The 241,987-nt window shown below is 54.3% G+C and overlaps 14 protein-coding genes and 1 non-coding gene across 16 annotated transcripts; 9 read left to right on the top strand and 6 right to left on the bottom strand.

Annotated features, from left to right (window-relative positions):
- Positions 1-27,973: 27,973 nt before the first annotated feature.
- Positions 27,974-30,545, top strand: prr35 (proline rich 35). Its single transcript, XM_028814598.2, is given in 3 exon segments — positions 27,974-29,262; positions 29,744-30,404; positions 30,406-30,545. Coding segments are annotated over 3 exon segments (2,046 nt in total). The 5' UTR covers positions 27,974-28,003; the 3' UTR covers positions 30,532-30,545.
- A 5,916-nt stretch (positions 30,546-36,461) lies between these two features.
- Positions 36,462-38,523, top strand: LOC114661388 (tripartite motif-containing protein 3-like). Its single transcript, XM_051934032.1, has 2 exons — positions 36,462-36,783; positions 37,427-38,523. Exon 2 carries the CDS (start codon positions 37,438-37,440, stop codon positions 38,500-38,502), a length of 1,065 nt encoding a protein of 354 aa, XP_051789992.1. The 5' UTR covers positions 36,462-36,783; positions 37,427-37,437; the 3' UTR covers positions 38,503-38,523.
- On the bottom strand, positions 38,182-187,552 carry mrps34 (mitochondrial ribosomal protein S34). Of its 2 annotated transcripts, XM_051934033.1 has the most exons (5): positions 187,383-187,552; positions 185,474-185,804; positions 185,014-185,056; positions 183,075-183,389; positions 38,182-38,193 (listed from the first exon to the last, which is right to left on the bottom strand). In XM_051934033.1, the coding sequence occupies exons 2-4, from the start codon at positions 185,789-185,791 to the stop codon at positions 183,106-183,108; spliced, it is 645 nt and encodes a 214-aa protein (XP_051789993.1). In that variant the 5' UTR covers positions 185,792-185,804; positions 187,383-187,552; the 3' UTR covers positions 38,182-38,193; positions 183,075-183,105. The 2 variants fall into 2 exon arrangements, with proteins under 2 accessions (XP_051789993.1, XP_028669784.1); XM_028813951.2 differs by lacking the exon at positions 38,182-38,193 and having other exon boundaries at positions 183,015-183,389.
- metrn (meteorin, glial cell differentiation regulator) lies at positions 51,208-57,283 on the top strand. Its single transcript, XM_028813968.2, has 4 exons — positions 51,208-51,454; positions 53,605-54,044; positions 55,259-55,318; positions 55,883-57,283. Exons 1-4 carry the CDS (start codon positions 51,354-51,356, stop codon positions 56,194-56,196), a joined length of 915 nt encoding a protein of 304 aa, XP_028669801.1. The 5' UTR covers positions 51,208-51,353; the 3' UTR covers positions 56,197-57,283.
- On the top strand, positions 68,862-73,832 carry antkmt (adenine nucleotide translocase lysine methyltransferase). Its single transcript, XM_028813965.2, has 6 exons — positions 68,862-68,970; positions 70,449-70,616; positions 71,264-71,368; positions 72,211-72,351; positions 72,601-72,651; positions 73,427-73,832. Exons 2-6 carry the CDS (start codon positions 70,455-70,457, stop codon positions 73,613-73,615), a joined length of 648 nt encoding a protein of 215 aa, XP_028669798.1. The 5' UTR covers positions 68,862-68,970; positions 70,449-70,454; the 3' UTR covers positions 73,616-73,832.
- Positions 74,407-81,203, bottom strand: ccdc78 (coiled-coil domain containing 78). Its single transcript, XM_051934031.1, has 15 exons — positions 80,920-81,203; positions 80,515-80,646; positions 80,151-80,237; positions 79,891-80,070; positions 79,092-79,265; positions 78,828-78,878; positions 78,288-78,376; positions 77,863-77,941; positions 77,574-77,699; positions 77,282-77,496; positions 77,034-77,199; positions 76,650-76,693; positions 76,159-76,243; positions 75,550-75,650; positions 74,407-74,813 (listed from the first exon to the last, which is right to left on the bottom strand). The coding sequence occupies exons 1-15, from the start codon at positions 80,989-80,991 to the stop codon at positions 74,687-74,689; spliced, it is 1,728 nt and encodes a 575-aa protein (XP_051789991.1). The 5' UTR covers positions 80,992-81,203; the 3' UTR covers positions 74,407-74,686.
- trnai-aau (transfer RNA isoleucine (anticodon AAU)) lies at positions 87,850-87,923 on the bottom strand. The gene has a single exon. It is a non-coding gene; the product is annotated as a tRNA-Ile (tRNA).
- Positions 92,247-126,789, top strand: xpo6 (exportin 6). Its single transcript, XM_028813954.2, has 24 exons — positions 92,247-92,712; positions 102,700-102,790; positions 103,149-103,261; positions 105,833-106,030; positions 106,645-106,804; positions 107,260-107,337; positions 107,457-107,934; positions 109,576-109,702; positions 111,091-111,200; positions 113,027-113,135; positions 114,066-114,158; positions 114,269-114,338; positions 115,270-115,429; positions 115,944-116,036; positions 116,257-116,401; positions 119,858-120,004; positions 121,207-121,396; positions 122,717-122,872; positions 123,079-123,193; positions 123,377-123,548; positions 123,642-123,803; positions 125,867-125,965; positions 126,054-126,284; positions 126,684-126,789. Exons 1-24 carry the CDS (start codon positions 92,710-92,712, stop codon positions 126,783-126,785), a joined length of 3,402 nt encoding a protein of 1,133 aa, XP_028669787.1. The 5' UTR covers positions 92,247-92,709; the 3' UTR covers positions 126,786-126,789.
- On the top strand, positions 129,070-134,454 carry nme4 (NME/NM23 nucleoside diphosphate kinase 4). The gene is made up of 5 exons (XM_028813962.2): positions 129,070-129,340; positions 132,217-132,347; positions 132,706-132,807; positions 132,947-133,059; positions 133,173-134,454. Exons 1-5 carry the CDS (start codon positions 129,166-129,168, stop codon positions 133,291-133,293), a joined length of 642 nt encoding a protein of 213 aa, XP_028669795.1. The 5' UTR covers positions 129,070-129,165; the 3' UTR covers positions 133,294-134,454.
- decr2 (2,4-dienoyl CoA reductase 2, peroxisomal) lies at positions 136,462-143,816 on the top strand. Its single transcript, XM_051934034.1, is given in 11 exon segments — positions 136,462-136,702; positions 138,086-138,188; positions 138,714-138,784; positions 140,093-140,129; positions 140,980-141,134; positions 141,218-141,353; positions 142,015-142,109; positions 142,965-143,002; positions 143,004-143,070; positions 143,155-143,255; positions 143,258-143,816. Coding segments are annotated over 11 exon segments (1,089 nt in total). The 5' UTR covers positions 136,462-136,578; the 3' UTR covers positions 143,420-143,816.
- rab11fip3 (RAB11 family interacting protein 3 (class II)) lies at positions 149,643-169,847 on the top strand. Its single transcript, XM_051934030.1, has 16 exons — positions 149,643-151,244; positions 151,296-151,409; positions 154,806-154,899; positions 155,274-155,368; positions 156,231-156,403; positions 157,631-157,828; positions 161,423-161,557; positions 162,405-162,440; positions 162,965-163,058; positions 163,157-163,260; positions 164,757-164,897; positions 166,523-166,604; positions 166,828-166,965; positions 167,630-167,785; positions 167,865-168,005; positions 168,653-169,847. The coding sequence occupies exons 1-16, from the start codon at positions 150,357-150,359 to the stop codon at positions 168,764-168,766; spliced, it is 2,703 nt and encodes a 900-aa protein (XP_051789990.1). The 5' UTR covers positions 149,643-150,356; the 3' UTR covers positions 168,767-169,847.
- On the bottom strand, positions 170,597-174,657 carry gpr139 (G protein-coupled receptor 139). The gene is made up of 2 exons (XM_028813953.2): positions 174,315-174,657; positions 170,597-171,621 (listed from the first exon to the last, which is right to left on the bottom strand). Exons 1-2 carry the CDS (start codon positions 174,430-174,432, stop codon positions 170,681-170,683), a joined length of 1,059 nt encoding a protein of 352 aa, XP_028669786.1. The 5' UTR covers positions 174,433-174,657; the 3' UTR covers positions 170,597-170,680.
- A 4,157-nt stretch (positions 187,553-191,709) lies between the features above and the next one.
- On the bottom strand, positions 191,710-207,397 carry spsb3a (splA/ryanodine receptor domain and SOCS box containing 3a). Its single transcript, XM_028813947.2, has 7 exons — positions 207,145-207,397; positions 205,915-206,059; positions 203,314-203,491; positions 201,764-201,951; positions 200,076-200,178; positions 195,119-195,244; positions 191,710-192,664 (listed from the first exon to the last, which is right to left on the bottom strand). Exons 2-7 carry the CDS (start codon positions 206,038-206,040, stop codon positions 192,288-192,290), a joined length of 1,098 nt encoding a protein of 365 aa, XP_028669780.1. The 5' UTR covers positions 206,041-206,059; positions 207,145-207,397; the 3' UTR covers positions 191,710-192,287.
- Positions 207,398-207,547: 150 nt separating this feature from the next.
- Positions 207,548-227,299, top strand: nubp2 (nucleotide binding protein 2 (MinD homolog, E. coli)). Its single transcript, XM_028813950.2, has 7 exons — positions 207,548-207,661; positions 210,013-210,131; positions 217,221-217,419; positions 223,977-224,131; positions 225,021-225,131; positions 226,704-226,773; positions 227,084-227,299. The coding sequence occupies exons 1-7, from the start codon at positions 207,646-207,648 to the stop codon at positions 227,215-227,217; spliced, it is 804 nt and encodes a 267-aa protein (XP_028669783.1). The 5' UTR covers positions 207,548-207,645; the 3' UTR covers positions 227,218-227,299.
- Positions 227,300-227,620: 321 nt separating this feature from the next.
- Positions 227,621-234,887, bottom strand: LOC114660933 (V-type proton ATPase 16 kDa proteolipid subunit c). Its single transcript, XM_028813952.2, has 3 exons — positions 234,613-234,887; positions 230,081-230,264; positions 227,621-228,539 (listed from the first exon to the last, which is right to left on the bottom strand). Exons 1-3 carry the CDS (start codon positions 234,689-234,691, stop codon positions 228,335-228,337), a joined length of 468 nt encoding a protein of 155 aa, XP_028669785.1. The 5' UTR covers positions 234,692-234,887; the 3' UTR covers positions 227,621-228,334.
- Between the last annotated feature and the right edge of the window lie 7,100 nt (positions 234,888-241,987).

Raw genomic sequence — 241,987 nt, 5'->3', positions numbered from 1 at the left:
GCAGGCGATCCTGTGCTAAAAGCCACCGTGTGGCGAGCGGCACCAAAGTGTGCCCGACCTCCTGCCTCCCTCCATGCCAAGTGGTGCCTGTGCCCATGTGAGTGCTGCTGGTTTACCTTAAGGACGGGCATGGACACAAGGCGGGCACCTTGTGCCTGTGAACGCCAGTGGCTGAGGACTGTGGGCCATTGAATCATTTGTGGGGTCAGGTGGCAGTGTGGTGGGGTGACCCTTACTCGCGGGGTGGGGGTCTAGACAGAATGTCCTTGGGGGGGCCATGAAAGGCGCTTTATAAAGGCACTGGAAAGCTTCAGAGGTGACAAGGCGCTATATAAATGAAATGTATTATTATTATAGAGCCAATAGATTAGAAGATGGCACTGGGGTCCTGGCAGATGAGTGACACACATCATGCCCCGTGTCCCCCTCCGTGCTGCCTACTGTATCGTGTTAGATGTGTGTCCTCTGTGTGTCAAATGACACGACACCTCGCTTCACGTCACTTGGTGGAGAATGTGAGCTGGTGACCTGGAAAGGTGTGACAGTGTGACCGCAGCCCCTGGAGAACATCATATAAAAGCACAAACATCTGAGCACAGGGAAATGCCAGAGGTGAGTGGCACAGATGCCACGTGTGCTCAGATGCTGGAGGGTGACACCTCGGGGACTCTGCTGACCCTGAAGTGGGACCCCAGTGCTCGCTGGCCAGTCTGTGGAGGTCGCACCAATTTCCCTGAACAGTGCCATTGTGCCCGCCTGAGCAGGCGCCAGACCACGTGCCCGTTGCCTGCCCGCCGTCCTGATTCGCTGTGACGCTAATGCGGGCCGCTGGTGAATTTTTCACGCGCCCCAGAGGGCAGACGCAGCATATTGTCTCATTTAGGCTGTAAATGTTGGCCTTTTTGCACCGTCCCGCTCTCTCATCTATTAGCATGATGCCCCCGGGCAGACCAAAGGCCCCATGGGTGCTGTGGGGGGGGGCACTGGGTACTTTGTGCAACACAACATGTAACCCACCCTGGAGCTGAGTGCTCAGACTGTTGGCTGGGCAAGGCTGCGTTTATGAAAGAGGAGAGGGCTGAGGCTGGCATCAGGGTGGTAAGACGCCCGCCAGTAGGAGCTTGGCAGGTGCATGTCTGTATGGCATTTCAGGGCTTGGAGAAAGAAGAATGCAACACTGGGCACTCTGGGATGGGCACTGGCAATGCCAAAGGACCCACTAAAGGAGAAGAGGCAGCAGAGAGCTCCCCCTGTGGGCCAGACAACATGGCATAGAGGCACCCCTGGTGCCCGCATCTACAATCACCTCCGGAATGCTGTGCGGACTCGGCAATGTCACACACATAAGGACAGGCGTGGCGAGAGTGACCAGCTGAGTGCGTGTCAGTGGACTGGAGTGACAGCCAGTGGAGCCAATGAGGTGGCCGGAGTCAGGTGGACAGCTCCCTTGGTGAGATAACGGGAGCAGCGCCATCATTGTGCCCACCTGATCACTCAAAAAGGAGGCCTCTGATGAAAATAAACCAACAACAGCCATGATGGACAGGATGGCATCAATCTGGGCAGGACCACAGGCGTGTGTGTGTGTAGAAACGAGGCCGGGGGCACATAGAGTCTTGTACCTGCACATATACGTAGAACCAGGCACACCCGGGGCAGTGCCATCTCATGTAGCATATTTGGTGTACTTTGAAGCACACAGTGTGCTGTATACGTGCCAGCCTGCCAGTCACACACACATAGGGGTCAGTGTCACCCCAATTGATGCACAATCTCATCCACACCATAGGGGCACCTTCAGAAGACTTCAGCAGACATGGAGGTGACCTACCAGCCCACATACACCAGAGGTGCCAGGCACATGCGCACACACAGGTCTAGAGAAGTGCCGGCCTGCCACACACACACAGTACTGAGCCAGTTAAATGACCCCCCTTGCCCGCCTGTCTGCCCGCGTGGCAGGGACTAGCCTAAAAGATTGAAAGCAATTAAAACTATCATCTGCAGTGGCTCGGGGCAGGCCCAGGGCTCCGAGGGGGAAGCTGCCACAACACATCAAGCTCTGCGCTCGAGCGGCTGGCAGCAACAGGACGGCGCCACTTCAGCCGGGCAGCTCCGTTTAACGGCGGGCTCTCCGGATCGATACAGCGAGCGGGGCGCCGGGCACGGGGGATGGCCAGGCTGTGCCAAGAGGAAACGAGGTGCAGTGCACAAGGCCGCCTGCAGAGGGGTGGCCCACCTGCGCCCGCTCGACTGTAAGGTGGGGCTGCGTGGATTGGCTCCCCCCACCGGGCGCTCCCGACACAGATGTCTCCTGGCACGCTGGCACGGCTGACCGCAGGAGGGAGGCAGGGCTGCCCGAGCAGCTTGTTGTGGCGGTCCGTTCGCCTACCGCGCTCCCTGTCAGCCTCGCTTAGCGTCCACATTAGCGGGCTGCCCTCCGCGCCTCGTGTCACTCGTTAATTTGACAAACTCCTGACAGGCCAATAGCAGAAGACTAATAGGCGAGGGAGACCACCAGCAAGGCACCAGCTCTGCAGACCCCACAGTGCCAAATTTAATAAGGGTATCCATCCTGCGAGGGCGGGGGCAGAAGTGTCAGCTGACTCCGATGGCGAGGCCTCGCCAGCGAGTCCATGTCGGCCTACTGCGGGCGCTCCGAGGGTGACGATGGCGCCAAGACTGGCATTAAAGTGGCACGCATGTACGACATTTCGGCACTTGGTATTTTAACGCCAGTCCACTTCACAGGACAGCACCACCGTGGGAGTGGGCACAGTGCCAGCTCATGTGCCGTTCCTTTAAGGAAATGCGAGACGTCATGTGATTATCTGTAGTGCCACTCACAGTGGGCACCACCCAGATCCACAACGGCAGCGTGATTTCTGTACGATGGCGGTCCTGCTGATTATTAACGTCCCCTAATGAGCACTAACAGCCTTTTTGTCCCGTCCATTACCAGGCTGTCACATCCATTTGCAGACCGTGAGTCACCGGCGTGATGCGAATGACAGAAGTTAAACTGCGCTGCCGCCGTGTCAGGGGTCGCCTCGGCACTCTCCCCAGGGGGCGGCCCGCTCGGGAACAGGGCGGGCTTGGCACTCGCCTGACTGAGCGCCTGGCGGACTTTCTCAGATTTCGACAGCCGAGCTGGTCGTTGCCCCGAGCGCCAAGGAACTGTCGCCTCTCATTAGCGTCCGCGGGAGGCACATCTTCGCTCCTTGATTAGAGAGCCTCGCAGCCCCCCGGAGCTGCTTTTAAAGATCAGTGATTTGGTCAATTGGCCTGGCAGAAGCAATCGGACGGCGGGTCATTGATGAGTCGATGGCATGTCTCGCCAGCAGCCTGCCCCGGGAATGCCACGTCGAGAGGCCATAGCTGGCGTTCGTGTGACGGAGAATAAAGTGGCGGGCACACAGAGCCGAAGACGAGTGAAGGCACCATATGAAATCTCTGCCATCGGTTTGCCCCTTCTTACTAAACCGACAAAGTGCCCTTTCACAGCAAAGAAACCTGATGCCACACAATCCCTGTGCCCTGTGAGGCACCAACTCTTCAAATTAGCATAAATGCATATTCAGGTATTTAAATCGACCTCAGACTTGCACCCCCTGGTGGCCAGGCAGGGATACCCGCTTCAAATGAAGCCTCTCGACTCTCTGGCCCCCTCATGCCCCACCACTTTTCCACATCACATCTGTGTGCCCGGTGCCCTCTTCCAGCCGCTGCACTGCCTCCTGCTTGTCAGAATAGCAGCGAGTGTGGGCCCGGGTGTCAAAGGCATGAGGCTGGCGGGGTTGGACGAGCTGGCGTGCCAACCTAGCGGAGATGGCACCACACGTGTTTTATGTTTCAGTTTGCTCCAGTTTTTCTGATGTGGCGGGCACAGACTGACCTTTTAAAAGGAAGCTTTTATAACGACGGCTTTTAAGAGGAGGACCGGAGCTTTTAAGGCTGCCATGAAACTTTGATGAGCAAACGAGATGAAGGAAGAACCTTCTGGAAATCAACGGAGCCAAAAGAAAGCAAGAAATGCAAGTGAAGAAGTGAACTCTTCTTATGCCAGAGGGTGCCCGCTATATTCCCAGAGAATCTTGTGGAAAATTTCAGCAGAAAAGTTGAGTGGACTCTGCAGTGAGGCGGGCTGGAGGGTCAATACTGGCAAACTACAGCTGATAGCGGGTAGGTGCCCGCCATGCCAGCCTCACTGGTCCCTGATGAAGTCAGGCTTGACATGCAGGTGCCCAGGTGCCACCTCCTGAATTGAATGGCCTTGGCTTGCACTGCCTTTATTTACCCCCTTCTTGAGGCTAATAGTCGGTGGTGCCCTCTGGTGGTCTGTGCCACATACTTCTTGACTTTTTAATGGCAAGGACTTGGCCCAAAGGCTCACAGGGTCATCTGAACGGTGGCACGTGGACCACCAAAACCTTGCAATCCCCCCCGTTGGCTCTTGGTCACTGCACAAGCTTCTCCGAGACTGATGTCCCTTCGCTACACACCTTCTGCTTTAGTCACCCGGTGGACCTGCGGTGGTCCGAGAGGCGGGGGGGTCACTGCAGGACATTTGTGCTTCTCAAGCAGACTAACAGTTAAGTGACCCCCGCAATGCCCAGGTCAGAGCTGGGACAGTAGAGCTGTGCGCCCCTGGTGGTCCACCTCACAGGGTCCACGGGCAGCTCATGAAGTGTGAGCCCTCCTGGACCCTCTGCTCGTCCCAGTAAGCCCCCACTGCCTTCTGCTTGGTGGTCTTAGGCTTTAACCCTTTCATGGCTGCGTCTTGTAATTCTCTATAGCACCTTTCATCTTGAAGACCACCCCCAGGCTCCGCTCCTTATCCACTAGGGGGTCTCCTCAGAAGTGCAGCCACCTCACAGATTCCGTCATTGACAGTGGGAGGTCTGTGTCCTTTGGGGTTTAATCGGACCCCCGTGCCCCACCCAGGGCTGGTGCCTGCCTTGTGCCAGTTTGAAATCGCCCACCATGAAGCAAATTTCACTGTTCAGCCTAATTTTGGGACCACAAGTCATCTGCTGCTGCAGTTCACCCAACGGCCAGAAGGGGGCAACTCAGGGGGCACAAGCCCACAATTCAGAGTCTTGGTGGAGGAGGACCCAAGGAGCAGCCAGAGGACACGGCAGGCCATCACGGTCACCACCTAGCTTAGCGCTCACACCCCGAGGTGGCCGGACACTGGAGCCGGAGGATGGCACTGCCCGCTTTGGGGTCGACTTCTCAAGTCTGTCGCTCAAGTGCAGAGCGAAGCTCGACGTGGAAATCCGAGGGAAAAGGCGAATGCGGGCACAGCGGAGTTTCTGTCGACGAGCTCAGCTGTGAGAACATATGGCAGACTGAAAGCTGAACTTGTATTTGCAGGGCCCGCGGTCAGGCTGTCTCCCCCGATTCGTGCCGCTTCGGTGCCCACCATCTCTCTGTGACGGAACGAGACTCGCCGAGCGAGCGGTCAGGCTTGAGAGAGCGGCAATGGAGCGATGGTCCCGCAAGTCGCCCGTCTGGGGTCCACGTCCAATGAGGGCAGCAGGTGCCAAAGCCAGGTCACTTGTGGGGGCGGTGGGGGGGGGGGGGCTGCTGTTGTGGTCCCCCAGTGGTGGCACGTCTGTCACTTCACCTCGATGGCCAACATACACACAGAGGTGTGTGACACTTTCCAAAGTGAAGGGGCTCAGCCTGTGTGATCTTGTCATGAAGCCAGAGGGCGTGAGTGTGGCATTACCCCCCGTTTCGTTGTGACCCCTGTTTTATTTTCAATGCCATGGTGCTCCTCAGGTGTGAACGTGCGCAGGGCCAAGCAAAGCCATACAGATGCCATCTTTGAGCTCCGCTCATCTGGCTGCACTGGCACCTCCCGCCTCTAGGTCGTCCCTGCCTGGTGATGACAACTGGCACAGTTTTAGAGGAGAAGGCTGAGAAATCAGGCACATGTTTGGAGGTGGGCAAGCTATAAGGCCAGAGGATGGCACAGCGCCCAATGACCGAGGCCATTACTGCACCAGACATCACTTGATGATCTCCCATCATCTGAGACCCCAGGCACATCATTGGGGGGGGGGGGGGGGAGTGGTGCTGCCCACTGAGCTCACTGCACACCTCTCTGGGTGAACGACAAGGCTGAGGACGTGGACATGACGTTAAGGTGACAGGAAGTGCCACAGAGGATCTTCACCCAGGACCCCCAGACCACCTGGGCTGGAATGCCCATCACGTGGTGAACACCCAGCTTTTCTCCTTCGGGCTGTTAAAACGGATAACGAAGGCCTGGCAAAGGTGCCAGCTTCATCCGGTTTGATCTCCTCAGCTTCGTCCAAGTATGCCAGGTAGGAATTCAGGGGTCTCCATCCTGACTTTAGATGGCAGCTGAATGTTTGCCCACTCCAAGGATGGACTGCTGTCCTAACCCTGGAGGTCATTGGCACCACTGGACCCTAACGCACGTCACAGACTACGGGGGGCTTGGATGGCCAGTGGAGAACAGAAGGGGAATCCAAAAATCCAAAGTCCGAGCGCTCAGCCGACTCCGAGTCTTAGCGTTTGATGGCAAAAAGCAAACACGGCGCCAGCCTTTGGCATTAGGGATGTGCTTAGCCGTGATGTCATCATCAGACTCCTCCCAGAACCACGCCCCCTAGCAACAAACCCTCCCATCTCGACCACAAGATGCTCATGGAAATGAAAAGAAACCTCCAGCTTTGAAATACGGTGGGCTTCTTCTCCACAGCCTGGACCCTCGGTCCAGGTCACGACCCCAGAGGACACACCCTCAACAACACAACCAAAATGGTGACACAGAGAGTGGGCTGCTGAAAGGCCGATTGGCCACACGATGACCAGGCTGTGGTGTGGTGGGGTAAGACGGTGGGACCACCCAGGTCAAAGCACGAGCTGTCTTGAGGCCTGGACTGAACTGGCATCGCCGCTGCCCACTCTTCTCTGAAATCTCACACAAGTGACTGGCACACTTGCCCGCTTCCCATCACCTCATCTCTGTGTCTGTGCTGCTGCCGCCCAGAAGTCCGAGGAGCTCCTGGCACAAAACAGCTGTGGCTCAAATGCCAGGAAGTGCTGCCCAGTCCATCCTGGAGCCATTGCTGCTGTGGGGCATCTGAGCGGGGACCCTGTGAGGTCTCAGGAATAACGGACAGAGCGCCAACGGAGACCAGATGGCATGAAGTGCAGTGGACCACCACGCCCAAAACCTGCAGCAGCAAAGGGCGTCACTCTGATGTCCTTTACTCCTTTTAGGGGGGCTGCAGAGGGTGCCTTTAAGGGGGAGGCAAATCAAACGTCTTCTTCTCCTCCCTGGCAGACCAGGAGGGCACAGTACCTGAGCAGGCTTTGGACGAGCCTGTGCCCTCCTCCTCTGTGCCCACCTCCTCTCCATTCTGAAGGCGAGGTGGTTTCTCTGAGTTACCTTATGGGTCTGAGCTGAGGAGAGGAGAGGCCTGGAGAGGTCAGGGGGTCTCCTAATGGGGGACATGGAGTTGGCACCACAGGGCATTCGCAGCGTATATGCGGGTATGCCTCTTCCTATGAGATGCACCACGGGCACCATCTGGGCTTGCAGGGCCAGCGTTGTGCTGTCATGGTTGGTCAGGTGGGCTCTAAGAGATCCAGCCAGTCTTTGGCTTGCACAGGTCCACATTTACCTTGGCACGCTTTGGGACACCCCTTGGTTTTATCTGGATGTCACCAACATGTCCCACCTGTCCCAGCCAGGCCTGCCTCCTGAAGTCTGCCAGAGTCGCCATCTGCGGACCCGCTCCCTCCGTTCATTACGGGGTCCCAGAGGAGGTAAAAGACGGCCCTCATGATGGCCATACTGAGTGCAGGCCACGTCAGGGCTGAGAAGTGCCAAATGTGTGGCCTGGCACCGGTGGAGATGCCTCTGAGGCTCCACATGCCAGTCTTCTCTCTGACATTGGCACGCATGCAGCGGGTGGCACTCACCTTCTTTTGGGAAAGGCGTGGTCTCAGCCAGCTGGACATTCAGTCAGTCAAGTAGTAAAAAGTGGCGTCTTGAACCCGAGTTTGAAATGCCTCATTACACTGAACAGCACCACATACCAGCCTCAGTATGCCACCGGGTGTGCCCATCTTGTATGTATGCTGGCCAAAAGACCCCACGCTGACTGGTGCTGCCTCAGTCCCCTTCATGACCTTGGCCAAGAGATGTGCCACTTCTCTGCCCTGTGAATTGGGAGAACAGGCCCCTTGTGGGTGGCACATGGCCCACCTCATGCCTGACAATGCCAGGGTGAGCTCAACATGGACAGAGATTTATGTGACAACAAAAGTGAAAGCTGACAGACGTGGCGTTAAGCGAATGAGCGGGCACACGAAGCAGAGAGCACCCGGACAGCCGGAGGAGAGGCGCTATATAGCAGACGTGCCCCCCCCTTGTGCCCCGAGGCGCTCCAAACAAACTCCTGGCTTCTCAAAAACAAACACAGCTTGAGCCCCCGCCGCGGCGTCGGCGAGCGTTTGTCGTGTTTGGAACGTTTCCACCGCTCATCCATCATTTGTGTTTACACCTGAAGCGGACCCCCGAGTGCTTTCTCCTTACCTGTGAATGTCGCTTGTCGATCCGAGCCTTCTGCCTGCCGCAGCGCCGGACTCCCAGCACACCTCAGGACTCTCGCTGTGGCACTGAAAGTCGAGGGGCCTTCGGAGTGGTGTCAAGGGGTCCTGCAGCCCCTCGTTAGACTCCTCACATTGTCACTCACATCACGTGACAGTCCCCAAAGAGACAAAACATGGCAGGGTTTCTGATGTCCCTGGTAAGTCGTTCACTTTCAACCAATCGGCTTTAAACTCGGCCTCTGACATCATAAACCAGGAAGTGCGTGGACCCTTCTACAAAATCCTTCAAAAAGTAAACCTCCCGGTAAAACTCCTAAGGAGACTCATCAACTAATGAGAAATCATCGGCCTCCCCACATGGTGTCTGAGGGTGGGGCTCAGCGGCACCCCCTGGTGGTCACAATGAGCAAATGTGCAGATGCCTGCTAGAAATCCTGCCGACTCCACCGATTGTGACCACAAGGGGGCCCCACACCTGGGACACATTGGCACCCAACACAATCCTCAGATCAAATCAAACGTTTTATTTGAAACACAAACACCAGCCAAAGACTAGCAAACAGACCCCCCCCGACTCGGAGTCCACAATGCGAGACAGGGGGACACACAGGAAACCAGGGAGGTTCTCCCCCAATGGCACCTTCTAATGGAACCCAGGGACCTCGACAGGGATGCAGTTCCCATGTGCCCCCGTGTGAGTGTCCAAACTGGGATGCCACAGGAAGACCGCTGCCACCTGGCATATGGGGGACCGGCTTCCACTGGTCCATGTGGTCCTCCCATCCAGGAGTGAAATGATCCAACATCCCAGTCCTTCCTCTTGTCCACTTACACTCTTCATCAATGAACTGGACAGGGGGCTCCCTAGTTGTCTGGGTGTGCGAAATCCCCAGTGGTCCCGTGGTGTTTAAGGACCACCGTTCATTCCGGGCACATCCCGTGTCCCATGCAGGACCCCCAGCCAGGCGTTTCTAACCGAGACGTGAAGCCCAAGCAGCCTGCTGAGTTTTCCTCTTTGTGTCCACATGTAGAAAATCGAGCCCTGGGGGTCCGAGGGTCTGCAGGAAGCGGCAGCGATAAAAAGGTGTGCTGGAATTTATTTGTATTTAGAGAATGCAGATAAAGAGCAGAGGAAGCCAAGATAATGCCAGGGACTGGCGCAGCTCTAAAGTGCTTTCTCATCACGGCGCTCCAGGAGATAAGAGCCATTTGACGCAAACGTGCCGCTTGGGTCTCAATCAAGTCACATTGGACCCTGGGGCCTCTACTGGGGGGGGGGGTCACGGACTGACCACCATATGCAAGACCCGGGCATCGCTGGTATACGAGAGCCACCCTCACACCTTTAATAAGAGCCGTGCCCAGTGCCAGGTGTGCCACCGCACACTAGGTGGGCCCTGTTTGACGTAACGGGTCAGCCGTGTCTTCCTGGGCAGGCGTGGAGGGACACAAACATCAAAGCCGCCAGTGAATGTGTGGCATCTTCGAAGGACACTGTGGGCCAAGTGATGCCAATGGCCTGAGGGAAGAGGAGCTATGAGGGTGCAATGCCACCTGCGAGATGCACCGGGAGGTGACGGTCCCATTTCACCCACGAGTCCCTGGCCTGCCGCTCCACCTACGCGTATTTTACCTGCATGGCTGTTGTCCTCGTCAACAAAACACAAAACAACAGGCAGCCTGGCACACGGGCTCCTTCAGAGCAGAGCATGGCAGACGAAGCTCCACAGCGCCCAGTCAGACGACAGCTTTGTTATAAGGGGACTATTGAAATAATGAGTGGTGATCGTATTCCATGAGCGACACCTTCACCAGGTGGCAGTGCCAGCCACCAACCTGGAGGGCTGAAGATGGCAGTCAAGGGAACACCACCGAGAGACTTTGAGCAGGTTGGCTTCCTGAAAGCTGTGAGCTGATGGAGATCTCGTAACGCTTTCTCCAGTTGGGACCACACCTGGGCATTTGTCCGTGAGCTGGTACATCTGACTGTTCCACCACCATCACTGGCATGACAGCATCCATCCCATTTCGAACCTGCTAATCAAGTGCAGGGCCACGGGGCCTAGGGGTGGGCTCTCCTGATAGCAGTGGGCATGAGACAGATACAAACCCCGGACCGCATGCCAGCCCACTAGAGGGTTGGTGTGGAGCTGCCAGTCAGACTAACATCCATATCTTTAGAATGCAGGAGTAAACCTTACGTGACTGAGGGAGAAGCTGACAGAGACACGGGGAGAATGGGCAGTGCCCAGGCCAGCATCTGAACCCAGGACTCAGAAAATGCCAAGGTAGCAGCACTAAGCACTACACCACATGACAGCCTCCTTCAGAACAAACTTAGAAACACGAAAAGGCCGTGAGGAGGAGGAGGAGGAGGATGAAGAGGAGGAGGAGGCCAGCCAAGAGCAGCGCAGCTCACTGGTGCTCTCCTTCCATGTGATGCCAGCAGATGAGGGCAAATAAAGACATCAGAGGGGGCACCAGAGGCCCACAGGAAGGTGTGGATCCAGGGGGGCAGCGCTGAAGATGGGGGCAGAGAAAGAAATTGAAACGGAGGGTTGAAGAGGCGCCCACCTGCTTTGCTGTCTTGGTGGTACATTTCCCCTCGGCCCACCACAAAGCTAATTTGATTTATTATTTTAGAAATTGCCTTTGGTTCAAACAGAGCTCCAGCAGAGTGCCCAGGGGTGGGTGGGCATGCTGCCCTCTGCTGGTCACCAGGTGCATTCAAATCAGTTCAGTTTATTCCGAGCCAAAAATGCAGTTTGGGGTGACTGGCCATTCCAAACTGGCAGCCGTGCAAGTGTGTGTGGGTAGGCCCAGTGGGATGCCAAGCTACCTTAAACTGGGTTAGGTGGGTGTGAGAATGTTACATGAAACGTGATGGGATTCATTCTAACAGGTGGCGCACCCCAAGCATCAGCACTGCTGTCGAGGGTCCTAATGCCAAGCCCACTGCTGTCTGACATTGCCAAGAGATTCGCAGTTTTGCCACAGTAAGGAACGCACCACTCAGAGAGAACTTATCTTGTTTTCCTCACCCGTCACTCGTGGCATACACCACGGGCTTCTCTTTGTCACATGTCATCGAGAGTGGCGGTCGGTGATTGTGAGTTTTAATTATTTACGTCTGTTTGAAATGATGAACTGTTTCAAGTGTTTGTGGGTGGAGCCCCCCAGGAGGCGGAGTCACTCTGACATCACTGCTGATGGCTCCTCCCACCTCCTTTTTCTGGAGGCCCAAGGTGGAAACCCAGGCAGATGGATGGCTTTGGTGTTTTTGTGAAGTTGTTCTTCTTCTTCTTCTTGTTGGTTTTATTTTTGTTCTTATTTTACTGCTGACTGGGTTGCCCTTGGCATCTGAGCGCTGGGTCTCCGCTGCGTCGGCTCTTTACTTTTTAGGCTCTTTTGAGTATTTTGCTCTGTTTTTCCCAGGGGTTTGCGGTTATCCCCTCCCCTTGTAGGGTCTTTTTGGGATATTTCTGTATATTGTGGGCTAAGCTGGAGTGAGTGGGCCTGACCTGGACTGGCGAGTCTACGGACTAACTTGTCTTTATGGGTCTTCTTGGTGGCCTCAGCCCCCTTCTGCCATGGCTGTAACTCCTTCTCACAACAGGGGGGGGTTAGTACTGAACAGCAGTACACAAATCCTCACCTCAGCCATGGATTGAGCCTTTGGGTTGGGGCCCCGCCTCTCCCCCTCATCCATTGACCAAGAGTCCTGCCTTCAATTCAAAAGCTTCATCCACTGCCTCATTTTAAAAAGAACACAGAAACCTCTAGGGGGCTCATGGCCCTCAATCAAAGCTGCTGTCCTGCCAGTCACGTCTGATGCCAGTGGCACCACCTTGGCTAAGCACCCATTGCCAAGGACAGGAGGCAGACCAGCAGGCGGGCGACAAACTGAAAAGGTCAAAGTTCAGTGCTAAACCGAACTGGAAGCCAGTGTAGGGACACAAGACCACCACGCCACACACTGCAGCAGTGAGGATGGACCTGAGCTATGTGTCCCAAGTTAGAGTCACCAGTTTGTGTCATCTGCTCACGTTTGGGGTCAGCAGGAAAACCAGCCCCCTGGGGTGACTCTGTAAAGCCCACTCACTGCCATCTGGGTGGCACGACTGAATAATCCACTTGGCGTGGACCCTTTCTGGTGAAGTGAGTGGTCTTCTTTGCTTGCCAGTCACAGTATGTGAGTGTGTGAAGCCAACCACAGGCGGACCACCCAGCCTACGTGGCACGGCCCCAAGCCCTTAGTGTTACTAGTTACCTTTTACTGACAGCTTGGGGGGGCTCATCGGCTGGACTGCGGACCACTGTGCCCCCCACATCACCCGGGCCTTTTAAAGAGCACAGCGCCCCCTTCTGGTCCTTTACTCACATATCAGAAACAACCTCACGGCTGAGCAAGTGTCGCCCTCAGAGGTGCCAGCTGGTGCACAGGCAGAGAGTGAGGTCACCGTGGTGGTCTCCACTCGCCACCCCTGCTCAGACTGCGGCTCACAGAGAGCAAGTTCTCTTCCAGGCATCACAGCAGGGGGTCACTTCATCGCTCTAACAAAATGGCTTTTGTCACCCAGGTGTCAGAACTGATGAGCCTGCCAATTATTGTGATCTGCTGAAGACAGGACAGCGAGAGAAGGAGGCTGAAGCCACTCGCACACCGCAGGGGAAACGCTCAGGGCTGCTGCCAGCGCACACTCACTCGCACACTCGCTGTCTCAACACGAGGGTCTGCAGTCAGGGGGTCAGCCTGAGCGCTGCCACCCAGGACAAACGGGAGGCCCAGGTGACATTGGACAACACGGGGGCTCTGTCTGCCCATAAAGACACGGTCACCGTCACTCGTTGGGGACAGACGCACGACATGCAACGACACACATAGCATATACAGTGGCACATGGTAGATCAGCAGTGAAGGTGCCACCTAATAGACTCGTAGGGACCCCCAGTCCAGGACGTTCGGTGGTCCAGGTGAGGGGTGCCCCTCCTCGTGGTGCTCCCGTGATCTCTCAGGCATCTGTCTCCTTGGCGCTGCTGTCACACGGAGTGCAGATGGTTCGCCCCCACAGAGTGCTCTGTCACTCTTGATTTGCGCCACTCGGCCTGACAGCCCGCCTGATCCTCTTTGAAAGGCCATCTCTCATGCCACATGGCCCCTGACATTTCCAGAAGAGCCCTGCAGACACCTTGCAGTGGACTGGAGGGAAGAAATGAAGAAGCTCAATTGCACCGATGAGGAGACGTCTGCATGCCAGTGGTGGACTGAGGGGGCTAACGTGGCTGCCGCCATCACTTCTCATCCCGTCAGTAATCAATCCACTTCCTCGTCACAGTCTGGGAAGTCGGCCGCAGTTGGTCTTCTGTTACGGTGGCTGATGGCACCACACCAACATCTGGGTCTTCATGGTGGAGCAGTTACCCTGTGATCTGTGATCTGTGAGCGATGCCACTAGGGGGCGAGACACCTCGGGGCACACTTGGCGGCTGCTCTGCCCCAACCCTCCTCCTCCTCTCATGACCCTTCAGTCTTGACGAAGACCCAGAAGAGAGCAGGTGGTGGCGGCGGGCAGGGCAGGACAGGGCCTGGCACAGGAGTCATGGGCAGGGCACTCAGACTCCGTCCCCAGAGGGCCACCGCAGCTGCAGTGTCATCGTCATGAAGAGGCAGGTGTGGCCGTGCCCTTTAACTCCGATGGCCTCACTCGGTGGTCCAATTCTCTTTTTCGTCAGCCAGCAGAGATTTGTCTCGGTTTCTCAGTCCTTCAAATCTAAAGATGCCCAAACGATGCCAACCCAGAGTTGCTGGTTAGCTGCGGACGGACTTTGCATCTTGCTGGGTAAGGAAAAAAAAGGGATGAAGATGGTGCTGAAGTGAAGGTGAAGAAGGCTGAGGAAGTCCCAGACAATGACCCTTGAATTTGAGACCTCCGCCCCAGTGCCGGACCACTCACAACTCAGGCATCTCTTCTTAAACCCCTCTTCTTCTGTGCCAGTCTCTCCACGATGTGGCACCTATGGTGAGTCGATTACAAAGCTCCTCAATCAGCACTGAAGACACAGGGACACGACAGGGTACTGAAGCCACGGCACTGTGAGGTGCCACCTGAGTGGGTATCTCCTTGCTGCTCTCTAAGTCCATCATGTTGGCACAGCTGCTCTTCTTTGAAATTCACCCAAGCAGATGTCACAAAATGAGGACCCCGAGTCACAGACGTCATCACCGGAGGAAATGGCAATGCATGTCAGGGTCGAGCACTACACAGAATCCCCCATTGGGTCATATAGCGCCCTGACTAACTATACAGCACACTTGAGGGGTCTCACGTGCAGCTTTGGTGGGTCAGGCGGACCTCAGACTTGCGAGGTTTAAAGCTCCTCGTCCACATGGAGCTTCGTTTGTTCTTCTTGTGGTTTTGCACCCACCGGACCCTCACCGCCTTCCCCCAGTGTTCCCCCAGTTCACGCCCGGAGACGAGTGTTCTGAACACCATCTTGTCACCCTGACGTCTATCATTTATATTCATTTTCCAGGGCCCTGGGCTGTTGTGCCATCGGCAGGTTGGCGATGTTTTTTTTTTTGTTTCTTTCTCCCCCCAAACTCTGCACAGCTGGGACAATCAGCCCGGTGCCCTGACAGATGTTGGCAGGCTGAGAAATCTGAAGACAAATAGGCAGCCAGGATTCTGCAGAGAAACTTCCCAACGTCAAGTCACGCTGATGGATCTTAAGAGTTTCGCTCGTATTGTGAAGAAGACCACCCGCCCCCAAATCCTACCCCCCCCCCCCCCCCGTGATGGCTCGGGTGTCCTCCTTCGTCCATTTGAACTTACGGTTCACAGACGCCGCCCAGACGTCAGATGGTGCAGCGGGTCTGGTAGCATCTTCATGGCCGTGGCAAGCACGAGTCCTCAGAACTCCCCTCGGCCCCCAATCCCCGAGGGTCTTCACTCAGACCGGGGACTCGTCTGAGACCCCGAGGTGAGACGAATCGTGTGCAAGTAGACGGGAAACGCAAGGGTGTCCCGTGAACAGACTGGCAGACGCCAAGCGAGGCCTCATCTATCACAAGGCGCGTGGCTTACGGCAGTCGATAAAACACTTTGAACACGTAGCCATCAGCCAGCATTTTAAAAATTCAATACCATCAATTCATGAACTGGCACACCGAGAGAATCCTAATACCAAGGGTGACGCTCTCTGCGGTTAGCGGATCGGCGGGTATAATGGCTGTGACAAGTGAGGGGCTTCAGACTCAGGGCTAGTGGGCGAATGAGAAGACTCAGATGTCTGGACTCTGAAGGACTGGGCGGCGGGCAGGGCAGGGCCTGGCACAGGAGTCATGGGCAGGGCACTCAGACTCCGTCCCTAGAGGGCCACCGCCGCTGCAGTGTCATCGTCATGAAGAGGCAGGTGTGGCCGTGCCCTTTAACTCCGATGCGCTCACCTCGGTGGTCTAATTGCGCTGATTTTCTTTTTCGTCAGCCAGCAGAGATTTGTCTCGGTTTCTAAGTCCTTCATATCAAAAGATGCCCAAACGATGCCAACCCAGGTTTGCTGGTTAGCTGCAGACGGGCTTTGTATCTTGCTGGGTAAGGAAAAAAAAGTGATGAAGATGGTGCTGAAGTGAAGGTGAAGAAGGCCGAGGCCATCCCAGGCACTGACCCTTGAATTTGAGACCTCCGCCCCAGTGCCGGACCACTCACAACTCAGGCATCTCTTCTTAATCACCTCTTCTTCTGTGCCAGTCTCTCCGGCGGTGTGGCACACATGGCCTCCTATGTGAAGATCATTGATTGAATCAATTAAAAAGCTCAATCAGCACTGAAGACACAGTGACGAAGTGCCACCTGAGCGACCTATCAGCACATTGGTTGTCTCATGCCAGGCAATGCCCCTCCACTCTCAGACTTGTGAACGGTGATGGAGATGCGCTGAGGTGGCGATCAGTTTCCTTGTTGCTGTTTCCACAAATGCAACTTACGATTTTCCTTTGGGCTCACTTGGTGTCGCTGGTGATGCCCGGCGCTTCTCTGAGGTGAGCTATTTCAGGAGTTGGCCTGAGCTTAGATGTCTGCCGGTGACAGAAGCTGGTGACACTCGTCTAAGCCACTCGTTTGTCACGTTTCCAAACCACAGAGCCACCACGTGATGATGAAGGTCACTCTGCATTTGAAATGCTGGACACTCCAGACAAAGCCAAAAAGGAACTGTGTGGCACACATGGCCCAGAGCTAAAGGTGCAAAATGAACGTAGCACACAGAAAAGGGGCAGGTGGTCACGAGGAGCCAGACGTCCAGTGAGCCCACTGCTGCACCAATGAGTGACCAGATGAAGAGCAAACACAAGCTGGGGGGCACCAAGGGGGCACACTGAACTGGAAAGAGAAGTGAAGCCGAGACCGGGGGGCCTGTGCACGGCCAGAGGGGCAGCGCGTCGGTCATCCAGAAAGGCGCCTGAAGCCACAGCCTGCTAAACATCAAGGGGGGCACTTAAAGGTACAAAGTTCAACCCACACACGTGACCGCCACGTCAGAGAGAGCACCACGGCCCATCGTCATGCCCACTTACACTGCGCCGGGTATACGTGATCAATGTGAAGTGGGCACACTGGTGGAGGTCGGCTTCTGACCGGAAATGAAGGTCAAGTGTGGCTGGACCACCATCTGTGGGTGGCTTATCTCCATCTTGAAATGTGACACCGTGAGCACAGAGATGTGAATTTGGTGGACACCTTCATCCAAAGTAACTTACAGTAGTTTGGGGAGACAGAGGGAGACCCTTCAAGATGAAGACCACTTAAAGAACCAACTGGCTGAAGTCCATTGGGGTCTACAAAGAACTGTGGCCTTCCTCTATCTGATCTCCGTCCACACACGGCGCACACGTGTTGAGTCCACATCAGAGTGCAGCGCCCACGGGTGCCACTGGCTGACCGCCATTCATACTTTACAGGCACTCCTTCCATCCACGTTTCACTATTGGGACTCACGGCCACAGACTCCATTCCTGAAATCCCAGAGGCTTCAATGCTCCGTAGTCAGTAGAGGGAGGACACGCCATTTTAAAGAGGAGAGGCTGGGCACATCCACTAATGCCATGCGCTGCCAGCCGCACCCACTTCACGACAAACACCTCAAGACATAAACTTGGGAGTGACGGACACATTCCAGGTGCTCAGTTTGACTGTTGTGTGTGTGTGTGTGCTGTAGGTCCATGCCAAAGAGAACCTGACGAAGTCTGCCAGCCTGCCCACCAAAGCACCAGACACTCAGTGACGTCACCTAAGCGCACTTCACTTCACTTCACAGGACGCTGGCTCCATTCTCAGTTTAGAACCAGGACTGTTTGTCTGAGGGCCCCTAAAAGAGCTGAGTACAAGTTGGGGAGACCTGAAGGCGTCTGCATTACTGGGGTCCCCTGCCATCTCTGGTCACCACAAAGTGCCAACTGACCCACTTGACAACAAGAATGTCAAGAATATTTGGCCCAAGGTGACCATTCGTGTATCCATTAGTCACCCACAGTGATGGTCAAGGCAGAGTGGGTACAACGAAATTACAAGTGGCTTCAACTGGGGGTCCGGCCTCAACAGCAGCAAACAAAAGCCAAGAGCAGCCAATCCAAACACGTTGTGTGGGAGTGTCCTCTTACAGCAGGGCGGAGCATTTGAACTGGACACACTCCCCATTGCGTCATCCCCTGGTCAGTTCTGACCAGTCACCGCTCTGGTTGCCATGGCGCCTTATGTGATGTCAGCACTCTACAATACAACACAATACCATTGATATTTGTAAAGCCCTAAATCACACAAGGGGGGCCGCGGTGGGCCTTAACAGGCCCTGCCTCTCGACAGACCCCCAGCCTTGACTCTCTAAGAAGACATGAAAAAACTCCCAAAAAAATGGAAGAAACCTCCGGAAAGGCAATTCACAGAGAGACCCCTTTACAGGTAGGGTGGGCATGCAGTGGGTCACTAGAACACAATAGACAGAGCAGAAGTCCTCCTCAATACAATAGAAATATGACGAGTAAAGAGCAGAACTCAACAGGAGACGATATCCCATAATAGGACTGGGATTTGGTCAGAGTCCTGGAGACCTCGGCCATCAAGCTGCCTCCCCCTGTTGGCCAATCCACAGCTGAGTCAGCCAATCCGGTGACAGGACCCCTCGACCTGACGATTCCTGCGTTCCTCCATCAGAGGTGACTTTACCTTAGGCAGGCAGGTGGGCAGTGGCACCAAGTGGCACATTTGAGTACCAAGAAGAGAATCAGAACAGGTGAGGGTGAGTGACACATTAGAAGTGTCATGTGACTTCTGTTGTAGTGCCAATGACAGTCTGCACAGTTGATCAGCAGCTCTAGTCAGGGTGTGCTAAGCTGAAGTGGTGAGGATTTGAGAGCTGAGACCAAAGGGGCATCTCTTAGAGTGGCAGGCAGACCACTGCACAGTTTAGGGGGGTCCTGGAACTAAAAGCTCCGACCTCCTGCTGTTATTTTATTAATTCTTGGCATCACAAGCAGAGCGCCATCTTGAGATCTGAATGTGCGCTCAGGTTTGTAAGTCATGATAAGTTCAGAGCCCCGCTATTTAAGGCTTTATGTGTCAAGAGGAGGATTTAGAAATCTGCCCTAAACTTACCCGGGCACCATTGTGAGGAGGACAGGACTGGAGTGATGTGTTCGTATTTTCTAGTTCTTGTAATAATTCTTGCAGATTAACTGGAGGCTGAATAAAGAACAGTGACAAGAGGATCAGCAGTGGGCTTATCTGAGATCTCGGGGTCACTCGGAGTGCGTTTTCAAATACGGGTGACCCCCCCAGAGCACTGCACTATAGCCAACAAGGCCAGAGGGCGTCCAGTGAGTAAGCAGGACCTCCAGTTCCACAGCTCGAGCTCTTCGCCGTTGTCGGCTTAACGATATTTCAGCACCACACGTGCAGGTGGGCCGTCCAGAGCACAGGACACTTGGACTTTGTGTCACGCGAGGTACGCCAGCTTATCCTTGGATGCCTTGGGATTGTTTGTTGTTGTCCAGTTTGTTTTCGCTCCAAAGCCGATTCTGTCAGGAATTGTCGTATCCATCACTGCAAACACGTGAGACGAGTGGCAGGTCAGCATGAAGTTCCCTTTAACAGATGTGCATGCCAAGCTGACATCTGGCATATGGGCACCGCTGTTCACTGCGCAGAGACTGGCACGACCCCCTTGAAGCCCAGTGCTCTCACTTCATTTCAATTTAATTTATTCACAAATCGAGCACAGCGGATCCAAAACCCAAAGATGCCATGCAGTCAAATTGTGATGATGATGATGATGATGATGATGATGTCATATCACTGCCAGTCTCTCTGAAATAATGGAGCTTCTTAGTGTCCCTTCTCTATGCAGTAACACCTTTGTCATCAGGGTCCTCACGGCCACCCAGCAGCCCCCATGGTCCATAAGCATGTGTGCCATAGTGATGCCACATCCACGCCAGGGTCGACTGCTTTAGGGGCTGTCAGAGTTCCCACTTGTCACGTCTCACTCTTCTACTTCTGTGTGGTCACACAAGTGTCCCATGAAATGCCACACTGCTGCTCCATGTCCACATTTTAGACGTACAGCACCGTAGTGAGAATTACGTGGCACCGCGTCTACGGTTTGAGCACACTGATGCCGCTTCTGGCTGACCACAGGTTTTATTTACAAGCTCGGCATTACATCACAACTCGCAGGACCACCGTAGGTTTGTCTTCTCCAAACTGTTTGACTTGGGGTGCCCACTTTGCACTTTTAGAGCACCGCCCCATATAAAGCCCACCCAGTCCTTATTTGATGCTATTCACTGCGTTTATAAAACCGAAGTCATACGAGAAGGAGACCTTCATCGTCATTTTCTTGTCTGTACCACCAGCAGCTAAACAAACACAAAGCCCCCCTTTGGTAATCCAGGAAAAGACACAAATAAGAAACAAACCTCCAGTGGTCTCCAGCTAATCCCAAAGCTGAATCCATCGTGCGTAGCCACAGTCCCCCGCCATGCACATCAGGGACAGCAAGGGGACGGACCACCCAGTGCTGGGGTCTTTGCTTGCCTCTGAGTGCAGGTGTTTAAGATCTCAACGCCTCTGCCCCCTAGTGGCCTGTACAGCACAGTCCCACCCTGGCGCTGTGTGACCCTGATCAGGTCACGTGATGTCGCGTTTGGGTGCTGGTGAAAGGCGTCAGCTACCTGAGAGGGGTCTTGGGCCACAAGAGTTACATATTTGTGTGTGAATATTTTAATGAAGAATCTCCAGAATGTATTGTTGGGACAGATGCGACATTCACTGAACCCCTGGCGTTGTCAACGTGTGACAAATGAATAAATATCCATCGAAGCAGCGGCCACCAAAGTCGAGAAATCGACATTATGGCGGCGATATGAAATGACCTGCGCCACACAAGTGACACTCCTCGAATCCCAGTATACTAAAGATGGCACTGAAGGGGGCTGCCCACTCGGATTTTCGACTATGAATTTCCCGTGGAGGTGTGACACACTGCAGGACGGTGCCATCAGCCCACAGAAGAAGACTCAAGGCTAGCCCCCTAAAGACTACCTGGTCCTTGGAGGTACGTAGGCGTCCTAAACTCAATGGTGAACGGCGCCACATATAGTCGACTGGCACAGGTACTATAGGGCACGCCTGGCGCAGTAGCAGACCGACCGACTGGCACCTCCCTGCCTGTCGCTTTGCTCCTGCTGCCTCGTTGCTCTCCCTTTAATGCAGAGAGCGCGCGCGCGCCATCCGGAGAGGTTGGACGGGGGAGCCGGCAGTGGCGCAGATGCCCCTGGGCATGGCTCCCAGACAATATATACCTCGCACCCAGCAGAGAGGCTCTCAGTGACGGCGGGGCACGGACTGGGCGGGCAGAGAGAGGAGCGCGACGTGCAGGTACCTTGGCATCGACTCGCGGACACTCGGCGCCTGTGAGTTGATTTCTTCATATTCTTTTACTCGAAGTGCGAAATGGGAGGGCGATCGTGTTGGGGTCGGATTTCCTTTAATTTGGCTTTTTGAAATTAATAATTAATCAGACACCTGCCCCAAACAATCCAGGAAATAATTCGCGAATTGGGGAGTTGATGATAAGAAGACCTCTGAGTCGTGTCCGTCAGGCAGCGGTTGGCAGGACCGTCCTGTGCCCGACTTCTTCTTCGGTTACTTTATTGTTCTTTTTCGTGATAACAGATAACGGTCGCTGTCCCGCCGTCGCCTGGCCGGTGTTTGTCTTTGTTTCGTTTGTTTAGTGGGAACTGCAGTTTGTTCGTTAAACGCGAATGAATTACATTGTGCACATTTCTGAACACCGTGCGGAGTTTGGGTTTATTTGATTATTAGTTCGCTTTTCGTTTTCTTTGTAATTTCTTCTTTCTTGTTAAAACTGTAAGCATGTTCTATCTTTAAATTCAGCCCCCCCCCCGTGATTTGTACGGCACACCTTCTCCAGTTCAAAACTCTAAAAGCGGACGAGCACACGAGTGCCATCCCGCACACATTCACGCGGACCCCGTCTCTCCGCTCCGGCCGAAGGTCACCCCGTTCCTGTCCGACACCCGGACACGCTTCCCCTGCTCTCAGTTCTTCGTGCCGTCTACCGTTTACTAATCGTAACGGACGCTGTAAAACACGCGTGTTTGGCTCTCTTTGAACGCAGTCGCGTATCGTTCGGGACCAAAGCCACCGAGGACATGGCGGGACACATCTGGCGTAAGTGACGCCTGTCCTCGCAAAGACGAGTATGGGGACGCGCCGTTTGTGTATCTGGGCACAGCGTAGCGTTTCAACTTTTTGACTTCTTCTTTCTCAGGGTCTCGAATTTCGCCCACCGGGAGACCACAAGCTAATTCAACGGAAAGTGACCGCGCACTCCCTCCGCTTCTTGAGCAACTTCTTAACGTCGATCACGCCTGATCAATCGGTGCCTTTCACAATAAATAAAACCTTTTTTCTCAAAGAAAATATTTCCACAGTCAAACCTCATGTGATTCGGTCCTTCGATGTTTACATCAATGTCACGTTCAATTAGACGATCAGACATCGGTTACAATCGACTTTCATGGCTTTGAATTGCATTAGAACCAGAAAACCGCGAACGAGAACTAAAATGTCGTCTGCGCCGCCGCGGTGTCACCTGCTGAAGGCTCCTCGTTTGGCTCATTTTCGGTTAAATTCCTCGGTTTGGAGTCACCGGTCAAATGTTTGTCTCCTGATATACAAACCGGCCGTCTTACTAAGAATTGCAGGAGTTAAGTTCTGTATTACAGTTAGACGTTTGCTTCGTTACGCGTATCGCTCATATTTGAAATTGTTTTAAGCAAATGAGTAGCAAATTTAAAAAACACTGAAAAGATTGGAAAGACAGATTCATATTGCACGACACGTGCGACAAATGACCTTTGTAGTTTATTTCATTTTAAGTACCCTTGATTGTGACTTTCTCACAGCCAGGTAGTCCTAACATGGACGGAGTGTCTGTGGTGGTCCTCATCAGAACTTGACATTTCTGCTGTCCTCACCTAACACGCTCACCGAAAACGGACTCTGCTCGTTTGGGGGGTCCGTCACTAACACGTAGCGCGCGTTTGGCTGCCCTTTGAACCCCGAGCCGGCGATCTGATAATTCGCATTCTTGGAGCTGTGCGCCTGCTTAGCCCACCCGAGCACCCCGCGTCAGCCCCGAAGTGGACCACCGCCGAGTTCAAGCCCTGGACCGCCTGTCGTCGTCAAGCCGTCGGCTGTCTCGCGGTTCGGCAGAAGAAGCGCAGCGATGGTCACGGGGGTCTCGCCAAAGTGCAACGGCCGGTGGGCTGCCAGACCTGTTAGGACTCCCCTTTCTCTTTGCTCGACTCGCATTCTTAACGCGTTGTTCTGCATTCGTTTATTCGGAGGCTCCGTGTATTCTGTGCGGTTATCACCTTACGGCTTTCTTTTCTTTTCTTTTCATTTCTTTTCTTTTCTTTTCCTTGCTTTACTTTAACTTTCTTTTCTTTTCTTTATTTTTATACAGCACACAAGTGAGCGTTTCGCTATCGTCGATGCCATTTTTGAAAAACGCGTTTGAACGATCAGGTGAGCGCAGTGAGTCTCGTCCTGGACACACCGACTTCATTCAGAAGCCCACCGTTTGTCTTTTTTTCTACTCCCCCCCCCCCCCCTCATTCTCTAATCTCTTAATTTCCCCGCACGTTTATCAAACACCTGAATGTTCTCGAATCTTTGCAGGATTCTGTTTTCTTGTTTTATTTTAATTCACTTTTTAGTTAGGATTTAGCACTCGGTCATCTCGTTTCTTCTGAGCCTGCGGCGTTTTTGACAATGCCTTTATCATTATATTTATACAGTATATATCTATATATGAAATGTTCGGGTCAATAAATAAATACAATCCAGATTGTACTAAAGACTGGTACACCGACAATATACTCAGGGCGCGGTGTGTGCCCGTTTGTCGCTTGTGCTCTCCTCCCGACTTCTCTTCGTCAATTCGGAATAAAGAAACACAAACACAGCCAGTCCTGCAGGTCCAGTCCACACCGCTCATTTCAGACGGAGGGTCCCGACATTTTATTTGCGTGTCCGCGATGTCAACGCCAAAGTGTGAAATGAAGAGCGCGCTGCACACCAGCGGCTTGTGACACACACAGTGAGGGTGTAAGAAGGACGTTCGTTCATTTGGGGGAAAGCCAAGCGCTCGTGTAAAGGGCCGGTGACCCCTCGAGAGACCCCTCGTGTGTCTGGACTATAAGGCGCATCCTCCATCACATCCAAAGAGCCGTGGCGTCCGCGTGCGGGGCTGTAAACGCGGGTGGCCGCCACTCTCTGGACCCTCATCAGCCCGCCGTCGCTTCTCTAGAGAAACCCTCGGGCGACAGGCGGTTTGTGGCCCACCCGTCAGTCCTCTTCAGAAGTCACATGTGGGCGTAGCGCTGCGGCCCCGAGCTTCTCCTGCTGTGTCTCCACAACTCCCCGCGCGCGCCTTTTAAACGATCGATTAAACTTTATTGACACTCCGATATGAGCCGCCGCTCAGCACCTTTGCGGTCAGCTGACTTTTTACTGCCTTTGCCTGAAGTGACACCTCAAAGCCCCGTCCTGATCCAGGGGGTCAGACCCCACAGCGCCGTTTATTTTTGTGTTGGGACTTTATCTGTCCCTCCTTAGAGAAGCCCACCTTAGCATTTTTATCTGAAGCCGTTTCTCTTCCTTATGTGAAGAATCTCAGAACTTACGATCAGCATTATGAGAGAGAATTTCAGACCCCGTAAAGAGAAGCAGCGGCCATGCCTGCGACGTCCAGGCTAGTTATTGAAAACCAGTCCCAGACAAACCACAGCCACTTCACTTCACTTCACAGCGACTCACACACCAGTTGTTTTTAATGACAGAAACTAACCAAACGTGTCGCCTCTTCGGCCTTAACTCTATCAGATGGAAATGACAGAAATTCGTCCTCTTACCGTCACAGCGGACCGACATGGAGGTGGCCGTCCCGGTTCAGTTTCACAGTCTTCGTCTTCCCAGCCTGCTTGATGTTCGCGTCATTTCAGCGGCTGGCACCGTCAGTAAGGTCCGCTCGTCGTCTTTGCTCCACAACACTTGGGACTCCGACAAACAAACAAACAAACAAACAAACAAACATCACGTCGAACCGAACAAATCCAAGCAGATCGCGCGGGACTGAGAATGGCGGCCTCGGCTACGCGCGCACTCGCCGTCAGCCAATCAGCGGCTGTGAAATCCCCGCGCGATTCGCCGTCTTCCGGGCTGCCGGGTGATGGGCGTTTCCGTTTGATTTCCGTTACTCCCTGAAGTTTAGCGACTGCTAAAATAAAGTGCACATAATGGAGGGGGAGGGGGTTCTGACGGTTGGACACTGAGAGATAAAAGTCGGACAAAGACCAAGGACAACAGAACGGACCTCCGTGTTGAGGTTTAAACGTTAAAGGAACACACAAAGAAGACGTCTGACGAGCTGACGAGGCTTGTGGTGTTCTCGGCTGCGGGGACTTTTTGGGGGCTTTGGCCTTTCTTTGATTTTGTCGCCCCTGTGATCAGTAGGGTGTGCCACTCGTACCCCTGCCCACTGACACAGGCCACCACTGCGAGCAGAGCAGGTGAGTCAAGCGACGGCGGGCTAGAAGGGTCTCCCACGGCTCCTCCTTATTGTTTTTCCCAGCTGTGGTGTTGATTTGACCTTCGGCTCAGAGCTCGAGATGGCATGGTGGCACAGAGGTTAGTCTCCCAGCTTTTAAACACTTCTCGTTCGGTCCGGGTGCAGTTTGCCCCCCCCCCCCCCCCCCCCCCGTCCTTGTCACTTTTCCTGCCACATCTCAAACTCTTGCACCCCCTTTAACTGACCGCTGTGAGTTGGCCTCTTTGGGTGGGTATCTGTGTGGGTGGTGATGCGCTATAATGGGTACGGTGGGTTCCTGCCTGATCCTGAATGTGTTGGATGGGCAGCACTGCGGCGCCTGGCAGGGTGTGAGTTTCAGGAAGCCGAGCAGTGGTGCCTGAAGCTGCCCAGGAAGGCAACAGGACTGATTGGAGGGGCATCAGCACGGCACCCTTGGGGACCAATTAAACCTGCGGTATAATGTGTGTCCCCACGATGACATTCTGCTTTGCCTTGTGCCACCACAGCCGGGTGGGAGGGAGGACTTTCTCCTCCTTTGCTGGTGCTGCCTGCTGTGACTGGCACTCGCAATGCCAGGTGAATGTGAGCAGATGCCCATTTGTTTCAGGTGTCCAGTTTGTCCCGTCCCCTCAATCCCACCGCTTCCTTGAAGTCCAGGCAGTTTGTCCTGAGTGGGACACAAGTGAGCTGACCGGCATTTAGGCTTTTCTTATAGCGCCTTTCATCAGGGGGTCTGCTCAGCACACAGCGGAAGACAAAGAACAAGCTGAGCCCCTCCATCCATGTCTGCCCCCTCAAGCAGGGCTCTCCCCCCAGAGTGGGACCATTCAGTCACTCACACCAGCACCCTCATCACAGGGGGCACCCAAAGTCACACAAGTGACAGCAGCTAAGCACAAGTTCCGAATGTTTATCACAAACTGAAGCCCCCCTTTAGTCTCCAGGGAATAACACAGAAACGCTAGAAGGTGGCGTAACCCAGTGGTGGGGCGCCAGAGCCTATCCTGGCAGAAAGGACGCCACGGTGCCCTCACTCTGAGACCCCTGCACTGGCTGCCGCACGTTTAGTCACTTAACCCTCACGTCTTTAGGAGGTGCGAGGAAGACCCCCAGAAGTGCCAAGACTGAGAAAGGCATGGCATGGGATAGGAATGCACTGTGCCAGCATGCCATGCTATTTTAGAATAATGGAAGGAGTAGCTGTGGTGGCCTTCTGCCCAATGCCCAGCAGCTTGTGACCCTCCTCCTAACGCCTTACTAGTCTGCTGGGTGGCATCATCCTGGGTCTTGGGCACATTTCCTGTACTCCCACCTTTCCCAGAAGCCTCATCTGCTTTCTTTTGAGGCCTTCCCGTGTCGGGGGTCTCGGCTTTTGGCACAGCTACGGTTCACAGTCAGGACTTGAAGCACGTGGGCGAGGTGACATCCAAGAACACTAAAGTGCGAGGGTGGGCTTGTTGTAAAGTTGTCCTGACTTTTGGATGGCATGAGTTCATAATGAGGAAGAAGAAGAAGAAGAAGAAGACGTGAAGCCTAAGGCTAGATATGTCAAGCTGGCAGTGTGGTAGTCCTCGGGCCTCGTCAGAAGAGCGTTGGATCTGAGGTGGCATTCGGCCTTGTAGTGACGGGACCCCGAGCCTGGCCGTCTGCCTCGTGCTTCACGTTCACGGCACTCAGGACGAGGGTCTCCACAGAGCGGAGCGCCTGGTAAGCAGCCCTGTTGCTTGTTTCTTGCCTGACCCAGATTGCACGGCCCTGGCACTAATGACGCCTCCTGGACTCCATGCCAGCCTCTCATTAATTGCAGTTTCCCCATCGCCCCTTCCCCCCCCACCCCGCCAGGGGCCCAAACACAGGTGTAGACTCCCAAGGTCCACTCGCCTGCTCCTTGCCCGGCTCGACCCCTGCGAGCGTCTGGTACGGCACTGGAACTAATTAGTTGTGGCAGGTAGAGGGAGAACAGATCAGCCAAGTAGGCCTCGAGCGACGTTAGTGGCAAATCTAACCAAGCAAACACACAGAGGGAGAGTACGGCACGCTGGCGCTCAGCCCCCACCGCACTGCCAGCCTCTGGTCAGGGCCGCTGAGTGGGCACTGCCTTCGAGAGACCCCCGCCCTAACCGAAGCCTTTCTGCTTCCTCCACAGTGCGCCGCTGACCCCAGAAAGATGCCAGTCGCCTAGCAGGGCCCAAGTGCCGAAGGATGCCAGTCGCCTAGCAGCGCCCAAGTGCCGATGTCAGCAGCGCCAGACATGTCCAAAGAGGCAAGCGCTGCGTTCAAGCACAAGGAGCGCAAGCCCAAGAAGCCCCACTACATCCCGCGGCCATGGGGCAAACCCTACAACTACAAGTGCTTCCAGTGCCCCTTCACCTGCATGGAGAAGTCCCACCTGTACAACCACATGAAGTACAGCCTGTGCAAGAACTCGCTGTCCCTCCTCATCGAGTCCGACTGGCCCTACAAGAAGGGCAACCTCCTGGCCCTCCAGTCGGGGTCCCGGCTGCCAACTGAGGCAGACCACGTGGCCAGGAACGAGGAGCCCAAAGCGAGCGCAGAGGTCGAGCGGGACACGCGCGAAAACGAGGTGACCAAAGGAGAAGAACCCCAGGGCGAACGTCAGGGGGCACCTCAGAGCGGCCAGAAGGCCACCGAGCTGGTCATCGCCGATGTCTACTCGCTCGAGGACCCCGTCCTCAGCGCCAGGGCCGTGGAGGCCAAGCTGCGGCACTACAAGCTGCCCCAAAGCTGCGTCAACGGCCCCAGCGTGCTGTCCGAGCAGTGGCGCCTCATCGCCACCGGGCAGAGGAAAGGCAACCCGGAGCCCGCCCTGGACGCAGTCTCCATGCCCTGCTACCCGCCGCCCCCGGCTTACACGGACTGCCAAGACCCCCCGGGGCTGAACGTGTCGGTGCTGGGTGTCAGTTACCCCCTGAGCCCCGGTTTGTTCTCCTACGTCAACCCGCCGGTGACGAGCGCCCAGCTGCCTTTCCTGGCTTCGGCGGCTCAGCTCCTCCATCCCAGCGCGGGCACCATTCAGCACACCGACCGCGCCGTCCTGCCGCCCCACTTTTACTACCCTCTGCTGTGCGAACACGCGCTCTCCTCAATCCAAGAGCCTGGCAAGGAGTCCAAAGGGGCTCAGCCCCTCCAGGCCACTCTGGAGCCAAAAATCAGCCTATGGAAAGTCCCGGCTCTCAAGGCCAGCCCCCCTGTGCCAGCGGTGCCCCCTGCTGCGTGGCCCAGTCGCCAGCAGCTCCCGGCCGCCTTGGAGAGCAGCTATAAAGCAGCAGCCGCCGACGAGAAGCATCCAAGTGCCAGCAAGGAGGACAGAGCGGTCAGCTGGAGCCACCAAGCCGTGACGGCCACCGTCGATCTGGGAAGCAAGAGGACGGCCACACCTGCTGACCACCTGACGGCGCCTCCCGAGAAGAAACCTGCCCAGAGGAGTGCCAGCCTGAGCGCAGCCTCAGAGAAGCCGCCGCTCCACAGCAGGTACAGTAAATATTATGGGTGACCTCTGACCCAGGAAGTGACCCCAGACAGCTCCTCTGGGTTTATGCCAGCTGGAGATGGTGATTGGGGGGGGGGGGGGGTTGGGGGGGTGACATCTAGCAAGGTGCTGCATCCTTAGGTGGCCAGTGAGTTTTTGGGACTTTTCCCGCCTCACCACGGGGGCACTGAGCCCCCCACCGGGCAGCATTGAGCAGGCCCTCACTTAGGGGGTCTCTCCTTGAAGCTCCCCGAACTTTACCTTAGCAACTGGACAACACTGGGTCAGTAGTGGGCCTCTGTCTGAGGGGCTTATGGGGTCCTCTCGTCTGCCCCTGCCAGTCAGCCTGAAGTTGAGACCCCTCGCCAGCTCCAGAGTTTTACATTTTTAGGAGGGGGGGGCGTAAGTCACCTGGCCGGGTTAGGCCGCCTCGGCCCCTCCGTTCTGTAATGATGAGGTGTCTTTGTTTTTCTTTTTGATCAGCAGCTTCCGGCCCCCCATCCACCAATTAAAGTCCTCTGAGGATGGCCCACCGGGCTTGTGGAGACACCCCTTGGAGGTCTATGAGAAGATGACTGCCCCCTCAGCCCCTGAATCAGCTCAGCGCCCAGGTCAAGATGGGGCGGCGGGCGACTCTAGGGTCCTCTTGGGAGATCTCTCCAGGGCCCTGCAGGAATATCGGGAGGCAGACAAGAAGATCGCCAGCCTGGTTTTGGACGACATCCCCGGGCAGCGCTACCTGAGGGCACACCTGTGCAAGATCCGCAGCGAGCTGTCGCACATCCACCAGGCGCTGGACGAGACGGCAAAGCAGCACGAGGGGCCATTGGACCTCTCCGTTAAGAGACGGGCAGAGAAAGGCGCCAAACAGCAGGGCGCCAAGCAGCAGAGCGCAGCACGTGACGAAGATGAGGAGGCCGAAGTCGACGAGGAGCACGAAGACACAGGAGACGCCTTCGAGCAGTTTGTGGCTGGCATACGACCCGCGGATCGCCCGGGTGTGCCACGTGCCACCCTAGGAGCCCTGGTCAAGACGGAAGTGGTGTCTCCTGGCAGCCTAGGAGTGCGGCCCCCCCCTGGTGAGGCCCCCGTGTGGCCCAGTCGGACGACTAAATGCGAGGCGGACTCCAGCGTGCTGCTCTGCCCCCGATGGCCGCTCCTCCTCCTCCTCCTCCGTGGTGTTCGCTGATTTCAGCGGCCTCAGGCGGACAGCCATTCGAGACCTGCCTGGGGACGCTGCTGGCCCCCCTAGCCCCCTCAGCACTGACTGAATTGTAGTCTTTGGCAGGAGGCGTTGGGCGCTCCACTAGTGCTGCACCCAGGGACCCCAGCCCAGGGACCCCCGGAGGTCAAAGTGGCCTCACCGAGCAGATCAGAGAATTTAAATGTTAAGTGTGACTGAGCACGGCCGTGCCAACGGCCCCCAGGGCTTCAGAGGAGGCACGGGCCAAACAAGGCGACACCAGGGCACGGCCACGTGACGAGGGTGCTGAGCCGCGTGAGTCACGTGAGACCCCAGAAGGCCCGGGCTGGGTGAGTCTCTCCTGTGATGAAGAAAGTGCCGGGCCAGAAGATGGGCGCCCTCTAGTGGCCGGGCCCGGTAATGCGGCGCACCACTTGGACTGGGGTGGGGCGGGGGGGTTAGGGGGGATATGTCTGTGAGCAGGTGGGCACCCAGCAAAGGGACAGTGTGAGGATGCGGATGTGTGTGGGTGGGCGTGCTGTCACACGGGGGTCTTCCTCAAATGAAGGTGCGTGTGTGTCTTCATCACTTTGCTTTTTCTTTCATGTCTCTGATGCTTCTGGCACTTTCTAGACTGGCGGGCAATTTGTTTCCTTGTCACAAAGACTGGGCACAAATGATGACAATAAAAAAAGAGAGAAAAAGACCACCCGTTGGCCTGCTTGTGTGGCTCCATCTAGCGCTGCTTCGAGATGCTCAGGTTGTCTGTGGAGGCGGGTGGGCCTGTTGGCGTGTCACTCGACCGATGTACAGGCGGACCCCGTCACCGTGCCACGCTCGGCCCAGACTGTGCATTTCGTTACAACTCACTAAAGTCCCCGTCTCTTCATCAGCAGACAGGGAGAGCCCTCCGTGCCCCTACATGCATGCATATGAAAAGGGCACACGCGGGCAGGGAGAAGCATCCTGGGATGATGCCAAGTCCCTGCTAAGGTTTTAGACATCACGAGGTGTAGAGTCTCGAGCACAGCGTGGCAGGGGTGAACGAGAGGCCGCCCTGGGCACCTGGCCCTTTATGGTTTTGACTGACTGCAGTTCACACTTCAGCCACCAGATGGCAGCATGCCAGGCTGCTTTGGGGTTCAGTTCCTGGCACCAGAAATGCCCCAGCGCCACAGCCAATGAGGGCTCCCTCAGCTACTTGCCAAAAGGGTGGTCTTTAAGTCGTGGAAGAGGACGAGGGGGACCGCTGTAGCTGGCATCTGCTATGGCAGACAATGAAGCACTAAACGTTGAGGTAGGTGCCTTGCGATGTTGAGCTCCTCTCCTGTCCTTTCCGGGTTCGTCTGTCCACCTTGTGATTGACAGTGTCACTCGTCTGCACGGCCTGCCCGTACCTGTGGCTTTCATGTCCCCTGCTGTCACCGCATACACAGCAGTATGCTTTACTGCTCAAACAGGCCGGCCATTTATGGTGTCACTCTGGGTGAGAAGTGCCAGTTCCCATGTCAGTGCCACCTTGGGTCAGCATATTTCCTAACAGTGACAGCCCAGTGTCACCCGCAGATCTGACCTCCTCCTCCTCCTCCTCCTCCTTCTGGCACACTGGCTTGCCAGGTGGTGGAAAGCAAAAAGCAAAGCCCACCCCACAAACCAAGAGGCAAGGAGCCTGGAGGCTTGTCACCATGATGTCACGTGTTGCCTCACAGGATGCCATTGTTGTTGGCCATCTGAAGAAACACAAAATGGCGGCACAGTGACGTGACTTCAATAATGTCACATACAAGTTTTAAAGACCCCTCCAGATTTGCTCGCTCAGCACAGGGTTGGCAGGCTGTGCCAACCCAACAAAGGAATCAAAGTCCACGGGGGTCCGACTGGAAGTCCACCGCCAGTGCTCACTCTTTTGTTCTGAGAAGAAGCGGGGGTCTTACTTGCCTTTGGGTCGAGTCTCTCCAGACCCCCCAAAGCACGGATCCCTGGACATGGAGGCCAAGGGGGCTCAGGGGCCGCACCTAAGAGGGTGTCACGGTCCGGAAGGCAGCGGCATTGTGTGAACTGCCCCACTGCACGGACCACTCGGCTGCTCCAGACCCCCCGCTGGATGTAACCGCAGTGGCAGCCAAGTGCTACAAGATGAAGTCGGCCTGATAAGACGGCTAATGGGCCGCAGTTCAAAGGGGGCAGCGATTAAGTAATGGAGTGGGACATCGATGGCCGTATCTAAGCGGCGATCAGAGCCCCCGGCTGACCAGGAGAGTCCAGTGAGCAGACCATTACACAGCCATTTGACTGGCATAAAACAAGCTGATGGCAGCAGCTGCCTACTCGTTCTGCTGATTACATCGGTTTGCTCCGCTCGAGTGGGCACTCAGAACATCGGGCTGTGAAGGTTCAAACCGGACGCTCCGATGAACTTGCACTTCCAGATCAGGGGGGTCCTGGACCACGCTGGCAGCGGGACGTCAGCCTGTGCTCACATATCCTAACGTGTACCAAAACACCTTCGTCAAATACGGCCTGCTTTTAACTGTGTGCCACGCGGGCGCCGTGTGCCCAGATATGCAAAAGGGCAGACGTAAGGCACCCCAGGGCCGGAAGAAAGCAAGAGAGACCCAAATGGCATTGGCACTACACCCCTCTACCATGAAAGGGGCCCCAGAAGTCAGTTTGTGCTCCGCAAGCACCGCAGCAGCCCCCAGCATGCCCAGATGATGCCACAACATGGAAGAGACTAGCAGGGGGTGATGTGGGGTCCAAGCTAACCTGATGGGGAGGAGGGGTTTGACACCACAGGACCCCTTGGTAACGACAGCTGGTGGGGAGAGAAGCCTGGGGGGGGGCACAATCGTGCTTACTGTGAAAATCACCCCCTAATAAAACAAGATGGGAGGGCTTTAAAAGTGAGAGGAGCGTAGATGGCACCATCCAGACTGCCAACGTAAAGAGCTGACCGCCGATTACATGGAGACTGCTGGGTTACAATGAAAGGCGCCATAAAGATGATGTCACCTATTCTGTGCCCTGCGCTATGAAGGCAAACCTCATAATGAAAGGCGCTATCAATGCTGCTTAGCTGGCATAGTGAGGGTGTGGCAGGCTGTCTGCAGTACAATGAAAGGCGCTATACGTCTGCCCCCAATCAGGTGGTGTTAACAATGAAAGGCTGGCAGAAGGCGCCCACCTGAGTGAGGGAGGACCACCGGCCAGTCTCCCTCGTCAAAGCCTAAAAGGCAGCCTGTCACCACCGGAGGGACCGCATAGCAGTGCCCGGGCTCGGCCTGGCAGCTCTGTATGGGGCCAGCTGAGCCAGCTCTGCCCAAAGTGATCCAGCCGCCAGCCCAGCCAGCTCTGGATGGGGCAGGACTGAGGGACGCGGTGCCAATCAGATTAGAGAACGATTTTCCACTCCAGATGCTTCAAACCCCGGCAGGTCAGAGTTTCAAATTTCTCTTTTGCTCTTTTCACGAGCGCCCAGGATTCCCACGTCACCGAGGGCCGAGCCGTGCGGACCACCCGACTGGCTTCACTCTCCGCTCCTCCTGGCTTCTGAGCTGATTGGGTTTGACGTGAAGGGCTCCCCACTTTATATAGCGCCTTTCACACCGAGGGCTCCATGAAAAAGGCAAATGTGACCCCCACCGCCCCCCAGACGCGACTTGTCTCCTCCCCTCGGTCAGACTTTGGACTTGATGAAGAGCAGCATCTTCAGGAAACTCCGAGCCGAGTCGACCACATCACGCCACGTTAGCAGGCACATAGCCGGGGGTCCGTCTCATCCTGCCTGGCAGCCCCTTTACATTTGCTGGACTGGGCGCCTGACACGTGGGTGGCCGTCGTAAAGGTGAATTTCACCTCCCAGCCAAACGTCTGAATGTGGTGCACCTGCAAAGGTCAGAGCCTCGAACTGAGGGTCCGAGCCGCTGCCAGAGTGCTGAACCCCAGGGCGATGCCACGACTTGACAAGCTGGCCGAGCGGAGGCTCCAAAGTTCAAGACCACCCCTGTGAGTGCGCGGCCTCGATGGCCAGAGGCAGACTGAGCCGTCTGAGTTTATGGAACTGACCTGATCCGGTCTCAGGGTGCCCGCCCCAACAGCACTGGGCACAAGGCAGTGCCAACCCAGTACCAGTCTGTCTCAGTGTACCCTCATGCGCACGTCCTCGCTCAGTTTCATAGAGCCAGGAACGCCACACAGACAGTGACTGGAGGTGGGAGGGAGCGGTGCCAAGCTCTGTGCCCCAAAGTAGAACCCGTTAAGGTCATATGAGGGAGAGCTGCCCCTGGCACCGGTGTCTCTCGTAGCCTTCGTGCTTTATATGGCGCCTTTAACAATAAAAAAGTGCAGCACAGTTCACAGAGCATTCACACTGCGGGGTCACAGTAGCCACAATCTTAGGGGGCTGCAAGTGCATCCCCTCATCCCCTGCCCATCCCAGTGCCACCCCAGCCTGCACTCACTACGTAGCTCTGGCTCCTGATGGCCCCCCAAGTGTCACGTCTGGCTCGCTGTCCAATGTGGCCAAGGCACAACTTCTGCCGTCTCCATCCTGAATCAACCAACGCCTTCAATGTTTTTTAAATTTCAGGGCAGGGGGCTCGCTTTCTCAATGCCCAGCCAATGCCACAGGAGTGAATAAAGATGTCAGCAAAGAGGATAGAGAAGGGAAAGGTAGAAAACCTTGGCCACCTGCCACTGTGCCCCATGGCGCTCGTGGGTGTCCCTCTGGCATGTCATCCTAAACTGTCCTCTAACACAAAGAGAACCCAGAATGGCAGACACTTGATTATGTGATGAGACCATCTTGGACTTTGGCATTGGGGGAACCTTGGCTTCTGCCTGTTGACCTTTTTGTCTGTCAGTACCAGCTTTTAGAGGTGAGGATCTGTATCAAAGGGGCATTGTTCATTGGCCAAAGGGTGTGTCACAGGCAGTGCCACTTCGGCCAGAGTGCTTGAATCATGTCCTTCAACGTCACAAGCATTTGGTGCCTTTGATGGGGTCACCTACCTCAGTGACAGAAAGGCAGGGACTTCGGCCTACAAGAGCAGCTGTTGTTACTGGTGATGGTACATGGCAGTGCCAACAACTTGCCAACAGAGCACAGAGGAATTCAGGCCATTTAAAGCAAAGAGGAGATGACACTGGGGTGGCAAGGTGCCCAGCCCTGGACTGTCCAAGCCCGGGTCAGGAATGGCATGTGGTGCAGCGGGCGAGGCCGAGTGGTCTAGGAATGAATGGTATGGGTGGTGACTGGCATACAGTATGTGGTTAAAGACATGGTGGGCATAAGCTGTGATGCCAGGAATGGAGTGACAGTAGCAAGTCTAACAGCATTTTCTGATATTTTTGTATCATTGGCACTGACCTGGCCCAGGTAAGATAGTTTAACTAAAATTATGGGTGGTGGTCGAGGGGCATGGAAGGCATGCCAATGTTTGTGTAAGTGGCACTTTCTCTCACACTCAGGGGTCTGAAGGTCACCAGTCCTTTCAGCCTGCTGGCATCTGTGCTCCCTGGCAGAAGATGAATCAGTGAGGCTGGGCAACTGAGAAGTGGGCATCTATCCCCACTCTGACACCTTGGTCTGGGTCCGTGCAGAGAGGTGGGTTCCTCTCAGGTCCTCCAGGTGCCACCACCCTGGAGGGTAAGATGAGTGTAACGTCTTTATCTCCAGCCTGCCTAATGTTTCCAAGGCTCTTGGTGCCCACATCAACATCACTGAGTGGTATCACTCTGCCTCACCCAGACTAACAGTCCACTGACGGTGCCCACCACACTTTCAATGAGGCACCTTCCTCAGAGATGGGCAGCCCTGGTGCAGACGGTTGGCACGTGTTGGCTCTGGAAGGCAGCAGCTCTGGGCTCGCCATGGTCCAAGGCTTTGCTTCTTATCACGGCTCTGCCCCGGGGCGCCTGCCATTAGCTTTTGTTTTGTGTAAACGGTGAGCACCCGCCGGCTTTTCACGTGGCACTCAGCTGATGCTTTTTAGAGGCAGACGCACCATGCGGAACATCGAGATGCCAGGACGTCCTCGACAGAGGGGCACCCTCACAGCCTGTGGGCCTCACCCAGACCCGTCTTCACAAATGCCCGCTTCCTGGGGACAGAAAGGCCAGCGTGCACACTTGAGGCCGGCCAGCTTGTGTTTACTAAGTGAGGGTAGCCGCCCACCCGCCTCTGTTTGCCCAGTCAGTCAGTGTCATGCCCAAGCTTGCAGAGCGGCACAGGTCAAAGGTCACAACTGAATGTCTCATGGCTCCGAGGAAACAGAAATCCGCCTGGAAACTCAGCGGCCAATGCCAGCCTGGCTGCACACAGCGACCAACGGCTAGCCAGGTAAGTGCAGCGGCATCAGCGTGGGCACAGAAAGAAAGAAAGAAAGAAAGAAAGAAAGAAAGAAAGAAAGAAAGAAAGAAAGAAATGAGAGGCCAGAGTGAGACACGGAGAGAGTGAAGTTAGGAGTGAGGGGGGAAGTGAAAACCAGAGAGAGAGAGAGAGAGAGAGAGTGAGACGGAGTGAAACAAGGCGTGAGAAGGAAAAGGGGTGACAAGTGTCAGACAGCGTCCAGGAAAGGAAGAAAAGTGGCAGAAAGACAAAAGGGTCGTGAGGAAGAGTGAGAAAAGAAAGAGGGTGAGAGATGAGGAGTGCAAATGAGAAGAGACGGTGCCATAATAATAAAAGAGAGTGCGTAGCGAGAGTGAGACGGAGGAGTGAGCAAGTAAGAACTTCAGCGCTAACAGCTCAGAGAGTGGGGGGAGGGAGAGTGGGGGTGCACCAGAATGAGTGTCGCTGAGGGGTAGCACAGCGCTCAGGGGGTGTCAGATGTGTGCCAGTCTCTGTGTGTGTGCGCAGCTCCCTGCGTCTTCCATTCCTTCCAGGCTGTGTGTTAAATGATGTCTCTGTGTTGCCACGGTGACAGTGCCCGCACCTTATGAGTCCGGACGAGTGGCTCACCCCTTGTACCTCTGTGTGCCCGCAGGGCTGCCCACGATGGACTACACCCTGGAGGTGACCCAGCAGAAGGAGCTCCTGCTGCGGACCGTCCGAAAGCTGCAATCGAAGTCCGAGGGGACCCTCCAACGCGTTGCCCCCTTGCTGAGCTTCCAGCGTGGCATGGGCATGGTGACCAAGAGCGGTGTCCACCAGCTACGTGAGAGCACCTCCAAGCTGTGTCATGAACTGGACGACCTGGAGAACCAGCTGCGCTTCTGTCGGAACCACGCGGTGGCCCGACTGGACAGGGGCATCTCGGCCCCTCTGGGGCTCCACGTGTCCGCCGACGGGACGCTCTACCTCGCCAGCAGCGAGGTTCCCAAGGTGGCCGTCCTGACCCGGGCGGGGCGCCCTCTGCAGGCACTACCTTGCGTGACAGACGGGGGGCACCAGCACTTCCTACCGGAGGACGTCACCCTGACGAGAGCCGGGATGGTGGCGGTGACCGATCTGGCCGGGGGTGATGTGAAGATCTTTAATCCGCACTCCAGGTTCGGCCGAGGGGAGTGGCTGAGCCTGGGCGAGTTCCGGTCACCGAGGGGCGTGGCCGTGGACGCCGTGGGCAGGCTACTGGTGGCAGACTATGAGCCGGGCAAGGTCCACGTCTTTGATGTCGACCACTGCTTCAGGCTGCTGAATGTCCAGAGCATAAAGGGCCTGCGCGGGCCCCGCTACGTGTGCCCGGGGCCCGGCGGGGGGACGGTGGTCAGCGAGGAGTGCGGAGACGTGAAGCTCTATGGCGCCGGGCACAAGCTGCTCTGCTCGTTCAGTGCCACATACGGCCATCGGTTCGGGAGCCCAGCCGGGGTGTGCACCGACGTCGAGGGGAACGTCCTGGTGGCGGACGAGCAGAAACGGTGCGTCGTCCTGTTCCCTCCAAACGGCTCGCCGGTGCCCCTGGTCACTGAGGGGCTTTGTACGCCAGCTGGGCTGGCATGCTGCAATCGTGGCCAGCTGTACGTGGGGGACACGGGGGACAACAGCGTCAAGGTCTTCCGGTACCGAAGTGCAGCTCATCACGGCAAGGGGACGGGCAGACTTGGCGCAGATAACGATGGCTAAGTTGGGGACTTCAACGATTCTGGATGGTGGGCCCTCGGGCGAAGACCATTGGGGGGCTCATTCCTGTAATGTTCAACAGAATTAAAATGAAAAAAATCCTCTCAGACGTGGGCTCCTTCATTTGTGCCCGGGCTGCAAGAGGATGGCTGGGTGGTCTTCACCTTACATGGGTCGCAGTAGCCATCTGCATAGCTGGCCTCCTGGGCAGCACAAGGTGGTCCTGGAGAGACCCTGCTACTGTCCAGGCTGCAATGGAAATAAAGCAGCTTTAAGAATCATGAGGAGGACCACCAAAACACTCGAGTCCTCCGCCGGGTGATCTCAGGTCTCTCGGCCACAGGGTACCCAGGGATCCAGCATCTGCCACTCTCAGGGCACCTCACCTCATTCACATCCTCACCAGGGTGACAAAGCAGCTGACATGTGTCACCTCTGGGCACTCATTGCTCAGTGACTTGAAAGGCGCCATATAAGGACTTTAGCAGAAAGTGGCGGCAGGGCTCCCTCTGCTGGAGGAATTCAGGAACAACGACCACTCAAGCCTGACAATGGGGCAGAGAGCGAGCTGACAGGTGGGCTCTGGGTGACGCCGTCGGGGCTTCACAAGGTGCAGAGACACTGGAGGTGAGAAATTGGACTTGAAGGGAAAAGGCGCTATATCAGTGAGAGACATTTCTGAAAGGCACTATATAATAATAATGTCCTTAGTGGGCGCCCTTCGTGTCTGCTGCGGGGCCGCGAAATGCCAGCAGGTGCCGCTCAAGAGCGGATCTCATTTACAATTCTCGACAGCAGATGGCAGCAAAGCTCAGGACAGTCAGAAAAGCGGTGCGCGTGAGCGCGTGCACGGATATGGGGGCCGCTGTCCTGGTGTCCTGCCCACCCAGCGGGTCCGCCGCACTGGCACAGCCGCGAACAGCTGTCGCACACTCGGGCTGCGGCGATTAGCTCGGGGGGATTAGCCTTCATCCTCTGGACAAACACGGGAACAGTAGCCGAGCGGCGTGTGGGCGAGGAGGCCAGCTGTGTTTGCCCAGGCCCCCGCCTCGCTAGCCCAGGTCACAGCTGTGCCACCCACCCGCGCTCTCCCAGGCTCAGGCTCGCAGGCCTCGGCCTGGCGTCAGGTTACCAGGGCAACACAGGGAGGTCGGCTGGCACAGCGTGGATTATGACGTCAGAAGGCCTGCAAAAGGGGTCTACCATGACCTTGGTGTGAAAGTGACCACTGTCGGACCTCGAGAAGACCCCACGGCGGCAATAAAATCAAAGAGTTTAAAGCACTGCCAATGGCCAGGAAATGCCCGTCTGTAGTCCTGATGAAACAGGGCCGGAGTTGACATGGCAGCACCCAGGTACAAGGGGCGATTGAAAGTTACTGTGCCAATCACACAGGTCTTTAGATGGGGGGGGCCACTGGAGCTGTGGGTATGAAAGGCGCTATATAATAGATAGATAGATAGATAGATAGATAGATAGATAGATAGATAGATAGAGAGTGAAAGGCGCTATATAATAGATAGATAGATAGATAGATAGATAGATAGAGTGAAAGGCGCTATATAATAGATAGATAGATAGATAGATAGATAGATAGATAGATAGATAGATAGATAGAGTGAAAGGTGCTATAAAATAAATAGATAGATAGATAGATAGATAGATAGATAGATAGATAGATAGATAGATAGATAGATAGATAGAGTGAAAGGCGCTATATAATAGATAGATAGATAGATAGATAGAGTGAAAGGTGCTATAAAATAGATAGACAGACAGATAGATAGATAGATAGATAGATAGATAGATAGATAGATAGATAGATAGATAGATAGATAGAGTGAAAGGTGCTATATAATAGATAGATAGATAGATAGATAGATAGATAGATAGATAGATAGATAGATAGATAGTGAAAGGCGCTATATAATAGACCAGTCTCTTGTCTCTTTCCCCCTTCAGTGCTGCCCACTGAGTTGTCCTTTTCTTCTCCTCCAGGGTCTCCCTGCTGATTTTGTCCAATCCCGTCGTCCGTCTGTCTGTCTGTCTGCGCCGATGTCTGCTGTGTTTTTTTATTTGTGACTGTCACCACTTCCTCAGTCTGCACTCAGTGAAAGGCGCCATATAACTCAGAACTTTAGTTTCTTTCTCCATTGTCCCTTCCTTGTTCTTCAACGATGACCCCCACCCCCAGCTTTATGCTACTTAGACCACCACAGACGCAGGGCTGGTCCTAATTCTATATTGCGCCTTTCTATGACAGTTGCCCACACAGACAGGCCAAGCTCCGCAGTTTGGCTCCTTGCCACATGGTGGCGCACTGCCACTAAAGGCCTGGCAGCAGCCGCCACTAATGAGACAGGAGGCCATCAGAGCCTCAGGGTGACGGCTTGGCTTCCTCCCGGCTGACCCGATGACTTCAGCGGGCCGCTCCTCGTGTCCTCCCACGCGATGACAGGAAGTGGCGAGCGAGTGTGCCGAGGCCTTTGGCCGGGTCGGCGGCTCACCTCGGGGCGCTGATTGCAGCTTCCTGGCCGCGTTGCTCCGGGTGGGGCGTTCTGTTCCGCCACATGTGTGTCTTCCTCTGGGGGGGCTGCAGTGGTCCCGCCCTCCATGTCTGAATCACAGCAGGAGGCTGCACGGAGAGCCGGGACGCTTGTGCAGTGTCAAGGATGAAGTCTTTGTGGGGGAGGCGGGCAGGTCAGGCAGGGGTTCGAGGGGTCTGCTGTTTTAGGACGGGCCAGCAGGGGGTAGCACTCACTGTTGGTGTGGATGCCTCAATGGCCACTTCGTTGATATCCTGCACCACATCGCTCACACCATCACTGGCTTCACGCCTGGCTATTCATTTAGTGTGACAGTGGCACTGACATGGTGGCAGTGACTGCCCCTGGCAGCCACAACAAGCAGCTGGAGCAGGGGGCCAACGAGAGGTAACGAGGTGGGCTGAGGTGGGTTTCAGTGTCTGAATCTGCTCCCAGTCACTAAGGGGGGGGGTTCACGTTGTCATGGAGTATCAAGTCTGGCTGAGCCGACCGTCTTTACTGTCACCGTCCCCGAGTCTGTGTCTCATCTCTCAGAATTCCAAGCCATCTAAAAAGCATAAGTGGCTGGAAAAGTGGTCTGTATGAGTGGGCTGCACAGCCTCAGCTGCGATGTCACTGGCTCAGGAACACTCACTGAACACAGGAGGGACTGTTAACCGAAAGAGCAAGCCTCTGATGGCTCTGGTGGTAGAATGTGATGCATAAAGTGACCTCAAGGTGAAGAGGAGGAGCGGGCAAAGGCACAGAGAAGAGATGGGCGCCCCCTTGTGGCACTCGCTAGGTAGTAAATTCCACCTCTAAAAACTGATCTGATCTGACAGACGCAAACTGAGGATGAAGAAGTTAGAAAGAAGAAGAAGGGGGTCTCGGGTCAAGGGACGAGGGGCAGAAAGGGTGCACACAGGGGGACAAAGAGACTGGGTGGTGGACCGGCTGGAGGTGAAGGAAACAGGAAGAGGGAGACCGTAAAGAGGACAGGAAGATGTGAAAGGCGCTATATAATCGAGGGACATCTCTGAGAAATCTGAGAAAGGCGCTCTATGATGGATATGCTATAGAGTAGATAAGGACAGAGGCTACGTCTAATAGGCACGAAGGGCACCATATGACAGATGGGCAGAATGGCTACCCAGTCATGAAAGGCGCTTTATAACTGGACTGACATCACTGCTAGCAGATCAGCCGCTCATCCTTCTTTTTTCAGCACTTTGCCGCAGACGTTGGCATTTTTCAGAGCGTCAGTTTGACGCACTGAGGCATTTCTTGGCCCCCTCCCATCCGAATGGCACTGTGTGGCAGCACAGTTGGGCGCTGGGTAGCATGTGCCCATTGTCCTACCATATTGCTATATGACCGGCCAGGCTGTCCTTCTGTCCATCTGCCTTGATCTGTGTGTTCCAGCTCGCTTGTTCACCCTAGGAGATTGGCATCAGGCACACCGGTTCAAGCTCTGCCCAGCACCAAGGACAGATGCCTAAATCCCACTGCTGTCTCTCAGGGGGCAATGCTGAGACTCCCTATGGGTGACATGGGGGCCCTCAGAGCTGAAGGAGGCCACCACTGATGCCCTGCTGCCCAAGTCTTCATTTAACAGGACAAACTTCACAAGCTGCTGCTGGCAGAAAATGAGAAGAGCACGCGATGTGAAGGGTGGCACCTGCACTGTCACCTGGTGTGACCCAGGCCTTCATGGGAGGTCCATCATTAGGTAAATGACTGTGCTGGTACACGTGGGTTCAGCCAGGCTCAGGTGGCACAGTTATCCACAGTTGTCTGTGCAGCATCACTCTGGCCTGTTGATGGGCAAATTGGCAGTCAGTGGGCTTGACACCTCTGAGGACCTCTGCAGGATAAGATGGCAGATGATGCCAGCTGTTTGATGCCCTGCGGTCGAATGCATTCGTTACTTGTAAGGCGCTATGTGGTACCTTTCACCCGTGAAGTGCCTTCTCCTGTCAGGTCTGCTGCTTCTCTTCTCCTTTCTTGTGACTTTCCACTTTGAGGTCATAGGTGCCAGTCTGTTAGAGGGCACCATCATTCACAGTACTTTGGACTGATGAGGAGGGAATACCAACTGCCCAGTGCCCTGTGATGTGGCTCCTAACACCAGTGGGACTGTGACATGGGCGGCCCACCCTCCCCACCACTGGCCACCAGGGCACTTCCTGACAGGCCGCCCGACTGGTCCGACGACTCCGTTTACAAGCAAGCAGAAATCTGCCAGCCTAAAACCTCAGCCTGAACACAGCATGGTACCTGTGGGGGTCTTCAGCAATCAGGGGCATCTGGGGCAGCTACAACAACAAAAAAAACACAAAAAAGAATCAGAGAGGGGGAGGGGTGCAAAATTGGTTGGCACAAAGTAAGGGTGGACTATGAGGGAAGGGGCACAGGATGAGGTGAGGGGCATAGAGTGAAGGGGCAGACAATAAGGGGCATATACTAGAGGTGGGCTATGAAGTAAGGGGGCACATGGTGAGTGGGATGTAGAATGGGGGCTAATAGTAAGGGTGGGCTGGTGTGTAAGGAGGCACAGGGTGAAGTACAGAGTGGGGGTCTCAGGACACAATTGAGCCCCTTGAGGGTTTGTACTGATATGCCCCAGTAAATGCCTTCCGTCCCAGTGACACATTTGCCTTTATGCCTTGTAGCCCTGGCACTGGCATGTCACTGACCACAGACAGGTGACTTTGGATTGTCACCAGGTTTCTTTTCCCTGCGTTGCCCTCCTTGACCAGTTTTAATGCCACCCCACTGTCGCCCTGCCCTGGCACTCTCATGAGTCCCATAGCGCCTTTCTCTCTGTCTCCTCGCCTTCTCCATCCTCTGTGCCTCTTACTGCTGGTCTCTTTTTATACAACATGGCACCCTGGCACCAGATGCCACACTCCATGACCAGCTGACTTGGCACAAATATTTCATGGTAATGAAGGCAGCCATTAAAGTGCCCCCCCCCCCAACCCATGCCAAAAGTCCCTTAGACTACAATGAGTTGGTTATTAATTGAAGGCGCTATGACCCCTGCTGCCAGCAGGTGAGTGACAATGACCAGCCCCTAATCCCCCCAGACATGCATTCCAACAGGGTGGCCGGCCCCCCACTAAACAGGTCCCTCCGGTTTGACCAGGCCTTGTCCCTCCAGGCTGGTAAGTCCAGTTTGGGGACTGCAGCTGCCAGCCGCCCACGTCACTCGTGCCCCTGAGGGTCCACAGTGAGAGGGCATGGGATTTTCTTTATGAGAATGAGGGTATTGGGGGCTGTGAGGAAAGGGGTAAGGACCCCTGGTAAAAAAGAAAGTGGCGGGGGGGTCTGCTGCCATACTCCCTCCAAGCCCCCCCAGGTTTGAGCCTGGTCATGCTGGTGTCAATGTGTGGCCCCCACTCCACCAGTCTGACTGGCTCTCCTTTGTCTTCATATAGCGCCTTGTCCTGGTGGTGGTCTGTGAAGTTCACCTTCTGTCCACCATGCAGCTTGTATGAAGGACAAGGACAGTGGTGAACCAGACTGCAGGGGGGCATCTCAGGGGGGGCATCTGCAATGGTGACCTGCTCCTCTGTGTGAAGTGGACCACTGTGTCGTGATGAGCTGTGCCCGCTTTGGGGGTCCATCTCCATCTTATCTCAGTCTGGGGCACACCACAGTGGCACTTTGGGCCATCCTGCCTCATTTTGTGGAGCAGTGCCCACTCGAGCCAGCGTCTTCAGCAATCCGGCCGGCATTCCTTCCCTCCTTGGCGACCCCCAGCCATGCCGCGCCTCCATTAATCATCGCCTTCATCATCCTAATCTAATTACAGAGGAGGGGTCGGAGGTCACAGCTGAATGTGTGAGGGGGGCAGGCTGGGGGATGGGGCCCACTAGAGCAGTGGCACTCGGCCTCAGGGGTCTCAGCCCTTTGGCTCCACGTGTGCCTGAAATGAAAAGGCTACCAACTCTGAGAAGGTCGCAGTGCATGTGGGGCGCTATATTATAAAAATCACTGCTGGCACCTTAGTGCAGGGGGACTTGTGACATTCGAGACACAACTGGGGACATTTTTTTTTTCTGATTGGAGCCCAGGCTGGCAAAGTGATTTACTGAGGTTCACACTGTGCCAGGCATCAGGTGCATGACTGGGATTGGGGGGCCATTCACATTGAGATGCATCCCTCACACACACCACACCCCCATATAAGGGTGATGGGGGCCCTTTTGATGCCCTGGTGTGCCCCCCTTCCCTCGGCTCAACACTGAGCCCCTGAGTTTGGCCACAGCGCCCGTTCTTGAACCCCTTCATTTACTGCCCCACTATGTCCAGTGCAGGATTCGGAGTGGCAGAGCCAATCCCTGCAGCACTGGGCACAAGGCAGGACGTTCAACAAAGTCCACCAAGCGCATCTGGGACTAACACTGAGGGTAGTGCCAGCTTATTGCAGGGCACACTCACAAGGATACGGAAAGATACAGTAACCTCCATGTGGACGGGCACTGGGCAAAGCTCTTAGGCCAGACACTGGGTGGGGGACATGCTACCCACTGTACCGTGACAAGTACGACCCCGGACCCCCTTCATCTGAGCCCCCCACAAATGCCCTAACATGGCTTTGAAGGTGTGCAGGGCATCGTGGGAAGTGGGAGGAGGTTTGGGGCACCCCCGCTTTTGTGGGGCCGTCACCAGGTCACACTCGCAAGTCCCCTTGACAGGTCCTGCGGCTAAGGGGACAAAAGCGCAGCTGCCGCTGACCACGTGTGCCTTTGTCCCGCCGAGGTTTTGAGGCCCCGTCATAATTCTGAAAGAGGCGCGCGGCCGCCTCGTCACCTCCGCCACAAAAGGGAACGACTTGGAGATGAGCGCGCGGTCTGTGGGGGGGGGGGGGGGGGGGGGTGTATTAGTCCACGCCGCCATTTCTGCTCAGAGAGACCCGAGCGCACTTGACTTCTTAGGACCCCCGCCGCCTGGTCACTTGCAGACACCTTGCAAGGCGACGGCAAAGGGACCCTTAAAACTGGCACTGTGGTGCGCGCCTGGGGTGGGGGCTTGTGGGGTGGGCACACATTGCCTGCCTATGGTGAGCATTATAGACAAGCAGACAGTTAGTGAACATCGGGGCAACCCTGCGCCCACCACCGACCCCTGAGCAGCGCTTGAGACCGCGGGCGCGCGCACTGAGGACCCGGCGACCACGAGATGGGGGTGGATGTCGAGTTTTGGGGGTTGGGAGTGAGGGGCGCAGGACGCGACTCATTGTCTGCCGTTTTGGCGGGCGATGTTTGCAAATATTAAGTCAGGGGGGAGCGTGGATTGACTTCAGAGGAGAAGCCCCCGTAAAGCGAGGAGGCCAAGTGACGGGACTGCGCGGGGAGATCGCGCTCAAGAAGACCCCAAATTTCCCGTTTGAAAAGTTTTAGTGACATTCAGAGTGACAATTCATGCAAAAATAAAGAACTAAAGAAGAAGGGCGAAAACCGTCCTGTCACCGATGTCACCGTTCATGGCTGGTGTTGTCTACGCACGGGACGTTAAGATAGCGGCGCTGGTAACGACCGCCTAGCACTTCGCCTTCAATCTGCCACCATTCAGCTGTCACTCCAACATCCGCGACATTCCACAGAATCGTCACCGTGAACGGGAAGGCGGCGACACTTGTGGCAATCGGCGCGGCTCTCTTCTTCTTCTCCTCCTCCTCCTCCTCCTTCTTCATTTTAATTATTATTAATCGGTCGCCTGACTGAACTGCCCGCCCGACTCAGAGTTCCGCCCGCACTGCGCCACCGTCTGCGCGTCTGTCCGTTTATAGCGCCTGCTCGCTTTTCTTTCCTTTTCCTCCACACCAACCCCACAACCCCCCATTCATGCAGGTGGGCTGTGGATTAGTGGCGGCCGCCCCCACCTGCCCGGTGGCAGAGGTGCGAGTTTCTGGGCGGCCCCCCGCTCAGCCCCCACAAGCTCAGGTCCCACCCGATGGCCGCCGTTCGCTCGCTCGTTCCCACGGAGCGCAAGTCCAGGCTTGCCCCCCCCCGCGCCCATCGATCGCCCTTAACGACTCCTTTTGTGAGGCTAAGCGGCCCCATTGATGGACGAAATCATCGAAACTGGCCATTGTGTCACTCGGGGGTCGCCGATAAATCAGCTGTGCGCCTAAAAGGAAAAAGGAAAGTTTTGGCGGGTTCCTCTCGCCCCCCCCCCCCCCCCCCCCCCCCCCCCCCCCCAACTTCCCAGACGCGGATGAATATGAATGGCCGCCAGCGCTCGCCTCGCTGCACTGGAAACTAAACAAGACCCCCCCCACACACACACGCCCCCCCCCCCCCACGCACGAATGCACGGCTTGATATAGCGCCTTTCTGCAGCTGTGAGGTGTGCTGCAAGAGTGCAGTGACTCCCTCAGGGGGCTCCTGCTTCACATTCTGGGCACATAAGCAGTCGGGCACACTGCTTGCTTCTGCCAGTTGTTAATCTGGGCAGCACTGGCACATTTCTCCTATGTGAGCACAGGCAGGGTCATGCAGAGTCAGCAGTGGGATTTGCACCCCCCCCACCTCACGGTCAGAATTCCAAGGCCTTACCCGCTATGCCACTCTGCCTGCATTGCTGTCACTGAACACTTGGACCCAGGTTCAGTTCTCTCAGGCCTGGCGCCAGGTGGTCATTTAGCCAGAGAAGCCCCCCAAACCATGCTGTCAGGTATATACTGTGAACTGCCACCTAGTATTAGCACTTCGGTCTGGACCCCTTAAAATCAGGAGCCCACTGGGGTTCACAAACCTGTCACCGTCACAGCAATTCTTTGAACCCTTAACAGATCAAAATGAATGGCCGGCTTTCTGGATCCTTCCTGTGGGGCCCTAGACTGGCACCTCTATGGCATCACCCTGAAGGGCCACTGTGGCACCCCAGGCCAACGTTCTCCTCAGACCTTTAGAACTTCAGCCTGTTTTTGCTCCCCTCAGTGGATCCTCTGCATTCACTTCAGGACGTGACAGAAACGCCACCAAAGTGACAGGAATATGCTGAGGTATCCCCAAAGCTTGGCCCCTGTGCTCTGCCAAAGTGGGGGGCTGTCATGCCCTGTGTGCTGATCACCTACTGAATGTCCCTGAGCTTCACTTGTCACCTTTGCTAGTGCAGGTGGCTCCATCTTAGAACTCCCTGAACACAAAGGAAACCTGAGCTCCTTGTTGGTGGTGGCACACAGACCACCGGGGGGCTTTCCTTTTCCCACATGGGGGTTGTTGACGCTCGTATTTGCACAGCTTGGCCTTTACTGCTCGTTACTGTCCAGCAGGTAAACATCGAGAGGCGCGAGGCGTCAGCTCTGAAGGGGGCCATTGTGCAGAGGGGCCACGGGTTCAAATGCCCTGCCGCCATCGTCTGAAGTTGTGTGGCGTCCCACTGCGCTGCTCTTTGCCTTTTTGTTCAACTTCAAGTTGTTAAGTGTGTGAAAGGCGCTATATAGAACACAAACTGACTGCTCAGTCTTGGGACGGACTGAAATTTTAACAAAACCTGCAGCTGACAAATATCACTTCAGGTGCCCATGTGCCCGCCCACATGCCCACATTCAAATGGGTAGCATGTGGGCACAATGATCAGCCCCAATGTGGCCGTATCCATGCCACTCAGAACGCCCCCTGACCATGCAGGCTCAGAGCCACCTGACAGGGGTGCCCTCCAATCCAGCGAAATTAGACCTCGGGGGGTACAGCGCAGCTTGGGTAGTTGATTGAAGAGAAGTCGAGTACTTAGGAGGGCAGGTCAAAGTGGGCTACACTGTGAGCTGGCAATGGCACTGACACTGGCACATGTCCTCTGGTGAGACCCCGACTCGACTTCCTGATCAGAAGGACTGGGGACAGCGCTGGGCGTCAGGTTGAAGAGGTGACACCATTAGTGACAGCACCCCCTCTTGTTTGTCTCAGCTCAGTTGTGCCCCCCGTCACACATGCGTGGCACTCCTCAGTTTGAAGTTTTATTTCTTAGGGTCTTTTATTGGTGTCAAGAGGTGACGAGACATGACCTGACTTGACACACTCATATGCAGTGGTCTTCACATGGCAGGAGATGTTTCGTGTTTTTAGTGGGATTCAAATGAAACGTTGGCATACAAACCTGGCAGTGAAGAAGGCGACAAAGTGGTCCTGCTCAGAACATCCCCTCAGCATCAATGCCAGCTTGCAGCCTGTGGTGTCAATGGTCTGAACTTCTTGCCTGTGATGTCCCCAGAGTGGCTCAGTGACATTGAGGCCAGCAGACCGTGATGGCTCCTTGGCACCGTCACTTCCTTCTGGTTCAGATCAAAGCCACACTGGAATGACAGATGAATGCAAATGTCCCTCCAGTATCTTCTGACGACATGCTGCACTTGCCTCACCGTTAACCTGCACTTTGTGCCCCCGTGCCGCTGGTGCTGTCAGACCCCCAAGGCAGCAGAGGTCCACCTCAGGACTTCCCCTCAGGGGTCTTGTTGGCCCCCCCTCATGAAAACACATCTATGGGTGTCAAGATAAATGTCAGTGTGAGTCTCGTCTTTGTTCCAGAAGTCCCAAGGCTTCTTCTGCCGGTGGTCTACTTTTGTCCAAGCCCCTTGGTTTCAGACCCTTGGTGGTCTACCTGAACTCGTCATTTTGCACATTTGAAGGGACTGGCACTTCAATTCATATCTGACTGATAAAACTGAGTTTTGGTCCGCTGGCAGACCTGCATGAAATGTGCAAAGGGGTCTTGAAGGCCGAGGAGCCCACTGGCTGTTTGAGGTCCACCACCATAGCCACCTCAACCTGTGACTGTCAGGTTGAATGAACCAGAAAAGGGTGGCTTGGGGACAAGCGGGAGGTCGGCGGGCAGACTGGCGTTGCGACTGCTCAGTCAGTTGTGGTGAAGAGATGGCCGAGTCCCCCATGACCGGCCGAACGACACTCCTGTCCACACCTACAGTTACGTGACCAAGAGCACTGGACATGTGGGCTCAGCCGTAGGGAGAGGCTGGGAAGGACAAAGGAGCCCACTGAGGCGGCCTGTCAATGGAGGTGTTTTGGGCACATCCAGCGAGGAGGAGACCTCAGGGCAGAGCAGGGACACACTGGACAGATTGTATTGGGTATCCCCCTGGAGGAGTTGGAGGGGGGGACCTCTGGCCATCTTTGACTGCTGCCCCCTTCAACCCCAAGCAGATAAGTGGCAGAAAATGGACAGGTGGATCAGGGCAGTCGGTGGTTTCAGTTGCCATTAGGACCATCAAAGGACGGCCAACAGCTGCACCTGACCACCATTCCATAATAAACATTTGGGGTTTGTCTGGTCACCCAGGGGTCTGTAAACTTCTGGGCACAGTGGTGTTTGCACTGGCAGCTGGTTCTCCGTGCATGTCATAAAAGCTTTGGCACAGGGTGGTGGGCATGCTGTGAGCGGGCAGGCACCAGTGACCCCAGTGAGCACACATCAACTCCCAGTACTCAGAAAGTGAGAACGAGAAGGTGGTAGTGTGCCCAACTGTATGATACAATGCACATTGTACATTGATGCGTGCCACATTTGCCCTGGCACCTCACTGGCCTTTGTGGACCTCCTTTAACTTGGAGGGAAAGTCGCGTTGGCGCCTTCATGCAAATTCTGCAGCCCTTTGTGATGGCCGTGAAAGACACCAAAATACACAGAGGTGACAAACAACAAGATGACGCGTCACCATGCCCGGCGACCCCCGCCTCTGCGCGGTGGGATTTCGAAGAACAACAATGGCGAGTTCGGGGCTGCGTTTGAACTGAAGCCATTAGCAACTGGGAGGGGGGCGACTTCAGTCCGATGCGCTCATTTGGAAGGTGGGATGGCGGCCGTTGGCTTTTTAACAGGGCGCTGCCAGCGTCTCGCCCGAGCCGTGCGGGGCTCCTCTGCTCTTCGTCTCGTTTCTTTTCGGTTCTCCTCCTCCTCCTCCTCCTCCTCACTGCCGGCTCCTTCTTCACGCACTCCGCGCAGCGCCCCTCCTCCCCCTCACGGCATTCTTGTCGGATTTTTATTCAACTGTGAAGTCATTTAAAAAACTTTAAAGAGTTGCCATTGTCGACTCGCCACGCCCCCTCCCCGCCCCGCGGAGCGCACCGCGCCAGCCATTGGTCAAAAGTTTCTGGCCTCGCGTGCTGATTGGCCGGGGGTGCGCTAGTGGCGGCGGTAAAGCGAGTGGCCCTCCAGTGGTCACTCAGTCCTGAGATGTGAGCGCGCAGTGAGCTCGGCTTGGTGGGCGTCCGTCTCACTCGTGAAGCTCGGGGAACTCAAGGCCCACAACGCCGCCACCGCCACCGCCGCTTCTTCGCCGTTGGCTTCTCCTCTTGGTGTAAAATGAGGTCGGGCGCGGGCTGCAGCCGCTGGATTGTCCTGTTGTCACTTCTGGAGTCTGCGCGGGCCACCTACTCGGAGGACCAGTGCAGCTGGAGGGGGAGGTAAGGGCGACATCCGTACGGGGGGCGGGCGTCCGTGCCGCGCTGGAGCCAAGAGCTGCGGATGCTTTCCCTTGTGGCTCGTCTGTCTGTCTGTCTGTCTTCGTGGGTACGACTGTGGGGGTGTCGGGGCCACCTGGCCATCCAGCTTCGGTGCCAGCAAAGTGCCACACAACGGGTCGCTCGTCCCGGTGGGCTTCCCTTCCCATCGAGCCCATCCAAGTCTCAGGTCCTTAACAGAACGTGGGGCTCCTCATTTCCAGCGCCTTTAATACTCTTGTAGCTTTGGGTGCATGGCATGCCAGTAAGGGGGGGGGGGGGTCTTAAGGGCCTGGCAAGGGTGATGCCCGAGTTCAGTGCATGGGTGGGCTCATGGAGTGGCAGGTGAACTGACGTGTTGAGGGTCACGGGGAGGAGCAGCGCTGCGGCTGGACGCCAACGCCGCCAGGGGGCGCCTGCTTGTGATCCTGGGCCTTTAGATGGCATTTTGTCCCATTGGTTGACATCTGGAGTTCCAGATGCTCCTCTGTGACCTGCCCAGTTCTTGTCATGGCCTGACTGGGTGAAGGAGAGAGTAGGGTGGTTAGACTGGTGGGCACCCTTGACAGCTGAATCCTGCCAGTGCCATGATGGCTGCACTGGTGGCAGCTGGTTGTTTGGTTGACCGATGGCCACTCTGTCATTCATCGTGTGACACATTGTGTGTTAAGAATCCTTGCGTGACATGTGTTTCCCAGACTGATTCTTTAAGCAGGCGCTATATAAGATGACCAACACAGGTGACCTTGATGGGACCCGCCTTGTGATTGGGGGGGGGGCATCTGAGGGCAGACGGGTATTAAAAGAAACACAAACGCTGCCCCTTGAGGCTGCTGGGTCTGAGTCTGTAGTGCTGGACGACTGGACAAATGGCCAGAGTGTGTGGGGGATGCGGGTCGAGTCTCCTGCACACCCACGGCCCCTGACAAGCAGACTGGCATGGATGGGCCCCTCAGTTGTTTTGGAAGTCACCTGGCCTAGCAGGGTGGGCACTGGACTGTAAGCCCAAGGCCCACCTGGATTTGCTGAAAATATGGAAATGTGAATCTGTGCATGGAAAGGATCTTGGCAGGGCCTCTGGTATAGAAAGGCACTATACTGTATATGAAGTGCCACGTGTGCCAGTTTAGACCCCACATCTGTCATGGTAAAGCGGCTTAATCAAATGTGAACCGAAAGGCGCTCCATGAGACCCAGGTTTGCCCCTCCGTCTGTGTACAGGGACAGCAGTTGTACTGCCTGTGTATAGCGCCTTGGCTGCGGGTGTCACCTGTAGGTGTGACACTGATGTGTCTCTGATGATGAGCACTGAAGTCTGGAGGGCTCCTCAGAGAAGGTGGTGGGACGCACGTGTCCATCAGTAGCCCCTCCACGTCAGATGTCATCGGCTCTGAATGAAGGCGCTTTACACTTCAAAGAAAGGCAATTAGGGAACAATGGGCAGCCCTGCCCCACCCCCACCCAGTAGAGCACAGCTGTTGGGCCTGAGACCGCCGGGATGTCCAGATGCCGTAGATTGGGGGGGGGGGGGGCTGTGGTGGTGAGCATGTTGGGGCGGCCCAGAGTCCCAACTGGGGGGTTGAAAGTGAGCAGCACAGGGACAGGGAAAAGTGTCACTTGGTGAGACTGCCTCTGCCACTAGGGGGCACCACTGCCTTCTGAATCGGTGTGGCACAGTGGATAGGGCATTGGACTGTCACCACAGGGCTGCAGGTTCAATGTCCCCAGTGCCCCGGGTTTGGTCGAGTGTCCGGGGGGATCGTCACTGGATGCCATTCTTCATTTGGATTTTCATGCGTCCTTTGCTGCTTTCTTTGGTCATTGGACCCCTGGGGTCTTCACTTGTGTGCTGCTGTCACAGGCTCAGTTGTCCCTTTGCTGTCACCGGCTCAGGGGCTCCAAATGAATGAGCAACTGAAGTTGTTGCCCACAGGGTTTCAGGCAGGTGTGTCGCCCCCTACAGGAGGTTCAGGGAATTCTCAGTTGGGCAAAGTGAAACCCGTGTGGCAGGCCACGGGCACCTCATCTATGCTTGTGTCCAGCGTCAAGTCCACTCAAGGCGCTATATAGGCCTGCGACACTGACGGCCTCTCTTTTTGTCTCCTCTATTCCAGCGGCCTGTCTCAGCAGGCTGGCAGCGTGGAGCAGATAGCGCTGCACTGCGCAGAGGGCTCACTGGACTGGCTCTACCCGAAGGGGGCGCTGCGGCTCAGCTTGTCCCCACGTTTGCCCTCTGGGGCAGTGGGGCCGGGTGGCGCCGGGCGCAACTCAGAGCACATCACTGCCTGCATCAAGCCGGCCGAGACGTTTCGGGGGGCGCAGATCTACTTAGAGCGGGACGGCATCCTGGAGCTGCTGGTGCCCGACCGCCTGGACGGCCCTCGCCCCCCCCGGGTGCACTGCTTCAGCCGGCAGCCGGGCGAGAAGGTCGCCCTCTTCTTGCAGGCCACTCCTCACCAGGACATCAGCCGGAGGATTGCCGCCTTCCGCTACGAGCTGCGTGGGCACTGGAATACGCGGCTGTCTGTCGACACGGACACCGTCCATTATGAAGGTCAGTGTGATGCCCGCTGCTGAGGGTGGGGAGTTGGTGGGCTGTTGCACCTCTTGAAGATATTGTTATCAAATGACCAATGTTGTCTGTAGAAAGCGCCTTTCACATCCCATCTGCCCCACAGCATCGGGAACAAACCCCGGACGGGATGCCAGTCCATCACAGGGCACATTCATGCCCACAGTCCCTCAGTGGAGTCTGACAGCAAGATCAGAACTCAGAACTGGGCACTGAATCTTTGTGCCAGCAGCCCTGTTCATGGGGTGGTCTTAAGGAAGGTTCCAGAGTCATGCTCTGCTATAGCGCCTGTCCCAAATACCCCCGAGTGCTGCTCCTTGGTTTGGGGGTCTCCCCAACCACGGGCCTGCTAGCCAAGCACACATTGGAGGAGAGCAACAAAAGCCCAGTGTGAGGGTCTTGTACAAAACGAGGCCTTTCATTGGTAGGCTGGGGTGGGGGGGGGGCTCAGGGGGGATTAGATGTGTCGCCATAGCGACCCGGAGGCCTTCCATCAACTGGTGGGCTCTTTGTTTTGTTTCCCTCGGCGGGGAAGCCTGTCTCCAGGAATTCATCAGGCCGGATTAATGGCCTGGGGGTTCACTTCGTAGAGCAGATCAACTTCGCCGATGGCCCCTCGCAACCCCCACGCCGCCCCCTTCCTGTGGCAAAACGGCAGAAAAACACTTTGCATCCTGCTGGCCGGGGTCATCGCCCCGAGGCTCAGCTGCGCTTTGTTTTGGGACTTCTGCCATTCTTTTATCTCACTTTATCGGGCACGCTGCCCGCCTGCAGATGCTTGTGCCCACTTGTATTCATTTTTCACTTTAACTGCCATGAGTGTGGCACAGCAGTCTGTCCTTGGGGTGTCACATGCAGGCTCTCCTGGGGACTGTGGACATGATGTGTGGGTACAGTGAGTGGCGCTGTAAAGCTGCACAGAGCAGGTGGGCACCACTGTAGATGGGTGAAAGGTGCTACATTAAGTCAAAGTCAGAGGCTGCAGGGGCCAACACGTAGATTGTCATGAGAGGAGGTGAAAGGCGCTAAATCAGACAACATTTTTGTTTTCCTTTTTTGACGTTCATCCATCATTTGGCGAGGGTGAGGTGTGCCAGTCTGGGCGACCCTTGTGAATGGCAGTTACTTGGCTGGCTGCTGCATTACTGAGTGACTGGTGTGACAGCCCCGAGTTCACTTCTGTGTTCTTCCTACAGGGGCCTGCCGGCCATGCAATGACACCGAGGTCCTGATGGCCGTCTGCACCAGCGACTTTGGTGAGTAACCCGCCGAAATGGAATGTGATGCCATCTTTAAGAGTCAGGGTGCCCACTAATGGCCAGTATGGGTAACACGTGACCTTATGCTGCATGAAAGGTGGACAACACACTGGACCCCTGGTGCTGGACACTGGTGGGCTCACCCCATTTATACAGCATATATGTTGTGCCCCTCCAGAGGAGAGGTGGGCACCAAGCAGCTATTAAAAAAACTGGCACCTTCATGTGGGCACTTGACACCCCATAAAATGACATCTGGGTGGCCACACCAATCGGATTTTGCCAACAGTGACTGCACTTGCCACTTGTGCTGCCTGGGGGGTTTTCTGGCGAGTGGTACAGAGGTGGGGGCCGTCAACGGAGCCTCTGCTGGGGTTCAGCTATTGGCTGGAGGTCAAAGGTCAAGCTGACCAGCCGCTGTCAGAGTGTGTTGTGTGTGTGAGAGACTTTGGGGTTTCAGCACATGTGTGTGTGTGTCAGTTCTGGTGGGTGCCAACCTGGCATGTGTGTGTGAGATACATGACTCCTCCTAACCTCCGTCTCTCTCGTTTTTGTCCGCAGTGGTCCGAGGGAACATCCGCTCCGTGTCCAACGACATCGACCTGCACGTGTCCATCATCAGAGTGAGTGCCTCGCGGATCTTCCGGCAGAAGTACGCTCTGTTCTCCAACGGGGGGCGCCTGAGCAGGGCCGGGGAGATTCGGACCCTCCTGCAGTGTGGCGTCAAGCCGGGACCAGGCAGCTTCCTCTTCACGGGCCGAGTCCACTTTGGGGAGGCCTGGCTGGGGTGCGCGCCACGCTTCAAGGATTTCCGGCAGGCCTATGAGGACGCCAGGGATGCCAGGGAGCTTCCCTGTGAGCTGGCACTGGACTGAAGGGTGACTCTTCTGGGTGGACAGTACTGAGAGCTGACCCCACCATAGGTGGGCCAAATACTTTTGGAAGGCTTTGGCCACCCCACACTCCAAGCGTCCGCCCTGCCTGGTGCCCACCCAGCTGCTTGGTTGAACCTTTGTGTCGTATTCTTTTACATTTGCACTGCTTCAGTGTGGAGGACAGAAATGGGAAGCAACAGAGCAGTGAAGTTGAAGGAGGTGGAAATGCCAAAGCTTTGGCGCAGCATTATGTGGGGGCTCGGGTGGCACCGGTGCCCACCTTCAGACATATGCTTGTCTACAGATGTTCTGTGCCCACTGGCTGAGTCTTTTCTGGCGCTACATACAGTTGGCTCCATGCGGTGACTCAATCTTTGCTGTATATAGCGCCTTTCATCTCGAAAGGACAGGTGACAAGTCCTCACGAGCAGCTCATGGACTTTGGGGTGAACAGGACAGGTTGGCATGGCGTAGGGGGCAATATGAAGCTGACCTATCGACCCACTGCCTGTTGGACTTTCCTCATGGACAGAGTACAGCTGAGGGGGTCTGGGCATCAGGGGGCATCATGGCAGTCCCCTCCCCCACTAGGGGTCTGAAAACCAAAAAGTGCACCAAATGGGGGCCTCGGCCAATGGGGCCACCAAGACGTGGCACTCGGAATTGAGGGGATTTTTAAGGTAATTTAAGGTTAAGGAAATTGTATGTGTGTGTGTGTGTGTGTGTGTGTGTGTGTGAGAGGACACAATAAGAATAATAAGAAAAAGAAGAAGAATAATATATGAGGCGCCGGCTCGGCGTTTATCTCGCTGAAGCCCACGGCGGCGGCTGGCAGACTGGCACGGCTCTTGGCGTTTGCCCGCCCAGCTGTCCGCTGCAGGCATTCTGCTTTTGTTTTTTTGTCGTTTCATTCAAATGCACTATTTTGTATTATTTTCTATTTTGTGTTAAGACCTGAGATACCAAATAAAAGATGAAAGCTTCTCACTGCCACGGTCCGATCGGCCCCCTCGCCCACCACGGGCTGAGCTCAAGGGGGCCGTGAGAAACGTCACGACGCGTCAAATAAAACGTCAAACAAACGCTGCACCTGACTGTCTGTCTGTCTGTCTGTCACCACGAGGACCACCTCAGACCTGTGCAATGGTGGCCCACCCTGGGGACTGCGGGGGGCACTCTTGTGCACTGGACCCGTGGGGGCCCAGCGTGTAGGAGCTGGACAGGTGACCTACTCTGGTGGTCTCAGTGCTGCTAGTGGACCACAGGTGGTCTTGCCTGAAATCTTGGAAGAGCAATAGACTGGCCAGGTGGTGGCCTTGCTGTGTATTAAGAGTGGGCACGTGATGGCTTGGGTGCAGCCTCGGTGCCCACGCTGGACTGGTAATGTGCCATGTGCGGCCTTGGCATCCCATTAAGGGAGGAGGAGGCAGGGGGTCTTTGTTTTCTGAGTGGCCTTTATCGGTACCCACATTGGCTGTGAGGACACAGTGGCACCCCAGTGACTCTGGGCACAGGTTAACATGGCAGTCCAGTGCAGATGGTCGTCCCACGGTAGGCTTCGTACCCAAGCAGCTTCGCCATGCTACACAATCGTCCAGCGAGGCTGAACTTTGGCTTTTCTTTGTCCAGCAGTCGGCCATTAATTGGACTCCATTAAGTATGAGGTATGAAGTCCAGACCTTCTAACAGCTGAGCTGGCATGTCACACAAGTGGGCCAGAGTGGCAGTTCAGGGAACATGACCCTGGGTTTCAAAGAATAAAATAGACTGGCATAAACTAAGCAGAACCCACAGGCTGCATGGATACCCTCAAGCAGCCCACTGCCTTGGCATTTCATGTCTTACGGGCTGTCTGCCCACCCTGTTCAGATTCTCCCCTCATCTTTGGGTCAATGCTGCTGTGTGCCCTTCAGGTTGTCCACCTTTTATGATTCCTCCATGCTGTTTGCCCCTCGGACTATCAGTGGTGCCCACTCCTCCACAGTGGGTAGCGGGCAGCTGCCGGTGGCTCATGAGTTGCTGTTTTCTATATTGGCAGAGGGTTACAGTCACGTCACCGCTCTGATGATGGCACATGAGTCACCATGGGGGACCACTTTGTCGATCACGAGAAAAAAGGGCTGTGACCCCAGAAGTTGGAGAAACACTTTTCTGGGCCATCCTGTCACACCTTCGAGAAATCCAAAATGTCACAGGAAGGAGAGGCCAGGCAGGAAGGGGCGTGGCTACAGGAAATGGGAGGGGTCACAGCAAAGGCAAACAAGCAGTCAAACACACATGGGAGGGGCCATGAGTCCCTGTGATTTGAAATGGGCGGGGCCAGAGGAAAATAAGCAGAGGTGAGGGGCGGAGCCTCCAATACAGGCAGCAAGGGACAGGAGTGAGGAGCAGAAAAGGGGCGGGGCCAGGAGCAGAGCCTTTGGCAAGGAGTCAGCTAAAGGGGGGCTCGGGTGGCACCCCTTCCATTGGTGACTGGCGTCCCCTCGAGAGCATTTGGCTCTTTTCTCTCTGGTGCTGCCAGCTCTTTTTCAATTCCCATTTCACTGATGTTGCCCACTCTGCAAGCTGTGGGGGGGCGTCACATCTCTTGCCCACGTGGCCACCCCACTTGTCACCTGTAGACACAGCAGGCTTTGCATTAAATCTGCAGGCGGCCCGGCGGCCCCCTTGGTGTGCATCAGGAAGTAATAAATTCTCATTAAGGGTCGGCACGGGAAAGGAAAAGGCAGCGAGAGGAAGGAGATGGAGCGTGCGCTGCCTGCCAGAGCGAGAAAGACGAGCCCCCCGGACCACTTGTCGACACAACGTCCAACGTCTTTTTGGGTCCCTGCCCAGAAAGGGGCCGCCCTTGTGATGGCCCGTCCATCTCACACGACCGGACTGGGACACCGTGGTCTGCACATTCTAAATTTAGCGTGCGGGCCGCTCACCATGGCGGGCCACTTCCTGCTCGGGCCCTGGAACAATAGCGCCTTGTGTGAGCCGCCGGTCTGGCACACGGGCCTGCCAGGGCGCAAGGGAATCGGCTGGCATATCAGCAAGTTCATCCTGTTCCCACCAGAGGAGGCCCGGGCCTGGTGACCACACCACAATGGCCAGTCTGTGTGTGTGTGAGATGAGAAAGCGGGCAGGCGGGCACAGCAGGGGGAGAAAGAAAGAAAGAAAGAAAGAAAGAAAGAAAGAAAGAAAGAAAGAAAGAAAGAAAGAAAGAAGCGGTGCTATAAAGAGAGATAAGACACTCGCCTGTGTGCCAATAAAGAGTCAATAACTCCGTCTTATATAGCGCCTTTCACAGGAAGCCAGGCCAGAACCAGCTGGCAGTTTGCGATGGCCTCCAGACAGGCGTGGTGGCCGGGCCCCCATCTCAGGCCTGCTCATTTGCACTGGACTGGCTCTATTGCTCTCTTTGTTTTTCTGCCCCCTGGCATTTGCACAAACGTCTTTGCTGTGGCGCTGCCAGGCTGCTCTGATGGGCGCCAAATAAAAAATGAACTGAATGTAAAAACAGCTCAGGATCGCGACAGCTTGGAGCCACTAGAGGGCGATGTCACTGGCAGGGCCAATCTGGGCATCTCGCTCCCCACTCCCATCTTCTGCCTCGCTGTTGTGCCCGCCTCTGGCCACTGGTACAACACATCCACCCTGCTGGGCTCAGCTTGACAGCTTTGCTGTATGGACTCGTGTGCAGGAAGCAGAGGGCACAGGGTGGCACAGCTCCATCATCGTCGTCTGTTTATAAACGGAACTTTTCATTGCGAGGATTGACCTGCAAAAACACCGCTGGCCGGAAGGAAAGCCGAGAGAGGAAGGCGCAGCCCGGTGCCCGGCTGGCTTATCTTGTTTACACGGACCTGTTATGTGCAGACGGGCGTCGCCCCCCTGCTGCTCTATGCCTTGACGGTGACCCCTGTGGCATTTACTTTGTGACTGCCAGAGAGGCACTTTGGTGTGCCAGCCTCTTCTCTGGCATATCGCATTTTGAAAGAGGGGGCTCTCACTGTCTATGGTGGTCCTTTCTTAAATGCAGTTGTTGTTTCATCTGCCGTGAAAGGGACTAAGGAGAGGGCACTGGGGTGACATGGACTCAAACTCAGAATCAGAGACCCTCTCACGAAGTGCCATTGCCATCTCACTTGCCCACAATGGATGCCAGGCCATTGGAGGGCATACCTTTGGGACTGGGGGGGTTTGAAATGCCACCGGCCAATCAGAATCTCACACAACTGCCAGGAGTCGACCAACCACTGGGACTGAAGGCTTTTCTTGTATTCGGTGCCTCCCTTGTGATGGTGGTCTTTTTCAAAATGATATATAGCGCCTTTCTACAGCACAAGTCCAGACCCCAATGACTTGGCTGTTCCCAGGTGTAAGTTAAGCGACTGGCACAGGGCTACACAGTGGGCACAAGTGGGAGTTTAACCCATGCCCTGCTGGCCCCAGTCCACACTCACCCTCCTCTTCCTCAAGTCAACTTTAGGTTGGTGACAGAAATCAGAAGCCAAACCCAGGAACAAAAACAGCAAGGAAGTGAACCCATGTTGTGGGGGGCACTGGTCCAAGGTGGCATCATAGACCCGCAGTGAGGGCCATCCTTCTCATGACCACCCTAAGATGAGAGTAGAAAGTGAGCCGACACTCTGCCATATAGCGCCTTTGCCCACGTGGCTATTTACCCCTGGCAGGCTGAGGATCTCACCCACAGTGGGGACACTTGGGGCTTCAAGGCCAGTGCCAGGGAAGGCCACTAGAGCACACGGTCCAGCTTCATATTCGTACCCACGGGGCCATCCATGCCAACCCCCCCCCTCGGCCGACAGAAGCTTCCCACATTTAGGCTCTCATCTCAACGGGACAAAGGACACAAGTCGCTGAGACAGGGACAAAGAAATGGCAAAGGGGACGGCTAGGAGGTGCAGGTGACACTGGACTGAAGGCCATTACTGGGGAGGGGACCGCCAGCATCTAGCCGCTTCTTTGAGCTCATCCGCTAGGGGCGCCCCCTCTGTCGCCGTGAGCCCCCCTGGTGCGGCCTGCATTCTTGAGCCCGGGGTCAGCGTGTTCAGGTATGGAGCGCGCCGGAGGACTCGTCAGGCGGGGGCCGCCTTTGTTCTTCGAGAGGCTGCAGATGGCGAGAGTGCGCCAAGACAGAAGGAATCCATCTGGGCAAGGCGGGGGCGCGGGGGAGGGGCGCTCGAGGAGCAGAAGGCAAAGGCTTTTTTCCCGCCAAATCTTTACAAGGAGCTCCGAGACCCCAAGTGTGCCCCCCACAACCCCCCCTCCAGACTACAAGTGGGATTGTGATGCAAAGTGTATCGAGTCGGCTCAACGAGGCACAGAGGGGGCTTGAAACCCGCCACTCGGTGACCCCTGACCTGCAGCACTGCCTAATGAAGCAAAAGACCCCGGGACTGAAAGGCGCTATAAAGTAACAGACGGGAAGGAGGCCAAAATGGGGTCCCCCATCAAAGTGGGGCGCTGGCATGAAGGGGCTACTTGGGAGCACTCAGCCGGCCCCCAGTAGCTAGGGAGGGTCAAACAGGACCCCCCAGTCAGCCAGTCCTGCCAGCCCGCTTATTTTGGGATGCAACACTCACAGCTGGCACAGAACATCTTTCATGCCACTTGGCTACAGCTAGGATCATCTTGCCAGCTGACTACAGGGCACAGTCCATGCTGGGCATGACTAACTGGGTGACTATGCCCTGCCCTCCACGCACATCCAGGCACCTCCTTTTACTGCCCATTGTAAGTGGGGCACCTGCTGGTTAAGTGGCGGGTTCAGGGCACCCAATCCAGGGACGCGGTGTGAGGGTGAGGATGCCAACTGGCACTTCATGAGCACTGGTTACTGTCACATGTCTGGTGTCAGCAGTCAGTGGGTGAAGCTTTCAGAGGACAAGCCAGTGGGGGGGGGGGGGGCACAGTGTGCTGCTTATTAGTTCCATACGTTGACCACGTGGGTGGGGACTGGCAGGAAGCCCCCAATTCTGAGTTCCCATAACCCTGAGTGACGAAGGAAGCCACAGCAACTCGAGCGTCACAGCTGACTTAGCAGCTGGCACAGTGGCCATTGGCTACCATCCAGCAGGCCAGAGACAGAGGGGGTGCAGAACCTGTGCCAGTTCCCGAGCCTCCTTGAATCCATCGGCTTGGCCTCCTGTGCCCTCTCTCGGGGTCTGTAGATGATGTGCCCTCCTCTCTGTTCATAATGTGGGGGGTCTCAGTCCATGGACGCCGATCTCTGTAGTTCCTCAAGAGAAGCACGCCTGTGGGCACCCTCTGATGCCCGATCCTGTGGCCCACCTGGTCCAGCCGAGCAGGTGACTTCCAGTCGTATTCCATTCAGAGCCTCAGCTCTTCTCGATCTCCTCTGCCAAAAAGTGGGCCAGCCAGTGCAGGGTGCCCATCACCTTGGTGCCTCCAGTTCTGTCCTTCACCTCCTCACTGGCAAGACGGGAGGGCATCAGGGGCTTCGAGGGGCTCACGCCGTCAGCTCTTGGCCTTAGTGTCTCACAGCAAGAAGTGACCAACACATGGGACTGCAGTGTCACTGAAGTGGCCACAGAGTGACGGGGTTAGTGAGGCACAAAGAAAGTCGATGGTCCACCTGGCCATCCAGCCACATGTGTGACATGGCAGCTCAGCCTCAAAGCTGTCACCCAACAGGAGACCGTGGCTGTCTGTGTGACACCCACACACTTGGTGGCAGCGGTGGGATCACATCAGAGGTACAGCATTGAAACAACGGGAGGAAAGATCCAAAAGAAGTGGGATTGGCTCTACAAGCATGGCATCCCATGTCAGTCACCCCTAGTGCCAGTCCAGTCCTCTCTGAGCCCGTCCATTAATGGGCACAACCTGCAGAATGCAGGACTCCACAGCAGGGAGCTGCCGCCACCGCCAAACACACTCCAACATGGGGTGGGCATGTCAGTGCCACCTAGAAGGCACCCTGGTGGGGAACAGTGCCATAGTGCCATGTACTGTGAGGGAGTGGCACCCATGTGGGCTTACCCGTGTGAAACTCTGAAAACGTCTTAAGTAGTCAAATAGAATTTAATAAACGTAACCTGGCATGGCCTCCTGCCATGAGTGCCTGGCTGCCATCTCTGTCAAGTTCTGAATGGGCATCCTGTGTGGGGACTGAGGTCACATGAACACACAGGGCACAAAGACTGAATTGTGTCGGACCCCCCAGTCTGGCGCCCCATTTTAGATTTGCATCTTCTCAAATATGGAGGGCTGTGGAGCGGCGGGTCAGACAGGGGCTCCAGTTTGCCTTTGTGGACATGTGTGTGCCAAGTGATGGACTGAGGGGTGCCCACAGAGATGGACCAAGTCACATCTGGTGACCTGCCCAGTGGTCACTCGATAAGCTCCACGTGCCTGCCAGGCCATTCATCTCCTGAATCTGTGCATTTGACCTGGCAGTCTGGCATACAAGGCAGGAACCAGTGGGATGCCAGTCCATCACCGGGCACACCCAACTGCCTTTGAGATGTGGGAGGGAACTGGGGTGCCCGGGGAGAACTCTATGCAGCTGGTGACCAGACTGGGAACTGAACAGAAAGTGCCAAGCCCTGTGCCACCTGGGTGTCTCTGATTGGCAAGATGGTTAAGGGGTCCTCCAGGTGTCGCTGGCAGACTTGAAACCTCCTGGTAAACTCTGCCCTTTCCTGATGAGGCCCCCCGAGCCCCGAGGAGGGGCGGAGGCGCCACATGAACAAGAGGATGGTGGCATCATTGAAAGCTCAAGGTCTGCTAAACAAAGACCCCCCCCCCCAGCCCCCCAGCCCCAGCCCAGGGTTCAATTTGTGTGAATCGGTCAGGAATGCCAGCGTGCAGCTGGCCTCAGATAGAGAAAGTGTGGCCTGTCTCATCTGTGGACGTGCGCTGGCGCTGCAGACAATGGGGACCGGCCAGGAATGCACTCGCTCACTCGCTCGCCCCCACATAATTAGATGGCAGCGAGTGGGCCGCGAGGGGAGAGAGCGGGCGGCGGCTCCTTTCCCACACTTTCAGCAGTTCCCACAGCCCCCTGGTAATCCCTGAGCCGCCTTAATGAGGAGCGAATTCCAGGCCTCGCAGTCCCGGCTGGAAACACAACAGGTGGAGGCGAGAGGAAGCACGGAGCTGGGCACCCAGTGGGCACCTGCCGAAGCGGGTCTCAAACACACAGTGGACCCTCCACCTTCCAATTTGCACATCTTTCTCAGGTCCCTCAGACTCTCAGAGAGCGAGTCGGACCCCGGTGGACCTCAGGACAGCCCGAAATCACCGGGCAGCGGACTCCACTTGGTGTTAATGCCCACTTATAAAGCCCCCCACCCTCACCCGGCCACCACACAGAGCTCTAGCGACTGGGGAGGCCAAGTCCACTGTGGCCCAATCGAGGGGTTCAGCCTGTGTCAGTAGCGAGTGCACCTGGCGCCCCCCGGAGGTCTGCATTCCATTTGTTTGCCATCAGACCACTGAACTGCTGATGCCCAAGAGGTTCCAATAACATGGCGACAGCAGAAGGGCCTCACCAAGTGAATCCTCAAGTGCCTTCCTTGAACTTATTTCCATCTGAAGGCGCTTTGATCACCCAGGTGCCTTCACTAAGCAGGTGTAGCCATTTGTGGCACCGTGATGACCGGGCCATTCGACAAGGTCCACTGGCCAAAGAAGACACCCTGGAGTGCCCGGGATCCTGTGGTCATTGACACGTCACCCATTGGGCTCAGCTGTGCCACCTTAGGTGGCCGAGGAGTCCAGTCTTTTAGATGCCAGAAGTTGGGGGTATCTGAAACTGAACTGCTGCTTGATCGATCATGGAGTGCCACCCAGCGTCACGTGTGTTGGCTCTCCACCGGACCCACTTTGTGGTCGGACACACGATGTGTCCTTATGGCACACTTTATATGGAGTGCCGGCTGTGCTACCGTCTAAGATCACTTGAAGCCCTTGAGGAGCAGGGTGCAGGGTGGATGTCTCTGCTATGTGTCACTCGGTATGGCATATGCAAAACAAGGACCAGTGTCTGTAGTGTGCCGTCTGTTGGAATGACAAACGCAGTGCATTTTATTTCTAAAAACGTTTACTAAAATTAGGAGCCATCTTTGGGAATGTTAGAGGCACAGCAACCGGACAGATGGAACCTCTCCATAGTGAAGAGATGTGCTTACATAAAGCGACTCACACACAGCGACGCAGCCGGGTGCTTAAGAGGGCAGGGCAAAAGGCAGCGTGCCACAGAGTGCAGTGAGAAAGATGAGGAGGGCAGCGGAAACTCACAATCAATTATATGTAAGCTGAGAAGACTCAAACACGGCTGGCGATCAATACATAGGCAGAGGTGAAAGGCGCTATATGATAGATTGGTGGATAAATAGGCAGCTTAGCGTAGTTGGCAGGATTAGATCAAGTGAAAGGCGCTATATAATAGACAGATAGAAGTGAAGGGTGCTATACAGTAGATATCTCTCTCTTATATCGCGCCTTGCACTTCTTTCTAACAGACAGGCACTTTATTCGTCCGCCTCCACAGCTTTTCAGTACCTTTCTTTACCTTTTCAATGCTCTACTTCTCATTATTTGATGACATCACAGCAGCGCCACCTTGTATTATGATGTGGTGGTGGCGGCCATGTTGTTTCCACTCAGTAGATCCATTGGCAGTCACATGGCTCAGGGGTCATGTGACATCTGATGTCATTGCTGCCCCCTTACAGTGCAGTTTATAAAATGGCTGAGCTGCTGTTCCCAGAGTTTTGATTTGTTGCTAATAAACCAGGACTCTAAGTGTGTGTGTATGAGTGTGAGTGTGTGTGTGTAAGTGAGTGTGTGTATAAGTGTGTGTTTGAGTGTGTGTGCACGTGTGACTTTGTGTGAGTGTGCGCGTGTGTGTGCAAGTGAGTGTGAGTGTGTGAGTGAGTTCATGTGTGTGTGTGACTGTGTGTGTGAGTGTGCACGCAGGATTTCCAGGTAGATGGCACCACTGGCTGCTTTTTCGGGCTGGAGATTTCAACTTTGATCTTTGGTCGACTCGTACGACTTTACCTTTCTCTCAGTACGCTGCTGCTGTTGTATGTGAATTTCCCCTTGGGAATAATAAAGTATCTATCTATCATATAGTGCCTTTCACTATCTATCTATCTATCTATCTATCTATCTATCTATCTATCTATCTATCTATCTATCTATCTATCTATCTATCTATCTATCTATCTATCTATCTATCTATTATATAGTGCCTTTCACTATCTATTATATAGTGCCTTTCCCTATCTATCTATCTATTATATAGCACCTTTCACTCTATCTATCTATCTATCTATCTATCTATCTATCTATCTATCTATCTATCTATTATATAGTGCCTTTCTATCTATCTATCTACTTGACTGCTCTTTGTCTCGTCCTTTTCTGTCCCCTTCATTCCTGGTCTCGTTGGCATCCCAGGCTTTCACCTGCCACTACCAGTGGGACTTACCAGGACATTCTCAACCCAGTTCTTGTCACGGGGCACTGGAGACTATCTGGACAGCTCCAGGCACAAGGCAGGAGACAGTTGTGGACAAGATGCCAGTCAATGCCTGTGCCCACTCCACTCAGAGTCCCTAGAGAAGCCAATGTGGGAGGAAAGACGAAATACCTGGAAGAAAACCAACAGCGACACAAGGAGGACGCGCACACTCGCCAGCCATGTGGGACTGGAGCGCAGGATGCGGAAGCCCATAAGGTGGCAGTGCTACCAGCTGTGCCACCGTCATCTGCAGAGAGACAGACACGTGTGACCATCAGGTGACATTCCCAGCACAAATGCGGACTTCAGCAGTAACACATTGCCAAACTGGCAGCACTGCACAGGAAGAGAAACCTGCACTCTTTTAGCATTTTCCGGTGCCAACAAGGATGCCCAGTTTCTTGTTCACGGGCACACATTCACACAAGGGTAGGCAAACTCATAAAAACAAAACCCTGCGCTCAAATGTTCATCGTACATTAACAGCACACAGCATCTAGGGGAAAAGAAGGGCGTGCCCGCTTGGGCAGTACGCGGCGCTCTCGCCCTGTCAGGCTGTGCCCATCGTGGATGCAACACTCCACATTCCAGGCAGGTTTCCTAAACACTTAACTGGGTGTTTAGGACCCTGAAGCTCTCATGGCCTGGCACGTCTCTTCCCAGTGAATTGTAATCATCCGCTCTCGGGTCTGCACCCCCGGCCCCTCCGCACGGCTGCCACGAGGTTACCAGAGCAACGGCATTCCAAGGTTTTCATTCTGTTGATCCTGGCATGAAAGGCTAATTAAAAAAGACGGTCCCCGCTAGGAGATGGCCCCCTACAGCTGTGCGCGAGGCGAAGCGGGCCAGTCTAAAGGCCACAGTGACGTGTGCCCACCTCCTCGGTCAATCGGCCTTATTTTATATAGTGCCATTCACACTCCTGGCACTTTACAAGCAGAACAGCCAATGTTATCATGGCAAAGGCCGGCTTCTTCAGTGGCCTTAGGAAAGTGGAGCGGGCACATTAAACCTGCAGGGAGGTGCCACTACAGAAGCCAGCAGGTGGCAATTCAACCTAATGGCATGTGTTGGCATAGCATCAGTGCCTAGTGGCATCAGCTGGGCAGCTCAGGGACACAGGTGAGTCATGAGCCAAGAGTTGGATTTCAGCCTAGGTGGTACCAGGACTTCATTGGTATCCTCTGATGCCACAAGTGACTTGGGGTATGGTTAGGGTATCAGAATGCATCTGGAGAGGAGGTGAGTAAAGGCCCACGGGCATGAAGAAGAGGGCGCACCCATTCAGAGATCAGCCTGGAGGGGCATGCTGGCCCAGCTGAGACCCTGCTGAGTGGGCAAGTGCCAGGCGCAGAGCTAATGCCATGCAGATCAATTCCAATATAAATATGTGCCAAACCTGTGCCAACTTGCAGTCCTCTATTGAGGCAGTAAAAGAAAGGAGCTCCATGGCATCTATCCAGGGCACTGCGGTAACCAGAAGCGGCCATCCGGCGATTTTCAAACCGACTTAAACTGGCTCAGAGCTGTGGGGCAGACCCGGACAGGGTGCCAGTCCATCTCAGGGTCTCTGGTTCGGGGCCGCCACAGACCACTGGAGAAGGCGACTGATGGAGCAGTGAGGTGGGCTTGATGGTGACGGTCCTTTCATGTTCTCAAGTAGCTTGGCACCATTTCTTTATAGGAGTGAAACTTAACCCAGAAGCACAGGCACACACCTGGCACCAGGGCACTGCAGGGCATACAGGCCCACATCGGCCTGTTTTGAGCTCTCACTGCTTTACCGTTTATTTATGACACATCACAGGCAGCTGGAATGTCACAGGGGATCATCAGGGTGCTGGCAGCTCAAATCCTGCACTGTGCCCACCCAGCCCAGTCTCACACAGGCACCTTCCCAACAAGGCTGCTCAGTCCACCACTGACCCACACCGAGGTCTTACTGGGTCCAAACAGCGGTAGAGGAATGAGAGACGTGGGTGAAAGGTGGGGACCCCCTGCTGCCATTTGCTCTGCTGCAATGCAGAGGAGTTTAAAACGAACGGTGGGCCTCGAGCGCGCGTCTCACGCCCACCATCCGTGCATTCCAACGCGTCTCCTTACTCGACTCGCGTTCGAACTTCCTCGGTCTCCTTTCGGCCGCGCAGGCGCACCACAAAGCGCGCGTGTGCGCCTGCGCGAACACCGAGGCTGCCGGCAGGCGGAACGAGAAGAAGTGCGCCTGCACGGACCTGATTAAACGACGCACAGCCGCCCGTGGGCAGCAGGTCAGTGTCCGTCTCCGTTGTATTAGGGCGTTTGACGGGAGCGGAGGGAATGCCGAGAAACAAAAAGGCCAACGAAAAAAAGAAAGACGTCAATAAAAAGACACAAACACACCTCGTGCGGTTGGAAATTTGGAGAATAAAACGTTACCGTGGACGCGAGGCGCCGAGCTTTACAGCCAGCAGCCCCTGAGTGTCCCCCGAGCAGACTCCCCGCCGGCGACCTTCACGGATGCGATAAAGCAAGACCGTGACGGGGGAGGGGGGTGCACTTGTCGGTCTCGGTGGCGGAGACACGCTGCTTGGCCCTTCAATGGCGGCAGCAGTCCAACAGGACCCGAGACCTCAGACAGACGAGCTTCGGTGCCGCCCGTGAGGTTCAAACTCATAGACATATATAGATAGATGCCACATTCACTGTGTTGCCCAGTCAACACGATAAGTCAGCGCCACTCGCAATATGGCGAGCTGGCCAGAATCCCACCAGCCTGCCCAGAGGAGGTGCCCAAAAAGGCGGCCTCACTTCCACTTGAGCCAACACTGGGCCCCAGTGCACGTCACTCTGAAAGGTCCAAGAAATGTGGCATATGATGCCCTAAAACACACGCCGAGTCCCCTCAAGGGAGAGGATCACTGCGACCCCTGGCTTGTACAGAGCAGGACCACAACAAGTCTTCACCAAGGACTGGCAATGCCATGTAAATGAGACCCAAATGAAATCCTCGAGAGTAAGCCAAGAAACGCTGGCAAGACCCACCAAGATCCACCCGGACCCCGCCTTTTGGGGGTCTGCCCACAAATTACAAGAAGAAGCATGAGGGGACACAGCGATATTAAATAATAACCAGATAAAGCACAATTAAACAAACAATGAACGACGAGAACAATAGCACAACCAACAGAAGGCGATGAACGACAACAAGAAAGCCAGGGGTCCGAACCCCAAACCCCACCATAAACGACAAACCAGAAAGTCAAGATAAGCCGGGGGGCACAAACACACGATGCCACCAAGCTAACCGTCCAGTGGAGGCAACAAACGGATCCATGAGTTGAGCCCCACGTCAGGCGCCAACCCGTCTCTGCCTGCCCAGCCTCCTGTCACAGGCGGGCACACCGAGAAAAGCAAGAACTGAGTGTTGGCATCCGGAGTGTCTCTTTACGTTTGGTTTTTGAAAATTTGTGGTTGTTACGTTTGGGTGCCCTGTCTTGGCACCTTGTTGATGGCTTCAGTGCAGTTGGTCTATAAAATGGCACTGCATTTGCCTGGTGGCGCTGTGGGCTTTGCTTGCCACTCAGATTCCTGGTTCACCTACTGGGCATTGGCAAAACCTGAATAAGTCAAGTGCAAAGGACAAAAAAGAGGAACTCAGAAGGTTACTTCTGCCCATTTCACATGGCACAGCCATTTCCCTACCACTCTTTCTAGGCATGGCTATGCCAACCTCAATAATCAAGACTGTCATTTGTCTCTTTACCAGCCAGCAATGGACCCGGATGAGCCGGACGACCTGATGGTGCCACTCAAGGAGAAGAGCCTGGGTGGCTGGGGCCTGCTGCAGATTGCGGCAGGCACGGGGTTTGCTGCCTACGTCATGTGGGCAGGATTCCTGATGCCTGGATTTCGACGGGTGCCCTTGAAGTTGCAGGTGAGGATTACTGGTGGGTCAGAATAGCCTGGAGCCATGCGCAGTCAGTGTACCCGCTCCAGGGGGTGCTGTGCTCCAGTAGCTGGTGTCTGGGTGAGAAGACTGCGTGGTTCACTTGTGTGCCAGGCTGGGGTGCCTCCTTTGTTTAACACAACTGCTGGCATTGTTGAATTGGCCACCATGCTGGCAGTGTCGTGCCACCTCACAGGCGCACCACAGGATCTGTCCCCTATGGCGTGGCTTAACACAATGCAGCTGAGACAGATGCCAGGGTGCTCGGAGACACAGACTGGGTACCATCTTTGTCTGGATGGCCTGCAGCTGAAGGTCCTCTTTATAGCTCCTTATGGTGGACATGTGGTCACTTCTAGCCTGAGTTTGTGGGAAGACACGTTGGCATGCAGGATGATACCCAGGCTTCTGCCTCTCTCAGGTGTACCAATGCCTGCCTTTGGCTGCCTCTTTACTTGGCACAGGATGGGTTATTCTCCCGGAGGTGGGCCTGTCTGCTGCCCACTTTCTTACAAATGCATGACTACTACATGCCCACCACATTGGGCACCGCCGCTTTGTGCCAAAGTTATTGGCGCAGACTTGGGTGTGCTGTGGTGGGCAGCATTAATGACATCTTGGTATTGTCACTATAGGTCCCTTACCTTCCTGCCAGCCTGGCACAGGTGGACAATGTGATGGGCCTCCTGCAGGGGCGTTCTGGGAAGCTGGTGGACCTGGGCTCTGGAGACGGGCGCATTGTGAGTATTGAACTTGTGCCAGGGGTCCTGCGGCTCTGCCTGAGAGCGCAGCCATGAGTCCTTCAGGGGTTACTGCCTATAGCAGGTGAGCATCGGGCAAACAGCAACATGGCTGAGAACAGCTGAGGCACGTGGACCCTTGGGTATCTGAAATGGGCAACTAGACACCAGTCTGGGCGCTGAGGTGAGAACACCCATTGTGCATTGGAAATTGAAGGGTTGGAGACACCTGGTGAGCTTGGATAGGGTGGTCTTGTAGTCATGGTGGCACATTGGGTGGCATCTCTCTCCCCTCATGCTCTACCTGAGGTACCCTCCTAGCCCAGATAATGCCAGTGTGGAGCTGTCAGACATGCAGTGGCTCCTACACGTTTATCATCGCATTATACCACCCGTGTGGCACGCGGCCCTTAAATAAAGCGTCACCTGTCACTCCCCCTCACTCTGTGGGGCTCTCTACTTGTAATACCCGCAGTTGTCCCCCAGAGGGCACTGCTCTCAAACGCAGGGTCAGGGTGTGCGTTTAAACCAGCATCTCGAGGGCACCCGTCCACTTCCTCTATCATATTGTCGGGGTCACATGGGGGCAGAGAGGTGCCCATCCATCAAAGGACATACGTGGCATCAAAGGAAGAATCATCTTTGGAGGGGTGAGGGGTTCCCAGATGAGCACCATGAGAACATGCAGAGTCCAGACAGGTGGTGACTGGGCATGGGATTTGAATCTGGGATTCTAATGGTGCCAGTGCTAACTGCTGTGCCCCTCCCTCTTATCAAGTCTCATAACCTGCAGTGCCCTCGAGACTTCTGAGTGCCACTCACTGGTCTCCTTCTGCCAACAGGTGCTCGAGGCCTGCAGACAAGGTTTCCGGCCAGCAGTTGGCTACGAGTTGAACCCGTGGCTCCTTCGCCTGGCTGCCTTCTATGCTTGGAGAGCAGGGTATTCTGGGAATGTCATGTACCGGCGGGAGGACTTGTGGAAGGTGAGTGGCAGGCCTGGTGCTGGCACGACTTCCTCTTATATTGCGCCTTTCCTTAGTCCTCGAAACTCTTACCATGGATTAAGGGGGTCTAGAAATGGATGGAGGGACCTTTGTAGAACATGGACCACCCAAAGGTGCATCCTGGCACTGTAGGACAGAAGGGGCAGGTTTATGCTCTGCAGCCCGGTGCCTCAACCCGCCGGACCACCCAGGCACATCTTTCATGCCCCCCTCTCTCTCTCTGTGTAGGTCAGCCTGGCAGACTGCAGCAATGTGACTGTCTTCTTGGCACCCAGCGTGGTGAGTAAGCCCACCTTTATTTGGGATGGGGGCACCAAGGCATGTAAGCACAGCAGCACCACACATGAGGGGGGATGATCAAAGGGAGGACATGAGCGTGTCTGATGATGAGCAGGCAGAACCCGCACTGGTGCCCGAGCCTCAGGACCCCCCGGTCTGTTGAGTCGTCTGCCCTCCTGACCACACACAACCCGCTGCCCGCTACCCGCGCTCTCTCTCCAGTCTAGCCAGCCAGGTGACCCTTGGTCACTCACCTGTTGACCCCGCGCTCAGCGGGCGGCTGGAGTCATGAGTGCCCCCCGAAACACTTGGGTCTACATATCCCCCCCCACGGTGTCCCCAGAGGCCTCTTCACCCCACTCATATTTTATTGGCCCCCTGCCCTCTAATTTGTGGCACGGAGGTTTGTTGTTTGTCATAATTTAATAATATTTATTTATTTGTTTATTTGTTTGTTTGTTTGTTTGTTTGTTGAACTTCTGTAAAAAGCCAAACTTCCTCCAGGGAACAAATGAAGGTCTGCCTGCTGTATAGCGCCTTTCACCCACCAGTCCCTCTGCTGCCACCCGGCACTCTGCAGTTCCCAACCTTTACTTGACCCTGGTACCTCCTTAGTGCCATCCTGGCAGCTCTCTACCCACATTGGCACTTGGACCACTGTAAAGGCCTGTCATGTCTGTGCCCCCTGTGCTCCCAGCCAGCTGGTTAGCCTGCTCAAACTGGCCTGACGTGGGAAGGTGACCTGCTGTCCTGTTTCTCTCTCGCCCACACGTAGCTGCCTCTGCTGCAGGAGAAGCTGCTGTCCGAGCTGCCCGAGGATGCCCTGGTCGTGGCAGGCCGATTCCCATTCCCAGAATGGACTCCTATTGGCACCAGAGGGGAAGGCATTGACAAGACCTGGGCATATGACATCAGGGTGCTGAGGTGTGAAAAGGACCGGCGGAGTGGAGGCACCAAGGTGTAGAGCCGTGGGGTGTGCCAGCCTTACCCACTACTGTGAGGGCTACCAGGACACCATTGCCAGTGCTTCCTTCATTAGCTGGCACTGGAGGCAGAGTTCTGTGCTTTCAGAGTGCCTACTGCCCTTTGTGACAGCTGGCATGGGGCTATCTACTGGTCACCCTGTGCCGAACCCACTTTTTAATTTTTTAAAGACTTTTAGTAAAGCTGCACAGGTTTTATTAGTGTGCCCACTGCTTCTTGTATTTTGCTCCTCTTTCTATCCAAGAGTGCCACTCACCTGTCAAGTGGCAGCTCTTCATGGGGGCCTGGTGGATTTTTGAAAAGGGCACACATTACCCACACACGTACACCATGGTGCCAGTCAGAGTGAAGGAATCTGGGAGAAACGAGGGCCCACCAAGCGTTGCGGAGTCAGCTGAGGCGCGTTGAAGCTGGCACCTAAACAGAAGGCGTGGTCGTAGGTCACTCACTCATCCTGAGGATGTAAACTGAACAGACTGGCACACTGCCACCTCTGAGATGTTGAAAGTGGGCCTCTGGCACCCCCTAGTGGCAGGTCTTGAGTGTACTTGGACAAGAAAGCGAGCCGCCAGCTGACGTGAAGTTGAAGCTCTAATGTACCTCCACTGGCAGGAGGCATGAAGCTTGCCCGTGTGCCCACATACCCCAGCATGACCTGCTGGGCATCCATCCATGTAGGGGGCACCCAAGCAGCTGGCCAGTGAAGTGGGAAGAAGATCCGCCAGAGAGTCAAGTATGGGCACTAGGAGAACATGCAAACTCCACACAGAGTTGAGATTTAACCCAAGTACCCCCTTTATTGGCACACAGTGATGCCCCCTACTGGCCAGGACACTGGGCTCTTAAGCACAAGGCTGCCTGTGTAGCTCCATGGAAAGGCGCTCTAAAAAATTAAAGCAACATGTCCATTAAGCACTCGTGTCCATCATGAAGCCTCAGGACACTCCCTAAGACTGGGCACACGGCGACAAATGTGGCTCTCCTGGCAGTGCCAGTCCTGTTGTCTTCTGCCCGTCTCCCCTCCCTTTCAACCCTCCATTACGGCTGCCTTTCACAGTTCGTAACTGCCATTTCTTCTGGAGTGGCGTAGATGGCGGACGTCGGGGGCATCGGCACTGAAAGCGCGGCCCGCTTCTGTGCCCAAGAGTCTCCTCAGTCTGATGATCTCCTGCTTGTACCTGAGGGGCAAATCACAAAGAAAAGTCAGAGGGAGGAAACAATGCCCACATGGACGCCAGCTGCCTGCTCATACAGAGCCACTCGGCAGAGGGGTCTGTCCATGAGGACCCGAGTGGATACAAGAGAACAAGTCTGAGCTCCGTGTGACAGTGCCAACTGTGCCACCCACCGCAGGTTGGCCAAGTCGGGCTGTGACTGTTACCTTTGTCCCTAATTGCCCTTCACCGAGCTGTGACCTTGATGATGTCATTCTCAACTGTCTCTTATGCCCTTTGACCAGTGTGGTGTGCCTGATGCCCCTCAGGACTCCAAATAGTACCTGACTGGCATGGGCACCCAAAGTTCCCCTCCGTTGCATTCCATTTCCGTCACCGTCACCCTTTCTGCTGTGGCCTCCTGTTTTTGTCCCCTCGTCCACAGAAGGCATTGTCCCACCTGCATGTCACTCCAAAGTGTCCCTTCAGGGCTCCCAACACACTGACTTGAACAAAAAGGGTGGCAAGAATCCAGTGCTTGGCACTGACTCAAATGTGACAGGTGGGCACCCCAGGCTTTACCAGCTGAGAGAGTGCACACAGTGCCACCCTGGTGCAATAGCACTCGTGTCTGTTGGGGATGCTCTGGTGGTGTGCCAGGACAAACCCTTAGACCCTTAAGAATGACTGGCATCTGCCAATCAGTACTGTCAGAGTCTCAAGAAGACCAAGCAGTTAGCGAGTCCTTTGGCCCACCTACCTTGCCAGGTGCTTGTCCACGTAGTCCTGGAGCTCCGAGAGCTGCTCCTCTGCCACCATGGCCCGTGTCAGCAGCTGGGCGCGCTCCCTCTCGAGGTCCTCCTGCAAGGCACATGCAGAGCGGCGTGAGGGTGGCACATGAGGTGCCAGTCTGTGAAGGCCCGCAGGCGGCACTGGGCTTCATTTCTGCCCTGTCCCACAACCGGGTTTGAGGGTCACTGGGACACAAAAGCATGGCAAGTAAATGTTGGGTGGGAGGCAAAGGCTCATGTCTGATGGCACATGGGCAAGCCTGGCAGGCCTCCTGACGGCCACCCATAAGGTGCTTATTTACATTTGATTTTTATTCTTAATTTGTTTTTATTTTTATGGGCACTGTCATTCACAGTTGGCCATGCCACAGGTACAGGTAGGCATGGAGCGAGCAGCCTGGCAGCTTTGAGATGGAGCCCCGAGTTGCTCGCTGGCACAGGCTGACCCCCACCCATTTCCTCTTTCTGTGTTTTGGTCACCATCACTCACCACCCGATGACACATTCCCAGCAGCCACAAGGGGGCTCAGTTGGCATGGCCATCAGAGGACGGGCTGAGGATGCAGGGCACAGCTTACCTGTGTCGAGTGGGTGAATTCACGCAGCTGCTTCCTGATGTCCGCCCAGCCGTCTTCCGAGATTTTCCCCACGTTGGCAGGTGACCTGGGAGGAGCAGAGGGGATCTCAAATGAGGCCACCGGTCACTTGCTGTGTGTTGTGGCGGCAGACCTTTGGCCTACCAGGCGTATCATACCAGAGTGGACGGCACAACGTGCCCAGTGCTCACTCCTCACAGGGTCAGTTTTGAGTTTCTGCAGTAACTGTGTGCCACTGCCCACCTTTGGGGGCACACCAGACTAAAGATGGTTTCAAAAGCGTTAAGGTGGTACACAGGCACCTGGGGGAAGACCAAATGGACGTCCACTCTTGGATCAGAACGCACCCTCGGAAGGTGTGCCCCCTGGCACTGCCCACTTTGTGCCTCGAGTGCCACTCCACGAATTACATGTCCTGAGGGGGACTGCCAGGGCACACTAATTGGGTCACATGCCACTCCCCTGGTACTTACTGCTGTGAGGAGACGGTGGGGTCGAGGTAGTCCACGCTGCGCTTCTGAAAGACACAAAGAGGAGACGCTGGGTCACTTTCACATGGGCACTCGCTTTGTGGCGTCTGTGCCCACCCAGCCTTCTTTAACTCATTTGCAGTTATCTTGCACTGAAAATCAGATTCACTATATAGCGCCTTACATCAGCAATGGTGTGAGTTACAGACAGACACAGTGGGCACAGTCTGAGGTTCCAGTGAAATGAGACCCGGTGATAGCGATTCTTTGATGTGGCACTGCTGCGGATGCAGGTGTCACCACAATTACAGGGGGGGGCTCATACACACACACACTCAGACTGCGCCGACTGCCCAGAGGGTGCCAGCAGGGGGCACCACCCCATACCTGCTCCTGCAGCTGCGCCTCCAGCCGCGCCTTGTCCTCCCGCAGCCTCTGCAGCTCGCGGCTCATCTCGCTCTCCAGCTCGTTGTCGGGAACGCCGAAGTGCGACTCTGGGGGGCCGGGGTCCAGGCCGCGCTCGCCCACCGACAGGATCTGCTCCCGCTGCATTCTGGGAGGGGCACAGAAGAACAGATAGGTGAGGGGGGGTCGGGATGCCACCCAGCCCTGCTGCCATGCCACCCTGTGCCCACCTGTAAGCAACCAGCAGCCTCTCGTGCACCTTGAGCAGGTGCTGTAGCCTCTTCTTGTACCCGCGTGCCGCGTTGGCGAGCTGCTCCTCTCGGGACCGGTAGGAGGCCTTGACGTCCTGCAGCATGTTGTCCACGAAGCTCTTCATCCTGGTGCGCTCGAGGGGCACCGCTGGCGTCCGGCCACCCGCTTCAGCTGTGCAGCCGTCCACGTACTCCTGCGGGGAGACGGCACGCGTGTCAAGGAGCCTGGCACACTGGGCGCTCTGCTCTCTGGCCGGGCGGGCACACTCACCGCCAGGTCCTGAATGTAGCGGACGAGCCGGGCGCGGTACTCCTCGTTGAGCTCCTTGAGCTGAAGCTGCAGCCTCGAGTTGTCGGCCTCCACCTCCTTCAGCTGGCCCTGGGAGCTCAGAAGGGCCTGAGGTGGACAGAGCAGGAGTCAGTGGGGCAGACTGGCATCTTATGTGACACACGACGACTCCTGATGCCCAATCAGCTGTGTGCTGGCACTACCTATGCTGATGCCCTCTGCCTCGCCCTGTGTGTGTGTGTCCTTGTTGTGCCACGAATGCCCGGCTTACCGCAGACTGCTCTGCCAGCTTGTGCTGGGTGTTCCGGACGGCCCTCTTGGTCTCCTGCAGCTCCCTGCCCATCGTCACCCTGTGGATGAGAAGAGCGCATTTAGTCCACATTGGCATCCTCTCGTAGTCACCTGCCATCCATCAAGCTCGGAGTTCTCAGGACTGAGGTGGGCATAAGATAAGACCCACACCACTAGATGACATGAACGATGGGTGTGCACAGGATGACGTCTGCACAAAGAAAATGACCACAGGTCACTCATCACGGAGCAGGGCACCTGACGCCAGCCAAAGGTCAGTGGCTGGCATGGTCTCCTGACCCAAGGACTGGCATCCCGAACACTCGGGTAGCAAGAGGTGACAAGAGGTCCAGAGCGGTCAACTGATGGTCAGACTGTGACAGACATCATCATCACCTCACTCACACTTTTTCTTCCAGCTTGTGCTGCTGGCCTTCGTGGCTCCTCTTCATCCTCTCCAGCTCCTCTTTGATCTCGTCTTGATTTCCAAGCAGCTGCAGGGGACAAAGGAAACACAAGTGACAATCACCAGTGGTAGCAGGCCACGTGACAGTGACACCCATGACCACTGCATCGCAGCAACAGGCGGCCATGCTGAGCAATAGTCGCCCTCTGCTGGTGCATCGAGGCACCACAACACCTCCCAGATGCCAGCTGCCCCTACTGGTGTCGAGGCATCATGCCACCCACCCCACTGATTGTGTGCTCTTCTCCAGTATGGCCTGGCCATTGCCGCCTGACCCCCTCAGACTGCGGCGTGTCTGATCAGCTGATGTCACACGTGACCTGCATGGCCGTCCTCACTGTGGACCCTTTTCAAGGTTTGTCTGACCACACGTCATCCTGGACTTGGGCGCCATGTCCAGACATTGGTCATCACACGCCAGTCAGTCGGTCAGCAGCCTTTATAGCGCCTTTCCTGGGGGTCCAGTCCATCACACTTACGCTCCTCTCCAGCTTCCTGCGCTCGTGCTCAGATGCCACCAGATCTTCAGGCTGTGGACAGAAGGTCACAGAAACACGGGTTCAAGCTTCTCCCACTTGGACACCACATGACAACCTACGATGGTGGACATCAGACCTCCTGACTTGAACTCCACAGCTGTGAGGTGCCATCACGAGACCCCTTTGAGCTACGGCCGAGGTGATTGGCTGGCGTGGGCCCACAATGGGGGGGAGACGACAGGTGGTCTTGACCTCTGAGCCTACCTTGATCTTCCTGTCGGACAGGCGGCCAACCAGCGCCTTGACCCGCTCCAGCTCCATGGTGGCCTCTGAGTATGCCTGGCGCTGCCTGGCCTGGTCCTCCTGCTGCTTCAGAAGGGCATCCTGCGCCTTGGCCAAGTTCAGGAGCTCCAAGCCCAACTCGTCATTCTTGGTCACCTGAAAGGAAAGGCAGCTGAAGAGACGACACATTCCACACACAACGCTGGCATTTATTTCCCAAGTAGCACAATGAGGAATTTGGCCACGTGAAATGGGGCATCCAAAAATGGCCACCTCCATCCATCTAACGTGGGCCACATCTGACAGTGACATCCTGTGCCACTCCATGCCACTTTACATCTTGCCCTCTCTGATGGGTGCACACAGTTGTCCTCCTCACCAGTGGTTTGGATCTTATCAAGTGGGCACTCAGTGTGTGCCCCTTTACATTAGACATGGTATTTAGGCTGGCAGTGTCCCTCTGCATTAGCATTGTAATTGCCAGTTATGAACACCAGTTTGTGCCAAGTCCCTGCTGTGGCCTAGCAGTTACTAATTTGCAAGGAGAGTCAGTGCCCACACACACACAATGTATCAAAGTGGACTCAAAGAGTCGTTAGCAGTTTCAGACTGGGCAAGGTGTTGTCAGTGGGTGCCCACTCTGCCATGCCAACCCTTGGTATTAGCTGAATTTCTCCCTTTCCCATGAAAGGCGCTATATAACAAGCAGTAAGATGAGCACAGTGCGCCGGGGACCAAGATGGCAGAGCCTCAGTGCCACGCGATGGGCGCCCCCACTCACCTCCTTCTCGTGCTCCTTGCACAGCGCCAGGTAGTTGCTCTTCAGCACGATGTACTCGTCTGCCAGCTCCTTCTGGTTCTTCTCGGCCGCGTGCAGGCGCCCCCAGGTGGTCTCGGCCTCGCTGTACAGTTTGTCCCGCTGCGTCTCCAGCTCCACGAGTCGGTTCTCCAGGGTCAGTATCTGTGGACGCAGCATACAGAGGGGTCAACGGTGCCCGCCAAGACGCCATGCTGAGACGGAGCTGTCAGTTGGGGGCTCACCTTGTTCTTGAGCTCAAAGCCCTCCGCTTCGTACTGCTCCCTCATTTTATTGGTGTGGATTTGCATCTCAATGAGGTCCTTGGAGATCTGGTGGGGGGGGCACGGGGGGGGGGTTGGGAGTCAAACACAAGAACAAAGTCAGTCTGCTGCAGCGGGGGCGCGCCACTCCACAGGGGGTCACAAATCAGACAGAGTGGACCTCAGGGGGCCAAAGTGGACTCAACTGGGACTGGAAGAGACCCCAGCCCGGGACTTGCCTCATGGCCCAGTCAGCCCAGTAATGACTCGAGACTAGCACAAAAACAGGGGCACGTCACTGCAGTGCCAGCTGTACCCGCTTGCCCACAAACGTCCTCCTGCCTACCTTCAGTTTCTCCTCCTCGCTGAACACCAGTTTAGAGGACAAGTCCGTCTTGGAGCCCGCCAGTTGGCCCAGTTTGCCCTGCAGCTCCCCCAGTTTGCTGAAGAGCCGCTCATTCTTGTCCCGCAGCTGCACCTGAAAGACAAAAGCAGTCGAGCAGAGGAGAAGAAGGAGGTGCCAGGTGAGGAAAGCAAGCTGGCAGGAGACGGGCATGTGACACACACACACACAGGAGGACCTGGACATGGAGGCGCCCCATCCGCCCTGGACTCTCGACCAGCTTGTTAAATGACCGTCCCATCTTCTCTCTACACGAGCAGCACACCACCAGGGCACCAAACCTCCTGCTCGGTGGCAAACTTCCATGCTCCCCCCACCCCAAAAGAAAGCCCTGACGTGCCCACTCACGTTCTCGTTGGTCAGTCGCCGCAGCTGCTCCCGCAGTCCACTCGCGCTCTCCCCGTCTCCCTTCGAGCCCATGGCGTTCAGCTCTTCGCCAGTGGCGGCAGCGGCGGCTAGTGGCGTTGCTATCAACACTGGGTCGTCAGGGGGCGGGGCCAGAAGCGGCACTTCCGTCCCGACTGCGAATGAACACGTGAGCCGCGGGGTCGCGCGCGGAGTCTGACACGCGCCCAATGTAAAGCCATTCACGCACAAGCCACACGGCGTGGCAAAACGGAGAAAGCGGCCAGACGACGAGGAGGCGTTGCGGTGTGGCGGCGTCGGTCGGTCGGTCCCGACTTTCGGTGGACGTCTGCCCCCCGATTCTATCAGGCTGCAGGTCGAAGACTCGGCCTTCCACGCCCCCCTCCTTCCACGCCACGCCCCCAGCTTTCTGCCTCTGTCGCATCGCTTTCGTTGCTGAACTATAACGCTGATTGGCCCTGGAACGCTAAAAGATGACATTAAGAGGCCGTCCTCCAATCACGAGGCGAGAATCCGAGTTTCTATTTATTAAATGATCAGAATATATGATTCATATACATAACATACTTTACGTTAAGAAAACATCATACTAAATATGACTGTGAGTAGCCTCACTTCAATTATATTGAATTCTATTGTTCAAAATATTTGAAATTATTTTTACATTATTTCTTGAACCTTCTGTTAATGACATTAATTTATCCATCCGTCCATCCATTATCCAACCCGCTATATCCTAACTACAGGGTCACGGGGGTCTGCTGGAGCCAATCCCAGCCAACACAAGGCACAAGGCAGGAAACAAACCCCAGGCAGGGCGCCAGCCCACCGCAGGACACACACACACCACACACACACATTTAGGGTCGCCAATGCACCTGACCTGCATGTCTGTGGACTGCGGGAGGAAACCTACACAGACACGGGGAGGACCCGGGAAGTGAACCCAGACGGGTCTCCTTACTGCGAGGCAGCAGCGCTACCCACTGTGCCACCGTGCTGCCCACATTCATTTACTACGTTACAAAATAATGATAATCAGCAGGCACGAAAGTGAAGCTCTGAACTTTGGAGTTCTCAGTAAAAGGAAAAAAAACAACACTTTAGAAACGACCTCCTTAAACGGGGACCTTCCTCCTCCTCCTCCTCCTCCATTGTCTGTGTGGTCTTCATGTTGGTCTGCACTGCGCTTCTACTGCTGATACATTCAACTTCAAATGTTCTCCTGCTTTTTAATTTCAATGCACAATTGTCCTCCGTGTGAATATGAAAGGAGCCGTGCAAACAGATCGAGTAGAAAAGAAACGCCGGGCGATGATCAACGATGCCACCTGAGCGAGCGAGTGACGGGTACCAACACTTACTTACTGTGTGAGATGATTCTGGAATTCTTATAATGTGGGTATCTTGGTGGCAGCGCTGCTGGTCAGGTTTGGGTCCCCTCTGTGTGGAGTCGGCAGGTCCTCCCCGTGTCTGCGTGGGATTCCTCCCTCCGTCCAACGACATGCAGGTCAAGTGGGCTGGTGTTGCTAAAAACGGACCCAAGTGTGTGTGCTTGGTGTGTGTGTGTGTGTCCTCACTGGCGTCCCCTCCAGGGCTTGTTCCTGCCTTGTGCCATATGCTGCCTGGGATGGGCTCCAGCACCCCATCGCTCGGTTACCCCGAAGCAGTTTATTATCAGATGTGTTCTTATTACAGTATACGTGTTATTATCATCAGATGTATTATTATTATATGTGTTATTATCATATATGTTATTATTATCATATTTATTATTATCATATATGTATTATTATCAGATGAATTATTATTACAGTATATACAGTATGCTATTATCATAAATGTTATTATTATTATATTTATTATTATCATATATGTATTATTATTGGATGTGTTATTATCATATTTATTATTACTATTGTATGTATTATTATCATGTTATTATTGTATGTATTATTGTTTTGTGTGTTATTATCATACATGTTATTATTATCAGATGTGTTATTATTATATGTGTTTTTATTATATATGTTATTATTGTATGTATTATTATTATTATTATTATCAGATGTGTTCTTCTCCTTTGTAATTTCACATCAAGTTGTCTTTCAATTTTTTGCTCAGGGCTCCTCCATTCCGACCCAAGCACCCCGAGGTGATCTTTCCAGCTCTGTGCCCGTTGCCCGGCGTTCCTGCCTGACGTCTTTGTCATTTGACGTCACAGCAGGCCTGTAAAGCGGCTGAACCCTAACTGACAAGTGTGGCCTTCTTGTCAAGTGGTCTCCTCGCTTATTGCTTTGCCTTGCTGAGAGTTGCCCCCCGCTGTGCATGACCCCCCAGAGGGTCTTTTGGTTCCTCCAGGGCTGACCCACCTCGTTGATTCTTCTGATTTTTCCTTTTTGTGATTTTTAACCCCATAATCGCCACATGCAGCCCCTTCTGTCAGGACATCTCGCATACCACCCCCCCCCCCCCGTGTCCCCTCCAGAGTGACGGTGCTGTCACTCTTTGTAAGTCAGATTGCCGTTATTACGCCGTCAGCCATGCCGCCCGCTCAGGGTCTTCTCTCCTGTTATGTGTTCGGTGGTCTTTGGCCCCCCTGAATCTGCGTGTCATCGCCTCTGCTGTCAGTCCTGCCGATTGCCCGCTGGTCAGTGGGCCCTCTCGATTAGTTAAGGGGGGTTTTGATTGTGTCACACCAAGTCTTGTTCCCTTAATAAACGTCAGCTTGGCTCCTGCTTGCCTTGCTGTTGCCTGACATGTGCTGCGGCGCCCAAACGTCACAACCTCCGGACCCTCGCGTGTGTCGACTGCCAGGCCAGTTCCTCAGCTGCCTCACTCAACTCAACTCGTCTGTCTCAGCCTGCCATCCTCCTCCTCATCTTCCTCACCACTGATGCTGGAGCTTCTGCTCTTCTTGTGCTACCAGCTTTTCATTCTGTGGGTCTCACAGCCTGCAGGGGGCTAAGGTGGTGATGAGACCCCTCAATGGTTTCAGTCTCATCTGTTCTCCTCCTCTCACTTGGGGGTCCTGCAGGGTCCCATCCTTGGCCCAGCTCTCGTTTTGATACTCAGGCTGCACTGTTAACAAGTGAGGCTCTGCTGCTCGGTGGGACGATGAAGACCCTCCATGTGTCTGAACGATACGACGGCCTGGAGGGTTCGACTCAATGATGAGAAAACAGAGACGGTGGTGTCCTGAAGGTCTGAGTGTTGAGGGTCTCTGTGGACCCCTCGACTAAGGAGCCCAGGGCGGTCTTTGCACAGCAGTTCTGGGCTGAAATGAGTCTGAGACTTTAAAGTGACGTCAGCCGTCTGTCCGTCCGTCTCTCTGACCTCTCGCTTGTCCTGCCGCAGCTCTTTGGAGGGGCTGGGGGTGTCGATCAGCTGCTGTTAGGGGTCCGCAGCTTTGCTGTCCTCGTCACCCGCAGGTCACACTTCACCAGTTCTCACCTCACTTCAGAACGGACTTTAAACTTCTATGATTTGTTCTCAGAGGTTTAAAGAGATTGGCACCATCTTGACTCTCGGAGCCTCTTCACTTGTCTGTGCCAACGAGAGCCCTGAGGTCTGCTTGCCCGATGCTCTTCGTTGTGCCAAGGATGAGGTCGAAGCAAAGGGGCAATTGGGCATCAGTGATGGCGGCTCCTTTACTCTGGAAAGGCTCACCTTATTATATGAGGTCTGCTCTGACGTTGGCCGTTTGTACGTCATCACTAAAGTCTTCCTGCTGCCATTTGACCCTCCAGGAGGTTGGCATGATGTCTGCACACATTGGTTCATCCTGATCACAAATGAAAAGTGCCATCTCCAGGGCCACAGGTTCTGAGCGGCAGGCACCAAGTTAACAGCATGCTGTGTGTGGTGGGCTCACGGGTGGGCTTAAGGTGGAGAAGGACACACGGACGTGAGAGACTCTCCTCTTAGGACGGGGGGGCGACTCGAGTGCTGTGGGGTCCATCTGAGGGTCTGTGCTAAATCTTCATAGGCGGGCAGGACCCGATCAGAGACACTGGAGAGGGGGCACAGAAACTGAGGAAGAGGATTCTCTGCACTTCGAAATGTCAATTATTGATTGATTGGTTGATTGATTGATTGATTGATTGGTCCTGCTATTCAAGTTTCACTCTGCTGGCCGACTTCTCTTTCTGATGGGTGGCAGTTGATTTGATTTGATCTTTGCTTTTAATACATTCAATGAAATATGAAATAAAAATAAAAAAGAAACAAATGCTGTGTGCGTGTGTGGCTGTCAGTAGTTTGAGTTTCTGTAATGACAGCTTAGGCCTGCAGGCCTGGCATGTGCTCAGATTCAGATTTCACACTTTTAAGTTTTCATATTTCATATTTCAGTTATCACTAGGGGGCTTTGATCAGGGCGTGTCTGTTCCGCTCGCGTGGTGAAGGGGCATGTCTCTACCGCTAGCGTGGTGAAGGGGGCGGGTCTTTGCCGCTCGCGTTTCTAGAAGGGGGCGTGTCTGTACTGCTCGCGTGGTGAAGGGGCGTGTCTGTACTGCTCGCGTGGGGACGGGGGCGTGTCTCTGCCGCTCGCGTGGTGAAGGGGGCGTGTCTCTACTGCTCGCGTGGTGAAGGGGGCGTGTCTCTACTGCTCGCGTGGTGAAGGGGGCATGTCTGTGCCGCTCGCATGGTGAAGGGGCGTGTCTGTGCCGCTCGCGTTTGTAGAAGGGGGCGGGTCTGATCAGCAGATGTAGGTGTAGGGCGGCCCTTTACTCTTTGGCGGTCTTTTTCTTTGTATTTTTGTGGAAGTCCGCGTCGTCTTTCTAACGGAGTTTATACTACGAGGCTCCGCTCATCACCGCCCTCTGCTGGGTGGTAGAGGAAGGCGCCTGATGTGAGAGCCGCGCAAGCGCAGAGCTGTGGAGCAGCGACTCGTTTTACTTGCCGTCACGTTTACTCATCCGCTGTCTGTTCATTTAGGGCTCCGTAGAGTGTGAACCTGAAAACAAAAAAACGACAAAGAATATTTAACAAAAGAACCAGAAGATGCCCCTGCGGGCTGCGCCTCATTTCTGTGCCCACTGTGCGGTTCGTCTAGTCCGCCCGATGTCAGTCGCCACTTCGGCGATTTCACAAAGACGTTACAGATTCGGATGGCTGGTCTGTGATTCACATCACCGCAGAGCTCAACTTAATGAAAGGAAACGCAAACTTCCTTCACCCCTCGGCCTGGAGCTCCGCACCCGAGCTGACCGGCCGCCGTGGAGAGGGTCGAGCAGAAGGGAGTGTCACAGAAATATTCACACAGACGTACATTTAAAAGCGGTGGACTTGCAGAGGAAGACCACCGAAACCACTCGGGAGAGTCCGCAGAACGAACAAAATAATAGAAATGGGGCCCCCCAACCAGACGTAATCCTGACTCCACAAAGAAAAAGAGGAATAAAGCAGAGACCCACCTCATTTAAATCAAAGGGGGTCTCAAGAACGACAAAGGGGTCACCTGGACACACAGCACTCAAGTCAGACAGGCAGACAGACAGAGAGAGTCTGAATATGAAGTGGTGACAGCGTGAAGACGAGACGGCCACATCCGGGCTACTCGGCTGACTTGGGAGACCCCCATACAAGGGGTGAAGAGACAAACGTGAAATAAACAGCCCGGCAAAACACGACAATGGAAACGGCCACTGGAGACACAGCCTGCAGGGTGGCATCAGTCAAGGTGGCCCAACAACAGAAACTGCAGGACTGGCACAGCTTTTGAAAAGTGAATTGAAAAGGTTTGAATTTGAAGCCTCGTGTCACCCGACTGGCATACTTCACAAGGTGGGCTTCATGGGACACCAGGATGCGGGAGTCTCAATGCTCTCTACAAAGGGGTGCACTTGGGCTCAATTTGGATATTTAATGAATGTAATCAAAGCTGGCTTTATATTCTCTGCCTTAATGGAGTAATCAAAGACACAAGTAGCTGGTAATGCCAATCTGACAGAAGGCGCTTTTATAAACGTATCTACACAAACATCAAGTGAGGCGACAAACGTCAATGACGACGATGAACAGAATTAGCTTTCAGGTGGCACCGTAACACTGCAGATACTCGTCATCTCAAAGACACTGTAAGTTATTATAGCTGGAATAATAAGATAAATATGACAAAGAAATAATACAAGAAGGAAAGAGTAATCAATGACAATGATGTGCTTAAAAACAGGAAACGTCCGTACGGACTCGCCGTCTCCTTCGTCTTGTTTTACGGCTCTGAAGTTTCTTTAAACACCCTGAGCGCCGTCGTTCTGTCAGGCTGCTGCTCTTCTCCTTCTCCGGACTTGGGGGGGGGGGGGGGGGGGGGGGGCCGAGGAGCCCTTCGTCCCGCGCAGTCATTCCGCTTAATGGCAGTAACCGCGCAGCGCCCTGTAGTGTGCGTCAATGGCCAGCAGATGGCGCTACAACGCTACAAAAAGAGACGCTCGCGCCGCCATCAGACTGGTCCAGTGGGAGGTGCTGACGGGGTCCCCTACTGTACTCCAATACGGGGGCTCCAATTGTGTCCCCTCCAAGTGACTTTACACTTTCTTACAGATTAATTCCATTGCGACGCTTTCCCGCCGTCGGTTTTCCTTTGTTTGCAATCTAAAAATAAAAAGCACGTTAAGACGGGAGATGTGCGAAGTTAACCGGCCCGTTCATTCCTGAACCCACTGTAGTTAGAGGCGGACCCCCGGCCGCCGAGTGCCTTCTGTACGCCATTCCGATCATTTCTGCCGGACGACCCGCCTTTACGTACCACCGCGTTAATCCGCCGGCCCCGGTGAAAGGCGCTATACAAAGGCCGCGGAGAGATCACAGAGGGACCGAGCCCCCTAATGACGTGCTGTTAGCGAGGGACGGTGGGGGGGCTGCGCGACCTCTTCTCGAACTCTCCGGTAATTTTTTAAAAAGGTCCTATCGTGGCCCGTACGGGGATCGAACCCGCGACCTTGGCGTTATTAGCACCACGCTCTAACCAACTGAGCTAACCGGCCGGTGGGCTCACTGCAGCAGCTGCCGCCTTACCGAAGCACACGGCGATTCACACAGCGCCCCCTACCTACCTGCCGTGGGCGCTTCTTGAATGTTAGACTCGAGTGGTCCGTCACCAGGTGGCGCTGCAGCTGTCTGTCACTCTCCGGTCCTTCAGTGTCGTGTTTGTGCCCCCTTATGTTAGCACCAAGTCAGATACCCCGAACCAACAGGGGCATTGAGAGGGTCTGGTGGGGGTTTATTAACATAAGTAAAAATGAAACTCTTCAAAGTCGTCACTGAGCTGGACGGAGTCATCTTGACACACAGAGGTGACACACGTGACGACGTCCCCCACTTTTGTTCTCCTAATTTAATGTTGGCATATGTGAAACTGGCAAGTCCTCCAATCACCACCCCATCATTGTTAAAGTAGCCAATTACAGCAAAGTAATTACCATGTTATGTGGGGTGGGCTGAGCAGGTAAGTGCGGCCCCCCGTGCCCCCTACACAGATCTGATGTGGCACTTGTTATGCCCGGCCTTACCCTTCTCCTCAGGACAAGACTGGGTGGAGATTCGCAACACTTGCAGATGTCTTTGCCAATGTGGCGGCCCCTCAATGCCAGTCAACTTGACGTACGCCAGTGGGGGGTGCTCTGTCACTACGACAGCCCCCAAAAGCGGCTCCTCGTCAAATCCTCTTTTTCTTTCACCAGAAAATGTAAAAAGAACACCACGTGCCTGGGCAGCTTTGCTGGGGGTCCTGTGCCAGTGGAGTGGGTGTGATTTTTGGTGAGCCGAGTTCTCTCGACAAGCAAACCAACGGCGATGCCAAACGTACTCGAGGTCACACATGGCGACATTTCAGGCGAATCGACTCACAAAGACCCTCGGGCTGAGCCTGTAAGTGCAACGCCACGGCGTCCATTGCTGATGTGACAACGCGAGTGACGTCACTCGTACCACAAAGGGACACGCGGCGCCTCTGAGCCGAGTCAGGTGACCGGCGGGTCTCGGCGTCCAGACCAGGCCTTGAGCTGAGCCCTTGTCTTTGGCACTGTGAGGACTTCAGGACTCGTGTGTGTGTGTGTGTGTTTGGTCTTTCAATTCCCATTTCTATGACATTTTAAACATATATATACATTCTTCATTGTATCGTCCATCCATCCATTTTCCAACCCGCTGAATCCGAACACAGGGTCACGGGGGTCTGCTGGAGCCAATCCCAGCCAACACAGGGCACAAGGCAGGAACCAATCCCGGGCAGGGTGCCAACCCACCGCAGTTCATTGTATCTGAGTATGACAATTTGTGACAAGCAGCACAGAAAGCCAGCGTCACCAGCACTTTAAAAACTTAAGTAAGCAAACCCTCCACTCAGCGTCACAGTCCAGGGAGGACAGCGCCGGGCATTCACCCCATGGGCACATCTGCCTGCGCCAGTCGCTCTGGCATTGACCGGAATCAGGGGTGCTGGGAGTGCAGCTCAACAAACAAACTGACGGGGTGGCGCAGGAGGCAGTTACAACAACAACAACATTTATTTCTATAGCACATTTTCATACAAAAAGTAGCTCAAAGTGCTTTACATAATGAAGAAAAGAAAAATAAAAGGCAAAATAAGAAATTAAAATAAGACAACATTAGTTAACATAGAAAGGAGTAAGGTCCGATGGCCAGGGGGGACAGAAAAAACAAAACAAAAACTCCAGAAGGCTGGAGAAAAAAATAAAATCTGCAGGGGTTCCAGGCCACGAGACCACCCAGTCCCCTCTGGGCATTCTACCTAACATAAATGAAATAGTCCTCTTTGTAGTTAGGGTTCTCACGGAGTCACGTGATGCTGATGGTCATACAGACTTCTGGCTTTTAATCCATCCATCATTGTTGGAACATCATGGTACTTAGAGTAGATGGTGGTGGTGCAAGCCACCAAAAGGACACCAGAAAATGAAACAGAAGAGAGAGTAGGGGTTAGTACAGATTTTGAATGAAGTTATTATAATGAATTGAGTTAGACTGGTGGTCCGCGAGCCTGGCACCGAGTACATTCCGTCGTATCCTCGCTTATTGGTTTTCATTCTAACGATGTGTTGAAATTCCAAGCTCAGGACGTCCTACCGTTGGGATTAAAGTCCTCGAGCGACCCACAGCTCCGAACTCTGGCACGACTTTTATAGACCCAGTTTGACCCACGACAGGGTCCACCCAGTGGCATCAAGCAGGAACGAGATGTTGTGCATCTCTAGACTACAGACCACCTGTGTTTGTCATGTGCCTGGCAGGCTGGGCACCTAAGAAAGGGCAGACCAGGTGGCACTGACATCATCTACAAGTCTGTGATGGCCAGTGTGGTGGGCTTCACTTCGAGAGAAACGGCAGACTCGATTACGGGACACACTGTGGACCCCCTGGTGGTCATTAAGACCCCTCAGTGACACCCAGGACGCCTCGGGGTACGCCTTTATAGCGCCTCGCTGGGACCGCCGCCCTTTGTCTCTTTAGCAGTTCTTGTGACTCTGCACATCTGGGGCACATCAAGTCCTCCCTGTCTGTATCCGTAGTAACGCATCTCAGGATGAGCCCCCCCCCATGGGAATTCCTTATAAATAAACGGAAGTCCACATGAAGGCCTCAGTGGCGTTTGAACTGAATTCACAGCAAAAAAAAACCCCGGAACAACAAGCCCCGTGGAGACCCTCTAAAGAGCTCCTTTCTGGGGTCTCCACTACAATCTCTTTCTTATTGACATTTCTCTCTCTCTTGCTGTATCGTCTTGGACCCCCTGTCCTTCTGCACACTTGGAGACGTCACTCTCCCCTCGTGACAAAGTGACCACCATCATAATCAGAGACTGAAGGCTCATTCACGTGACGTATTCAGATCCTTTGCTCCTCAGGATGTGTCGAGAATGGGACTGGAGACCACCTGTGGCAAGCTGAACTGATGGGACATCCTTTAGAAAGGCCCATGGGGTCTCGCCATTCACACACACGTCAGGGCCTCAAGCAGGCCAGGAGGTCTGAGGAAGTCTCCGTAGGAGGCTCAGGTCAGGGCCAGCTGCGTGGGGGCGCAGGGGCCTCGACGATTTGAGACACTAAACTCGAGTAACTGGGCAAGAAGGGCCTCGGTCAGGAAGGTGACCAAAAACCCAACGGTCACTTGCAGAGAACCTCGGGACTCCTCTGTCAGAAGTAATGGGAGACCCTCGGACTCCTACTGGGCGTTTGCTAAACGACATTCAGAGGACTCTGAGAGCCGAGGGAAACGATTCTCTGGCCCGACGAGACAAAAATGGAACTCCATGGGTACAACTCCAAGCACGGAGCCTACAGAGTGAAGAGCGGGCACCGCTCGTCACCTGCCTATCACCCACCCTGCGCTGAAGTACTGAGGAGGGGACAGAGAGACCCTTGAAGGTGACCACCGCCTCAGAAGGGGGCTGATGGTTCAGTGACCCAAACAATGCTGGAGTGATTTCAGGACAAGTCCCCGAGTGTCCCCAAGTGTGCCACTCCAAGCCCAGACTTAAGTGTGTGTGTGGAAGGTCGTGAAGATGACCATTACGCACATTTCCCATCCAATTTAACGAAGCTCGAGAGGATCCACCAGACAGAATGAGATCAAAGCGTGTCGAGTCCTTGCCGTGGAGCCTGCCAAGCAACTCAGTCAGGGCTCTGAAAACTTCTAGGAATGCCACCTACCTTTGGGACTGGCAATACAATTGAAACTCTTTGTGAACAAACCCACTGTGGGCGAGTGGAGTGGACTGACGGCCATTAAATGCCAGCTGTGCCCTTTTCAGATCCAGCCTACACCACGATAAAGGCCCAAACCCAATGGCAATCCACGGCGTGTGTTTTGTTGGTGCTCTGCGGTGCTTTGGCTCGCGTTCGCCGTCTCTTCATTGACGTGCGCCTCCTCGGTGTGCCCTCATCTGAGCACCAGCTGCGCGGTGACTTGCTGCACGTTACCATCGCGTATTCGTGTGTGGGCCCACCGACCTCGCGCTGTTTATTCACATTAAAATGGCAAGAGTTACAAACTACGATAAGAAGGAGCACCCAAGTGCTAATTAAACGCCAACGTGCTTACCTGCTTGTATGCGTATCCTACTTAAATGACTTTTTACGGCTGTGTTTCTACTTATTTCTGACTTAATGAACGTCAACATTAACAACAAACTCAAGTCCTTCCGGCCTCGGCGCTCAAACTGCGCATGTCCTCTCGCGAGGCCGCAGTGCGCGCGATGCCATTGGGCGCGTGGCGCTACGTCACTGGCTGCAGCCGGTTTCATCCGCCCTGCAGTAGAGGTAGCGCTGCTGCGGCGCGGAGCTGCACTTCACTTCCGGCGGGCGGGGCGGCGTAGAGCGGAAGTGCTGAGGCCTTGGCTTTAGAAGGCCTGTGGTTGCTGCTGCTGCTGCCGCTTTAGCGTACGGGAGAGAAGAACTCAAAAGTTCCGCGTTTATTGCTTTGTTTGAGTACTTTTATTTGAAGACGAGCGGCTGTAGTCGGCTGGCGTTTTATCCACGAAGGTTTTGGTTTTCTTTACGAGAGGACGATTTGAGTTTTTACCCCCCAGTCTTTATTGGAGACACGCCGCTGGTACGCCTGCCCGGATAACTGTTCGAGCCGTGCAGCGGCCACATCCCCGTTACGGAGGCTGGCTGGCACGCAGGTGCCTCCTTTAGGAGTGTTTTTCACATTTTTCAGTCCAAGCTGAGAAGCGGAGCATGAGCCTTCCTGGCAGGCGTCAACCTGCCAAGTTCAAGAGCGGCTACTGAAGAAGGGCGAGCACCGCGGGGCATGGTGAGTGTTTCTGCTCCGCGACTTCGTCACCTCCGAGGCCGAACTTGGTTCCCCGCAGCCGCCACCACACCCACTGGAGCAGGGCAGCCCTCGTGTGCCGCGCTCGGCGCTGTGCTTCTTCCCATCGTCGGCTACCTCGCTCACGTCCAGGCTTATGCTGCATTCTTTACCCTCCTCCTCCTCCTCCGGGACACCGCTAGGTGTGTTCAGGTGCGGTGTGCCTTATGGTAGGACGAGGTGTAGAAGGCGCTATACAAGATGGAGTTTGCGTTCAAGCTCTTCTCATTGCCAGTTAGCTTGGCGTCATTTGCTAAGTGCACAGATCGTCTGCTGGGTACTGGACGGGACTTGGTGAAGTGGGCCGCCACTCTTGACAGTTTCTGCATGTAAGGTTGGTGAGGGTCACTGGGTCAGGTGGCGTTATTGTCACCAACATCTCTTTCGTGGCCCGTCAGTCCTGTACTTCTCTATTTGAATGTCGGACGAAGGCCCGGGCGCAGGTGAGTACTCTGAAAACTGCCCACCCCGGTCCAGCTGGGAGCGACAAGGCTGCCATTTTGGTGGTCCAGCGCTAGCTTCTTGACTTGGAGTGGTCCGTGTGGGTTTGTATGATTGGTGAGAATGTGTGTGGACAGCACCAGGGCAGTGCCAGGCAGGATATTCAAAATCTGATTAGTTAAAACTTTGTTGAGCTCAGGGGGGAAACTTCTACGCATACAGCAGCAGTGACATAAAAAACAAAGATGGAGAGGCGCAAGACAAACGGTGATGTCATCAGTCGGGGGGTCGAACGTGAAGGTGTACCCTGCAGAAATCGCCAATGAACGGAAAAAGGGAAAACCTTCAGGCTGGGATGTCGGGAGGAATCCTTGAACTGCCGGATGGCATCTCTGCTGCCCCAAATGCAGTTGTTGGCACACTGGAGGAAGAGGCCTGGGGATTAAAAGTGCTTTAAGGGGGCACCTCCTTTGTTTCATGATGGTGCCCAGTTTAGATCCAGCTTTTCTTCCCCAGCAGCTCCCAGTGTACCCACCCCTGTGATGGTACTGGCATTGCGTGTCCTCTGAACTCCAGCAGCTTTCCCAGAAGACCACCCCACAGTGGCTGCTACCACAGACTGGCAGTTCTGGAGGCCGAGTCCCCTCTTGTGCTGTCAGACCAGGCTGCTGTTTATGTGGACCCCCAGGCACTAATTGTGATTGCCTTGCACAAGACACACTGGCACCTTGGCACGTCTTAAATGGCGGCATAGGGCGGTCGGTGAGTGGCTCGGTCACTTTGTGAAAGTTGTGTGGTAGGTGACTTACTGAGCAGGCCCAGCTAGTCGCACAGTAAATGAGGGTGGCATACTGCAAGGTCTGGCATGCCCATAAACTCCTGCGCCCATCTTGTCTTTATGGTTTTAATACTTTGTGTGAAAAGTCAAAGAAACCTGAAGAAACGCAGCTGTGCAGTCGCTGGTCACGATGGGTTCTCTTACCAGGGATGAGACGTTCAAATGGCACCAATCCAGGGAGATGCCAGGTCACCCTGTTGCTTTGCAAGTGAAGCCCCCGTATGACAAGTCTGGGGTTGGTACTTGGCTAGAGGGGGCTTTTCAGCCATGCAGCAGGAGGGTCACCGTGTCATTTCAAGTGTGTCTGTCCTTAGTCGATTATTCCTCGGCTTTGCCCGTTCTTTCCATCGCGAATGTGCTTCTGTCTTCGGCCAGTCTGGAACTTTTGACTCCGAGTTTGCCCATTAAATCATTTAATGCCAGCTGCCTGCTGGAGGTCAAGTGGTGTGCACACCTGGCATCTCTGGTGAAGCGAAGGCCCGAGTCTGAATAGCCTGCCCAGCGGAATCCTGTTAGCTGCTGCGTGCGTCCCCTTGGGGTGAATCGTTTTTATCGGGGTGAGTATAATTAGTGAGAAAGTGTGAATGTCGGGGCACCCGTGGCGTGCCAGCCATCAAACGCGCATCGATATCCCGAAGAGCCCGACGTCGGGGACGCTGCACCCATGTGAGTCGGTGGCTGCCATCCACTGATTAACTAATGAGACTCTGGACATGACTGCCGTCATCTTGTGGTCCTCGAAGCGCAGAACCCAGTTGGCATTTTAGTGGCGGCTCTTTGCACTTTCCTGCTGTCACTCCTTGTAGGACGTCTCCTGATTGCAGCGAGCTGCCGTGTCCTCCTGTTTAATGTCCTCCTGCCTTGTGTGCTGAGGAGTGTTCTAGAACGTTCTGATCCGACCTCCTGTCACCCAGTCACAGTAAAGACCACCAGTGCGCGTGCTTCTGCCCAGTCACCGATGCGCCAGGTGTCCAGGGCCTGTAATCCTACTGAGAGGTTTGGACACTTGCCTGGGGTGTGATGGAAACCAATCGCTGGCACCAGTTGATTCCCAGTGTTCAGTTGTCCCAAGATCGACCTTCAGGAGAATTGCACAGCCGCTTGTCCACGTGTGTGTTTAGCGCCAAAGGGCAGCGATCGATAAGTGGTTGTGCCCCTGACTCATGTCCATGGACCCCAAATGTCGATGTTTTGCCCCCTGAGCCACTTAGATGTCACTTTGGCCTAACAGCCCGGTGCTCCATCATGTTGGTCACCAAACTGTCCTTGGATGGTTGGCAGAAGTTTCTCTCACCAGATGTTTTGATGCCATTCTTTATTCAGGGCCGTTGTGTTCTTAGGCCACATTGTCCACGGGGTCCACGGAAGGAAACTCCCCAGACCCTTAATCCCATTGAGACGTCGGGGGGGCAAACACAAACCCACCAATTGCGATTCTGCAAGAATGGGCGGCGGCCATTGGTCAGGATTGGGCCCACAAGTAGATTGCCAGCCCACCAGGGCGAACTGCAGGGGTCTTGAAAAAGGACGGGTCAACTGTGCATTCTGCTCGAGCACAAATGCGAAGTGTCCGTGTCGTCACACGTCCCTTTTGAAAATCTGTGAGGGTTGGGATGCGTCTGTACAACTGCGGGGGGTCCATCTTTAAACCCGCTGACATTGGCGTCGTGTGTTTGCAGCATGGTGACGTGACTTCAAGGCATTGTGCCCTCGTTTGATTCCTCCCAGCACAGCTCAGGTGGCCGTCCCCGATGTCCTGCTGTAAGACCCCCGTGATTGACATTTGGGCTTCCTGTGTGGCGTTGGGCCCACATGCTGCCCGCTGGCTTAGGGCCTTTGTGAAGACAGGACCCCTTCTCTGTCTGCATGCAGACCCCTCACTCTTGGCATGAGGGTAGTGTGGACGTGCCAGTTCTGCAGTCATGAAAGGGGCATCCTGCACCCCTACCCCTGTATGGCCTGACATTGGGGAGCCCCCTTGGATGTTCAAGTGAGTTGCCCTAATGGCGAGATCCTGAAGGCCTGGCCTGGTTCAGCGGGGCAATTCCCCCCCCCCCCCAGGTCCTGCGTGTCATTAATTGTGCACAGTGACACATTCGTGGTCTAAAGTGTTAAAGCCACAGGAGACGGGACCCTTCACCAGAATGGAGGGGTCAAGGTGGGTGGGCCGCATTTGTCACTCGGCTCAAGCATTCTTTAAAATGAAGTGAGCGCCACTGATGGGGGTCCGTAACATGTGCTCCTCGTTATGTGGTGGGCCTTTATCAGGCTGCCGCCATCTTGGGTCCGCTAACCTGGGGGTCTCGGTGCCCGGTGTTTGGGTTTTAACTGTTGTGGGCTTCTCGTCATGTGACAGGATGCCACCACTCTGCTCCTGATCACACAATGCCATCTTTTGTTTTTTGTTCTGTGTGATAGTCGGACCCCTGCGGTCACATAGGCAGCACTTGCTGGTGTTGGACAAGGCGATGACCTGTGTGTGTGTGTGTCACTGTCATTGATGCTTTCTTGTGGTATCTGTGTTCTGCCCAGAGACCCCCATAACACCCAGTATGGGGGTGGGCATGTGACATTGGCAGCCTTGTGTGTCACCCATCTGTCACGTGGAGGTGTCGGCCCACCGTTGGTCAAGAATACATTAAGGTGTCTGTGCTGTTAATGTGCACCCACACACTCTAAACCCCCCTGGCACACACTCACAATGGTACATCTTGGCAGCATAAAAACTGCGTGAATACCAGCTGTGACAGAAATGAGGCAGGCCCAGTGGATGCCCATCTGTTTGCCTCCATTAAGACCCCCATTTCAGTGTTTTGGAGAGTTGTGTGTGACCTTACTGACCCTCTGAGTCACGGCCCCCCCCCCCCTTTGGTGACTCCATTTTGTGCCGCTGGCTTTGCTGTAAGATGGAAGTGGTGAGTGCGGCTCCTCTTCTTCATTTACTTTTGTGTTTGGGTCTCATGCTGGCACAAGTCGCCAGTCAGCTGGCATGGCAGTGCTGCTCTCGGTGATGATGGTCACTGCCCTGCCGTCCTCTTGTCTGTCCAGCCTGCCGCCCCCAGTGTTCTCGTCTGGATACGCCAGTCACACGCTCACTCGGTTGGTCACTCAGTCACTCGCTCGGTCACACACTTGTAAGTGTCCTGTCCTTTGGGTCCTCTCTCTCTGTGTTGTGTTGGATCTCGTGGACCTTTAGTTGTGCTGGGTGCCAATCTATTTGGTTACAGAGCTGCTTCTTGCAGCTCGAGGCCAGAGAGGGCACACTGGAGTATGGAGAGGCACCTGACCCAGAGTATTAAATGGATCCGTTTGTGCCCATCGATGGTCACCTGGTGTTTACTAAAAAGTCACCAAGTGAACTCGAAGCTCCTCTTAGCAGCATTTCTACAAGCTTGGCACTCCTGCATTTGGGCAGCTCGTCCGTTAGGTTGGGTGGTTGGCATTTGGACCTACAGATGTACTCCGTGGACTTGACGTCTGCACTGCTCAAAGGTCCTCGGAGACACGTCCCCAGGTCACTCTGGGGGGTGGTGGTCACGCCGAGCAGGTTGTCCTGCACGACCCCTTTGTGTTTTTCTGCGTCCCTACTGACTGGTCATCTGCTGTCCCCCTGGCTGTGCGTCACTTTGGGTTGGCATTCAGCAGGTGGTGGGCAGGACTTGGCGCTCAGAGATCTGCCCAGAGAGTTGAGTGTGTGTCCTCTTTTGTCCTTGTAAGTGCCCCTCCCGTCTGACCGAGTGCTGCAGTGACAGACCCCCCCCCCCCACGAAGGCTCGTTTGACGTCTGTGTTCGGTGGTCCTTCATATTCCCTGATTACTCAGTTTGGCCAATCTCTCAATTGTGAGGCCACTGTGGTCCTCTGAGCACTCGGGTGGGCTTTTCCAGGTGGTTTGACCCCCTTGCCCCGACGTGCCCTCGCCTCGCCACGGAGGTCTGCAGCAAGACTCTTGGACTTTGTGCCTTGTGGGGTCTTCTGTACGCAGGACCACCTGGGCCTTCTGAAGGATGTCCAGTCAGGTGGTGCATTAAAGCCAACAGGATGGCTGAGCCCAGTGAGGAGGAGGAGGAGGAGGAGGATGAAGAGGTTTCTCGTTTTGGATTTGAATGAATTTGCAGACCTTTCAGCAAACACGTCCTTACTTTGGATAATCGGAGCAGTGGGGGTCTCGCTGCACGGGGCTGACTCGGGGGTCCGTATTTTGATGATGTTGGTTAGTTTTTATTTATTTTTTTCTTTGTGTTTAACGAGGTTTGTTTGAATATTTTGGACCCCGTCTGAGAGACAACGTGGTCAGCTGGCTGGCCGGCCACCAGTGTAGCAGGTAGCGGGTGACGTCACATCTGCCCCAGCACTCGGTGTGTTGTTTAGGCCGGGGGTTCACAGGTCGCTTGTCGTATTTATGACGGTCACTGCCAGCTACGGCTGGTGACGCCTGAAGACGTTTCAGTCACTTCGTTTGCGTCTCGGTGGATGTGCCATAAACTAAAACAAGTGTGCCAAGTGTCTTGGAGAGCTCGGCTGGCACTTCTCAGTCGCAATCAAATTAAATGGGCGGGCGGTCTGGGACTCCAAATCCCTGCCAGTCTTGGAGATGCGCATTGGCCTTAATGTGACAAGTAGAGGGACAAAGTGTGCCAACTTGACTCCAGTGCACATTTCAAAAAGGCAAATGAAGCTCCCAGTAGGGAGAGCACTGTGCCCGCTGCCCTCACCCCTTGGGGACAGCCTGGAACCATCTGCCTGTGCCCTCGTGACAGACTGTATATCACAGGTTGGCCTGTGTGCCACTGTCTGGCACCACTGGACCTCCATAGGGTGCAAACTGCACAGGGAACAAGCAGACGGCGGTCTCGCCAGCCTCATTTGGCCAAGGGTCTCGTCTGCCCTGAGGATTCCCCTTTCTGTTCAAGACCTGACGAGCCCACCTGTCTGCCCGGCTTTGGACCTCGTGTGGCCGCTGCGGTTCAGGCACACGTTGACACGTCCAGGCCATGGTGCCCGTGCTGGAGAGCCGTCACTGCAGGCGAGCCCCCAGGGTAAGGGCACAGGTATAAGCAGGAGGAGTGGAGACTGGCAGATGTACAGCCTGGCACAGCAGAGAACACCAGTCTCCCGACATGGCCTGCGGAGTCGAGTGAGACCACCCTGTACTGTGCAGCCTCGCCACGGGGCCGTTTGACTGGCGTGTGGTGGCAGATCTTCAGTTGTCAAACGAGGAGAAGCTCAGAAATGAAAACCACAAGAACTCGAGGTGGCAGTAAGAGGAGGGCAGACCCCCTGGGATCGGACCACCAATGGAACGTGCAGACACAGACTGGCCTCGGATGTCAGAATTGGCACGGTGCACCTCTGTGGTTGAACTTGCTGTGTGTTTTAATGTCGCATGCCCCCTGTAAATCTCCAGTCCCCCTCCGTCCGGCGTCGTCATGTTGAGACAGTTGTCTGTAGTACCCACAATGCCAGGGTAAAAAGCTGTCGACGTTCCTCGGGCCTGGTCTCGGTCCCTCCTTTCGTCCTTCCTCTGAGGTGAGGTGGTAGGGACTGCAGTGCCACCAAGCCAATATGTCCTGCCATGCTCACCGAAAGGCAGCAGAGGCACTCGGGGGCATTGCCAGCAGTGTCACTTCAGCCAAGTTTACCGACTCATTCAGGAGTTTCTAGTAACGAGCCGGGCGGCCGATCATCGCAATAAAACATTTGAGTGGTGACGAGTGCCACCGGTGTGGCATTTGTGTGAGACGTTCGAGTGGCGAGATGGCTCATGGGCGCAATTCCTGTGCTCGGGTCGCTTTGTTTGTTTTTGAGGACGTTTGTTTCAAGTGGCAGTTGCACCCCTTGGTGACACGTTTGTTGCCCACCAGCCACTCTGGCTGGTGGGTAGAGCTCCACTTCCTCCACAGATGGTTTGCTTCGGTCCCAGCTCACTTAGGTAGCAGCTATGGCCACTGTGCCAGTGGAGATGCCCATCTTCAGCTGAAGCCCGCCATGCCCGTGCCTGCATTGGCCCATTTGGACTTGATGGACTGGCTAACTGGACTCTGATCTCCTCCTCTTCCTCATTTGGGTTGCGTTTGTTTGCTCCTCAGTGCTCTTCTTTTGAGCTGTACCCACAATGCAGTGCTGACACCTGCCGTGCGGCTACCTGGCGCTGCAGCCAAGTGACTCGATTGCCATGATGGGAGTGCCAGGTTCACCAGTCTGAGGCTGGGCCTGAAGCGGCTGCTGGACCCTGGGCAGACCTGGCACCTTGTGGACACCACACCTCCCCCTCCCCAGTCAGAGGCCTACTGAGCGGCGTCATGCGGACTTGACGTCACCAAGTACAGTGGCCATCTTGAAGTTTGGGCAGCCGCGGCTGTGCCATGCCACCCCCTGTGAGCACGTATGCCAGTGAATTGTTGTGGGCCTTTCCTGGTTGGTGGTAGTGTTGCATGGCATTTCACCATCTGTGCTAAGGTCACCAAAGTAAAACCCTGAAGTCCCAGTGGGCAGTGCTGAGTGGCCATCGAGGTGTGAGGGCGGTGGGTGGGTGGGTGTCATTAGCTTTACTGTGGTGCTGTGACACTTATTGGGCACACTTGCAGGTTCCATTTAAGGGGCTCTGCTCTGTGTGACCCTGAAATGACACACATTGAAGTACCCCATCGTCACAGCCGTAGTGACCTTACACCTTGTGCTCATTCCTTGGCACATCCGCTCGCTTCAGAGCATGCTCAAGTGTGACAGCAGGTGGCACGGCAGCACTTGGGGCTCAAGGAGAGGCACAAACACGGGTGGCGCTGCAGAGGGTTGGCCCACCGGGTGCCCAAACATTTGCACACACTGCATTGCATGTGATGGTTTGAGTTTCCACTGCAAGTGGTGAGTGACGATGAGCACTGGTGTGACGCGCTCCAGCTTGTACCCCTAGAGGTGGTCTTGGACCGGCGTGTCACCGCCTGACTTCCTGTCATTGACTTGGTTTAGCTAATTTAATTTAGTTGTGCAGTGTGACAGTGACGTCCCCGAGTGTGTGAGAGCCACGAGGGATGAAGGTAAGCGAGTGTCTGTGCCACCCAAGTGGGCTGTCGGGGCTCTGCTGCCATGAGACAGAATGGAACAATTCAGTTCTAATAATAATATTTATATAGTGCCTTACACCGACCTCCGCTGATGTGCAGCACTCAGGCTACGGCAGCCATTTTGCGCCAATGCGCTCGCCACACATGAGCTGGTGGGTGGTGAAGGGGTGAGAGAGAGAGAGAGAGCGCCAATCAGAGGCCGGGGTGGACCACTGAGCCTGGACCTCGGGGTACACCCCACTCTTTAAACTCGGTTTAGCATCCCATCCAAAGGATGGCACCACTTTTACAGCACTGTGCCTCCCCTTACCCAACTCTCTAGTACTACAGGGCAGGTGCCCCCTGCTGGCCTCGCTTGCTTTTTCCTGCTTGTTCTCCCACCCGGTGCCCAATGAATGACCTGCTCTCAAGTGCCTGTGCTGTGCCTGTGGGCACCAGTGGTGTTGGGCAGCATGAACGAGTGTGAGGCGCTCGAGTGAACTGCCATCTGATGTGCCCAATCCCTGACCCCGGCGTCTGTGTCTGTCCCCCATTTTCTCTGCTGGTGTTAATAGGCGGTGGTCCTGAACGCTCCAAAGGCTTTCCTGCCCCCGGCCCCTAGGAATGGAGTGTGGTGGGCGGCAGGCGGGCAGGCTGCCGCATGCCCCTGCTTGAGTGAGAGGAGTGTGTAGACAGGGGGGCCCGAGGGCATTCGTTAAAGTTCTCGAGTCTGCTCAGATGTCCGGCGTGTGCATTGTGAGTCTCGGGTGGGCCGCTGGCCCTGTGGCTCGTGTTTGACTGCTAAAGCTCTGTGCGCGGTGGCGGGCGCCGTGCCATTCCACCCCCTGGCCCCGTCATTGTAGACGAGCACTGGACTGGCATTACAAATTGTCATTTTTCCCTCGGTACTCTGAGACGCAGCACGGTGCTGTTGGGTGAGGAGGAACGCGGCCCACCATGCTCCCGGGCCTCGCCACTGATTGGCACGGGTGACGTAAATGAGCCCAATCAGTGGCCTGGCTGGGGTTCCATTGGTGTTTGTTTTGGTGGAAGCCTCCCGTGTTTTATGGTCCCTTTTACTTCCAAGCCAGCAGCATCACAAGTCCTTGCCATCGCAGGCGGAGTGCAAATACCGAAGGTGCCAGGACTTGTTGGGGCCTGGAATGCAGTCCTGATGTGCCGGCCGCCGCCATGAATGTGACTTGAGGGGTTTGCCTCGCACACTTGACGGACTTGACTCTCCAAGGGGGCCTTAATGTTGATAACCCCGGAAATTACAACGTGGCACCAATATTGTCACCTTTTCTTCATCATGGGGGGGGGGGGTGGGGGGCTTTCCTGTTTAACCCCCAAGCCTGATGTACTGAGTTGCATCAAAGAGCAAATCCATGGCTGTCTGTTTAGCAGCCAGAAAACCGAGAAATGTTGGGGGCATCCGTGCCCTGTGCTATGGTGGGCCCCAGTGTGAATTTCCCCTTGGGATTTATAAAGTATCGATCTATCAGTGTGCTTCACCTGTGAAGGGGTGTTTAAGGATGTTACATGGGGGGTGTGTGGGGAGCCCCCCTTTCAGCAGGGTCACTAATGCTCTTCACCACTGTCTCCCTAGGCTTCCGAGGAGGCCTCGTTGCGAGCTTTGGAGAGCTTGATGACGGAGTTCTTCCACAGCTGCACCACAAATCAGCGCAAGAGAGAGATCGGTAAGTCCTCGTTAGCAGGTGGCACTGCCCAGCTCTAGCCGAGGGGGTCATATGGGCGCGTTGTGTGTCCGGAGTGTGCAGCTTGAGGTGATGTGGCTCTAATGAGGCCACGAGTGCTGATGTGCCCTCCTGTCTGGGCTCTGGGGGCGCTGGGTGAGGAGGTGTAAGCCAAGCACAGAAAGGTGACGTGTGGTTTGTCACCAAGCTGGTGTCGTCGTCCTCCTCCTCCTCCAAGAGCCTGGTCCTGGATGCTGCCTGAGCCCCCCCAGTTAACCTGTCGGCGGTCGTGGGGGTCCCAAAGGCCAGTCTCTCTCTCTCTCTCTCTCTCTCTCTCTCTCACGCCGTCTTTTTCTTCCAGAGGAGCTCCTGAACAACTTCGCCCAGCAGATCGGAGCCTGGAGGTTCTGCCTGTACTTCCTGTCCAACACGCACAACGAGTACGTCATGATGTACAGCTTGACGGTGTTTGAGGTAAGGGGGGGGTCCGGGGGGCGACCCACCGGCTTGTCTGCATTCGATGGCACAGAAGGGCACCCAAGAGCTGACGGAGGCCACAAGGTGTTGGCGTGCTGTATGTGACACAGTGACAGAGCGAGTGAAGCCACTTGGCTCTTTTACAGAAGACCCCAAGTATGGTTCTCTTCCTCCTCTAAAATAAACCCTGAAGTCTCGTGAGGTCTGAGTGGTCCGCTCGCTTTCTGATTTGACTGCTTTGCCCCTCAAGAGGAGGTTTATGTGATTCCATGCCAGCCAAGAAATGGTCACCCACTGTATCACCAGTCTAATCCCATGCCACAAACAACGCCAGGTGCCTTCCAAAGCTACCTGCTCACCTTCTCAAAAACTGTTTGCCCCCAAAGCTTTGCCAGCTCTTCCCAGAGAGCCTCCTTTGTACCGTTTTGTCCAGGAGAGAACCCTGACTTGGGATTAGAAGATGCGTATTGTCCACTTGGCTGCTGCTCAACCCACCTCAGTGCCCAAAGGACCACCTGCTTGAGTGGTTGGTGGCGACCAACAGACCCTTAAAGTTCCTGCCCTGAGGAGCACAAATTGCCTTCCAGTCTATTTAGATCCCAAGTGTGACACTTGACGTTAGCCCAAACAAGATGACCGCTCCAGACTGCGTCACCGCACGTATTCCTAGGGTGGCGAGGTGCCTCGGGCTGAGGGTTAGTTGCCTTGTTTTACTTGCCAGTGGTGACTTCATCCCAGTGACGTGTCGCATACGATACCCCAAAATCACACAAGGAGGGCTTCAGTGGGCTTTAACAGGCCCGGCTGTTTGACAGCCTTGAGTCTATAAGGAAAAAAATGGCAGAAACCTCTGGAAAGGCAGAGACCCCTTTCTAGGTATGGTGGGCATGCAGTGGGGGGGTCAACACAACACAACACTCCGAACAGAACACAAGTCGTCCTTCATACAATAGAGTGGTACAAGGACGGAGCAGAAGTCAACAGGAGGTGGTATCCCATAATGCAATTGACCTCGGCCATCAAGCCTATTGGCCATTCCACAGCTGAGCCAGTGCTGGGCCAGCCAATCCAATGATTCCTGTGATCCTCTGCCTAAGGCCAAGTCATCTCTGACGGTCAGACATCTTGGCAGGTGGACAGTGGCACCAAGTGCCACACGTGAGTACCGAGAGGAGAAACCGAACAGGTGAGGGTGAGTAACAAATGACAACTGTCATGTTGGTGACAGTCTGCAGCAGCTCTAGTCAGGGTGTGCTAAACTGAAGCTGTGAGTCTTCAGCCGGGATCTGAAAGCTGAGACCAAAGGGGCAGCAGGCACAGTTTAGGAGCCCCCTGGTACTAAAAGGCAGTTACTTTATTAATGACCGGTGCTGTGGGTGCTCGGCAGTTAGGGTGTTGTGTCACATTCTGTCACCAAAGATAATCTCCCAATAAAAATGGCTGCGTCTTTGGAGTGAAGTCGGCCATCGAGTCCTCCGAACTGCTTGAGCTGCCACCGGGAGTCACAGGGGTACAAACTCCAAAGAAAGCCGATGCACCTGTGTGGGCCTTTCAGGTGGGCACACGCTAAATACAAATGGAGGAAACTGAAACTCAAGCTCAGACATCACTCCCGGAGTAGGCGGGTGCTTCGGTGTGGCATTGCCAGTCTCGGCCCGTGTCTTTGTATACAAGTCATCCGCATTGGCGTATGGCAGCTGGCCAGAGGGAGTTTCATTTTGATGCCCGGTCTTAAGTGCACCCGCTTATCAGGAACTCGGTCAAGTGCTGCCAGGAGTTGGCATTGCGGGGGCTGTTTAGAGCGCTGGGCAGGGACTGCTGACACCATGACTGCTGTGTGGCCTCTCTACAGGAACAGGTGACATTTCCACAGTACCGCTAACACCTGGGTACAGTAGGCATAGATGTCTAGGCCACCACCGAGTCCTGCTGCAGTGGTGGGTGGCTCCGTGACCTTGTTATTTATAGCATCCCCAGGAGACCGAGGAGTGGGCTGCAGCAGCCCACCCCAGCTCGATTTCCTCAGTCCACCCGTCTGTTGGATTGTTGGGCGTTCTTCCCAAGGGTGTCTCCACTTCGCTGGGCCCTTAACCTGCCATTGCTCCGTCTCGGGTGTGACGTTCATCAGCATCCAGCCCTGTATGTGGGCCCTTCAAACTGCAGGGATAAACCTGGGGGTTGGTGGCAGAATTGGCACTCCAGCCACCATTAAAGACCTCTGAACTGGTGTGGTGCCGAGGTGTCACCCGTCGCATGGCTGCACTCGGGTCCTAATCTGGGATCCTGAGTTGATTTGTCATGTGGTGGGTGCAGCAGTGCACTGGATCAGCGTGGGCTCCTAACTTCTCGCTCTTATATAAAAGTTTAAAGGGGGTCTCGTTCTTCGTGTAGGAGGTCTCGGTTTCTGGGCTCATTGCTTTACAGTTTGCTTTTTTCCCCGAGTACACGTGGAGGGTGTGTGGCCCTGTGGTGACCGCAGCCCCCGCTCAGGTCTTTTGTGGCGGGCACGGGTGGTTCTCCGGTGATGCCCAGAGCCTTCAGCATTGCTCTTGCTTGTTTGTTCCACAGAATCTGATCAATAAGATGTGGATGGGTGTGGCGTCCGAGGACAAAGTGGAGATCCGCACCTGCCTCCCCAAACTGCTGCTCTCCGAGCACAAAGTGCTGCCGTACTTCATACGCAACAAGCTGTGCAAGGTGATCGTGGACATCGGCAGGCAGGACTGGCCCATGTTCTACCACGACTTCTTCAGCAGCACCCTGCAGGTGAGCGAGTGCCAGTCGTCACGTAGGACTGCGGAGGGAGGTGACGGACACGTGACTCGGATCTCACAGTGCACCGCTAGTCCGAGTCGGCCGCATGTGGGCAGTTGTGATGCGGACCCCAGCTGCACTGGCAGAGATCACAGCAGAGCAGTCGGCACTTTGGTTGCCCACTCGAGCACTTTCACTGGAGGTGTTGTTTTCCTGTAGTGAGGAAGACTGGCAGATGTGTGTCCCCTGGTTTTGTGAGAGGTGTGCGTATTGGGAGCCCATGTAGTGCCCGGCACCTGAGGTTGGGCTCCATGTGATTGGCTCTCTGCGTCATTGAAGACCATGGAAGTGATGCATGGTAGTAGCCTCCATATTGGACTGTGCCATGCAGAAATCTGGAAATGTGTTGGCGTGGCAATGCCAGCTTTGTTTTTGCACTGATTTTATTGAATCTTTTTTTTGTATATTTAGGTGGTCTTTGAATGATAAGACTATACGTGCGTATTCTGCCCTGCCCATCAAATCCTCCTCCTCCTTGTTTAGGTGGTTCTCAATGTTGGATGGCACTCTGCCTCCCCTCCCGTCCCACACAAGGATGGCACTAACTGATTCTTTCCCCTTGCCAGCTGATCCAATCTCCTTCTACATGTGCACTTGGTCTAATACTGCTGAAGACCACTTCAGAAGAACTGGCGTGCCCCCGGGAAGACCTCTCCGTGGCCCGTAAAGATGAATTACGCAAGTTGCTGCTGCAGCAGGTGCCCACTGTGCTTGGCCTGCTTTCAGGTATGCTGTCATTTGATTAATGCCACAGATGTCTGCCAGTCTTTTTATTTTATTACTCCTAAACTGGCAGTGACGTGTTTGGTTCCACTGGCATAGTTGGTGTGGCGTCCCCTGGCAGTATTTCATGTGTCACTGAGCCTTCTGGCTTTCCGGGAGGTTAATTGTGCAGTAAACGTGGCTGCCAGGTGGTTGAGTTCACAAGATCATGCCAGTGATACGGTAGTGGTACCAAGGGGGTACTGCAGCCCCGGTGTATTTTTGGGTCATGTGTGGCAGGCCTGGCTCTTTTGCCGATCCCTGGTAGCACCTGGACGTGTCATGTGCTTGAAGCTGGCACCAGTGGAGCTTTCGTGTGGTACCAGGAATAGGCAAGTGGAGCTGTGGGGCCGGGGTGGTCTCCATTAAAGCAATGCCCCCCCTCCCGTGTGCTCATTCTCTGTGTGTGTCGCTTGCAGGAATTTTGGAGACGATCTGGGAGAAGCACAGTGTGACCGCTGCGACGCCACCTCCTTCTCCGACGTCGGCCAATGGGGGTACGTTGTGGGCTTTTCTTTTTTTGTTTCCCCTTCTCAGAGTTTTCATTCCTGGTGGTGGCGCCGCCAGCCTGGTCGGTTGGCTCGACGTAACTAACTTGACGGTTGTTCTTTTTTAGACAATTTGAACAATTTGCTCCAAGGCCCTTACTACTCTAAGCTGCTGTCTCAGCCTGTCCCACTCCTGGATGGCGAAAGTGAGCACCTCTGCTCCTTGGCGTTGGAGTGCTTGGCCCATCTCTTCAGCTGGATCCCCTTGTCCACCAGCATCACGCCATCCCTGCTGGCCACCATCTTTCACTTTGCTCGCCTGGGCTGCGACGTCCGTGGCGGAAGAGGCAAGAGCAAGTCGGGGGGCGGCCTGTCTCTGAACGGCGGCACGTGTCTCGCGGATGGAGATGGCGCTCTCGAGCAGTCACGCCTGGGCATCCTGGCCATGACCTGCATCAACGAACTCATGTCAAAGAACTGTGTGCCCTTGGACTTTGAGGAGTACCTCCTGCGAATGTTCCAGCAGACCTTCTTCTTGCTGCAGAAGCTGACCCGAGACAACAACGCTCACACGGTCAAGAGCAGACTGGAGGACGTCGATGACAGGTAAGTGGTGTGCCCGCACGGGGTGCCCACATGTCCATTTGGTCAGTCTCTGGGATGTGCTGCCCTGCTGAGCACAAGCGGATCGCCTTTTCAGTGGCTGTTGGGCTCTGGTAAGTCTGGGGGGGTCTGTGTGTTTTTTTTTCTCCCCCCCCCCCACACTTCTCCAGAAGGGCTGTTTGTGTGTGGCCCCCCACCTCTCACTGTTGTGTCATAGGTGTGCCTTTATTCTGGGAGACGAGCCCCCTGGAAGACACCCCCCCGTGAGGTAACCTTCACGTATGTCGGCACAGCCTCCTGCCCGCTGAGAAGTGGCTGTGCGTGGGTATGTAGATTGATGTAAAGATACCAGGGTTGCCCATACTTTGGGCCTCATGGAGCTTTGGGGAGGGGTCTGCTTCCTTGGCACACAACTTTGTCACTCACCTTTTTCAGTTCTTGCCCAAGTTGGACTTTCCATCCATTGGAAACGACTTTGGAGATCCGGAATTGCAGACGGACCCTCCCTCCAAGTGGGTACCTAACTGGATGGCATCGTGCAGACGCCAAGTGAAAATCAAAGAACTGAAATGGCAGACCTCGGCTCTCCACTTGGAGCGTTGGTGAAGGATGACATGCCAAGTGGAATGAATCGTGAAGATTTTCAAGGGCATCATCTCGATGGATCTTTAGACTGGCATGAGCTGTACCCGTCCCTAACCTTGGGTGTCTTACTGAGATCCTTTCATGTCACATTTTAAATAAATGCCCACTGAAGGTTCATATCCTCTCATTTAGTGACGGGTCTCTATACCGCCACGCGCCTGATGTCACAGGTGACACTTGATGGGGGTTCCTGGAGGGCTTTGCCCAGCAGTGTGTGGGGACGTCTTTGTGACCTTAAGCAGTGTGGCACACTAAAGTCCCTTCACTTTATAGAGTTGAGCTGTAAGGGAACAGGAAGTCAAAGGTGACGCCGCTGCTTGCCATTTACACCCAAAGGGACTTGCTGTGGTTGGTTGGCCGGCCATATGAGTTTGTGCCCACATGGGTACGTCTGAGTGTTGCTGAGATTTTGGGTGTCGTGGGACTCGTGTCCTCGCAGTGTCATTTCTCAAGGATTCGGCTGCCGCCTCGGCTTGAATGGCACTGTGTGTGTGCGCCGCTATCCGTTTGATGAGGACGGCGTGCCAGCGTTAGAGCTGGGGGTCCTGACCCGTTCACGTTTAATCAACGTCTGGTTGAAGTGTCCGCATGTCTTTTAAATCCGGCCGGCCGTGTTGTGAAGTGACGGACCCTTCGCCGTCGACTCTCCTCGTTGCAGAGTTTGGGCCTCCTGTCCATTTGAGTGTTGTGTGGGGTCCGGATTGGTGAACGTCATTGACACGAAGGGCGCGTCACCGTTGTTCACCTGACCGAAGAGGGCTGGGGGCCGTCGGGTGGGCAGGCCTATCTTGATGCCAGTGTCTCTTCTGCTGTGTTTCAGGTGTGTGTGGAGTGGAGGGTTGCCCGTCCTGTAGGTAATTTTGGGGGTTTCTTTGCTCTCTTGATCTTCTTCTTGTTCTTCTTCTTCAGTTTGTTGTTGTGGTGGTCTGTCTGGCGTTTGTGTTTGTTGCCCACCCACCACGTTTCATATTTGCTGCTCTTGTTTTTTGTGTGACGCAGCTACATGGAGAAGTTCACGGATTTCCTGCGGCTCTTTGTCAGCGTCCACTTGAGGAGGATCGAGTCGAATGCCCAGTTTCCTGTGGTGCAGTTTTTAGAGCTGCTCTTCAAGTACACCTTCCATCAGGTGAGCGGACCCCCTGGGGGTCTTTACCTTGGCCAGTCGCATTCATGTTTTTGGAAACTTCGCCGTTAAATGATTCCTCAGTCAAGTGAGCTTTGGAATTTGACACGCTGCGTGATTGGGTGGGCAGCAGGCAGCCGTCGTCCACATCGTGGCGTATTGATCCTCGTCCTTTCACTTCGGGGGGTCTCTCTCTCCCCTTTTATCGATTTTTATTTTTTTTGTTGTTTGGCCTTTTTAAATGCTGAGGCTCCTTTGAGTGAACATTCGTCCGCCTGGCAGCTCCTCGTCATCCTCATCGTGTTTTTAATTTTCTTAAAAAGCTGTGAAGGCCTTCGGTTTACCCGTCCCAGTGGCTCATGGCAGACCCCCATTCCCAACCCTTCCCTCCTCACCAACCAGTATCTGCCCTGGCACCCTGAGCACACTCACTGTTCTAACTTGTGGTGGTCTTGTTAAGTTGAGGGTGACTCCTCGTGGAGTTTCTGGCTCCAGACTGGAATGAGCTGAGCATTGCATGAGAAGGTCGTGCCAGGCTGAGTGTAACGGGCGATGCCAAGCAGGAGGGCAGTATAGTTGTGATGTGGAGGCCACAAACAGACGTTTGTAGAGTTGTGACCACATCGAGTTCATTCACGTCCTACAAGCGGCAAGACCCTCTGACGTCTGGTGGGTGGCATCCTTGTCCAAGCCGGGCCTTGAGCTTGTGCCAGTTTATCAACCCACGTGAATGTCGGCTCATTCGTTGCAGTGGTGGGCAGCATGTGCCAGGAGACAGACGGCCCACTCTGTTCACTTTGTATCTCGTGGCCTTTCAAAGGTGGGTGGGGGGCGTTGCTTGTCAAAAGTAAAGATGCCAATATGGAAGACCACTAAACGACTGTGTGCCCGGGTTTCCTTAGAAAGCCATCTGGCGGCGTTTGCTTTTCAGACTCGGAGAGTCCGAGGGCAGAGGTTCTGTGTGGGACCACCCGACTGTCTTTGGTGAAATGTGTTCTCATTAAACGATGTCCTGGTGCGGGGGGTCTTCAAGATTCACACGCACTGAGCTAAGCCAGCCAGCTTGGTGGGCCGAGTGGCCTCCTCCTCCTCAGAGGTGCCGGCTGTTGAGACCTAAAGGACCTGTGGTGCCAGGGGGTCTCTCATGGGCGCTCCTAGCAATTTGTCCAGAGGTTCAGGGACTGTCCAGTGTCTTGGAGTGGCGCCACTTTGAATGAGGTGTGAGGCAGGTGAACCCCATCTGGCCGCGTTGAGGGGCTTGACCGCGCACAAGAGACCCTCCAAATCCGAGTTTAGCCGCGCGAGGACTTGACTTCTACCTGCCAGAGGAAGTGGGGAGGTGGAGCTGCTCTGTCATCTCGCCTCACTTCATCTTCATGGTTTGTTCACAGCCCACACATGAAGGGTACTTCTCCTGCCTGGACATCTGGACCATCTTCTTGGACTACCTGACGACCAAAATCAAGAGCCGCCTGGCCGACCGAGACACGGTTTTAAACAGGTGAGACAGTTCTGCTCTGTTGTACTGCGCCGCGTGGGGTTTGGCGCCTTAAGCCGCGGTTTGGGTGATCCTTGACCCAGTGGTCGTTCACCGAGTGGCTGCTGCTCTAACTGGCGTCTCGTGCACACAGTGGGCACCAAGTGGTCTGTCACAGGGGCCCGATGGAGGCCAGAGATGTTCACAGAGGAGAGTCGCTTGGTGAGCGAGGAGACAGACGGCGGTGCAGGAAAGAGGAAACGTTTAAATGGCCTCGGCGCTCGTCTGCGCTTTCGTTTTTAGCCTGTGTGTGTGTGTGTGCGCGTCTCTTCCTGCAGTCTCGAGAAGACTATTTTCTCGCCCACTTCCTCAAAGTGTAACTGAGTGGTGGCCCCCCTAATAAGCCAACGTCTTTCTGTTGACTGCCCTTCTTGTCTGATGGCGCTGGTGGCATCTCTCACACCTGCCATCAGTGTGCTTTGTGAGATGCCACCTTCTCCCTGTAGCATCCTGCTCATCTTTGGGTCTCCCAGTCTTGTTGTTTGATCCCCTTTGCATTTTTTTTGGGGTGTCCCACCACTTGCTTCATCACTTTGGGCGTGCCTACTGTTCCAGAGCTGCTGTGGTCCTGCCACCCCCCGGACCTCCCTGGGCCTGGTGCACCCGCATGCCACTGGAGCAATAAAATGGCACCAATTAGCCTCAGGGAGGGTGAAGCTCTCAAGGGTGTGATGTGCATTACTGTGGGCACGGCTGCTCGTCCTGCCAGGCACCAAGCCACCTCATTCCAGCCAGCAGTGTATCTGTGACTCTCTTAATTTTCTGACATAAGCGGCTCTGTTGGTCTTGGTCTGTGCCCACCACCCTCACGGTCTTCTCTAATCTAGATGGGTGGCTTGGGCACAGTAGGGGTGTATGGAGCTTGACTTGAAATTCTGCCATTGCTATAAACTGTCAGTGTGCCCTGCGCTGATGCGGGCAGAGAGCCAGTCCTAAAAAAACTGATCACCAAAAAAATATGTACATGTAGGCATGGGTGGCACACCTCACAGCGTAGGGTTCTTAATCATCGGGTAGGACCGTATGCACAGCAAGGCCCGCTCTCCACTTCGCTTACCACAGCTGAAGCCGATAAACGGCCGCCACTCAGCATTGGCACTTCACAGATGATCACGGTGGTGTGACTACTGGCAGGGGAACAGAAGTCATGTGAGTGCGGGGGTGCAGACCACACGTTGGCGTCAGTACGCCGAGTTGACGGGAGTCGGCCTGCCATCCCATCACTTACATTTACTCATTTGGCGGACGCCATCCGTTGTTCAGGGCACCCTGTAACATTTTTGATGCGATTTGCTTCGGTTTTCTTTTTGGCTTTCCAACTGCCGCACAGGCGGGTGGAGCGACTCTCGGGGTCCCACTGGTGTCGGGAGTGGGATTTAAAGTCCAAAGCCTTGGTGATGGCACAAACCACGTTATTAGCAGGCAGTGGGGCACAAACAGCCCGGCCTTGAACCAAATCGAATGGCCGTGTGTACAATAAATGAGTCGCACGTGTCGATGGAGCCGCTTGTGCAACATTGAATTATTTTGAATTTGCAGGAAGGGGCATTCGGGTGGGCACATGCCACAGGGCAGTACTATGGTTCGCTGTGTGTTGGCCCGTAATGAGTGCGCCCTCTGCTGATGGGCCGCCCTTTTGCCCGTCGTTGCTATTTTAAGTCCCTGAGCTGCGAGAGTGGGTTACAGCTTGGTGGGTGGGTGCTTGTCATGTGTGTTTTATTGCACGACCCTGCCTTCTTGTGCCAGGCCTGCCCACTTCTCACGCCCTGTGCTTGTGCTGCTCCCTCCAGGTACAGAGACGCCTTGGTGCTCTTGCTCAGGGAGGTCCTCAACCGAATCCAGTTCCGCTACAACCAAGCCCAGCTGGAGGAGCTGGACGACGAGACCCTTGACGATGACGTAAGCACTGCTGCCTTCTGGGAAGTGAACTGAAGGGCACCCTTGGTGTTGTCAAATGAAAAGTCCAATGTAATGACAGAGATGACCCCCCCCACACACACACACACACACATTTCCACTCCCGTTTTTCTGAACAAATCCAATCCTATTGTGGGATGTCCCCCTCCTGTCCTTGTCATATTTCTGTTGTATCGAGGATGATGCCCACCCTACCTGGACAGGTGGTCTCTCTCTTTCCCATTAAGGTTTCTTCCATTTTTGTTTTTTTCCTTCTCTTCTTAGAGAGTCAAAGCTGGGGGGTCCCGCTAAAGCCCATGGTGGCACTTCTTGTGTGATTTTGGGCTACTTTACAAAAGTCAGTTGTACACTGAGACCCCCATGTGTGGCTGTTTCATTAGATTGTGTGGAGGTGACGCTGGTCTAATGAAGAGCCTCCTGTGTTTGAACCCCCTGACCGCAGGGTATTTATGAGGACACCCATGCTATCACCCATAAGATGCCCCCATCTGGGCGAGTGTGTGTGCCATGTGGAGTGGCCTGTCCTGTGGTCCGGCACTGGCTTCCTAGGAGATTCAGATGAAGGACGGGCGTCCGAAGAGCTAAGCTCACCTTGACTGGTTTGTGTGATGGCACCCATCGATGTGCCCCTCCGCATACGTTTGTGAAGTGAGAACAGGGAGGGGGTGGGCACCCTTTCACTGTGGTTGGCACACTGGTCAGGCCCCAGCTCTCCTCTCCCAACTCTCGGAGGTTTGTGATGTTCTGCCACTTTCACCGTCCCACCCGCAGTGCCCATCATACACGTGGACGGTTTCAGACCACCAGGCCTCCGACTCGGCCCCCCAGGTGTAAAAACTAAAACCAGAGAGAATTTTGATGCGGCCGTCTTGTCTGCTTGTATTTCTCTTTATTTCTCTGTTATCATCGCAGCAACAGACAGAATGGCAGCGTTACCTGCGGCAGAGCTTGGAAGTGGTGGCCAAAGTCATGGAGCTTCTCCCGTCGCACGCCTTCTCAACGCTGGTATGTGTCGAGGGGTCTGAAGGCGTCGCCCGCTGCCTGGCATGACTCTGGTCATACCGTAGGTGTTGGGTGTCCCCCCTCGCTGACCTCCATGTTGTCTTCTCTTTCAGTTTCCCGTGTTGCAGGAGAATCTCGAGGTGTACCTCGGCCTGCAGCAGTTCATCGTCACGTCAGGCGCGGGTGAGTCTCACGCTGGCTTGTGTCGCTCTGCTCGACGTCCTTCAAGGTTTCAATGTGACATTTCATGCTTTTCCTTCCATTCATTGTTGTCCTTTTGTACACAAAGAGCCCACTTCAGAGGTTATGGCCGTGCCAGCGTCCCAGTGGGCAGCTGATGAACTCCATGTCCCTGGAGTCCTCGTAAGACTTGTGGGGGAGCTCTCGGCCATCGCAGGGTGTGTCACTTGTGGCTGCTGGTGACGTCGGCCACAGGTTGGGGGCGCAGCGTGACGGTCTGCTGCCACCCTCATGTGAGCTTGCCAGCCAGACGGCTCTGTTGTGTGTGGGGGTCTGTGTGCCCCCCTCCCATTTCTTTATCAATAGAACTTCATCCCTTAATGATCACGTGAACGTGGTCCGTGTTTTGAGAGGGTCATTAGTGAAGGCACTTGGGTGGGCATTCAGTCTCGATGGCCAACGTCGTGTTGGTGAAGCAGAATGTGAACGGTGCTTGGCATCCTCTCATCTTTAGGTGACTGTGCCCGCTGTCTGCCTGATCCCAAAGTGAGGCCTCCAATGGCTGCTCCTTTAAGGCTGGCGCAGCGTCTCCTTTTATTGTGCCCGAACTGAGTCTGGCATTGAACCTTAAATAGAAACCCCCCCCCCCCCCCATAATTGTAGTGTGTCTTTAACGGTCTTGGGGGGCTCCCCAAAATGGGGAGCGGTCCCAGTCTGGCCGCATTGCAACTCACGTGAGCCCATCAGCTTCCTGCTGAACTTCACTCTCTGCCATCTGTGAACGTTGGCGTGACGGTGGTTCGGCCCACTGAGGTATTCCGCAGGCACAAGTGCTCTTGGGAGTGTCTGGCGTAGCCGATGCCGCCCGGCCCCCCCCAGTGCGTAGACCACCGAGGGAGGTGCCTTCCTTATGACGTGTCCTTTTGTCTTGCAGCCCGGAGACTGAACATCACAGCAGAAAACGACTGCCGGCGCCTGCACTGCTCCCTGCGGGACTTGAGTTCGCTGCTGCAGGCCGTTGGCAGGCTGGCAGAGTATTTCATCGGAGACGTCTTCGGAGTTCGCTTTAACGACGCCTTCACCGTGGTGGACAGGTGGGCACTTTTCTTCCTAAGCTCTCTGTTTTGTGCCACTTACTGACCCGTCTTGCCAGTTTTTGTTGCCTCTCCCCATAAAACGCGTTTGGCAGGTAAGTGTTGTGGTGCCAGCCTGCCTGCCTGCGCTTCCCATGGCACATCCTCGCCTTGGAGGTGGTCTTGTATGTCTGACCGACACCTTTATGTAATTTTATTATAATCCGTTTTGGGGGACTCGCTTTTGCCTCATCTGTGCACATGAGTGGCTGTCTGGGTGGCGGCCGGACGTGTGGTGCCCCCCTTGGTTTGCTGCACAGACCCCCCCCCCCAAGGAGGTTAGCAAAACCAAAAAAAAGGCTGCAAAACAAAGAATTGTTGTTTGTTTTTTTTTATATATAAAGACTGACTTGATATGAATGCCAAAATAGAAAAATAAATTGTCTTAAAGTGACAAGTCCAGAGGTCTTTGAGCCTCGTTGTTGACGCACACGAGAGGAGGTCTTACGTTGCTCGGTGGTCTTTCTCTTCGCAGACTCGTGGAGGTGACGTGCTACGCCTCGCAGGTCAGTCTGTATGACTTGGAAACGGCTGTGCCCTCCGTGCTGAAGCCTGACCTGATTGACGTGTGAGTACCACCCGATGCTCTGCCCGCCCTTTTGAAGCTTTGCACTGAGAGTTGTGACCCACTTATTCTCATGGGGGGGGGGGAGGCAGGCGGTATTGGAATCCAGCATGCTCATCACCGTGACATGATAGGCGGCCCCCTCAAGACTCCGCCTCCATCGTAGTTTTGTGGCATATCATTGGCAGTTGCTCGATTGACCTTTTCCTGGTTTGTGTTGTAGCCACGCCCAGTCCTTGGCCGCCCTGCAGGCCTACTCCCATTGGCTGGCGCAGTTCTACAGCGAAGTGCAGCGACAGAGCCAGGCGCGTTTTTTGTCTCTGGTCACCACCGCCATGGACTCCATCGCGCCCATCATCAGCTCCAAGGTATTCCTGCTTTCATGGGCTTCTCTCTTGGCATGTAGGGGTGGGAGACGGGGGGCTATGAATTGTTGAGCCGTGCCGGACGTCTGCCTTCACAGATTTCTAGTCTCCGGTGTGTTTACTCCTCTACAGTCGTGGCCACAAGTGCTCAGAAGGACACACATCTCAATGTTCAGTTTGCCGCCTCCGTTTTTATGATCTGACGAATTACAATTTAATTACAAAGTCCCTCTAACCGTGAAAGTGAAGTTCATCCCAGAAATCCCACTTCCACTGCACGTCACCCATGTGGTCATCGGTGCGCTGAACAAAAAGGGACAGTAAGAGGCACCTAGTCGGCTATTTATGAGCTCATCAGGACTTCAAGGGGAGACGGTCACTTGTTGTGAAGAGGGCTTCGGGGGGACCATGAAAGTCCAGCGAGCGCCAGGACCGTATGTTAAAGGTGGGCAGAGCTAGCTTAGGAAGGGCAGCAGGCAGCGCCTAGTGGGCATCAAGAAGGGCAGCAAAGAAAAACCACAGGGACCGACTGATACTCTGGGATTGGACTGCTTGGGACCACTGGGGTCAAGTCATTGTCTCCGAGTCCCCTTTCTGATTGTTTGGGGCATCCAGGAGGAAAAAAAAAAAAGCTGAACGGCACTGCCATCCGTCCTGTGCCAGGCCAACAGTAAAGCATCCTGAGCCCACTCATGTCCACCAAGGCAGTGTGGGGCTCCCTCACAACGCAGCGGCCCTGAATAAAGAACGGCACTGGGGTGTCGTTTGAGTCCGGACCACTGCCAGGGTCACGTGACTGGCGTCCTACGGTTCTCCGAGCTGGCGAGGTTAACTGGTACCCCCCAACATTTGAAATGAACAACACAAACCTGGGAGTAGGATAATAAAACAGATGATTAAGATGAGCGGGTAATGCCAGTCGTAGGGTGGCATATGAGAAGACGGGGGCCACAACTCAGGAACTTAGGAGAGGAATATAACAGACGAGGCCTCAGAGATTAAAATGAAGGGGGAGGCATCAGGGCTAGTAAAGGGGGATTCAAAAGTACGGACCCTCAAACTGCCGTTTGTCTGCTGTGTCCACATGTGAGGAGCTACTGGGGGGGTTTGTACAGTGGAGATTAAATGGGTGGACAGGACTTGTTAAGGGGGCTCAACCGCGAATGCACATGGACCCTGGACACACCTGAGTAGGAAGGCTCTAGACAATGACCTGTTGTTGTTCTCGTGTTTTGTTTTGGCCGAGCTCTCCGTTGCTCTCCGGCCCCCTTTTGTTTTATTATCGTGTTGACCCCATGGACCTCATGGACGTGCTGCGGTGTGCTTCGTGACGTCTCCCCACCTTCACTTCCACGGTGAAGTTGAGTTCCAACTTGTCATAAAGTAATAACAATAACCAGAGCCCAAGTGAATCTCGGCAGCCACACGAGCCGATGGTCTCAGGCAGGACACACACACACACACACACTGTGTGTGTGTGTCTCTCTCTCTCTCTCTCTCTGTGTCTCTCTCTCTCTCACTCTCACACACACACACACACTCACACATACATTTGTAGTCCTCACTTCCTGGTTTTCTTCAGGACTGCCCATCTGTCTTTCTCAATATGGCTGCCGGGTGGTCTTCTCAGGCCATGGTGTGAGAGATGCTCCTTCATCATGATGGGGAGGGAGGGGTAAAGCGTCCAAATCCTTCCAGCCAATAGGGCGTCACGCTACAGAATGCCCTCCCAATCCCAAACCGCCACACTTCAGACCAGTGGGGGGCACACCTGCCCCCAAAAGCATTTGTTGAGCTGCTGCTGTGTAGTTTGGCTTTCCAGTGGGGGTCGACTGAGAGGGTCCTGCAGAAAGTCACTCGTCCAACTCTGTCCTAAAGGCTGGGGGTCTTAAACCTCAGACCATTGCTGCTGTTCTTCTCAATGATCCAACACGATGTTACAAATAAAGACCAAAAGTCCAAAATGTCAACTTGTCTACAACATTTGCCACCACAACACCCAGCAGATGAAAGGATGAGCAGGAAAATGAGGGGAAGGAGAAGGGGGGGGGGGGTGAGGCACACGGCAGGTACAGGAGTTTGACTGGACAGCCAGCGTGGGGGGTCCGGCTGGAATTCTGTGAGGAAACCCAAAAGGACGCAAGCGGAGATGAGAGGATTTATTATCGAGAGGGTGGGCATCAAACTCTGAGAGGTGGCAGTGCAGGGTGAGGTGTGCAGAATTGGCTGAGACACAGAAGGTGAGGGTGATGGTGTGAGGAGCTCTGTCCGAATTGGCTGATGTTGAGTGCTGGCCAGCAGGGGGCAGTGCTGGGCGGCTGTTAGTTTTCATATCTAGAAACGATTTGGATTGGAATAGAAGACACAAGCTTGTGAAGGCTGCAGGTGATGCCAAGATAGGTGGGTTGGTAGATCATTGTTCCAGTGGGACTTGGGCACATCTGTGGACCTTGAAATTAAATGGCAGCAAATGTAAAGGCTGGCATGTAGGAAGTAACACTGTGAGGTTTGAATACACAATGGGGGGTCTGAAAATGGAGAGTCCACCTTATGAGGAGGATTTAGGAGTCGTGGAGAACTTGACGCCATCAACATCTACTGATGGCCGTCTAACGAGTGATATAGCGCCTTGACGTGTGCAGTACAAGTCACAGGAGGTTCTGCTCAGGCTTTATAACACACTGGTGAGACCCCCATCTGGAGTCCTGGGGGCAGTTTGGGTCTCCATGAAGACACAACAGCACTAGAGAAGGTTGAGAGAAGAGCGACTGGGCTGACTATGGGGGGCTACAGGGGGCGAGATATGAGGAAAGATAAAAATTATCTTCACAGTGATTAAGAGGAGACCCGACTGAAGAGTTTAAGATGATGAAGGGCATCAGTGCAGCGGGTGGGCACTCGCACAAACATTAGGAAAACCACAGGCACCTGGAACAAGTGACCAGGGGGCTTTAGGGACCCTCAGACCCCCACTTGATGTCACTTCAGGAGAGTTAAGTGGCCAGGCCTGGCGAGCGTTGCTGTCCCTAATGGCCTCTAATGTGATGTCAAACAATCGAAGCGTCACGTCAATGAAGTCGCTGAATTCCTTGTTCTCTGGAATTGTAAACTTGAGTTTGTTTTGTGCCTCAGTTAGAAGCCTGGCAGCACGTTGGGGCCTTCATCCTGAAATGAGAAACACGTAAGCAGTAGTGACGCCTCTTTACCCCACTGGCACTCTGGGTAGACGCCCTGATTCTGAAACACAAACGGCTCGACTTCTCATAGCGGCGTCGCCAGCCAAGAACGACTGGCACAGAACTGTTGGCATCGCTCGTCATGGTTCATAGACGTGAGGCAGACGAGGGCACTGGTGCTGCACGTGTGCTTGTCATGTGGGACTCCTTGGCATTGTATCCATTGTATGAGACGCCATTAGGAGGATTTTAATTTGGTTTTTTGGTGTTCTCCTCCTTCCAGGTGCCAGAGAAGTTGCTGCTGTCGGCGTGCCATCTGCTTGTGTCGATCGCCACGACGGTGCGGCCCGTGTTTCTGGTGACACTGCCAGCTGTGCAGAACATCTTCAACCTGATCACCGACACTTCGGTGCGGAGGCTTCCTCCAGAGGTGGGCGTGCAGGGGGTCTCTGGTGTAGAGCCCTTGGACTGGTGGTCCTGCTTGTTCAGGAGTGTCGAGGAATCCGAAGACCACCAAAGTGAATTCACTGCAGTAACTCCATGGCCTGTCCTATCGACTCATGGCACGCAGTGAGATATCTCAGGAGCTGATTGTAGCCAACGGAGAATGAAAACATCTCAGAGAATTAGAAGGGCCAGAAGACCGTCATTGAGACCCTCGGCCACAGAAAGGTCTTCAGAGTGCTGTGTCCAAGCAGATTAGTGGAAGGAAAAAGTGGGGCACAAGTGACAGAGGAGTGTGACGAATGGGGGGGGAGTCGGAGCCTCAAGAGCCACCACACCGGGACATGGCCTACAACTGTCACAGCAGTCCTGGTGTCAAGCCACTCCTGAACCAGAGGGGCTTACTGGACTGTTGGCAGCTCGGTGGTCCAAAGTCTGGAGGGTCCAAGTGGCTTGAGGTCCATTGTGATGATTTGGGGAGCCATGTCACCTGCTGGTGCTGGTGGTGGTCCACAAAGTCAGCGCAGCCAGATGTCTACCGGGACATTTCAGATCACCTCCTGCTTCCGTCTGCTTTATGGAGATGCAGATTTCATTTTCCAGCAGGACTTGGCACCTGCCCACACTGCCAAAGGTACCAATACCTGGTTTAATGACCGTGGTATCACTGGGCTTGATTGGCCAGCAAACTCGCCTGACCTAAACCCCATGCAGAACCTGTGAGGAAGAGGAAGATGAGAGACAACAGAGCAGACGAGCTGAAGGCCACGATCGAAGCACCCTGGGCTCCCATGACACCTCGGTAGCACCACAGGCTGATCGCCTCCATGCCAGTCATTCATGCCAAAGGAGCCCTGACCGAGTGTTCAGTGCGGACGTACCTGGACATGCCAGTCAGCAATAGGCCAAGATTTCTGCATTAATCTTTTTGCTCTTCTGTAATATTTGAATTCTCTGAGATGCTGACTGTTAAGTTTTCATTACCAGTAAGCCATAAACGGCAAAATGGAAAGAAAGAGAGAAAGAGAAACGCCTGAAATGTCTCACTGCGTGTCCCGAGTCCACAGACTAGAAGATCGGAGTTTCACCTTTCAATGATCTTCTGATTTACTGAGACGCCCTGTAAGCTTAGGCTGAGAGACGGCAGAAGAAAACTGCGACGTTGAGTTTGTTTGTTTGTCTCCCCAGGCCCGGGTGTTGGTGTGCAGGGCACTGAATAACACGCTGCTCTTACCGTGGCCCAACCTGCCGGAGGGCGAGCAGCAGTGGACCACCCGCTCCAGCAATCACGCCAGCCTTCTGTCCGCCCTGACACGGGACTACCGACTGCTCCGTGGCAATGCCAGCCTGCAGCACCGCAGGATGGGCCCTGAAGACAGTAAGTGGCACACGCACCCCCCCCACCACAAAGTGACACACAGCCCCCCCCCTTGAGTGGGTGAGTGGGCCCTGAAGACAGTAAGTGGCACAACCAAACACAGTAACTGGCACAACCACCCCCGACAGTGGCACATGCGCCCCACCTGAGTAGGCCCTGAAGACAGTAAGTGACACACGCACCCCCCCACCAGAGTGACATACAGGCCCCCCCCCCCCACTGAGTGGCACATGTGCACCCCCCCCCGAGTGGGCCCTGAAGACAGTAAGTGGCACAACCAAACACACAGTAAATGGCACAACAACCCCCGACAGTGGCACACGCGCCCCGCCTGAGTAGGCCCTGAAGACAGTAAGTGGCACATGTGCCCCCCCACCACAGAGTGACATAGAGGCCCCCCCACTGAGTGGCACATGCGCCCCCCCCAAGTGGGCCCTGAAGACAGTAAGTGGCACACACGTCCCCCTTACCACAGAGTGACACACATGCATGCCCCCCCCCCCCCATGGGCTCTGAAGACAGTAAGTGGCACACACGTCCCCCTTACCACAGAGTGACACATGCACCCCCCCCCAAATAGGCTCTGAAGACACAACCACCCCTGAATGCCTGAGTAAGCCCTGAAGACAGTAAGTGGCACACACACCCTACCACCACAGTGACACATTCCCGACCCCCCCCCCCCCCCCCCCCCGAGTGGGCCCTGAGCACAGTAAGTGGCACATTCATACCCCCCCCCCCACCCCATGGGCTCTGAAGACAGTAAGTGGCACACACATCCCCCTTACCACAGAGTGACACATGCACCCCCCCAAATGGGCTCTGAAGACACAACCACCCCTGACAGTGGCACACGTGCCATGCCTGAGTAAGCCCTGAAGACAGTAAGTGGCACACACTCCCGACCCCCCGAGAGTGAGCCCTGAGCACAGTAAGTGGCACATTCATACACCCCCCCCCCCCCCATGCCACTTTGCTGCATTTTCTTACACTAAGGTGACTGCGGACCCCAAAAGGAGGATCGATGAGTGAGCCGCTGTTTCCATACGTGGAGTGCCCTGAAGCTTTGGGGGGGGGGGGTCTTTTAGTGCAGTTTTGTTTGTTTGAGTAGATCTCCTCTGGTTTGTTGGCACCCCCTTTGTCCACACTTGGCACCCTGCATCTTGCTTAGGGGTTGATGTGCTGCACACGACTCTTCCTGAGACCCCCGAGCGCCGTGTGCGTCTCTCGCCCTGAATTCTGTGCCATGCCTTGTGACTCCTAACCCGAGTGCCATGGCTGTGTATAGTAAAGCAGCTCCTCTGTCTCCGTCTCTCCTAGTGAAGACCCTGGTGCAGCAGACCCTGCAAGTCCTCAAAGACATCGTGGAGAGCATCTCTGGGGAGTCGACCAAATCGCGGCAGATCTGCTACCAGTCGCTGCAGGAGTCCGTGCAGGTCTCCCTCGTGCTCTTCCCGGTCTTCATACATCAGCCAGGTATGGGCAGCTTGGCGCGTTTGTTTGGCTTTGTCCTCTCTGTTGCATTGTGGACGTGGGTTTTAGGTGGTGTAGAAACACCGACAAGATCTTCCATCACCGGCCGCCAAGCCCGTCTTTGTAGACCTGGGGCCGAGTTTTGCCCCCCCAGTGTTTCTCGTATTGTTTGTCTGACGTCTGTGGTTTGGTTGGCCTTCTCTTGGCAGACGTCACGGACGAGATGCTCACCTTCTTCCTCACTCTGCTGCAAGGCCTGAGGGTGCAGATGGGGGTTCCCTTCACTGAACAAATAATTCAGACCTTCCTCAACATGTTTACCAGGTAGGTACACTTGATGTCTGCCAGCGGACTGGCAGGTATGTTACGACCCGGTCAGACGTACAGTATATTAGTGAGGGGGGCTTGTGGCATTTCAACATCTAACATGGTGTGTGAGATTAGTGAGGGAGGGGGGTCTCTACTCACTCGGTCAAACTGACCGGCCGGCCTGCCTGCACTTTCCAGGGAGCAGCTTGCCGAGAGCATCCACCACGAGGGCAGCGCCGGATGTCGGGTGGTCGAAAAATTCCTGAAGATCCTGCAGGTTGTGGTACAGGAGCCCGGCCAGGCCTTCAAGCCCTTCCTTCCCAGCATCATCTCGCTGTGCATGGAGCAGGTGTACCCGATTGTGGCCGAGGTGAGAACCAGTGATGTGGACGGACGGAGGGAGGGAGGGTCCTGGGCCCGACTTCACCTTTGTCCGATTGTCTCCTCTTCTCTCGCCCCCCAGAGGCCATCGCCGGATGTGAAGGCCGAGCTCTTCGAGTTGCTCCATCAGGTGTTGCACCATAACTGGAGGTACTTCTTCAAGTCGTCGGTGCTGGCCAGCGTGCAGAGGGCCGCTTCGGAGGAGCCCATGGAGAATGAAGCGCAGTTTATTGCCATAATGCAGGTGAGGTGACGCTCACTTTGGGGGAAACGCTCATGGCATCGTGACTGGCAGATGACGGGTAAGGGGCTGCAGTTATTCGGGGTCCGTACGGTGACTGGCGCCATGTGGAGCAAAGAAACCCTAGAGAGAGGATCCCCCTGCATGTGCCAAGGCCAGTAGCGCTTGTCCTGCACTCACTCAGTCCACGTGCTTGAAGACCCCCGCTTGGTCATAAGGTCAGCACCCTGGCCAGCTCGAGTTCGGATGTCTTCCCAGAAGTTGCACCTTTTAGGTCCTTGGACAGTTGGGTCCACAATGGAAACCTCCTCTCCAGTTAAGGGTGCTGCCAGTTAAGTGAACTTGGCATTTCGTTCCGTTGGCACTGGAACTTGCATTTAAGAGAGTCTTTCCAACCTTCCGTTTTTCAGAGTCGCCCTCGCCAGTTCAGCCGCAGCAACTGCAGGGTCTTCCCATTCAGGCAAACCGTGAAGCTGCTCCCCCTCGGCTGCTGCCCGTGGGCCACTGACTCTCATTCTCAGACTGTGGGCACGGTTGGGTTGTTGTGCCCTCGATTTCAGATACACCGTAGCTTCTCCGAGCCGTTGCACTAATGTTGAGGCGATGGCGCAAAGGCTTTTTTGTTTGCCGTCACCTCAGGACCACCCTGAGTGCCACCCACATCTAAACGCACACCAGCTGAGAGAATGGAAATAAACACAAGCCCTCCGACTTCAGAAACAAACCCAGACAGCAGTCTGTTGGCATTACCTGTGTGCCAACCCCGCAAACACAGCAGGTCTCGTAAAGTGAATGTCCTGTGTGGTTACACCTGTGAGACACAAAGGGCCACCTGTCGGCGTCACTAGCCAACCACTCAAACTCAAAGGCCCTTCACGCAGCCCACGTGTGCCCAAGGCAACTGCTGAGTGGCACTGCAGGGTGACATGTGGCACACCAGAGACTTGTGCCTAGTGACACGGGCCACTACACACACAAAATCAAACTAAGATTTTCTTTGCCTGTGGGACAGGAGCGCGGCTCAGATATGCCAGTCATAGCATTTTAAAAAGAGCGACCCCGTGAAAGCTGCCAGCACAGCGCGCCCGTGCCTTGACGTTCTGAAATGTCCTGCAGGGCGCTTTGTCTTAAAGCAGGCTCTGCTGTCTGAGATGGAATTGGCAGCACTGATTATGACCCGAAGCCACCCTGGATGGGACATCCGTCTGCTGTCACTCGTGGTTTAATGTAGAGATGGTGACAGTCAGTTACTTTTATGTCCCTAGGAAGGAAATGAACGACTCGAGCACACTGTCCCAATATTGAAATGAAGTTGGCGCACTGCCCGCCTGTGTGACACGTGACGTCACTGCATAAGAGAGAATGACGCTGCCAAGCTCAAACAAATGGCCGTCACTTGGGTTGGGGTTTCGGGTTCTGATGGCTCACCTGAAGTGTTTTCCTGTCACGTGTCATTAAACGCACGACTTATTCATTCTGACCCTCGGGGTACAAAACTGTCTTTGGGGAGCCCCCTGAAGCTCCTCTCCTCCAGACTTGACACCTCTGCCTTCTGATTGGCTGGCACACGGGAGTTGGCACGTCTCCCAAATTAGATGACGCCCACCCTGTCGTCGGTAACGTCAGACACCGAGCCGCCAGTTCCAGCCGAGGATGACACTGTCTTAGTCTCCTGGCACCGTGCCAGCTCTTGTAGTCCAATCAGCACGGACCAGGGCTGAGACGCCCGCCGCCCACACCCCCTAACCCCTCGCCTGCTTGGCACCTGGCATAACTTGCCTTTAATCTGGATTGAGCCTGTTTGGCTTTGTGAAGTGGCGCAGTGTAAACGACGAGCCTGGAGTCTTCACGTTCAGGGTGGCACTCTGCTTGGCTGTGCCCAAGCCCCTGGTATTCCCGATTTTTGCATGGGATCATCTTGGGTGTGAATTGTCAATAATGAGAATAAACGGGCCCCCCAGACACTCAAGGTGGTCCATTTTGGGCTCTGCTGTACTTGGGCGTGTTGCTGGGCACCTGTACCCGTTTTGATTGATTCTTTCTTCACGTTGTGCTCCCCTTGGCAGGCTTTTGGGCAGTCGTTCCTCCAGCCAGACATCCACATATTCCGACAGAACTTGTCTTACTTGGAGTCCCTGAACGGCAAACAGAAGCTGTACCACAAGGTGAGAGGTCACCGCTGCCCGTTTTGTGATGTATTTTGGGGTGCCCGCGGGCTGGCGCTGATGGCTCCCCTTTTCTCTTGTCTTCCAGAAGCTCTTCCGCACCTCCATGCTCTTCCACTTCATCAACGTGCTGCTGCAGGTTTTGGTGCACAGGAGCCACGACTTGCTGCAGGACGAGATCGCGCTCGCCGTCTACAACATGGCGTCTGTCGACTTTGACGGCTTCTATTCTGCCTTCCTGCCCGAGTTCCTCAGCAGCTGCCATGGCGTGGACTCCAATCAGCGCACGGTGTTGGGGCGCAACTTCAAGATGGACCAGGTGAGCGGTGGCTCGGCCAGCGGCGGGTGATGTCACCCATTTACGTAATCGTGTTGGGGGGGGGGGGCGGCCGTTGTTGGGGGACCCCCTGTTTTGTAGTCTGAGCAGGTTTGAAGTTGAGGGGGCGAGGCTTGTGTAAGCATGTGACACTTGACAGCCAATGGGTGCTTGCCAGACCCCTAAAGCGTGAGCACAGGCACGCTATTGGCACTTTGGAAAGTCGTGTCAGCTGGCATCCCCCAGCCCTGCTGGCGTTACAGGTCCTCGTGGCGCTGCCCTCGGTTTGTGTAAGCGGATTGCTTCATGTGCTTGTGACGTGCCGAGGGTCTTGAACTGCTGCCCCCCCCCCCCCCCCCCCCCCCCCCCGATCCCGACTGACGCTGTGCCCTTTGTTTACAGGACCTGCCTTCCTTCACCCAGAGTGTGCACAGGCTGGTGAACGACCTGCGGTACTACAGACTTTGCAACAGCAGTTTGCCACCTGGGACGGTGAAACTCTAGCGACTGGCAGGGGGGGGCCGATCTCGAGACCGGCGTCTGAACTCCAGAGGCAGCGCGCCGCCCCGGGGTGCCCCCTCCGCCGGACCAGTGACCCGAGCCATTGAGGACCCCCGAAGCTTGGCCGACTTCCTGAATGTCCGTATGGAGCGCCTGCCACCTGGGCATCATTCCACTGTGCGGGCGGGCAGGCAGGTGGCCTTGCATTAGCACTTTTCCTGGTATACTTGTCGTGTGTGTGTGTGTGGTTTTAATTTACACATCGCCTTCAGTGGAGGAGGGAGACTGTGAACGGACGTGCGGACCATTCCAGTGGGGGGCCGAGGACCCTCCAAAGTGCTTACATTTTAGCGAGTTGTTTTATAAGAAAAAAAGAAAGAAAAAAAAAAAAAACCAAAGGACCCCTTTTTAATTGTTAATTTTATTCTCGTGCCGCTCGACTCTCCTGGTTTTTGACTTTTGTTCTTTTCAATTTTGTACAGAGTGTGCGCGTGTGTGTGTGTGCGTCTGCGCGTGGTTTGTTGTTTTTCTTTCCCCCTATTATGGACATTTTATTAAAATGATGAGATTGTTTTAAACTTCTGCAGCCTGGTGTCCCAATTTAACAGGTGCCCTCGCCGAGGCCTTCCTCCTGTGTCTGTGTGTGTGTTGGGGTGCTGCGTGACACGGGTGGCCTTGGCATTGTGGGCAGGTACCTGCTGGCCACCGCCTGGTCCCCTGCACTCCTATCTTGTGCAGCTGAGCCCGAGGACACGGCCCACTCGTCTGTGGCATGGCAGCTCAGGGGTTAACAATTGTGGTGACGACTGCCAGGCTGCGGGGACTCTAAAGCACCTTTGAGACGGGGTGCCCCTCTGCCATGTGCTCATCCTTCCTAGTGCTGTGCCCACACAGACGGATGGTGAAGAGGAGATTCTACAGTCGCATTCCACAAACTGAATTTCTGGGTCGGGCACCAAGGTGCCCAAATTGTCCGAGCTGACCTTTTCACCTTTGTCAACCAGTCGTGTAAAATGATAGAAGCTGGCATGGCAGGACAGACTGCCCGTGTTCACTTGGCTCTTTATCTTCATGATCTGCAGTGTGTGCCTGCCTGGCATGTCCTCCGTTGAGTGCCACCTTCACCTCCACTTCCTGTTCCCACCACTAGTCTGATAAATCAAAGTCATGCTCAAGCATGTGATAGGCTGGGGGCGGGGTCACATGACCCTTTTAGTTGTCTTGTGGGCTCCAACCAACCAATGGCTGCTCAGAGCCTATGGGACCAGATAGTGGACACTCAGTCACTGGGCCCGATGACTCCGTGTCACCATTAATGCCAATGGATTCTGGCAAGTGTCCCTGTCCAGCCATCAATCTCATCACAAAGCCCACAGCATTTTCATTTTATTTTGTTTATCGCCCTTCTTACACACCACAGGACCCTCGAGGGCTATGCCACCCGTTTGTGTCTCACAGGACTGGTGCCACCTTGCCCCTAGTGGTTTTGTGAACGGCCTCAGACTTGTTTGTAGTAAACGTCACATCACAAATATTGTTGTGTAACCAGGAAGTCTGGGAAGTGACACTTCTTGAGTCTTCGATGTGGAACAAAACAAATGGCACATGACCAGTAACGGTGGGCAGAAGAAATTAAAGCGGGCACAAATGGCTCCACCTCTGCCATGATGAGCTGCTGTTTATTTACAGAGAGCTGGCGCCTGGCATGTGCCAACTCCCACCTACAAATGATAACTTGGAAAGCATCCCAACAGTGGCAGGCTGTACATGGAGGGACAAATAGCATAGATGGTGCCACTTAACTACCAACGCTGGAGACTGGCACATGTAATGTAATGGAAGCAGCTCGTAAGCGCAAACGTGTTTATGTCAACGAGCGTAATAAAGACTACGAGGAACCCCCGCTGTAGCCCCTTACTTTAATAAATCACAGCTGGAACAAACCCCGGACGGGACGGCCACTTGCGGCGCTGTTAGTACGCGCGCGCCCCCCTCCGAGGCGTAATAAGACACGCGCGCGCTTGTGGAGCCCCAGGCACACCAATAGAAGACACGGGCACGCGCCGGAAAGAGCGTACGAGAGAGAGCGAGAAAGCGCGGGGGTCCACAGGCGCCGACAGCCGAGGAGTAACCTGTCCCCAACCCCCCCAAAACCCAACCACCACCACAACGGACTGCACGGACTCCCCTCGGGATGCCCCCCGGCCACGCCAGCTGAACGTGAGGGGCGGGGCCAAAGCCTGGCTTTAAATGAAAAGCGGAGAGGAAGCGCAGCAGTCGAGAGGCACGCTGTGCGGGCGCGCGGAGGCTCCTTTTAGTGACTTTATTATTTATTTGCCTTTTTAACCGTTTGCTCCTTTTTAAGCGAGGTCGCCCAGTCGACATGGTGGTGCTGCCGCTTCATCGGTGCCTGGTGTTTCGCAGCCTGCTGCACAGTCCCCGGGGTGTGAGCGGATCGCACGCCGCCAAGGAGAGTCCAGCCGTGGCATGGGCTGCAGAGAGAGGCCGCCAGCCTGTCCGCGGGTGCCTCCGCCTGGACTCGTACAGCACCAAGTCGGGTGAGTCGCCTCGCCGCCGGCCGTCAGCCGCTTTTTGTTTTTTTCGGGGGGGATTCCGGAGCTTTCGGTGGCTCGGCGCACTTTCAAAAAGTTTCAAGTCCTGGAGAGGCGACGACGGCGGCTGCGCTCGAGTGCAACGTGCGCGGGCTGGTCGTCACTTCCGGTGGAGAGCCCGCCTTCGGAGCCGCGCGTGGACGCGCACGCCGCTGTTTGTTTTTGCCGGTAATTCGTGGGGGTCGCGTGCCGGGACCTGACAGCCGTTTGAGTTGGCGGAAGAAGATGTCACGGACTGACTGGGACTCGGCGACGAGAAGAGCCAGCCTGTCAGAAGCGGCTGCCCACCTAAAATGATCACCCCTGGCATTGGCCATTTCCGGAGGTTTGTCCGCTTTCAGCGCCTCTGGTTCGTGCAGGACAGGCGGCGGAGAGCCGGGAGCCGAGCCGCGGAGGGGCGGCCGACTGCTGGAACGGATGGTGAGGAGCGTCCTGCTGGCCCTCCCTGGACCTTTGGGTGGCTGCCTCGAGGTTCACTCTCGTTTGAAGTGACGGCTGGCATCAGCCCCTCGGGATGGCGCCCCCCTAGGACTCCTCACTTCCGTTTCTCTTTTTGGCTCCCCCGCCCTTGAAGGTGTCTTGCCGCTGCCATGCGGGCCTGGGGCTGTGCCAGGGCCTTCTATTTCGGTGACATTCCTGGAGTGGCTGCCTGACAGCTGACGGGTCCCCTTGTCAAGGTCACTCGTGTTTGTCTGCTCGTTTATCGGCCCCTGCTGCCCTGTGCTGTTTGCCCGATTTGGCTGGCAGAAGCCCGCCTGCCCCGATGAACTCTGTGGGTGACCCCAAAGCTGTTTGTGCGCTTCAGGGGCAGTGACTGGCACAGTCCGCCGAGCTCGGCCCTTAATGGGGGGGGGGGGCATCACCCCTAACACTGAAGAGCCTCGTTGGTGGGCCGCTGAGGTTCACGTCAGTAAGCTGCTCGTGTGGCCCCGTAGTGACGTAGCGGTGTCCCTGTGGGTCACAGTTTGGTCCTCTGTCACCATCGCTAAACTTGGGAAGACCACCATCTTGTCAAAGTGCGCCCTGGGTGTAGAGCTAGAAGCCCCCTGTTGTTGGTATGGCGGGCACTCCAGTAACAGAACCCTTTCATTTAACCCTCTGTTTGACTGAACAAATGAATAAAACACAGGAGTGTGACGGGGGGCACCGTGGTGGCCTTCAGAGTCCTGCTGGCCGATGATGAAGATGAGCTCTCTCTTTTATTTATTTGAACCGTTGAATGACATCAGAGCCCCTCATCGAGCTCATTCTGCCAGGCTGAGCTTCAGTCCAAGGGGGGCCGAGGTGACCATGTGGGAGCAGCAGCCCACCCTGTGGAGTCTGCCGATGGCGTCGTCTGTCCTGCTGCCCATGTCTTGACACCTTTTGAGCTTGGCAAGCCAGCGGGAGGCCTCTGGTGGGTGACCGTGGTGGTCTCTGTTTGTGTTGTATTGGCCCCCGCTAGCCGACCTGATGGGTTACGTCCACTTGGCTCAACGACCAACTTGGCACACTGTCGTATCTAATGAGTGAGACGTACCCTGGTGTTTGATGGGCACAGGAAAGCGTGAAGTGATGTTGGGCAGCCCTTATTGTCACGGGTGCCTTTGTGGTATCTAAGTTGGGCACGTGGGTCAAACTAACAGGCAAAGTTGGCACATTCCCATATCTAGTGAGTGGAATTCGATGTTTAGTGGGCACTGCAGAGGGTTAGATGGCATGGGGCTCTGTGAAATGCCTTTGTTAAGCTGCAGTCCGACTGATGTGACAGCGGGCTCAGCTTGACTGGCACATTTGTCACATTGCCATCTTTAATGACTTGGGTTCACGTTGATGTTTATGTTGCAGTTGAGATTTTCCTGGCCCAATGTGAGTTTGCATGTGCCAAGTGTGCCAGCCAGTTTGACCCACAGTGACAGACTTCACTGTGAGCCTCCATTACATTGTGAATGGCAGCGGACCACCCTGATTTTAATGACCCTGTGACAAGGTGGGTGCCGTTTTAAACTTTCAGTTGAGCTTTTCTTGTCCCAACATGGTCACATGGGTCATACTGACTGGCAAAGCTGGCACACAGTAATCTGATGAGTGAGATGTAGGATATCTAATTGGCACACGCTAAAGGAGAAGAACTTTGTGCTTCAGGGGTCTGCGCCACCTTCCCTGTCCCTGTCCCTCTGCTCAGGATAAAGTGGCATGAAAATCTAGAAAAGGATGAATTGTGACCAAAAAGAAATGACATGAAATGAGAAGAATGGGCCCCCTTTGTGCCCGCCCACCCGCTTAGTCCTCAACAGGGTCACGGGGGTCTGCACACTTTAGGACCCCCAGAGTACCCCATCTTTGGACTGTGACAGGAAGCCCCCCACTAGGGTCGTCACGTTCTCCACACTCGGGGGGGGGGGGGCGCCGTCACGAGGGGGTCTGCTTCAGAACTTTACAAGCCCCCCGATCTTTACGCCTGTGTTGTGTTCATTCATATCCTCCGGAGTGCTGGTGTCCTAATGGTGCCAACGGCTGGGGGTCTTCTGCAACATCAAGACACTCGGACCCCCGCCGTTCCTTCCGTGCTCTCCCTCTGTTACCGTCGGAGCCCCCCGAATGTGAAGCCCCCATGCACTCCAGCTGTGTGGCGACAAGTTGCCTGTTTGTCGGTCCTCGTGATTCTTGAAGGTGCCAGTCCAGTCAGTGAATGGTCAAGACCCCCCCCCCCCAATATCGGACCACAGAGTTTGACCATCGACTGCCCCCCGCTGGGCTGAGGTGTGGGCCCGTTTCTGACTTTAGGGGTCTGCCCCGTGGTTGGCGGTGGGCTGACCTGGCTGTGCCCCCTTGTGTTTCAGGCATCGCCGGGGTGGCAGAGCGGACTCTGATTGCGGTGAAGCCTGACGGCGTTCAGAAGAAGCTCATCGGGCAGATCATCCAGCGCTTCGAGCAGAGGGGCTTCAAACTGGTGGCCATGAAGTTCCTCAAGGTGAGTCGCCGTGTGGGGAGAATAAAGTGTGCCAGCATTGTGGCGCTCCCCCTAGTGCCCCCCAGCCCACCCTTTTTGTTGCTCTCTCTCGAGATGCCTACCAGAGTGGAGACTGGCGGTGACGACCTGGTGGTCTCAGTGAGTGGCTGTCAAGGGGGCTGTTTCAGCGGTCTAGATGGCACTTGTGTGGGTGTGCCAGCCGGGCTCTCCTAGCTTGTTGGCAGCACTCTGGGGCTTCACGTTTAGCAAGACACTCTGTCATCGCCTGGGCCAGTTTGCCATGTGGCTGTGGGTGGGTGGGTGTGCTGGTGCCCCTGGAGATGCCCGACCCCTTTCTTTCTTTATTTGTCTCCTCCAGGCCCCCGAGGACCTCCTGGCGCGTCACTACCACGACCTCCACAAGAAGCCCTTCTACCCAAACCTTCTGCGCTACATGAGCTCCGGGCCCGTTGTGGCGATGGTGCGTAGTCGAGACCCCCTCGTATGGTGGTCCTCTGTAAAGCGCCTTGTTGAAGGGGGGGGACCTGGCACAGACGCCTTGTTCCCCCCCCCCCCCCCATTATCTGACGCAGTGCCCTTGTGATTTCTCTCCTGCCCAGGTGTGGGAAGGCCACAACGTCGTCCGCACCTCCCGCCTGATGGTCGGGGACACCAATCCGGCTGAAGCTCTTCCAGGGACGGTCCGGGGGGACTTCAGCGTGCACATCAGCAGGTGGGATTGTGCTTCCACCCTGGTGGTCTCGACAAGAAGACAGTGGTTGGCCATGCATGGCAGGATGGCACCAGGCTCTTTATTACTTTCTGTCTCTCTCTCTCTCCCCCCAGGAATGTGGTTCATGCCAGCGACTCGGTGGATGGTGCCCAGCGGGAGATCCAGCTCTGGTTTGACCGGCGAGAGCTGGTGGACTGGGAGTGCTGCGACCACAGCAACACCTACCAGGTGTGAGGAGCCCGGTGGCACAGGGAGTGGCTGGCATAGGACCAGAGACAATGGCTACCTCCACGGGTGTGCCACTCCCTCAAGTAGCGGGCAGCCTTCCTCCTTCACGTGACCTAAACTCACCAAAGACCACCTGCCAAAACAATGAAACTGCACAAGTGGGCCACGTCTGCCGCTAAGGCATGCCAAAGCCGTGCCCGGTGGGCCCCATTTCTGTCTGCAGGACGTGGCGTCGCTGCCACTTGATGACGGGCCAGTGGACGAGTCCCTCTGTGATTTTAGACAATAAATGAATTGTTTGACGAAGTGCCCCCCTTTAGATGAGGAGAGTCCTAAATGCCATCTTTCAGTGCTGGTAAGGTGCCCAGTCTAGTGCCACCTCTTCAGAGCTCCTGGCCCGGGGCATCGAGACACTTCGTCTTTTAACTACCTCTCCGTATCGTTTTATAGTGCCTTTCTCAGTGGGTACCCTCGTGGCGGGGGGGCCGTGCGATCAGGCGTGACCAGCAGTGTCTTCAGGACTGGCATGCAACATCTGCTTCATGAAAGCCTTGCCTTGGTGCCCATTGACTGCCCTGCTTTAAACCTCTGCCATTCCACACCTGGCACTTGAGAGGGCATCTTGGTAAGATGTGAACTTGTCCGTACCAGCAGCAGCTCTTATCAAGAGGAGCTTCAACGGGCAGTGGGCACTTGAGGGGGATATGAAAGGACATGTGGGCTGCCAGTGAAAGTGGTTCAAAGTAATGGTGCCCTTTTGTGGGGCGGGCAGGGTGGTCCCGGTGTGTCCTGTCGTCCATCTTGTAGACGAAGCAGCTCTTCATTGTGTTTCGCCAGCCACCTGATGCTTTCATTCTTCCACTGGACAAGCTGGTAGTGGGCAGGCTGTTGGCACTCTGCCCAGTCTCGACAGGTGGGGTCTTCTGGTACACCTGACTACGTGGGACCCCTTTGTGTCATCCCGTCTTTGCCCCTCTGGGCACTTGGCCTGAAGCTGCCCGCTGGTCTGGTCAGTGGTTCAAATCGACTCGTCCAATCACATTCAGCTGCCACGTGTCTGAGGCCTTCGTGGGCACCAAAGGACCACCGCAGTGCCCGGTCATCTCTTACCTGATGGTTTTGTACATTGAGCCCAAAAAATAAAAGTCATGTGACTCCCTGACACAATGGCTGCCTTTTGTCTGTCACCGGGGGGGGGGGTCTGAACACCCGCGCTCTTCATGCCCCCTCCAGCTGCAGGACCCCCTTACACATGAAGAGGCTGCTTGGGGGGGTGTCGCCCTGAGCATCATCTTGGCACAGACTGCCCAACTGTTAGACCATCGATGCCAACTTTACCAATGTGAGCACTCTGAGTGCTGTGTGAGGTCAGTGTGGCGCTCCTGTGAGATTGGCCAAGGCGGGCAGTACCCCTGTTCTGTCAAGGATAACTTGCTGGTGGCAAATAAAGAGCATGATGGTGCCAGGCTGAGGGCCCAACAGCTGACCTCGTGCTGCCCAAGTCCCCAGCATAAACGCTCATTTCAAGTCTTTGAATGCGTGCCATCGCTCAGATGGGCATTTGATGTTCTCCGCCTTTCCTGCAGCCACTTCCTGCTCCATTTTGAGAGGATGAAGGTGGTGGCATTGTGGATCTAAACAAAGAGCGGGCAGCCTCCTGCGGGCCTCGCTTTTCTCTGCATCTGCCCACTGCTCTCAATAAGAAGAGCTTCATCTTGGCTGCTTCTCTCTGGAGACTTGAACGTTACCCGAGGTGCCTGCTGGGCCCTGAACATTAGAGGTATGCCAGGGTCACCTGCCACCCTTGTGGCGCAAGCCTTCACCAATAGCTCGACATTTTATAAAAGTCCAATCCTCTGAGGGCAGTTTGGTGAAGGTGGGCACAGGTGTGACAGACCTTCATCAGTCTCTGCATGCCAGTCACTTGGCTGCCATCAAGTCTGTGGCTCACCAGTCTTTTTGTCAAATTATGACTATCTGCTGTGGCCTTGACTGGTGCCATTTGTGAGGGGCATGACACAAGTTGAAAGAAGAGGTGGGCAGGAAAACCTGGCCATAAGTTGACCGCTGGCTTGACCCCAGGCCCCTTGTCTCTGACCGATTTCATGACCAATCTTGCCACCTCTTGGTTGTGCCCCTTGGCACAGGGTGGTTTTATGTGCCTCTTTGTGGGCACAGTGGAGGTGCTGCTCAGGGAGGGGCAGACTGGCAGGCCAGGGGTCCTCCTAGTCCGAGGTTTCAGGGCACAATCTGCATGCCCCCTGGAGTGGCTAATCAACAGACATGGATGGGCACTTGGGTGGGATTTGTGGCACAACACTGGGCATCAAGAGCAAACAATTCTAATAAAAAGAACCTCAAGGTCTTTCTCACATAATCAATGTAATGATTCGAGTCCCTCAAATTATGCCACCTTCCTCGCAATGCCATCACTCCATGGCCCTGTGGTGCCCTCCTGCAGAAGCTGCCAGTCCACTCTGCCACAACAACCTGTCAGCACAAACTGGAAGTTCAGCAGCAGCGGCCCTGTGGTCTACATGGTGATCTCCAACTTCGCCAGTTTCAGCGTTCAGGTGGACACTTTTGTCGAAAAGCCAAGGGTGGCAAGATTGGGATGCCATTGTGAGCAAATCTTCTCATCTCCTTCCTCCAGGGGGCGCTGTCTGGGTGCACTTTTAGCCAGCCTCATACCTCTGGGGTCGTCACTGCCTGTGGCCATTCAGCAGCTCAACAAGCAGCAGCCGTAGGGGAAAATAGGAAAACTTCAATGTACGTTTTTTGTGTATATTATTGTACAGTATGTTTTTATTCTATTGTCTTACATTGTACTTTGTGTCAACATCTGTGCATTTTATGTTTTTCGTTTGGCTACGGTATGCATTTGAATTTCTCTTTGGGGATTAATAAAGTATATGGAATCTAGCGATACTGAGCCTCTCATACCTGGGCAAGATGGCGGGCGGCGGGCTCAATGACATCATGTAGGCGATCTTGCGCAGTAACGCGCGACGCCGCCTACAATTCCCATGAGCGCTCTGGCCATTGCGCCAATCCAATCCAATGCAATCGCGCGCACAGTTCCCGGGAGGAGGCGAAGGCAGCGGCCGAGGAGTCAAAGTCTGAGCACGACGGAGAGGTAAGGGCCGAGTCTGTTTGAGCGCAACGTGTTTGAAGTGCGGGGGCCGCGGCGAGCGCTCGAGAAGTGCTGCGAGTTTTTACGGCGCGTTCGTCCATTTGGCTCAGTCCTTTAAGTTGACCAAGGCGGCCCTTCAGCAGCCCGTCGTGTCGGCGATGGCCCGACTTGGCGACCGTGCAGTGCTTCAGGGTGCAATTGACGGACTTTGGCGGAATTCCTTCACAGTCCTGCTGGGCACAGAACGGTTTCGCCTGGCAAGACGACCCGAGCGACCACAACGTACAGAAATCGCAACTTGTGCCGCTTTGAGACCCTGCGGTCCCCTTGGCAGTCTGAGAAAGGCGGCGCCCCCTCCCGGCTGTGACTGGTGCCCTCCAGTGCGCTCTTTCTAAGTCCGTCAATATCTGTGCCCTGATCCGAGGTGCCAGTCCAGGTGGTCAGTGGCTGTGGGGCCCCCTGGTGTCACTGTTTGAATTTCTGGGCCCCTCCATCGCTCCGATTGTCAGCAGAGCCGCTCGTATTAAAAGGTTCACCGGTGCTGCCATCCTGTCGTCGCTTTGCCCGTCACCGTCCAGCATGGATTGTGCTGTCGACGTGCACAGAGCAGCAAGACACCGTCATTAATCGGTCGGGACGTAAGGGGCTTCTTCCTGCTGTGCTCCCTCTGGTCAATCACCTTTGTGCCCCCCCGAGAGGGGCTTGGCTGGCACGTCGGTGTGCCGTTTCTTGTTGCTTTGTGACACCATTGTGACAGCAGGCTGTTTTCGGTGCTGTTGTACGTTTGTAGTGGGCTCACCTATTTTTTGTCACTCTTTGCTGACCCAGCGCTGCACACTTTACAGATGGGGCGCATAGGGTGGCACTGGGCACACATAGAGAGACTCGCGCCATGAACTGGCAGACTGTCGCTGCGGCAGGTACAGCCGGTTGTGTCCATTGTGCGTTTGTCCAAAGGTGACAATGACGAACATGACGTTTCTCGGCTCGTTGACGGTTGGGGTCGTTGCGTTGAAGCTGAGCTGCGGGTCGTGGATTGGCAGCAGCCTCTTGTCATCATGCCGGTGGCACTTGGCCCTAGACGATGCCCTGCAGCAGATGGTCACTGGTTAGGTTTTTGTCCCCGCGTGTGCTCAGCGTGGCGTTTGCATGGCCTCCCCATGTCCCTGTGGTGGATTGCGTCCCCTGGGATGGACTGGTGCCCGGTCCAGGTGGTGGTGTTGCCTGCTGCCCGATGAAGGCTTAAATGGGCTGCAGCTGCCCCGGGTACCCAGACTAACCACTCTGACCGGAGGTACCAGCTGAAGGTGGCAGTGTCTTTGCAGCATATGGTGACTGGAGTGCCCGTGGTGGGCTTTCTACCCTTCACTAAATAAAGTACGGGTCTGGAGAGGGCCACCCTTTAATTGTGAAAGAAGAACGAGGGCCGTGTGCCCCTGAATGCACTGGTGAAGCTCCGGACCCCCAATGATTTGTCACCGTGGCTTCATCTGCCGAGGATGTCGGGCTGTGGTCATTCATGCAAACTAAGCTGGCAAGGCACCTGGCACCACCTGTCCGCACTTTGACACAAGAATCAGAGCCCAAAGCAAATGTCCCATATGCGCAAGAGTGACACGGCTTTGGGGTCCCGGGCCTCGACTGACTGTCTCTGTCCCCCTGCAGCTGCCATGGCACACCTGAGCCCATTCCCAGAGTCCCCGGAAGACGTGGAGACGGATGACTGCCTGCCCAGCTACTCGTACCTCTACAGCTCAGACCTGCTCAGGTGAGTGGCCTTCTGACTTGGGGGGGGGGGGGGGTCTGTGACCTCAGGGACAGGTCATTACTCCTGAGTGGTGAGCTCCTTGGTGAGATGCCCCGTGTGCCCGCTGCCCAGGGTTGTGTCCATACAATGTGCCCACCGCAGGCCCTCTCAAGATCATGAATGACAAAGCCAACAGGGGGGGGGGGGGGGGGCGCTTCCACCCAGCACATTACCTGGTGAAGGGGGGGATTAGGGGGGCCAGAAGTCTCAGGCCAAGGTGGGCATCTTAACTGGGCCATCAGGAAAGCCCCATAACACCTAAATGCCAGTGCGTGGCAGATGTAATGGACCCTGTGCTGCCTGGCCACGTCCCTGGCATGCAGTGCCAACTTCATTTTTTTTAATATATATATTTCCTTGTGTTGGTTTTCTGACTCAGTTGTAGTGCCCCCGTCTCCTGCGAACCCCCCTTGCCCATTTTGGTCATTCCTAGCGGGTCTTCTGCTGCCCACCCTGTAGGTTGATGAGTTTTGTGTCTTCTTGCAGGGGTCAGGTGGCCTTCATCACCGGAGGAGGGTCTGGCATCGGCTTCCGGATTGCGGAGATCTTCATGCGGTGAGTGGCACCTCTGACTGCGCTGAACACTGGGTGCCACCCCTGGTGCCCGCTCACATCCTGGCATTGTCGGCTTTAGAGCTGATGAGGGAGTGTGTGAGGTGTGTGCTCGTCGGTGAGAGGTCCAGGGGCAGCGGGGGGCTACGAAAGGCACCTCTATGGGTCTTTTATGTTTTTATTGGTGGAAAAGTTCATACTGGAAACGCGGAAATGGTTAGCCCTGATTTACAAGGGCACTACCCAGATAAACTGGCATTGAGGGACCACACGGAGCAGCGGGGGCTGGCAGTCTCCGGAGAGAGACCACTGGCCTTCAACTCTGTCATCGTCATCTACCCAGAGTGACGCACTCCAACAAGCTTGCTGGCGCAGAGGATGCCAATACACACGGCAGGAAACCGTTGAGCTTTAACTGAATGCCAGGCATAATGTGAGCTCAGCTCTGGCGTACCCGGGCAGACACGAGGTCGTTGTTCTTAGGCCAGCGCAGGACGCCACTATGTTGTCCTCCCCTATGGCAGGGCGCATTTTAGGTGGCACTGCACGGCCACGGCTCAGTGTGCCATTACAACTTCCTAAGCCTTTCAATCTCGCCTGCCACCGGTTGGTGGCCACACGCTACTTTACACCAAGGCTCGAAGACTATTGGTGACATTAAGTGACGTCGTGCTCTTCTGTCCGCCTGAACAGATTGTAAGTGGATTATGAGTTCTGGTTGGCATTCTAGAAGGTGGCACTTGTGCCTAGCGGTGCCAGCGTATCCCAGAATTCCGTGCTCTGCTCACATCCTCTTCTGCTCCCTTCTGTTTGTTTAGCCAGTGGTTCTAATGGATGACCCACCTAGCGGACCCCTGTCCTCAAACTTGGCCCCTGGCTGTCCCTGGCAGCGTGATGTCAATGCCTGCCTGTCACCCACAGGTGACATGTGAAAGTCACAGCGTCTGCTCACTCAAAAGGAGAAGGAAACTCCCGACTAGGCAGGGCTTATATAGCGCCTTTCTACAGCGGGCCCTGTCCGAGAGAAGCCCCTTAGTTATGCGTGCCAGCTGGAGCCTCAGGGTGGGGTTTGAAGCAGCAGCTCTGACTGAATTGATGGGTGGGCTTTGATGAGTGGCACAAGAAACACCCAGCTGGCCTTACTGTTGTTGGCTTCACTTTATCTACCGGTGGGGGGGGTGGGGGTTGTTGTTTTTTTTTGTTTATTTGCCCGCTGGCCCCCTGGCGTCAAGTTTCCTGTCCAGAATCCTTTGGGCTCCCCGGTGGTCCCAGCAGGCAGCTGACGCTCGTTTTGATTTGCTGTCTTTCAGACACGGGCTGTGACACGGCGATCGCCAGCAGGAACACGGAGGCGGCTGTCACAGGTGCGTGTGCAGGTGAACCGGACCCCCCGGAATGCAGTTAGACCGCCGAGCTGCCCAGTTTCAGGCCTTGAGCCCTCTGTAGGTGGTCTCTGCCCCGCTCTCCCTCCCTCTGTCTGCCTGCCTGCCTGTCTAGGATGCCACCGACTGCTACTGCTGTCACTTCACTGACCCCCGTCTGTCTTGGTGGCTGCAGCCCACCTTTGACCGTAGGGACCCCCCACCCACCCAGGCCGCGTGCTAATGGCATTCAACAGGGCAGCAACGCTAATGGTGGACACATGAAATGTAAGCCAGGGGTGTGTGCCTACTGGGCCCTGGGGGGGCCGTCAAGCCTGGCACAGCTGATTGTTTCACTGTAAATGTTGTCAATGGCAAACCTAAGGACCCCTGAGAAATGATGAGGGGGGCCAAACAGCTGAGCCCTGGGGTGATGCCCACAGGGGTGGTCTGCTAGTTTGACCGGTGTATTGAATTAAAGAAGGAAGGAGTACAGGAACAGAAAGGCCAAGTTGCTGGTGCCCAGACTCTGGGCGGGTGCCCGCTGCTGGCCTTCCACGCCCTCCTGACGTCTCGCCATCCTTGCCACAAAAAAATCCAAACGCCGTTGACTGAGAATGACGATGACGACGAGGCGCACAGGAAATGGCAAACAAAGAGGTGGTCTGTTAGACTGGCAGGGGGGCTAAAGGGGAGTCTGCGTGACCAGGGCCAGCACCTTGACCTGGACGTGGCGTTGGGTGGCTGCAGAAGGGGCGGATCTCCTGGCAGGACCCCAAGCGCATGGCACCGGGGGGGGGGGATTTAATCTTTGCCCCCCATTTAACGCTTGCGTGTCTCGTGTTGTTCCAGGCTGCCACGAAGCTGCGTGCTGCCACAGGACGCCGCTGCCTGCCACTCCAGCTGGACGTGCGCCAGCCCCAGACGATCGAGACCGCCGTGGACGAGGCGCTCGGGGAGTTTGGGCGCATCGACATCCTTGTCAACAGTTAATGTCCCCGACATCTCGAGCTCGGTGCCCACTTGGGGGTGTTACCGTCAAGTGAAGGGTGGTCTTTTCTTCGTCGTTCCACAGAGCCGCAGGAAACTTCTTGTGCCCCGCGAGCGAATTGTCCTTCAACGCCTTCCGCACCGTCATGGAGATCGACACGATGGGCACCTTTAACACCAGCAAGGTGGTCTTTGAGAAGTACCTGAAGGTGAGTGGCGTCACGTAGGCTGGCCAGTGTATGGGCATTTGGCTGGCACACTGACTTGGCAGAGAAGAGCAGCTTTGAGCTCGAGTCGGGGTGGCACGGGGGGGCACTCGGTGTCTGGGAGCTCACGGCTGTTTGTGACCTGCTCCTGGTGGGTCTCTTCCTTAGCTGTGTTCCTGTGGCATTCCCGTGGATTTTGCCCGTTTTTTCCTTCCCTGGCAGCGGATGGGAATGTGTGCTGTAGAGCTTTGCATTTTGTTTTGTGGACTGGGATGCCAGGGTGTAATGCAAACGAGCGACCATAGAAAGCCTGGCATCTCCTGAGCCTTTAGGTTTGACCCTCATGGCCTGGCATCGTTTACCCTGCAGCAGGAGGGTGCAGAGAGCCAAGTGCCACCTCACTTCCTGTGAGCCTCGTCAGGATAAGTGGCATGGTGAGGAGCACTCGGTGCCCACCATGGGCATTCGCACGGACGTCTGCCCTGAGGACGTCTCCAGATCGACGACATTAACTTGGCTTTGCGTCCTTGTGTGCGTTTGGGGGTGAAAGTTGTGAAGGACGTCCAAGGCCTCCTTCCGGTGGTGTCACGCTGACTTGTGCCCAGGCTGTGCCCAACTTCACAGGCTCGCCCCCCACCTGCCACCTTCAGAAGCTGACTTTTTGTTTCTCTCCTACAGGACCCACGGCGGAGCGGTCGTCAACCATCACTGCCACTCTGAGCTACAGGGTCAGGCACTGCAGGTGCATGCGGGCGCTGCCAAGGCCGCAGTAGGTAAAGTACAGCTGATCCGAACCCGGGCCACACTTCATCTGCTCTCGTCTAAGTTGGGCACACGGGCACAGATTAGAAGGAAGTGCAAAAATGCCTGTGAAGCAAAATGAACAGCTGCTTTAGCCCATGTGGCCCTCGTTCGTGTGACCGTCGTGTGACCGTGTCGTGCCACCTGAGTTACTAAAGTCCAATTCCTTTGAGGGTGCCTGTTACTTGACTGAAGGGACAAAGTGCAGTAATAAAATGTCACAGCGCGACTAAACAGTTGACTGCCAGCCACACACACCAGGACCACCTGTGGGGTCAAATCGAGGGACTGGACAGTGCGTGTCAAGGCGCCATATAGAGCAGCAGAGTGGCAAAGGGACAAAATAACAACAAGCAGATTAGAGAGAGAAAAAGGGGGCTGACCACGTGAACGTCGTCCACCGAGGCCCCACCCAGATAGCGGGCATCCTGGGGGTGGCTGTTGATATGGCTGGTGGGTCCTCAGAAGAGGGGCAGCAGGATCCTGGGTAAGCGGACCAATTGATGTCCGTGTCAGTGGCAGACGAGGGGCGGGAAAGTCACTGGCAGGTGACACAAGCCCCCATTGTACTTTGGCCGGCCATGTGGACCTACGTCTTACACCAGGTGACGCTCATGGCCCGCGGGCATCATGTGGGCAGGTCAAAGTGTCTTGAGGTCTCCACCACATTTGATATCCTGAAGATGTCTGGGAGTGCGTGGCATGGAGTCACCTGTCAGCCTACGCGGCCAGGCTGGGCATGGGTGCAGGTGGTCCTTCCACGTGTGTGCCCCGCTCATCCCACCCTTCCATGTTTGTTATCTGACATTCTTTCTCGTTTCTGACAGATGCAATGACGAGACACCTGGCAGTCGAGTGGGGACCAAACAGATGTGCGTGTCAACAGCCTTGCCCCTGGCATCGTGTCTGGCACAGAGGGATACCGCCGCCTGGGTAGGTCCCCACAGCACCGTCCCACCCCACTGCCAGCCACCCTCACTTCTCATGCCACCCCCTCCTCTTCTTCCTCTTGTTTAGGTGGCTCGTCGGCTGAGGCGGGTGGACTCGTCCACACCATCCCAATGAGGAGGACTGGCACCAAGACGGACGTGGCACACGGTGTGCTTTACCTGGGCCAGTTCGGGCTGCTGCTTATGTGACTGGGGCCTGTCTGGTAGTGGATGGCGGCAGCTGGCTCACCTCGGGCAACAGCGTCTCGGCAATGCTGGTATTGCGCCCCCCAGATCCGCCAACCTCTGAGCCTGGTGCTGGCGGCAGTGGAGCCCACCTGGTCATCAGTTAGTACTGCTGGCACAGCTCATCACTTTGATGTTTTCCTACACTGTCCCTGCTGGAGTGAGGTGGCACACATACAGTACCAAGATGTGCCTCTCGAAGTCTGCCTGATGCCCAAAGGGGTGCCGCAGTGTTCATGCAGTGGCCTCCCTGATTGCAGGTGGTGCCCTCTATTGGCACAGAAATGGAGTCTGTGGCACTGTAAGGATGACATGGCTAAGTCTGACCTCCTGTCCTCAGATTGTGTGGGTGACCCAACTTGATTGGCGAAGAAGCCTGTCAGGCCTTAGCTGTGGCTAGCCGCGCTATGCCAGCCGGTAGGGTGACCTGGTGCCAATTCCTTATGTTGCTTTGCCCCCCCCCCCCTGTTCAATTTTTAATCTTCATAAAGTTTTACTTTTGTTTGTGGTCTGAGTATTTCATTACAGAAAGTGCTCTCGAGTGGCGAATGCCGTCACAGTAGGCATTATGTACCCTGATGTTTGGTGGCGTCATCATAACGGTTAGCCTGCCTCAGTCATAAAAACAAGACAAGTGGGCACCGTGATGGGGCCCCAACTGGCCAAGCAGAGCTTCCCAGGCAGGTGGGTATGGGTGTGCCAGGATGAGGTCTGCACTGGCCACTACAAGCCAGTCGTGGGTATGGCACCTTGGGGTCCAGGGCTGCGTCTCATGTCCCCAGCTATTGTCATATGCCAAGGCTGCGTCTCGCCCGTTTGTGACGTTACTGGACCAGATATCCAGCTTGGGTGCCATTGGAGGAAGGCGATGATGGTGGTGGGGCCACCTGGCATTACCAGTCTGCCTACTCACTTGAACTGGTCACAGCCCAGTATGATGTGCTCAGACTGAGAAGCAGAGGCGATTGTGCCCTAACTGTGGGTTCAGCTGGCGCAGGGTCTCAGTTCTGAGGTTGGCACACCACTCTCATGGCCGCTGTGTTGTTGTCATCTCACTGGAAGATGGTGGTCCATCTTCTGGGATATAAGGCTTCTGCTCAGGGTCCCTGGGCTGGCACTCTGAGTGGGTGAAAACCTTGAAGGTGACCCACAGTGGCTGCATGGCGACGGTGACCACCGCTGGACACACAGGGATGGTGCTGTGGTGATGCTCACATGGGGGGCGGGCAGCACAGAGAGGGCCTTTACAGGGTACCACGGGCAGTGTCTGGAGGTGGGTGACTGGTGCCTCTCTTGTACCAACAGCAACTGCAGACGCCATTCAGCCCATTGCTTCATTTCCTAGGAGTGCCCCATCCCAGAATATGAAGGAAGACCCCCATCTGTCCGTCCATCCATCCTAATGGACATTGTGGATCTTGCAGGCTTTTCTGCAGCTCAGTGGTCCTTCTGCGCTGTTGGCATAGCGATGGAGACCACTAAACTGCTCAAGCGTGCCCAGGATATCATTTTTTTCCACGTCTTGACAGTCCTGGTAGGAATGACTCCATTGGCAGATGCTCAGCTGGGCACACCTGGCAGACAGGAGGTGGAGGAGCAGCTCCCCCGCTCAACACGTGTGTCCCCATTGGTCAATAAACCTTGATGGTGACATTCTGTCACCCAGCAGGTGCGAATTGGCCAGTGGACTGGCAGGGCTGCCATGACTGACTGGCATCTTTAGAGCTGATGCTTCTCTGTCTGAGCTGGTGCCTGCTGTCTCATTGATGCCACCCTGGTGCCTGGTCCCATCTGCTTCTTGCCCACATGGCACAGCAGTATTGACCAGTGCAGGGTGAGCCATGAGAGGCTTCTAGATGGATGGTGGTGCAGCTGGCACAAGGTTGGCAATGCACACTCCCTTTCACATCTCAGTTGCCTCTCACTTGACCTGTGGAAATGGACCTTGCAGCCACCCCCGTGCTTTACTGCTGCTTATGCCATCTGGGGGGCACTTAGGGGTACGTCTGCCCTGCAGAACAGGATAGCCCATTGATTCCAACGTTGTCTGACTGATGGTGGCAGCCCCCCAGTCCTCCTGTCAGACCTTTGGTGACTTGTGCAGTGGATGTGGTCTTTCCAACGGACCCCTTGGTGGGGAGTGCAGGCTCAACACGCTGGCCGACTTCTCACTTCACAAAACACGTCCTGCCCACTCAACCTAAAGGGTCCAGCTGAATCCTAGCAACATGGCCGATAATGTCACCGTGGGGCTGTGGCCAGGTGACAGTGCCTGGAGAAGACAAACCTGTAGGGGTCCAAGGTGGGCACACCAGACACTTCAGGCAAAGAGCTGCTGGACGTCGAATGAGACGACGAGACCCCAGCCGGAGTGGAGGTGGGCAGTGCCCATCCAATTAAAACTCAGCAATAATGTCTGAGCTCAAGGTGGCACTTAAGTGCCCACCCCTGGATGCCACTGTCTCCCAGTGTCTGTACATTTAATCCGGGCAGGACGCCAGCGCAGAGCGTCAGTAAGGGGACATCTCTGAGACAGTTGGGGGGCTGCGGGGCCCCCACGTAAGAGCGCGACGGGAGAAGCCGGACGGGAGCGCATGAAAGCCGCCGCGAGCAGCGCCCCCTATCGACAGCCACCCACGGGAACCAAGGAGCGGCACGCGGAGCTCGCGCTGCCGGCCCCGGGCCGAAGACATGGACGCCGTCCGCCGCCGCTTTGCGCAGGTACCCCTCCGGTCCGCTCGTCTTTACTGCCCGCCTTCCTCTCCGCGTTGCTTTTTGCCGTCGCACGTTTGAGTTGGCGGAGCGCGGAAGGCGCCGAGTGCTCTCAGTAAGGCGCAATATCAGGCCGGCGCGCGTGCACGGAGACCCCGGGGGACCCCGACGGGCCGGCCGCGCTGAGTGATGGACGCGGGCTGCTCCTGCTCCGGGGGGGAGTGGGGGGCGTGCAGCGGGCCGCCCGCTTCCTTACTCGTTCAGGTCGGCCGAGCCTGGTAGGCCGGCAGAGGCGGACATCGGACGGTCTGTGGTGACCTGGCCAGCAGGGGTCGCTCGGGCGGGACGGGGTCTTCAACTTCAGCCCCGTGGAAGGAGGCGAATCGTTCATTCTGCTTGTCCCCTTTGACAGGACACGCTGGGTGTGCTTGACCAGCTGGGGGCTTCATGATGAAGTGGGCCCACCTGCTACTTGTTCTTCTTCACTAGGCTGGTACTTTAATGGCTCCTTACGGAGTTGAGTGGTCCATCGCAGGTCTTTGGGTGTTACAAAACAAATCTTTATGTTGAGCAGGCTGGAGGGTGACAAGTGAAGACCACCCAAAGTGTGCCCCGTGCTCGTGTGCAGTGAGGGTCGCTGTGTCACAGACCTGTTGCCATCTTTCTGTGGATCTCACCAAACTAAAGGGTCTTTCTGGTGGGTGGCACTGCAGTTTTTTCCTAATGTGCCCATCTGTATGGTGACTTTCACGTCCTGGCATGACACACACTCCGGTTTTATTTACGCAGGTCTGCAGAAGAAAATGTGAGATCTGCCATCTCGGTGGCATCAACTGACCGACAGACACACAAAGTCTGAAATTCAATGCCACCTGCTAGTGGTCACATGATGTGCTCTGCTGTGGTCCCGAGTAGGACTTCTGCATGCGTGCTGGTGCCCCCTCACTGGACTCGTCCTGATGCCCAGTTGGTTATGCGAGTTTTTTGGGTTTGCCCCTAATTTTGACCCTCTGGTCCCCCAAGAACCCTCATTTTTGGTGCAGGAAATGATGAGGAATAAACCAATGGGGGTCTTCAGCAAAAACGAGCACGAGGACTTGAAGTTGTGCGTCAAGCGACCCGAGGGGCTCACCCACCGAACATGGCAGGCGTGCGGAGTGACGTTTTGTGCTGTTTGATCAGGGAGTCTTCATTGGTGGTCCTCGGCCCCTAAGAGTCATTCCTAGGAGTTTCAAACCGCAGCACGACGGATGACATTTTCAGCCATTCAAGGTCCACAATCATGAAGGCACTCGGCAGACATGTCAGGGTTGGCTTCAGGGGTAGAAGGACATCGGACTTGTGAAACATTCCATGTCTGGGCCTTCTCAATTGTAACAGAAAAGTGTCCTTTGTCACCCTCCGATGGGGGTCCGCAGACACAAATCAAAAATAACATCCAGCTCCTAATCACGGACCCCGAATGGTCAAAACGACAGCCCACATGCTTAGGTTTGACATTTTGAACCTTCTGGGAGTGGCTATTGGGGGGCTCGGACCACCAGTACAGTGATGATTATCTGCTGGTGCTCAGCAAACTCCAAACAGCATAAAACGACACTCCATGGGTTTTGTGGCCCCCATTAGGGTCTTTGATCATAAAGGTGTTGTGTCCTGCTCACAATATGGGGGGCCTGAAAAAGAAGAGGGTCTAGAAGACTGAAAATAGGGGGACCCCAAAGAGCTCAAGGTCGCACATAACTGGACATCAAGTCGAGGCCAATGTTATGTCATAAGGGGGGTTTCTCATACCAGTGAGCCAGGAAGCACTCAGAAGTCGTTCTTAGGACCACCAAGACCCCGTGACCAGGCTGATTTCATTCTCTTGGCCAGTCACCAGCACAGCTCAAGAAGGCCCCATTGGCGTCGAGGTGACAGGACTGACCCCCCCCAGGGGTCCCTAAAGTGCAAGTGAACAGCACTGGCCACAAACCTGGTGGTCCGGTGAACTGCAGAGGAGGCCAAAATCAGAAAACGTCCACAAACTTCATTAAGCACTTCTGACAGACTGGCACCAGAAAACACAAGGATAGATGTCCTCAGGGGTCGGCCCCTAACCCTAACCCTCATGCCAGGAATGGCACCAGGTGCCTTTTGTTCTGGGCATCTTGCATGGGCACAAGTCCGACTGGGCAGGCTTGGCGTACAGCCGCGCTTGATTGTGTAGCACTGTACACAGGGCCCACTCTTCAGAGGAGACCTGCAGGGCACAATGTCACCAAAACGTCTAGCTTGGACCCCCAAACAAGTTTCACTTTCAATTCTCAGAGGTGACGTTTTGCATTTTCTGGATTTGAACAGCGCTGGCACGGCCAAAGCCCCCTCTGAGAGCTCATCCACAAGTGTGTGATGCCACCCTGGCTGGCCCGGTGCCCTCCTTCTGGAGAGCATAAATCCTGGAATGTGCCTCTTGTGGGGCTCCATATCCCAATATTCTTCTGTTGAAAATGTGCCCCCCCCCGCCCCCACATTTGGATCTCTGAGCTGTCGTGGTGCCACACTCTTGTGAAGGTGCCCTCCAAGAACTGGCTTGGTGTGAGCAAAGCTTGGCAGTTACTGGGCTATGCAGTTTATTCATTCATTCAGGGGCAGTCTGTGTGCCAGGGGTAAACGACCCAAGCAGACATTTGAACAGTCGGTGACAGGTGGGCATTCAATGGGATATTGCCTTGGCATGAGTCGAGGGAAGGTGGACTAAAGTGACTTCACTCGCCCAGTGGACGTGGCATGTGGTGCAGATGGGTTTGGTGCTAGGAGGGCTTTACTGCCCTATTCACCTGCTCTGAGGATGGCTGAGTCCCCTCCAAATGTCACACCAGAAGGGGTCTCAAGTTCAGTTGCCCTGTGCCAGTTGGCTTTTCACCCTCGTCCCTTCAGACCCTCTCCTTTGGTCTTTTTGGGCCACCTGTTGTTTTCCCCCAGGGTCGACTGCATGCCTCTGCTTTAAAAATGCCTTGGGGTTCAGCTTGGCACAGACTGGTGACTTGGGCGAGGCTGGCCCCTGTGAGTGACCACTACTGACTAGCATGTTGACCAGTTAACTGACCAGGAGTGGCATGGCTTTTAGGGTCTTCATAGCCAGGATCCCTATGAGCCTCATGCTGGCAGATGATGCCCACCTTGCCCGGTGGCTTCCTCTTTGTCAGCTTCCGTTCTTTTTTTCTTTAATTCCAACTGCTTGTCCCACCACAGTCCAAGTGACGTGGAACTTTGTAATGAAGTCTGGGAAGTATTTATACTTGGAGACCACCCCCCCCCCCCTCACTGTTTACCTGCGGGGCGTTGGCGCGCACAGCTGACTGAGGACGGGCTGCCCGCTGGAGAAGCTGAGAACTGCGACCTGTGTGACCTGTGTGACCAGTGTGACCAGAGGCAGCGGCACGTCCACCTCGTCGGCGTTGTTCAGAGAGTGGGCGTGGTCAAGTATGGGGTAGCAGTTTGAAACTACCGGAAGGTTTGGGTGTTTTTTTTTTTTTTGAACCCGAGTCGCGCTCGGATCGCTGAAGTTGCAAACTCTTACAGCGCGCTCCCGAGGCGCACAGATCCGTCCCTTTAAGCGCGTATATGCGCACGCGCAAGGGCCGCTGGACTGCGGGGTGCTCGTGGCGCGTGCGCGCCTGTGACGTCAGCCTGCTCTGCGGCGCCGCTCTTTTCTGCTCTTCTGTTCTTCTCCGCTCCGCTGCGCTGATTTTCTTCTTCTTGTTGTTCGTGGATGGAGGACGCGCTTTCGGCCTTTCATCGTTGGATTTGTTAAAGCAGCTATCAAAGCGCCCGCCGTGGGCAGGTGGGCCGCAGCGCAGATGGACCCCTCGGCCGAATAAACGATGAATCACGAACAGGTGGAGCCCGTGCGGCCGGGGCGTCAAGAGACGGCTTGATCGAAGAGGCGCCCCTCCTGCCGGACCTTAGTGTGACGAAGCGGCGGTGGCCGGGATGTTCCAGCGCGGGGACACCTTTCGGACGTGAGCGTCGCCCCCTCAGCAGCAGCAGCACCGCCATCCCCAACACTGCGGCCTTCTGTGCGGCCGGCTTGAGTGACGAGGCCCGCGGAGCGCCGGCTGTCGGCGAGTCCGCCCGGGAGGGACGAGGGCCCGGGCGGGCCGATGCGACGGGACGCGAAGCCCCGGTGGTTCGCAGGGAGCTGTGGCGGAGGTGCCTCGCCGGCCGTGGCTGCCGGAGACCGAGCGTGAGCCTCGGCGCGCGTCACGATGAGCTAACCGCCGCCCTCGACGCCGCCTCGCTTTTGTCTCCGACTCTTCGCCTCAAAGCCGGACCCCCGGCGGACGAGCGGCCATGGAGCAGATGCTGCTGTCCAGCCCCACTGGCCGTTCGGACTGGGACCTAGACAAGAAGATGGGGGAGCTGGGCTTCATCCTGCTGGAGGCCGACAAGGGCCCAGGTTTGCCCCCGGTGAGGGGCGAGCGGACCAAAGCCGCCTTGGACTTCATGTCCAGTGATAAAGAGCTGGTGTCCTTGAACCTGGGGGGCTTCTTCAGGAGCTCCCGGTACCCGACCGTGAACGATCTGCTGGCCTGGGACAACGGCCTGGACTACCCGGTGCTGCAGTGGGACGGCAAGGCCAGCCCGGACCCTCGCGACGCCCCCCAGGGCCCGGCGGTGCTCGTGCTCCAGGACGGCGACATCGGGGGGCACGGAGCCCCTGCGTCCGTTGAACTCGACGCGCGTATTGCGCTGTCACCCGATACGCCCTTACGTGAGGAGTCCCATGGGGCAGCGTCACCTGAGACAGTCGGCCGGGTTTCACTCCCGCTGGATGACATCATGCCAGGTAGCCGTAGCCAGGAGGGCTCGGCGCAGGGTACGGAAGACCAGGACCTGCCGCCGTCTTCTCCCTTGGAAGGAGAGCCGTGCCAGTCCAGCGGTGGCACCGCCGCCTGGGCGGACTTTGAGCCGACCGCTCAGACGACCACTTGTCTTAGTCGGCGTGCCAGTCCATCCTCGCTGGAACGAGGGGCTTCACCCGATTCAGCCTGCCAGCCCGGCACAAATGCCGACTCGCCTGTGGCTATGGAGGACCTCGCTTCAGAACGGGACGTGCTCGACTGGTTAGGTGACGCTGACCGCTTGGACCAGAGAACGCTGCACGCCACCTGTGCCGTTGGCGAGGAGTGGGCACTGCCTCCAGAGGAGTCCCGCCTTGAAGCCCCCAGGGCCGCCCCGGTGGAGGCGCTGCTGGGTCTGCCCCCGGCCGAGGACGCGGAGGGCGCCGAGGTGGACGAGCCCAGTGCCCTCCGAGCCGTGTTTGACATGTTGGACCAGGACAAGGACGGCTTTGTGCGGACCGAGGAGTTTGTGCAGTTTGCCACCGTCTATGGCGCGGAGCAGGTGAGTGGGCAGTGTGCCAGTGTCGTCGTTGGGCCAACAAAGCCAACGCGTGGAGTATTTAGCGCCCCGTGTCCCCCAGTAGGCACTGACTGACTATGACTTGGCTTGACCACCCTGTGCCAGTTAGGTGACCACTTGTCTGTTAACCACATTTGGGCTGGCGGCCTGTGGACGCTTACCCTGTTGGGTTCCTCGGGCACTGAGTGGGAGTGGGTGAGGGGACGGGCTTGGGCTCGTTAGCTCACTTGTAGGAGGGCAGAGGCACCCACGAGACCCCTGTCTGTCTCCCTCATTTCACTGGATTGGCAGGCCCATCTGTCTGGTCAGTGCATGCCCAGCCTTCGCCCTGGTGCCATTCTTTCAGCTGGTGCCCAGCCCAGAGGCGCACACTTTTTTGAGGAGGGTTTGGTGGTGCCCACTAGGGAGCGAGAGGTGGCACTGTTCTCCTGAGGCCCACTGCGGTGGATGCCCTGGGCACCTCTCTACAGGACAGTAGGTGGTCTTCAGAGACCGCTTATGTGAAAAGCAGAAACTCGCAAAACGGAAGGAAGGGGAACAGGCGGGCAAACTGAGCGCGAGACGTGGGGGGGTGCAGTTGGCATGGTGTGTAACCCTGGTCTAATGCTTTGGGGCACTCGGGACATGCCAGCTTTAATTACTCCCCTCACTTGGCTCTCAGATTTGTGTGAGGTCACCTGTCATGGCTGCGGCCATCACTGGGCACACTCTGCTGGGTACGAAAGCTGGCCACCTGCTTTGATGTTCCAGTGTGACCAGTCTGGTGAGTGCAGGGTGTGATGGGAGCAGCAGGTGTCCCATCAAGACGGGACTGGCATGTCAAGGAGGGTCTTAGAAGGGGCAGGGAGTGGGTACTTATGTGATTGACCACCAGGGGGAGGCAGCTGGAGGACCCCTCGGGTGTTCTGGTCTGGGTGGGCAAAAGTAAAAAGTGGTGGCGAGTGCCATGGCTCCAAATGGGCACTTTAGCTGGGCTTGCAGGCATGAATGAGGAAAGTCTGACAGGGGGTGGGGGGTCCACTGAAGTGCGCACACTGACTTGGTTTGGCACTGATGCCCGCCAGGGGGTCCCACACAAGGAGACTGGATGGGTGCTCAGCTTGTGGGCATCCCACTTCAGGGATGTGTGACTGGCAGCTCTCATCTGTGAGGTTTGAGTGAGGGTGAAGGGTCACCCTTTGTGCCAATACAGCGGCTTACACCAGATGCCCAGCTGGGGTCTTTGCCACCTGTTGCCTCCGGTCACTCCCTGCTGCCCAGCTCTGAAAACCTGCTTTGCCAGCCTGACTTCATGTGTGCCATTGGCAGGGGCAGCATCGGCCCTGACAGGTCACCACTAGTCCTTGGCACGCCGTTTCTGTCATCTCCAGTGTGCCCGCTGTTTTGTCTCCGCCTCCGTCATTTGCATTTGTTAGATTAGCGGAACACCAGACCTCCTCCTGTGCCACTTGGCCTTTTGTGGCTTCCTTTGTGTGCCAACCATCGATTGATGCCTGATGCTATGGTGCCTCAGAAACCGCAGCTTTTCTTTGTGGTTTGGCGACGGGCCTTTGTTTGCCAAGTAACCAAGGGCATTGGGGTCATGCCAGAATGCTCCTTTTGTGCCCTCCCTGCAGTCACACATGATGGGTGTTTTGTGATGCCCTGGACTTCGTAGGGCTTGCCACTATTGTTAGCCATGCCAGCTGAGAGCCTATGGGGCACCGGCAGATTGCACTGAAACGGAGCGCTCATTGAGACCACCGGGCACAGGCACCAGCGTTAAGTGTGACTCCGGGCACTCGTGCCTGGGCTGTGAATTGGACCTGTGTGGCGATGTGCCCCTTGGGGCACTACTGCAGTGGCACCTGTTTGGGAACAGCAAGGCCTGGCACGATGCTGTCACAGAGGGTCCTGGGTGGTCTGTGGCAGGTCTCACTCTCGACCAGTCTGAGAATGCTGCCCGTTAAAGTGGGTGCCACTGAGTGGAACGAGAGCTGACAGTCGGGCACAGGGGCCACCTAGACTCGCAGGGGGTCAGTAGTGACCACTGTGGTGACTGAGGAGTGGACTTCTATATTGGCCAGGGTCACATGGCAGAGGTGGCAGCTTGTACTCTGTTGGATTTGAAATTGCTGATGGTGCCAGCTGGCATCTTATACACTGTGAGCCCCTGGGTACCACCCAAGGGGACGGACTTGCAAGCTTCATTGTCGGCAGGCTGGCACCCACACTTGATTGGCACATAGACTTTTGTTCTATACAGCACCTTTCATTGCCAACCTCTTTACGGTGGTCTCGACACACTGAGCAGGTGTTGGACTTAAGGGCATCATGCGGGCACATGAAGAGGGCCACAGGGTCCCCCCTAGTGTATTTGTTGTTTATTGTCCTATGCCCTCGGCCCCCCTGTTGCTAGGTTACTTGGTTGCTATGAGACCCGCGGCGGGCGTCTCGATGGTAACCCGATCAGTCGCGGCGTTGCCGTGGTGTCCGATTCCGGGCTGTCGTCCCTTTAAATAAGTGGGCCGCGTCTTTGTGCTCCAAGGCGAGGGTCAAGCTGTGGCACTGTGGTGGTCCTCCTGTGCCCGCTATTGAACTTTGACCTCTGAGGGAGTCTTGTGTTATTGTAGCGTTAAACTTGACCCCCGCAAGCCCACCTTATCTTGAGTTTTATGGCGCCTTTCACAGGAGCTCAACAGACAGGAGGGCACAAAGTGTGGCGCAGATCACAAATGCTGTACCCGGCGGCCGCCTGCGTCCGGAGTTTGTAGTTCATTTGGCATGCAGTGTTGGCAGAGAGCTGCCCGCTTGTGTGGCCTGCACCTTTGAACCCGTCGCCCCCAGACTCCAGGTGTTGTGCCATAGGGCACCATTCAACTGACTGAGTGGGCGCTGAGCAGAATTAGAGAATGACCACAGCCCCCCATGTGGCTCCCTGCTTGGCATGCAGCCAGTGCAGGGCATTATGCTGCATGGCATGTCAGTCGCACTGATGCCAGTTAGAATGGCGAGCCGGGCAGATTATTGGTCGCCTTGCTGGCTCGCTCGCTCGCTCCCTGTCTGTCATTTGTGACACTCCTGATGGGTGTCCCTGGCGTGCCCGCTCGCTCCGTGACTGTCCGGTGATGTGTGGGGGGGGGGGGGGTAGGGGGCAGGAGTTATAGGGGGACTGTGGACTCCGAGGGGTGTGTCCCTGCGGCGTCCCAAGTCACCATCCCCTCGCCCTTTGTGCTGTCCGGTGTAAATGCCAGTATAGTCGTTATGCCAGGTGACCCCACACCAGCGGGTGGCCCGAGGACCCCCCGCATCTTTGAGTTTTAGCCCACCTGCAGCCGTCTGTCCAGAGGCGCTATATAACCTCGCCCGCCATGTGACAAGGTGCCATGTCGTCCACAGGTCAAAGACTTGACTCGATTCCTGGACCCCACCGGCCTCGGGGTCATCAGCTTTGAAGATTTCTTCAGAGGAATTGCTGCCATCAACAGTGGAGGTGAGTGCCAGCGCTCCGGGGCTCTGACAGGTTGTGGGCCTAAGCAGTGCCACCCATGGGCAATACCATGTGCCTTGGGGTGGGAGGGTTTGGGGAGACCCCCAGGATGGCTCTCATTGGCTGAACTAAAGCGTGAGGGGGGGTAGAAGGCTGCCCACTGCCCTCGAGCTTCTGCACCCAGAGGAGGCCTGATGCTGCATTTAGTGCTTGGCAGGTGCCACAAGACTGGGGTGTTCTGAGTGGGCACCCATGCACCCACTGAGCTGGCATGTGCCCACCTATGTGGCTACTGCTTACTATCTGATTGGGTTGACTCTGCAAGGACAGGCATTTGGCATGGCATGATGTTCTCACTTTGCCCCCCTTCTGCCCAGGTGCCGATGGCCAGCCTTTCGAGACGAGGGTCTATGGAGGAGCGGTGGAGAGCGCCAGCTGCCCTGAGGAGTTTGAGGATTTCACTGCTTTGGAGGTGAGAGCCAAGGGGCACCCATTCTATGCCTAGGGAGAGCTGTTGACACGAGTGGCACCATGTACCCGCTCCGCTCTTGGTTCTTGCTGAGCCTGCGCGCCCTTTGAACTTCGTACTTTAGCCCAGCTGTCGTGGAAGGTGCCTGACGTGACGTAAATGAAGGCGGGCACTCCTCGCAGACCTCTCTTGATGAACGGGCACACGCGGCTGTTGGGCTCCGGTGGATCTTGTTCTTTGGCATGGCTCATGCCACCTGGTGGCACATATTGTCCTTCCATTAGCCATGTGGTTTGCTTTCTGTTTGACCTGATAAGCTGGCGCACCTGGCACTTTGTAGAAGACCCTCTGCTCATTTAGATGTGACTGAGCTAATGCAGCAGCACGCCACCTCCTCACTGCTCTTCTTGCCTCTCGTTGCCTTTGTGTGGCAGAGGATGGGCGTGGCATAGGGGACACCTGCCAGTGTGTCATTCAAAGGGCGCGTAGTACCAGTGTCACGATGCCGCCGCTGGTGATGGAGGGCTTTTGTGCCTTTGGAAATGTCTGGATGTTGCAGCTCTTTCACTTGTGCCACTGCTCAGTGGTGAGTGCCAGCACGCCGTGTCAGCATGCTCAGAGGTGGCTGGGGACTCCTGGTGGGTGGCATTGTCATTGGACAGGAGGGACTTTCTTTGCGTGGCACGTGTAATGAGGTGTTCCCTCGGAGCAGAGCCCTCGACGTGGTGCCACCTGCTGTACCCGAGTGAGTGGTGGCAGCCACTCCGTGACTCTGTCTTGCTGAGTGATGTGAGGCTGGTGGGTCCGCCGTAGGGTGCCAGCTCTGCCTTTGGTGCCTCTCACCCTCCCCTTGTGTCCCCCACAGCAGAACGAGGTGACAGACAGCGCCTACCTGGGCTCGGAGAGCACCTACAGCGAGTGCGAGACGTTCACCGATGAGGACACGGGCACACTGGTGCACCATGAGCTGCACGAGGAGGTGGAGACGGACAGTGCCATCGACGCGGCACTCCACTATGGTGACGACTCGGCCACCGGGTGAGTGGGCTGCAGCTTTTGTTTGAGGGGGGCAGATGGGTGTGTGTGACGTTCGGTTGGTCCGAGAAACGCTGACACTGCAGAGCAGAGAGGAAGAGGAGGCTGCGGCCATGCAGGAAGTGAGAGGGGATGCAGCTGGGCGGTCGGCGCCAGGGTGACACCCCTGGGGGAGGAGCGGGTGAATCTGCGCCAATGGGGGAGGTGACTGCTGGAGGAGGACTGTGCCCTGTTCTGGACGTTGGGCAGCACGGAGAGGGGTGAGGACCCTGGTAGCGCCAGAGGGAGATGGCCACGCCGCTCTCCACAGGCCTGTGTGAGGTAAGAAGTCGAGGTGGCACGGGCAACCTGAAAACGGGCAGTAGATGAAGGCTTAGTGCTGGGCTGGGCACTCCCGCTTGCCTTTGGGCCAACTGCCTCTGAATGTGCTGAGCTCAGCTGTGGAGCCTCGATGTGGCATGTCTTTCGTAGCAGGCGGGCACACTAGGGTTTTGTGAAAAGGAGATGCCCATGTACCCTACATCAGTTGTGTGTGTGTGTGTGTGTGTGAGAGAGAGAGTGACAGTTCATATCTTGGCTTTGACCCGTGGGCAGTCCAGTGGCGCTTGGCACCACATATGTAACCGGCTCTTCAGTCTGTACTGTACTTGTTGCACCGGGGTGTGTGCCAGCCTTGGCAGTAGGGGCCTGGTGTCCTCCCGGGCATTTAGCTTTAATGTGGAGAGGCTTTCCCAGCTGAATGAGTGAGGGGCAGCTTGACTGGCATGAACGACATTTTGCTGTTGGAAAATTCCAGTGGCAGGACTTAATCTTTGGGGCAACCATAGTCGAGGGCACCAGGAGGACAGCTGGGGTTACTGAATCTTCAAAACTACTGGTGCCAGTATGACCATTCAGCGGTTTTCGGCATCCCCACTACCAGGCTGCGGATGCCACGTGTCATTGTGTGTGTGTCTCGCTGTGGTCCTCCTGTGTGCGTCTGTAGCTTCCACTGACAGCAGTTTTCAAGCTCAGACTGGCATTCAAGTTGGCAGCTTGAGCATGCAACTGCAGGGAACCCAGGGCTAGACTGGCATCTGGTGCCCTAATGCCCCCCCATGGCTGTCAGTTTTGATGGCACTTTTGTCTGACTTGCCCAGTGAGACCTGTGTATGTGTGCGCGCCCTCGTGCCCAGATATGCCAGCGTCTGTTTGATCGCCCCTCTCTCTCTCTCTCTCTCTGCCTTGCAGGTCCCATTGTCACCGGCTGTCTTTGGACTCGGAGCTGAACAGCCACTCCCTGGTGACCATCATCGGCCAGGAGGAGGAGCACTTTGAGGACTTTGGTGAGGGCATCGAGTCCGAACTCCAGCCTGATGGTCCTGCCAGCTCTGAAGACGATGCCAGTGTGAGCGCCCCTCTAGAGAGCACAGCCTTACACTCCCCCAGGTAAGATGTTGTACAGGTGTGAGCCCCCCACTGACCCCAAAGTGGGTGCTATGTGACCCAGGGTCCTCAACTGTCACTGCTGGACATTCTGGGGTTGCTGATGGTGCCTGATGCCCCCCTCCCTGGCACCTGTCTGTTGAGGTGAGCAGGTGACTGAGGGGGCTGATGTGGGCGTGAGGAGTGTGCTGGGCACAAGCCTGGCTGACCGTAGATAAGATTTGTGGGCTTGCTGAAAGGCGCTATATAATGCTGTGCACGTGTGATTTGTGAGCCAATCTGGCTGGGAGTGGTGTGTGTGACGATGGCGTTTTGTGGACCTTTCAATGACGGTGGGAGTCGTGCCCGCCTTGCCCAGGTGTTCTTTCCCCCTGCAAATGTTTGTGGTTGTGCCCAGAAAGTGCGTGGCATGCTTTGTGACGAGTCTGCGGACCTCCACTGGCTTCTCTGTGGTGACAGGTGGGCTCGTCGTTGATTTTTGCCCGTGTCACTAGCAGGTGACATTTCCAAGATGAAAGTGTTGTACAGCCCACCTGTGCTTTGTGACTTTGGAGGCCGGGGGGGGCTTGAGTGCCTGCATTAGCGTGAATGGCTGTGATGGTGCCCGTCGGCTGTTTGGCATTCAGCTGGCGGCATCTCGTCTCTGATGTCCTGCTGCCGGGGGCCCATGTGACCTGCCTTAGGGGTGGGGGGCTTGCTGTGGCCTTTGGTGTCACCACTTCCTGTTTCCTGTCTCCTTGATGGCCGACCCCTCCTGTCCTGCTGCTTTCCTGTCTGGACAGGCCAATAAATGGGCACCCGCTTGAATGTTGCTGGGATCTCGTTTTGTGACCCCCTTAAACCGGGGGCACTGTGAGTGCACGGCAGTGTGGTGCTGGGGGGCTCACCTGGCCCTGAGGGTCTGCTGAAGTGGCGCAGGATGTCTGGCGGATGTGATTAGCTGGTCACCGGGAGAGTCGGCCATCCTCTGTGACTTGGATTTCCTGCTCGGCCCCCTTTAGTCATCCATGATGGGGGCTTTGACTACTCAGCCTGGAATGAAAAGCTTTCAGTGCACATTGGCAGTGCCAGGAGTGATGTGGGTGTTCATAAAGTGCCAGTCTTTGCTGAGGTGTCACGACACTTAAATTTCCTGGTGCGATGGCACAAAACTGAAAATCAAAGAGAAAAAAAACCCCATATAAAGGTGACTTCATAAAGCCATTGTCCTTGTCCTTTAACAATGTGTGACATCATCAGGGCAGACACTAAGGAACTGAAGGTGCTTGAAGGTGGTCTGTGCCATCTGCTGCACCGGTGGGGCTCTGCCTTCATGGTGTCGTTGGCACCTAGTGCAAGGTGGCGACTGAGGTTGGGATTGGCACTGTGGGGGAGCGAAACGATGCCACCTTAATGGAGTGTCTCCGCTCGCATGTGACAGAAGTGGTGGCCCTTAGTGCATTGTGAGTGCAGGCAATCGCGCCGACTATGTTAGGAGAAGAAGGCATGGCTGTCATTGTCCTGCGCACCCACACCTTACCAGCCTCACCATGCGGTTAATGGTGCCAAGCTCCACGCCATGCTTCACTGCCACTGTGGCAATGTTGTTGGCCAGTTGCCTGTGTGTCGCGGTCGTCACTTCTGAGGTGTTTGTCACAAGAAGGCGCATTGCAATGACAAGGTGGCATCGCCATTGGGCAGCTGCGGCTCGTGATTGCGATGAAGATGTCGGCTGGCATTCTGGGTTAGGATACTCAGCCTGTGTGTCAACACGGGTGGGGTGCATTTGAGGGTGTGCCCGCGTCCCGCCTGGAAGAGCCGGGAAAACAGTCACGGGCTTGGCGGCGAGGAACACACTTACCTGGCCACTGAGGATTTGGTGGTCTGCACACGCACTATGGGCTGAGGTGTCCACGAAGTTGAACGTTCAGGTGGTCTCGTTGTCCCTTCTGCTGTCTCCAAAATCACTAAAGTCGCATTTCTACGGTAGCGGGTAACGGAACGTGGCACAGTAGGACTGGCAGCAGTGCGGCTCGCGTCTTGGTATACCGGACCACCACTGGACTCGGCCAGTTAGAGGAGGCTGACAGACCTCTAGGTAGTGTGCCGTCACTTTAGGGTCACTTCAGCTCTTTGACACGGGTGACACAGTGGCCGGCGTGCAGAGTTTTGGGGGGCTCAGGTTGGTGACTGCACATGAGGGACCAAATGTTTTTATAAAAGACAAGAATCGCCACTGGCTTGGTGCTCGGTGGCCGATGGTGACATTGACCCCGTGTTTCTGTGTGTCTTTTGCCGTAAACGAACTCGCAGCTTTAAGTCTCGTGCCCGCCTGAGCATCCTGTGATGCGCCGTTAACTAAAGTTGGCAAACAACGAGCAGCCCACTCGAGCACTCTGAACGCAGTAAGCGGCAATGTGGGCACTTCACTGGCGGGGGTCCGCACTCTGAACTCAACGCGGGCAATGGCCAGCTGGAGGGGGTGGGGCTACCGCTGCTTCAGGTGTGTGCGTGCGTCTCCGGTGGTCTGTGTGTCTGTACTGGCTATCCAATCAGCAAGCGAGAGTCTGCCAGCTGTAAGACGGCAAATGGCACAGGTGAGGTGTCCTCCGTACTGTCACCCCCTTGGCCGGTGCCCCCCCTAGCAAGCGGACCACCTGAAAGGAAAACCACAGGAGTGCCCAGGGTTCAACTGGCAGTTTTGGATGCCATCCTCCCAGGTCCCTCTGCAAAATGCCTGTGCTTTCATGGGCTGTCACCCTCTGATCCTGGCACCAATGCCAGGTGTTCCAGCCATGCATTTGTGTGTGCGCAGCTCTTTGTGCCACCCTGTGCTCTTCTCTCGGCTGTGTGTGTGTGTGTGTGCGCGCGCGCACGCGTGCGTTCCTGTGTGCCCCTCTTAATGCCCCCCTGTGCTCTTCTCTCAACTGTGTTCCTGTGTGCCCCTCTTAATGCCATCCTGTGCTCTTCTCTTGGCTGTGTTTGTGTGCGTGTGTTCCTGTGTGCCCCTCTTAATGCCCACCTGTGCTCTTCTCTCAGCTGTGTGTGCGCACGTGTGTGCCACCTCTTCTCTCGGCTGTGTGTGTGTGCACGTGTGTTCCTGTGTGCCCGTCTTAATGCCCCCCTGTGCGCTTCTCTCAACTGTGTGTTCCTGGTTGCCCCTCTTAATGCCCCTCTGTACTCTTCTCTCAACTGTGTGTTCCTGTGTGCCCATCTTAATGCCCCCCTGTGCTCTTCTCTCAGCTGTGTTCCTATGTGCCCCTCTTAATGCCCCCCTGTGCTCTTTTGTCAGCTGTGTGTGCTCACGTGTGTGCCACCTCTTCTCTCGGCTGTGTGTGTGTGCACGTGTGTTCCTGTGTGCCCCTCTTAATGCCCCCCTGTGCGCTTCTCTCAACTGTGTGTTCCTGTGTGCCTCTCAATGCCCCCCTGTACTCTTCTCTCAACTGTGTGTTCCTGTGTGCCCCTCTTAATGCCCCCCTGTACTCTTCTCTCAACTGTGTTCCTGTGTGCCCCTCTTAATGCCCCCCTGTGCTCTTCTCTCAGCTGTGTGTGTGCGCGTGTGTTCCTGTGTGCCCCTCTTAATGCCACCCTGTGCTCTTCTCTCCTTCTCGTCTCCAGTGCCCACTCTTTCCCTTCCGGTTTGCACGACTTCCTCCGGGAGGAGCTGCTCGACTTTTTCTGCAGTCAGTGCCACAAACAGATTAACCGACTCGAGGACCTGTCTGCCCGCCTCAATTACCTTGAGATGAATAGGTAAAGCGTGCCACCTTGTGTGCCTGCATGCTGTGGCCCAGGTGACGCACTCGCCGTTTCCAGCTGTGCCACCCTCGGCCAGCACCAGTTGACTGGGCACAGCCTACCACAGTCACACTTTTCAGACATGGTGGAGCTCGCTTGGTATTCTCCCCTGGGTGTGCCCGCATGTAGCCCTGGTCCCAAGTCTGATTTTTCCCTTCATCCTCATGTTAAATGGGCATTTGATCGGTACCGGGCACTGAACTGGTGAAGCTGCCACAGATTTGGTATTTTGTGCCCTGTGAGGTACCACACACTGATACCCCCACTTGCAAGTGGGAGGTTGCCATAGTTGGCAATCTGAATAGTGGTTCTCAATGATCCCAGTAGCTGCCACATTTTTATGTGCCATACAGTGCCACCCCCAAGGTAGTTTTCTGTCATTTTACAGTGTGGTCCTGAAGACCCTTTGTGGACCCCCAGGGTTACCCCAACTTCATATGCCTCAGAATTCTGGAGGCCACGTGGCACTGATGACTTCTGAAAGGTCACTGCGTGACTGGCCACTTGAATCCCTCCCCCTGCTCTGATGTGGTGGCACCAAGGCACTCCGAGGCCCCAAAGCAGATGAGTGGGCCAAGACCCCTCAGCTTTGACCCCCTGGAAGCTACTGGGTGGCCAGAGCTCACATTGCCCTTGGCAGAGTTTGATGCTATGTGGCACAAGTCCCTGCCAGCAGTGCCCCGTGTGACATCTTTCTTTCCTGCATGCTGTTTGCTGTGGCTGTGTGTCCCATCGCCATGCTGTGCCCACGTGTGCCCGGCTCACCTTCTGTCTGCTCACTCTTTGTCTTTTTGTCTCTTAGTGCAAGCAAGCGACTCTCCAGCAAGAAGGTGGCAAGGTGAGTGGGACCTGAGATGGCATCACATGGGTTCTTTTGTGACTCTTCCACACGCTTTCCCTGCTTGGCATGAGTGCCATGCTTTCCACTGAAGTGTGTGTCTCCACTCCGGACTGACCAGTGAAGTGGGCGGTTCGCCCAGCAGATGGGCCCTCGTTTCCCTGACCACGGTGGCCATGTCATTTGTATGCCATGCCAGGGGTCCTGCACTGGAGGCTGGCTGGCGCCTTAGGAAGCCCACACAATACCCTCTAGTGGCCCCTGGATGTGGTGCCGGACTGACCAGTTGCCAGCTTACATAAAGAAGGTGACCAGTCAGCTCCTTTTATAAAGTCCTTGACGGCCGAGTGACCCCAAGCTCTCCTGGGCTCCAGTCTGTCCTAAATGAAGCCCACCGGGCCGACGTCCACCTGAGGGGTGTGGACTGTCCTTCGCAGCAGTTTAGATCTCGGCTTCAGTCTGGCGGGTGGGCATCAGGGCGGTCTGGTCACCGGTGACCTCTCCTGGTCTTCTCTCCCCTTCAGACATCTCCGGCAGACGAGCGCCTTCTGTGCCGACAGCATGGAGGACGTGTCCAGGGACATCGCCGAGTTTGCTGAGACGGACATCGCCGATAAGGTGGGCTGGCTGCTGTTTGTGCTAACGGTGGGAGATGAACATGGGTGGCTTTGAGGGGTCTCTCTGAAATCCTAAGCTGTGGCCGCTCCTCTCTGCAGGTGGTCCTACTGGAGAAGCGGCTCGTGGAGTTGGAGAAGGACGCGACTGCCAGCGGAGAGCAGCACACCCGCCTGCGACATGAGAACCTCCAGCTGGTGCACAGGTGGGCAGCGCCGTGCCACTCTGGTGGTCTGCATGCCGCTGACTGTGCCGTGATGTTTGAAAGTGGGAGGGTTGGGGGTCTTGGGAGTCCTGCTTGGCTGCTCCCCCTCTCAGCTTGCCCCTTCGTTTTCGGCCACCACCGCCTCCCAGCTCCTGCTTTTTTTTTTTGTCATGTCTGGTGGTCCGTTACTGGTTGGGTGGTCCGCCTAGTTCTAAAGTGGAGGTCAGTCCAGTGGGCAGAACGCCGTCTTATTCCTCACATTTAGGGCATAAGTGACACCGTGAGTCTGTCACACGTGAAGCTACGACGGGGTGGAGGGGGGGGACACCCTTGACGGGGGCGGCACAGCGCTGCCCAATGGTGTGGTCGAGACGCCTCGATGTCGGCCTCGACTGCCTGCAGTGATGTTTGTCTTACAGCTCATCGCGACACGACAGCCAAGGAGATCGCAAGCGACTTTACGTTGCCCGCTGTGCCCGCTCTGCCTTAGGTTGGGGGGGGGGGGGGGGGGTGGAAGACCCCCTCAAAGGACGCTCAGGTAGACTTCAGTATCATGGCGGGGATCTGGTGGCAGCAGGAAAGTACAAAACCAGAGCGACATGTGACAATAGGTGTTAAAGACGCGCTCGAGATCAATAAAGACGACAAGAATCACTTGAGCGTTAAAAATGAAAAAGGATCAGCGGACAAATGCGCGGAAACACATCACGGAGTCGGAGTGAGTGCGCGTGCGCGTGCGCCTCTGCATTCGGTTAAATCCGAACCTTCTGCGTTGTGCCGCTTCGTCTTTGATTAGCAGGCTGCAACGTTACAAGCGAACACACGAGGGCGCGCGAACTCGCGCTGCGCCTCACTTCGTCCTCTAGGAGTAAACAGGCTGAGCCTTGGGAGAGGCGCACGCTGATGACGTAACAAAGCCGCCAAACAAAGGCGAGCAGCGGTAACAAGGAAACCAAATGATTAAATCTACAAAAACGATAGAACATCTCGACGGTGTGCCAAGAGTGAAGATAAAAGGGCCGCTGCCCTCATGTCGGCCTGGCCTTGGCACCATTTGCGTCTTGGCGTCAGTGAATTGTGGCTGCTCCAGTTTGTGCCAGCTGCACATTCACCCGAAGTCAAAAAGACCACCCAATATGTACTCGGGGTCTGACCAGGCACCAGCACCGTGGCTGCTTCACCGACTGGCACTTTGTCTCTGTGCCCACGGGTGGTTCATGTTGCCCTTGACAGTTAACTCCTTCATCGCCCATTTGCGTGGCACAGCCTGGCGTTGTTGCTGGAGGTCCTCGGGGTCTGTGAGTGCGCCAGTGCAGTGGGCACAATCGGAGCTTGCAGGTCATGTGGGGTGGCCATTGTGGTCACTAACACTTGGGCTGACTCGGGTTCAAGTCGCCTGATCAGCCACCCCGAAGCACATTGAGTTTTCTGGCCTTTTTGGGGCCAACCTTCAGGTTGAAGGCCAACTCCTTGGCATTTGTGTCCTTGTCCCACAGAGCCAACGCCCTGGAGGAGCAGCTGAAGGAGCAGGAGATGCGGGCAGAAGAGGCCCTGCTGCTGGAGATTCGCAGGCACAAGGAGGCGCTCTGCAAGGTGGAGAGGGAACGTGGCATCGAGATTGAGAACCTGCAGGCCAGGTGAGGACACGGTGGGCAAACTCGACAGGATCTAAAGGAAACGTCCAAGGTTAGGAGTAGGTGGGATTCTGTCAGGGTATTGCAGCGATTACATTATGGGATAGACGGCTTATTTCATCTCAATATCCCATAATGCCCTCACAATCTCATTAAACACATGAGACGTGGCTCTGATGCCATCTAGAACTGCCATCACATGTTAAGGCTGGCACAGACACGCCATGAGGTGCCCCTACTGCAGCTTATCTAATACACAAGGAAGCCCCCCCATCCAAACACAAACCGTCCAGCACAGAGTGCCCCCCTGACCTCTTAGGCTCTCGCCCGCCATCACGATTCCAAGCATAGAAGCAAGCTGCGGTGACAGACTGACCAGTGACGCCGAGAGCTGCTGCAGGTGCCATCATGGTGATGTGCAGGTGCTGGGCGTCATGACAGTCACCAAACCGGGTGGCAGTGCCCACCAGCTGGGCAGACGAAGAGACCGAGGGGGCCTTGTGCTCCTGCTGAGCCTCCCGTCGTTTGTGCTGCCGGATTGTGAAGAATCTGACTGAGGGCTCCTGGGAGGGGCTTGAGGAGAAGGGGGAGGAGTCACCTTTGAGTGGTCAAGTCCCGCCCCCTCTCAGGGGTCTTCAGTTTCCTGGTTGTGTGTATGTGGAAAATTCCAGAAGAATCAATTCAGCGATCTATTTTAGAAAAAAGTGCTGTTGGCGAGTGTGTGACGGTCATGTGGATTGTGTGACATGAGTAACGTCGGCCCCCCAGATGTTTTCCCTTTTGCACAGCTTTGGCTGCTATTGGCTCCTGTCCTGTCCGTAACTGTTTTTTTTTTTTTTTTCTCTTGATTGACAAGGGACAAGTGACATTCAAGTGAGCGCCCCCTGTGGGTGAAAGGGGGGGGGTGGCTCCACGTTTGCCACTCCCACTAATTGGCAGTGCATGTGACTATCCATAGAAGAAGCAAAGTGCATGTCAGCCTGGCAGACACAAGAAACCCGGTACGCCGTCATTGGCCCCCAGTGCTTCCGTGGAAAAGAGTGTTCAGGTGTGTTGGGTGTTTGAGAGACCACCACGACCTGTGACACGGCCAACCCCCAGGTGTATCCCCCCCAACTGGGCAGTGGGGTTTTGTGCCCCGCTCAGTCAGTCAGATGATTAGAGGGTCTCACCGCAGACTTGCATTCCGACGCCCTTCAGCGAGGGGATTTCTGTGTGCCCACCCTTGTTTTTTTTAAAGCTCCCACACTGAAGAAGATGATGAAGAGCAGAATGGCTGAACTGGAGGACGAGCCCAGCAGCCCACCGGCCCACCCTTTTGTTTCTTTCTTTCTTTCCAGTTCCTGATTTCATACAAAGAATGGACGTCAAGTTTTTTTGCAAATGAGAACAGCTGAGGACCTTCAGTGCCCCCCTCACTTCAATGGTTTGCTGCTGGCACTGGCCCTGGCACTGTCTGCCAGCTGCACCATTTCCCACGTTTGCAGATGGCACCTTGTGATACATTGCTTGGGCGTCCTCTCTGCTCAGGTGTGATGTGTGCCCAGCACTGAGGGCAGCTTTGCCAGTGTGCTGCCTGTTTTTGCCCGCTGCTGCCCGCTTGTCATTGTTTTCTCTCTTTCTGTCAGGCTGCAGCAGCTGGACGAGGATAATAGTGAACTGCGCTCGTGTCTGCCCTGCATGCGCGCCAACATAGAGCGGCTGGAGGAGGTGAGTCGCTGGTGGGCCGCCAGTACCAAGGCGCTATATAAAGTGAAGCTGGCTTAGTTACAGTTGTGGGTCGGCTGTCTGGTCGTGCGGACCCCCCACTTGATCGCCGCCCGGCCTGGACGTGACCCCGACAGGCTGAAGCGCGGTGGAGTGGTGCCCCGTGGGTGGTCTGCGCTGCAACGGCCCCTCCGTGATTTTCACTCTCCTGCTTTTACACCTACAGGAGAAGCGGAAGCTTCAGGACTTGATAGAGGAGACCACCATTCACCTGAATGAAGAGCTGGACAGCCGGCGCAAGCTGAGCGATAAGCTGGCATTCGACAGACACAAGAATCAGAAGGAGAAGGAATCCACGCAGGAGGTGAGGCGCACTGCCCGCTGTCTGTCTGTCTGTCCTGGTGGTGGTCTCCCAGTTTCAGTGTGGCTTCTGGCCTCCTGTCACCATTACTTGGTGACCTTCCAGAAGAGGAGCTTCGTCTCCACCTGTTGGAATGCCAGGACTGATGCAGGTGACCTGGTGGCAGCACTCGGGTTCTCTGTTGTGACAAGATGGTGGTGCGAGAGGGCGCCTGACCCCTGAAGTGCCTGAGTGAGCGTGACAGGGCACTGGTCAGGCCTGCTGTAATCTGTGGCAGCCCCCCAGTGTGGTCCTAAATCAGTAAAAGAGGGGGCCATCACTGCGGAGGTGTCTGAGCCCCCCTGCTGGTATGGTGTGAGTGCTGCGGCTTCCCAGGACTGTGCCAACATGGGTGACGTCAGGGACCCCTGTTTGAACCCCAGCAGTGTAGGGCCAACCCATCAGGGCCTGCTGCCACCTGCAGAACTCTAAAGGAAGGGCAGGCAGACCCAAGTGCAGTGCTATATAGCGCCTTCCACCTTGAGCACCATGACAGAACAGGTGGTGACATTTGGGATGGGGTGGTGACGGGGTTCAGATGTGACTTGGCCCTCGGTGTATTGACGTCCCCCCAGGACGATCCCGGCTCATCTTTGGCTGCCTCTTTCCCCCCCCCCCCCCCCCCCAGCTTATCGAAGACCTGCGGAAGCAGCTGGAGCACCTGCAGCTCTACAAGCTGGAGGCCGAGGCCAGAAGGGGGCGCTGTGCCAGCGCGGGGCTGCAGGAGTACAACAGCAGGACCCGCGAGGCCGAGCTGGAGCAGGAGGTGCGCCGGCTTAAACAGGTGAGCCCCCCGTGGTGCCCGCCATGCCCCCCAACCCCTTTGCCGTTCGTCCCGTTTGACGTTTGCTTTTCTTCGGCAGGACAACCGAAACCTGAAGGAACAGAACGACGAGCTCAACGGGCAGATCATCAACCTGAGCATCCAGGGCGCCAAGAACTTGTTTGCCGCCTCCTTCTCCGAGTCCCTGGCAGCCGAGATCAGCTTGGTGTCCCGTGATGAGGCAAGTCGCCCACCCACGGTGTGTGTTGTGATGGCTGTGTGTCTGTGCCCTGGCACATGGGCAGTGCCCGAATGTGCCGTTCTGTAGTTGTCTTGTGGCTCGATTCATATGGACCCCCCTCTACCGCTAAGCCTTTAAGGGGTCTTGCCAGGCTGTAAGGATTAGTGTTTGAGGTGTGCCACCTGCCAGCATGTCTGTACAGCATAAGGGGACAGGAATGCAAATCGAGCATGGTGCCATTTTCAGATCAAAAGATGAAAAAGTTGCCTGAGTGTGGCACCTTAGTAGTTGTGCCAACACCAAATAGCCTGGTGCCAGCTGTTTGGTCTCTGGTGCTCATCAGCAGGAGGTCGGACCTTGAGATGCCCATTCCGGTGCTTTACTCCAGTCTGTTTGGTCAGCCATGCCTGCCCACCCATGACACAGATGGCTGTGCCACTGTGCCCATCACAACAGGGCAGGTGTCTTTCTCTTGGCCTAATGTGAGGGCCCATGGCTGACCACAGCCCACCACCGCCGCCTCCTGTTGTTGCCCTGGTGCCCCTTCTCTTGAATTGTTCACTTCACTGACTTGATGCCCTCCCCCAACTGGGCACTGCCTGCTCTGTGTGCCCGCCTGACATGTCGTCTCTCTGCTCTCTTTGTAGCTCATGGAGGCGATTCACAAGCAGAAGGAGATCAACTACCGGCTGCAGGATTACATCGACCGCATCATCGTGGCCATCATGGAGTCGAACCCCTCCATCCTGGAGGTAAAGTAGCACTAGGGCACCAGTGCACCTGATGTGGTGCCCCAGTTGGCACAAGGATTGTGGTCTTAGCATGTCCAGAAACCCTGGACAAAGTGTGGCCAGAAGACACATGAAGACATTGGACAGTGAACTTTGTACATAGTATTTGATGTTCTCACCTGGGCGTGGTGCCCAGTGGTCCCTGTGACATCCTGGCATCACTTGGTGCACCTAAAGGAGGAGGGACCTTTGGCTTGAGCCCCAGGCCTGAGGGTGGCCAGCGGGCACCCATACATGAGTGCTTGGCAGAAGCAGTGCCGAATGGGGGTGGGGGCCCCCCCCATTGACTTGTTTTTCCTTGCCTGCTGATGCCACATCAGTGCTGGGCAGCATGAAGGATTTGGCCCGCGACCGGCCACACCAGTCTGAGTTGCATTTCTGGCTATTGAATTTCTGATGGGCACTCGCTTTGGAGCACAAGGCCCTCGAGTTGATTCACCTCTCACTGACCACACTGGACATTCTCCTCTTCTGTACACTGGCACAAATGACATGGCCAGAAAGGCGACTTGGACCTGCTGCCCAGTGGGGCACAAATGAAGGAAAGAGCAGCTCTGCTGGCATTGAGCGCTCATGTCTTAGTGGCCGGCCACGTTGGCGGGGGGCCCTTGGTGTGATGGCACTGGTGCCCGTTGCCCTGCAGTGCCCCCCTGGTGTGCTCGAGCAGCGTGCCCTCGGCCTTGGCTGTAAATCTGCTGTACATTTTGGACTTGGACTGTTTTTCTATCTCGTAGTTATTTTTCTAGCATCAAAGAAACGTTTTCATTGTCTCTGGAGGGGGACGATCCTCGGATGCCCGCTTTCTGCCTCCGGCTTTCTGCTTCGCTTTAAAAGGGGGGTTGGGGTCTTCAGTGGGCAGCTGAAGAAAATGAAATGAAGGAAACTGATTGTGGGGGAGCTGAGATGGGGACCCCTCGCTGACCCTCTACTGTCGCCCCCTGCAGAGGACCCCCGCTGTATTTATTGTATGTTAAGAGAATGAGACGGTGCCCCCTGTTGTTGGGCACTGTGTACGCTGATAAGGTTTCAAATGTATCACCTGTTGAGAGGATGAGCCTGGTGTCTGTCTGTCTGTCTGTCTGGGGGGGGGGGGGGTCTTCTCACACAGGAGGGCACACAGGCCACAAGATGCCAGCTGTCCTCTTGGGAGTCTTTGTTGGTGTGCTTGATGGCCATTTGAGGTGGCATCAGTTAGCATTTTACGAGGCATAGGTCTGCCCTTGCCACTTAAGTACCACCAATCACTGCCTGTGCCAAGGTTGCACACAGGTTAGGTTTGAGGGTTGCTGCCATCATAGACCTGGGGGTCTTCGCCAGGCCCCCTGTGGGATTTTTTCAGACCACTGGGTGGCGTGGGCTCCTACCCTCAACCGCATGCTGCCAGGGTGGGTGTCCTCAAGTGTAGGACGTGCCAGGACAGGTGGGTGCCACTCGAGAAGAGTATTTTTACACCTGCAAGTGGACAGCTTGGTCAGCACGTTAGCCTGAGCCCCCCCAAAGTCAGCAGCCCACTGTGTGCCCGTTGGCTGGTGCTGGGGGGCATCAAGAAGGTGCAATAAAAGATCAAAGAGGCTTGGGGGGCTTCATGGGCCACATGTTAGGGGGATGGAAAGTGCAAGTGGAGCTGCCCCCCCCCCCCCCCTTCACTCGACATGACAATGGGTGACATTGTGGTTTGCCCTTTTCAGGGGGACATCACAGTGGCCAACGACTCGAGGAGAAGGAGCAGGTGCCCCCCTCCCAGTTGGAGCCCATGCCCCTCTCGTTTCTTTGCCCTGGCACAATCGCAGTCGGCCAATAATAACAGAGGCGCACACCAGAGCCATCCGCCTTTATTTGCCTTTGACGAAAGCTGGGTGGTCTCCCCCTGGGCCCACCGCCCCCTCAGGCCGAGATGCGCAGCGGCTTGCCGTCCTTGTCACCGGGGTAGGCCAGCATCCTGATGCAGTGCGAGTTGGCCGGCGAGATCCAGGGGCTGCTGCTGACGGACAGGTTGTGGTGGGCAGCGAAGGGGGCGGTGGGCCGCCTCTGGCAGCGGAAGAAGGCCTTGATCATGGCGGCCGCCACGCCGCGGAAGCGCCGGCTGATGAAGCAGTAGAGGAAGAAGTTGACGGCCGTGTTGAGCAGCGCCAGCATGTTGGCCACGTCCGCCAGCAGGTGCGCCAGGGGGGCGTTGGGGACGGGCGAGGCGTACAGGTGGTAGAGGACCACGGCCACGCGGGGCGCCCAGAGGATGGCGAAGACGCTGGTGATGGCCAGCAGGATGGCGGTGGTCTTGCCGGTGGAGTAGCCCCTCAGGCGGAAGCGATGGCGGCGCCGGCGCAGCTTGTGCACGATGATGGAGTTGAGGACGAAGAAGATGGAGCAGGGCACCAGGTAGACGGTGAAGCAGTGTGCCCACACCAGGAGCTGCTGCGCCACGTCGCTGCGGTGGTCCTGGCGCCACAGGTCCGGCCACCAGTAGTAGGGGGCGCTGGTCAGCAGGCAGGTCAGGTAGACGGTGACGATGACACGCCGGGTGCGCGCCGGGTACGACACGCTGTGGTAGCGGAGCGGGTGGCACACGGCGATGTAGCGGTCGACCGTCAGGGGCACGGTGATCCAGATGGACGTGTGGATGGCGGCGAACTCCAGCAGCTCCACGGCCTTGTCCAGGGCTGGCGGCAGCGGGCGGCTCAGCACGAAGTCCTCGAGCAGGAAGTCCACGAAGACGATGAGGAGGAGCACCAGGATGTCAGCGGCCGCCAGCGCCAGCAGGTAGTTGTAGGAGGACTTCTGCCGGCGGGCCACCAGCTGGGACAGGATGATCACCGTCAGGATGTTGGCTAAAGGGACACAAAGAAAGAGAGGGAGGGTGAGAGAAGACCCCCCTATGGGAGACTGTGCCATGGGGGGGTACCAGTGAACACCTGCAAACGGGGGGGGGGGGGGGTTACAGTGCAATGCCACACCCACCATGTGACAAAACTCCTTAAGGTTCCAGATTAGGCAGCAAGTGCAGCCATGCAACTGGTGCCACTTCAGTGCCACACTGAACACTGGCACGTGTTTTATGGTGGCAACACCCATTGGCACTCCTGCAGGTTTGGGGGGGGCCTACATGCAGATTAACGTCACACCCTGACGTAGTAATTTCAGGTTAAGGGCCCATCGCACTTCTGGAGTTTACGGGATTTGAACCAGCAGCGAAAGGCGCTATAGCCAGTGCTTTGTCACTCGGAGACCACCGGTCATTGGGGCCAGACCGCTCGATGCCTTAGGAGAACCAGTCAAGACCCTCCAGTTATGTCCTTAGAGGGTCACAGGTCTGCCAAATCCCAGCGGACCCTCAATGTACGCGTCCCGTCCTTCTGTTATGTCCTACTTGGTCGTCCACCAAACGTTAAAGAAATGGCGCTTTGCCCACTCAGCTCGGTAATCTGCTACAGAAAGGCGCTATATAAAACCATGGCGGCATCCCTGTGTGCCTGGAGCAAGTCTGCGCTCGGAGCCCCCCGTATACAAGGCTCCACTGCCGGGCCACCTGTTCTGTCAGCTGACGTCATTACGAGACGCTGTCCCCGGGGCGGGTGGCTCTGTCACACGACACGCGCAGGTCCTAAACGCGATGGCGTCAGTTCCCGTTAATATAGCGCCTTACCGCCCGCCCCCTTCAGACTCCTCGGCGCCCCCTGCTGCCGTCTCCGGCTCTTTTGGGGGCCGCCCTGCTAATCCGCCTTAGCGCCGTTAATCGTCGCCGCCGCCTCGACAGCTCATTAGGCAGAAAAACGAGCCGTCAGTGCCGGTCGGTCGGTCGCCGCGCGCACAGCAAATTGAACGTGCAGAGCACTGCGGGGGGGCGCGTGGGCCGTTAGGGGGGGGCGCTCATCTAGCGCCTTTCACTTCGCCCTTTCCTGACTTCTCCACAATTTCTCACGCCCCCCCGGCACCCCCTACAACCTGAAGAAAGAAATTCAAAATGTGTTGGGAAAGGCGATCGAAGGAGACCCCTGAAGAGAAGCCCCCGTGGTGCCCACTCCTTACCCTGGCACAAGCGAACTTCCACGGGATTTCATTTCGGGAATTTCAGATTGGTTTGACGGGGCAGGCTCGAGCTGTTTACAGAAAAGCCTTCTCATTGGCACACTCTGGCACAAACTACTGCTGCCGCAACGCCGGCCCCAGAAATGGCGAAGGGTTAATGGCTGGCACTGCCAGGGGCAGCCAATCCGGGACTTTTAGGAAGCAGAAGGTGAGCCAGATGTGCAGAGAATAGCTAAAACACGGGAAAAACTTGAAGATACTGGGCACCCTTGGTACTGGTGTCTCGGGCACTAAGCTAAGGGTCTCTGAGCTCATTGAGTAGACTTACGCTGGGTTTTGATGCCAGCCTTCAGGGTGTGAAGTGCAGGGTCGTTGGGCTGGCGGGTACCAAACTCATTTAGCCAGTGGAATCCGAGGTCTGCCTTTCCAAGTGGGCACTATCACCTGCTTCTACCCACAGGGGTAACAGTGGGCCCTGCCCTGGCATGCATGTGCCACATAACGAAGGCAGACTTTGCTGCATGTCACTTCGTCGAGAGCCTCTGCGGGCAGGAAGAAAATGTAATTAATGGCTTCAAGTGGCTAATTAGTTAATGCCATGGCAGTGATGGATAGAAGACGAGCCTCGGGGGGCTCAGCAACAGGACAGGAGTGGCAGGGGAGCGTAGGGCGAGCGACAAGCACTGGGCCACAGCGGCGTGGCACGGCTCAGACCGACTGGCCTCATTTTGTAATAAAACAATGGAAGTCGCCATCAGGCCACCATTGGTGGGATAACCAGAATGACAGCCTCTGGTGCCAGCATCCCTCTGCCACCCTCCAGACGTTGTGGTCCTCAGACAGGTCCATCCAGGAGATGACAGTGCCCCCCCCCCCCCCCCCACAATTCAAAGACATGCGGGCAATTGACGCATCTTTATGCCAGCCTCGGGACGGGTGTCACCTGACCTGTTGAGGGTCCATAAACTGAACAAACGGCAGAGCGTGAACTGACACATGACCAGGTGCCCAGACTGGCATCTGCTGATGCCACTCCGCTCTGCCCCCGCTGTGTCCAAAAAGAGGGACACCAAGAGCAACAAATCGAGCCGGCGGGCGAAAGGCGCTATACGCACCGAACTTTTATTATTCGGCCAATCGAATGACTGGTGAGGGCTCATCGTGGGGGTCTCCGAACTGGCCGCGGGCATCCCCCTTTACTGGGAGAAGAAGCGGCGAGTGAACCGCCAGCCGCTTTCAGCACCGCGGACAGCAACGCGCAGATTTACTCAAAGGGGACCTCGGCGACCTCAGCGGGTCCACGCAGAGAGACAGACAGGCAAGTCAAGGTCACACAGCTGTGACACCGGTGCCAGTCACCCGCAACACAAGGGGGTCCCTGTGAGCCCCACTGGAGCAGACGCGACCCCTCTGTCCTTTAGCATCAGAGATGCCACTTGGCACCCCCCCCCCCCCCCCCCCCCCCCCCCCCAATGTCCCTCCGCCAGCCACTTACCCGGCAGCCCGAGGCACAGCAGGACGCTGTAGTAGATGACCGGCACCGGACCCAGCGAGCAGCCCCGCAGGCTGGTGGGCAGCGCCGAGCTGTTGCTGAAGATGTGGCTGTGCTCCATGCTGTCTGCGCGGTTCGCCCGCCGCTCCGGCTGCCGCTCCGGCTCCTTCCCCGCTTCACGTCGCGTCCTGTCAAGTCGAAGTCTTCCCGCCGAAGCTCAACATGTGCGGCGGACGATCCGAGAGCAGCGCCAGCCAGGAGCTCGTGCATGAGGCGAGCAGGTGCGTGAGGGCGCGGGGACGAGGGCGGCAGGGAGCCGGCGAGCGTCCGCATGAGAGGAGGAGGAGGAGAAGGGCGGCCTGTGTGCGACAGAGAGAGAGAGAGAGAGAGAGACCCCCGGAGGACGTGGGCACCACAGCAAAGCGGCCGCCGCACACAGACGCAGCACCTGCTGCCCGCACTGCCGCCGCGTCGCGCACACGCGTTAATGAGGGGAGAGAGCGCGCGCGCGCGCGTGCCCGCGGGTGGAGAGAAGGGGGGCACTCAGCACCAGTTGTCACCTGCACCTGCGTGCACACGCAGCCCGGGTCCCGGCCCGGCTAAGGCACAGCACGACTGGCACACCGCCGCTGCCCTCTGCCCTTTTAGTTTTGTTTCTGATCTTCTAGTTATTTCACTGGGGGGTTTGGTTTTGGGGTGCGGGCACCTACCTCCTTCACAACAATCGCACCCAACAACCCCGTGCGCGCACTCGCTGACGTCTGCCCCGCGGTGGCATAACGCGGCTCGGCTTAATAAATATTTCAGAGCGCCATTATGAAGATTTGACGTTTGCTGAATTCACCCCCGCCGAGCCGCGCCATCGGCTTTGTGTTTGACAGCGACGCTGGAGTGGGGACAGAAGAGCCTTTACAAACGACATAAGGGGCCGGGGAGGACCCAACTTGTCACCTGCACAGGACTCCGAGGACATCAGGCGGGCATCGGGCGACACGAGAACCCCCGAAATGAACTGCGACCGAGACTGTGTGACGTCTGAGGGGACATGAAAAGGGACCCACCAGGGCAGGACATGAGTGCGGGGGTACTGTGGCACTGTGCAGGCGTACAGGGCGGGGGTCCACCAAGAGGAAGGGCAGAGACCCAAGCAGCCAAGGTCATATAGTGCCCCCCAAACCTCTCTTTGAATCTCATTACTGCTCTGTAGAGCGCCTCTCCACTTCTTCCCTAATTTTCACTTCTTCTTCTTCCTGCTGGGTTCCACTTCAGGGTGTCTTTGGGTGATGCCACCTGCAGTTGTGCCCCCTTTAGTGCCCTCCTGCTGGGCTGCTTTCCCCTTCTCTCAGCGCTTCTGGCGTCTCATCAGTTCTCCGGCGCTCTGCCTCATCCATCCTCATCAGGTCTCCTGACACATGGCGATTGCTCCAGAGGAGACTTCTGCATGCGGGTGCCACCTGACTGCCCACCATGGAGGAGCTACCCATTACAGGGCTGCCTGGTTACCCCCTGAATTCTGCCGTGCCAGTTCTCTTACTAAATGATGTGGAGACTTCAAGGTGTTTCTTGGCCCTAAATTCAAGCGCGGACTCCAGAGGGGTTGGCACCGTCTCATTGAATTCTCACTTCCTGCCCGCCATGTGGCATTTCAGTCTAAAAATGGCACTTCCTTGCTTTATGAATATTTTACCGTAGGGTGATGATATGTTTAAAAATTCATCATCAGCCACAATGTCATTAGTTTAATGTTGCATGGCACTCCCTCAGGAGTGCCCCCCTTGTGTCTGAGTGACTTAATTACTGCACACTTTGCGATGCCAACCTGTCACCTTAAGGAGCAGAAGGGCCCCTGCTGTTGAATGCCCCTGCCTGCTCCCCTTGTGCCCTTTTTCACTTTTCCCTGGTCTCCTCCCTCCCTGCCGTTCAGCTCACTAGCAGGTCAGGAGGTTACGCTTGCCAGGAGTGCCATGCCATGCTGCTCTTTGTGTCCCCAGCCTGTATGACACCCCAGACTCTCCTTGTGTCCCTGGGGGGACGCTGACAGAATGCAGCACACATCTGAGGGGACAGACATTAAAATGGCCTTCATGCCAGCCTATGTCCCTGGTACGGGATGCCCGCCACCACAATGTCCTCTTAGGTCACCACAGCATGTGGCCGCACACATCATGTCATGTCCTTCTATTTCATTGTATGACACGACTTTCCACAGCCAGGGCCTCAGGTGCCAATTGAAAGGGGCACATGGTGGTCCCTGAGGCCCAATTCACTTACAGAATGGAGGATGGCGGTCTCATGGCACTCAGCTGGCGGAAATTCCATCAGATGTGACGTCCTCTGCAGATCTCAGCAAGTCCTGGCAAGAAGAGCTGAAGCAGTTAGGGTGGCCCGGGAGTAGACAGCACTGGCAGCCTGGCACCGCACCACCTTGATATGACAGTGTGTGTCATCTGCCCTCAACCAACACCAGGCAAGGTCACTTAGGTGGACTGGCACAATGGAGATGGAGCAGCCGGGCGTTAACTCACATATGGTGAGGCTGGCAGTGATGGCATCACTACTGGCAGTCAGTCTCTTGGGTTGTGGCATCAAGAACATTGAGCGAGGAGCCCAAATGGCTGGCCTACCATCCTTATATTGCCAAGCAGGGCATTTTGGGAGCTCAGAGAGTCTTTGACTCTGAGCACTTGGGGGGTAAAGAAGGGCGAAATGAGGACTCGTGCCTGCGAGGGCCCCCTACAAGTCCAACATTCAAGGCCTCCTCCTGTCCTGCACACCCGCCAGTAAGCCTGAGGAGACCGCCGGGTCAAGGCCACGTTTCAGTGTGGGGTCTGCATGTTCTCCTGGTGTCTCCTGGAGGTGTTTCTGGGTTCTCTGGTTTTGGCTGACATCTCAAAGGCAGCAGAGGGCAGAAGACTCAAACCTTGTAGGAGTAACCAGACGGGCAGTGCCAAATACCAAACGCCACAGAAGTGACACAGATGTCAGAACTCGGGGACGAGCACGACGAGGACAGGCCCACTGCCACTTGGCTAAGTCCTGCTGTCCACCACACTACTTGGGTACTTATGCCAACTGCCTGTGGCTGTCTGAGTGAAAGTCCCCCTCGGCCAGTTTCAGTCCGCGTGCCCGCTGGGCTCTGCTGACTCCCTCGGACCACTCTGATGGCTCAGGTCCCCCTCAGTCGCTCTCCTCTTTTCCTTCTCCAGCTCTGATTGGTCTTTTTTTGTTATTCGGAGACCCAAACTGCCCCCCAACTCTTCAGCTGGGGTCTCAGCAGCGCGTCATTTAACTTCACGCCTGTGACATGAGCTGGGGTGAGTGCCGTTGGAGAGCAGCCTTTCAACGGGTGGTTTGGTGCCCAGCAGCTGCCCGCCCGCAGCCCTACAGATGTCCGGCGCTCTCCTGCTCACCTTAGTTAGCGAGAGCCACCCAGGAGGCCACAACCCCTGAATGGCACCATCCATCCATCCATTGTCTCCCGCTTATCCGAGGTCGGGTCGCGGGGGCAGCAGCTTGAGCAGAGATGCCCAGACTTCCCTCTCCCCGGCCACTTCTTCTAGCTCTTCCGGGAGAATCCCAAGGCGTTCCCAGGCCAGTCGAGAGACATAGTCCCTCCAGCGTGTCCTGGGTCTTCCCCAGGGCCTCCTCCCGGTTAGTCGTGCCCAGAACACCTCACCAGGGAGGCGTCCAGGAGGCATCCTGATCAGATGCCCGAGCCACCTCATCTGACTCCTCTCGATGCGGAGGAGCAGCGGCTCTACTCTGAGCTTCTCACCCTCTCTTTAAGGGAGAGCCCAGACACCCTGCGGAGGAAACTCATTTCAGCCGCTTGTATTCGCGATCTCGTTCTTTCGGTCACTACCCATAGCTCATGACCATAGGTGAGGGTAGGAACATAGATCGACTGGTAAATTGAGAGCTTCGCCTTGCGGCTCAGCTCCTTTTTCACCACGACAGACCGATGCAGAGCCCTCATCACTGCGAACGCCGCACCGATCCGCCTGTCGATCTCATGCTCCATTCTTCCCTCACTCGTGAACAAGACCCCGAGATACTTGAACTCCTCCACTTGGGGCAGGATCTCGCTACCAACCCTGAGAGGGCACTCCACCCTTTTCTGGCTGAGGACCATGGTCTCGGATTTGGAGGTGCTGATTCCCATCTCAGCCACTTCACACTCAGCTGTGAACCGATCCAGAGAGAGCTGAAGATCATGGCCTGATGAAGCAAACAGGACAACATCATCTGCAAAAAGCAGTGACCCAATCCTGAGCCCACCAAACCGGACCCCCTCAACACCCTGGCTGCGCCTAGAAATGCTGTCCATTAAAGTTATGAACAGAATCGGTGACAAAGGGCAGCCCTGGCGGAGTCCAACTCTCACTGGAAACGGGTTCGACTTACTGCTGGCAATGCGGACCAAGCTCTGGCACCGATCGTACAGGGACTGAACAGCCCTTATCAGGGGGGCCGGTACCCCATACTCCTGGAGTACCCCCCACAGGATTCCCAGAGGGACACGGTCGAACGCCTTTTCCAAGTCCACAAAACACATGTAGACTGGTTGGGCGAACGCCCATGCACCCTCCAGGACTCTGCTAAGGGTGTAGAGCTGGTCCACTGTTCACGACCAGGACGAAAACCACACTGTTCCTCCTGAATCCGAGGCTCGACTATCCGACGGACCCTCCTCTCCAGGACCCCCAAATAGACTTTTCCAGGGAGGCTGAGGAGTGTGATCCCTCTGTAGTTGGAACACACCCTCCGGTCCCCTTTCTTAAAGAGGGGGACCACCACCCCGGTCTGGCACCATAAAGGCTCAAAGGGTCTCCTGCATGTCACACTGGACAGAAGAAAAACAGCCATTAATGACGGACAGCTGGCAGAGCACCCATGAGTGGCCTTACTTAGAGTCATGCCAGGTGTGATGCCCAGCTGGCTCTTACGTTAGACATGGACAGCACTCACCCTGAAAGGCGCTGTATACTGCGCCCCTTTGTCCACTTGCCAGCTAGTGTCTCAGTGCCAACCCCAGCTTATCTGCCACTTGGCCTGTGAGTGAGTGGCACCACTTCATTTCAGTGCAGGAAGATTCCCCCTGACATGAATATTATTGGACTGGCACTGCACAACTTGGCAGTGCTTCTGAACTCAAAGAGCCATCGCTGTGCCCACCTGGGACACACAGGCAGCATCAGCTATTGGCTGTCGTCTTAAAGGCACAGTCAACATTCAACTCAGGGGCACTGCCTAGGGGGCCCACTGAGTGGTCTTGGACTTGCAATGTGGCACTCAGCGCCTGTCATTGAGGGGTCACCTTGGCACAGAGCCACCAAGCTGGAGCCCCACTGGGTGAAAATCAGCACACCCTGCAGTCCCAAGTGCACATCTTGGGTGCATGTGCCAGCGCATTCACACCACCTTGTGATTAAAGCGTCAGCGATGAAACAGTGTGGCGTGTGCCAAGAACAAAAGGCGCCCGACGCTTTAAAGCCCTTTGTTCTCCGAGTGAAAGCCCCTCGGCAGCCATTGAATGAGGCTTGAAGAGGACAAAGCAAGCAGAGCCCGCGGTGCCAGGGACACAACGGCGGCGTTTGAAGATCACCTGGGGCCACCAGGGTGGCGGTGACAGCAGAGTGCGGCACACACTCACACTGGCACGGCACACCGCTTGATTCAGAGGGACGGGACGGTGGTCTGTGTGTGTGTCTATGTGGGAGGGCACCTTCCTGTCCACCCTGATGTCCTGCCACTGACTCAGTGCTGCGCTGCCCCTGTTCACTGATGCCACCCACCCTTTGTTTTTCTCTTTTTTGATGTTTCTTTTTCTTCAGAAATCCCCTTAGTGACGACTGCCACATCTTTGGCCACCCCATGACTTCTGGAGGACCACCTCTCTGACTGTCACACTAACAGTGTCACTTAATTGTAACTTTACACACAGCCTTTTGCCCTTAGGGGGCACTGATGCCATCATCTCACTGGCATCCTAGCTGGTGGCCCCTGATGGGCACTGCAGGTTTCATGTCAGAAGTCATAGAAGAGCCTGGAGTGGCAGGGGCACAGGACTCCTGCCAGGCACATGGTCAGCATGCCCCCTGGGGGACAGTGCCCACTCCTGAATCCCTTCCTTCAGTCCTGTGGCCCACTGATGCCCCCCTTTCTGTGTCACCTCTGTGTCTGTTCTTCATGGATGCCCGGCCGTTTGGAGTCTGGCCTTTCATAAAGCACACACCTGGCTGCCTTTAATGCAGTGTGCCCTTGTACCCTTTACCCACAAGGGTGCACTGCCAGCTTCCCCGAGTTCAGCTGCAACAAAATGGAGCGACTGGCATGCAGCGCCAGGCGTCCTCTGTCTGAGATGAAAGGCCCAGCGGTGGCCATTTGTTCAAAGGTCAGCAGCAATATGGGGCCACTTCAGAGGGTCACACATCAAGCAGTGGGCACAGGTGGAAAGCTATGGGGATCAGACGGCACACAGACAGCCACGTAAAGGTCACTTCTGACCGAGCCTCAGTGCCCGACCTGGCAGAATGTGTTGAAGACACTGGCACTGCAGTGGCACATGAGGCTTTCCTGCCATTCAAGTCAACCTTCTACAATCCCAACAAGACTTTACCCTGGAGGGGATGCCAGGCTGTAGTCAGGCACATTAGGAGAACACAGGGTCACTAGGCTAGGAGGGGGCACACCCAGGCATCAGGGAACTCACTGGGGGAACAACACAAATGAGAAAAAGGTGACACAACTCAGGAGTGGCTGACCACATCGGGATCAACTGCCACCACACCATAGGACGTCACGGACCTGAGGCCACCAACGTGTGCCATTTGACCTAAACACTTGACTAAGGCCAGATGTGCCAATGCTATCTGTGCCAGACCATCAAAGCAACAAAAGGCAACCCGGCTGAAGCAGTGGACTCCCAACAGAATCTCCAGACGGGTCAACACACACGACGAGTACCCACCGTGCTTAGGATCCTCTGTGCCCGCACCAGGGGGCTACTGGTGGGCAACTCGATAAGCGAAGATGATGGAGACAAACCCCGCTGGCACACCCATGGCTCTGGAGGGTGAAGTCACAAAGGGTGCCACACAATCACATGCAGAGGGCGGAGTTACGCCTGGTCACAGAGGTTGTGTCCCATGCGCCCCAGTGTCACCCACACTGCGTCACTGTTGTGTTTTCTGCCCTCCTCGGAGAGTGACACACACACACACACACTCGGTGTGTGCGGCCTCAGCCTCGGGGCTCCCAGGGGGGTCGGCGATGAAGGGTGAAATTAACGAGCAGGCCGTCGGCCCACCGCTCACGTTCGCGTCCACGCCATGTCGCTGCGCGTGCTCGCACCTTCAGTTACACACCAGCAGGGGGCGCCAAACTCACGGCCTGTAGAGGGCAGTACCCACGGGTCACCGAGGCAGGTGACCAGGCCACTCTGCTCACAGTGACGCACAGTCGCGTCGGCCACCTTTTAATCTGAGCCATCTGCTCTTCAGCAGCCACACGTAAACTCGCAGCAAATCAAATTAAAGGAGAAGGACGCGATACCGAGGGGCTCTGACGTCAGCTCGCCGATCTGCAGGTCGAAACTGGGTGTCCCGTCCAGGGTTGGGTCCTGCTTCGCGACAGAAAGACTACGAGGGACCCCGAATGAGCCGCCCGCGGGCTCATCGTCATTCAAAGTAACTGCCGAAACCTTCGTGTCGCAGAGCGGCCACCGGGGCAGACCAAGCGAGCGAGCGAGCGGGCGGCCGTCGGCCTTGAGTCGCCTTGGCGGAGCTCTGCGCCCACCCGACAGCGGCCGTTGGCCCCAACCCACGAGTGCCTCCCCCCGAACTACACCCATCGCCCGAGCGGTAAACCGGCACAGCCTGCACGGCGTGCAGCTGCCACCTGCTGGAAATGGAGCGCCAGTGCGCAGCTGAACAAGCACGCGCACCGAGCACGCGCCGCTTCAGAGAGGCCAGCAGGCAGATTCGGGCGCCGCTTCGCCGTCAGTGCCTGTGGCCGCCTAGCGGGTCTGTCGCCACCGATCCGAGCTTTCCGGACGCTCCGCTGGCCACTCTTTGGAAAAACGTAACAAGCGGGCAGAGCACTGCTGTCAATCATCAGACAAGTGGTGCCCTCCAGATCAGTAACATACTGAGGTGGCACTCATGCCTGCCACGGACCAATCACCATCATCACCGGATGGGCCCCCGAGTCCCACGCTTCTCATCTGGGGTCAACCTAGACGGGCTTGATGGTGGGGAGCCATTACCCATGACTATGCCCCCCCCCCATTCCTGGCCAGAGCGGTGCTCACTGTGGGACAGCCTGGGATGCCAGTCAGGTTCACATGCCCATGAAAGAGCATGGTACTTGGCCAGGGGGTCTTCAGGACACAACCTGGTGGCTGTCCCTTCTTCCTTGGCGGTCTGCTTTTGGCTTTTGCTCCAACTGATTATTTAAATGCACTGAGCTGGGCACACAGACAACTGCTGCCATCTGGGACCCCCATGCAGGACACAAGAAGTCAACAGAGAAATAAAAGAAACAGAACAACCGAGACAAACGAGGGGCACTCCAGGGCTCAATCAGGCTCATGTGGAAGGCTGGCACCCAGTTGGGCATGATGATGGCAGGCCAGGCGCCCCCTCCTTGTGGAGTGAAACACAGAAGTCAGGGGTTCAAATAACTTCAGACTTGACAAGGAGGGCACTTTGAGAGCACAGCTCTTTACTGAGGATCAGGCGGGCACAAGCTGGGCAGGCAGACGAGGACAGTGGGCCAGGCGGGCCCCCAAGTCTCAAACCGGCGTCTCGTCCGCAGGCTGCGCTTTCTTCTCGCTTTTAAAGTGCTCCTCAGAGATGTGTGCGCTCCTCTGGAGGTCCACCATCGGCTCCTCTGTGAACGGCCCACCCTGCCGGGCGAGGATCATGGCCCGCAGGAGAGGGGGGTAGCGCACGTAGCGCACCGTGGGCTCCGTCACGGCCGTGAAGTCTTTGAACGCCGCCTCTTCGTGCTTGGGGACGAGGCGCCAGTCGTGGTACATCACCTTGTCGATCTCCGTCACTCCGGGGTCCGTCTTCCCTACAAATGAAGCAAAAGCAGGTGAAGTCAGCCCAGTCGGAGACACGGGTTCAACTGAGAAAGGGGCAGCGAGAGGGTCTGGGCCCAGCAATGCCCTCGCGTGGCCACCCGGACTCTGCCCGCCTCAACCGGCTCCCTCGTGCCGTATTCTCATTGGATCCCGCCAGGCCCCGCCCACTCCCACAGAGTCTCATCATTCCCAGCGTCCTTAATGGCAGCACGTGTGGAGTCACCACAGGGCACAAGTCAAAACGGGCAAGGACCTCGGGGCACGCAGCCCCTGGCATTCGTGAGCCTGAGTTCAGGGTACAAGTCGTGGCAGCACATCATCCAAACCCCAGGCTAGTGGCCTGGGGTGGACGGCATCACATGGGCACGGGGCAGCACTGGCTTGCAGGCAGACAGACAGACAGAGATTTGGGCATTAAGGGCACTGCACGGGCAGTAAATCTCATGAGGGCCTTTAGAAACCCAAACCTACAGGCTGTCGGGACTCGGTGGGCTGTCACAGTCCACCTCCGAGCCCAGAAGGCCATCCTGACGTGGCACATCACCGAGACATACAGCGGCCATGCCAAGGCTACAAGAAGACAAGGGGCACAACAGGATGAGACGGCTTCAGAAACAGAAATGGAAGGAAAGAAAGCACTGAGAATGGCAACTGGCACTCGGTGGGCTCCAGTCAGTTGCATCAACCTGCCGTCATGGTCTTAAAATAAATGAGTCCCACATTAGGCAAGTGAAGTGACACATGACACACTCAAGAGAGGGAAACTCGCCACCTCAGACGCCACTGGGGACAGCAAGTGCCACGTGATGCTGGTGGGCCAAGCGGGGAGACCTGAGAGCGACGGGCTGAATGTGACTGGCACAGGCGACGCTCCAAAGATTTCACCTGTGTTCCTGGGTGGCGCGTCTTTTATTCACTTTAAGTGCCACCGTGACGTTTCATGTGGGCACCCATCTGAAAGCCTCCAAACTTCCCGAAATGTCCACCTCACAAAACACACCATTGTTTAGGACCACGGGAGAGCGAGGGGCATCTGTCTGGTCACAGGTCCCTGGGGTGACCACAATGACTGGCAGCCCAGGAGCCAAAGAACACGCGTGCCCAGTCACCTGCTTGCCACATCCAAGAAGAGCCCAAAGTGACAGAGAAATCGAGTGGTGACCTCCACACCGTACTGGCAGAGGGTCCAGGGTTCAAGTCTCACGGCCCCTGGGGCTCAGCAGGGGTCCCGTCCCACTTCCCCCAAGATCACGCAGGTTAGGCGTGTGACAAATAACCTGCACTCTCACAAAAGAACAAGGGCAATGGCAGCATGGCGAAGGGCACAGCTGGACTTGGCAGACACAGTTAGGCAATATGACTTCAAGGCTGGCACTCAGGAACAGCCTGGGCTGGACGCGGGACCCCTTGGTGCGTTTTAAAGCTTTTACGCCGATGCTCAGTCGAGCAGACCCCCGGCGTGTGTCACATCAGTGAGTGTGACAAGTGTGACAACTAAAGACGCCCAAGTTATCCTTCAGGGCTTTCAAGGGCCAGTCACCAATACCACAGCAGGGGCACACAGGAACGAGCCAACGCAAAATAAGCAAAGCACCCAGACGTCGGTGGGCTCACCTCTGAAGGTCAGGACCCCCCAGGCTCTTCCATGGTCCATGTTCTGTAAAACAAAGCAGACGTTTAGTTCATCTCACCCTCAGATGGCACCACTGCACAAACTCACCAGCTCTCACCCATGGCACCCGATGCTGGAGAAGTCACGAAATGTCACTTGATGGCAGAAGGTATTCTCCACGGCCCTGGACACCAATGGGCTCCCCCCAGTACCAACTGCCCACCCTGAAGGAGAGACTGACACCACGCCACTCCTGGCACGTCAGCTTCTTGGGTGCACTGCAGACGTGGCATTGCTTGGGCCTTTTGCTTTACCGCCACACTATAAATTCATAAAGGTGCAACTAAAAAGCTGCGGCAGGCATGCGTGGTGCCCCGTGCCCACTCAGACATTAAAGGCAGAAGAACACCAACTGCAGAGTCTGCCAGCCTGTGCCAGCTGCACAAAGCTCCTCACACTCACCTCAGCCGTGTAGTCCACCTTGACCTTCGTCACCGTCCAGTAGCAGGGCTCCTCATGCTGGCCGAGCCACGACTTGCGAGTGAAGAGCCGGCCGATCCCGAAGAGCCGCAGGCCGCAGAGCAGCGAGAAGAGCCGGCTCTCCCTGCGCACGTCGTCCCAGGCCAGCACCGGCAGGCGCTTCCCGCTCCAGGGCCGCGTCATGGTCTCGTAGTCCAGGGCGTACTTCTGGGAGTCGCGGGGACGCTCCTTCAGGGCCCGGTGCTCGCGGATCTTGCGTGCCATCTCGGCGATGTGCCGCACGGGCTTCTTGCGGGTCATGGCCGGTCCGACACTGCAGAATGACAAGTGTGGCTTAGCGGTCAAGGCTGTGCACTTCCACCCAACCCGTCAGTCCCACTAATGACACCCGAGGATGTCACTTCACTTGCCTGTACTCCCAACAGGAAAAACAAAAGGGACCTTGTAAGTCACCTTGGACAAACGTGTCAGCCAAAGAATACAGTCCTGATGGAAAAGGCACTATATGGATAGGCAAGGGCCGTACTTAGCAGTTTGGGGGCCCTATGTGGTTCAGAAATGTGCAGGCCCAGAAGGCAGGGGTCCATTGGGGCGAACCCCCCCTGGAGCTCAGGAAGGTGTTCTAATAAAACGTCCGGAAAAGGCCTTGGATGACCAGTAGGCCTACATGTACGCAGAGTGCTAACATATTGATTTAGTTCTGGAACTGGTAAAGGCCGGTAGTATGGGGATATTTCATGATTTTATGGGGATCTCTCTGAATGAATCCGAACCGAATCTCTAAAATTAACGTTTGCTATACGGCGTGACAATTTATTAGGGATTTAGGTGAAGATTGCAATTTGGATAATAAATTATCATTGTTAATAAGACTAAGAGATGCACTGAACTGAATTTCCTGGGCACAGACGGCTGCAGTGCCAGGGGCCCCAGGTCCACAGCCCAAAAAAAAACAAAAAAACACACATTTGTAAGTCCGGGCCCCCCCTCACGGTCGGGGCCCCCCTGACGGATGCGTAGTTCACAGTTGCCTAAGAACGTCCCTGGATAGGAAAGGCGCTACATGCTGTACATAGGCAAGCAGTGTGGTGTAGTGCTTAAGGCTTTGGACTTCCAACCCTGGGCTCGTGGGCTCAAATCCCACCCGTGACGCGGTGTGGCGTCACTTCACCCGCCTGGACTCCAACTAGAAAAACAAAAGGGACGGGGACGTCACCAGTCGTATGTACTTCAGACCTTGTAAGTCGCCTTGGATAAACGCGTCAGGCCAAGAAGTAAAAGTCAGCAGGCTCAGATTCACGTCAATACCTCCTGGCAAACTCCGGTGCCCAGGTGACGTTAGGATGGCCCACGTGAGAACAAAGCCTTGTATTGGTGTCCATGACTTACACAGCACACATGGAGACGGCGGTTCACATCCCGGGTCCTCTCAGTGTGGGCATCCTGCCGCAGTACAGTGTGTGTGTGTGTGTGTTCACCTTGGCAGGCGAGGGACTGGCGCCCCGTCCAGCTGTGGCTCCTGCCGTCCCTTGTTTTAAAGTCACGTGCACACGCAGAGTTCACGTAAAGTCTCCCTTGCAGGTGCCAAGCAATACGTGACGCGGGTGTCAAATGTGCCAGCCGGACGTCTGCGTGCTGCGCCACAACTGACCGCCAGTCCGGTGACCTACCAAACCGACGCCACCGGGGCATTCAGGGAGACCAGCCTAAAACTGTAACCAGGGGTGTCGAGAAGGTGACCACGACCCTGCAGCAGCACTGGCCAGCTGCCTAGGGTTTGGCCATGGCACTTTATAAGGCGCTATATCATTGGGCGTTCACATAATGTTCTGAAGCCCCACGCTAAGCTCAACTGCCACGACGCACTGAACGGCTACGCGAGGCGGCTCACCCAACGTCAAAGCAGCGGGCGGCAGCTGCTCGGCCGAGTCGAAGATGAAATCAATGGACGACCTTCTTCCTCTTCTTCTTCTTCCTCTGTCCGCTTGACACTCCGCAGCCCCACGCGACTTTCGAGAATCCGTCGTGTACGTCACCAGAAGGCTTCCCCCGAGAAGCGCGGGTCTGTTCTGTACGTCATATGCACACTTCCCCCTGGAAACGGCTCGTGCAGCACGACAGTTCCGCACCTCTTTACTTTCCGCTCGAAGGGAGACGCGCTTTTGCGTGCGACAGTGTGACGCTACTGTTGATCCTTCGAAAGAGAGCTTTGATAGATAGATAGATAGATAGATAGATAGATAGATAGATAGATAGATAGATAGATACTTTATTAATCCCAATGGTCGTCTTTGGGCAGGACCCCGGTTCCAGGTCTTGACCTAAATGGAGGACATTTGCTTGCATTCCTCAGAACTCCTTGGTCTTATTCCTGGTGCTCCCTTCATCAGAAAGGCCAGCGGGGTCTGCTTCATCCAGAGGTCACATCATGGTGCTTTAGAGTGTCAAAAGTGAACAATATGGACGCTGGCAAGGACTGCAGTGTATCATCTTCATGTTCTCCAGCGGAGGGGCTGGGCTGAGCTGATTGTGTTTTCCATGATGAGTGATTTTCTCCAGATGAGTGCCAACCATTACCACTGAGGGTACATGTGGGTGACCCAAAGGTACACCAGAGCCACTTGAATGCAGATGATCACCATGACTGGCTTATGGGGGTCACTCAGTCATGTGGTGTGCCCACCTCCCAGGTTCTCAGCCATAAGGGCACTTTTTACAACCAGGCTATGGAGTGGGGGAGAGCACACCTTCATGCCAGAGGGTGGTAAGCAATGCCCCTGTCCTTAGAGCACTGGAAACCATTTCCCGATCAGATGGCAAGGAGAGGCAGAAGGCCACCAGGTGGCAGCATGTGCTCCTTGGTCTGCTGAGGCTGTTGAAAGGCATGGACAGGCAGGGCTGTCGGGGTGTCATTGGGTCACTCCTTCAAGAGTGGCACCCTGAAGCCCCTTGGACGTCTCATGGTGTGCGCAGCTGCTGTGGTTTTTGTTTCCTTGAAACACCCGGTGGGGTGTGACGTCACCAACGTGGCCTTTTTAAAGGTCATTGCTGTCCACCTGGCGCTTGGCAGAGGTTGTGGATGCATGCGGTGAATGAGCAGGGCACCTCCTGCTTTCTCTGCCACTTGACTTATTAAACTGGCTCAGCTTGAGGACTTCGTCCCTTCTGCTGGTTGACAAGCCGCCTTCCTTACTGATGGCAGCATAGACGGGACGGGGCACCAGGCTGAGGTGCCAGTGAGGTGGGTGAGCCAAGCTGACTGGACGGAGGCTCTTCAGGAAGGTCCAGACTTCCAGTGTTCTTTTTGTGGCCACCCGTGCCCCACAACTTGGCATCTTTCTGGGCATTGTCAGGTGCCTGTAAGCCTGTGTTCACCTTTCAGTCCACCTGGTCAGTGCTGCTTGGCTCACTCAGGGCTTTGGGACGTGATGACACGCACGCCAGGTGGGTGGTCAGCTAAACACCCACCTGTCACTGAGGACAATACCCTGTGACCTGCTCATGAAGTCTTTCATACACGATGATGATGTCCCACGGTGCGCCTCCACCGTTACACACCACCAGTCCATCTTGGGCTCAGCCAGGGCCGACACGTCTGGTTATAATGAATTCCAACATGTGGCACCTGACGTGGTATCTTACAGCGTTTGCTCATTCACTGAATTGCCAGTGGGATTTTCCGGCTGAGCCTGAGGTGGTCTGCATGCTCACTGGCCCCCCCATGTGACCCAATGTGTTGTGGACTTTGAGACCACCCTATAAGCCCAATGACCTCTGCACTGAAGGTCAGAGAAGTCAAAGTTCAAACGGTGGTCCCGAACCCCCCACTGCAGGTCCTTTATGGTTGCCAGCTGCCCAAAGTGATTCCGGGGGATTCAACTCTTTAATTGTGTGACTTCGCGCAGGTGTTTGCAGCGTCGACCGAGGAGACCCCCCAGAGTTCCTGGCGCAGTGCGTCAGCGTGACCAGAGCTCAAGATGATCCCGTGCTGCTCCGGGTCCATATTTACGGTAAGACGGCTACTCTGGGCTCTGGCGGCATTACAGTGAACCAAGACAAAGACTAAATGCTGTGACGGTGGGCAGACCACCTCCCGAGTATGATGGGTCCACTCCACACGCATCAGATATGCTGTCAAGATAACGTGGAAGCCATCTTTGATATTTGGACGGCGTGATGTCGAGTGAAGTCAGCAGAAGACACGGAGCCAATCGTGTGCCTCACTGGCCGCCATTCGGGGGGCACACACAAAGACACTTCAGGCTGTGGGGTGTCACCCTGTGGCTTATACAGCGCCTGTGCTCTGCCCATTCATTCAACACGGGGCGTCTGCTTGTCGTAGCGGACTGTGGGGTTGGCGCTTGAGACCACCTTCGGGTACGTGGACACTGACCCACTGGGCTTAAGCAGCAGCACCACCCAAAATGTTTACAAGCAAATCTCGGTTTCCTGGTGTCACATAAGCCCCGTCACTCAAATGACAAGACCCACCTGCCCTCCGTCCCTGGCACTTCGTGTGACAACACCACAGAGAAAGGAGACCACAGACATAGAGCTGAGGAATGAGAAGTTACAGAGAAGCAGACCCATCAGCCCTTGGCCACCTTGGACGGGCTGGCATCAAGCTTGGCACATCTCACACGCACGTTCTGCCTGCCTCTGATGCCATCAGCTTGAACACGCTCACCCTTTACAGATGCAGTGTCACTCAGTGGATCACAGGGCCGTCTGCTTAATTTTAGCACAAAGGACTGGCACCCTCTGGGCGATGCCAAGTTCAGCTCACTATCTCAGTTTCACTAATGGCCATTAAATAAAAAGCACCAAAGCTCTTAACAGCCAATGAATGAGGGGGTGGGCAGGCGGGTCTTTGGTGCCCCTTGCTGTCATCGCTGATGTAACTGTTGGGCACAGGCTTAGGTCTGGGTGCCCGCAGGCTGGCTTTTGCTTTGGTTTGCTGCTGTTGTTCTATTCCAGGGGTGGTGAACGCCAGGCCTGGAGGGTGCAGGTTTTCATTCCCAGCCTTTTCTCCCCTTCACTTTAATGGCCGCGTTAGAAGAGTTCAGTCCTCTCCATCGATTCCTTTCTTCATTAAATGACAGCCAAGCAGAACTGAGATGTGAGACGAGCAGCTGAACTGGGGCTTCAGACTCCAATCACGTTCTTAACGAGAAGCCGATTCTCGCTGTTAATTAAAGCCCTTATTTAATTCCATGGCGTCTTGCTGCTCTCGTTCGGCCACAGCACACATTTTTTGTTTTTCTGTTCTTTCTAAGAGATGTTTTAGTGACCTGAGAGATCAACCTTACCAAGGCCATCACCGCTCTTTAGTTTCAGATACCGTGTGGCGGGCACAGGGGAGCCGGTCATGTGGTGGCTTGTTTTGTGTCTCATTATTGGTTGGCTGCTAATTAAAGTAAAAGAAACAACTATGGGGCCGAGTCAAGTGAATTAAAGTCACTAATTACGAAGATGGAGGAAAACCTGCAGCCACTGCGCCACTCCAGGCCTGGCGTTCACCACCCTCTTCTAATCGGACCTCAGGAATTTCCATTAAAAAAATACGACACTGAAGACGTTTGGCCTTCACTATAAGCAATGAGGGGCGACGAGTGGGCACGGGGGGGCTCACCTTCTAGTCGGTCCGGGCCGAGGCCTACAATGTGAAGTCAGTAACGGGAGAAGACTTTACACAGACATTAGCCAAAGCCCTTCACGTGGACAGTGGGGAGCCACCAGCAATGTGCAGCATCCACCCGCATGATGGCATGGCAGCCATTCTTGTGCATCAGCGATCGGTGGTGGGGGGCAGAATGACAACATGGCTGGACATCAGGAAGCACCCTACTCATTAGTACTCGGGACCTTGGCTGGCGGTGGGCGCCATTAAGAGGAGCACAGGGTTTGCAGCGACCCAAACCTTTCCTAGGTGGTCTCGTGCCCCAGCCTCCGGTGGAGTACATACCTGTCGTGAGGTGCAGGCGCCACGGCGGTGGAGTACGTCAGAAAGGCATGCAGGACTCATGGAGGTACAACAGCAGGGTCATCTATTTACAGCACATCATCAAAGATTTTTTCCACAGAAATGGAAGCATATGAATGTGTCAGGAGCATGCAAACAATCAGGGCCAGAGCGGGGTCCGGGTGGGGACATGAAGGGCGTGCTTGGTGGCCTGGCTTGAGCCAACGCCAGTCTGCATGCGCTTCTGCCAGGTTTGCTTTTTTGTTTTCTGTTTGACTTTTTAATTCTGAAAATCTTAAAATGAAGCCCAAGATGTCATTTGGGAGAAACAAAAGCCGACTGCTATGAAGAGAACGCAGTGAGTCATTAGTAACGCGCACCTGTGTGTGTGAGAGGTGGGCTTGTTCACAAGACCCTTCCCACTGCCGGCCAGTCCAGAGGGTCTCCAAGACGGCACAAACTGTGTCTCTGTGTTTTCCACCATCCCTTTCAATCCCAGTTTAGGTGCCCTTTGCAATCTGCCAAGTGAAGCTCAGTCCAGACGCACCGCGTGTGTTCAAACGTGACGAGGGATTCAGGCAGCAAGCTTCTCGAGTCCATGGAGGAGATGAGCACAATGGAATACGGCAGAAGTCAAGCCGATGAGCCAGCGCTGAAGAGACCCGCCACACCATTCCGACTGCAGATAAATGTAGGAGAGAAGCTGGACAGCGTGAACGCACTTCTCTCGCTCGTCTTCCCAACGCTCTTGTCCTTAGTCTGTAAATGAAGGTGGGGACCAGTGGCACGTCTACGAGCTCCTAAACAGAACCTTCCTCTTGACATCCCACAGGCTCAAGTCCACCGGCAGCGCTTCCTTTGACAAGCCTCTGGGTCTGAAGCGCTGCCATCAGAGTCACTTCCCGAGGAGGAGGAGGAGACAGAAGGCGAGTTTGATGCCGAGGCCTTATCGCTCGTTTCACTGGCACCGCTGTTCATACGCAACACCCAGCCCAGCTTATACTTGAGCAGATGTTTGAGTCCGGGGGGCAGAGGAAGGACACTCAGCGTGTCCACACACTCTGGCAGGAGCTGCCGAAGTCGGGCACAGCACAGATACTGCAGCGAGGTTGGGGAGAAGCAGGAGCGGATCACCTTCATGCTGCTCTTTGCTGCGGTGGAGCACACCATCGGGTAAAACTTCTTGTCGTGCAGCTTTGTAGCAGCAACACCTGGCAGACAAAGACAAAAGAGTGACACAGTCAGGGAGTCTGCGGACAAGTGACATGACGGCCTGCACTTCTGTCTGAAATGAGGGCCTTGAAAGGAAACTCTCAGCTCATGGCATTCCACCACAACAGAGGAATGCTGCCGTTTAAATCACCCAAGGTAACGGGCAAATCATGAGGCACCTGCCCTCATGTGCCACCTATGGCACCGGGGACTCAAATCACAAAAGACGCCAGTAGGACACCCTGCCAGGTCTACATCTGCTCTGCAGAGGGGGCCGCTAAGAAAGAAAGAAAGAGCTTTCGGCTAATGTCAAGTCATTCACAACTTCACTTCACACCAGGGAGGAGATCCTTCTTTGCACGGACGTACGTGGGGTCGTCCTGAGGAGGGTTGGTCACTTTTGTTTTTGGAGTTATTCAGCCTTTCCTGACATTATAAGGTAGTGGTGATGGCCAAGTGGGTCTTCGTGGTGGTCACAGCATGATGGAAGAAGCTCGTAAGTACACAAGACAAAAACCGAGCAACTCCACTGACCAATGAGGAAAGGCTGCCTACCAATGAAAACGTTGAATTAGGACCATGTGATTTTAATGGCAGGTGTTGTCGATTTGTGAAGTGTATATTTAATTTATATATATTATATACACACACGTACTGTGTGTGTAAAGCTCAGAGATCATTAATTACACGGGTGACATCATTTTCTCGATTTGCTGAAACCTTGAAACACGTGACATACACGTTTTTTTCCATAGTTGATGAGGTTTGCTTACTGAAGTGGAATCAGGCGACTGACCAAACTCATGGACCAGAACCTATCAGGACATGAAACCAAAACACAGGCCGACCATAAGATGCAAGTCGTATATGAAGGAAGAACAGATCTGAAACTAAAGATTTTCTGTGCGCACAAAATTTCACCCACGATGTTTTTAGGTGGTTTGGACAAACCTGGATAATCACTAAGCGAAGGATGTTAACCTTTACAGCACAGGAGCACAGACATCATGCGCCACACACTCCTGGCTGTACTGCTTAGCAATGATCACAGAAATCATGGACCGCAAAGACCTACCTGAATGACAAACAGAATGGTGTCATGGGAGAATGCAATTCATTTCAAATAAGTTAATAACATGATGAGAACAAAACTGTGACCACTAAAAACGACGTTTCAACAATTCTGAGAGACCAAGGAATAACTGGAAAGAAAAGAAAAGCTAAAGTCAGACTGTGACAACGCTAAGGTGACGGAGAGCCTCAGGTCAGCACACACTAAGATGCAGGGACTGACCGATGAAGAGCTGGCCAAGCAGAAAGGCCCAAGTGTGTGAGGGCGGCCAAGTGGCAAATATAAAGGCCACACCATGACATCCTGCACGCCAGCAAATCCAGTATCACTGTGCCATTTCAGGCCAATGTTCTTCTTTGCTCATCTTCCTCACCTGCTGTTCCACACTGTAGTTTCTTTGTACCGCTATCTTCTCGTTTCTTTTATTTAACACGGCTTTCTCAAAGCTGCCTATCTGGTGTATCCCTGTTAAACTGTATGTGCACTGAATTATCATTTTCCTCATGGCTCTGCAGTCCATGCTAATCCCTACTATTCTCTGCTGTTCTTTTTTCGGCTTTTCTGTGGTGGTGATCTGCGGGGCACCGTGCAGCACCTACACTGAAGGCCAGAGGTCCACATGACCTTCACCATTGAATTCTTTCACGTGAGGCCATATGGAGATCATTGGTGTTAGGTAGAATGGGGCTGGGTGGTCCCTTGGCCTTGGAACCCCTGTCGGTCCTCGTGGCCATCTCACCTCACTTTCTTCTTTGCCTAACCTTATTTTTGTTTCATATAAACTTTCCTCTTTTTCATCATGTAAAACACTGAGCTTCACCATTTCTATGAAAATGTGCTACATAAATAAATGTTGCTGTTGCTTTATGATGATCACCATGTGACTTAAACATCGTTTGACAGGATCTCTGCATGCCCCCTTCTACTTCTAGATATGATGGGGTTACAAAGCCAGCTTGATGAACTGTCCCTGTCCCTGACTGTCCCTGTCTGAATACTCGAATGGTTTACTGAGCCAAACTGTTTAAGGTCACAAGCACAGGACAACTGCAGTGCACGGTGGCCAACAATTTGACTTTGGTGGACCAGCCAATTGACTTTGCACCTCTGAACTGACATTTTGTTTGACCAGGCAAGTTAATGAATTGTGACTTGATCTTTACTAAGCGCCTCTCTTTTCAAACTGACTGAACAGTGAGACCAGGGCAGGGATGGCAAAGCGCTCTCATAGACACCAGTGGTCTACCTGGAAGACGTCTGTCTGTGTGAGGGTGCCACTGCAATCGGACATTAGTCAGCTACCACACACTAAAGGTAAGGCCTGGCCTGAGAGTTTTTGCCCAGCCTTTGCCCGTTCCTGTGCCTGGTATCGAATTCATACCTATGCATTTTCGATTCTTAAAGAAGGTCAGAGTTCCATGCCAGGTGTCTAGATGAACTCCAATAATGGACCCTTGGCCAAATCTGGAAGAGAAGTTCACTTTATCCCCTTTGTGATGCAGTAAGCCTGAAATAAAATATATAATAACCATTAATCCTCAAACAGGAAGAAGTATTCCATAAACAGAAATTAAGTTCAATAACAGGCCCCATCTTATTTATAGACATATTAAGACTTCCTCCCTAATCCTGTACACATCGGAGACATTCACCCTCAAACCTGGCATTACACCTACTACTGACTTTGGAGAGGCAGTGTACCACCGAGGATGTCGTCTGGCACCTGCATCAACAGAACATAATCAACATTTAAAAAATCCAAACTATTAAAACAAATGAAGAAATAACACAATCTTAAAAGTGCAAAATACACAGTCTCCTCCAAATGATTTGTAAGAGACAGTAAAACAACCTTCTATGGTGTACACATATTGGACAAAGGTGTCCAGGAGGACTCTCGTCACTGCGGGACCCTCAGCAGGTCACAGAAGGTCCAGACACCCTGCCTGTTTGCCAAGTACCAGATGCCCAGTTCAGCGCCAGGGCACTTGCTGGTCCTTAAATGTGGTTTATGGTTCAACATGTGCGGAGTATCAGAGTGGAGCCACGGTGGTAGTCTCTCCGAGGTCACAGGAGGGGTCCTAGCATCTATTTAGGACACAAATGCTGCCGTCCCACTTACTGTAATCCACGGGTGACCATTTCAAGTTATGGCTTCATTATAATCAATCAGTGTCAAGCGCCGGAGAGTGGACTCCATCTGTAACCCTTAAGGTCAGGTTTAAATAAAGGCCTGCTGCTGCGATTGTTCACAATTCAATTAAGGAACAGAAACATCAACCTCGGTGAAAATCAAATCAACTCTGCTACATTAACAAGAACAAAGGTAAAAGGGGCAAACCTCCCACATCCACACACAGACAGCACTCTGGGTTAATTACTGAATGGCCACCTTGGGTTAAAATGTCAGGTCACGACTGTGACCGAACACACTAAACAACAAGCAAAGCATCGAAATCCAATTATCTGCCATATAAGCCTTCCTACTGCTAAGCTCAAAGGGTGGTGTGATGTCAAAAAAATTTTAAAAAAAAAAACGACTGAAAGAAAATAAAACGAAGGTCCTCTAAAACATCAAAGTGTGTTGTGTACAAAGCTACGTGTTCTTGATTTGATATAAAGGCTCTGAGCACCGACATTAGAGGTAATGCTCTTGCTGTCCAAATCCAAAGCCACGTCACGTCACGTCTGCACATTTCCTCCACGTCCTAGAGTTTTCATCTCATATCCCAAAAACACGCAGCTTAGGTTCACTGGCAAGTCCGAAATGTCCCAGTGAGTGGACTGGTGTGCTTTGAGGCATCGCTGTACTGCTGGGACAGACTCCTGCTCCCGTGGCCCTGAAAATGGCTAAGAAGAAGATGCCAATGTGCATACAGGGAGGGACAGCAACAGAGGAGGGCAAAGTCAAACCCAAGGTTAGGGGGATTAGGCAGAAATCAGCGTGTTGTGCAGGACTAACCTACAGCGTGGTGTGCGCATTGTAACTGGTACACACGTTGTCAGTGGGTCCTTGCGTGTGTGTGAACTGTTAACATTTGAATGTGATGAATGCATATAGCGCTGAACTGGCCTCTCTGTACTGTTCTTTCCTCTGCATGTCCTGGAGTACAAAAGAAACAACACGATACAGCAACATGGAGACTGGCGAGATCGGGGGAAAAAAGTAATAAACACGCAGTCACGGATTACAAGTGCAAGATGTTATGCAAATGAATATGAATAATAGGAATAATGTTGCATCCGTGCCACAATGTTTTTCGAAATGTACTATACAGGTCATAAAATGAATAATTCCAAATATCATATATACCTATGTCTCTTTTTTTTTTTTTTTGACATCACAGACCATAAGGCGCATACTAATTCAGGGTGAGCAGGAACAGTCAATAAAACTGAATAAAAAAAAACATTCACATGACGGTGAGATACGAAGAAGGAAGGCCGATTCACCAGCGTTTGTGTGTCAGGTTTTATCCATCCAGATCAGAGAATGTCCAGTTCCATTGCCTCAAAACACCACTCACATCTCCAGTTACTCCCAGTTTGAAATAAAAACTAACTGCGTCAGATCCCTTAGGATGTATCGTGATCGTGACAGAGAATAAAAGTGAAAATAAAAGGCTAACTTTCACAAGTCCTATAAATGTACACCGTCTGTTACAGATGTAAACCAAATGTACGTGTGTACTGTATGACATTAACAGTAAGAGCAGCTCAATACCGAAAACGGCAAACATAGGAGTCAGTGGGGATCGAACTGGGGACTCTGGATTATAAGTCAGCAGATCTTACCGCTACACCACGGAGGCTGTTGTCTCGTCCTTGAACCTTCTGTGAAAGTGTTTATTTGATCTTTGGACTTCAGGCTTCACACGTTATATAGTTTAGATAGATAGATAGATAGATAGATAGATAGATAGATAGATAGATAGATATTATGCTAACATTTTGTCATTTACTACTAAAATATGACAAACATTTCTGTTTTAACGATGTGTTTACACAGATTACTGTAGAAACAGAACACACATGAAATGCATGTGTTCCAAATAACGATCTCCGATTTCCACTCTAAAACTCCAGCACTTCACTCCCAGATAGTCGAGGCTTGAGCTGGGAGAACTTTGTGCTCGTTCTGCGATGGTGGGGGGGATGGAATAGCAGGCTGCTTGTCTTTATCGGCACATTTACAGCACAAAAGACGCTGACGGAGGGGTGCGATGGGATTTAAGGTGGGCTCGATCTACAAGTTGTTTCGTGGCTCTGGTAATTCTAGTGTTAAATAAATAGTTAGAGAGGGGGCGTGCTAGTCTGGCTGGATCGGTGAATTTGTGATGCGGGCGGGCCTCGCTTAAGTGCCCAGGTGAGGAGTTGTCCGCATCCGTAATTGATGCCGGGAGCTGCTAAGTGCCACACCTGATCCATGTCCCCGTGATAAATAATAGAAGCGCGAGGCGGCTAAAGAGGAAAAAGAAAAAAAAAAAAGAACGTGAAGGGAGGTTAAGGGAGAAGGAAGCAAGAAGGAGAGAGCCGGTGCAGGAGGACCAGAACGAGCAAGTGCAGGCCAGCGCTGTTTGCAAGCAGCTGGGGTGAGGCGAGCCTGAGTGGGGTGTTTGGCCGGCACCCGAGGGCCGACGGTAGTGGTCACTCCTGCTGAGCGCTTGTTTAGAGCAGTAGTGACCGGGAGAAGGCAGAGGGAGTTGGGGACTTGGGAAGTGGAGGTGTGAGCGTCTTGGTCACTGGGGAGCAGAACTGGAGCCAGGGATCGGATAGGCCACCAGACCAGTATGGTGTAGAAGGTCAGCTGCATGTAGGGTGACTCCCCTGGCGCATAGCCTGGATGGGAGAAGTAAAAGAAGACACCGGGCTTTGTTTTAAAAGACGGCTTCCAGCCATTATTTTAACCTTGGGTTTCTAAAGGACTTTTTCTATTGGATTTTAACCTCCACCTTTCACTTGTTTTTATTGGATTATTTATTTATTTGAAGATTTCTAAAGCACTGCACTTACTTATTTGAACACGGTTTTGTTGTTGCCGTTTTAATAAAAGCACTTTGCACATTTTGCACCATCTCCTTGCTTCATTATTGTGCCTCACTGCCTAGCTCATCAGTGACATTACTGACGGTGTCGGGTTCAAGAGCTCCCAGAAGGAAGATGAGAGCATGGAGTAGAACCCACATCGTCACAGAGCTGAGGTAAGAAACGAAACCTGAGAAATACAGCAGTGCACACAGGAGCGCCGTCCGGCAGCACAACGGCAAAGACATCCAAAAAACTGGAAACAGAAAATAAAGCAGCATGCCAGTCTAGAACATACAGATCGAGAGGATACCTTTGGATTTGATTTTGGGATGCTGCACAAATCTTAATGCGTGAGACGGCAAACACAGGAGCACCAAGGAAAGAAACAGAAAAACCAAAATCTGTGCTGAAGACTCCATTCACCAAAACAATAGCTGTGCTTCTGAACAATCCGAAAATATTTAAAGGAAATCCCATACGGACACTGGGAGGGCATGACAACCTCCACAGACATGGGGAGACATGCCAGCTCGAGGTTTGGGCACGGGATTCGGCCGCAGAATGCGAGATGTGGCACCGCTAATCTCTGCACTCCGGTCTCGCCACTGGCTCATCAGACTCCGTCAATCACTTCAAATTTCATCCAGCATTGATTTCAATACAAATGCAATTCAATGTCTTTTAAGATTTGAAGAGCCGCCTTTTGCAATACCTCAGCCTCCAACATCTCCGTTTCCAGTTTCACTTGGTGGCACAGAGGTAGTCCTCGTTACAACTCGGGTTTGACATTTTGCTTTCGGCCTTATCCCACAGCAGGAACGGGTGGCAAGAAACACTACTGTGGGATCCAGCAGCAGAAAAAAAGTCCACCTCTGATTCGATCTTCTCCTTAATTCGGGATTTCCCGCACTACTGTATATCCATCATGGCCCCAAGTGACACTGCATAGGGTCTCAGGAGTTGTTATGGCAGTTTAAGTTTCTTTACACCAGAAGAAAGAAAAAAAATAAAGCATGTTGTATACAAAGAAGCTTTTCAACAGCCAGGTCTTAACTGCAACAAATGTCATAAAGTGTAGTAATACACGACTTGCGGTGACTTTTCACCTTCCCTCCCTTCTCCTTGATCTCCCTGATAATTCAGCTAAGACCCGAATTCTGACGAAAGGGAAATGATGTAAAATAAAATTTCTCATGTGTTTATAGCACCAACATATACAAGTTTCAGGATTCAAAACTCCAAAAATGATCCTCCACCCTCAAATGAAGGCCAAAACACGTCAGAAGGCCTGCTAAGGACACCAAACGTACCTGTATAGGAGAGACCCCAGCTGTCTTCATCTTTGCCTAGAAGGCTGCAAAATGTGTGCCGGTATTTGTCAAGATTGACATCAGAAGTTCCAATTCCTACCATCTGACCAAAGAGAAATTGCTGGTTACTGATTTGAACTTTGAGCACTCCGTTGCCAGACAAACATTACGTCATTTTAACTACCCATAAAGATATAAAGACAAGAAAATCAGGAGCTGGAAACAAAAAGGGAAATTCTCACAAGTGGAGAAACAATAAAGACTTGTATGATGAGGCCCATAATGAGCACCCAGCTTTAACTGGGACATCCAAGTGGACCTGACTGACTGGATACCACAAGACGTACTGCGCACTTTCACACTAGGTGTAACCTCCTAATAGGACTCGCTCATTCATACTCATAAGGAAGACCGTCTTCACACAACAGCTCATGGGGATGTCCAATGGCACCTGTACGTCTCTGCCTACGTAGCATCAGTGCTTTTGGTCTTAATGTAGCAGACCACTCTTCTTGGTTTGTATACTGTTACTGGAATTAGGCAGAGGACATTCAACAGGACCAGAAGTTGGACTACACGAAAAGTGCTGTCAAGGAATAGGCCGAGTTCAAAGTTGACAGAAACAATGCACCGAGAAACCAGGACCCAAAACGTATTCCTAATTACAGTCAAATGCCACATTCTTTAAGCCTGACATACAAACCCACCTCTAAATACTGCAACTGTTTTTGTTTGTTATCCAAAATCTTGGACAACCAGTAAGTGCGCGGCACTGCTGCCAATTCTGCATGGCCTGCACAAATTTGAAAAAACTGGAAAATACAAAATGCTGCATTGTTGTTATGTTAAATATCTTTAAAAACAGGCTTATTCCTGCAAAAAAGAAAAAGAAATGAATTCTCTATGCCCTCTCACCCAGGAGGGATGACAAATGAGTGGAATTAACAACCCTGAGGCAGAGAAAATGAACCCAGAAGTGAACTTCCTACCAGTGTACTGCTGCGATGTCTAACTGGTCCAGACAGCTTTGCTCCTTGGTTATCCGTATTCAAATCTCTGGCCAATATTTATGCACTCAACTTCTCAAATCAAATGTTCAGGGATTGCGCGTGAAAGCCAGTTTGACATACACAAGTCCCAGTTTGAGTGGCTAATGGTTGGTTTTATACGCCATATTTAACGCTACTGTCATACGTTTCATTTGATATTTTTATGGTTCTTTTCACACACAACCCTAATTGTCGAATATTAATAATCATATCAGGTTTAATTGCAGGAAATTGCCAGGTCACTTTCTGAGAATGTAGACTTGGACTTTAGTTCCCAAATAACCTTGCAGTGGTTACCAACTATAAAATTTCTTACAGTGTATACTTCTAAGAAAGGGACAATAGAGACATTTGCTAAGGAAGAATGCCTTTTTTCTGTCCAGTTACAACTCATCTTGTTGAGTTTAGTTAGTTTAGTATGCAGTTCGACACACATTACTGAAAATCTTCCTCCGTGTACATCTGTATGAGGTCTCGTCATCACAGGACCGTTCTCGGAGCTCTCTAACATACAGCATATTGCCCAGGGACTGATGGCTCAAATCTTTTACTTATCAGATCTACTTATCACGACATAAACACACCGACACTAAAACACTGGTAAACGAGTTAGATGAATGACTGGCACTCATCACTCACCATGTCAGTGCCATACACAGGAGAAGTCATTTTAATCTCCCAGAAGTGCTGCCCTTCGGCCAGCTCCTTGTTGCCCCGGATGGCTGCTGTTCCACAGCTGTACTCCATGTGGAAGTTCACTTTGCGGTTATCACAGCTCAGCAATGTGGCGGTCGACTTGTTTCCATCATCCCACACCCACTCAAACTCTGGAAACACAAAGGAACATCATTTGTCTCTTCATTTAAAGAGTCACCGTCCACAATACATGTAAGCTTTCTCATAGATAAGAGGGTCCCGTTAGAAAAGTGCCACGTTGTTGTTGGTTTTTAGTTTCTTTTTTTATATGCAGTCACATGAATAAAAGTTTCAGTAACCCAACAAACACACAAGTTGTTATTTCTTAAGAAGTTACATAAGAAGGGTGAATCTTGAAAGGTACACTTTACATTACACTACACCGCATAATTATGTATTGATGGGTGAACACTTCCTGAAAGACACAGTTGTCCAAATGGGGTGGGTTTGAGGATACGACTGTAAGTGAATGAAAAGATGGAACTCTGGAGAGAGCAACATACAATTGTCCGTGACTGAAAACTGGAGCCCTGTTCCCCAGAGCGAGGGACGGGGCTGTACGGTGGTCGGAACGGGGGGGGAGAGTGGAAGGACGCCCAGGGAGGTCGTCCTTTCTGACCCCTACGCCTCTCTGGAGAGAGGGCGGGAAAGCAGGCCCGAGAGGTTTGGTCGGCACAACCGGTAATGATCCTTCCGCAGGTTCACCTACGGAATTACGACTTTTACTTCCTCTAGACAGTCAAGTTCGATCGTCTTCTCGCCGCTCCGCCAGAGGCAGCGAGTGACCACGGCAGGGCTGATCTGAGGACCTCACTAAACCATCCATTCGGTAGTTGCGACGGGCGGTGTGTACAAAGGGCAGGGACTTAATCAGTGCAAGCTTATGACCAGCACTTACTGGGAATTTCTCGTTCGTGGGGAACAATTGCAAGCCCTGGTCCCCATCATGAATGGGGTTCAATGGCTTACCCACACCTCTCGACACATGTTGATCCATTCAGTGTAGGGCGCATGCAGCCCCAGACATCTAAGGGCATCACAGACCTGTTATTGCTCAATCTCATGTGGCTGAAAGCTTAGCAGCCGCAATAGTTTTACACTCCAGTACATTGCGGTGAATGCAGGTAACAGTCAGGCGGGCGGGCAGGTCAGCAGGCGTTCTCATCCTATGGTCTTAGAGTTGGTGGGCGGCGCTATGTCGTGCGTATCCCATGGTTGTCTTGCGTGCCCTGGTCAGCTGCTTAGTGAATTTATATATATATATATATATATATATATATATATATATATATATATATATATGTGCAGTTTTGTTCCTCTATTATTACAGTTTGCCATTTACAAAATTACTCTTAAGCTTCTCTTAACAAAACAGTTCAAAATGAACAGAGTGAGTACGTTGAGATGAATCACTGAATTGGCTGATAGCAGGGACACAAAAGACCCCCAGAGGCACTTGCCCTAATAGAGTGACATGTGACGCTCCTCTGTACCTTGGTCATCTTCTCCACAGCTGCAGTCTTTGACACGATGGAAGCCCCTCAGTTTGGAGTTGTATGTTGGCTCTGCCTGGGAGTCACAGCTGCAGTAGGACTCCCCTGTCACTGGAACTGGACTTGGGACAGCAGGGGTTAATGATGGCAATTCTGTTTCAGAATCTGAGTCACTGAACTTGAATGGAAAAACATAAAAAAAAATAATACACAAATCAATGTTAACCTTTGGCAAAGATCAAAAGAGAGATATCATTAGGAATTTTAGGAATATCAACTGAACTGTACCAAAGTGTAACACACAAATCTATGTTTACGTCAATCTGCTTTTAATGAACACGTTAGAAAATAAAAATCACTACATGCAGTTAATTTTGAACAAACTCTGTTTCTGTTTGACACATGAAACTGTAACCATCTACGACAGACTAGAATGGGAGTTAATGCTTGAGCTCACTTCAACTGCAGATCTTAACTACGCATGGAGAGTGCCCTTCTGATGACATGATGGCCAACAGACAGAAAGGCAAAAGAGCGCCATTTCTAAAGATACAAGTCTTTATATCATCGAAGAAAAGGAGCACCCGTCAGTTACAGAGGATCCAAGCTGAGGTGTGATGTGTCCGTCTGTGGAAGGTTCACTGTCTCAGCCTGTAAATCCATCCTGAACACTTACAGTTTACTACAGCATACGCTTAGCAGGGCGTTCATTGGGGAAACGTTTACTGATTACTTGCTTTAAAACCTCTTGGCCATCAGTACAATTGACTGTGCCCCACTCAAACCCCCCCCCCCCCCCCCCCAAGTTATTTTTACAGTAATGCTGTTAACTAGTGGGGTTTTTTGTTTTTCTGATCACACAGACACAGACACCGAGGTGCACCTCAATAAATTAGAATATCATTGAAAAGTTGTAGATTCATTACACACAGAGGACGATTTTGCAAGAGTTTATTTCTTTTCATTTTGCTGATTACGGCCAACAGGTAATGAAAACTCAAAATTCAGTATCTCGGGAAAATTTAAATATTACATAAAACCAATTTAAAAAAAAAAAAAAAAAAAAAAGACTTTTAATACAGAAATGTTGACCTATTGTTGAAATGCATGTCCATGTACGTCCGCACTCAACACTCGGTCAGGGCTCCTTTGGCATGAATGACTGGCATGGAGGCGATCAGCCGGTGGCACTGCTGAGGTGTTATGGAAGCCCAGGGTGCTTTGATCACGGCCTTCAGCTCATCTGCATTGTCGGCTCTGCTGTCTCTCATCTTCCCCTTGATAACGGGGTTGAGGTCAGGTGAGTTTGCTGGCCAATCAAGCACTGCGATACACACCATGCTCATTAACACCAGGTATTGGTACTTTTGGCAGGGTTGGCAGGTGCCAAGTCCTGCTGGAAAATGAAATCAGTATCTCCATAATGTTTTTCAGCAGGGGGAAGCATGAACTGCTCTCAGATTTCCTGGTAGATGGCTCTACTGACTTTGGACTTGATAAAACACAGCGGACCAACACCAACAGATGGCGTGGCTCCCCAAATCATCACCGACTGTGGAAACTTCACACCAGACCTCAAGCAACTTGGACTCTGTGCCTCTCCACTCTTCCTCCAGACTCGGGGACATTGATTTCCTAATAAAATGCAAAATTGACTTTCATCTAAAAAGAGGACTTTGGACCACTGAGCAGCAGTCCAGTAAGCCCAGGTAAGACATTTCTGACGCTGTGCCCCTTTTTCTGCTGTCACATTTTTTCCATCCACTCAACTCTCCATTAATATTCTTGGGTAGAGCACTCTGAACAGCCAGCTTCTTTACCAGTGACCTTTTGTGGCTTCCCCTTCTGGTGTGGGGTCTCAATGACTGTATTCTGGACAACTGTAAAGTCAGCAGTCTTCCCCATGATTGTGTGGCCTACTGAACCAGACTGAAAGACCACTTAAAGGCTCAGGACCCCTTTGCAGGTGTTTTGGATTAATTAGCTGAGTGGAGTGGGGCAGCAGGAGTCTACAATATTGAACTTTTTCACAATATTCTAATTTTCTGAGATACTGAAAGTTGAGTTTTCATTACCTTTTGGCCATAATCAGCAAAATGAAAAGAAATAAACACTTGAAATATCTCACTCTGCGTGTCATGAATCGATAGAATATAGGCGTTTCACTTTTTGAATAAATTCACTTTGATGATATTGCACCTGTGTGTATATATATATATTATTGTTATTTAATTTTGAGTAGTGGCTGGGCCATCTGTGTTGTTATTGCTGTTAATGTATTAGTAAAACTAAATAAGCACATAAACAAAGCTTTTTTAATGCGTTCAGGCTAAGACCAAACAACTTAACCGAAACAGAAAAAAAGGAGAAAAAAAAAAAAAACCCTGATGCTGTAAAGGTTCTAAGCAGTTTACCTGCCATAGACAACCATTCTCAGCACCGCTTGGGCACAAATAACAGATGGACCAGCTTCCTCAGGGTACCCTACTAACTTCACTTATTCTGCACTTGATGACATTCTTTCTAGGCGTCTGCTCAGGCGGGTGTTCGTTTCCTCAGCGTTGCTGTAACCATCGCACACCTTCAGAGTGGCTCACTCACCTGCAGTCGTTCGTATCCAAATTCTTCCACATCTGAAGGCAGGACAAGTGCCCTGGATTCAGTATCCCGGCGAACACCACTCCAAACAAAGCGCCAAGCACGACTGTTCCTATTCCGACGAGACATAGCACTGTACAGATTTGATCTGGTTATAAGAAAAAGAAGAAAAAAAAAGGTTTATGAATTAATTAATGGAAAAAACTTATTTAACATCAAAAGCTTAAAACAAAAAATAAAATCATCCCTCTTACAAGTTCAAGAAAACTAAACTCCACTTGATAGTGTCACGATGGATGGGCAGACAAATTATAACTCATTAAAACTTTCAATGAACCATGCATGGATTTTTTGCATTAATATAATAAGATCACACAAATGGGGTGCAGGATTACAGAGGCACTAACTAACCCAGTAACGACCACTTTGCTAGGTAACTTTAAACAAATAGGCAGGAAGCACAACTTTACATTAGGAATTGCGGTCTTGCAGATTGTATTGAAAATAAAAAGGTACAGAACGTGTCGGTCCGTTCTTGACACCTAGAAAGCCCAATATACCCTCTATTGATGGGGATTCTGACTGGCTGCTAACATTTATACTGACATGAGTGAAGATGTACACTTAAAAAGACATGAAGTGGTATTCCGTATGTGTATTTCCCCTTGGGGATTAATAAAGTATCTATCTATCTATCTACCGAGTTTTATGCCAATGTCAGGTGCCAGGGAGTACGAGTTCAGTGTCAACAGGTACAAACCGGACGCGCCCCCTAAGAATAAACTGAAATGAAAAGCTGCGCTGTGCATCGGCACTTTAAAGTGCGGGACTTGGCAGAGATCGGGCGTCTCTTGGTGCAAAGCGACTTTAAATCGTGCAGTTCTTAATAGAAGGACTTAAGTTCGGCCGCCGGCTGGGTGTAGTCTAGCAAACATTACACCAGGACCCAGCAGTTAATACGAGAGGTCATGATGTAGTCGGAGCGGTAATGGTCACACGTTGACGAAAGGTCGTTCGCTGCAGCCACGACAAATGTCCAACAGACGGGTACAGAATGACACCCGCTCCCGTGACTCCTTTTGCCATGTACGGGGCCAGGCTTCGAACTCAAAATTCTGTTTTTCGCCCGGCCTCTACACTTTAGGCCTCTCCACACTGAACGCGAAAAGGATAAAAAGGAAGCGACCAGTCAAGGGTGTTCTCGTCGAGTTTTAGAAATGATGTAACGCTTACCTCCGTCTCGCTGCGCGTGTCCTTGCCGTGACACTCCCCGAGCTACTTGGGATCGGCGCGAGTCTTTCCAGTGAAATATAGAGCTGTAACCAAATATAACTGGGGCCCAGTGTTCTCTGACCTAGTTTTTTTCACAGACGTAAACAGTAAATACAGGAGTCCCACCCCGGCGGCCACATATTGGTCAGTACACGGCACGCTCCGCCTTCTGCTCGGTCTAAATGGGTAGAAGCTGACATTCGCACCGCCCGCTCCACACGCATATCCCTGCGCGCCATATCTACTTCCCGGTTAGCGTCCACTGAGCGGGAGGATGATGTCACTACCATACAGTCTCTTACATCCGCCCACTCCACGCTATACTGCATCTTACTGGATGGCTTGGCTTGACGTCACTCCAAGCGCTGCCTGTTTTCCGGGTGCACTCGCAGGGCAATTGGCCCATTCAACTGGTTGTCAAATCCGCAGCGTTTGTGCGGGCAGCAGGCGGAGTTTGACGACATGGAGGGGGATGAGGGTAGGTACGGTACGGTACGGAACGGAGAGTTGGAGGAAGTAGACTGGACTCGGTTTGTAAATTGTTTTTGCGTTGTGTGTGCTTCAAGTTAATGGAGGCTTTAAAGTATTCAACCTTGAACGATACTTTGGTTGTTTTCAGTCACGCCGCACCATCGACATGTTACGCTGCGTTGGCTTCAGCGTTTTCTCGTTCATCTCTTTTTCATTTGCTACCTAAAGTGTCCCCGGTAGACAGAAATTGGAAGTACGTGGAGTACATCAGCCAAGACACACGGCGCAAGGCCATTGTTAACGTGGTCATCTGATCGGCCATTTGTTTGCGGTCGATGATGATGATGATGATGATGATGATGATGACGACGTGGGTGCCCTGAGGAGGCTCACGTTGGCTTGAAAAGGTGCTGAAGCGTGATGTCCTCCCCTGTCCTGATACGGTACACTTGCAGCTCTCCCCCTGTCCACATCCACTCTTTCCTACCCCTCGCTCTGCGCCCGAGTAGCTCGAAGCCGTCGTTCGCTGATGAGTTGATACATAGAGGCAGTGAAGTCGGTTTAAGCCCGCTGCAGGTTTAACGGCCGTTTCCACTCCGCTGGCACCGTTATAAACGATGCATGTTATTTGGGACCGTTTTTATCCCAGCAAAGCAAATGTTCTTCCAAATCCCTGAAAACGTTTACTACAGAAAGTCTGAAAATAAACAGCCGCAGCCGCCTTGAAGACTCCTGACCATGGGACAGTGAAGCGGAGGGAGGGACAGGAGGTGACATTGTCGCACCTGCTTAACTCAGTTCAGGGTACGGGTGGCTGGAGCCTGGCCTGGCAGCATTTGATTCTTGTCAGTTTAGGCTTTTCGGTAGCACCTTTCACTTGAGTTTGTGAGGATGTTTTTAATCAAATACCAGATCAGGACGGGACATTTCCAGACTTGCTCCTTTTGTCTGTCCTGTTAAGAGTGCACACATGTGGAGATGGCCTTAGCAGTGGCTGCTTTAGTTGGCAGCTAGCAATAGAGTGTCAGTTTGAGCTTGGGTTGTCCATGTCCTCTCATCCAATGATTCTATAGTTCTCAAAGTATATTGTCTATCCATTCTTGTCATAGAGAGAGAAACAAACAACCCAAAACCCTCAACTCGGTGGAACTCTCATTCACTTAATGTCACCACTGGAAATGTTCTGTGCGTTCATTCACATGTTAGAGCTTCCTGTCAGAAAAGACTGGCCTTGGTCAATCTCACGTGTGTACCATTCATTGGGCAGTGAGAAGATGAATACAGTACAGGCTTTTGTGTACGGTAGTGAGTTCAAGGACAAGTTGTATTTTTACAGATATGAACTGGTCACTCAAGAAGGAGCCTGCAGTTTATCTTTACCTTTAAACTTTTAAGTTTGAAAATTCATGTTTTTCATTGATTAGCAGCTCTCTCTGTCTGACTGAAATGCTATCAGTTTTTTTGTAAATGTGTAACGTGAAACAATCTGATTAATTTCCTGGACTCGGTTAGTGCCTTGTTCCTTATATTGCTATTTCGTAGTTTCCTGTACATGACTTCTGCTTCTTCTTCTTTGAATGCATTTCTTGGTGGAAATAACATGTCAATGCTTGACATTGTAATCTGCTGATTTTTCTTTCCACTGTCTTGCCAATTTTTCCATTACAACATTTGCTCAGTTTTCACTCATACTGTGTTCCCTCATATGTGAGTGTGACTGATACAACAAGACCCCAAGCCTTTCTCTTAAACCACATAAACTGGTGTCTTTATTATCTGAGAGGAAGAGGATGGACAGATTCCCTCGCCCATTGCCTCTCTCGAGAGCTCTTTCCCCTGGGTGCCTTGTGATGTCTCTTCCAGTAATAGAGGCCAAGTGTCTTTCATGTCAGCCTGTCTGCTTTATTGTAATGTTTGAAGGGAGCGTCAGTGGAAGTGGTGGGCGTCTCATTCGGTCCCTGGCCTCTTGAGTAGTGTCCTGTGTCCTGCCACCCACACCTCTGTTGCTTCCTGAGACGAGAAGATGACCAGTTGTGACGACCACTTGAGTCCTCATCCTCTCTTTTGGTGACTTTTAGTGTGCTCAGAGCAGGTTGCTGCAGAGGAGTATCTGACCGTTCTCATACCTTGAAGTGGTGTCCTGTGGTGCACTGAGCTTTAGGTGTATTGTAGAGGAGCAGCTCTCTGCCATGATACGCCCAATACGGAGGATGGCCAGTGACAGAGAGCACAGTGTAAGCCGTGTACCTAATGTGTTAGGACCTGTTGAGGGCAGCGACTCTGTCAATGTCCAGAGGTGATTTTGTTATTTGGTCATTTTTTGATTTGACATCTTTTCTAATGTGTTTGTTTTCACAGATAAGGACAACCTCTCCTCTGTTAAGCATATTGTGGTTGTGCTGTCAGGGAAGGGAGGTGTTGGCAAAAGTACGGTGACTGTTCAGTTAGCTCTGTCTTTGAGGCAGGCTGGCAAGAGGGTAAGTGGCATCCTTGGTTCTCTTGGAAAGTGCGAGAAAGCTATCAAGTAAATGGGGTGGGGGGGGGGATCAAGTCATGAAAAGATATGAAAGGGGAGTCACGTCACATCAGGTCACGGTGTCTTCACTGTTATAAAACAAAACAAAAAAAAGATCAGTGCTGCATTTGTGGTTGGCCTGTGTGAATTCTTTCAGAAGTCTTGAACAGTAATGTTATGCTGGTACACACACACACACACTCGCACACACACACACACACACACTCCATCCATTAACTAAGTCCACTTAATCCAGTGTCATTGGGGGACAGCTGGAAGTGATTTTAGGTGACGTGCTAGTCGTTCACAGGCCAGTCGTACGGGACCACCTTAGAGTCACAAAACAACACGTCTTTGCAATGTCAGGAGAAAATGGAGTACCTGGTGAAAACTCCACACCCACACAACAGAAAGCTTAATAAAGATGGACATTGTGCCACCCAAAGTTGGAAAAACGGTACAGGTGTAGGTGAATGAAATCATGAGCGAAGGTGTGTTTTTAAATACAACCCCAATTCCAATGAAGTTGGGACGTTATGTAAAACGTAAATAAAAACAGAATACAATGATTTGCAAATCCTTTTCAACCTTTATTCAATTGAATACACTACGACGACAAGATATCGAATGTTCAAACTGATAAACTTTATTGTTGTTTTGCAAATCTTCACTCATTTTGAATTTGATGCCTGCAACACGTTCCATAAAAGCTGGGACAGAGGCCTGTTTACCACTGTGTTCTATCACCTTTCCTTTTAACAACACTCAATAAGCGTTTGGGAACTGAGGACACTAATTGTTGAAGCTGTGGAGGTGGAATTCTTTCCCATTCTTGATTGATGTACAACTTCAGTTGCTGAACAGTCCGGGGTCTCCGCTGTCGTATTTTGCACTTCATAATGCGCCACACATTTTCAATGGGAGACAGGTGTGGACTGCAGGCAGGCCAGTCTAGTACCCGCACTCTTTTACTACGAAGCCACGCTGTTGTAACACATGCAGAATATGACTTCGCATTGTCCTGCTGAAATAAGCAGGGACGTCCCTGAAAAAGACGTCGCTTGGATGGCAGCATATGTTGCTCCAAAACCTGTATGTACCTTTCAGCATTAATGGTGCCTTCACAGATGTGCAAGTTACCCATGCCATGGGCACTAACACACCCCCATACCATCAAAGATGCTGGCTTTTGAACTTTGCGCTGATAACAATCTGGATGGCCCGGAGGACACGACGTCCATGATTTCCAAAAACAATTTGAAATGTGGACTCGTCAGACCACAGCACACTTTTCCACTTTGCGTCAGTCCATCTCAGATGAGCTCGGGCCCAGAGAAGCCTGGCGGCGTTTCTGGGTGTTGTTGATATATGGCTTTCGCTTTGCATGGTGGAGTTTTAACTTGCACTTGTAGATGTAGTGACGAACTGTGTTAACTGACAATGGTTTTCTGAAGTATTCCTCAGCCCACGTGGTAATATCCTTTACAGAATGATGTCGGTTTTTAATGCAGTGCCGCCTGAGGGATCGAAGGTCATGGGAATCCAGTGTTGATATTCGGCCTTGCCGCTTACATGCAGAGATTTCTCCAGAATCTCTGAATCTTTTGATGATATTATTTGGGGATGCTCCTTTTATACCCAGTCATGACAAACACCTAACCTGTTCACCTGTGGAATGTTCAAAACAGGTGTTTTTTTGAACATTCCTCAAACTTTCCCAGTCTTTTGCTGCCCCGTCCCAGTTTTTTGGAACATGTTACAGGCATCAAATTCAAAATGAGTGAAGATTTGCAAAGCAACAATAAAGTTTATCAGTTGAACATTCGATATCTTGTATTTGTAGTGTATTCAATTGAATATAGGTTGAAAAGGATTTGCAAATCATTGTATTCTGTTTTTATTTACGTTTTACACAACGTCCCAACTTCATTGGAATTGGGGTTGTAGGATTTGATATTCGTAACCAACACATCCTTCCAGAGATATCCGAAGATAGAAACTGGGAAGGTAACAGAGTGCTGGACCAGGTGTGGTATATTGATGACACGTAATCTGAGGTGTTGGAGTTGAGAGCCGTCAGTAGAATTCTAGACGTATCACAATGCCATTAAAGAAGACTGGGGCCCGTTGAGGGACATTCATTTATCATACTTGGCTGTTGTTCAGAACGCCGGCAGTAGGATTTAGAACTTTTTCTGATCGTGTGAAGCTTCATCTAGGAAAGACTTTGAAAAATGAACAATAGGAAGATAGTGGTAAGGGATGGAGTCTATCAATGTGCCACAGATGGCAGAAAGATGGCCCAGTATCTCTGACCTTAGGCCCATCCAGGCTACACATCCCTGATATCCTGAAGAGATTCATCAGAAGTACTTTTGGAGGTGGGAGTTGAACTTGTCGTGACTAACGATACCCACTAGCTGTCCCCAGCATGCTCTCACTATGGCTTTGGATGTCCAAGGTTTGTTCATTGGACACTCCGTCAGTCTCCAGTGACAGCTCAGTGTCTGTCTTTACTCAAGTGTTCAGAACACCAATCACAATGCATGATTACAAAGTCAATTGTTGACCTTTACCCTAACCCCCCCCCTTTAACCCAAGCTCCACTAATGAATAACCTTCTGCTCAAACATGCAGGCAAGCACAGAAATCCAATCACAATCCTCTTCTTGGTTTGAGATCATGAAGGCTGTACCTCCCAGTCATTCCTTTCCAGGTATCACCATCCTTCTCACGAGAGTACTGAAGTCTTCTACTGTGACCGCAGAGTCGGCAGGGGACACCCGTTTGAGTGCCAGGTCTACAGCAGTGTCTCCAATAGTTGTTGGGCACATTCACAGTACTGTCCTTTCTGTAAAGGACAGTGTGACTAAAACAAGTCTGTTATGCACTGTGTACCTCCTCTTTTCTGCATTCCCCCAAGTCCCTGTGGCCTCTGGGGTGAGGGTGAGACTTGTCAGTCGACGCTCGTCTGTTTCCATGTCCAGTCCTTTTCATACAGTTGAGTGTGACTATTCACGTGCGCTGGCCTTCACTGTCAAGATGTAAAATATTTGAGCATTGCCCCCCTTCACCCTGCCTGTGTGGCAGCTCCATGCTGATTATGTGGGCCTGTGGGTGTTGTTTGGCAGCTCTCACCTGTAGGCTTGGCTCCAAAAGGGTTCTCTTCGGTTTTTGGCTTGTTTGTGTGTCCAGAGCATCCATACGAGTAGCAGGTCAGAGTTGGAAGCTCCTGATTGTGAAGTTTGAATTGTCCTTTGGTCAAATCCACACAGAATGGTGGGCCTGTCCTTGAGGGAAGTTTGACCCTTTGCTGTTTTTGGAAATTCTCATAGTGGATTAAACATGCACAAAGTTAAGGGGGTTTCTTATCGTGCCAGAACCTGAAGAGAGAATTCATTCATTTTATTGAACAGAATGGACTTTTGAAATATGTTATTGACAGGCGTTTAAAATCATTCAATTCCAGTTTTCCACTCGATTCAGAGAAGGCAGCAAGGCTCGTAATTGTAACTCCAATAATTGAGCCGTATAACTACGTAAACCATTATGCTGGTCTTCAGTTATGTTAACTTTCTCCTTTGGCTCCCTTGTCCTTTGCTGAGATTGTCAGCGCTTACTTATCCTTCAGCGGGTGTGCTGCACTCACCGTGTGCGGGCCTGCTTGATCTCGGGATAAATAACAATGCTGTAGGAGGCAGAACGTCTAGACGTGTTCCAGGCCACTCGGCCATATTAGAGGCTGTTTAAATGGAGCCTAGCTACCTGTGGTTTGGCCTGCTGAAGCAGCTCGTCATGTCGCCTCTCCTTTGTGTGTTTGCTCTCTAAATTGCTTTGTGGGCTGTTAATGATGCTCTGGAGATTGATGTTGAACTGGTTTTCATCTTGGTGTCCTATTGGTCGCACTTGATGTCGTTGCAGATCTTCCAGAGCATGATGAAGGATCTTGGAATGGACATGTCAGCCCTTTGTTGTGTTACTCCTGAATCATTGGCGTTTCTGTGAAACTGTGGAATTTCTTAGACACAGGCTAGACAGTCAGTGGCCAAGATGGCAGATGGGCTTTTGAATGGATGTTTTTTTTCCTAATAATTTGAGTGCCACTGATTTATATTCCTGGTTTATCTGTGTGCCAAAATTCTTTGTTTTTTTGTTTTGTTTTTTCCATTTCTGAGTAGTCCGTAGGTTTTTAATTTTGTTCAAGTCATGCCGTGGTGACCTAGTGAGCGGTGCTATTTGCTCATAGCTCAGTCCTCATTCTGGCTTGGTCATTGTCTTTGTGTACTTTGGGTCTTCTGCTGTCCCCACTCACTCCATTTATTCACGACTCAAAACCGCAGAGAGTGTGCTATGCAATACACCATCCTTTTGTTGTGAACAGCCGTGAATTGCAATACATCTCCTTGGAAAATGGATACAGTGGATGTGCTTATAGGGCCCTTATTGTCCCGCGTACAGTACAGTGGAAGTTTAACTTGCTTGTGCCAGTCAACGTGCAACACGTCACCTCTCTGTGGCACCGTCATTAGTGAGTGAAAATATCTGACCTGGAAACGTTTGTCTTCCTTACCTGAAAAATCTCCAAACACGTTTGTCATTCCCACTGCAAGGTAAACCCAGTAAGACATGCAGACGTCTCTATAAAGGACAGGCCTTCACCAGACAGACAGACAGAACATCTCCTGGTGGTTTTGTCTTCGCTGAAGAGGACAAAGCTTTAGGGCTTAACTTGAAGTTTACCATTTAAAATCAGTTGATCTGCGATGAATTCTCAGGTTCTCGAAAGGCTCAAGTCATTTCATTTATGGTGCCTCAGCAGTACGTCTCTGCTCACGCTTGTCTCATAGACCCTCTTACTGCAGTAAATAACAGTCAGACGATGAAAGATGTGACACAAGTAGATTTTGCCCCTCAGGTGGAGGAGAACTAATCTCTTCTGGACTTTCATTCATTTTCAGCACAAGTAACTTTGGGCTTTTGGTGGAACAACAGCCCACCTTAGGGGGCAGTCATACACTGAGACATACACATTCCAGTTTAGGGCTTTGTGTTGCCAGCCAGCAAGACAGAGCTGTCAGGAGGTTGTTGAGGATGACGCTACAGAAGCACAGCAGTTCTCTTCTGGGTCTCATTTGTAGAAGGCTGCCTGACATCAGCTGTTGACTTTGTGCGAGCCAATTCCCTAGTTGACGTCACTCTTTATCAGGACTGCAGTAGAAGTGGACTTGGGGGTTTTCCCACCCTAACCACTCACACCACTGTGTCCATGTTGCAAAAACTTCATTTAGGTCTTCTTAGGTTAATTACACTCACTGGCACCTCGGTGAAGCGCCTGAAGCCTTTGGGATACATTGATGTGCAAGTAGCACCATGTGACCGGCCTGTGCCAGTCCCGTCACACACAGCTTATGCACAGGTGGGTGCCCAGACATGTGAGTAAGCTCACCAGGGTATCGGCCACTGGGAAACACCATAAATTAGAAGGACGTGCGGAACGAGACGACTTACCTGCCAGGGCTCTGTGGGCCTCAATATGTAACCCCAATTCTAAAAGAGATGGGACACTGTGTACAATGTAAGCAAAAACCGAGTGCAGTGATTTGCAAATGTCATAATTCATTCACAGTTGAACACAGAAAACGTATCAAATGTTTAAACAGAGAAAATGTGCCATTTTAAGAGAAAAAGAAGAAGGAGGTCATTTTGCATCTGATGGCAGCGCCACGTCTCAAGCACTTGGGAGATGGCCATGCTTGCCACTGTGCACCATCCCCTCTTCTTTAACAACGTCTGGGAACTGAGGAGACCAGTTGCTGGGTGTTTGGGAGAGGAATGTTGGCCCACTCATGTCTGATACGGGGTTCTATCTGGATCTTTTTTGTCATATTTTCTGTTTCATGATGTGCCAGATGTTTTCAGCTGGACTGCTGGTAGGCCACCGTGAAGTCATGCTGTTGTGATGGATGCAGTATGCGGTTTAGCAGTGTCTTGCTGAGATATGCAAGGCCTTCCCTGAACAAGACGTCATCTGGATGGGTGTATATGTTGGCCTAAAACCTGTGGGGTCTTTCCAGATGTGCAAGCCACCAATTCCATAGGTACAAGCGCACCCCCATCCCATCAGAGATGCAGGCTTTTGAACTGAGTGCCGATAACAAGCCGGATGGTCCCTGTTCTCTTTAGCTCGGAGGACGCAGCGTCGATGTTTTCCAAAAGGAATTTCACAATTCAACTTGTCTGACCACAGAACAGTCTTCCATTTTGGCTCAGAGAAGATGGCGGCGTTTCCAGATCATGTTCACATATGGCTCCTTCTTTGCATGATCGAGCTTTAATCTTCATTTTTGGGTGGCACAGTGGATGGCATTCCCAGTCAGTGATTTCTGGAAGTCCTCCTGAGCCCATGCAGTGATTGCTATGACAAAGTTGGGCTTGAAGATCCCGGCCATCCAGTATTGATTTTCAGCCTTGTCCCTTCTCCAGACTCTTAATGATTTTATGTACTGTGGACGATGAGATATTCAAAGTCTTGACAAGTTTATGTTGAGTAGCGTTATTTGGAGATCTCTACTTCTGGGAGACTCTGCCTCTCCTTTTCTACCTAGTCGTGTTTCTGAGCTGTCGCCAATGAACTGCTTCAGTTCCAGAATGTTCCTCCCGCTGTTCCTTTTTAGTCCCACTTACTTTTGTTGCCCCCATCCCAACTGTTTTTGAGACGTGTTACTGCCCATCAAATTCCAACGGAGCTCCTATTTTTCACGTCTCCCTTTCAACATTTGACGTGTTTTCTATGTTCTCTACTGAATAAAATGCGGACCTGTGAGACCATTGCATTCTGTTTGTATTATTCATTTTACGCAGCGTTGTGTACATCTCCTCAGTTAGACATGGTGTTCATGGGCGATGCTATGTGAACTGAAGACTGGGTTACTTCAGTCTAAGCATCTTCACAGTTCAGTGTTTAGGTGGTTAAATGATTTGTCCCGCCATTCTCCATTTATCCTGATGTTCTTTCTTTCTTGTCACTCTTGTTGTGTCTTATTGTTGAAAGGTGGGAATCCTGGACATTGATTTGTGTGGCCCGAGCATCCCTCGTATGCTGAACCTGCAGAGCAAGGACGTCCATCAGTGTGATGCAGGCTGGGTTCCTGTATATGCTGACAGAGAAAGGACCATCGCCTTGATGTCCATCAGCTTCCTGCTAGAGAATGTTAATGATGCTGTGGTTTGGAGGGGCCCCAAAAAGACAGGTAGGGCACTTTAGGACCATTTCATGTTTTGCTTTCCCAGTGCTGGATGGCGACCCGTACTCAACTGGTGAACCAGGCAGAACAAAACGAGTCTGAAGCGCAGCTTGACTGTCTTACGGTAAACATGATGCGTTTCATATTGAGGCGCACGTCCATGAATTTGGAGCCTTTTCATGCGGCGCTGGACACAAGCGAGAAGCTGCTCTGGGGTTGGATGCCATTTGGTAGCAGCAGGGCCCTGCGCTTGACTGTGTGCCTGTCGAAATGGAAGAAGGGCGCAATCAAGCGGGGGTGTCCTGCCGTAATGCGTTGTAGTCGGAGTACCCGCTGTGCAGTACGAGGCCGGCTCGCTTTGGCGTATCTCTCTTGAGCAAAAGCCTGCATGAGTCTCTCTGCCAAAATAGTTTCATATGCTTGGTAAGAAGGTCAGGGCTTTGGGGTTTTCACTTTTGAACTGCTGTCCCTAACAAGGTGCTTGTAGCAGAACATGAAAGTTATAAAATGAATGGAGACACATCTGGATTTGCCTTGCCGGTGGCTAACTGAGCCAGCAATCTCACAAAGCTGCCAGGGTACCAGTGTAGTAGCGCAGTGGATGTTAAAAGAATTTCTTTCATTTTTTTTTGTCTGTTTAGGACTTTTCCTTCATTTCCACACATGGCCTATTAGTAACGTCTTCAAATGCAATGGGGGGGTCTGGTGGGCTGCCCCCTGAGCTGTTAGCTGTTCATGCCCAGTACTTTGGGTTTCTTTTGGCAGCAGCTTCGTGGCCTAGGAAGGTGGATTTCCAAAATGTACGCAACTTAGACAATTTGTGAAAATGTGTGATGTTGATGGCAGCCTCTTACTCTGTGAAGCGGTGCTCCTCGACTGTGTTTAATTTCTCGATGGCTGGAATGGTTGACATTCAAAACCCCTCGTGACCCTCTCTGTCCTATGGAAAGGAAGCAGTGGCAATGAGAAGGCCAGGATAGGGCCATGTCACCAAGGTGGCAGTCTGGCTACCGTAAACGTCACCTGGGCGTGTGGCATTCAGACAAGTCCAAGACATGAAAGGCCGACCTCTGTTGTAGCGATGGAAGTGCCGAGCTCCTGTGAGACTGGAGATGTAAGAAATGGCGATGCCCAAAGTCAAACAAAGGCCTACAAGAAGACAAGTCTGTAGGATCAGCTGTCCCCTTCAGTTTAATAACGATATGCCAGTGTCCTGGGGCTTGTGCCACTCAGCCTTCAGCTCCAGGTGTCTTCAATTGTGTTGTTGTCTTACAGTGAATAGTCGGAATGTCCGTAGGTCTCTTTGAGCTTCGTTTTGTGATTTAGTCCCAGAGCGGCCGTCGTGTTGTTGAAGGCTCCTGCAGTGAATCAGATTCTGTAAACATCAGAACTGACCTTCAGATTCTCGCTGTTTTGGGAGAAGGCCTGGGTTTTATTTTTTTTTGCTCTTGATTTTGCCTTCTACAATGTCTTGTATTAGGAGTTTGTTTGTTTTCGCATACCCCTTGGGGTCAGCCATTGTACAGGAGTAACTGCAGGTTAAGGGCCCAGCAGATTAGGGTCCTCTTTAGCAGTAATGGGGATCAGAGACTGGCACAGATCCTTGGCCTCCGAGTGTGTGTGAGTGTGAATGGCATTCATAAAATACCAAGAAAGCCGCGCCTGTATGTATGTATGTACGCTTGTATACTTGGCGTGGCCGTATGAGTCACTTGGCATTACGCCGTATTCACAGATCTAAGAATCGGTCACATTATAGATGTCCTCACTCCATGGTTCCTTATAAATGCCACTGTGAAGAAGAGGTGAGAGATCTCGGTGTGAATGGCGCTGTAAGGTAAAGGCAGACTGTTACACCCCAGCCACATTAATCAGCTGCTTTTAGGAGATTAACGTAACCCTGCGCTGTGTCTGCAGTCTTGATGCTTGATGGGAAGCTTGGAGGGGCACCCTAAGGACGACATCCACAAGCTGGACATTTCATTTCTAGGCTGAAAAGCTGTGGTGGGCACACTCCGTATTTTTTTTTTATGACATTCATTTCCAGTTCTTCTGTGAACCATTTTCCTGATATCAAGAAATGATAGGTGAGCAGAAATGTCAAAGCAGAGCTCCCTGCAGTTAAGACTCGTGGCTGCTGCAGGACTTTGCACAGGATGAGCGTACTGAGATGTCTCCACACGGCTGTAGATGTCCGGTCTCTGCTGTGTGTCCAGGGCTGTTGTCTCCTGCACCAGCTGTTTAATCTGAGTGAGGCAGACTGTTCCCTCCTCCTCCTCGTCATCAGTCACGTCTGCTCCCCTTTGCTATGATATAATATGCTGACACCATTGACAAAGATGTTTCTACCAGGTGTCTCTCCTCTGCCCGTCGTAGCACTCGGGCTGCTCCATGCGTGCTGGCTGACGTGTTTAAGGAGTGGTGCTCACCTTGGCTACCTGACACCTCACCAGGGCGCTCTCATGAATCATTCAGGACCTCTGAAGGTCCCAGTTGAGGCGCTGAGTCGCTCCTTTCAGTTCCTGTCCCGCTTCATGGGCCAGCAGTGCTCATTTTTTAAAGAACATACTTGGTAATGGAGTCGAGGTCTCGTTCTTCTGACTTGCCTGAGTGTCGTCGGTGGAAGCCCCCAGAAGCCGTCAGCAGTCACTTCGGCTCTTTTCTTCTTCTTTCTCGGTGATGTTTGCTCCTCTCCACTCTCGAGAGTGAGACAGTCCCTCGCTTTTAGGAGGGTCTCTTTTTGTCAGTATATGGAAAGACACCTAAATGGGGGCTCCCCTGGTAGTCCTGCACGCCCAAGCCACTCTGTGGAGGTGTTCAGTTAGGTTAAGAGAGGCTGATTGTGATGCTGTGATTATCGCATCTGGGACTGGAAATCTAAAGGGTGGTGGTGGTGCCCCCCGTTTTTCGCGAAGTGACTTAGTAAGTTTAATATGAACTCATCGTGTTTTGTACAGTTTCTTTGAACATTTCAGTTAGGACAATTACAGCACCAGCCAACCAGCCTCTCCAACGTTCAGGGCCTCCAGTTGTCTACAACGACGCCTGCTGCTTGTTCACTAAATGGCTTTGGTGTAAGTGCCCATTTCAGTGCCAGCCCTGCTGACTTGGGCCTGCCCTTAGTGCTGCGGCACCGTCCCTGGTGTTACCGTCGGGTCCAGACCTGACTCTCATCTGCCATCCCTTTCACGAACACTGCAGCACGTGGTCTCCAAACAACGGGAGGGTCCTCCGATGGCCCTTCTGAGCGTTTTCAGTCCTGTTTCTTGTGAAGCCACTCTGGGGAGAGTGACAAATGATATGTGAAGGCCACCTGTTACTGGATATGGGCACGGCATTTGACACCATATGCAGTGACACCCGGCCTTACCCAACGCTGAGGACTCTTGGCCTGTTGAGTGGTTCAATGCCTGTCTGTATTCATGATGTCACCCAACACTCGGAGTGGCCCCCTCAAGCCTCTAAATGACAACGTTCACAACGCTGCTGTCTCGTAGTCCAAAGCCATCCAAACTCCTCATAAACACAGCTGGCAAAGTGCCAGCGTGTCTTCTTCTGCCCATTACCTGAACATGAGGGGGTGAGGATGGCACCTCATCTCCATGGGCACACTTGGCATCAGAATCTCCTGCAAAGTTTCTTCTGGCTACTTAGGATCAGAGGCTCCTCACACCGCTAACTTGTGTGACCCTTTAGCTTTGGTGAACCTCATTTATTTCTTTTCAGATCCCGACATGCTTTTCTTTTCCAGTCTGCAGAATGTTGGCAAACTTTATAAATCGAGCTACGTGCTTCGTATAAATACTTTGAAATCTGCGGTGCGTTGCATTTACTGCAGTTTTGTGTTTCTGGTTTTGTGTTTGTTTCTCAGAAGCTCTTTATGATTGTACAGTATGTCGTCCGTTTTCTAACTGGCGGTCGTGGGGGCTTGGTGCCCGTCTAGGCTGCCCAGTGATAGCTAGCTAGCTAGAGAGACTTTATTGAAGTAGCAGTAGCCGAGGGTTCTACCAAGTCAGATACAAACATCAAGTCCACACACTACACAGAACATCAAGGACGTACACTGGGGTTGTAATCTTAGAAGTGCAGATGGTCGCGCCAGTGCAGTGGGTATTGTGCAAAGTGACATGGCTGGTGCTAATATCCATCGATGTCACGTTTGTCCACTAGGCTCGCTGGAATCAGCGCTGGGCTCAGTCTTCATTCCTAAAGCCTTCAGTCATCCAATGTGAATTCGCCTCATGGAATCCGTGGGGCGTCTCCTCGCAACAGCAGAGCCGCCCGTTTTAGTCGCACTTGGTGCTTCAGTGTGGCGTCTGAGCGGTTTAGTCCGTGAGCTCCTCGGAGATCTGCATTTGTCTTCTCCAGTGCTTGGCTTGCGAGCTTCCTTGGGCCACCTAGAATGTTTTTAGAAAGACGTTGAAGGGCACTTTTAGGTCACAGGAGCCTCGTGTGGCTTGTAATCTGTTACAAAAGAAACTTGACGTGCGCTCGCCGGTGTGGTCGGTGGCTTCAGGGTCATCTAAACCCCTGGCACGTGCAGCAAGCGTGCAAATACTTGAGAGAAATCAAATGAATTAAAAACGGCAGATTGTGGCTTTTGTGTTGAGACGCGACGCTCAGCATCTTCTGTATGACTGGCCAGTCTTGTGACATTCAAAGTGACTCAAACTGTAACCTCAAGAAGCCACCTTTGTGGCTTAGCAACTCAACATGGAGTGGCACCGATGAGCACAACAAAGATCCTTCAAGATTTACAATATTTAAGGAATAATTCCGAAAATCAAACCAAATCACAATGGCATACGGGAGGCCAAAACGCAAACCTAAAAGCGGGCAAAGCCACCGTGAAGGCCGCACACGAAAGAGAAAGCAAACAACTCCAAAGACTGAAGAAGCAAACGAGGCAGACGACAGATGGGGGGGGGTGCAAGTGCTTTTCTTTGGGTGCTCGGCCCCCACGGGCATGCAGATCGGCATGACGGGAGACCCCACAAGTGGGCCGCTGCCAGTGCGGGCGCCCGTGTCCAGGCGGGTCACTTTGTGTTATTTCGGCATCCCGTGGCTCTTTGTCCAAATCGTTCCTGTCCTCTGCGGCAGCTGCAGGTTTACACCCAATATGGGAATCTTTAAAGTGGGCATGTGGCCCACTGACTCTGATGGACTTTGTTTGTCCTTTGCCTTTGTCTGCTGCCAGACTTGCGTTGTCACCAAAGGCAGGGCTCCCTAAGCCACCTGTCACCTCGAGTGTGATTTCTAGAAGGGTGACGCCAAGGATACGCGCTGTGTGTGGACTTGTGTTCCTAGCACAACATTTCACTCCCACGTAAGACCGTGCAGGGGGCTTCTGTCATTTACTCTCGTAAAGTGCACTCCAGCCTTGCCAGGCTTACCCGTCCAGGGCTGCGTCATTTTGTCTAAAGCTGGCCACCAGTTGAGTGGAGGTGACTTGTTGATCAGTGCTGTTTTTAGATGAACGACGCAGAAGGCTAAAAGCTGACTTGGCACATTTGACTGCGTCTGCCCCGTCCACTGCACTCTCGTTTCTGCTCTCCGTCGATACGTTTAGGCCTCCGCGCTCCGTGAGGAGAAAAACGAACGGCAGTGAAACTGCAGTGCTGGAAGAAAATCGGGTAGACCACCTGCTGACTGCCAAGTATCACCCATGGTGGTCAGGGTGGTACCTGGGTGACAGAGCCGCTGGGCACAGTGTGGTGCACTGAGCTGCATGTGTCACCCACACTCCTGAAAAATGGAAATGAAGAGATGGTCAGATATGGACATTGGAGTTTCCAAAGTCTCATAATGTTTGGAATGGGGTGCTGCCAACGGTGTCCTTTGTCACCACGTACGGACGTCTTCCACCTGGAGAGCTCTTCTTCTGAAGGACTGTGAATGTGTAGAGATGAGCCACACAATGCCAATGAGTGACTCATTTCTTGAGAGGCCTTTAAAGCCGTTGTGGACACACACGGGATGGAGGAAGAGGAGGAGGAGGGTCACACTTGTTCAGGCCCCTTCCATTGCTGTGTTGACGTTCTCCTACTTGGCAGCAGTGACCGTGTTTGGTCGATGTCACGGCAAGAGGATTCGAGATGCTGCTGATGAAGGGAGAGTTGTGCCCGCTCTTCCTCACTTTAAGGTGGAGTGTCAGACTGTTAACTAAATGGGTTCAAAGAAGGCCGGGTATGACATGGCCATGGAGGGTACACAGCGCTGCGTAGTTAGTACAATGCCAGCATGTGTCTCCAAGTCTGACATCATTTCTGCCGTGCCACTTGTGCCCAGCATGCATGGGTCAAGTACAAACCAGACTTAAAGAAGCCAGCCTGCCAACGCGCTGCCAGTGGAGCCCTCTTCCCAGTACTGTGGCCCTGCTGCAGCACTTTACTGGGATTTTGCCATCTCACCTTCACTTTTCATTGCATTTGGTGCTCACGTCCCTGATTTTCCGAATTTGCTCTCCATCTGAGTGGAGGAAGTACAGCGTGGCGAGGGGGCTTCTTAAAATGGGCCGTCTTGTGCTTGCCTGCTCTCACTTTCACTTCTCTTGTTGGTTTCAGCTCTGATCAAGCAGTTTATCTCCAGCGTGGCGTGGGGTGAGCTGGACTACCTCATCGTCGACACACCCCCCGGGACGTCCGACGAACACCTTGCCCTGGTCGAGGGTCTCCAGCGGTACAGCATTGACGGCGCTCTGCTGGTCACCACACCACAGGTAAACTAACGTCGCCATTGCTGAGAGTGGACTAGGAAGGTCTGTTTGATTGCTGTGCCACCTACCTTGGCACGATTCAAAGCCGTAGAAAGTGCCGGAATCGATTTCCGAGTCCTCCTGACCCACGTGGCCTTGACCCTCTTTACTTAAGATGGGCTTTGAACAATCACAAGACAACGGCCTGACTAATAATACATGGTGCCTTCTAGAAAGTTCAGTGGAACGGCTGCAGAGCCCCCAGACTGGCGACATGGTGCCAGTTTCAGGACTTTAGTGTAAGGAGCTGCCCCTCACTGGGATGTCTCCAGCAGGGGGTGCTGGGCCTCTTCGCTGGTGTGCCTTTAGACTCGAGACCGCTTTGCCTTTCGTCGACTTTGGCGACCGTTTCACGGTTTCCTCCCACTCTTCATCTCCACTGCGCCAGGCCAGTTTGTGTCACCCAGAAGCAGACGACGGGCGACATGTCCACTTGCATCTGAGCTCCGCTGTAGTTTAATATTGAGACCTCATTTTTATTAACATTCAGGTAAGAAATGCAAAGGTAGAGCCAGGACTGAGGAAGACGAGTGCTGAGTTATGGCTGGTGGGGGGCTGGAGGGGATGAAGAAGAAGACGACATGGGAGGGGGGGGGGTCTCGTCAAACAGGAGGCAGACGATTGGCCGAGCCCAGAAAATGTCTGTTAAACTGCGTCGTCGTAATTCAAGGGCATCATGGCAGAAGTACAAGCACAGCCGTAATCCAAACTGCTCTTCTGCACCCGTCAGCGGGAACTTTTGGGCATCGTCATTCCTGTTACCAGAGACCCGCTGAGCCGCCCGCCTCGTCATGTGACCAAGGAGACAAGGCTGGTGGACTGATCGCGCTTGTCCTCGGTGTTGTCATTTCAGGCTGTGTCCACGGGAGACGTGAGGCGGGAGATAACGTTTTGTAGGAAGACGGGGCTGCACATCCTTGGCATTGTGGAAAATATGAGTGGCTTTGTGTGCCCACACTGCGAGGTAAGTCGGGGGTCCTGTGGGTTCAGAAGCCAAAAGTGCACGATGGCAAACCGATTCTCGAGCTGCTCCTCAGAAGGAGGACATCGGAGTTTGAAGGCCAAGCTTAACAAGCACTCGGATGTCCACAACACAGCGTGTTTGACTCTCAGAAGCCCAGCGTGCTGTAGACGTCCACGTGACGGCCCTGGGTGAGGCCTCAAGTTCAGACGTGCGTCCGCTTGGTGTCTCCATTTCAGTAGCTGCCCGTTATTTTCTGCTTTATATTGAGGAGTTGAAGTTCACAACGGTGGATGCTTTCTCGTTTCTGTGAGGTTTGCTCCTGATGCGGACAGTTAGTGACCGGTAGTATAGCCGTGGGTGCAAATTGGAGCTGCGCCTTCGGTCTTTAAAAACAACAGAACATCCAAAAGATGAACAAGAGGGACGAGGGAAGGGCTGCTAAACCCGAGGTCCGTGAGGTCGTCGATAGGCACAGACCTGCCCTGTGGACTCCTGTCCTGGTTCTTGCCGCCTTCATGTCAGGTCAGACGTTGCTCGTCTTGTTTCGGCGTTCGTGTTCTTTGAATGCTCGGCTTATTCTCCTGTTAATTGGCACTCAAGTGAGTGGCTGCTGCTAGCAGAGCTACGGATTACTGGACTCCGTTTCCCAGCTGCCCCGAGGGTATCGCCCTGATTGGGATGGCAAAGGACCCCCCGTTGCTGATGTTCACCCGTTTGTCTCGTCTGCAATGCCATCTGTGGAATGTCGGTTTTCTCGTCGAACCTATAAGGATCAGTCCGCGGAGGGAGGGAGTGCCCCCCAGATCTCATTATGGTCCCCCGGGTCGTCATCTGAATGTCCTCCATTCCACTTCACCGTCATGGCTGCTTTTGGACTGTGGGTGGACGGCCTCATTCGTGTTTTATCGTTGGGTTAGCGGTTTGTGTTTCTGTTACTTGATTTATTGTCGAGGCGGGCCTTGGTGGGCTGGGTGCGTTTCTGGGGTCCTCACCATAAAAGTGAATCTGAGCGACTACAGAGTCTCGTCTGCGCTGCTCTTTACGGATTGCCACTTTATAGTGCAAAAAAGTGACAGAGAAGTTCAGCAGGTAGCAGCAGCACAGAGAGCCAATTACACAAGTCACCGGCAAACCTGCAGCCTGGCACTCACTGAGGCCCATGTGAGGTGGTGACCCCCGTGACATTTGGTCAGCGAGGTGACATGCAGTAAGCAGGCCTCAAGGTGGCAAAACCTACAAATCACAAGCAGCACCACAACGCGTTTGGGGGTCTGCTGGCCATTCCCCTCATGACTGGAGTGCCAAATGGTGAGAACTGTGAGTGCCCGTTAAGAATATTTTAACAGAATGCCAAACTCACTTGTGTGACGGCCACCTGTGGCTTGCCAGCTTGACTGGTTGCTGCCTTCTCCTCGGGTCTTCACTGTCCACACCCGCACTAATCGATTTGTGTCGTCCTTTGTACCCAACAGTTAACTGGCGTCATAAAGCTCGAGCACTAACGTCTGCCACCATTGATCTGAAGACATGGACTCTGCCCACCGCTAACTGTTGCTTTTCTTCTTTTGCCAGGAATGTTCAAATGTGTTCTCTAAAGGAGGAGGAGAAGAGCTGGCAAAAGTCTGTGGGGTGCGCTTTTTGGGTAAGTACGTCCCTCACGGGGCACCGGTGGGCTCTGCATGTGTGACATCATCAGCAGTCATGACACTCCACTCAAGTTCACAGTTAGGTCAGGCAGCATGTGGGGGTCCTCGTCCTGTGCCTTTGCTTCAGGGACCCTGACTGACCAGGACGGAGATGAACAACTGAAGATGGCAAAGCCACCTACCGCCCAACAGGGGGGCCGAGGTGCTGGGCAGTAGCATCTTCACTCTCACCACTGACTTGCTCTCCTCGTTACGAGTCGGTGGTCCAGATGAGGAATTCATGTTTTGTTTTCTCTTCCCTCCCAGGTTGCATCCCCCTGGACCCTCAGCTGAGCCACAGTTTGGAGGAAGGCCGAGATTTTATCGAGGAATTTCCACAAAGTGCCACCTTCACTGCATTTAAGCACCTCGCCCAGGCTGTTGAAAGAGGACCACCTTGAGACGGCGGAGCCCCCACATTCACACTTTCCAGTTGTCATTCTGTTTGTGTGCCCACTTCGAAATAAACCCGCTTTGGAGTCTCATTTGGTGTCCGCAATGTCCTTATGGCTCAGGAGGAGGGGAGACATTTTAGGGAACTGGCGTACTCGGCCCGGGGGTCTTAAGCACCTCTGGAAACCCTCGAGTCCAGCACGGCCCCCCATGTTCACTGCTCGACACCTCAGAGGCTGAAATGGAGAAAGTCTGCTGATCTTGAATTTGAGGCCAACAAGACGTTTAAAATTGTGCTGGGTCACTGAGACCCCAAGAAAACGTGGTGGTCTCCAGTCGAGGACTAGGGGCTGGCAAAGAGAACGCTGCCCCCCCCCCCCACACTTTTAATAACAAAGCCACACACATTGGGAAGTTGAGGAAGTTTATTTGAAAATATTAAGATTCGTGAAACCCGACAGTGGGAGCACATCTTGCAAATGCAAAGATTTTCATACAGCAAAAAACTACAGGAACACGCGTGGCGAACGTCAGCATCAAGTGACACACACAAGTCCCCTGAGAGACGGGCACACGGACAGCCGCCACCTCCGGCCAGAGGACTCCCAAGCACTTGTCACAAATCACCCACAGTGCAACAATCTAGTGACCGACACAGAGATATATTCATTAATTATTATTATTATTATTATCATCATACACATCAGGGGCTCCATTTACAGAACTGCATTAACATTTCAAATCTTTATAAATAAGGGGAATTCACTTCCAAGTTGCTATCGACGTTTCCTCAACATGAACATGGACGTCGAGACACTCACTGTCTGGTCAGGTTAGCCACAGTCAGTTCATCTCCAAAACAGAATGGAAACACAATCCAAAGAATAAGAAGCCTGACTCTGAATAACCTGCATTTATATAAAAAAAAAACAAATGAAAGTAAAATAGTCCACTACCTAACACACACGGGACAGACGAAGCACTAACACTCATCGACTACCAAACTGACAACTGTACACGTGGTGGAGAGCAGAAGAAGAAGAAGAAGATGAAGACGACGATGACGATTTATGGACAGATGGTTTGGTTTTTGTTTTCCCAGTTGAGCAGAAAAATGGAGGAAGTTTACTTGGTGGAGAGGATGAGGGCGACGATGAGGCCGTAGAGACCCAATACTTCAGCGAAGATGAGGATGAGGATCATGCCCACAAATAATCGGGGCTGCTGCGCTGTCCCTCGGACCCCCGCATCTCCAACGATGCCAATAGCAAAGCCAGCTGCAAGCCCACTGAGACCGACGCTCAGGCCGGCGCCCAGGTAGAGGAAACTCCTGCGAGCAGAACAAGAGAGAGGAGAAGGTTAGGAGAGGAGAGCAGGACCAGGGTGGTCACACCTCCGCTTGGTATACGATACAGCGCCATGCCCTGCCCAGTTAGCATGCCACTTTCCTGCGGGCGGTGGCTCCGACTCAGCTGCTCCACACGACGTAACCATTTGACTCCCACAAACGCTCGTCGTCACCCCTCGGTCTAGGGGTGCAGCCCACATGACCCAAAGCCTGGGTTTACACACGTATCACTGCCCAGTGTGCCCATCGGACGCCATGCAGTCACCAGTCGCCCTGAGGCACACACAAAGCAGACTTGACCTCGCGTGGACCACCTGAATTCAGTTCAAATAACTGGCATGGCTCATTTGTATGCCATCACACAGCACGTGCAGAATGCCAGGCCCCAGCACTACCCATGACAGTATAATCCACAGCATACAATGAGACGGCGGGCATCCACACAACACGCAGAGCGGGCCTGTTCCACTCCGACGTCTTCTGTTCAGGATGCCCCTTTGTGGTTCTCACTTGCTGGAGTTTCAGTCGGCTTATCAGTCAAACGCAGAGGAGGACCCGCCTGTTGTGTGCAGCCCTCATGTAACCCCCCCCCAGTGCTGCCATGTCCGTTATAACGCGGCAGTCTGCTATGGGCCCACGCCATCAGTCGGAGTATCAGACACTCTATGGTGATCGTCTGCAGGCACCTTGGGGAGCTAAACTCAATAGAGTGACGTCCTGCTCGTCCCCCGTGTCACGCTCCCTCGGGGGTCTGTGTGGCAGCTTGCTGGGCAGCAAACACCTGAAGCACACGGTGCCCTTTGTAGGTCGTACCACCACCCTCACCCTACAGCGTCAAACGCTCAGGTCAGTCAAGAAAGCAGGAACACACGTCAAAGGAGGAAACCCAGCAGGGAGACCCCACGAGAGCCTGACTTGGGGGGGTGACTTGAGCGAGCAGCGCCAGGGTCTCCACACAGACGCACTTTGTGACAAGCAACTGGAAACTGGCAGGTGGCATAGCGCAAATCCCACCGCTGACACCATGCGAGTCCACTCACCAGCCTGCACTTTAATTGGCAAAGCAAAAGGAACAAAAGCAGCTGAGCTCTTAAAGGGTACAAAACCAATCCGCATGGTACAGCAAGACAGACACTGGCATTCATTTGAACATCAAGGGGGCCCAGCATGGGCACAGACACGAGGGGATACCAGCAGCCTGGGGTGACAGTGGGGTCGCCCTCTCACTGGTGGGTAACAAATTCCTGAGACAGCCGGACCCTGCGATGTGTGACGGTGGCTACCGCCAGGTGGGGGAGTCGAGGAAACACAAGCTCAACAGACAGGAAAAGGGTGGCAGTGTGGGTACACCGTGAATGGCATAGACACGTCAGGCACACAACGAAAGGGGCCGAGATGGCATCGAATAAGTCACCATCACAGCCCATGGAGTTTGTGAGGACTGGTGCCAGGGTCCTGCCCAACGCTCGTGACTGGCAAGGCTCACCCCCTCTACGTTACACTCGTGGGCTCCCAATACTCACTTGAATAATGTCATGCCGTCTACGAGATTGTTGGCGATTAGCACGGCCACCACCAGGCCGTAGATGGCGATGATACCCGCCATGACCACGGGGATGATGGACTTCATGATGAGCTCGGGCCTCATGACCGACATGGCTGCAATTCCTGTGCCACTCTTCGCCGTACCGTAGGCGGCTCCCAAGGCTGCAGAGAGAAAGTGAAGAGAAGGTGGTTAACTGAAGAAAAGAAGGATGGCCTCCAGTGAGCCAGCTCAGTGCCCACCCTTTCGTGCCTATTTCAGCCAACACGCTCTGGGGTCCACTGGATTTCCTGAAGCTGCACACCCTGGACAATGTGGGGTCCAACCAGCCAATTCAGAGTCAGCAGGAGACCCCGCTGCCCGTCTACGAGGACATGCAAGCTGCAGGGCCACTGAGGGGGTCTCAGACTCGAGCCAGCCAAGGTGCCACTCCACTGAACTCTGCCAAAAACCAGATGCGTGCAGCCGGCCTGTCCCCTTCACCCAAGTCCACCTGCACTGTGCCAACTGCTGGAACACATGCGCTTCATGACCCTCTCACAGAGCTGGAATACAGATGGCACACCAGAATGCCATGCCAGCCTGTCAGGAAGTGCAACGCGGCAGATTAACTCGCCATCTTTGTCTTAACTTCCACATCACAAAGGAGTGGCAGACAGGGCAAAGCCTGCAACACACTCTGGGTGCCAAGTGTCATACTGCATAAAACATGGGAGCTGGCACAAGGACAGACTGGCAAATGACTGCAGGCAAAGGTCTCTGCCATCCCACAGTCCTTTGCCAGGACAGCTTGTATCCAACTTGGCCTGGCGCCTTAACACTTAACACTTTGTTGGCACCACACCACTGTCTGGCATGCCAGACAAGCATCTCTTTGAACCGTGGACCCAAACGGGCGACGTGCGGAGATCCGCTGTGCCATCGAGGCTCCACTTAAAGGCCTGAAAATTGAAAGGCAGCAAGAAATGCTTGAATTGGCCAGCATGTGCCCCCTGTAACAGCACTAGTGGCCAGTCCTGCTGCCCACGCGGTCCGTGACAGTCCGTGAGCTTGGGACACAGAGAGGCCCGGCCACACGAAAGCCCCTCAGACCACCAATGGCCAACAAGGTGGTCGCCAACAGCCTGCCAGGGGAGGTGAACAGCAGACAACACTGGCAAGCCACTGCCAAGCCCACCAAATGGCCATCACGGCGGCAGCACAACAAACTGTGGCCTCAAGTGTCACTGCCACGTCCACCACACAGTGGCCAACAGTGGCACACCGCATCAGACATGGCAGTCAATGAGCAGCACCAAAGAGGCTCATCCTAGGTGCCCGCGCCATGGCCACAACTGGGCACTGTAGAGGGTCAGGGTACAAAGACGTTACAATGGAAGTGACCTGGCATGTGTCCTGTGCCATGGGGCAGCCAGCTGTAAGAGTGGGCACAGCCTGGAGAGCTCCATTCATGGTAACTGTCGGGCACGTGGGTACCAGTTCAAATTCAACACTCAGTACCTCAAAGGTCACCCGTCCACTGCCCGTGTCAAACGCCACTCTGCCCAGCAGTCTTGGTGTAGTCACCCATAATAAGGCAGTCACGTGGCACAGGACAGCTTTGGGACTCCTCCAGTCTGTCATCAGAGCAAACTGGCACTGCGAGATGACCTTAAACGCCACTTTTACTTTATGCTTTCAAGGAAGTCAAATTTAGCAACTTCAAGCTGTTTGGCAACACTGAGGAGACAGATGGGCACGAGCGCCCTCTAGAAAAGGATGTGTGGCAACACAAGCCAAAATGGCGCAAGACGGCCAGTCACGAAGACGGCACTCAGTCATGCCAAGGATCTCCTCTTCCAAACGTCGGTGCCCTCACTCATTCCTTACAAAGTACATTTGCTTTCCATACATCGGGCATTTGTCCACCAAATAGGCTGGCAGCGGTGGCTCCTCAAGTGACATACGTATGGCACTCCAAAGATTTGTGCAGGACTACAGAGTGGGTGCCATGCTTGCCAATTTAGCCAGGTGCCTCACACTCGCCTACTCAGATAGAGCAGCTCATTAGCACAAGTATCCAGGCTCTCACTGTGCCATGAAGTCTATGGGCAGAGTGCCCGAGTCACCTCAGACATGCACTTTAACCACCGGGGGGAGGAGGGGGGTCACCACAACCACAAAAACCAGCAGAGCTCACGTGATGGACACAGCTGGCACACATTGGTACACAAATGGGGTGCATTAGGGCTGTGAGGTCATTGGAGGCTTCTAAAAGAGGTGCCAGGCATGCCCATGGCACCTCACATACAGCAGGAGCCGAGCCAGTAGAGCCCAGAAATCATGGAGACGCGAGGAGGTGCAGGACATTTGGTTCATCCAATTAAAACATTAAAATGACACAAAGATGGCAGCACCCACCACTGACCAAAAACCACCATCACTCACTGAGGCCAGGATGTCATCTTCAAACATCTCACAGCTTGTGGCCAAAAGCTGCCAGTGCCAGTCTTGTCTGGCCTAAGGGAGCAGCGTGCCAGTCCAGTCCAGTCCTGTCCTGTCCGGCCCCCTCTTAAAGCCTCTTAAAGTTCAGGGCCGTCCCGTGGTCTGCTGCACTAGCAGACCACGGGACGGCCCTGAACGGGCACCCGCTCTAGCGCACCCATCACCAAAGACAAACCCTACTTGGCAGAAAATCTGTGCTCCAACATGTCACCTCCTCCCCCTCTGCCATGCCAGGTGTGCCAGTGTGGGTGCCCACAACTAGACTGGGACTCCTGGCACTGCCCACTGCTTCAATGCACTGAAACAAAGCAAAACACCAAACCCAAAGACTCCTCACTTGGTGGTGTCAAGCTCAGCGAAACAAAGAAAGCAGAAGTGCCAGTAGTGCCAAAAGAGGAAGGACCGGGCACCCCGAGAATATGAGCAGCAAGGTGAAGCGGCAGAAGCTGCACAGTAAGGAGGAAGCGCGAGTGCCAAGGGAGAAGTGCCAATGGACTGAAGGATGCCCAGCAATGACACGCAGGATGATGTGTCGCCATGCAGCTCATTCACTGCTGCCCAGCGGGCACAGCTGTTACAAATCGGCACATCTCACTCTCCGTACCAATCTGCCCACTCGACTCAACACAGCACAGCACAGCAGAAGAGCAGCCAGAACAGGACCCTGACGATGCCAGGGCCGAGTGAGCCATCAGCTTGTCAACTGGACGAGAACATGGCGATCAGAAATGGAAGCCGAGACGGGGTCAGTTCGACAGCTGCAGTGTGACTGGGGGTCCCGCTCGGAGAGAAGCCCACCGTCAGTGAAGAGTCCAAATTTCACGTTAAAACCGCCAGGGCTCTTCAAGGACATCTTGGACCTCCTCACCGCCCACGCGTCCTCCTGAAGGATCTCGGAATGTGGGCACTGCCAGGCCTGCCAACCCCACGAGCAGGTCACCACCCAAGAGGATTTCTCACAAATTTCCAACTTGGAATGCGGGAACATTCTGCGCTAAGGGGGGGGGGGGTGGTGAAGAATAAAAACGACCCTAAGTGACCATGTGCTGCGCACCAAATGTCCGGCAGAACCCTAACCCGCAGCATGGAGAACGGGAAAGCACGGAACGGGCACCGGGCACTACGGCATTTAAGGGACGTGGAGTGTAATTAAAAACGCGGCGATCGCGGCCCGCAACCCGAACACTCGAGCAGACAGGCTCTAAGATCAGACAGACCAACATCCTCACGCCACGTGCCACGCCACCGGGCTCGGGGACGGGCGACATTTTGCTAAAAAACAGCCGATTCGAGCACCGCAGAGAAGCTCCAAACGAAAATGGCTCCCATTGTCTCGCTTGCTGAGTCTGCTGTCATTGCCCTGCAGTCATATGACTGACCGAGGCCACGCCCCGGGCCGTGACGTCGCTCATGTCCCACCCAATCAGCACGCAGGACGGGGCTCCCCGTTCTCGGAGAACCGATGACAGAGGGGCTCGCTCGAGCTTCGGCACGAAGGCGTCTGCGGACAGATGCGCAGCGCTGCTCGCGTATTCACGGCCGGGATGGCCACGTAAAGGGGAGAAAAAAAAAAATAAACCGTAACGGTGACCGCCCGGCCACACGCTAACGCGCTCGATGCCGCCATACAGACAAGGGCTTGCCGACGGCCTCTCAATGGACATTTAATGGCCATCCTAGTCAAGGTGGCCATCAACTGTCTGCCAAGGAGGATCGACGGCCCACGGCGGCACAGTGTGACCATTTGTCACGACCCTGTCACCCCCTGTACGATCCAGCCGGTACAAGTGGCGGGGGCTTCGATGCTACAGTCCGAACTGGACGCCACCTACGTGCTGACAGCTCATTAGTAGAAGCATCTGGTGAAATTAGGACAGCAAAACAGCAGCCCCACACCCTCCACCGCGTCTTCCCAAAAATACAAAACTAACCAAGCCCAAGTGCGGGGACACCGCCAGCCCTACCCTGCCATTCCCCCACCCCTGCCCTGTGCCCCTCAGAAGGCGATGAAAAAGAGAGAGTCGTTACCGCTGAAGACCATCGCTGAAGAGGCGCCCATGACGGCGAAGAAAGGCGCATACTGGGGAGCTGTGGACGTGCTGGACATCCTCGAAGCTTTACAGTCAATGAGCACACGAACACAAGAAACTTAAATGGCAGCAGCTGTGTTGGAGAAGGACCGCAAGCCGAAGATAAAAAGAAAACTTCAGGGCACGGGGGCTGTGAAAAAATCGGAACGCAAGCTTCGCAGCAGTCGCCTCTCTTCCGCTCTGCCCTCGGATAAATACCGGCGGAGCAGCACAAAATGGCGGAGCCTAAAATATCACCTGACCCGCCATCGAAGGGCCGTACCATTCAGACCGCGGGGGTGCGCGGTCTGGAGTAACAGAGGCGCGTTATAACGTAAGGAAAGAAAACCGACTCTGTCACCAAACAATGTCATTTAATTGTAAATATGTCACTCCTTATCGCGGAGCTGCGCCTCGATGTTTATGCACGCACGGCCCTGTCGTCTCGTACTTGCACTGCGCACCCCCTCACTGCTCAATGGATCTGCCCGACCTGCAGGCGGGGGACTGAGGTGTTATTACGGCGAGCACCAAAGGGTTAATCCAGAGCCCAGTCCAGGAATTTTTGGGGGGCTGCAGAACCCACCCAGCCAGGCAATGTTCACACGCGCTCAGCTCCAAGGTGTGCCACCGGCCTAGCGACACCCTACGGGGGGGCGAGATGACGGCACAGCGCGCAGTGCTTTAATCATTGAATGGCAGGGCATGAGGGGGCTGTCAGGAGAAGATCCTTCGGGAATTGTCTCGTCAGGGGGCTGGCATGGCGGGGGGGGGGGGGGGTGTCTCTGACGCACTGAAGAAATTGGCAGCGTCAATCGGAGGGATGGCCACTCGTGAGGGCTTGTCCGGGGTGCCCCCGTTAAGACACCCCCCCCATGCCAATTTGATGTCTCTCAGATCTCATTGCAGTTTAATGCATAAGCATGCGCTACCTGGCGCTACCTGCTGCCCAGAATCCGTGCCAAGCAGTCGATGCGCACGCCCACCATTAGCCGCCCCCAATAGCTGGAGCAGAGCTCTAAAAATATCAGAGGCTGCGTTGAGCGGCAATGCGCCGGCTGAAAAGTGGGGCTGCATTAGCAGAAAGGGGCTCTATAACGTAAAAGGCGAGGGACTCGAACGCAAAGGGTCCCACAGAATGAGGACTGGACGACCCTCAGGATTACGCGGCTAACCAGTCGACTCGCTCTGTAACTGGCACGTACTGGGCAATGGGCTCAAGTGGCATCTGACCCGCTGGCTCTGGGGGTCCCTGCCTTCCAGAGGCGGTGGCGTGACCGTGCGCGTGACCGTGACTCGTGACATGAGCCGGAAGCGCCACGTCTGTCTGTGCTTCTAAGAAAGTGTGGAGCGCGCGCGCGTAACCCCCTCGTGGTGTTCACTGTGCAAGGCGCTATACGCGATCAAAGGTGACTCCAGTCGGCCGGTCGCCAGCGGGTCCTGGTCATCCGGGTACCTGCAGAGTCGCTCGACAGGCCAGCCCCAGGCAGCGCTAAAAATGGCGATCGCGCTCAGGTCCTGCACCAAGTCAAGTGTCCACATGTCTATCAGTGGGCAGTGCTGGTGGTCACCCTGTAGCTCAGGCCACACAGCCAGCACAAGGTCACTCACGTGACCGTCCTGAGCCCAAGGTCACCCAGTGCCAAAATGACCTTTCTGGGAAGTGCCCTCGGGCAGGAAAGGCACTATAAGAGCACAACTGCATCTCTGTGCTTTCACTGTGCCATGTCTGATAGGCAAAGTGCATATTTAACATCACCCTTCAGCTGGGGTGGGGGGGCGTTTCTGGTGGTCTTTCAGCTCACTGTAGTCCAACACGTGCTTATCCCCACAGGATTTTTCAGAAGGTCACATAGGTGCTCATTTTCAATGGTCCAAAGACCTCAGTTTGAGACTGTGTCACCTGGTCATCTTGGCATCGTGGTACTTGGCATTGGGCTCCTGTCAGGTTTACCCTTTGGTCCAAGAGTCCACTTTGGCTCTGGTCGGACTATGGGGTGTCATTCATCAGTGGGCACCTGGTGTATGGTGGGAAGAGCTGCCGGATGAGGTCTTCCACATGCAAAGTGAGGGCTGGACTTGCCAGCTGAGGTGGGCTTACTGCTGAGTGCCCTGGTGGGCCACTGTACAGCTGGCCTTCATGCCAGAGGGTCACCGGAACATGTCCGTAGTTTGCACAAAGGAAGCCTTAACTGTCTGAGTGTGCCACCCACTCACAGCATTCAGCCATCTTGGCGCTCCCAAGGTCTTTGTGTCCTGTGGAGTTAACTTCGTTGCTGATGGCCGAAGGTGGTCTGAGTGGCCAGTTATTACTGGACACTTAGATGACTGCCTTTAATTTTGATTAATAACACTTTGCCTGCCTCTGATCTGCACAGACTGGATATTACGTGAGTGGCCCCTTGTTTTTATGGCGACATGGCCCCCAAAATCAAGACCCCTATGAAGCAGGAGGCTTTAAGGAGCCACGAGTACGTCATTGTCAGTGCCTGGCATGGCTCCCCTTCAGTCAGGTGTCATCAGACAAGGTCACAAGCCAAGGGACTCCATGATCAGAGCTGCCACCCTGGGTCAAGAGGTCACTGGGCACTGCTGCTCAGGCACACAGCTCCCTTTGGCATGCCATAAGTCTGGACACTGATGCTGACATGGACATAAATAGCCACAAACAATGGGACATTAGGGGACAAGATCCCAGCAGAACATGCAGACTCTAGGCAGGAGCATCTGGCACTAGAGGGAGGGTGCCATCAGGCAGGCAGCTGGTGCCAGCCTCAGCAGGAACTGCTGCTGTTTATGGTACTGCTGCCCGGCTGCTCATGTCACTTTGCCCTGTGGTGCTGCAAAGAGTGAGTGGCTGCCATGTGACTCTAATTAAAGCACAAAGTCTACCTGAAGAACAGCGAGGGCACGGTGACCACCCTGTCATATGTGATGCCATCTGTTAGTCTCCTGCCATCCAATGGTCTGCATTGGCCATGACCACCAAAGAAAGAGCAGCCATTGATCCTGGGTCAGCACTGAAGTGACCATCCACAGAAAGCCCAGAGACCACCATGTCGTGCCCTTACATGGTGACGGGCAGAGAGGTGTGCCCTCTTGGGACTGTGCCTGCTATTTGCAGCGGTTGCTGTGTACAAGCCAGCAAGCAAGAGGAGGCCTTTGTGCCCAGCTGATGGCAAGGCCTTGTCCAGTAACGCATCAGCTGTACTGCCTGTGTGCACCCAGGGGGCAGAAATGAGCCCACCGGTGGGGTGACACTATGCACCTTTTTAGTGCTTTGCAGCAGTTTGCCCGCCCCCCGCTTGGTCTTCTGTGGCTGCCGCCCTCCCGCACCTCGACCGAAGTCAAAGGAGCCCAAAGCTGAGGACAGGTGGTCTGTGGAAAAGCGCTCAAGGACCTCGGAGTGCGGGCGGTGCCCGGCGGGCTGTGTGTGCTGGGAGAAGATTGTAATCAGTGTCAGTGTTTACCTGTAAACATGTCAACTTGAGCGCGTTTACACAACAAACGTGGGGACGGGAGGCCGAGCACAGGGACAGGAAGGGCACACAAAGAAGACTCACAGAGCCGTGGGCAGCGTCACCCGCTGGGGCACCTGCTGAGCGGGGCTGCTGTGAGCCCTGTGACCAGCGCTCATGCCAAGGGCCTGCATCCCCTTTAAACTGGGGGTGACCGTCACATGTGTAAGAGTGTGGCTTGAAAGGTGCTATACAGTAGAGAGAGGGATGTGAAGGGGGGCTATAGGATAAGGAGGGGTAAGGGCACTACATAATTGGCAGAGATGGAGATTAAGGGCACTATATAATTGGCAGAGATGAAGATTAAGGGCGCTATATAATTGGCAGAGATGGAGATTAAGGGCGCTATATAATTGGTAAAGATGGAGATTAAGGGCACTATATGATAGAGGAGTATTGAGAGCAGTGCTCAGTAGGGTCACAGACAGACAGACAAAGGCGCTATATAACTTACACACAGTATGGCTACGACAAGCGCTGTATTACATCACATAGACAGCGAAATGCAAAAAGACAAATGATATCAAATCAAAGTTTGTCTGTGAAAGGCGCCATATGACATCTTACATAGCTTTCCTGCTTTTGTCCCCATATGTTCTCCTTGTCCTCCCATTGTCTTTTGTGCCCCTCATCCCACCGTGATGTGAATGTCCAAGAAGGGTTAGGGTTGAGAAGGGGCCACTAGTGCAGATTTGACTGACAGGCTGTTCAGGCTTTGAGGGTCCAGTTTATCGTGAGCCCCCCTTCAGGGGTTTGAGGGTCTCATCTAAGGCCTGCTTTGTACTTGACAGGTGGACTCAAATGTCACCTGAGTCCACGCACCTGACCTGACCTGGTCTGCAGTAGGCACCCTGGCCCATGTGGATCACCACTTGCCCTTGGTTGCCCTCTGTCACCGCTGTGCCCCACCCTCCCAATGCCCCCCCCCCCCCCCCGATCCCCGTAGTTGCCACATTCCAGACAGTTTTCAGTAAACACAGGCCGGACTGTTTACGGTAAACTCGGCGGTGAAGCGAGGAGCCAACTGGCACAGACCGCCCTCAAGCGTGCCGCCCCAGCGGACAGTCACAAAAGAGAAAAGTCATTGTCATGGCTCAGCAGCCTGGCAGTGGACTGGGATCCTGTGGACCCGGGTTCAAATGAAGCATGCCAGCCTTGTGGCCCACTCCAGTGCTGTCTGCTGAGTGTCATGAGGCTGCAGGGTCTTTTTGGGGCCTGCAATGAAAGGCGCTATATAAAGGAAGGACTCATTCATCGTTCCTCACACCCAAATTCCTGCAGACCAAGCCTTTACTGCTGGGCCATCTTGCATGTCACGTTTTCTCTTTTGCCATCAGAAGTTTTCTGCCTAGGGCTCACTCTGAAAGGCACTATATAAAAGAAAGAGTGAGGTGTCGCTGAGCCTCTGGCTGTCATCCTGAGCCGACACCACTGCTTGCTGACGGGTCCCTTGTGGCTTCTCTTACTCAACAATCCCTTCCTGCAAAGAATTTCCAGCGTTACTCCAGAGGGCTCGTTAGAGGAAGTGCCCACAAATAGAGCAGCGCAGGGTCTCATGGCATTGAGTCAGACGCTGGAATGGTGGTGACAAACCCGCGTCCTGCAGGAGGACCAAATGTCTGGTATGGCCTGACAGCCTGTGTGGGCACATCCAGCTGCAGGACCCCAAGCTCCAGTTCACGTTATCTGGCCTGGCACAATGATGAGGGCTCTGGGCACACGGCTCAAGGAGGCTGTTTCCATCGCTGAACTGGTCACCGCTTTGTGCCCACCAAGACTCGGTCAGCCTGGTGTGTGCAGGTGCCCTAAGGATAGCCTGGCATTGCCCTTGATACCCCATCACAGTGCAGAGGCAACAGCGGCTTCAGGAAGTGAATGGATGGCAGTGCCAAGTATGCCTGTGCTGCCCTCGTTTGGTCAGATTTTTCGCAATCGTCTAGCGGACCTTTTAATGGACTCACAAGACTGGAGCCAGCCCTAGACTGGGCACCATGGCAGAGCACACTCACACCCAAACATCCATAAAGACCACGCACATACAGAGTGCCCAGGCCTGGGAAATAAAGCAGCACAAACAAATTTCCCTCTGGGATAATAAAGTCTACCTAAACGTAAACCTAAACCCACGCCAGGGCGCATGCGTCCGCTCCGCGGCACTGTGCTGCCCTCTGCTGGTGAGGCGTTTGTAAAGCCGTCAGGCCTCTCTTCACTTTCGTCAATGGCCGCAGGGGGACATGTGGAGAGAAACGCAATTTGAAGGAGGGACTTCAGACCCTCAGATCGTGCCAGTGGCGCAGGGTCTGTTTAAGATGGACTGAAAAAGCGTCCCTGATTACGGGAGCACCGGCCAAACGGAGCCTTGGGTCGGCACTCTGCACCACACCGCCCACTTGTGGCCACCTGCCGTCGGTACAAGGAAGGCGTCGCAGTGGTTTGTGCTGCCGCCTGAGCACTCAGACCCCGGGGCTCAAGGGGTCGCCGCCCGTATGGCTGGCAAGTTCTCTCTGTGCTCTCGTGCCGCAGCTTTGATGTTGTGAAGTGTGAACGCGGGTGCGCTCTGTGATCGAACTGCCCGACGGTGACAATGACGGGCTACATCCTGCAGGCAGTTGTGCTAAACTCTGTGCCACCCAGATGAAAGGTACATATACAGACACACGAGCATGCCATGCTACCAGAACGCGGTGCCATGTCCATCCTTAGCGACCACGTCGGTTTATTTGCAAATGCCGCCGCCTCCACGCGATGCCACCCACGGCACATGTCGTATCGAATCCACAGACACCTGCACCTTTCGGGAATGTGCACACCTGTCGCGTCAGACCCCTGGGCGCCCCCTGCTGGCGCTCTCATCCCTTCTCGTTGGCTCTCGTGCCACTCTGAAGGGCAAGAAGCGAGCGCGGGTGGCTTTGACGTTATTGCTGTTGGACTCGGTGTGAAAGGCGCTATTGACAACGAAGACCGAGTCCGGGTACCGAAGTAAGGGCGCCTTCGACACAAAGAACAGACAGCGAGGCCCCGAGCCCCCGTGGCACTTAGCTGTCTCCGACCACTTGACGGGTGCGTTTTCCTTGTGCCATCATCATCATCGCCTAACAATTAAGGCTGGCGCCCCGTCCAGCTTTGGTTTCTGCTTGTGCCCTCTGCCGCCCGGGGTGAGGGGTTTGACGGGGTGGCGGGGTGGATGAATGTGAAAGGCGCTATATTAAGAGAACTGCACCGAGTGTCGCCCACTGCTGGCCTTCCGGTCCTGTCCTTTGTGGCGGCGGGTCGTTTCATCCTGTAATGTCAGCTCCGTGTGCGCATGCGCCCATCAGTCCTTTTTACACCCAAAACAGAAATAAAAAAGACACGAGGGCGACAAGAAGGACACGAAGTCACCGGCAGACGCACAGCGGCACAGTCACGGCTGGAGACAGGGGGACCTCGGTGACTGTCGCAGATGCGAACGGACCGCAGAACGAGTCCAGCCAATCAGCGCACCCCGTTCGTGCCGGACTGCTACTCTCTGTGGACGTCACCCTGAAGGTCTGGGGTCTTGGGAAGCCCCCGCACAGCACCCTTAACGCGGACCCATTAAAGAAGAAGTGGCCCCCCGTGTCCCCTTTCTGGTGGTCTTTTTCGCTGTTGCTCCGCTGGCCTTTTTATGATTTCACTTTGCATTTACAGAACATCTTCGGCTCCAAAGTGCCTTCTGCTGTGACTGACAGCCGGGCGGCCACCATTTATGAATTCATGTACTCTGTCGTTAGGGGGGCGTCCCGTCCAGGGTCCAGCCCTTCTCTACACTGTCGGAACGGGACGTGCGAGACCCCT

Source organism: Erpetoichthys calabaricus, chromosome 11 (assembly GCF_900747795.2).
Source record: "Erpetoichthys calabaricus chromosome 11, fErpCal1.3, whole genome shotgun sequence".
Taxonomy (NCBI): domain Eukaryota; kingdom Metazoa; phylum Chordata; class Cladistia; order Polypteriformes; family Polypteridae; genus Erpetoichthys; species Erpetoichthys calabaricus.
This window is presented reverse-complemented; position numbering and strand designations above follow the sequence as displayed.

Coding starts and splice junctions, on each gene's coding strand:
- LOC114661388 (XM_051934032.1), top strand. CDS start 37,438: ATGGACTACACCCTGGAGGTGACCCAGCAGAAGGAGCTCCTGCTGCGG.
- metrn (XM_028813968.2), top strand. CDS start 51,354: ATGAGGTCGGGCGCGGGCTGCAGCCGCTGGATTGTCCTGTTGTCACTT. Junction 54,045..55,258: donor GGACACCGTCCATTATGAAG/GTCAGTGTGATG, acceptor TTCTTCCTACAG/GGGCCTGCCGGCCATGCAAT. Junction 55,319..55,882: donor CGTCTGCACCAGCGACTTTG/GTGAGTAACCCG, acceptor TTTTGTCCGCAG/TGGTCCGAGGGAACATCCGC.
- antkmt (XM_028813965.2), top strand. CDS start 70,455: ATGGACCCGGATGAGCCGGACGACCTGATGGTGCCACTCAAGGAGAAG. Junction 70,617..71,263: donor GGGTGCCCTTGAAGTTGCAG/GTGAGGATTACT, acceptor TTGTCACTATAG/GTCCCTTACCTTCCTGCCAG. Junction 71,369..72,210: donor GCTCTGGAGACGGGCGCATT/GTGAGTATTGAA, acceptor TTCTGCCAACAG/GTGCTCGAGGCCTGCAGACA.
- ccdc78 (XM_051934031.1), bottom strand. CDS start 80,991: ATGGGCTCGAAGGGAGACGGGGAGAGCGCGAGTGGACTGCGGGAGCAG. Junction 78,377..78,827: donor GCAGGAAGCTGGAGAGGAGC/GTAAGTGTGATG, acceptor TGTCCCCTGCAG/CTGCTTGGAAATCAAGACGA. Junction 76,244..76,649: donor CCCACCGTCTCCTCACAGCA/GTAAGTACCAGG, acceptor TGCTCCTCCCAG/GTCACCTGCCAACGTGGGGA.
- xpo6 (XM_028813954.2), top strand. Junction 120,005..121,206: donor TGCGGAGGCTTCCTCCAGAG/GTGGGCGTGCAG, acceptor TTGTCTCCCCAG/GCCCGGGTGTTGGTGTGCAG. Junction 123,194..123,376: donor TTCCTCAACATGTTTACCAG/GTAGGTACACTT, acceptor TGCACTTTCCAG/GGAGCAGCTTGCCGAGAGCA.
- nme4 (XM_028813962.2), top strand. CDS start 129,166: ATGGTGGTGCTGCCGCTTCATCGGTGCCTGGTGTTTCGCAGCCTGCTG. Junction 132,808..132,946: donor CCGGGCCCGTTGTGGCGATG/GTGCGTAGTCGA, acceptor TCTCCTGCCCAG/GTGTGGGAAGGCCACAACGT. Junction 133,060..133,172: donor TTCAGCGTGCACATCAGCAG/GTGGGATTGTGC, acceptor CTCTCCCCCCAG/GAATGTGGTTCATGCCAGCG.
- rab11fip3 (XM_051934030.1), top strand. CDS start 150,357: ATGGAGCAGATGCTGCTGTCCAGCCCCACTGGCCGTTCGGACTGGGAC. Junction 155,369..156,230: donor AGGATTTCACTGCTTTGGAG/GTGAGAGCCAAG, acceptor TGTCCCCCACAG/CAGAACGAGGTGACAGACAG. Junction 168,006..168,652: donor GCTTGGTGTCCCGTGATGAG/GCAAGTCGCCCA, acceptor CTCTCTTTGTAG/CTCATGGAGGCGATTCACAA.
- gpr139 (XM_028813953.2), bottom strand. CDS start 174,432: ATGGAGCACAGCCACATCTTCAGCAACAGCTCGGCGCTGCCCACCAGC. Junction 171,622..174,314: donor GCTGTGCCTCGGGCTGCCGG/GTAAGTGGCTGG, acceptor GTGTCCCTTTAG/CCAACATCCTGACGGTGATC.
- mrps34 (XM_051934033.1), bottom strand. CDS start 185,791: ATGACCCGCAAGAAGCCCGTGCGGCACATCGCCGAGATGGCACGCAAG. Junction 185,057..185,473: donor AGGTGGACTACACGGCTGAG/GTGAGTGTGAGG, acceptor TTTGTTTTACAG/AACATGGACCATGGAAGAGC. Junction 183,390..185,013: donor GGGGGTCCTGACCTTCAGAG/GTGAGCCCACCG, acceptor CTTCATTTGTAG/GGAAGACGGACCCCGGAGTG.
- spsb3a (XM_028813947.2), bottom strand. CDS start 206,040: ATGTCTCGTCGGAATAGGAACAGTCGTGCTTGGCGCTTTGTTTGGAGT. Junction 203,492..205,914: donor TTGGATACGAACGACTGCAG/GTGAGTGAGCCA, acceptor TTTCCATTCAAG/TTCAGTGACTCAGATTCTGA. Junction 201,952..203,313: donor CTGTGGAGAAGATGACCAAG/GTACAGAGGAGC, acceptor TTGTGTTTCCAG/AGTTTGAGTGGGTGTGGGAT.
- nubp2 (XM_028813950.2), top strand. Junction 225,132..226,703: donor TTGTGTGCCCACACTGCGAG/GTAAGTCGGGGG, acceptor TTCTTTTGCCAG/GAATGTTCAAATGTGTTCTC. Junction 226,774..227,083: donor CTGTGGGGTGCGCTTTTTGG/GTAAGTACGTCC, acceptor CTTCCCTCCCAG/GTTGCATCCCCCTGGACCCT.
- LOC114660933 (XM_028813952.2), bottom strand. CDS start 234,691: ATGTCCAGCACGTCCACAGCTCCCCAGTATGCGCCTTTCTTCGCCGTC. Junction 230,265..234,612: donor TTCAGCGATGGTCTTCAGCG/GTAACGACTCTC, acceptor TTCTCTCTGCAG/CCTTGGGAGCCGCCTACGGT. Junction 228,540..230,080: donor GACGGCATGACATTATTCAA/GTGAGTATTGGG, acceptor TTCTGCTCGCAG/GAGTTTCCTCTACCTGGGCG.